Source organism: Ammospiza caudacuta, chromosome 1 (assembly GCF_027887145.1).
Source record: "Ammospiza caudacuta isolate bAmmCau1 chromosome 1, bAmmCau1.pri, whole genome shotgun sequence".
NCBI lineage: Eukaryota > Metazoa > Chordata > Aves > Passeriformes > Passerellidae > Ammospiza > Ammospiza caudacuta.
Window position 1 is genome coordinate 27858700 of NC_080593.1, and position 288358 is coordinate 28147057.

At 36.4% G+C, this 288358-nt stretch overlaps 1 protein-coding gene across 1 annotated transcript; it reads right to left on the reverse strand.

Moving 5' to 3' along the window:
- Window positions 1-48154: 48154 nt before the first annotated feature.
- On the reverse strand, window positions 48155-237382 carry THSD7A (thrombospondin type 1 domain containing 7A). Its single transcript, XM_058800424.1, has 28 exons — window positions 237182-237382; window positions 163990-164821; window positions 148290-148538; window positions 146575-146756; window positions 140844-140999; window positions 138253-138456; window positions 116943-117134; window positions 108965-109199; window positions 105868-105983; window positions 103565-103697; window positions 101525-101628; window positions 92090-92284; window positions 89478-89741; window positions 78187-78365; window positions 75203-75208; window positions 73548-73681; window positions 72767-72920; window positions 71760-71901; window positions 71179-71294; window positions 65789-65906; window positions 64945-65090; window positions 64195-64369; window positions 61950-62123; window positions 60870-60965; window positions 57831-57913; window positions 57290-57500; window positions 53827-53914; window positions 48155-52180 (listed from the first exon to the last, which is right to left on the reverse strand). Exons 1-28 carry the CDS (start codon window positions 237324-237326, stop codon window positions 52096-52098), a joined length of 4914 nt encoding a protein of 1637 aa, XP_058656407.1. The 5' UTR covers window positions 237327-237382; the 3' UTR covers window positions 48155-52095.
- Between the last annotated feature and the right edge of the window lie 50976 nt (window positions 237383-288358).

Below are 288358 nucleotides of genomic sequence, written 5' to 3' on the forward strand. Positions count from 1 at the left end.
GCAAATGAAGGATAGCAGTGTGTTCTGTTTTCAGACTGGAGGCAGTCTTTAAGTCAGCATATCTGGAGTTCATACAAGATGTGATTGGTTAAATGACTACTACAACAAGTAAAAGAAGGCTTTGATTAAGAAGATAATTTTTTACAAAGACAAGAGGGTGCAGGTTTCTATTGAAGCCTCTAAAGAAATGTTGCATTGCATGCCAAAAAATCTGGTAAATCAATAGATAAAATGAAAGGACTTTGTGAACTTTCTTTCATAATCTCTCCATCATCTAAAGAATCTCTTTTCAGTGCAGAAATGCTGAATCCAAGTAGTTGCAACTGCTGAAGAGTTCTCTTGACACGGCAAGGAACTGCACCTTATCACACAGTCACACCCCTATTTATGTAACCCAGAGGTGCTCATTTTGTTACATTTACTAGATGATACAAAGTGTTACTGAATCAGATCTCAAACTCATTCCCAAAATGTTCTCTTCATTATCAGGCATATTTTATGCATAAAGATACATATTTGGGCTTTTTTTTCCTGTATTTTCTCAAAGTTTGGAAAGACCAATTGGTCTGCCCCTAATGACTGGTAATAGCACAAATTCGACGAATCTTATATCTGGAATAACACCACATTGAATAACAGTATATCATGTTTGAAAGATTATAAAAATTGTACTGGTAGGTAAAAAAAGATATTTTCTGTTCACTTTTCAGTCTTAGCAATAAACTATTCCTTATTGAAAAATAAATATAATTTTATTACCTAATTCCTCTTATTGGTAGAACATTGCCATCACCTTTTTCATGTTTCACTGATCTTTAAATGACACACACAATATTAATGAGTTTAAGGGTTATTTTCAAAGAGACTTTTTGTATGTACTGCCTATCTTTTGTTTAACAAGGAAGCATTTTCTACTTTGAAGGCTGGACTTATTCTACCTCTTTTTCAGCTCTTTTGCTATTAAAGAGATCATAAAATTGTCAATGTGCAATTTCAAGGAACAGCTGTAGAAATCTTTTTCAAGCAGGTCTCATCCTTTAGCTCTGACCATTTTGATACAAAATGCTGAATTGTGAAGTTCTTTGATGTGTGTTGAGCATGTGTATCTTTCAGCATAGTCACATCAAATCCTTCCTCTTCTTCTGACATTGCACTGACCCATGGGGATTTTTTTCATCCAGCCTTTGTAATTTTGAATTAGTTTGTCTGGTCCTGTTTAAGGTTGCTTACATCTTGGTTGTAGCAGTGATTCAGACTGGCTTTGTAGAACTGATGCTTATGTATCAAATAGATAAATGCTTTAATAAATGCCTAGAATGGGCTATGCTTTCATCCTCAGTTATTTCCAGGACTCCCCAGAGTTTCTGGTTTTGCTCTTAATTTACTTTATTCTTTTGAGTCTTATTGGACAGCATCTAATTAATCATGCAAAACACTGTACCATGTGCTGATGGTTATATATAGATATGGATTGGTTCCTTTTCTTCCCTCAGGGAATAAGTTGCAAGACATTGATCCATTGATATTTTGAGGCATGCTGTTAACACAATTTGTTTCATTTGGCATCTTTTTTTTTTTTATCCAGCTTCTGGACACGATTATAAGTGTCCATTCAACAAATTGCTCCATTATTCTACAGACCATCACCCCAAACAGGTGTTTAAGCATGTGGGTCATCTTTCTTACCATGTATTTAACATATTGGGTTTTCTTTGACAGCTGAACCCTCAAAAGAGGCTCCTGGCACCTTAGGAGATGTCTAACACCCAGAGGAAATATATTTAGGTGATGCTTGAAGTGCTTGACTATTTTCAGGCTCCAAAGCCTGAAAGATGGATTTAAATGCTAGGGTTAAATAGGCAGGTAGTTAACTTAATTGCATTTTAAAAAATTACATTAGTTTTTACAGGGCATTGATTTTGCACATCATCCAAATTGTCTGAGGACTCCCAACTTAAATGATCATTTGCACGGCCTTGCTAGGCTGAAGTCTTTTGGGATAACACACCTAGAAGCAGGAGAGCAGCATTTGCAAAGAGCAGTGGCACGAAGGGGTGAGGGATTACTGTGAGCAGCCCTGCCAAGATCATTTCAGGAGCATGAAAACTGCTGATAAAGGCTGTGGAGCAAACCTGAAGTCCCCAGTTCACGGAAGCCTGCTCAACCAGATAGGCTTGTCTGGCTGCCAGCGTGTGAATCAGATGTCACCGGGGCTTGTGCTGGAGCAGCCAATCTGTTTCAGCAGAACCAGAGCCTGAAAAGAGGGAATGAATCAATGGGAAGAGACTCCTTACACAATGTCCTTTTCATGTTACCCAGAAAGCCAGTTTTATGCCAAATTACTCTGGGATCAGGCTTGTGCCATTTACCTTATTGGAAAGCAATAGCTCCCCTTTATCAGTCAGTACAGTACTCATTTTCATTCCCATCTTTGCATTAAAGACAGGGATAAGGTTTCTTTGAGAATAGCATTGAATTAGGTTTCATTCTGTGAATCCATGCAACTGTTGATAAATAATTCAATTTGCCAACATTTAAATCACTTGTTTTCACGATAAGGAGAATTTAAATTTTCTTTTTGTATTAGTTGAAATTGTATTGCAGGTTGCAGGTTTTGTTCTACTCCTGGGACTCTCTCTGCCCCACTTAGAGAAAATGCCAAATTAGAGAACAAAGCAATTTTTTTTATTATTTCAAGCTTCATTCCTCCCCCAGAAACACAGACATGCATGCGCACATAATCATTTTGAGTGCTGGTCTTGGTCATTGCAAATGGCTTGAATTATTTAAAACATAGAAGGCAGGGACCTAGCAACTTTTTTATATTTAGCAGTGGAGCTTAACTGTGATGTTATTATGGCTCTAGAAGGCCATCTTTTCTGTTAAGGTTTGGTTTAGATGGTTTTCAGGTCTCTTAACTATATTTGTTAATTTTCTATTTACCTGACCTTTAAATAACTACTATTTTCTCTCAAGAATCTGAAAAAAAACCCTTTACACTGGATGCAGACACAAAAGAAGAACTTTGAGTGATCTGTCCAGCCTGTGAAAAGCCATTTCCAGGTTTAAGATTCTGAGGGTTTAGATTATTGCTGAGTGATATATTTGCACTTGATATTAAACAAGTAATGCATGTATGGAAGCAGCCAGAATGGCAAACAGTGGTTCCTTAATAGGGACACATGACACAATTATAAATTTTTGTCTTGCAGGGCTGGTATCTTTCCCCAGTTCCCATCTTTGTAAATAAATTTGTTGTTTTTCGTACCCTACTTACTAATCAGGAAACTAGGAGACTTGCTGTCAGGGCAGAAATGAATGATGTGTAGAAGAAAGGAAAGCTTAATTTAGATTTAGGATTAATTCTTTTGGATCTTTTGCAAAATATTTTTTTTCCACACAGAGTATGATTATGTTTGTAGTCCCTTCAGGTCGTGCAACTCTTTTAATAATTGTACCTCTTTCTATGAAGCCCTTCTCAAATGATCACCAGTGTCCCTGGTGCTATATTATTCCATGCATATTTTGTGTCTGTTGCTGATTTAAGCCATAAATATTTCAAAAGCTCAAAGTTAAAAAAATAAAAATCAATGATAACATATATGCAGCATCCATAATATATAAAGACAGTGGTCTGAAATGGCCATTTGAAAGTCCTGGAAAATTAATCATCATAATATTTATTGCAGAACTGTCTCCTTTATCAACATAATTATTATTGTTATTGATATTACTAAAGGCATCCTATTATTATAGCCTTGTGCTTATTAGAGGGGAGCCTGTTTCACAGGAGCAAAGTTTCTACAGCTATTTTGGCCAGGTATTTGAAATAGTGAGATGTATTTGGGCTTAGCTGCTCAGAGATGTTCCTGCTGCCCTACACATGTAGGGTAGCACTTCAGCACCAAATAGCTGAGCACAGTGACCCCCCTGCTCTCTAGCCCATAGGCAGAAGTGTGTGAAGCAATGGGAAGCATATACTCCTCGTGGCCTCCAGCCCTGATGTCTCTGAAACACGTGGGCAATGTCCAGGAGATGCTGTCAAAACAGAGCTGGAGCTGTAATTGCACACTCTCTCTGGTTGCAGGCCTTTGGTGTCATGCTTGTGACTCCAAATGCTACCATGAATAATTGAATCCCACCTGGGGTTGCAACTCCCCTCTGTGTCTGATTTTAAACAATTATGAGTTTGGAGCCTCTGGGTGAAGACATATTATAGACATTTAAATCCCATATTCATTTATCGCCTCAGCTTCCTCTTTGTCAATTTGTTTTTCAATCCTGTAAAAATAACTGCTGAGGACTATACAGGAGTTCAGAATTAAATGGCTATTAGCTGTGTGCCTCCAAATAGGCTTCACAGTTCTACGGGATTGCACTGTGCTGATACTCTGCAGAGCAGAAATGCCCAGTGCCCAGGCTGAAAGGGCAGCCTTGCCCCAGCCAGCACAGCAGGCTCTGTGAGCTCTGTGCTACCACCCCCATGCTCCACACAGCACTGGAATATCTAACTCTACTTAGCTGGATAACCACAGTAATAATGATAACAATAGTAATGTGAATTTTACTGTTCTGTTGGGGAGAAACCAGACTGGCTGCCAACCCTGCAAGTTTCATCTGGATTTCCTCCAGCATGCTCCTCAATGCCAGTGACAGAGACTGTGCAGCTGTGATTGTGGCTCATCCTGTTGCCTGCAGGTTTTGTCAGAGAGGTGTTTGCATGCAGCTAATGGGGCTGTCAGGAGAACTCTGGCCCTGAGGGTCAGAGACAGCTGAAGTCTCAGGAGTACCAGTAAAGTTTCTGAGTTTGCTGCTTACGGAAAATTAACAATGTATTTAGACTTGCTGGCTAGAAATATTTATAATTGTAATAAAATAATTATTTGGGATATAGACCCTTGTGAAGTTTTTGTAGGTAAGTTTTGGGAGTTTATATAAAAAGGATTATCCAGTAATAGAATTCCAGCCCACAGAAAGGTAAGTCCTGACATGCTTGTGACTTTTTGTGTATGTCAATACACTCTACAGTTTGCAGAGGTGACCAAACAACATTTTCTTTTCATAAAACAGTAAGATTGGGTAATCTGTTGTACTTTCTCAATTAGTTGTAATGAAAGACATTGGACTACATTATTGGAAAACTAATATAATTATCGAAAGTTGTATAGGAAAATTCATAATGATTTGGAGTTGCTGGGAACATTTAATGAGATTTCTTTTTTTGCTTTCATTCATTCAAGTATGTCCTTAAGCAATTAGATTGGTAAAGGTTGATATGTTTTGGCATGAAAGAGTTTCTTAAATGCAGAATTCTTGTACAGTGGTGTCTGTTCATGTCCCAAATCTTGTCTGAGCCTGATTAGAATGGAGAACATTTCTTTGGGGGTTTTTAAAATTTTTTTTTCCATGATGAAGTTTCTGGCATAAATTATGAGAAAACTAGATTTTTCCTAATATCAGATTTCTGCTTAACCTGGAAATTGATTACAGAAAAAAAAAAAAAAAAAAAAAAAAAAAAAGCTGTATTGGAAGGTTTGAATACTCAGAATATTCTTGAGTTTTAAAAAAAGAGCAAAATAAAAAAAAAAAGACAAAACAATTGTTGTGGGCACTTTTATTTCTAAATTCTAAGTACAGCTTGTAGCTTGTGGCTATTCAATGCTGTAAGGCAGACTTCATGACTACATTTAAAGATAATGGTAACCCAACAAAAATTCATTTATCCCTCTGTATTAGAAAAATGACTCCTGAAGAACAAAAGTTGTCTGCAGTTTTAAGTAATCTGTATCTTTGAGTGTAACTTTGAAGTAATTGTTTTTATGTTGTATAATATGACCTAAATATTGTGGTTTTGTCAGCATGTCTAATAGGCTGCTCAATACCCTTGTTTTGCACAGGTCATTGAGCCCATTCATGTTCAATGATATACACTATGAATGCTCATGGGTAGTTTGATACATCTTTAATAGATGGTGAAGGAAATGGCTTAAGTTTCTTTTTTGACCTTCTGGAAGCGCATTTCTAGATGAAGTGAATTGCACTTTTAGCTTCATCAATGAAATGAGAAATTCTGGGGCAGAAAATGTTTAATTACTGCAGATAAACTTCTGAGAGCTGGCCAGTCATTTCCTGTGATTGCCATTATAATGCAAATTAAAGGAACATTTGTTTTAGATAAATTATTGTGCAAAGTGAAAGGTCATCACAAGCATTTTCATTTCACTTCTGAGTTCTTGGATTAGTTTATGCTACTTGAACAACTTTGTCTCTGCCCTCAGTGCAAAATGCTCTGAATAAGTAGCTCTGCTCAGGGGTTTTAGCTTGAGACTACATGAAAGAACTCTGAATAGTTCATCATAAGTAATACATACTAAAAGTTGATGTCAGAGGACATTAAAAAAATTAAAAGTGGGCAACTTACTTCTTAGAAAGTGATTACTTGATATAAAAAATCACTATGATGATTATGCCAAAAATTCTCTAGTGTCAATAAAATTAATATTATATTGAACATACAAATATGAAAAGAACCCTGAAAGCCTTGTCCTAGATGACCACTAACTTTATTAATGTAGAATTAATATGGTTTGAGGTAATTCTAGGCCATTTACTAAGCTGCGCAAAGCTAAATTCATGAGACACAAGACAGGCACTCCAGGCATGGTCCTGTAACAAAGAGGTGGTAGAGGATAGTGCTGATTATCTGGAGTATGGAAATGCTTGTACTCTCTGACATGCCACTGAACTGATGGGTGTGAGGAATAATGGCAGTGCTGTGGTGGAGTGTGACTGTGAATTGAACAAACTGGGGTGGTAACCATTCATCTCTTATGGTGGTCCTGGGAGAGGAGTCTGACCCTGGCCAATGAAGAGATGTGGGTGCTCCTCCAATGTGCCTCTTCTCTGGCAGATCACCAGGCTGTGTCTTCTTGCTCTGAAAATTGCTGCCAGAGGAGTGGGACAAGCGCTCAATGACACATCGATAAGACAATTTATTGTTTTGTATCAGAGTATACACAGATAAAGGAGTTTTAAAACTTAGTGGAGGTACAATGTCACATATTCTGAAGGTCTGCATGGAGGGCTGATGTGGAGAAGTCTGGTAAAATAATATGAAGGGAAGAAGGATAAAGCAAGTCTGTATTTAAGTGTCTTTTAACGTGGTGTGTCTAAGATCTGTAGCAGAGAAATGTCTTTCCCACTTGATGCCCTGTCTGTCCACAGCTGATGGATGGCAGATGACAGTGTTGCTTACAGCTTGCACACAGTGTGAGGACATAAAGACCACAGTGGCCTCTCTCAAGCACTGTTAAGGTCCAAGAAGGACTTTGCCATGAGATAAGCATGGAATAGAGCCACAGGCTGGCACTAACTCCAGACCCGGTGGAGGCACTCTTGGAGTGGCACACTCACTCATGCTTCTGGGGCTAGGTTCCTTACTTTGGTGGAAAAAAACCAAAAAGAGCTAGTGACGTTGTTGTGTTTCTCTTCCAGCTTCAGCTCTTAAGAGTCTTCGGAAAATGGAAGTGGGGCTATTGTTAGTTACAGGACTGACTTATATCTGAGTGGCATTCAGTAAGGCATAACATTGCCATGTTTTTGGAAGTGTTCTACGATTGGAAAATGGCTAATGTTTTACCACTGGGAAATGGCTAATGGGCATTGCTTTGACATTGCTGTCAAATCATCAGTAATCAGTTTCCTTTTAATTAAAGAAGGAAGGTTATGAATGGGGAATGCACTAAGAGAAAGAGAACCCAAAAAGCTGTGCTAAAATGCAAATCAGCACTTAAGAGACAGAATGAAAACATTTAGAACATGGTTTGTCTAATTAGAATTTCACTGAAGTTTAGAGATCAAATACAGTGCAAAGTTTCTCCTCACTTTGTCATATTTCTGTTTGGAGATGTACTCTGCAGTTTCCAGCATATTACACAGCTTATTTCCAACCTAATTGGGAGGGAGTGGCCCTTCTTTATATTTGTCTTATATTTTGATTTTTTACTCCAGGCATACTTTATTAATTATGCCCCAGCAGGCATTAGAAATCTTACTGTACACATGCCAGTGTCCTGTAAATTGATCCAATGGGCATTTATGTTGATCTTTTGCCAACTCATTGGTCCAGTTTCAATTTCCAGAATGTTTTTTAATCTAGTCTCAGTTCTACCCCTGGATTTATTGTGCCTTGTTTAAGATTGATCCAAATGTCTGCTTATTGTTGTTCTGTTGTGTTTGATAGAGAAGTTTAGCTGTTTGAAGGTAAATGGATGACAAATTAGTAACACTTCAAGAACAACTTTTAGAATTAGGAAAGCTCTTTGTGGTCACTGTAAGACCAGGATTTTGCCTTAGATGAGACAATGCAGTAATGCCAAAGCCTTTGCTAAGAAGGAGTAAAAGAAGGGACTAATTGCTTTGATACACAGTTTTGGAGAGTGAATGGATGCCAAAGTGTGCTACAAGAGAAGTGCAAGACCAGCTGTGAGAGACAGAGAGCTGCAGGGTGCTGTGCCACCAGGCAGCAGATACATGTGCAAGAGAGGAGAGCTCAGAGATGGAGCTCACCAACCCCACCAGAAAAACTATAAATGAAACATAAAAGGAGTGCAGTGAGTTTTAGGAGAGAAGGCTTCCTACCCCTGGTTTTATAGTCAATTGAAGGTCACAGGGATCCTTGCTGGCCCTGTGAGCACAGCTGTGGCTGTATCTTACCTGTGCTACCCTCGCCCAGGCTCTAGCATCCATGGCTGCTGGCAGTGAGCACACAAGGTGGAACATCTTTCTGGGCTCATGGCTCACAGGCCTGCTCTCACCTGGTCTTTGCGGTGGGGACACCACGAGACTGACATCAATCCCTTTGTCTTGGCTTTACCAGACTGGGTATTCACTTGAATCAAGACCATTTCTTGGCCCTGGGGATTATTCATTTATGTAATTCCATGATCATTAAATAGATATCAAATAGTTTCTCTCCCTTATTCTCTTGATTTTTTTTCTTATTTTCTTTTTTGCAGCAGTTTTGGTTGGCTACATGCTGAGTCTCTCACTCATTACAGAATTTAGTCTGTCTGGCAGATAGACTTGGCTTATGAATCCATTTTCATAATGTTCCAACATCCACATCATGGCTTTTTCCCTGACAAGTGGGATATTTAAAAAAATAATAACAAAAAATAAGCACATTATAACCCAGCAGGAATGATTTTTGCAAAGCTACATCTTAATGCAAGAACTACATATTAGGAGGCTTTTTAGGTCAGCATAATCGAGCTCTAGAGTAGGTCTGGGTTCTGTTTTCCTGCATGTTTGTTTTTTTACTGCCTGCTATGGTTTGATGAACTGTGCCATGTGTGCTGTTTCAGAGACATCACAAAGAATCAGCAGTCACAGAAGGGGCACAACATTGTCAAACTGGAGCAACAGGAATTTGTGATTGTGTCTTTTGTTTCAGTGCAGGAAAAGTGTCATATTTCAAAGAAATCCCTGTAGAAAATCAGTTTTGTGTATATAAATTTAAAAAAGATTGCTGCTGATATGTGGGGGAGATAAGAGCAATCATATTAGAAAGACCTGCAGTGCCCAGGCTGAAGAGATGTTGCAGGTTTACAAGATGCCCAGGAGAGAAAGACCCTGCTATCCCCAGAGGCAGGCTTCTAACATCTGTGGCCCTAATTCTTCTGTTAGGGAATTAAACTTTTTCAGTCTTTAAAGAGATTTGAAAGGGATTTTACTGATTTATAGGCTCATCCTCCTACTCAGCAAGTCACCAGTGACTTCCCCTCAAGCCCACAAAATGTGATCCCACCAGCCAGAGCCATGCCAGGGGCTCTCCCTGCCACCGCCCGCATGCTGCCGAGCTGTGTTTGTACCAGCCAGAGGACACAGCCCTCACTTTCCAGCAAAATAACTAAAAGAGGATGAAAGAAACAGAAAACCTTTCTCCCCTTTAGCCTTGCTGGGAAGATAAGCAGCACAGGAGCGTGTTTGCCAGGGAGATCATCATGCTGTCAGAAGGCATTAAAAGAGTCTAAGCAGCCTCAAAGCCTGATGTGCAAGGCAAGATGTGCGCACAAAGTCACTGCTTGTGTCCTGGTGGGCTCACACTGAAAGACACATTTCAAATGGAGCTGCTTGCACAGGTTCTTCTTGGTCTGTTAAAATCTCCTCCTCTTCAACTTGGCCTGTACCAAACATACACTGCTGAGCCTGAATATATATTTTTAATTTAGTCACTGTTTTATTGAAATCAAATACTGCAATATGTCATGTACCATCAGAGAGTGTCTGGGGTTTTTTGAAGGCATTTTTTCTCTGTTTGTGGACTGCCTCACAAAAGTGGCTTTAACTAATGAGGTATAACCTCTACATTCACAGCATGTTCTGGGGCCACTTTGATGAAAATAGTAAGCAATACATTTTAAGAGACAGATTGTTTTAAATATTTTATGAAATGAGTATTTTCATGTTTGTTTTAATTGCGGTCAAGGGGTCTTACATGCGAGACACTCTAAAAAGTTCACTTAGTGGAATGGATGTTTCTCTAGCTTGTTATTAGGATAAATCCTGTTCTTCAGAATATGGAAAAATTCTATAATTGACATAATTCTATTGTTGACAGAATAAAAAATGTAATATGTTTCTGCAAAATGTTGGAAATATAAAGACCTGAAGATTGCCTTTACTATACTTACAGTAATTATTTGCTTAATTTTTCTTAAATCAATAATTTAAAATTTTTAGAAGTGTTTTAATTTCCTCCTTGCTCATTCTCTAAAATATCTGAAATGTAATTAAAAATGGTCAAGACAGTTTTTTCTTAGCTGATTCCAACAAACAGGCCTGTTCAGCCTGAGATTTGAAAGGCTTTCCACCCATCTGTTTTCTTTTTTGGTCTTTGGCATTTTACCCACTGAGATTAAGTGATAGAAGAGGTAACATCTGTACTCTTTCCAAACCTGGATTTCACTCTGTGGGAAATAAACATAGGGAATTTGGTGGAATTAAACTTTTATAAAAGGTCTGAAGCAGAGGAAACTCTGTAAGTGTGTGTACACAGTAAGTACAGCGAAGTCATCGCTTGTCCTCTGGGTTTCATGCTGGCATGGAGTGAAAGGCTCAACAGAAAAAAGAGAGTGGGTGTCCTTGTTTATTCAGGATTATGCATTTTCCTAACAAAGAGCTGTTTCAGATGACCTATAATGATGGTTTTCTGCTTTGTGGGCTAAAAACAACTAAAGGAAATTAGAGACAATAAGGGAAATTCCATTTTATAATAAATAACTGGAAGGAGTGTCACCACTTTTCCTTTTGTAGCAACAAAGATGGCACTCTTAAACAGCAAAATCTTAAGGCAGAGATTTATACACACAGGGCTTCATTTATGGCACTCCAGCTTCTGCTAAAATTAGTGACTCAGAAATAAGGCATGTAGCCTGCCTTTGAAACAAATCCCTATTGCATGAATATTTCATGAAACTTTGTAGACAGATGGAAGCAGAAAACAAAACCTTGCCTTAGCTAAACAAAATATATCTCAGAATGAGAGCCACTGTGCTGTTTGTTAGAAATATGACAAAGTTCTGGTCCATGTTGCAGGAGCAAAGGACAGAAAACCCAATCATGGAGCTTACTGCTCCAGTGACCAATAGGAAATTGCCAATTTGGTATCAGCAATTATTGCTTGGAACAACCTGAAAACATGAGTTCAATGGTTCCTGCTGTGGGCTTATGTTTGATTCTGTCCCCCAGTAGTGTGAAGCTTTACTTGTGTTTTCAGGTGGTGGTTAAAAAAGTCACTCACTCTCCAGGACAGTTAATGGCAAAAGTGAATAATCTAAATAACCTCAATAAAACTCTGATTGTGAAAAATTTACATCATTCTCTGATAATCCAATGGGGAAAAAAAAATTAAATAACCCAGACCTGCCTGTTGTAGTTTCTTATTTTGAGGGCTTTCCCTACAGAGTTTTGGTAAAACCAGAATATTTCTGTTGAAACTTTTGTCTAGGTTATTTGACCATTTCTTATCAGATGAAGAAATTCCAATTCAAAAAATTCTGAGAAAATTATGTTTATCTCCAAGAAATATCACTACTACAACATAGAGGCAAAAAAAAGAAATATGTGGTGGCACAAATCCTACTTAAATAACTCATGCGCTGCTCTGATGAGATATGTGTTTTGCCCTGTAGAGGGATATTCCTGGAAATAGTTGTATAAAAAAAGGTCAAATATTATAGGGGAAGCCGATGCAAAGGAGAAGTTGTTTAATAGGTTGAATTGTTGGAATTATTTAAATTGTTGAAATAGTTCTCTCAGCATCTTGGAAGATTTAGAAATATTCTCCTTGAGATTAATTAGTCACATCAAATTCTGCTTTGTGCTCGCCCTCATCCAACTGGAAAACATCTGGCTTTGAGCTATCGGAGATCATAACTGTGTTAATAGAAGATTCTGAGAGCAGTGAGAATTATTTAACATTTGTCTTTTTGAAGTACTTAAATTGTCTTTTCTTAATGATGTTTCAGCTTCAAAAATTTGAAAAAAAGAGAAAGTTCAAATATAAAAGAGGAAAGAAAGTTCAGCACACTCATAGAAGGATATTCTTTGAAGTCTTCAGCTACCAAGGACCATTTTTGCCATTAAGCCATGAGCAAAAAGAAACTTTTCACAGCTAAAACTAAAAGGCTTCTAAATGTTGTAAACTGTTGAGCAATAATGAAGATTTTGCATCATGTAGATCCAAGCTAGGACATAGTGAAATTGATCTCTGGAAATCTGTACACACTTCAAGGTTTCAGAAATAATTTTCTAATAACACTTTGCCTGTGGTCTTTATAGACATTTTTTATCCATGCTTCAGCACAGTTCCTCTGTTATGATGCATCTTAGGACTAATGCAAACTTACCTTTTGGTGCAAATGTTCTTTATGCAATTTATGGAATGAAGAGCAGAGAAGTTTTATATCCTTTTATTGCTTAATGCTTCATAATATGGAACAAAGATTTTACATTACATTTCAGTGATGCTGATATAAGGAAGAGGAAAGGAAGGCAAATAAATACATCTTTAATACTATGTTAATTTGCAAAAGGACAAAGGATATCAGTGTTTGTTTCACTGACTTTCACAAACTATCAAATCTTTGTGAAAATATTTAAACTTTTCTGTCAGGCATACTGTCATCACCTTTTCTCCTATGTTGGTACTGCATATTCTGTGTTGTAATAATTCTTTAGGTAAAAAATCACTCTTTTATCATAATTTCAAAGTATTTTATAATCTAGCATAATTTCAAATGTTTTTGCAGTCATTTTCTAAACTTTAATCCTTGAACCATTCTGCAATTATAGAATAAGACATGAGATATTTGTGGGTTAACATTAATCAAAGATTGTTTGAGTAATATGTTTCAACATACTCCCCTGCTTATTGCAACAGCAATTAACAACAACAATGTTAACAAAATGAAATTATCAATATTTCAGTTTTGTAAATTTTAAAAATTAATAACTATTAGAAGAGAAGTTACATTTGCAAACCTGCCTGAACTGGCTTTGTCTGTTTCAATGACAAAATATGATGGCAACTTTGTGGTATGATGAAAATACGTATTTACATGTTGGTAAATTCACTCTTATAATACTTTTTAATTAATTCCACACAGTTGTTGCTAATATTGGTTATCACTCAGTAGTGTACACAATTTCAAGAAAATATACTTGTGGCTTATTTTTCAGGCCTTCTGCTAAGACTGGGTTTTTCCAGACAGAAATTATAACACTTTCTTGTATGGAAATGATTCACCAGTAGACCTGATTTTGGATCATGCCTCAAGTCATTACATCTAGCCACGAGAAAAAGGAGAAGGGTATCAGGTTTTGGCATTCAAATGTTCAAAAATTCAAATGGCTGCTTACATTTTAGAATGTGGAAATCTGGGTGGTGCAGGGTGAAATATCTTCTCAGGATGAGCAACTGGTGGTCAAGACATGGTCAGAATTTGAAAAGTTAGAATTTTAAATGGGAATAAAATTTGAAGCTGCTTATAAACAAATCCGCTCCCAAACCAAACAGAAGCTCTTTATGTTAGAACCTCCAATTTTGAAGCAGAAAATGTGATCTGAAGTGGAAGACAACCACAGATTGGAAAAGTGGGGAAAGATAAGCAGGAATGCTCAAAATAGAAGAAAGGTTAAAAAGGGGAAAAAAATTACCTTTCCTATTATTGAATGCATTGATTTTTGGATTCAAACTCACCCATGTTCAAACTGCTAATCATGTGTGCAGTGTTTTTATATTCTGCTTCCTCATTTACTCTTTCTAAAATAGCTGGTCCTTTGGAGTAGCTGATGGGATTTAGGTGCACACAAGGATGAATGTTGCCCTGCATTGAAACTGTTTGTTTGCTTCTTGTGGTGTGTGGTCTAGGGCTAATGGAGTATTTAAAAATTGAGTGCCTTCACTAAATTAATAGAACTGGCATTTGTTCAGTCCCACAGGGTTTGGTACCTAATCCCAATTCAGTAGTGCCTTCTCAGGGTCAGTGGTGGGATTGAGACTGGAACTGAGGAAAGGATTCATTAATGTTTGGTACAAGGGAGGATGAAGCCAAAATGGTGACTGCAAGCAGTGTCTGATGGGAGGGCTGCTGTAGCTGAAGGTGCTTTTGGAAGCTGCTCTCTGCTGACTTGGCTCTCAGTACACTGAGAGGAATTTAATCTTGGTCTGGGCCAATTGGTGTGCCCTAGGAGCAGCTTCAGAAAAAACCTGAACCAAATGTGAAGCACACATGGAGTCTATAGAGGACAGCACAGAGAAGGCACAGGCAAGAGTTTAATGAGGATGTTAAAAGATGGTGGTGTGGTGTGCTTTATCTTTTCTATTTCTAACTATTTGTATGTCAGTAATGAATTAGCACATTTACACTGATATTTTTTTGTTATTCCTCCTGAACAGCTGGTTACAATATCTCTGGTTATTGTTAGCACTCTGTTGTAGGCATATTAGCAAGATGGGGACTCAAACCCCTCATCCTTCTTCCCTTGAAGCATGTGGATTCCAAAAAATCCTCTAAAATTAAGGTTTATTGTATCCATTTGAAGCTTCCACTCAGGGGAATTTTCTATCAGACATCTTAAAGAAGTTCTATTTGTTCTGCCTACTTTAGCTTTTTTCCTACTTTGTGGATAAAATGAAAGATGTTTCCTTTAAAAGCAATTTTCTCAAATCCTCTGCAAAAGTGGAAATCAGTGGGTTTAATAATTCCCTTGGCAACCAGCTCCTCAGGCAACAATGCAGCAATTATAAATAATATTAATAAGTTCATCTGATTGCTTCTGATAACAAGCCATTTCAGAATCCCTCTTTTCTTTTTATAGCATAGGGCTCTGGCTGTTGAGAAAGAGGCAGAAATATTCATGTGAATATATGTGTGAGAGAGAAGCAGAACTGCTTTGCATAGTGAGGTACAGCACATAACTGGAAAAAGATCAACAGGAATTCATTTTTAGAGATTTACTCATAGGGGCATTATGAACATCCTCTCCCAAACAGAACCAAGGCAAAAACCCAAAACTAATGAAAATTGTTTGTTATTCAGTAAACAACCCACATGAAAAATTTAATTGACTTACAAGGGTATAAAATGGAAGTGTGTCATAATCAGGGGTTTTAAGAACTAATTTGAACACTTCCATTTCTATGGCAGCAAGTCTGGAGTATTTTACAAGGCTTTGATCATTCATTAAGGGGCAGTCAAAGATTTCTGGCTGCTATGCCCAAAAATTAAATAAAAATATAAAGAAGAAGGATCCAGGCAAAGAAATCTTGAAATTCATGTTTTTGAACCCAAAAATATATCATGTTTTTTGTTAGGAAAAAAAGAAAAGGTGAAGATGGGCATGACAGAACCTGTACAGAATATTTCTCTGTGAAACATCTATGGATTCAAGAGCTATAATCTGAAGTAAACTAACCTGCTTTCATTCTTGCAATGTGACTCTGTTTTTCTTGAATTACAGAACTTAAAATACACAGAAATCTCATTTGGAATAATGCTTCAATAATTACAGCTCACAAAATAAATATATTTATGTAGAATAAATAAAATTTGTACTTCACAAACAGTGCTACCACTAGTAGGGGTTGATGTATATCATGTTAAAACAACCATTGATAATGAAATTTTTGCCCACATGTCCTCCTGAAGCTGTGTATACATGAGCATTTCCTTATGAAAATAAATAAAATATATAGAAATCTTACTGTGTAGATTGTTAGGGACAATGTTCTGTAAGAAAAATAAATGTTATTTTATTTTGTGGGATGCAAAGGTCATAGGAAGAGATTTCATCACTTTCCTAGAATTCTCAAAACCATAGCTGTGTGACTGAATCTGATATATCAGTAATGGTTGTTCATCTAAATAACTTTCACTATTTTATCCTATGTTTTTTCTCATCTTTGACCCCAATAAACAATGATTTCATATATTTTCTAGTTAATTGCCCAAGGTTACTTAGTACTTTCTAGCCAAGAATGGGATGCAACTGGATAATTATTTCCAATTAGCAGTTAATTTATTATATATAAAGCTAGTAAAAATTAGCTTTATTTTTCACTTTGTGTTTTACATAATTTATTTTGTAATTTGTCATATCAGGAAATACCAAATCAGTACCTGACAAAAGACCAAGAAAACTTGAAACAGTGTAAGTCAATTTTCATAAAGAACTATTGAATAACTTCCCAAAAGGCATATAGAATTGTGTCATATACAAGTGATTCAAAAGTGCAATAATTTATCTAAATTCTGCCGGATGCCCTGGATTTATTTCTGTTAACTTTAAACAAAGATGATATTTTGCAATGTCTTAAATGTTCCAAACCTCTCTTGAGCAGATATTAATTAAAAGGAAAATAAATCTTGCACTGTTTTTTTCTTAGGCATTGCTGTGTTATTCAGACATCGGAGAGCAAACATTAAACTTCCCTGGGGATGGGACTTCCAGACCTCTCTGAAGACAATATTTTCATTGCACTGCACATACAAGAGCAGCTTTTAGATTCTGTTTCACAGTGGTATTCTCGCAGTACTATTCCACAACCACTGCTGAAGTGCAGAGTATCAGCTCTGTATGCCAGCCTAGTCTGAAACACGGATCTCAGTGATGATTGCCTTCATTTTAAGCACAGATGCAGAGAGATAAATTTAATTTGCTAAAAATGCCTTAAGTGGGATTATCCAAAGAGGTTAGGGAGTGTTAAAAATGTAAAAATTTACATTTTGTAATGTAAAAAACTAAAGCAGATAAATGGTTGTTCAGGCTGAAACACTACAGGAAAGCTCAGATTCAAAATCGACCAGGATGAATGAGAGTTATTTTATTGATGATTTTTACTGCATCTGATTTGAAAAACCCAAGGAATTAAGACCCAAGATATTTCTTCAACCCTGCTGCTGAATTTTCTTTTCTGTTACTGTTATACATGGAGAAAATCAGTGATGATGTCAATTTCTTTGGTGCTTGGAATTCAAGTACTGGATTGAATATTTATTTACTTAAAAGCCATCATACATTTTCATTGTTCAAGGTGGTGGGGAGGGAAGAGAAGTGATTTTGTTGGTCTTGATGCCAGTGATAGGCACTGTAATTTCTCTAGGGAAATGACTAACTACATTCCACAAAAGCTTTGATGGTTGTTTTATTACCAGGAAGAGTTGAGACTTATAAAAGTGCATGAGATAAACTGAGAAGTAATGTCTTCTAGTTTGTTAATGTCTATTCAATGAATGTTAGAATTGTTCTTTCATAAAAATAAATGGAATTACAGAGAAGATAACTGATGGAATTACCAACTTCTTTTTCAAGCTAAAAACATCTCCAGAATAATTACATCTAATTTTAAAAATAAATAGATTATTTTTCCATGCAAAGTTATTTAATACTACTTTAAAGAGCCAGACATAATTTTGTAACATTTTCAGCCTGGCAGGCCCATAATCTGCTTGAGAAAGCACATACATATTCCACTCATAGCTAGGGACACTAGTTACCTAGGCTGCTGTTGGAGTCCAAATTTAAAAGACAGGGAAGATGCATTTGGTGACTATAGCTCTGCCACAATTCATTCAGAGCTCCACTGCAGATGGACACAGGTAACATGGGCTCATTGTGTCTGAGCAGCAAAGGAAAAATCCCAAAAGAGCTTCACTCACACACCCTTAGGCTTGCTTTACTCAAAGAGATGGATTTGGGTTTTGACACAAGTTTCCCCATCTTCTCAAAAGATAAGGAAACCCCAGATCTGTGCTGAGTGCCTCCTTGCAAGACTCCTGGTTAAAGTGGTTATAAATTCCTATTTGCACATAATAGCCCATCTATAAAGCTACTAACAATAGCTGAGGTGTGCCAGTAAACACCTGCATTAAATCTGACTGCCTCAGTCATGCTAAGCCTGAAACAGGGCTCTCAATAGATGCTGGGCACACTGGAGCACCTTTACAAATTGCGTCATGCTGTCAGTCCCAGAAGAATGACAAATTTCTGTAGAAAAAATAAGATTCAGTTTGGTGATCTAAAGCTTTTGTGTTGGCTTTGTTTTTCTTTTCAATGATCAGTACATTTGAATGCCACTGTTTTCCAGACAATTCCCTGATTGAATTGGGGACCATGTTAGTTCTCCCCATGACCCGTCAGAGATAAAGAATTTGTTTACTGTGAATTGCTCACCACTTTCTCCTATGCACCATCTGCCACTCTTACCCACAAAGAGCTGCATTCCTAATAATGGCTCTTATGACTTAAGGAAAGTAATACAAGATATTTCATGTACAAGCTTGGGATGGAATTGCAATTTTAATCTCCTATCCTTACATATAAATCCTTAGTGTCAGTAAATAAACTTATTTTAGTTTTCTCACTTTTATGTAACAGTTGAAGTTTTACTTCAGAAAGTAATGAAGAGGATACTAATTTTTCCATAAACTTGTCCCAGCTGAGCTTATCTGTTTTTACTTCATAAGAAAATTAATCCTTTTTAACCAGTAATAGCCTTTTCTCATCACATATCACAGGACAATGAGGTCCTGTTTATAGAACAAGGAGAAAAGGACCTTGCTAGCATATTGTCCCTCAAATATCGGTGTGCAGCCCTCAGGCTTATCTCTGGTGAGCCTTGTTTTATCCCTTTGTTCTTTCACATCTAGTTTAAAGCTCTTTGAGTGAGCCCTGCTAACTCCTAAGCAAAAACCTTTTCTCCCTTTGAAACAAGTTTTCATATAATTTTATTTGAATTCCAGACTTTCACCATCTTTCCTAGCACTTCTTTAGAAGCGTCTGTCTAGAGGTGTCTTTCTGTCTTTCTTTTAATCTTTGGGATGCTCTTGTTCATCAAGTATCTTTTCTTGATTTATGCCATGAGTTTTTGCATTCAGCATTGTCCAGGACTGTGTATAGTGTATAACTCCTTTACTGGAAGCAATTTAATTCACTGGGTATGTGTCATGAAGGGAATATTCTTTTTCTTTCCTAGGTAATGGAACATTATTCAGCAAATCTTTCTGTATCCTAGCATTTTCATAGAATTACTGCTTTCATCCTTTATATGTATTTTTCCTCTGAAGAACCACAAATGCAGGTCTTCATACATATTAAATTAATACTTTCTTCTTTACAGAATTCAGTTTCATTAGTTCAACTAATCAGTAGGAGTTAAATAAAATACCATTATTAATACAGGTTCTTATTACATGTACATGGTGCTTAATTAATTTCTTTGCTTTCAGAACAACAGGTGTAAAGACCAAAAACTTTGTCAGCCTTCATATAAAATGCAACTTGATGTCTATCCCACCACCTGTTTTCAAGAACCCAGGAGCATAAATGAATGTAAACAAAATATGCTTCCCAGTTTTATTGTTATTTTTAAGGTCTTTTCCTATGTATTTTTCAAAGCACCTGTGGCAATGGTCTCTGGGCTCATTGCAGGCTTGCAGCTTCCATTCCTGTTTCCATCTCCTAATGACTGAGGACCGGTCCAATGATTCAGAAACCTATCTAGATCTTAAATATTTTTCTTAGAAAGTAGCCACAGTTGTGCCTTTAAAAAGTGATTGCGTTGTTTATAAGAGTCCTCCAGAAGTTGTCAGACAATTGCTTTACAGGTAATTTCAGCTTCTAAAGCCAAATCTCTTGTTCTTCAAGAGCATTGTTCCCTGTAAATGCAAGTAATGTTGGGAACACTGGTGAAAATTGTGAGGCACAGTCCTTTATTGCCCTTTTCAGCCTCTTGTACTTGAGTTATGAGAGCTGTTCATTAATTAAAATTCACATATTTCCATAAAAAAAGAATAATATCAAATTCTGAGATTATATGCATAACCAAAGATAATTTGGTCAAATTATTAAAATGTGGCTACTACTGGCTACAAAAGTCAGTAATGCTTCTTAAGAGGAATTTAAATATTGATGCAGAAGTCTGACAGTTTTGCCTTTGTATTAACTTTTACACTGCATTATTAAGAAACCCATTTTCCAAATCAGAATTATCATCTTTTTATGCTATTACTGTTGAAAAATCGTGATAGTTTTATTTAATTTTTTAATGCTATGAATATTAATCTATATTATTTCCTGATTCTACTCCTAGGTTTGTTATTTGTAGATAGTATGCCTGACAAGTTAATGCCTACCCTTTTATTTTTGTCTTTTGTAGAGTAGTTGTATTGGTAAGTGACAAACTGGAGAATATATTTTTAAGGCATTTGTCTTTGGAAGACTGTGTAGTTTGAATATACATGGAAGACTAAAAGCAGCCTTTTTAATAACAGTCAGCAAAATTTCACGTGTAACTACCTGCTCATATTTGTTGAACTTTGTAATTCAACGCCAAAAAACCCCAAACAAAGCAATTCAATAACAGAATTATTCATAAATACATAATCCAAATACATAACTTTTCCATTTTTATTTTCTGACCATTAGCTTGTTGTTGTGGCTGTAAAATGATCTAACATATTTACTCAAATCTCTCCTTTTCACCTGCAATGTCAAATATTAGTGACACACGTTTGCCTGAACTACAAGTCTGCCTAAAAACACAGCGAGAAGAAACAAAAATCATTTTCAGATTTGAATTTTGCCGTGTTTTCCTTTTGTTTACTATCTCTCCCCTTTTCTGTTAACAAGGAACTGCCACCTTCTCTTCCCTACACCACTCATTATCATCTTGTCTGCCCCTGCTGCTGCGGTGCCTCAGGATTTCCTGAGAGCGATGGGATTTGTCTCAGCTCTCTGATCATGGCAGAGGGAGGGGTTGGTTTGTGCTTGCTGGAGTGCACTTGTTCCTAATCATCCTGCCAGGTCCCCGAAGCCTTTCTTTGCAATTAGAAAGCAAAGGCTGCAGAGAGCACATTCCTCCCTTCTGGCTTCATCTGCATGAAACACTGAAAGTTTGTAGGTTTCAGACTTATGTCCACTGCCTCCAACACCAGGCAGGCTTAATTGTAAATCAAAAATTAGTTTTTTCAGGTCTAAGTTTGAGAAGTGCAAGTTAGGAATGAGAAGATTATGAAAAGGGAAACAGAAACCACAATTCCAGTTGTTTAACTTCTCATGAAGGCCTCCAGGGCTTGTCCCTGTGCACACTCTCCCTGCTCCCTACCAGCCTGGATTCCTTTTCCTTTTCCCAATGAACAGGCAGCAAGGATGAATTGCATTTCACATCCACACAGTCTTTCCGAGAAAATGAATGTGCTTGGTGGCTCAGCCAGACCCACTGGGTGTTTCTGGGAGCCTTCCCAGCTCTGTCTTGCAGCAGTCCTGCTGGCAGCTAGCTGGCTTTGCCTATTCACTCTTACTGTAGTGCTGCTGGCTTGGTTTTGTTTTCGTTTTTTTTTTTTTAATAGGTTTCTACAGAAATGGCATGTGGTGCCTCATTAATAGAGATGGCAATTTTAGCAACAAACAGTTTTTCCATGGCAACATAAAAGGAGCTAATGCCCTTGGTATTCCTGGTGTCCAGTGTGGTTGTGCCCATTTTTTAATTTTCTCTTACAAGAAATCAAGGTTTTTAGTTGCATTTTGGTGAGCTTTTTCACATCTCTAGTAATTTCGGTTTCTCCTTCCAACCTTGATTGTAACATTGGTATTGCTTTTTACTTTCTTCCTGCCACCCCATGTATATTGGGTAGATTTATACAGTGTTGCCAATACACAGTGATGTTTTCTCAAGAGAATATCTGGAAGATCACTGCTATTCATTGACTTCCATTTTAAAAACAAATTCAGAGCCAGTTCTGTATAGTCATTGCCATTCTGATTACAGCAGTGTTCTGATTTGCTTATCTTCCAAATGGTTCTTGTAAAATAAGAAGCTGTTTTTCATTAAATAGTTCTAGTCATCAATTATGAAAATTAAAATGATTAGCCTTAAAATATGTGGGGATAGGGAGAAACATTACCTATTTTTCTTTATTTTATCAGATTCACAAAGGGAAAACTAATTTTTCTCTGAAAGAAATGATAGTATACAAGTGCTTCCAGAGGAAGGCTCATTTTTATTATGCTATTCACATGATTTATTATTCACAAAGAACATTTGAACAGAAACTGATCTATGTATGAGCAGTCAAATCCCGACTTTAGAAAGATCCTTTGGATGTAGTTTCACTGCCCTGTGTAAATCAGTAGGGAACATTGCAAACATGTTGAATTTCCTGTTTGAAAGTAAATCTGACAAGATGTACTTACCAAAACATGTATCTTAAAAGCAAATTAAGCATTTCTTTAATATTTTATGGTCTTTGTCTTGTGAGGTATGAAGAAATTAATGATGCTCATTCTGTCCTGTATTTTCAGTACTTGTATCTTCTTAATTTAATTTTTAGCTTTGAAAAAGAAGTAAGAAAAATATTTAGGTCCAATCTAATTTCATTTTAATTTGGCTCAATATAATGTTAGCCAAAGGATGATAATTAGACTTGCTAAAAAAGAATGCAAAATGAAGAGGGGAAAATGGCCTTATTAAAAAAAATCTCAGACAGTAGGAAAAATTGACTCTTTTCTTAGTCTTTATGAACAATCTTCTTCTTCTCTCTCCAAAGGCAAGACATTTATTCTTCCTTACACCAATCTTCTACCCATAGGAAGAAATAATATGCTGGAGTATTTTGGGGCTTGTGAAATAAACACCTACAAATTCTTGGACTGTGTTGTAATTGAACAGTGTTCTCTTTTGCTGTTGATGGATGATAATTATGCCATGCAAGGGAGGCTGTTGGCCTATTTACTAAGTTTTCATTTGTTCTGTTGTGAGAATTTTTCTTACAATATACTTATTAAAAAGAAAAAAAAAAAAAAGAAAAAAAAAGAATAAAAAGGAAGTTCTGGTATCCAGACTTATTTTCTTCCAACATTGCAGAAACCACTCTTTTATATACCATTGGCACTTCTGGATGTACATATTGTGCCAGTGGCAGGCAGATCAGCATCAGGGAGGTGCAGCCTCACAGCCATCATGGGTTGGGAATCAGCTGGGAATGCAGCCTTTTGTAGGCAAATCTTGCTTCAAGCCTGTCCTTTTAGAAACTCATAATAAAATTTTCTTCCTTTTTCTATACCTGCTTCTCACAGCAGGAGGCTTGAAATTGCCAGAGTTAAGCAGTTTAATAATTACTTTGGAAAAGTGAAAATGCACATGGCCAGGCAATTTCATTTCTATTTCGAAAATAAGTTTTTCCTCTTGTTTCTGAAAAAGGAGGTGGAAATTATGATTGCTTATGAAATTAGTTTGTATAACTGGTTAGGTATTTGATTATTTGAGCATCTGTCTTTAACAGCTGAGGTAGTTCTGTTGCCTGAAGCAGAAATCAGTGAGGTGAGAGCAGACAGTGGGAAAAAGACAGAAATTGCTCTCAGGCTACTTGCCATACTAACAAGAGGTCTAGTTACAGAGGACAGGAGTTGTACTGAAATGGCAGATGTAATGGGAAAATCAGAGAGATCCACTTTAAAAATGCACATTTCCGCAAGTGGAAATAATTCCATCTATAAATCATTTGGCATGAAATTCTTTTCCTTCCCTTAAAAATAACACTATGATGGTAAAGAAAGTCCCTTAGAAATGAACTAGTTGAAACTTCAAAGACAGTTCTGTGTTTTCCTGTCTTGCAGTAGTCCCTTGATGCCTTGCAGTCCCTGTGGCCTAACAGACATATTAGATTGAATAAAAGATATAAAATTTTGACCAGAGGAAAAAAGTGATTCTCTAATAATTTAAAATATTTTGTATTCCGTCACTTCATGTAATTTTTCTTTTTATGCACTACCATGATTTTTGCATGATGCTGCCCCTCTGAATTCTTCCAGATCAGGTCATACATCTGTTCTTGTTCTCATGCCCCACACCTGAAAAACCAAATAGGGCAGGGAAACTGCAGATCAGCCAGGCAGCATCTCCTTACAAACGCGGCTCAGAGCTTTGCTGCTAATCCAGTTTCTGAGAGTTACCATTGTTTGCTGTTGGCTAGGATTAGCAGCTAGATACATGGATCAGGAATGTGACATGGGAGGCAAGGAAACACAAAAATTTACAGTGTATTAGATCAAATGGGAGAATACTTTGCTCTGTCAAAGGGATGAAGTAAGAATGAGGCATAATTCTGTTGTTATTCCTCATAAAGAAGAAGAAAAGTTAAAGTCATGATGGTCATGAGCCCGTGAACCACCTTGGGGAAGGCTGAGTGGGAATGGATCCCAAAGGACCTGTTGGCCTCTTACAGGATTACTGCCTTGTTCAGTCGGAAAGGGCAAGTTAAAAGAGTTTGTTGCACAGCTATTGAAAAGGTTTTTCTTTCAGGAGAAGTGAAGGACAGCACCCCCACGCCTGAAAGGACACACCACACCGTCTGCCAGCCCAGCACCTGCCTTCTGGCACAATCCCCAGGACCTCAACCTTGAGAGGCCAAAATATCTGACAGAGAGATAAGGTCCCCACCTAGCAGGACTTCAAGCGTATTTGAATGATAACTAAAGTTCCCTTTTATGGTTCATATAAGCCAGCTATGCTGTATCAAGGAAAAGGACCAAGTTTCTCAAAATAATATAAATTATGGATGAAAATATGCCTTGTCATTTGTGTCCAAACCTGGGAATGTGCCATGCTTTTTTATATAATGTGGCACATTTTTTACATCTCCCCTGAATAAAGTAGTCAAAATGTGTAAAATATAGGAGGAGATTAGTGTCCTCAAGCCCTTATCTTTCTAAAGTGTCACAAGAATAAATGACTCAGATGAGACTCCCTTGAAAAAGGTCTGATGGAGTAATTTTGTGTTATATAAAGTATTAATATTTCCAGGTTTTGAATCCTGTGCTAAGTTGAAACTATGTAACATGTAGTCATAAAAACTTTCTATTATTTGTGAATCATAGAACCATCTCAGAATATCCTGAGTTGGAAGGGAAGCACAAACATCAAAGTCCATCTCCTGGCCCTGTATTGGACACCCTGAGAATCACACCATGAGCCTGAGAGTGCTGTGCAAACACTTCTTGAACTCTGTCAGGCTTGGTGCTGTGACCCCTTCCCTGGGGAGCCCCTGCCAGTGACCACCCTCTGGGTGAAGAACCTTCTCCTGACATCCAACCTAAACCTCCCCTGAGGCCACTCCCTTGGGTCCTGTCACTGTCACCACAGAGCAGAGATCAGTGCCTGCCCCTCACAGGAAGATGTAACTGCAGAGGTCTCCCCTCAGTCTCCTCCAGGCTAAACAGATCATGACCTAGCCACTCCTCATGTAAGTCTCTTTAAAATAATTAATAAAATTATCTTTGGTGTTTAATTTTTATTTTTTTTTCCTTATATATCATAACTTTTTTTTTATTTTGCTAACACAGTGTGCTGGCAATCTGTGAGTGGAGAATTTTTTTAAAGGAAAAATAAGCTTGATCACGGTTATGGCTGAAATATGGCTACTAATGTTTCTTCAGCCTGTTATGTGCAAGAAAGGTAAGAGTAAGAGAAAGGTATGTGTTGGGAAGAAACAAACCTTTTTATTGTCCAGGAAAGCAGAATTGGAATTGATTGGAAAATAGATATTAGGCAGGTGGGAAGTGTATCATTACCTAAAATGCAATTTCATAAGTGTCAGACACACAGTGCTGTCCAACAATACTCTGTCTGGTTCATAGATTGTCCTGAAATGAGTCTCAACCTGCCAGCCTCATATATTTCCCAAGTAACAAAGTTCTCTTGCACTCACATCTTTTGCAAACGCCTGCAGTCTGTTATAAACAACAGCATAGTGAGACAAACTACTAATGACTGCAAAACCATTATAACCCTTCACATAAAGTTCCTTAGAATTTGTGATGGAGCTTTTCTCAGCAAAAATAAGGATCATGAGGAGCAGAGACCATCACCAACCACAGGATTTCTAAGAGCAGTATATTACATTTGCAGATAAACCATTCTAGCACAAAGGGACATCTAAATGATGCTAATAAAAACGGTGCTTCTTTATCAGATATTAATAAAACTACATTTATAAAGATTAATGGAAAAGAAAAAAAATCTCTGGGATCCTCTTGTTTTGCGCATGAAGAACAGCTGAATTTTGTGTCTTTGAATTGATTTAAGGAAGAGGAAGACAGATTGCATGAATCATTGCTAAATCCTTGTCATTGTTGCTTTAAATAACCTGCAATTATAAGGAAAAAAACCTTCAGTTTCTGGAGTTGTATCTAAAGGCCTTATTTGTAAATGTTGGGTTGTTTTTTCCCCTTCTCTTTATCTTTGGTAGACTGACAGAGCCTAATTACCCACAGAGCTGAGGACTAACATGAGTCCTCTGGGTCACATTAGTGATCCTGAAATGATGGAGAGTGACCATTTATTGAAGTCTGAAGTCCAAAATATTTAGGATATTCCAAGAAAACAAAATCATACATAGGACTATTTATTTGTTCATTTATGAGGCTGCTCTGGCACAGTTAAATATTATCTTTAGACTGGAAGATGCAAATTGCAGTTGTTTGCATGGTTGGTTTCTTTAAAAAGATTGTATGTGACAGGATTTCTGCTCAAGTATCAATCTTGCCACAAATTTCTTTGATGGGGTTGTCTCTGAGGCTCTGAGACTCAGCCTCAGAAAGACAAAAAGCCAGTCAAACAGCTAGAGCCATCCAGATGGCTCCTTCTTTATTGATGACCCACCTCTTGTAGCACAATTTCTTTGCTGCTTTTAGGGAGAAAAAGATCAGAAATCCTTGGGGTTTTTTTCCTGCATGATTGTCTCTTAGTAATTCTTTTCATGATTCTATAAGTTAATATCAAAGAGAGAATCTGAAAGACATATATAACAAGAGGGCTTGTCTCCCCAGATGTAGGGCCAGGAGGGAGGGGAGAGCAAGCATCTTGCCCAAATAATGATAAATACTGTGATTTCCAGATGCACTGAAGTGAAGGAAGTGCCTGTGTGATATCTGTTGATGTTTTGCAACTGATTTAATGTTAATTGGCATCAGTGATAGCTGTTTTCTACATCACTTTCTAAATTATACAAACATCCTTCTCCCCCAAGCACTGCTTGAATTTAAGTGTGTGCCTGGTGTTTTTTCTGTCCCTTTGGCCTTCTGGCATTTTCTAAATCTCTGTAGAATGAAGCCTGCCTTTCACAGGGTATGATACTGGTGGAAACCACATTCAGCACAACAGTTCACTGGCAGCAGATGCTAATGGGAGCAGTCAGATATTTTGGCTTCTTTATTATTTATTTATTATTATTTATTATAAATATAAAGAATTTTAGCCTACTGCTGCTCATGGTCCCTTTAACAGGACCAGCTAAAGTGCCTGTGCTCCACACAATCTCCTCCTTAAATGAGGAGTTTTAATTAAGTTTTTAAATCTAAACAGTCTTGTCCTTCAAAATATTTATCTTCAATGCTACTGCAAATATTTCTGCTTTAACGTGGAAAATTCTGGTCCCTCTTTTTGCAGAGTGACAGATGAATTTCTGCAGTTCTGCTTGGGCATTGGAGGCATTATGATTGTTTCTGTAGAGACCAGTAGTGTTCTCACCTGAATTACAGGGTTTATGAAAATGTGGAAAGCAAGCAGCTAAAGACATCTATAAAAGTTTGGAAATTTTTTCTGGAATTTTCAGGGTAAAAATACTCTGATGTCCAAGAGGTTAAAAATTCTTCTTTCTGTAGGAAAAAAGCCTGTAGAAATACTCCTACTTCTGTCTGCTACTAGTGTAAAACTCCCAGCATAGTAAAATAGAAAAAAAAAACAAATTTTTCCATGAATTGAAGATGAAAAAAACATTTTTCTACTCATGCTTAGTTGTCCAATGCTCTTGAAACAATAGTGAGTTTTACTACCTCAAAATATTTTCAGATACTTATCCCTAATAATGGATTTAGGTGTTCCATGATGTATCTGTGATCCATTAAAAAAATATATCCCTTTACTATAAATGAATATGTTCTTTAGAAGCTTCATGGTGAGCCATATTTTATGATTTTTAATATATAATTTCTCAGTAGTTATCATGTTTCATGTGGCCACCTTCCACTTTGTCAGCTTGGAGTGAGATGGCATTTCCCTGACATTCAGGGACTGCTGTCATACCAACAGCCTGGGTGTGTTTGCATTCATTACCTTTTTGCAGTGGAATAATAATAATGGGAGAGGGGAAAGGATGGGAAAAGAGCAGCTCTATGTCATTTCTTTCTCAAATTCAAGTATATGCTGCTCTCTTGTGGAAATTCTGTGGTAGTTAAAAGCATTAGGTAAAGGTGTCCTTGTTTTCTGACTTTTATTTTGGTCTATTGAATATTACTAAGAGAGATTCAGTGCATATGATGTAACAGGTTTTTTTAAATACAAATACCAGTTTTGCCTATTAATGTGCTGTTGTTCTTTTTCCATTTTGATGCTGAGCATCCATTGTTGACATAGACTTGTGTGCTGCATTTGGAATTTGATTTGTGCTGGTTTGTAAATAAACATACATTTTTTAATACTGAAAACTGCCTCTTCTACTCTTTAGGTAGTGCTGAAGTGCACCTGTAGTTTTCTCTGGTTCACTTTTTCAATTAACCTCAGTGAGAAAACAAGTGCTTTAAAAAGGGGAATGAAAACTTGGGTATCTGTCTGCATGATGTTTGTTTTTGTGGGGGGTGTTGTCCAAATCATGGATTCTCTTGTCTTTTCTTGTGTATTATGGAACTGAGTGATGAGTGGAATTTTTAGAATAATGTTTCAAGGTACATCCCTGTCCAGCCAAAGAATGGAGGCAGAATAGTCCCAGAGCCATCCTCACTGAGGCCCTGGGGTAAAAGAGCTCCACAAGCAGGAGAGCTTTGGGTGTCTGGTTTCCTGAGGGTGTCTGCAGAAGGAGATTCTTTGCTTTCCAAGGAATGTTTGTGAATATATGTATGTGAATATATATGTACTTGAGTTTATCTGGCTGCTGCTCTGTCATAAAGAGAACGTTTCTATCTTGACATCTGTTTTCATTACAAGAAAGAAGTATTTAAGGTAGCTCTTCTGTCAGATGTGGTAAAAAATTTTATTTATTATTGCAGGATATAGAGGTGGAGCAATTTTATTACCTTTTTAACCTAAACATATGTTAATAATCATAATAACAATAAGCTGTGTTTTTTGCCTGAACATGCCCTGCATTCTTACATATTCTACAGCATATTTGATCCAGTAAGCAATAGACAGGCTAAGCATTCCTCCTGAGAATTTCTACTGCAATCTTGATATTTTATTTGTTTCTGGAAAGTCTGGTTGAGTTCACTGATATAACACACACACAGCAAAATGCTTGACTACAAAGAAGCACTTCCTTCCCTCACATAAATACTTGCTGCCACCTCTGAGGAAATAAATCTCCTTAGTAAGATTAATAATCCTTTTTAAGCAACAATTTTTGAAGATAAGTTATGTTAGAGCACCACCATCATTAAAATCACACAGGCAATTTCAAGAAGATTGAATTTACTCTTTCTGAGTAAGTCTTGTCCAGTAAGCTGAGGAGGGATTCAGACCTTTGGTGTGCCCTAACCCTTGGAGGAGCCCAGCCTGTTTTCAAACAGGCCCTCGAGGTTCCTTCAGCGCAAACTGAGCTTCCATGAGGCCGTGGCTGCTGCCCTGCACCTGCAGCCTCTGGCTCCCTGCACAGCCCCTCTCTGTGCACCCCAGCCTGGATTCTCTTGCTGGTGGACAGGGGATTATCTGCTGAAAAGAGGGAGTACAAAGAATCAAGTCATAATCAGCGTGCTTTTGTGAGTCCTGTGGAACAGAGTGAGAGCTACGAAGGAAAAGAAGAATTGAGTGTCCAGTATTTCAGGATAGGTTGGTAGAGGGTGTTTTTATGATATTCTATTATGTCTCCAAGAGGGCCAATGCCATCCTGGCCAGTATCAGAAATGGTATGGCCAGCAGGAACAGAGAGGTCATTCTTCCCCTGTACTCGGCACTGGTGAGGCCTCACTTGGAGTACTGTATCCAGTTCTGGGCCCCTCACTTTAAGAGGGACGTTGAGTTACTTGAGCGTGTCCAGAGGAGAGCAACGAAACTAATAAGGGGCTTGGAACACAAGCCATATGAAGAGCGACTGAGGGAGCTGGGGTTGTTCAGCCTGGAGAAAAGGAGACTCAGGAGTGACCTCATCACTCTCTACAACTTCCTGAAGGGTGGCTGCGGTGAGCTGGGGGTCGGCCTCTTTCTCCGGGCGACAACAGATAGAACAAGAGGACACAGTCTCAAGTTGCGTCAAGCTAGATGTAAGTTAGAAGTAAGAAGGAAATACTTCACAGAAAGAGTGGTCAGAAACTGGAATCATTTACCCAGTGAGGTGGTAGAGGCATCATCCCTTGAAGAATTTAAAAAAAGACTGGATATGGCACTTGCTGCCATGATCTAGTTGAACAGTTAGAACATCGGCTGGACTAGATGATCTTATAGGTCTCTTCCAGTCTTGAAAATTCTGTGATTCTGTGATTCCTCTTTAGAGAGGGGCTAAGCCAGTGCCAAAGGCATAGTTTTCCAATGTGCTATTTGTTCACAGGATGGATAGGGGCTGACAAGCTGACCATCAGAACAGCTTCTTTGTCCTTGGAGCTCCAGGTGGTTTAACAGTGCACAGAAGCTACGAGTTTTTACCAAAATGACTGTTCATTCCTTTTTAGATGACTTTTCAGCCCTGTCCAGCTTATTTTCAAGGACTTTTAAAAGAAAAAAATATTAAGCAGTGTATTTAGGAGGGTGGAGGGGAGGTGAGGGTAAGGTACTGGGTGCACACATGATGTGGAAAAGGCTCTCTTGCCTTTTCTAGAAACACATTCATCCAGAGAAGGCTCAGACATAGAAGTATCAGTATTCATGACACATAAATATGTATCACAGCTTAATCATGCCTATAATCAGCTTTACTAGCAGCAAGATTAACATGAGTCTGTTACATCCCCTGCATTTTCTGAATGCATATTTAAGGGTGTAAAGAGTAAGATTGAATTTATTCTCAAGAGAGTTACAGGATTTTTTAAATTATCATATTTGTTTATTGGTTTTAATTAAATATTTGAAAACTGAGTCCTTCATGACAGGTAAAGATAATTTGATAATTACCTAATGTAGGCATCAAAAAGCACTGCCAATCATGATAATAATCTGGTTTAGTCCATGCAGATTGTAATAGAATAGAAGAATATGCTTATTTATTACTAATAAAGAAGCAGGGATCATTCTTGTAGAGATAAATTCAGTGCTGAGAGGAGCAGACTAATAACCTCCTTCAAGCTGTTCCTAATGCAGCCCTGTGTGCAGCTGGCTTCTCTGCCAGGGTCTGCAGCTGAGTCATGGTCAGTGTTTTGTCCACCAGGACTCATCTCCAGACCTGCAAACCATCTTAGCACCTCTCTATGCTCTCAGCAATAGTTTTAAGGAAATATTTCTTTTTTATTTTGCATCTTTTTTCTAATTATCTTTAAATTCCTTTCACCTTTGAAATCATCAAGCAAAGTATATAAATAGTTTAGCAGGTGGTGGGTGTTAATTTTGTCCAGAAAGGGATAGGAATAAGGAAAAGTTACTGCATGTATTCTCTGTTGCCTACTTGAGGGTGTAAAAAATCCTGACTTCTGTATGCAGTCATTGCACCATTAGCTTTTTAGGCAAGAAATAGAGAAGAGGATTGCCTCATGTTGTATGAATTGGGCTAGAGACCTCTAATCTGTCAGTACTGGGGTGACTCTGCTAAGATCTGAGGAACATTGAGATAAAGAGGAGAATGGCATTGGCACCCTGAATTTCTGGTAAAACTCCGTTGAAAATTCATCCAAAGGGGGCAAAGTATCAAGATCAGTGCATAATGGAGCAATTGTATTTCACTTTTATCATTCCTAACACCCAAAAGACAGATGTGATATTTAATGGAAACCTAGACAGTTGTTTTGAAAGGCCTCACTGTTATACATTTGTAGCAAATGGTTTTGTCTGAGCTTCTTGCCTGTACCACTTGTCCACTTTGCTGAGCTTCTGCAGGGAATGAGACAAAATCTCTCTGCAGATTTTAATTTCTCCAAGAATCCTTCATAGGATTGGTCTTTTTACCTGGGATTCACTTTTGCCTTTATGACTCCATTTCCTGAAAATGTTTAAAAAACTTAAATTTCGGGTTCTTATTCCTTTCTTCCATTTTTCCACAGAAGCTGGTGACTGGTGCATGTGATTGTACCTGCTCTTCATCAGCAGCATGAACTGTGCTTTGAATCATCTCATCAGAAAACACCATTGTATTGTTTCCTTCTGTCTTGCCACTTTACTTTCACCTTCTTTTTAAAGCTTATTCATAGCACTGAAACTTTCTTTAAAATTGTTGTGTGTTCATTAGACTTTTACCATGTGTCACATTCAGCTGCAGATGCTGGTGATGAGATAAACACAGGGCTGCATGAATAAGAGCTTGAAGGAGGTCATTAATTCCCTCTGTTCAGCCCTGAATTTATATCTATATCAGATATCAGATGTGTGAAAAACATCAATCACTTGTTTTTAAAATTTTAAAAGTTTAATAGTAATAAAATGGTTATAAAAATAGTAATACAATTAGAGTAGTAATAATTTGGACAATTAGAATTAGGACGATATGAGACAATAGAAACAAAGAGTTACGGACAGTCCAGGTAGGTTTTTCTGGGCAGCATGAGCTCGGAAAAGGACCCCTGTTAACAAAGGATTAATTCTTAAAACCAATAACCTGTTGCATATTCATACACCTTGATACATGATGCATAAATTCCATTCAAACACAGGATTCTGTCTGGTCAGTGTCAACTTCTTCCTCATATTCCTAACGGCATCATCCTGGCTGTGTGAGGCAGGAAGTTCGTTTCACCTGATAATAGATCAATAAATTCCCTTTCTCTGAAATATTTGGGTGTTCTGTGACTGCTACTTCGGTGTGAGTCCTTTCTTTAGAAAAAAAAGTATCCTACATAGCATAGTTTCTATTTTAACATTTTTTTACAACCTAAAACTATGTTTACCACACTACTTAAGAGAATTAATACAGCATTACTTTCTAACACAACACATATAATATTCATTGTAATATTTGCGAAGAGCCAATCATAAAATATGCATTTTTCACAAGATGGGACATCTATATCCTGCAGTTTTCCGTGTCCATGTTCCTAGGAGTGCTAAATCGTCAAAAAAGCAGCACAAAGGGATGGGACAGTGTCAGCGGTGACAGCTAAAGCCAGAGAAAAACTTGGCAGAGCAGGGATGAGTCAGATGTACTGTAGTGGATAGAGCAATGCTGTATGCAAAGAGATGAAAATGAGAGCAGGGATAAAAAAAGGAAATTTTGGTCTCGGATGGGACCTTCCCAGCGCAGTAATCCGGGCATCTAAATCTCCACATTGCCCTGATTTTATTTCTGCGTCTGCTGCACAGGCAGCGTCTTGGGAAGATTTTCGGGACGCGCATCCCCAGGATGCGGCAGCGGCACCCGCGATCCCGGCGGGAGTGTCCGCCCGCAGCGCCGCCTGGCGGCCGCTCCCGGTACTGCAGGGACAGCGGCGCCGCGGGCGGGACCGCGCGGGGGAAAATCACAGAGCCCCAAACTCACAGGGTGCGCCGAGTGTTTGATTGCCCGAAAGGCACTGCTCTCACCCGGAAAGGGCTGGCTGGTATCGCCTACCTCCTCCCGACACAATGACTTCATTTCATTTCATTTCATTTCATTTCATTTCATTTCATTTCATTTCATTAATTTATTTTATTTTGTTACATTTTATTTCATTTCATTTCATTACATTTTATTTTATTTTTATCTTATTTTATTTTATTTTATTTTATTATTTTATTTTATTTTATTTTATTTTATTTTATTTTATTTTATTTTATTTTATTTTATTTTATTTTATTTTATTTCATTTTATTTCATTTCATTTCATTTCATTTCATTTTATTATTTTATTTTATTTTATTACATTTTCTTTTATTTTATTACAGTTTATTTTATTTTATTTTATTTCATTACATTTTATTTTTTATTTTTATTTTATTTTATTTTATTTTAGTACATTTTATTACATTTTATTATTTTATTTTATTTTATTACATTTTATTATTTTATTTTATTTTATTACATTTTCTTTTCTTTTCTTTTATTTTCATCTCTGAATCTTGCCTACCAAGTGCAGGATTGCCATGCTACAGCAGCACAGAGAGTTCCTGTGTCATTAAGTGAAAGTTCCCCAGGGCTCCAGCAAAGGCGTTGTCCTGCTCTTGCCAGACCCACAGCTTCCCATTGATGCTGAAGTGCACAAATGCTGACGGGTTGTAAGAAGTCAGGTATTGTGTCTAGGTGAGAAGAGTAGGTTAGAGTAGGTGGGTCCTTTGCCAGAAAAAAAAAAAAAAAGTCATTTTTTCATACCTAAAATATCCATCACCTAAAGATTGTGATGGATACAGAGATAAGATTTTTCAGAGCCAGCCATGGTGTTTCACAATAAAAGACTCAATATTTTTCAGGTAATGAGGCCCTCCAATAACGAAATATGAAATATTGCCCATGGGTTCATTTCCAGTCTCATTTTCTATCATTTTTCAGTCTCAAAACGTATAAGCTCACACTGGCTACAATCTCATGAGATTTGTCCCTTCATTTTATTGCCTATTGTCAAATACTTTTCTCTCCTCCTATACAAGCCCAGTGCACATTTCAGCATCAGTGCTGCCAGTCAAAATCAGCTGGGCAAAGTTTGTCTTAGAAGCTGTTTGCTGTAGTTTGTGAGGGACATTGGTGACTCTGTCACTTGACAGCAGCTTTGCAGTCAGCCAAAAGTGGAGAAGCAATTTAATTCCACTGTTCTCTCCAAAGAAAATCTTTGAAGGGGCAACAATAAAGTAAGAATAACATCAACACAGAAAGAAGCAGCGGGCAAGAGAGACACTTCAGTTTTGTGGTTCTCATCCAAAAAGTTTGCCTTGTTCATTATTCATGTGCTCAGTGCAGGAGTTCTCATACCCATCTGTTCCTGAGCAGTGAATTGGAAGTAGATATTGAATTGGAGGAGCAATGGCATGAAGAGAGAGTAACAAAACTTCTAGTAATAGTGTTAATAATTGTAGACTACAGGAGTAAAAATAGGGCAGAACCTGGTTTTATAAACAAGGTATTATCAAAGTTGTTCTTCTGTATAGGGGTTTCTGTTGCAGGCCCATCATTAACTTTCCTAGATCCAACCTCTGGTAAAGGGCAGGTTTAACTGGCTTAGAAAATTCACCTTCTCAGGACACCACAGGGACCACTTGTGAGAAGAAGACCTTCTTCTTTTTAACTTGGTAATGTGTTTGAATGTGTCCATCTTAGTTCTTGGGAGGTTTCACTCTGAGTTAAACTTTTCTTAGCATTGATACTAAAAAGAGATATTACCTTTCTTGTAGTGAATGTGTTTTCATTTCTGAGGGAGATGTTATTTGATTTTTAAGACAAGATGAAAATAATTATAAACAAAAGCAGATCTCATAATGGATAACATTAAGCTTAAAATTAATAATTATCTTTCACTTCAACAAATACTTATCCAGAGGATGTCATTACTTTTTTCAGCCCCTCAAAATGCAAGGCAGAGCCCTGGACACCTGGGTGCCTCCTGGGAGCTCCTAGGTGTTGTATTCTCTCTGTTTTTTTGCAAGAGTGAAAATGTGGTTGTGACAGTCAGGACCTCAAAGGGGAAGCCTTTGAAAATGTATTGTCAACCACATATCCAAGTTAAGGCCTTACATACTCAAAAATTATCTTATATCTTGGGCTTAAATGTCTTGGCTCACTGGTACCTTGCTCAGATAGCTGGTACCCTGTGTGCAGTAGCTCCTACATCCATTGGTCACTCATGGTATTATTTATTTATTACAATTTATTAATGGCATTACTAGTATAGTTTCCAGAGCTAGGCCCCCAGCAATGGATGTGGGACATACACAAATTAAAATCACCTTATACTTGTAGGAAGGTTCTGATGCAACGCTTTATTTTTCCTCCCTGGTCTTGTACCAAGACAATGGAACACACTGGTAGCTCCAGGTACACACATGTCTTAACACACACACACACACACATATATATATATATATACACTCATTTTATATATATGCAAGAAGATCTGTTTTATACTATCAGTAAACTTTTCAGGAGTCTAAAGTTTGTGATAATTAGCACTTGAAAAATGTTGTGAGGTTGTTCCTCATTCATGTTTTGACATGCAAAGACTAATGTTTGTTGCCAAAGATTCATTGCTTTCATTTGCACCTCTGTTTGATTAATCTTTTTTTCTTGGTCCATCACTTTTTTTTGTTAGTTATGGTTCTTTGCTGATAATCTAGCATGTTTGAAGTCCCTCTTTGATTCAAAGAAATGAAAGTTGGATGGTATTGTTTGAAAAGGTGTTATTCCTGCTAAATAATGAAGTCATTCTGGCTCAGTTTTTTCACTGATAGGTGTCCATTTGGCTAATTGGTCTGATGACATGTGAAAGTGTTTAGAGGACATCACAAAAGTGACAGGAAAACATGCCCCCAATTTATTTTGGTGTTCTTTTAAACTTTTCTGAAGTTAATACTTTCTTCTTTTTAAAGCTGTAAACATCAGAAGGAGGCTTTGTTAAATTGCTTTTACCTCAGACTACAGGGGGCTTTTAATGGAAGAGGGGAAAATGTTTGAAACTGTTGAGTCTTTGTTCTGTTTCTAAGGCAAGAACACTGGGACCCTACACAATGGGATTTTAATAACTGGTGTTATTACCTCCACAGCAGTAAAAGAGATGGGGGCACCTGGTTTTACTGGACTGGTTAAAGTAAACTAAGCAATTCCATACAATATGTACTTGAAAAAGCACACAGAAGCATAAACGTTGTTTTCAAAAAGTCAAACAGTTCTACAGAACATATATATGAAATTCTAAGAAAATATTAGCAGAATCTCCCTGTTTTGCAACATCTCAGGTACCACAGTGACACCTGGAAGCATAAATGCACTTCCCTGAGTAGTTAAGCCATTAACAGCACCCTCAGGAGCCCTTGTGGAAACATCTGCACTAACGATGGCCCATGGACTGGTGCCTTCTCCAGAAGTGAGAATAACCAACACGGCACATCTGCCCTTAACAGGGCTGCACTTCTCCTTTGCCTCTCCTTTAGCCAGCACCAAAACACCCCTCAGTGCCAGAGAGGCCTCGTGATGGCTCCATCCATGCACTGCCTGGGAAATTCCCAGCTCTTGCAGGGTGAGCCATCCTTGGCATTCTATCAGTTTCTCTGGGTCTGGATTGAAGGCACTTGAGACAGTAATTCATGTTTGGACTCAGGTGTTTATTATTTCTTACCTGTAAAACAGTCTCACCACTGTGAGTGCGACAGCTTTTCATTAGCAAAGCACAAAATGACTAACAGTCTCTTGTTACAAGGTCTTTTAAGACTAAACTATGCAATTAAGAACTGACATCTAGATTATTTTCCCTTTTAACTCAATAAAGAGCCCATGATGCAGATTTTTCTGCCCAATTACAAAGTGCCACCCAAACCCATAAAGAAAGAAGAAGTAGAAGCATGAAGAAGCCCAGGATGACACCCTGTGCCCTCCATCTTGCTTCCATCCACAACATACTAAAAATCCCAAAACCTGAATTTCTCACCAAGTGACACACCTACACTACTCTATATAACCTATTTCACAATTTTGTGGATTCTAGTCTATCTTGAAGTCTAGGAAACTTTCTCCATGAATGAGGGTCAAAGTCAGTGCTCCCCTGGTAGTCAGGGCACCCCAGAGCAGAGAGAGAAATATTGCCTGTGCCCTGAGTTTCCACAGCATTCAGGCCATGGCTACTTCACTTACAAGGTGGTGTGCAAATGTATGCTGTACATAGCAAGGGTCTCTTCTGTAAAAGTGAGCAGGAAAATAGATATTTACAGTATTATGTTACTGTATGTATGTTCCAAGGAGGCATGTTTCATTTATTTTTAAAATTTCCAATCTTTTAAGAATTACAATTGATGATATGAAATCAGACATATCAGATCCTCTATGCCCTTGATGTTTTTCTATTACTTCCCTTGTAGTTTAAATAAATGCTTCATTTATTGCCTTCAAATCAAACTGCTGTCAAGACACCATAGCATTCTCGGTGGACTCTGTGTTGTAATGAATCTGAAATTCTGTAGTATTGACTCTGGGAGGAGATGCTTGTGGGTTTTCACACCAGTTTGCCCATATTCTATTTTTTTTTTCTGTGTTTTATTGTTTCTTGGACAGTTGTTAGCACTGGACAAGAGAAACATGCAAATGTGGGAGCTCTCTCTGTCTGTCTGTCCTTGCTGCACAATCTCATAATGCTGTGGCAGCTCTCTGCTCTTCACAGCCCAGTACTCACTGGAGCTGCTGTCTCTAGTGCAAGCTGTAAGATCAAAGCAGATACTGTGAAAAAGATTATTTTGTATTGCTTCATTTCACATATTGTCTACTAATTGATCTCCTGAGTCATTTAAAGTCCTCACAACCTGTCATTGCTTTTGTAATTTCTCTTGTTTTGCCTTGTACCCAAACCCTAATTTTTTTCAGCTTTTATTTATGAAACAGAAGAAATTGCAATAATTAAGGAGTTTAATGCTAAAAAGTTTTGTAAAGTTTATATGTTTACCTAAATGTCTCATCTAGGTTGGTGAGTCAGGCTGACCAGTGAGGTATTTTTATACCCACTTCAGAGAAGCTGACTTTTTTTTATGCTTGGAGTAATTTGCTGTTCCATGCTTTTAGAAGAGCTGTGTTGTTGCTCTGCCCCTCTGCTATGTGAATAAGCTTTGCTGCTTTTCCCTATTTTTTTTTTACCCTTTCCTAAGAGCGTGATTACTTATAAATTGTACCAGTGTTGTGGCTGTGGTTTGTTTTCCATAGCTCACCCAGCCATGCTTCACATCACTGTGCACATGCACAGAACTTGGTGCTCAAGCCTTGAGCCTTGGCCCTGCTCTCATTAAACCATTGGGGAGCTTTTGAGAATCAAAACTGATTGGACCTGTTTTATGGCTACAAACATAATTTTACCTCAAGGTACTTTGCCTGGGAGCCCAGTGCATGAGAACCCCAAGTGTTAAAGAGGGTTTGGGAAGTCATGCAGGTTCTGGTGGTGAAGCCAAACCTGGTGGTTGAGCTATTTCATCTTGCAGCAATATAGTGATTTTCTATGGAGCAGAAACAGAAGCCTGACTCTGTTTGCTATTGAAAGGTTATGAAATAGGTATTTGTTTTGCTAAAAGCATCCAGGTGCAACTACATCACCAAAGTCTACAGAAAATTTACATCATGCCTATAGATGAAGACAGGGGCCTACAAATGAAAAGGTAAGGCTTTTTACCAAAGGACTATCAGGTTTGTTTTTTTAATTAGAAAGTCAATGTATGGTACCCAATTTTAGCTGAAGCTTTAAAACAATATTAAATCGCATAAAGATCAGTGAAAGTATCAGCGAGCAAAGCAGCTTGTCGTAAAGGTGAGGTTTGCAATGTGTCACCCTGGACCACCTGGCCTATGAGCAGCACAGCACTCCCTAATGGAAGGGAGCTGGGTGCCCCTCCCTGGCCAGCAGGATTGTTTGTCTCTGCAAATGGTCTGCTGCTGTAGGCAACTTGGTTTGAATACTTTGCAAGATGGGACTTCTACTGCTTTCTTCTCTCTACTGCCTGGAGAGGGGTTTAATTGTAGGAATAATGAATACTGGAGCTGAAATTCGCTCTGATTTTCTTCAAGGTCATAGATCATATATCAAAGTATGTTTTTGTCTACATGCACTTGAGTTCCATGTTTTTCTTGCCTTATACTGAAGGAACACTGAATATCTGAACTTGCTGGAATTTTTGACTCTTAATATTTCCCCTCATTTACATTATGACATTTACATTCTTTCAAATCCTCCTTTCATAAGAATCTTGTTCCCCTCTCTTCAGGCCAAGGCTCTTTTCTCCATGCTGCAGCAGGAATGTTTCAGGCGCTTCCCTGTGTGCTGTGATCCTTGCTGCTCCAGGAACAGTCACACAGTGATGGAATGCAGACAGCCCAGCTCCCCTGCTTCTTGTCTCGTGTGATTTCTGGCAATGGTACCTGCTGTAGGCTGTGCCCCAGATCTGCTCCTAACCCACCACCCTGGAACCAGAAGGGCAGCAGATGCTGAGAGATGGAACAAGTTCGAAACAAATTGGGCCCCATCATAAAAGTTGAAACCACCTAAGTCTGCCAGATATAGTGGCTGGTGGACAATTGCTGGCCTAGGGAGTCCTGACACAAATAATATTTGGTTTCAGAGTGTAAATGCAAAAAAAAGCCTGCCAGGATGCCGTGAAAAGTTTGCATTTTTATTATTCTTTAAAGATTAATTTCAGATTTTTAACTCATTAATATATTTTGCTAGTAAATTGTTTTATAAGATATTTTACAACTGCTAAGCAATTCTTTGCTTATTCTGTCCCTGTCTTCGTAAGTCATTTGCTGAGCTGTAGTTAAGGCACTATTTGACTATCTCAAATGTAAGATATTTTGAAATAATTCTGCTCTGCTCTTGAGGAAGCCTCACAGCACATGCTTTGTCATGTTCTTGATCACGTCAGATTTTGCTGCGGCTTATTGCTTTATGACATATTTCCCCTTGATTTTCTTTCTTCCCCTACTTCTATCTTGCAGTGCTTTGCAGTTAATTCCAGCTACTCTTTAGTTCACTTCAGGCACTTTTTTGTTCCAGTTGCTCATAATTTTAATACTTTCCATAACTAGCCCACAGGCTTCTTTACCATGTCTGCTCAGTCAGTATTTTTAGCATCACCTAGTTGTCTGTCCACATGGAACAGTTTTCTTGCTCACTGGTATATTAGGTGGACAAAATCAGTGTAACTGGTCACCCTTGTGACAGAACTTCTGCCATTATGGTTCAGATAAAAGTCCTATTCATGCTCAAAAATACTAATATATTTTTATAATAATTATAATAGTTGATTATTTTCTTTAATCACATTGCTTTGCAGATAATGCAGTTTTAGTAATTTTTTTTCTGTTCTAAATTAAACTATCCTACAAAACCAGCTTGAATTTCTTAATTAAAAATAGCAAGAAATGCCTCCAAGGTAATGACAACCTTTTCTTTCATTTCTACACATTTTTCTAATGATTTGAAGCCAGAGTGTATCTAGCTTTCAAGGTTCTTTTGTTTCCTTTTCAGAACATGATGTACCAAGAAAAGATTAATGTATGTCTATTCATATAACTCAAAAAGTAATCTATCCTTTTTTCTCATCAATCTATCTGCCTCAGAATTCCCTCTGCTGCTGTAGAGTTGTTACACTCAAAATCTTGCTCCTTATATAGGTAAAGCTAAAAAATTATTACCATAACTGAAAATGAAGCACTCTAACCACTGCTAGTCCAGATCCAACTGTTTAAAAAAGGAGGTTAATGCAGTTAAAATGTTTTTATATTCACCTCCTAGTGCCTATCTCCCAGTGCCAGGGATGTCCCCACTGCTCCCCTGGGTGCTGAGATTGGTGGGGTTTCATACTGGTGGCAGTGGTGGGGTGTTAGTGAATTGCCAGCCTCTGGAGCTTTTCAGTGTGAGGAATATGATTTTTGTGTTAATCTTCACTCTAGAATCAATTTGGGGCCATTTTCATGTGCCTGCCAAAACCCTTTTACACTATTGCTCTGTCTGCATTGGTCTGTTGCTCCATATTACACACAATTTACTACACGGAGTGTCTTTTGTGTATGTTAGACACTATTTCATTTTTATCTCTAAAACCAGTTCTGCCCAGATCCAGGTCTGCAATCATCATGTTAGAGACTTAAACACTATTTTGCACAGAACCACTGATTTTACTGCTATCTTTATAAAACTGTGGTCCTACTGTACAAATTAAATGCAGACATGTGGAACCCTTCCTGCTATTCCCACTTGTTCTCCTCTGTTGATGCTCTTAGCAATGAGTTCGCCTGGGTTAAAAGACTTCCAGAATAAATAATAAATAATAAAAAAATCCCATGGATGTAGAATAAAAACACATGGATATGGATACATGTGCCTGGTAGTCAAATATGTACAATGTTGATGAATAGAACAATGCAAAAGATTCTCTTCACTCCTGCACCCAAATAAACCCACCCCCCCCAAAAAAAGCCACCTGCAAAACAACAAGAAAACCCCAAAATTAAAGCAACCAACCAAACCTCCCCCCATAAACCAAAAAAAAAAACAAAAAACCAAACCAACCAACCAAACAAAAAAGAAAATGAAGAAATGAAAAAGGCTATGAGAATTTGAAGACATTGATTGTACCAGCTCTCCACAGAGAAACTGAGACCACAATGAACTTCCTTGTCCTTAAGGATTGTATAGTAAATGGTAGATCTGGAGACTTTTTTGAAAAGCAATTTGAATACAGTGATTTAGAGCATTCTTATAAATAATATTTTTTCCGTCTTTAAAAGCAATTTGGTGTACTTTTATTTAATTTTCCTGTGATGCTACTACAAAAAAAACAAAACAAAACAAAACCCTAAAAAACTCCAAAAACCAAAAGAAAAAAAAAACAACAAATAAACAAACAAAAAAAACCCCACCCAAACAAACTAGCAAACCAACAATCCTCCCAATCCTGTTGCAGGATACATGATTTCTTGTTCTGCCCATAATTCAGTACAGTTAAGCAGACACTGCCCAGGATGCTTTGCATGCTAATTGAGAACTGCTTAAATAGGACACAAAAAACTCTAAACAATGTAAATCAAGTAATAATAAATGGTATTATCACTTTTATTATTTTCTTATGATCTCTATAGTGTTATTATTGGTATATGAATCCTTAAATAATAGCAGACAGCTTCATAGCTCATAAGAATTTGTTAAACATAAAGACAATTTTTAATATGTCATGGCACAGCATTTTGTTGAGACCCATGAGTTATTCTGGAGCAACATACTGCACTGCCATTCCATTGATCTAAGGTGGCAGATGAAAGCCTTGTCACTGCAGTACCACCTCATTTCAAAGTGAATGCACTTAGACAGATGGAGTATGGCAATTTTCAATGTAAATAATGTTTTGCCTTTCTGAAGGAGCCATTTGCAGTCTTGAGGCCATTAGACCTCTGCTCTGGCTCTTCAGCACTGCAGCTCTGCAATTGTATTGGAGAGTCAGTGTGAGATTGACAATTAACTTCTCACTTGTGCTGCAGACCTTCCTTTTATATTTCTGTACAACTGAACAAATGACTGCTACTTATGTTTTGCTCATCAACTTGTAAGTGAAGGCCATTTAAGACAGAAATGTAGGATTTAGCTCCAGCTGCTGCTCTAATGTTGCAGAAAGCTTTTGCTGCAGTTCATTAAATTCAACTCCAAGCAGTCACAAAACTGCCAGCTAATTATTTTTTTCTTTCCTTGGCTGAGTGAATCCTGGTGTCACCAATTTCCTCTCACAAAATGGAGCTACAGAATTCTTCATTGTGAAGATTGAAGAAACAAAGCAGTAAGGAAGACACCAATATTATTTTGTTAAAAACAGGTAAGACTGAATCAGTGGAACTTCCTTTCCTACCAGTTTTTCAGATTGTCTAGGGAGTCAGACTCTGTATGGGAAATTGGTTCTTTGTTTGTAGGTCACAGGGCCTTTATTAATAACTGTTAGTTTATGTTTTGGGGAGTAATAACCAAATTGGAGGTTACATGGGTTCAGCCCTCTGGCTGAAAAGGAGCACACCTGGGGCTGAGAAGTAATTTTCCTCAGTATTGAGTACATGAAGTGTTTTAATATCTATTATCTCAGTAAAAATCAAATTAAATTATGACAATTTCATTTTGTGGAAAATCAAAACTGAAAATGAGATCCAAAATTGAAAGATACATGTATGGTGATGTCACTCCTGGCCTTGCATACAGAATATCTACCTGAACACAGCTCTGTTAACACATGGATGATGCTAGACACCTCTTAGAAACTATTTTAAATATACCTCAAGATCATCTGTATAACCATGCCTTTGGATTGTTGGTATAGCTTATAGATAAAGTAACAAAAATCAGAACATCTATGTGTGTTTAAAATTACATTCCAAAACAGGAAATGTGAATAACCTCCTGCCATGGAGTTGGTCATGGAATGGGGATGTTGTTTGATTCCTGTGGTGATTCACTCTTTAGGGATGGTACAGCCTAAGAATATTTCCAAACTAGTTCACCCTGGAATTCTTGGAAAAATAATAGGTAATGGGAATTTGGGCTTATGTTAATGATTGTTTATTGTCATATCACAGTCAGGATTTCAAAGAGAGAATTCTCCCTCCTATTAATACACACAGAAGAGAGAGCCCTTACTATGATTTTACAATTAAAATGTACACAAAATGAGTACAAAAGGGGAACAGTAGAGAAAAATGTAAAGTAGAGAAAAATGTAAAGTAACAACAATAGAATGAAATGATTAAAATATATAGAGTTAGGTATCTTCAAGGTTTCTAAGTTGCTTCTTTAGTTGCAGGGAGAGAGGAAAATATTACTTCAGCTTCAAAATTCCCATTTTAAATATGCATATTTTTACTTTTGACAGCATGTTTTCATGTACTTGTAAGCTGTCAGCTGGCACCTCCTGTTGTCTCACTGCAACCTTAAGAGTGAGAAGACACATCAAAAGAGAATTGAGGCTATGATAGCACTCAGTGCAAATCAGAAAAGTTCCACATAAGGCTGAAATCTGGCAGTTGTGTCAAGCATCAAGACACAATGGGGGCACAGGAATAAAGCTGTTCAGGGAATTGAGTTAGAGTAGAAAGCAAGACACAAAATGTAACCCTTTGTCTTACATGACAATTTCATGGTTTTGCATGGCACAGGTTGTGTAAATTAGTTGGGGTTCAGCTTGGGAGAGGTTTTTGTGGGACTTCATTGGGCAGTGCATGAAAAATAATTTGTCAGTACTGTACCACCAAAAACTGAATGTCCAGTCACAGAACTGTTAACTAAATTCTGGTCCCAGGCTCAAATCATATTGCTATTTCCATATAGGTAGCTTAAGCAGCAGCACTGGAAGGAGTTAAGAAGCTGAGAATTAAGTCACATTTTGACATGTATAGGTAAGAAAGAGGGTTTGCTCTCTAATTGTAATTATTCAGAGAAGGAAAAAATTATATTTGTTTTGAAATGCAACACTGAAATTGTGATGAAACTTTTTTTTTTGTAAGCTAAACAAAACTGATTGAGAAACAATTTTTTGTCATTTTAAAGAATTATATGATACTCTGAAGTGTAGTTTTGAAAATAAAAGAAAACCTCATTAATTTTATAATTGCAATTTCAGAATGTAATTATGATCAATTTAAGGGCTAGGTTCTGAATAAAGTCCACAAAATATTAAAACAGACATGGGACCCTCTGACCCTTCATCTATAAATTGACAAGTACTAAATCCTATTTTCAAAAGATTTTTAGATACATCAAAGATTTTTAGATACATCAACACATAATATAAATAAATAGGTTTAGTACTTGAATTGTTTGAAATGAGGTTTCTTTAAAAATGGAAAACAAGAGCTATGATCATGGATTATGATCCTGTGGCTAAGTTTTACCTTCACCATAATGATGGTAGGTCAAAGGACTTTTCCCTTGCCTAAAGGGGGCTCAGAGACCTTGGCACAGAGCCCAAGACACCTGTGACTTTGATTTTGACCCATGGAAAAGATTACCACCTCTATATGAAGAATTACAAGCCAAGAGAGTTTAAGTAGAATAATAGTTAGTTTGTCATGGGGTGAAAAATAGATTTTAGGGGTTTTTAGAATGGGGGCTCAGTGTCACAAGATGGAGGAATTTGGGCATACCCTGTCCTTCTTCTTTCTTCTTCCTAACCTCCATGTTCTTGGTGATGCTGGCACTTTTGGCTTGGTTTAAGGTAGAAACTCAATGTCTAACATAGGTGGTAGGTATTGGGAAACTATTGTAAAAAATGTACACATAATTTTTAGTATAAAAAGATAACACCACCCTGAGGGCAACAGTGTGCCTCTGTCTGACCTGCTGAACAGACCTGGGCAGGCCAGAGAAAGAATTTTATAGATAAGAAACAATAAACAACCTTGAGAATGAGAACAGATGAATCCTGGCTCCTTCTTTCACTGCTGGGCTGGGAAAAGAGACTTTCTAACCCGTCTCAGGGTCACTCTGACCAGCAGAAATCCTGAAACCTTCTCACTTTTCTGTTTAAGTAGGACTAAGGATGTAGAGATGTTTCACCAGGATGTCCCCACAGGAAACGCCCACCACAGACAGGGGCACTGCCCAAATTCAGGTAAGCAAAATGACACACCCTCAGCCTCTGCTGACAAATAAATGAATGGGCAAGCAGAGACTAAGATATCCACACATACACACCCCACCAATCCCTACCCTGTCCCAAAAAATGTGTTTGTCTATCTGCCTGGTCATTACCTGCTTTTGGATTTTCCTGTATCAAAAAACCCAAACCAAACCAAACCAAACCAAAAAACCTAATCAGAAAATTTAGAGATAACATTTTCTATAGCTAAACTGATAGTGGTGCCAAGCAGCTCAAGCTGCTCAAGTTCCCTTCTGTTTCAGCAGGATAATTTTCTAGATTTTCTAGTTTCTCCAATATTGTAGATTTTCACATTACTAGAAGGCTAAAACATTTACTAAGATTATCGAAGTCTCTTGATTTACCTCTCACTTCATGTCCTTTCATCACACTTTTACTAGAAAGTTCTACTCTCCTCTAATGTTTTGGGATTCTTTTTAAAATAAAGACGACCCTTTCCCATTAATTCAAGTCTTGCAAACATTGCCAAAATCTACCCCATTTTCTTTACTGAATGTGAAGACTCTATCATCTTCATTATTATACCAAAATTAATTCTCTAAATTTAAATGAGAATTTAAATTTTCTTCTCAGATGTTTTTAACTGGTTACAGAATTTTTGCCTATATTGAATTAAACATATTTAAATGATCTTGAAAATCCTCTATTCCTCTATTAGGTTTTAGGTGGGAATTCAAGACCAATGCTTCAGTGGTTTTTCTGTGGATTCCAGCAGGAGAAAACGTAGATAGGAATTACTTGTGAAAATTCTGAAATGCCTCAAAAAGAGTTGTGTGCTCTCAAAATTGTGTTTAAATCTACTAGGGGTTAGCTTGGAAAGGTTACTGGGGAGGTAATAGTTACTGAAACAGGAAAAAACCCCATGATATGGTGTGAAAATTACACAGCAGAACTAGACATGAAAAGAATTGAGTTTTGGAGAGCACACAGATTGAAGACGAGCAATTATGAAAAAGTGCAAAGTGACTTCTTTTGTTCTTTTTCTTCTTGTGTAGGGACAGCAACAGATCCAGCTTGACTTGAAGTGAATAGATTTCTTTTCGTAAGATCTTGATTGACCCCTTATTTTCTACAGAACAGTTGTTTTTTTCTGATATAAAAGTGGCAAGGAAGAAAAGGTTATTTTTTAAAATCTCATTTATTGGGTATTTATCAGTCAACAAAATATGTTTTGTAAATTTCCAGGTCAACTAGGACTGTAACAACAGACTTGATTGTTACCATAGCATCAGAAAGTTTTTTTCTTTTTAAATAGAAAGACTAATATTTAACAAGAATGTGTTTGCTAATGCCTTTCAGAAAAAAGAAGAGACTATTTAAAAGGTGGTCATATTTTAGGGATCTGGCTTTTATTGTTACTCTATCCCAGCATAGGATACTACATTTATTAAAAAAAGACATTAACTGATTTTGTGTTTATATTTATTGTCAGCAATACGTCAGTTATGTAAAAATAACCCAGATGAAAATGTAAGACTTGTTACATTTTCCCATCATCTGTATTAACTGAATAAAGCTTAGTGACAATATACACAAATTTGCAGTAGTAGTAGTACGTAAACATTTTGTGCATTAAAAAAGAAATGTACATAATTTAAAAAATAAAAATGCATTACACAATTTACAAATTAACATTAACCAAAAGAAAAGTAAACATTCCTCAGACAGCTGCCTCCTCATTCTACAAAATAAATATTCAAGTAAATTAAGTTAGGCAAAATAAACTCTTAATTCTTAACGATTTACATAAAGGTAAAAAGACAGATTTCCATTTAATTCAAGGTATATTTTACAGTGATTTACACATAGACTTTTTAAATTGCTCTCTTCAAATTGTAAGATTGGAAAAAAAACTTCATTACATTTTGGCAGGAGGAAGGGGGTTTCAAAATTGATGCTTTATACCAAACATAAACAGACTTGTGCAGTTGCATCAAAGCTTCAAAAAGGAACTGCTCCAGGACTCAAAGCAGACACAGTAAGCTAGAAACTACAGTTTTAAAAAGAAAAATATAAACCACCACATCAACAGGAAAATACCTACTTTGCTATTTTCTGAATGGTTTATTTGATCACTGGAAACATTACTTTCACAAACTAATAATCTACAGTAGTGGCTGCTTTAGGCACTGGATTTGTAGAAGCACTCTGATTTTTAAAGCAAATTGCTTTTCATTCTATATTGGTAATTCACATATTATTTACTTCAATTTCAATGCTAGAGGGCTTAATCACCTTTGCAACATTTAGATTTACATAAAATTTCAGCCTTCCTTATAGCCTAGCATTTTTTTCTTGATAATGAGGGAAGCCACTCTGGCTTCAAATTTCCATGCACTTTGTTCATAGAAAAAATAATAATAAAAACACGCTCTAGATTTTAAATGCAGCCCTAGTATGATGCAGATGGGCACCAGATATTCACTGATCAGATATAAAATGTAACACATACTAACATATTTGCATGGATTGCAAAGGCCAAACAGACTTGAAAAACCCTCCTATCTCTCTGTTTATTCATTTAATGTGGTAAGGAAAAGGAGATGTCATACCTTTAAGTTATTAAGTACTTAGATTTAGGACATAAAAGTCTTCAAGGCAAGAACTAGGCAACAGCTCCTGCTAAGACCAGCCAGTGTCATAAATAAAGATGACTCATTGCCAATGAAAGAAACCCTGTTCCCTCAATGCCCTCTTGGTTCAAAACTATTCGACAACACAGAATCAGACTATTAAAAAACCAGAAATCATTATAAAATCTGTTTCCACGTGTATTTATTGTTCTTTAATACTTTATCATTTTTTCATGGCCTTTTTTTGGTGTCTGCCAAAAGAGGAACCAAGCAGGTTTTTATTGTTTTCTACTCAAGAATGCTGAAAATTAAAATTATCAAGATTTGTATTTTCGCAATGGACCTTTACAAAGTGATGCAAGACTGAATGCTCCAGTCCTGAAACACATATAGGAATGAACCACTGCTGTGGCAGGCAGCCATGAAACTTCATCAGCTGCAGCTCGAACAAGGTATAAAATGAGAAATTAAACCTGCACCAAATATTGTTACCATTGTTCCTCTGCTCATCATTCCCATTTGGGGAAAACCTACGCAGTGGGATGAAGGTAATGTTCTTGATGCAGTAACATCACACTGGTAATATGGCAGTTAAGCTAAAGTAGGACCATAATCTCTCTTGAATATCCACAAAATGCTCATTGGTTTCAAGAATTATTCTACATAGAACAAAGGTTTGTATTTTTAAGAACAGATGTGATGTCCATGAGATTCTTGTCATTGATTTCAGTGGATCTGGGCCAAAGTTTGCAAAGTTAGTTTCACCCAGTGTGCAAAAACTGGTGCTTCTTGAGCAAATAGAGTGATGAGTAGGCAGAAGTGGTTTAGGTTATAAAAAAGACCTGAGAACCTAATATTGAACTTTATGTAACAATTCTTTTTGAGAGGTTGCCTGATAAAGTTTTGTATTGCTTAGTAGTGGCACAGTCACTCGTACGTTCCGGCTGCACACAGAAGCCATTTGAGGAGAATAACCCTTCTCAGGTCATGGAGCACATCCGTAACAGCCATGTCACATGAGTGGCAAGTCAATGAGCTTCATCTTGGAAGCCCAACACTGAAAAGCCATAAGCATGGAAGAGGTTAACAGTGAGTTTTCATACTGCCAGAGTTTTTGAAAAAGTCATGAGTATTAAAATGGCAGAACTATTGATCTTATTGTTTACTTGCCAGTACACTCAGGAGTTTAACTGAATAATTAAAATAGTCTATTGAATTATCCTAATTGGAAAAGACAAAACATCTCTGAGTATTGCACTGCCACTAACAGTGAAAGAGCTCTCATTAACAGAAGGAAAGAAAAGTAAAACCATTTTATTTCAGCTGAACAATCAGAACACCTTTTTAGACAAGAAGTATGTCACTCAGGATTACAGGGCAACCACTTTTCTTTTTCTTTTCTTTTTTTTTCTAACAAAGTTAACAAATATAAAAAATCTAGTCATAAACAGCCTTCAAAGTACAATTAGAAACCAGCAGGACAATCTATACCAGTATAGGTAGGCGGGGCAAGAAACTAGACACTTGTATTACTGCCATGGTGTAGAGTACAAGTGGCTGCTGTGGTGAGGAACGGTGTGTGTACGGCAAACGTCGCAGCTGATTCCATCCCGTCGCAGTCCAAACTAAACACTACTCTCTTCAGCATTCAAGACCTGTCTGCTTGACACTCCTTGCACAAGATACATCATTATCCTTTCTGAAAAGAGGCAGTTTCTATGGCAATACTAGTTAAGTGCATATCATGCTGCACTAATATAGTGCAAAAATTTGCCTTACATGTAGCAAAAAAGATGCAGGCAACACTTTGAGTTAGAGAAAGTAGAAACGTATTGTAACATTTACAGCAGGTATTTTTTCCAGACATCAACCACTAGAAAATAGTGAATCTGAGAATGCCTCCTCTCCGGATGTACACATGAGGCCTTTATAATTTGGAGTGGTAACAGGACAGAATTTTGCAAGTGAGTCATTGCCCTCTGAAATGCAGGTTAACACAAGTTATCATCAACTGGCAAACTGTTGAACTTGCTCAGTGGGTTAATCCCAGTTAAAAGTTAATATTGTACTAAGCACTAAAATGCTCTTCATCACATACATAATCTGATAGAGTAATACATATGGTTCAACCGAGTATATATGTTATGTGTGAATATAGAGTCATAGACAGCTTGGTACAAACTCCTCATGCGTACTGATTATACTTGGTTAATGATGCAGGGGCTTCCAAGTGTTAATACTATGTCAGATACAGTATTCTGGAGGCAGAAGTGGTGCTCTGTTCTAAGACTGAGGAAACACCACAAATCTCCAACTGCAGTGTCTATTAATGTGATTCTGCCTGATTTCTCGGTGCTGATGGTCTAAAGTAAAGCAATAATACCTTGAATATCAGTAGGCATTATGAAATCCATCCTTCTTTATCTATGGTGCAGTTACAAAAAAGAAAAATTCAAAACACTTAATCCACTCCATAGAAAATCCCTGTGGCTTTGGACACCTTCTGATTTCATTCCTATAGTTTAGACTCCATTTGTCACCAAGAGAAGTCACAGTTTACATGTCTGCATCTCCATCATAAGCCAAGGTTAAAGGTTTCAGTCGGTTGTTCTGCCTTCTCTGGGGCTTCTTTGGCTTTTTGCTGAAACAATAAGATAATTTGTAAATAGAAAAAGCAACTAATAAGTCATAAATGAAAGATGACCATGCTGATAATGCATTCAGTTGTTTGTTTATAAAAGCTATAACCATAAAACCTTCACTGGGATCACTAATTATCCCTTTATCAACCCAAAGCAATATCTAATTCAAAGCTCAGTTGTTCAGAAACAAGCTGTTATGATGCTGATGACTTGAAATCCTTGGCAGGTACTCCTGCAACATCACCCAGTTTTCAGAAGAATTCAGAGCCTGCCATGCAATATTTGGTCATGTATCAAAGCTGCAATCAGGTTCTTTTAAATTATGTGACTCAAATATTAAACTGCTCTTGACACATCAAGAGTTTCCACAGGAAAGATCCATCTTTTGATTGGTTTTATCTCATCATACTTGCTGGAATGCCTACAATTAATTCTAGATGTTATAATCAAACCAGTCATTAATAGCAGGTGTATGGTTGTTTGCCATAACATTCCTTGTCTAGCCTTGAATTAGATTTTAATCCAGCAGTATTTCCAATCCATTACATAAAGTTGTAAAAAATTACCAGGCCAAAGGAAAATGAATGTTTATCTATGCTTTAGCACTCATCTTCTTTTAGAGTGTAATGTAAGCATTTCTTTAAATCAGGCCTGTGCATCCTCAGTCTTGTCCAAAATCTTATTTCAGCCATGTCACTTAGGCTGCTCAAATCTGAGTCTTTTATATGAAACTTTTTGTTACAATGACTTGCAGTAGCCACAGGTTCCAGTCCAAATAATCTGTAGTTGTTGAATGCTAATGGATTTCCTTTTCCTCAAGCCCCACTCCCCAAAAAACCAACCAACTAACCAAAACAGAAAGACTACAAAGAAAGCCCAAACAAACAAACCATAACAGCAAAACCAAAACAAACAACAAAACAAACAAACGCACAAAAAACAAGCAATGAATCAAACAAAAAACAAGAAAAAAAAACCAAATGAATTTTTATATTACCTAGACAGAAGTGAGGTTTTGGGCAAAGTTAAAAAATGGCAAACGCACCCAGAAGCCCCCCAAAACCTACTAATGCAGTACAGCCAAGAGCCTGATGTATACAACCACACTACCCTCACCTTTCACCTGTACTTTCATCTGGATCAGAAATTCCTAACAGGACCTAGAAGACTTCAGGGAGCACATTCTCAAAGGTGACTTGTTAAAAACAGAATTCTTTCATGTATTAAAAAGATGAGAAAGCTTTCAGATTTTTTCTGGTTCTGTATGTCTATATCTTGTCAGATATAAAATATTATTTTTCTGGTTACTCAATGTCTTTGCTGCTATTTCTCTCAGCATTTTTTGATACAGACACAATAAAATTATTCTGGACATTGTATATATCAACCAAGATAAACTGAGCAAAAGTGAGCTGCACACTAAGCTACCCCATGTTTGTAAGTTCTTATACGTTCAGAAGAATATGTGGTGATCCATCATCTAGAGTGCAACCAGAAACTGCTAACCTGAGTCTGGACAAAAGGACAAGGCAAATTAAACACTGCAGTTCACAGAAGTGTCTGCAGTTTCTAGAGCAGCAGATGTAAACATTTTCATTACAGTCTATGAGGGGACTGTTTTCTTATAAATAATTAAAGAACTCACCAGGCTAGATAGATCATAGAAACAATAAAGATGAGTAAAACAAATGCACCAGCAGCTACACCATAAACCCAGGTCTTCAGCCTCCCATCTAAAAGGAATGAATGTTAGTCAGTAGTGTTTGAGTTAGTCTAGTTGAATTATTAGTTCTGATATAGCATAGAAATACTTTAATAATCCAAAATAAATGTCTTGAGTAGCAATTACAGTTTAATCAGAGTAAATATTGTTAAATAACTGAGCAATGACTTCTCTGTGCTCTGCTTTTCAGTTGGGGTCAGGATAATTCAAATGGAACTGAGATCTGGGGTAGAGGCAGCAGGTGAGAGACCCAGAAACTCAGCTTTGGGTCTCCCTAGTAGTGAGCAATCCCAGGACAGTGCATCAGCCTAGGACTCATTTAGTATCACTTTCTATTCTAGCTCTGGTAAAGCAATCTGTCTATTATATTAATTCTTGTTCCTATTTACTTGTATGTTTTTAAATGCCCTTAGCATGCTGTACATCATCCATCCCTTAGCTGCACATACACAACCTTTACTACTGCATAAAGAAGCAAAATTTTAAATTTTCTTTCCCTACTAAATGCAAGTTTTGCTGTTATAAATAGCTTCTCCTCACAAAGTAAAAATACACAAAAAAAATCCTAGCCCATGCTCCTAAATAAAACAACTGTTTGTTGATAAGGACTGTATTTATGGGCAGCCGGTGCAGTTTGTATTTTGGACATGTCCCTGGAGATTTGGGCATACATACCACTCTCCTTCTTGCCTCAGGAAAAGAAAGAGGAAAATGATGTGGCTTTGTCTATGGGGTTTTGCTTTGCCCCCCATATCACAACTAAAGGAGTGCATGCTTTTTGAGTCACCAGTTTTATCCAACTCATTTTTCAAATTTCTAAATGGCTTTTTGCAAGCATTGTTTTCCAGGAGATTAGCTAGCCTTGTTGCATCTCCTTGACAATAAAAAAATAACCTTTATAAAACTGAATTATTTCATATTCAAGTTGTACAAGTTTTATTTCATGAAGTTGTGTGTATTTTCAATGTAAGGAACTACAGCTAAAATTTTTCTGACCGAACACTTAGTGCTTCTTGTTAGCTCTTCAGAACCAAAAGACACCATCAATGCAGTTTTTATTTCCACAATGATATTAACAGAAGTTAGACTAAGATTGCTTGGTTACACAGTAGTGCTCTCCATTGCTATGCAGTTAAGCTCAGGCCTTCTGGGCTGCAGCAATGCAAAGTCTTGCTGTCATGTGGACAAGTTGTTCAAGACTAATCAATATCAGAACATTTTCCCTTCATTACCTTAATCAACCTAATGAAACATCATAACTGATAATAACTGACATAACTTAAATAACGGATCCATTAAAGATTAATGGAACAGTAGATTTGACCTGACAAATCCTATGATACAATAATATCAATGAGAAGAATTCAGAATTTAGAACTGCTAAATAGGTTAGTTTCCTCTCTCCTTGCTTTGTTCCCATTAGTAAATGTAAGAGGCTTAGGTTTTTTTTCAGGTTGGCTTCTTTTAAAATAGTTACATCTCCTTGGAAAAAAGGCTGGCAATGTCTTGTGTACAGATTTATTTGGTTTTGTCAAAGCAAGGAACTCTGCTAATGAGGTCATTCCTATTATGCAACTACTGACCTCTGACTCGGGCTTTCTGAATTCTCTCTGGACAGATTATTTCTAAGTATGCAAGGGAATTGGAATCTCAGATTCATCTTTTTGTGGTAATACCTCAGCCCAGACATTTGAAGAGAACAGTTTTAATACCTTATTTTCTGGAACTGCAATGTAATTTGTGGAAGAAAATGAAAGACCTATTTTAGATCTAGACTTAGAAACTGTGAGGAAAAATGATAATCATGCCAGAGTAAACCCAAACCTTTCCAATATATATCCAATCCTGAAATAAAACAATCAGCCTTAATCTCATCAGAACTGGAAAATATTCACTTTCTCTCACATTTGCTCATAACTTCACTGCATAAAGTGTTCATTCTGTTAAACATGTTTAAGGTTATCTGAACTGAGCTATGTCTCCTTCTCAACTCAAATGACATAAAATTGGTGAGATTTCATGAAGTTTCTCAAACATACCTTGCTCCAAAACCCCCCCTGAGCTCACATGAGCATTCATATTCCTAAACTGTTGAAGGTGACTGTCTGATATTTGCTTATTGCTATCACTCTGCATGCTACAACATGCCCTCTGGCATTTTCAGGAGGGGTTAGCTAAAATGAATAAATGATAACATATTTGGTAAGATGTTGTTTTTTAAACGAGGACCAGAAAAGTTTGATTTTCTATTTTTTATTTTTTATTAAAGTACTTGGAGTAAAGACTATTTTTATTGCAGGTATCAAATATAATATCAAAGTACAAATAATAGTAAATACTATTATTAGTAGTAGTATTCGTAGTAGGACTAATGGGATCTAATATAAGTATTTCTAATTTCTAGCCCAAACATTATTTAATCTGCATATTAGAAATATTTTTATAAATCTTAACTTGAAATACCTTATGGATTATGCATGTAAAGATATTACTTTCAATTCTGCAATTAAAAACATCAAAAAACCCTTTAGAAATAAATGACCACACTAATACCCAAGTATATTAGTATATTTAGCCCTATGTGACTTAAGAGACACTTAAGATGATAACCAATTGCTCTCTTCCATGTTAATAATATTTTGGACAAGCAACATATCTCTAATGTGAAAATATTTTGTTAATTAATTTTTTATTGCAAATATTTAGTAAGACTAAAAATATTTACTGACATCTGATTACATGATGGACTTCATGAAGTATTTTTTATTAAATAACTTATATTTTACACTCTTGCATGTAAGTTTTTGCACAGCTCTAAAGAACATGGTCCATCATAAAAGAAAATACTGCTCATAGATACTTAGACCAGGCCTACGTTAAATATCAGTAATATGGTTAGCATTTGACTAACATGAATTAGTATAGATAGGGATATGTCAGAAAAGCATTAGCATACCTATACCAATTATTTTCATACAATTTGTGCTATGTCAGTAAATTTTAAGAAGCCTTTACTATTTGCATTCTTCAGTGCTATCCTTTCATTCCTCTGTCAAGAGAATTACTGTTTAAGATATCACAATTTAATATACTGGCTTGCACCTTTGCAGCAAACTCACAGTCACATTTCAAATAGCTTCCGTGAATTTTAACAGGAAGAGTGACTAAAAGGAAATCTGCAATATATGATTTCACTAAATATATTGATGGAGTAGTGACAGGGCTTGGTGTTTACTATGTTTCTTCCTATTTTTTCAGTGAGAGTATGTCTGCCTTCTCAAATGAACAGTCAAGGGTTCTTGTGGTCTTCCTAGGTACACAAAAATATGAAAGCCAGACCCTGCAGCAGTACTTAGCACTAAAACTGCTCATTGCATGACTTCACCTGGCCCAAAAGGCTGCAGAAACCAGGTCCTTCCTCGTCCTGTCTGGTTACTGGAAGGCTGGGTAGGGTTCACAGCTCGACTGGTTTTCACATCTCCCTTTTTGTCCTCCATGGTGGGGATGACCACCACTGGGATGAGAGTGCACTGCTGGAGTGTGCCATCAGAGGACATCACTTCAGTGTATCCGTCTTCACAACTGCATGTCCTGGTCTGCAGGGAACAAGTGTTTTACAAGGTGTAGTGGAAAAACAAGGTTTTCTGTGAGCCATAAAGCATAGCAACATGGATGACTGGAAGATAAGACTGTTTTGATGAGTGCTAGCCAGAAGAGTACTGCTTTGTATATTTTTATGCAAGTTCATACCATATCAACTCTTTAACATTAAATTGAAAAGTAGAAAATGGTGCAAGGTGGGTTTTAACAAATTTGTGACTTGTAAAATCACTGAAAATACTTTTTGTTGGCATAATCTTTGTAATCAAGAGACGTGTGGGAAGGCCTCCTGGGGGTGCTCCATGCTCCAATGCAGTAGCACATACCTCACTGCAGTAAGCGTGGGGCTGGCTGCACGGTGGGTTACATGACCTGTCAGCATCTGGTTGGCGCATCACTAAACAGCCCCCTGTAGGACAGAAAATCATATTTTCACATGGCAATACCTCACCACTGCTGAAATGACTTGCTGCACTGTATCATGGATGACAATCTTGTCGCTAATTTGAGTGTAAGAGTCCTTCTTTTCGAGGGTGAAGCATAATTGGAATCAAATGTTTTCTTATATGTAGAGTAAGGATACAGCACATGTATTTAATTCCACGTGCATTTTAGAGAACTAATATTTGGCAACAGAGCCTTTTGCTTTCCCCTTTTTTTAGATTGCCCAAAAAACCAATTTAAATGCTTTGTTGTACTCAAGGGAACAGATTTGGTTCTCTAGAGCCCTCCTTATGACTTACATATTGAAACTGTGGCCACAATAGAAATAAAAACACCTTTTTTATTTATATCTTTTCCTGTTGAACTGCAAACAAGTTGCTCATCCTGTTTATGAAAGGATACCTGTTTTCCGCTGCTACTGGGTCACTTTTACACATGCCTTTATGAATCAAGGCTTCATGTTAGTCTGAGATTTTACGAAGGAAAGCAGATTTATCAGTAAAGCGTGTACTGAATATTACAATACTGATGATATTGTGGGTTTCAGTCTTTTTTCTTTTTATACAGGCCTAGTTTTCATTTCTACAGCTTTATATACAGTGCAGTTATTGTTATGGACCAGTACACACCATCAGGATTTCACTATCACTTCAGCCAGAATGACTTTAAAATACATTTAGAATCAGTTTGAATTTACCTGTTTCCTTTTAGCTTATAGAAGAGAGATATACATCACATTGTTTAAAATTTAGACTGCTACAGGACAACTTATCATGCATCTCCCATATTAATACTATTTTTATACTGGTGTGATGTGATGATGAAATCCTGCTAGCTGAGGTTGGTCACAACCATAGCAGATGCAGTTAGTTGTGGTTACGCAGATCCAAGTGTTAACGGGATGGCTGATGAAGAACAAAGAAAACCCTGCTGGTTGCCATAAGTTTTCCCCACCCCCAGAAAAGAAAATCATACATCCTAGCATACAAATCACATGCCTGTGGGAATCTATGTAATAAAATATCAGTCATCCAAGGAAGCAGAAGGAAAGAGTTGCCTCATCGCCCATGGGAAATAACACCTTCAAGTAAAAAAGAACTATTCAGCACAGTGATATTATGCAAGTGAGTAAATAGAAAAAGACCTTAAAATACCAACAGAACTCACAATAATTATTTAATAATGTCTGAAATAAAATACACTATGTTGAATCCAAATGTGCAAGAATAAGGCTGACAAGACAGTAATGGATGATATGGGTTCTATTCTTCTGAATCAAAATAGGTGATCTCATTTTAAATCAATGGTGTATGTGCGTCTATCACATGAATGAGCTCATAAATACTGTAGTTTATACAAAACCCTTTCAGAAAATGTACAAATGCAAATTAAAATCTGGTTCACTACTGTGTATTTAATGTAGAGAAGTTCCCTCTATGTTGTATATTAGTACAATAGAAGTACTGTGTTTGAAAACTATCATAAAATCCATTAGAACCATATTTTTGCATTTAACAGAAACATATGAAAAACATAGTTTTGTGTTGCATGGGTAGGGTTGCAATGGAGCCCAGTGATGCATTGAATATTCCATTAGTCTTCCATTCAAATCAGAAATTTATCACAGCTTAAAGCCACATACAAACAAACTTTGAAAAAAAAAGTGATACAATATAGGTCTGAGGTTTGTCTGCCTTGGAGATCCCATTATGAAAAATCTACCAATAATACAGAGTCATATTTTGTCTTTCCTAAAATTTATCACAAGGCTGTATTCAATCACATCAGAATAAATTAGTATTTTCATGTGACTGTGATTTATGAATATACTCTAATTTTAACATCTCAGAGCTGTAATCTCCAAGATGCTATTTACTCCAAATCCTATAGGACATTTCATAGATAATATCCTATATTAATCTCAATAAGAATTCTCTCTTATAGTTTTCCTTACCATAGAAGGATCTTAGCTAAGCAGGAAGCAATCAAGGTGCATGGATAATGATCTGTTGCAATTCTTGTGAACAAGATGTGTTTTAATAGTCCTACACAAGGTTGCAAGAGACTTTGAGTTATTATTTCAACACCTTGTAAAAATAACACAAATATTTTATTTCTACTGTCACAACAGAGAGTAGTGGTGGACTCCACCATGAATAAGTATTGTGGTGGCAATAAATTACAGTTCCTCTGCTGTGAGTGACCTGACAACAGCTGGCATTGAGGATATTTTTACAGTCTCTGGGATTCTTTTACTATGACTTGGTCTGACACAAAAATTATTTACATAAATGCATAACTCTTTGCTTAAATGAATCCCTATTGCCAATATATAAATCCATATAAATAGATTCATATGAAAGTTTTCTTCTGAGATCTCAGTCGTTCCTAATTCATGTTTTTTGTGCTTTGGCTTGCACAAAATGTCACAACATCCCATAGCAGTCCATTACGTATCCTGATATAGATTTATGGCATCGAAGTAAAGAAATAAACTCATATTAGTACATTTTATTAAAATTTTATATTTTGTAACATATATGGATGATACTATCAAATTGTGCAACTTTCTCTGCCTTTTTATAGGCACTGGAATGACCTGTAATACATAAAAATCATATTTGTTGTAGGGCCTGAAACCCTACATTTGAAAGTGTAAAGATGCCTATGGTAAAAAAAACCCCAACTGTATACAACATAAAATATTTCAGGTCCACTACATAAAATAATATTTATATTTACCATAAGCATTACATGCTGCATGATTCTAGAAAACAAACAACATCTTTAATATGCAAAAAGATTATTTTGATTCATACCCAGGAAGGGTGGGGGGGTGGGTGTTTTGGTTTGTTGGGAAAACACATTTTCCACCTGTTTTTGAGATTTTTTTTTTTTTGTGTATATAAATTAGGAGTTACCTGTGACGTTTAAACCATCTGACCTTTGGCACCACACAGTCCGAGAAGATCCCTTCCATGGGCTAGCCATCCACTTGTACTCGTAGCACTGCCCATCTGCACACAGAGAACATTCACATTTCAAGATATTTAATGACAATGTTTGAGACTACCATGGGCAGCAGCCACGCTCATCAGCTGACCATACTAATTTTGTGGTCACACTCACTATGATTAATGGCTTTTACAGCTGTTAAGTATGCCCCTTTCTCCTTCATCCAGCACTGAACCACACATGTGGAGCTCCCAGGGTCTCCTGCACTTACTGGACACATGGAGAGTAGACCAGATGTGCCTGAAACACTAACTAGGATTATGAGCAAGCCTAATGCAGTAAATGGGTACAAGAAATGCTTCCAATAAGCTCATAATGGTTGTGGCCCATCTGTTGTGCAAAACTCATTTAGGGGTCCGGTTCCTTTCCTGGTGACACAAAGCTTCAGCCGGTGCTCCAGGGCTGGGTGAAGTGGCTGGGGCTGCATCTGGCTCCATGTCTCAGCTCTTCTGTGCACATCTCATATGGTCTGGGATATCTGGAATCATGGAGTCCTTCTGCACCTTAGCTCTCTATCATAAATATAAAATTCCTTTTTGTCTGATCCAGCCTCTGAATGGCCAAGTTGATATAGGAAACTACTTTTCTTAGACAATGTGTCAACTAGCAGTAGTAAGCATGGCTGAGATATTTTAATGATATTGTCATGCAATCAACAATTCAAAGAAATCTAAATCTGGTTATGAATCAAAACTCAGAGATTTCTTTTTGTTAATGTTACTAAGTGTATAGGGAAACTCTTTGTCCTATACAAAAAGAAATATCATTAAAAAAGAATAATTCTAGAGGAGTAGCATATGATAGTTACCACTTCAAAGTTTTTCTCTTTATGTTTGATCTATGGAAAACAACAATTTAGGTGCATTTCTGTTTATCAAATTTCCATTTGCCTAAAATTGCTACTACGAACAGAGAGAAAACAAAATTATGGTTGTTCTGTATTTTTTTCTTACAGGAACCAGCCTTAAGTATATTTTGGTGCTTACCATTGCATGGTCTTGTTTCCAAAGCCTGTTCTGGACAGAGATGTTGATTCTCCAAGTCCTGAATGATCACTGCTCTAGATCGGACTTGTACTCCTCCAAAACCAAGATCCTCACCATTAAAACAGGTTAGCTGGCAAAGGCTCCATTCTGACCACTCTCTCAAGTAACAGTCCCCTGTCAAAGAGCAGTTTTATAATATGAATGATCATTGTATGCGAAGAGTTTTTTTCACTGAATATGTCTTAAAAAAAGTCCCAAGTACAGTTTTTTAATTTTCCTTCCTTTTAGTTCCTTTCCTTCCTCTTTTTAAACTTGACTCATAGCGTAGAAATCATAACATTTTGATACTCTCTGAATGTCTGTGTCATAGAAAATATTACAAAGATTGTACAAGGGCCCATTTGTTCTAAAGCAGTTCTAGTTTCTTGTAGCATTCCCATGAGATCACCCTCATTATGAATCTCTTTGCAATGCTCTACCCAATGTCTAGATTTATGTACACTTTAAGATATTGTGCATTTTATGTCTTATGCTAAATTTACATATTTTTTCAATTCTTCTTTGATCTTAGAAAACATTGTCTAGTATTAAGAAGACTAATTATTGTTTATCTTTCTCTAAATAGACATAGAAGCAACTGATGGAAGATCCTTTGCAAGAAAGGGAAATGGGAACATGATTAAAATGTCTGTTCTTGCTATTTCATGTTAGGATAATAGACCTGTAGAATTCTATAGTGTAAAACTGAAAAATCAAATTATACTAATGACACTAATTAGCACAATCAGCTACAGAACATTTAAGGAAGATCTGAGGCACAACACAAAGAAACCATTTTGTTAAAACAGTAGAAAATGGGACTAGACTGTGCACAAACTCACAAATAAACCTCTTAGTTCTCATTATTTCAGAGAGAAAGCCATTAAAAATTCATGCTACCTTGCATTATACTGATGACAGATATAATCAGTACTGTGTTGACCGGATGCCTGATTAATGAAGGAATTTTATTTGCCAACCTTAGGAAAGCATGCAAAGAAATGAATAATTGACGAACTGATGTATACATAATAGGAAAACAAGTAGTGATTTTTGGAAACATTAGCTGGAGCGTATCATTAGCACATCCCCACAGGGCAGTTATTCTTGCTGGCTAAATGTGAGATTGTTGAAGAACAGGTCCCTGCTCAGCAAAATTTTTAAAGCAATCAATAAGTCACTATATGTTTTTTATAAAATTCACTAATATGAAAACATAACTGCAGTTTCTGTATTCTTCCAGTTTCCATTTAAGAAGCAAAAATAGATGAAAATTATGCAAATGGAATGCAATGTACAAAGCAGTGATGGAAATCTCGCAATTTCTTATTAATTTCTATTTATTGTGACAACTTTACCTTCAGTCCAATCTGAAAAAACTCTGGGAAAGAGGAGAGTTTCAAGAGAATGAAAATAGAGTGCTGTATGAAATGATAGCTACATTAGAACTGAAGGAGTTTATCACCTCTTCTGAAGACTCATCATTAATAGCTATTGAAAAACAGCAATATACTTCAAATTCTACAAGTAAGTGTTTGGAATGAACTGGAGTATTTTTACTGGAAATTAAATGGCTCTTATATGATCTTAATCCTTCTCATTATGAGCAACATGGACCTGATCATTCAAAACAGCTCCTTTAGATTCAGTTCACAAAGGCAATGATAGAGCATGTCACATCGAGAGAGCTAAACAACTAGAGGCACTCATGTTTTCTCAGAGATCAAAACTTTAGTTTCATTTTGAATAAAACCTCTAAAGAAAAAAAATAAGAGATCTTAGCTTATCTTCCTTAGACACCCATAAAAGGCATCAAGTTTTTAGCCACTGGTAAAAGTATTAATAAAGCTGTTACATAGTCTACACACTTAATACTAATATTTATCTGTAAACCAACACCCTTTCTTATAGAGTTAAATATAGGGTTTATTTCAATGGATTTTGTGAAAAATATATACAAAATAGATACAAACTATGACAGAGAGATCATGTCTTTTATAAATTTAAAATCTAGTATTTTTTCTAATTGATTGATTATCATGAAGTCACTCCTAAAAAGTAACTCTGTTGGTCATTTGATAGACAAATCCAATCAGTAAAGCAGATGAAAAAGATTTAATTGCCTGTGGCTAATGCTAGGCCCTAACAGCTATAATGACACCCAAGCAATCTTGAAATGCAACATCTGTTTGAACAGCTTTATTACCTGGACAAGGGAAAGTGCAGGTTTCCTCAAGTATTATCTTCTTGTCACCATCTATAATAGGCTCTATGTCTCCACAGAATTCCTCATCTACTATTTTGCCAGCATCTTCAATGGATCCATCATAAACCACACAGGAGATGTTCCTCACTCGTGTTCCCTCTCCACATTGAGCATCCTACAGAAGGAGAACATATATTGATTAATACTGAACAGAAGAAAGTGCCAAAAGACTAGATCAGAGTTACATGTCACTCTATCTCCTATTATTTCTACTTAACTACTTATTCATTCCAATAAGGAGAAAAAAGAAGATAACAAAGAGAAGACATGATTCACTACTTTTGAAACAAAAAACAAAACCCAAGCGAAAATTTCTGCTCACTGTTAATTGTTCCTTAAATTACAGAGCTAATTATGCCTTTGAATTACAACCAGAGCAGTACGTCAAGTGAAGATCTCTTTTAATATGTGAATATATTTCTGCTGATATTCTTTTACAATAATCGTATTTAAATTATTAGCAAAGAAGCTGCTCAGGTACCAATGTTTACATTTATACTCTGAATATCTGTAAGACAATGTTGCATCTATTGATAAATATGAAATTTAAGGAGAAAAACAAACTTTAGTTTTTGTGTAAGAGAGGTGGAAGCAAATTGTTTAAAGAGTTAATAAGGAGGTATCCAGGCATATCACAAATATGCCTCAATCCACACTTTCCATAACTTCTAAGTCCTATATGGCTTTTACCTCTACTTTGCAAGCAGACCATTGACCATATTGCCATCGATAACAAGGTTTTACTGGACAGGGTTTGAATTGCTCCATCTGAGAAGGACAAGGTCTCCCATCACCCTGAAATGGCTGATTTATGGTCCTTCTTCTGATCATTTTTCCTGTAACAAAAACCAGCAATATAACTAACAACGAAGTGGTTAGACTGATATATTCCTCAAGATGGTTCTATTTTGCTGAAAAGTATTGTGTTTGAATAAAGTACTTTTTTCCAGATTTGACAAATTTAATTATAAAGCTGATCTGTTGGCTCTTGTCTTTTATGTGGATTCATATTTTCCAAGTCAGACATTTTATATTCTGTCATTTGTTTGTAGTGTAAGTGTAGGAGGATGCCTGATTAGGATTGCTCCTGACAGCAAACAAAAGCCGTAATTTCCTAGTTCAGAAGCCTGAAGGAAAATATTCTCTATGAACGTGACAACATGTTTGTCCATTTCAGTGGAGACTCCTGCTCGTCATCTGGGGCTCGCTGCTAGAAGAGGCCAGCATGCTGCGCTCTTCCCTCAGTTAACACAGAAATATGTGATCCATAATTGTCTGATTCCAGCAAACAAGGACTTGCAACTTTCTGTCACTGTCTGTTTGGGAAATATTACATGCAGATTTTACAGAAAATGGAGGATTCTTCACTCAGGCCCAAAGAAAACTAAAATACAATAGGCTTATCCAACCATGATCTCCTCTCCAGCCGCGATATGCTACCCAGCTTCACTGAGATACAGTTTCTATTTCAAATACTGATATAAACTGAAAAGGAAGTCTCAGACTTTAAAATATGCCAAAGGTATGTACTGACCTGTAAGGCCACATGTTTGAGAGCACTCAGACCAAGCAGACCAGTCAGAGAGCTGACAGTTCACAGGACATTCCACCACACAGGACATATTCATTTGCCATGTCTTTTCCAAACCAAGCTGAAAGAAAATGTTAAATGGTTAGCACAAAACTCCAGGCCTTTATCATCAGTGCAAGGTAAAAAAGTGAAGTAACTAAGACATTTAAAATTCTCACTTCAAGACAGTCCTAATGCATATACTGATCTTCATATACATGCATAAATCCCATTTGCATCAATCAATTTCTAAACTAGAACGTATAAATGGAGGGCTTAATCTCTACACTATTACTTTTTACAACAGGTGAAGGCCAAAATAATTTCTGAAATATTTATAAAGAGGAATGCAAAAATACAGCTATTAATAAGTGAATTGAAATAATACTAGAAGCCAAGTTCAAAACTAGCAAAAGGAAGAGGATAAACATGTACTAGATATTCAAAAGATGTTGCAGGTGCTGAAAGATTACAGGAGCTCAAGAGAGACTGAACAAGTTAATGGAAGAGAAATCTGAAGGTTTAAACTCACAGAAACCCCATCAGGCAAATGCAGTTCAAGAGCTGGAAACAGGTGGAAGCTGTGAAAGGAGTAGGTGGAAACCCTTGTATGCCTGTGCTTCTTACTCATTCCTTACTAATTCTATTCTATTCTATTCTATTCTATTCTATTCTATTCTATTCTATTCTATTCTATTCTACTCTATTCTATCATGCTGTCCATACGAAGATATTGATATAACACTGACAATGATTTTTCCAAAAAATATACATATTTTCATTTTCTTCTGAAAAACTTTGCAAAAAAACCAGAATCCTCTAACATCCATAAAGCAGAAGCTCCAGTTGCTGGAGGAGTCCGAGAGAAGGGGACAGAGAAATTTATCTCAAGACTCAAGTTTTCCCAAAAATATATTCCATTCTCTGTTTTTCTCCAGGTGTGATTCAGCCTCATGTTCTGCTCTGGGGAAGGGAGAGTTTTATAATCATGCTCAGGACATGGCACAACAACTACATGCTCCTTTGGTCTGATCCTGGACAGCCATTTCTATATTCTTTTAAATTCACACTGCAGATTTTCCCCCATCCATGCAAGGAAAGACATATTCTCACTAACACAGATGAAATTATATGATGCAAGATGAAATGTGACTGATGGCAAAAATATTAGCATAATAGCACCTGCATCCTGCACAGCTGAGTTGAAAGGGTAGGTCAGTTACAGGGTGTATGATCTGAAGTATGAAAGAAAATCATTCCTGCCAACATGAACAGATCTACACAAAGGACTGTCCTCTTCACTGGACCTCACCAGCAGACCCTGATCATCATTGAGGCATTTCAGAATCCTAGGCAGTTGTGAATACCTTTAACTAGAAAAAACATCTCTACCTAGTTAAAAAAAAAAAAAGCAAACTAGCCATTTCAAAACCTATTAATTTTAATGACTGGAAAAGTTAATTATATAAAACCAGCATTTAAGACTTTAAAAAGGAGATAAACCCACTCTTTCCTACTAAACACAAGCATAGAGCAATAACTAGGCACAACATTAACATGCCCTCCATAAATAAACTACCACAAGTACTGAAAATATCTCTTCCTGATAGACTCACCAAGCTTTAAATTTGCATTTACAGTACCATTTATTGAGACAGATGAGGGTTTACACCTCTGTTTGCTTTTATACAGCAAAGAATGAGTTCTTGGCTCGTCTCGGTGGTTCACTATAGCCTTGATTATACAGCTATCACACACAGACAACACCTGAGACCTTTGGATAATCTGGAATTTGGATGATTAGAAAGCTAGAGAACCCTCTTTGAAGTCCATGTTTGGGTCAAACCTTCTGAGCAAAGGCTTTACAGCCTGCTGAACTGATTCCTGCCAATTATAGAAACATGACTGCTTTCTTTCAAGACTGGTCTTCTCAGCTGGACTTTAGCAGCTCAAGAGGGAAAAGCCCAAGAAAGATATTAACAGTGAAGAGGAGAAAGCTGAAGGCCAGATTACCCACAGTGACCTCCTATTTGCATGTCTTAGATACTGAAGTGCTGCTTAAATAGATCTGGGGAACAACTGACAGGTTGCAGTTCAATAGTATTCACATATTCCCTTCTCATCCCTCTCCTTCCTTGAACTGATGAGTCACAATTCAACTTGAAGAGCTTAGAAAAATATTTGAAAAAGTGTTCATTAGCTCCCTGACCCTAAAGGTTTTGTTCTGGATGAGCTGTGGTTTGTGACTCAACAACATCAAGTACTGAAAGCCACCCCTGTGCGCTCTGTGCTTCTGGTCACACATGCCAGGGGCAGCAGGCTGCCACACCAGCATGCTCCTTAAATCCTGTGATCCTCAAGTATCTGTACTCATTTATGGGAATGTTTGGCACCAAAGACTAAACCCTGCGGCTGGAGGTTAATCATGTAATCTGACAAGCAGACTATTCGCCAATAAACCAGCAAAGTCTGCTTTAATGCAGACACAACTGCTGGTTTCTAGGCTTTTCCCATCTTTAATTAAAGGTAAATGAATGCAATAAGTCTATAAAAATGAATATGAACATGATCAGCTTGCTTTAGGTGATTTGATTTTTAAATATTCAAAGAAAGTCAAGTTCTTGTCATAAGCAGAAACCAAGTAATCCACGTATTACTATGCTTTGAGAGTTTGAAGAGAACTACATTAACATAACCAGGACTTGGAAATAAGCTCTGGAAATTGTTTTATCTTGGCAGTAATCAGGATGACTGGCTACCTTCTTTAGCTGATCAACTCAAATAAACACAAGATCACATGGACACATAAGGAAACCAGAACACAGGGGCTTAGATGGAATGTTAGCATTTAACTCTGCTGATGCTCATACCTGGAGATGCTTATAGACAAAATTCCACATCAAGGTTTTTTTATATATGGCTTTATTGCTTTCTTGAACTATATATTATATAGAAACTCACTGCAATAATGAGACTTAATTTCTTAGGGAGCAGTGTAGGTTTATCTATTATGAGCTCTTGTCTTTGCATATAATAATAATAAACATAATTCAGTATATGTACCTACACATAAATTGAGCAGATCTTTACTCATATACCTAGTACAAAGTTTTATGATAGCCCAGAGAAAATTCATTACCTTGGTCATTATAAAATTACTTCATATTTCTCCTATTCATCAGATTTTCCTACCACATGCACCTTATTTTGAACTTCACTTAATATTTCTGCACTGCACATATAATGTGAAAACACAGTGGAAACTCCCACCCTGAATGATCATTAGCAAGAAGTGTTTAATATGTATTCACATTTTGATAATTTCTAGAATACTCTCCTCTCATGACCTGCAAGGTCACAGAGTTGGCTTTCACATCTTTAGAGTGAAGGGTCTGTTAAGGTCTGAACAGCTTGGCTTTCCTGCTAATCAGGTTAACAGGTTTTACTCCTCGGTTATTGGATCAGCCTCTGACCTTGTTGGACCGCTGCTTACACATCCATAATTCAGCAAATAGTCTTAACTGTGTGACTAGGGAGTGGATCAGAGCTTTCTACAAGAGGTATCTCTATATGATCTGTTGATAAATCCAGGACATCACCGCAGTGATGTCTGTTGGCGAGTCATTTACAGCAAGTAGCTCTTGAGATATTATATTCTTGCTCTCATTATTATTCTGAATAACAAATTTTCATTTCTTAAATGCAGGAAAACTCCAGAGGTTTTCTGAAATGAGATTTCAGTGTAAAATGTAATCAGTTCTAAATGTTGTTTTAAATCTTTGGATTTTTTTAAAATAATTTCTTGGTTTTATGGTAGAAGAAATACATTTTCCCATAAAATCAAATAAATCATATTTCTTTCTGTTTAAATATTTATTTGCATGGATATTTTACATCATGTCTTGGTATTAATTAATCAATATTGCAACATCTTAGAAAAGACAGACATTTCTTTCTCTTTTCTAACACATTAAAATATTATAAAAACATTAATGCATTGCCTTATTAAATTCACAGCAACTTGCTGGTATGACTCAGGGTAGTCATACCCTGAGGTTTTTTCTTGAGACCTAATTTTTGTGGCTGTCCCATTCCTGGGAGTGTTCACAAGGCCAGGTTGGAGGAGGCTTTCAGCAACCTGCTAGAGTGAAAGGTGACCCTGCCCACAGAAGGGGCTTTGATCTTTAGGGTGATGATCTTCAAGAACCCTTCCAACCCTAACCATTTTATGATTCTTGGAAATTATTAGATTTTATTAGAAACCCAAGAACTGTGAGGGAAGGAGGAACATGGGACAGAAGTAACTCTCTGCCGTTGGTAAGAACTCATTGATTCAAGAATCCAGGATGTCAGAGGAGATTGGAGAAGTTTAAGTAGGTCAGATACACCATTACAAAATTATAGTCCAAAGTAAATGATGAGTTTCCCGACTCCCTCCACTTCTGATGAGACTCTTTGCTATGGGAACATCCTGAGAGCAGATAGTAGCCAGAAGGGTCCTGCAGAAAAGCTGTTGATGTTGGTGCCAAAGCTGCTGTGGGGGCCTTTCCCCATTTGTTCCCCACTGCCAGTTATTTTACTTCTGATGTCATGGTGGTTGGGGAATGGCAGTTGAAACAAGTGCAGTTACTTTCCATCAGAAATGCATGTAGAATGGCCCTTAAAGTAGTACTGTGGTTTTTTGGGTTTTTTTTGGTTTTCATGGTTTTTTTCATACTACAGACTCCATGCAATTGAAAGCACTAGGACCGACGCACAAAATGTCAGGAAACCAGTTCTGTCAAACTGGAGGTTTGTTTGAATATTTGCAAAATGGCTCTTTCAAAACTTTAGAGTTCCTGTCTGCTAGCTAGCTTTACTTATACACTCCTACTTAATATTACATTCGTGCTGCACGTTGTTTCACACTAGCTTGGGTATTTTTTGCATCACACAGCTGGATACAAGAAGTTAGCATTCAGCCCAGCTGCAGAATGACACGTGAGAAATATTTTCCAACACATTGAGTAAATGATTGATACTGGCAGGTGTCCAAGACTCCATGCAGAAGTTGTATCAAATTAGAATTATGATTAGTATTCTGATTGAAATTTATTACCTTTATTCTACTTTATTAATTATTGTTTCTAAGTCATTTCCTTCAGGACATAATAATTAGCATATGTTCACAGAGGCACTTAAAAGTAACCAAAGGATATAGTATAAAAATCAGTTGATGGCTCGGTTCATTTCAGAGGTACTTAACAATCCATGAATAGCGTTGCAAAACATCTGGTGAAGATGCCATACAGCTCAGTTGGCTCAGTATTAATTAGCACAATTAGAAGGGAGCTTTCTCACAGGTACCCACTCACCTCTTCACAGTATTTCAGGTCAACCGATTTGCCATCACTGCGAACACAATCGAGCATCCGCGTTTTGATGCCGCTGCCGCAGACAGCCTTCTCGCTGAGCTGACACGTGCTCCAGTCTGCAAAGGAGGAACTCATTAGCATTGCAGACTTTCAGATAGAATTCATAATGATCCAGTCTCCCACCTAATTCTGATGGCCTAAAACAACCCTCACAAGCAACTTTTACACATGCAAAAGCTCACTGAGCCCGGCTGCTACACGTTTTTGGAAACAGTGACCTTACTGCAAATGTCAATGTCATGGTACTCTCCTGAAAAGTGCAAATTTGATTTTGTCTGTGTGGATTTTGAGTAAATTACAAAATTATATGAGAAATACTTTTCCTGGAGTTAGAACACGCAGATTTCACACACAAATTATCAATTTAATATTTTTTCTAGATCAAACAGCCTGAGTGAGCTTTCAGCACAAGTTCCACAGCTGTGTCTGGGTCAGAATGGAAAGCAGAAAAATCCATCCTGTAAGGTGAATGGAAATGATCTGTAAGATGTGGTCCCAGGCTGTCACCATAACACAAATACCTGTCACATTGTAGTCATAGTGGTAGCAGTTCTTGTTCAAAGTGCAGGCTTCTGTCTCGGTGGCGGCAGGACAAGGCTTTCCATCATCTGGTTGTCTAAGGCATTCAGCTGACCTTTCACGGACACTACTTCCATTGCATGGCTTGAAGGTAAGATTAGAAACAGCTTAAATATTTTGGCACACTGATACCTCTTTATGCAGCAATACAATAACCTTTTAAATAATCCCTTCAAAAAACACAAGTGTAAAATAACAGGCTCCTGCTAATGTATAAGAGAAACCCTCTTCTTTAACCTAACTTGGTAACACCATTCTATTTTCCTAACCAATGCATATATGAGTGAAATAGTTCCAAAGTACACTATTAGTACTTTGGAACTATTTCACTCATAAACAGGATATTGAGATGCTCACTTTCCAAATGTTATAATGTAGTGCACCAAAGCTTCTCAGAGGTCCTGAAACACTTTTCGGTGGTTTGGTTTTTTTGGGGGTTTTTTGGTGGGGTTTTTTTGTTTTTGTTTTTTTTGGTTTTTTTTTTTTTTTTTTCTTTTTTGTTTTGACATTTCTTTTTGAAATTCCTGTCAGGAAGGAAGGGGAGAGAAGACCCAAAATTATTTTTCTATACTCAGTCTTGATCTGCAGACTTTGTCACACATATCAGGATAGTGACATTTTTAGTTCAGTGACTGTGCTGCTGTGCAGAGGCTCAGAGCTAGGCTCAAAGACAAACTCACAAGCCACTGCCACAGCTATTCCACTACACAGAAGGCACCCCACACTGGGAAGAGTGACCACTGGGCACATTTTAGTCTGAGTTCTGGAAGAATTTAGCTTAATGGAAAGTATTGTCACACTTCATTTGCAGTCAACACAAAACAACCCTAAAGATGACACTATATATAGATATATACAGGTGTTATCAGTTTTGCAAAACACATACATACATACACCTTTTAAGTATCCTCCCAAAACTATAACTGTGGCACTTCATTATACTTCTTACCAAAGAGCACTGAGACCACGATCCCCATTCAGACATAACACAGTCCTCAGGACAGGGCAGCGTGCATTTTCTAGCACCAAGTGGCATATCTTCAGGATCACACAGATAGTCTTCTACTGTGTCAGATGGACCATCCACAGTATTTAGCATGCACCTGGAAAAAAGAACTGCACATCAACTTCACTTGCCATGGATTTCATATGGTATGTGCTCTACAGTATTCTGAGGCATTTTAACATTCTGCCAGCACATAAATTAAGTAAGTATTGATCTAGGAATGCCCAAGAAAAGCTGAAGAGTCAAAAACAATCCTTGTTTTCACAGATGACAGCAACGTAAAGGCATGAACATAATTTAGACAGTCCCTATCAGTGATTTCCTGGGAGCCCCTGGGCAGGTGATTTGCTTGACATTAGCTAACCTCTAAACCAGAATAATGCAAATCACCTATTGTTTAGACATATTTTGTGCATACTTCACTGGCAACCTTAAATCCAGAACTATTACAACTTCAAAAATTTTATATTCTTAGTATTAATCCTTAATTTACACAGATGCCTTTTAATTACCTAATTTAATAGTTTAAATTAGGAATCAAGGTCTATATCCATAACAAGTAGACAGAGTCATATTGCACTCCCTGAATCTATTCTGATTTTTATCAGCCAGGCTCCAGGTCTGGACTCAACACTAGGCATTACATAGAATTACATCAAATTAAATACACCCAAAACTGAAAGTGAAGGTTCTTTAAAGTGAAGGAGGAGCAATATTGTTTTACCTGACTTTCCTTGTTTGAACACCTTCTCCACAATTCTCTTTTAAGTCCACGTTGGTCACCTTGCAGACACTCCAGGGCTCAGTTACCCACACGTACTGGCTGCAGTCACTGTGGCAGGGGACTACCTCATACACCTGGAATCCACACTCAGTGTCAGTTTTGGTGCACACAAGTAACATAAACATGCAGAAGTGATCATAGAGAAAAAAGCATTAATGCTCTTGGGAAGAATAAAAAAAAAGGACTTGATGATTTAGACACTGTGATAATAATACAGATTAAATACTTGCTAGAAAACTACTGAAATAACAAAAAGAAGCTATTGAATGCTGGATTCTCTGGTTTTCTCTGCCACTAAGCCCATGCTGTGCCATTTCCACCAAAAAACATAACAGAACTAACATAAAGTTAGTTTATGAGTACAGCTTTTTAAAAAATGCTCTTAAAACTCTGCTAGCACTTTAGCTCTGTCCTTCACCTCTCTTCTCTATGATTCATCCCACTATTATATTATTATCCCAGTTATTAGTTGTGAGGGTTTTGTATCACTAAGGAGAGGTGACCTCAAGAGAAATTATACAATATATATTGATTCACTTTATTTATTCCTCATGTATGCTTAAAATCACTCTAATGTATTTGTGTACCAGAATTAATGTTATGTTTAGATTTAAATGCAAATTTTTAAATGGCATCTCATACAGCAATTTCTACAGTGTTCCATGTACTGACTCAAATACACATTACAAAAAATGGGACAGACAGCACATGTTGATCTTAAATCTCTATTTTATAAACACTTACCTGTGCCTGAAGAAAGTATTTTCATGAACCCAAAAGAAAGGAAAAAAGCAAAGAGAAAAAGTTAGCATTGTATGAGTGAAGCATAAGTATTTAAACAGAATTAGTTTAGACACAATTTTATTGTATACAATATACAAATTTATTATAGACAATATTCCGTTAGTTCTGCAAAGAAAAAGGGCATTATTTTTTTTTTCCTTTTGGATCTCCATTGCTATCATAAGGCAATTTGCAAAAATTTTGCCCTTGGAAGAAAATAAATTTTACAAATCACAACTGGTGGGAAGAAACTGTACATTACCTAGTCTCTTGGTTAGACAGTTGAACTGTTTTCCCTTTTTGCCTACAATGAGCATCAAACTTTCACACAGTAGGGAATCCCATCTCTCTTAGATAAGAGAAAATCCTCAGTGTTTTTGGAGGACACTGGACTTCTCTATCAATTGAAATTCTTCTGACAGCATTAGATGCAATAGATTCAAACAAATAAATGGAACTGTCAATTCTCATCCTTCCAAAGTTCCTACATCCTTCATGGAATATCATAATTATGCATAAATTACTTAAAGCCCATTGCCTTGAAATTATAACAGTTAATTTGACATATCCTTCTAGGTATCAAGTCAGCAAAATCAAAACTGCTAAAAAATCTAAGACTTGTCCTAAACAAGTTCTTGATTTCTTTTCAGTAACACTTCTTGTGTAGAAAAAGATTGCTGATGTTTGATGGTTAACCTGCAACAACATAGCACAGAAAATAGAATGCCTTGGACACTAAATGTGTAGTCTGGTATCATATCACTGTGCAGCTGATCAGCCCAGGCACAAGACCACCAGCATAGTCAACATACTTGGGCCTTCTCTGAACTACATTAACAATAAAAGGCATAAATGTGTGCGGTGAAAATGCATGTTAGAGAAGGTACTGGATTCTGTTGTTAATTTGTTCTTTAGAATTCTTCTCCAGAATTTCCAAAATGAGAACAGGGAAGCCTTAATTCAGGGAAATGTCTGTATGTCTTACCCTGGTTACCATAAGAAGAAATACATAAACCCCACACACTCAACAGCTTTTGCAGTAACATAAAATTTGGATGTCTTGACAGAAAGCCAGAGGAGAACTTTATATAGCATTGCACATGTGATTGGTGTTCTCCTGACCTTACTGGCATTTTTGTAGCTATGACTGCAGATCACAGCAGTTTGGTGGTATAAGAATTGCATACCCATCCTGCTCCTGATAAGAGGGAAAATAATGCTTGTAATCAATAAAAAGATGGATGTCCTTAATTTCTCTAACAGTCTCAGATTACTTCCTTTATGTGAAACCATCTTATGGCCATTGACATGATTTTATATCAAACCTGACTCCATTATTACTGTAATTAATATGTCTTTTAGCCCACTGAAGTGAGTACTGAGCAAGCTTTATTCAGCTGGAGTGTGGTTTGGAAACCACCCTGGCATGACATTGAGTGACACATCCAGCTTTCACTGTGCTCATCCTTCCTCAAATCACAGGCACACATGTCAGCCCTGATAGACACTGAACGACTTCTTAACAAGGTCTTAAGGATTTTATTTCAGTGTTTCCCTGGCCTTACTATTAGAAAGTTTTCCCAAGGCTTAACCCAAATCTTCTTGCAGCAGTGTAAGCCCACTGCTTTTATCCTATCCATGATGGCCATGGAAAATGGATTATTTCCTCCTTCTTTGCAACAGCCCTTTATGTCTGTACTAGCAGTCTGCCAACATCCGCCCTCCCATCTCCTGTTTTCTGGGCTAGACAACATGTTGTAGGCCTTCCCCAGGTTCATAATTCCTAGATGGCATCTTACAGCATAGTTCTTCTGTAAATCATAGTACTCCCACTTGTGGGCACCAAAGATCCAATTTTATCACTATGGGTCATATGTATGCAAATAAGAGTGTTACATTATTAAGTAATAAAAATGTAACCTAAATACATTAAAATGAATGATTATTAAATCATGACTCTGAAAGTCAGTTCTTTTCCAGCTGAATGGTGGATCATATTTAGTTTAAATAACTAATTCAAAATTAGAATATCTGAGCATTTCTCTGCAAGTTTCTGAATTGAAGTGGAATGTATTTAAAAATGAAAAATACAGGTTCTATATTTTTCAACATCCTTGCATTATCTGTGGAATGTCCTTCTCATGAAAGTACTATATTTCAATTTTATTTTTACAATAATTACATTTGGAATCAAGTATTATTTGTCAAAGACCGTGTAACCACAAATCAAATGAGCCAAAGCACCGGCAGAGGGCAATAGTGCTGCATAGAAGTGGTGAACAGACCTCCAGTAAAATCACCTTTGATGCAGAAAAATACAAGCCTATTATGTACTACATGAATATTAAAGAAGGGAAAAGACTTTTGTATAGACTATAATTTGCTCCTATTGAAACACGTTCCCCCTAATTTAAAGCATATTTACATGCTGACCCAAATCCAGCAACCCTCATTCTAGTTCGTATTTTGTTAAAGTAGATCACAAACTTGGTTTATTAGCTGTGGTTAAACACTTATGATTTTCTAAATTAGAACTAATTACATCCCCTAAAGTAGAAAATTAGATCAACAAGCCATTTCATTTTGTTTTAGCAAAATGTCAATAGGATAGTATTAAGTACATGCATTTTTATTCAAATGTAAATTGAGAGCACATTTTTTTTTTTAATCTGTGAACATTTACAGAAAAGACCATGTGGTTGTTTAACATGCCTCTGCAGACTAAATTAAATTCAACAGTAATATGAATATAAATCAACTTTGAAGAGCATAAGTTAATTGACAAGGAATGTTTTTCCTTTCTAAAGCTCTCCAAGGAAAGAAACTTCAGGGTTTAACTTGGGCTAGTGCTAAACTTGGTCCCAAAGACTAAATGCTTATTATCAGTCCAAGCCTTCCAACACTGCCAGGGTGCTCTTGGATCACATTTTACAGTTTAGTTTCACTTGAAGAGGATGCAGACTGTATGGTCAGACTGCTCCATTACCAAGTGCAGTTTGTGGGACAGCTGGGAGACTTGACTTCAGAATTGCATTTGTGACCGAACTGCACTGCCAGAGCAAGTGTACCCAAGAATGTCAAGCTCCAGCTTGAGGAGAATGCACTAAAGGACACTGGGATGACTGTTGGAGTTTTGTTTTCTGATCTAAGATGGTCAGGGAATGACACTAAAAATCTTGCCAGTTTGAACAACAGTAATGAGACATTTTACCCCCTGCGATATATTAGAAGATTAGAAGTTTAGAAGGGATACTCTAGTTCCAAGCCCCCTAGCATGAGTAGGGACCTTCCACTGGACCAGTTTGCTCAGAGACCCATCCAATCAGGCCTGGAACATTTCCAGGGATAAAGCATTCACCCTTCTCTGCATAACCCATTCCAGGGCCTCATCACCCTCTGAGTGAAGAATTTCTTCCTAATGTGTAATATAAATCTACTCTCAGTTTGAAGCCATTCCCCCTTGTCCTGTCACTACATGGCTCTGTACAAAGTATCTCTCCATCTTTCTTGGAGAATCCCTTCAGGTAAGAGATCTTTGGAAACACAGTATTCAAAATCTGCATGTAAGCATGTTTTATTGTCTGCAGTCTGCAGTTCACAAAATATGCAAAATTCTTGCAGATGAGGAACTAAGACAGATCCTTTACTGCCTGAGGAACACTAAACCAACACATACTCCTTCTACCTCCATCTGCTCCTTATGTTAGAATGTTTTTCTACAACAAAAATACAGATAAAAGGGTTATTTGAAGTTTGGAAAATTCTATATCAATAACGTAAATATAAATCAAATTACCTGGTTGACGTGATCTAGCTTTGGACAGGGTCTTCCACCATTGTAGGGTTTTTCACGCAGCCATTTAGACCGAACCTTTACCCCACTCCCACAGGATTTACTACAGCGAGACCAGTTGGACCACTCACTGAGCTTGCAGTCTGAGGGACAGGGAATAATACAGGCTTCCTCAATATACCCTGGATGGATGGAAAAGAAAGTGAAATCTCTTCAGCATGTCAGTTTGCGACTTCTCCCTGAAGCCCTCATCTGCTTCATTTAGATTCTCCAAAGTTTGACTTGACAGGACTGTGTGAATAGAGAGATCTCTTCATCATTAGGGATAAATTAAATTCTGCAGAAAATTGACACATATAGTTGGAGACTGTTAGAGTAGCAGCTGAGCATCCTCACTGCTCATCATCCCATCTGATTAGGATTCACACTCTCCAGATTTCAGCATTCAAACTTTCTGACAGCTTCAGTGTAATTGACACTAACCATCTCTTGGCGGCATCATTCTTACTCTGTAAAATAATACGTGTAATTTTTTAAAAGGAAAAAAGGTGTAATTAGAGGATACTCCACAACTGTATCAAGTAATTCAATTGCAGTTATACATCAAAAATCCAGCTGAGAAGAAATGCATCTTGCCAGCCTGGAGTAAGGGAACTTAACACCTTGTGACCTTTCTAAGGCTAGAAAGAGAGAGTAGCCTGCCACATTAATGATCTGCCGATTAACAACCATCTGCCCCCAGCAGCACACTGAATAATTGCACTGAATGGAAAAGCAGATGTTTGTTTTGGTTAAGTCATTGGTCCAGAGAGCTTGGAAGGGGGCATGACATGGTCTGCAGGGAGTAACATGAGGCCTCAATTCACTGAATAAGTGAAAATGTCTTTCTTTCAAAAGCAGCATATGCCATAGCTCTACAATATGTATAATTTATTCCAATATTTAAAGGAGAAGCTATAATCCATCAAATAAAAAGCTGGCCTTAACTGCATGTTTACTACAACTATGTCCTGAACTCTCTTCTCCTCTTTCCTGTGTCAGATTTGCAAAGTATTTACCATTAGCAAATATTCACTTTACAAATTTAAAACCCTGGTGGATTTAAACTTGTATTAAAATATTTCATTAAAATATTTTAAAAACACAGTTGCGAAATTTTCCATACTTGGTTAAGATCATCCTCAAAAGATTGCCATGGTTCACTAGGCTTCAAATGTTTCAATTGTTTGTCAGATATACAGAATTTCTTAAATTTGAAGGGGATCAATCTTGTCATCAGAGCTGAATTGTTTTTAACGTATGCTTCTAAACAAAGTTGTTCTGTCTCTTCTAAAAGGAACTAACAAAAACCACTAAGTGGTTTGTAAAGAATCAAACCACTTAGTTTTCAATTCTATATACCTATTTCTAGTTAATTTGTTGGTTTAGATATAGTTAATTGTTTTAGATGAAAAAATTTTTAAATATACAGTAGCATTTATATTATTTTATGGTCAAGTTCAGGTGATGTTTTTATTTTGTATGGTTTTACTCTGTTTAGAAGTGTTAAATATTTAAATAAATATAAGGAGCACACCTGGACTTGAGCACTGTGAAACTACTGCTCACCAAACATGTCTTCATTAAAATGACTAGAATATTATTACCTTGAATTACAATCATATTTATTAAATAGCTGTTGCTATTTGAGCAACGAGTTCAGTGAAATTGTATGAAGTGATACCGTGTTAGACAAAATAAATTTTTGAGTATCACATCCCTGCATATAAGAGATGGTGACATAGATTGCCCTGCAGCAGTAGATGCAAAATTGATTATGCTTCACCTTACCTGACATGTCTGAGTCCTAGAAATCTGATGCACCCTATCTCAGAGCTCCACCCTGCACTGAAGTTTGATTGCATAAATACCAAAGTCTGCAGCGGCATCAGAAATGAGTTTTCAACAAGTCCTCTCAGGTGCTATACAAAACCATGTACTCACACAATCAGGAAGCTACTGAATGAAAATGTAAAATAACCAAAGCAAGTTAAAAGAAACAACTCCCTTCAAATAAAAAAATGTTTAGTGATATTTCTTGTCTGATAGAACTAAGTGAAAATTTCATTGCTTTATGAAATTTCTTGTGATTCTGAAATGCTGCTTTTACTTTCAACATAACTTCTAAATACTGTTTTTCTGGAGAAATCTTTCTACTATATCTCAGTTATGCCATTTACCATTTGTGAAATTTTTATCTCTGGTAATTAAGGACTGAAAAACCCAAAGTCAAGTTGCTTTAAATATCCTTAAGCAGGTAACTTGAATTAGTACAAGCTGCTTCAGGAAGACTTTATTTTAAGGTCCAGAGACCTCTGAGATTGTCTTAGTAACTCTCAAAGGGATCTTCCCAGTCTTTGCCAAGATCTTCTCTGGGATACCATAGTATTTTGGGATTTTGGTAACACTTTACAGCCTACCAAAAGGAGCCTGTGTGGAACATACTAAACTTAAATAATTGACAAACTATAAATTATTTTGTTTCATTTCTCTTCAATTCATCCACACAAGGGCAAAAAGTTTAACACATTTAGAATCTTGCAGAGAGAAGTTGTATCAAACACATTATACTGTATGCAATTTCCAGGTAACATTTTAATTACCCTGAGCTATATTCCAAGTGAATCCATAAATTTTCAAATGAAACCATATCACTAGAGTAACATTTATACTATCCATGAAATATCAACATTGAAGTCAGCCACTAGAACTGAACTGCCTTACCATAGAAGGCAAAAAGGGAAAACAGCATCCTACTACAGATACAGAGTCTTATTAAGAGTTATGGCATGGAAAACTGCAATCTGCATTTTACAGAGGATGCAGTGGTCCATATGACACTATCCACACACTCTATAATGAAACACTACTGAATTGCAATCTTATACTGGCTCCTTAATCCTGCAAGCTTCATGGAATGGCTTCTGTTCACCATACAGCTCTTTCCTGCGCCATCTCCATGATGTCTGGCCTATGATGTTCTCCCCTCCTTCTTTTCTATTTTCTCAGAAAAGCATCAAGACACAAACTCCATGTCTGAAAGCTAAACAGCTGAACAAGAAGAATGGAAAAGACATCTTAAGAAGAGAACAAGAATGGAGTCAATCAATGAAAGCACCAAAAAGGAGCTCTAACAAGGTAGGATCACTTGGAGATTCTGGAAGTGTGGAGCATTTTTGGAGAGCAGAGAGAAAAACACTTGTTATTTTGTAAGATGCAAGACAAGCATTAAAAACCCCTAACCACTGTTAAACTAACACAGTTAAGGGGGTCCACAAAGGAATTTCACAGCTTCTCCAAACAGACAGAAAAGAAAATAAATAATTTTTGCCTATATCCAAGAACACAAAGACTAAATTATATAATAGAAAAATATTCTTCACACAGAGGGTGTTTGGGCAATGGAACAGGCTCCCTAGGGAAGTGGTCACAGCACCAAGCCTGACAGAGTTCAAGAAGCCTTTGGACAATGCTCTCAGGTACATGGTGTGACTCTTGGGGTGTCCTGTGCAGGGCCAGGAGTTGGACTGTGTGATCCTTGTGGATTCCTGCCAACTCAGGATACAATTCCATGAAGTTACTTTTCATGGCAAAGAGAATTCAAAACAACAGAGGAAATGCAAAACAAAAGAGGGACTAAGGAGGAATAGAGGAAAGGGTAAGAAAAGACAGCGAGAGGGAAGAGGAAATAAACGGCTGAGAACATAAAGTCAAGAGAATTGTAAGGAGATACTACATGGAAACAAAGAAAGAGGAGAAAAGAAGTAAACATCCTGCCAAAAGTAATATCTTGGTGAAGCACAAACAGAACAAAATGCTCTCAAGAGCTTATGGTGGTATTCTCTGGCCAGAGGGTGAAATGCAATGAAGAATGTTCTCACAAATCAAAATAGAGGACAAAGGGAAGAAATACAAACACTGTGCTCACTGGTTTGTATTCCATAATTAATTAGTATGCAGAATGAAAATGACCTTGTTATATCTGACATCAAAAAGTTTTTTGGCATATTCATCCCTTGGCATATATTTCCTCTCAGGGGCCTCAGTATTTTGCTCAACAGACTGTTTGACATTTAGCTATTCTACTGGACTCCCTTAGAACTGAGGAAGAAGCACACTTCAAATTGCTTACAGAAAGCACTTTAGTCAAGAAAGAAGGGTGAATTAAAAAATAAATTACTTGTTTAAAATTACTTGTTCCACTCCACTTACTACCTATCAAATGGTACTTTTCAGGAAAAGCTTCTCTGGACTTGTTGTCACCTCAGATGACTTTTTTTGTGTATGAAGTCCAAATATCTTTTAGGGTGAATAAGGATGATCTCTGTGAGTTCATAGCAATCCTCTCTCAAATCCAAGAAAGCAGATGTTAAAGAACTTTGAAAAGTTTGCACTTGGTTGCTGTCGTTGTTGCTGTTTTTGTTAAATTTCAGATGGTTTTACTTGTAAAATGTTCACACTGCAAAAATCTTAGCAAATGAAGACCGAATACTGTTATATAGAAAAATATTGAAATGAAGTCAGGAGAAATACTACATTCAAATGAGACTGGTGATGCAGATACATAGTTTCTGACATGAAAAGGATGTGAAGGAGCCGTTTTTAAACTTTCAGTATTGTTTTCAGTTTGATCAAATCACCTTTGAAAAGGTGCTGCTTGTGTTAGACCAACCCTGTGTGTGTTAGCATAGAACCTTATTACAGAAACAAGCCTCCAGTGTGTGGGTAAGCATCTCTATGGTGGAATGTTACCAAATTATATCACACAGACTGGTTGGTTAATATAATTGCACCAAAAGTCATACCAGAGCTTTGAGGTTCAAAGAAGCAAGAAATTACCAGGGTAATGGCAGGGAGAACGAAAGAATGAGAGCAGTGAAATGTCTATGAAGAAGAGGTGAGAAGATGAAGGAGGGACAGTGAAATAGAAACCCAACACTTTAAGGGCTGAAGATATGTTCTCTGGACATCAGCAGTTCACTTTTTGCCTGCTGTTTCTCATCCTGACTGAAGTGTTCCACAGCATCATTTCCTTCTCCTCACAACATCTGAGGGATGTTGGAGAGATGGGACTGTGGTACAGGGTACAGCTCTGCATGGTCCAGAGAGGTGTTGGAAAGAGTTGCCTATATCCAAGGCCTGTTTCTGCTCCCAGGGCAGTAGTTTCTCAGTTATTTCAGCTCCTGTAAGGCTGTGAAATGGGCAGTTGTCTGCTATGAGTGAGAACATGGCTATTCTGTCATTAAAGATTACTGAACCACAATTTAACAAATAGCTTTGAACCACTAGGAGTATGAACTGAACTCATTAGTAAAAGGGAAAAGTTTACTGTCCCATTGCTAATTGGCTATAAAATCTGGACTCCTAGAGCAAAGTAATTAACAGATGTGATGGATAATTTATAAGGGAGGACTTTATTGGACTTCACACTTTCTCTAATAACAAAGGAGGATAAGTAGGTGGATATAAGACCTTTCCCCACAAACTGCATGTGCAATGTGTAGGAGCAGACTGACTACTCCAGTTGAAGGATGCAAACATAAACATCTCACAAAATGTTTACATGAACTCTTTTGTCCCTAGGACTGAAAGAATTATGCTCCTGCTTTAATGAGTAAATGTCATGCATGCTATGTTTCAAAGAAAAAAAATGGTTTTATGTTGTTCTCATAGATTTTTTTTCCAGGAAATACAAAGTTCATATGTCACATCTTCCAGGATAAAGAAATATGCAACTATTTGTATTTCATTTGATTTAGAAGATATGTGTTTCTAGAGAGTGTTCATATTTCTGTTGATCCATGGAAAGATGTATTGAACACAATAAGACGTTTTCTTTTTCTTTTTCAGGATTACCCTTCAAAGGCTCAAAATCTGAGAGCAATTGTTCATGCTTAACTATCTCCTGCATCTGTAATTCTTCCTCTGGTGAACTAACTGTAGCTCTTTGGATTGATGGATGACTGCTTTAAGACTGATGTCCTGTTGACGAGGCAGATGTGGAAGCACCAGAATTCAGAGGCCTGAGGTAGGAATTCTGGTGCAGGGCAATAGACAACATATTGCAAGAAAACACATGACGTAAATATATATAGATTTTAAAAAATAAGAGAAAATATATAGGCTATGAAACAGTAATGTATCTTAATAAAAGTTTGAGAATCTAGGGTTACTACCATGCTAGATTAGAATTTCCAAGGGGAAATATATTTACTTTTGAATAAACATTCAACAGAAAGTCCCAATTAAATTTTAACACTGATTTTTTTTTTCTGTATAAATTTGCATTGCTTCAGGTTAGACTATTGAGAGTGAAAAAGCCACATCTAAAAATCCTAATAAAAGTGGATAAAGCAAGCTGTAATAGACATTTTGGACTATATAGACTCTGTTATACCATACAAGATTTTATTTTATTGCACACATAAGCAATTAAATACAAAATTCCTCCATTCACATTGATACTCCTAGCAGCTGTTGCAACAGTATTCACTGATATGCAGATATTCCTCTCTAATCCTCCACATAAGCCTTGTAGCCACAGAGGGCTTTGTAGAGTCAGCACAAATCAATGCATCTCATTTAATTAATGCTGAAGGGGGAAATAATCTCACACTAATAAGGCAGCAGACAAACTATCCTGACTGCTTGACTGTGCCTAAGGTCTTAACAGTAAACGGACATGAATTAAGCAGAGTAATACGACCTATATAAAAATGCTGCATCTGTCTGCCATGCTACTCTGTTTGCCTTCAGCAGGCACACACAAACACAACCACCACCCAGCTTATGTGGGTCATGGTTCATAATTGATATATGGTGGAGAAAAACTGAATACTGAAAAGCAAATAGTTTAGTTCATAAGCATGGCAGTGGCTTGCTTTTGGGTTTTTTGTCATGAAAATTTAAAGGTACAATTTAAAGGAACAATGAAGAGAATCTCTCTCAATTTTTTTCACAAATACATGGAAACAGATTGTTGGCAGACATATGTCATTATCCACAGAGTTCTAGTACACAACTCATGGCAGAGATAAAGCTATGAAAAACAACGGAGGCTTTTCTAATGGAGAAAAAAACCTCTCACATTTGATTAACAAAATAAGTTATTATATTTCTCCAATAAAATTATCTATGTAGAATTGAAAAGCAGGAAGCAGAGAAAGGGCAATTTGTGTGTCTTCCACTAGGGGAAACAGGTAAAGAGCAGCTCAGTTACCCCTTTTATCTGATGCTCCCACACCTGCTGATACCTGGAAGCTCTTAGCTCTTGCCCACACTCTGCAGAACTGGAATGGATGAAAATACCAGTGGCAGAATATTTCAAATGGCTGCTGAATAGTGTAAACTTTCTTACCAATAAATTTAACTCAAATGTGAAACAAAATATTTTTAAAATGAAAGCAAAAATATTTGGCATATATAACACAAAGAAAAAAGAAAGTAAGGAAAAAACAAACCACCTTGCCTCTCTGCAGCTGAAACTTAGGTCTACTTTCAACTGTGTGGGATTTTTTTTGAAGCACCTGTTAAGCTACAGAAAGCTAAGGACCCTCTGCAGAAGGATTTCTGTCCTCTTCTTCCCAGAGTTCTAACCTAGCAGTACCAATAGAGATACTTAACTATAAGTTGCCTTTCTTTTTCTTTCACAGTCACTCCTGTCTTCTTGAGAAACTTGTTTGCACTTGGTACTTTATAACTGCACCCAAAATTTCAAAAATTATCATGAGAATACTCAGACAGGTATACTAATTTAGGATGGTCCTTGCATCACATCTGTCCTTTAGCTCCTTGGTGGCTGTGAAACACTGTTAGTTAACTCCTCTTAAATCTTTTGAACATGAGATGTGCCATGCAGGAAAGAGAGCCCTGAAGTATTTATTCTTCTGGCTCTGTTTACTTTTTCTTTTCTGAATAAATAACCAAACTGTGATGATAAGCAAGCAACATTTTGCAAAACAAAAAGCTTAAAAAGTTTTTGGCACAGCAGAGCAGGTCTGTTTTCTCATTTCTTCTGCTCAAAACAACATGGCTTGCAACACTGACCTGTTCATGGCTTTGTAAATTTACATGGTAATATTTACATAAAACTTTTGAAAGTCTCACTATTTGAGTTTCTTGTGTTATTTGAATATATCACAAAACATATCTCATGATGTATGAATAATATCAGTGTGGGTGCAGTTTGTCCCTCCTGACAGATTTAGAGGTTGTTGTCACAGCTGAAGAAGTTAAATTATCTCCATTTCCCATTTCAGGACTTCACAGTGTGAGAAGACAACAAAAGCTCAAGTTGGATACCAGACAGGAAATATCTTCCCTTAAATGTTGGACTTATTTTCCCTCCTAGTACAAGCTAATTTGCCAAATCATATGCTATAAAAATTTCAATTACATAATATATTATTTGGAAAAGAAAAAAGAGACCCACAGGAACTAAGAATAGAACAGGTAACATAGAAGAAAAATCTGATTACACTTTAGATCAGCCAAAAATATTAGTGAAAAATCCAGTGAAAAATCAGTTATAAAATTAGTGAAAAATCATTGCTGTAGGGAGATAAGATCCTCTGTTAAAATTTACAAAAAATAACCCAAGCAGGCTTGAATTATGTGTCCTGTCAAGTTCTGCTTGAAAAGCCAAATGCAGATTGATGGGAAGCTCCAAGGCACTTTTATTTTCCAGCAGGTGGGGTACTATCGTGATACTACAGATATCCCTTGTTAGTTTGGCATCATATAGCTTTTATGTTTGTTCTTAAAGAAAACAAAACAAACCAGAAAAACCTCCAAACAACAACAATTAAAAACCCCAACCAAAATAAAACAAAACCAAACCAAACCAAAACAAAGGGCATACTAAAACCTAGAGATGATGCCAAACTGAAAAACTGTCACACAACAAGAGCATGAGAATAACGAGAAAAGTGTTGTAAATAAGTACTGGGAAAATATAAAATAAGATTTAAGTGGCAAAGCAGAAGTTTGTACACGTTGCAAAAAAATAAAACAAATCATCAGAATGTAATCCATGAATACAAAGTAGTTATTCAGAAAAGGCAGTAAACATATACTGAAATTAGATTGAAAAACCTATATAATTTGCTCTAGCTCCCCTGTATTTTCAAAAATATGCTAAATCTGTAAAAAATGCTGAAGGAAAACAATAAATTAGGTAAGATTTATGTAAACCTATACTATGTCTATGTACAAAACCTATCAATAACAGAGGATCTACTGGAAAGGAAACCATACATTTAGTGATGTATTCATTAACATCAGTTTAAAACTTTATCATCAAAATTATGTTAGATTCTTCATTCCCTGTAAACATGAAACTCCTGCCAAACAATTTTAGGAAAGTAAAAAGTATACAGGATTAGTTCAATATGAATTCCAAGCTTTATATGCTCACACATGTCACCATGGACCAAGTTAACGTGTACCCTCCCTCTCAGATGGAACTGATTGGAAAACACAGACAGGAGGGGTGTGAGGTGGGGGGTGGTGTAGTGGAATATCAAGGAACCAGACATCTTAGTGAACTGATCTAGAAAGAAAGAATTCAAAAGAAAACAACACCTAAAAACAAAGGTTTCAGGCATCCCAACCTACAATAAATACAGGAATGACAAGCAAACACTTCCATTTTACAAAGTTAAAAGAGACTTCAAGTCTCCTGTGACAAAAAAAAAAAAAAAAAAGAAAAGATGGAACTTGAGAAAGAAAGAGCACAACAAAGCATTGCTATACTGTGTTTTTGGAAGGATGCCTGTGAGTGCTAATAGCACATAAACTGTTGCCCTGGCTGTAGCAGCAATGACAGTAACACATTGTTAGCAGCTTTTCCACTGGATTATTATTCATTGTGGTCACTGTGAATGTAGGCCACATTCCCTGATAAAATCTATTGGATCAGAAATTACTATCATGAAGAGAGAATTCTATCAGGGTAAACAATGATGGTTTAGAATATACTTTTTTAATACATTTTTCTTCCTCTTCTATTTCTTTGACTCTTGCAATGGAATTGCTCCTCAAAATGCACTGCCAGGGCTTCAAAGCAGATACATCCATATTTCTTCTACACAAAAAGTTGTTCCTAGCAGCAGCTTTTTACTTACCACATACAACAACATGCTCTTGGACAAACAGTTTCTTTCCTTTCTTTTGACACAAAAGTTGGCAGTGCCCATTCTTCAAGTCACTGAAAACTGATTGGCAGTGGGCCATCACTTCTCCTACTTTCCTACATACTGAAGTGCTTTTACAATTTTCCACTTTTCAAAGGTCACTCTGAACTTAATGCTGAAAAAGTGATTAATTTCTAACATAGTATATGCTAACACCTTGGCTTGATACATTGAATTTCTAGTTTATCATATCTCTAAACTAGAATTCATAGTGCAAATTAAAATTGCCTTATCTAATTCAATCTCTTTGATTAGTTATTTTAAATATATCCAAGTAAATAAATGAAATATCTGTTATCTTAATTTAACAGTAGAAAGTAGAAGCCATCTGTGAATTAAACTTAAATCGACCTTTTAACAGCACTAACACCCAGCTTTTCATACCAATTGCTCAGATACAAATTTTCACTGCAAGCAGGAAAAAAATGAAGGCAAAAACTCCACTGATGTCAATTAGGACATTTCTGGCTCACTGAAAACCAGAAACAGCCAGTTTTGATCCCAATGCTGCAGATGCATCCCCTTTAGGAAGGAACACTGTTCCTTCCTGGAGCAATGTAAATACAAAGAATAAAAAGTCTTTAACCATCCTAGTTTTACACATCACAGATTTACACAGAGAAAAAGTGCTGTGTGCTGTTGAACTCAGGTCCTGTTAGTTAAGGTATTGAAGAGCAAATGGTAGAGACAAGGTTATTTAAGGGTTTAAAGCTATCTAAAGAATCTGTGGAAATAATATCAGCCTTTCCAAAATAGTCCTGTGTTTGTTTACTTTTTTTTAATTTGCCCCTTGTAAATGGCTTTATTCTCAGATTTCTAGCTACAGTAATCAGGAAGAATAACAAGAATTTAATTTTTTCAATAAAAATACCTAGTTAGTAGTTTACCATTACTTAATTGTACTATTTTAAAAGTCAGCAAAAACGTGCTAGGTTTGAAGGTATCTTGGGATAAAAGGCAGCCTAACCAATAAATATTAATCTGCTAATTCTACTTGTACATATATTATGTTAAACTTAAAGGTCATAAGTAAACAGATGAAAGAAAATAAGTTTGTAATACCATGACTGTTGCATCGCGATGTTTCCACAAGTCGATTGTTTTGGTCATAGCACGCCATGGCCTGGTAACGATAGCCTTGTCCACATTCCTTAACATCTCCTTGGACCTTCATTCCCAGCAGCACTTCTGTCTTACCCTCTGGTAAAATACAGTCTGACCAATTTCCCACAGGCTGAGCGCTGTACTTGTCACACGGGCAAAACTGATTCTCAATCAGAGGATACAGCTGAGAATTTCTACATTTGTCCTTTTTCTTACTCTTTCCTAGAAAGAAGAAATAGTTATTAGCAAGTTTGTATCAGTTTACAGCTTATCTCCCAAAAATTTAATTTAGGCTTCTGTAACAAGTGCTTGCAACTACATACATACATACACCTAGTACCTGTTACATTTATCTTTATTAAATTAGGTTATTGAATTGAATTTCTAAAGTAGTGGATACCTAAAATTTGCATAAAGGCAATTTCTTTTTTAAAAAGAAGATGTAATTTATATTTAATTTGGATAAAAAATGTCTCAGGAGTAAAGTTCAAAAATGTTAGCAATTAAAAAAATACACTCTTTTCCTGCTATTTCATCAGCAGTGTGCAGTTTAATAACAAGATTTCTATTTGGATCAAGCTTTTTCAAGTTGAAGGGAGTAACATGCATCTTTCCTACACTAGTACCTTCTTTCAAAATACCAAAATTCTTTCATCACCTGTTATCATACATTTGTTCATAATTACCATTCTTCCCCTCTAATAGAATAAGCTCCTTCTCTGAATGTTTCCATTCAGTACTGTTCTTGCTTTCTTTCCTGAACCGTAGCATAGCCATCCACTCAATTTCCCCTTTCCAATAAATTTATTAAAATCTTCTCTTTGGTAAAGTTTGCTTAGTTTTCCTTTCCAAACCAGTTTATATAAATTAATGTAGTAGTCTTTTTAAAAGTAGTGGTTGTTACTAAGTAGTATCTAAGTAGCTGTTACTTAGATATTACTGTAAATGTAATGTTCTGTAGTATTTTCCCCGCTATTCAAAACAAGGCACTGGATATTGCAGCAACAACCTCAGTTCTTGTATTTGCTATTGTCTTCATTTAGAACAGTAGAATAGAAAATGGATACCTGGAGAAAAGTTTCTCATTCTTTTGACAACACAAAATGTATGCTTCTCCTCTGGAAGTATTTACCAGGAATAATTATGAATTTATTCCAAGTCTGGGTAACACATTGCCACAGAGAATACACCACAGCACACATCACAGAGTTGTCAAGTTTGAATGGGTAACTTAAATGAGGACAGGAAGTATCACAAAGTGTTAATATTGTGGTAGGAAGAATGTGTACTTTCTTGCTCTGTTTTTAAAATAAGGAAAAACACTGTTAGTCAGTTTTGTTCATTTTTTCCCTTGTGGAAGCAAACCTGACATAAAGCTTACTGGAATTATTAGACAGTCACAGTGAGGCTTCTTGAAGATCATGAATTATTCATTTTCCACTGGTCTTCTGATTTACAGGGGGATGGAGACAGGAATAGGGTTTGGATCCTATCACATTCTTTCTGAGCCTGCTAATGGGCACCCCCCTTAGCTAGCTTTCCTGCACCACAGACAATACAGACTAATTGGCAAAGAGTGCTGTGACAGGGGCCAAGCTTCACTCTTGAGGTTTCAATGATAATTTAGAAGCAGGGCATTTTTTTTCACTTCATGCAGAAGAAAAAATAATTTAAAAAAAACCAAAACCATCAAACAATAGACTAAAAAGAAGTTGAAGAAAAAAATGTTTGAAAGTGGAACAGTGTCCAGACTAGGACAAGTCTGTGGCAAGGGCATCACTGATAAATCTTTTTATTCTGCTAAATAAAACTTAAAGAGCCTTCTTGGGACACAAAAAAAGAGCATTATTACTTATCTCAAGAAATAAGGCAAAAAACGAGCCATTGCCTTATGTGGTCTGTGGTGCTGTATGCAGACGATGAAAAATGGCGAAAGAAAGAACTGGGAAACATTCAGCCAGAGAAAGGACTGGCTTAATCATAAGGACTGGCTTAATCTGACATTCAAGACTGCAGCTAAGTTCAAAAGAGGTAAGCCAAAGCTTAAGGCTGAAAATGGTGGTTTATAACAAAATGCTGAAACACACTCAGCTGCCATAGTGGCTCTAAATGCACCAAAGAACACCATGAGAGAAGGAAGCCTGCTTTAGCTGAGACCAGGTGTGGGAAGAGGAAGGCAAGAGTGTTAACATCTGATCCTGTTAAAGTGAGATGATTGCTGACTTTTCTGACAAAAAGAACCCACAAAGAAAATAAAAACAACACAAAAAACCTCAACATAACAAAAAAAACCCCTATTATGTGCACTATATTTAGGGGGGAAAAGTATTCTTCTATGCTCTCCCATCTTCTCATCTCTCTAGCCACTTACCCATATCAAGAGCCTCTGACACATGGCACGAGTTTCTACTCCTGGGTATTGTTCCACCAGTAGCATACAGAGCAAGAAATTGGATCTGCTTTCTGCCACTGTAACACTTGTCAAAAGGGAACCTCTGAAGTCCTCAGGTTTTAAACAAAACATTATCAATAATAAATAAAAGCAGCATTATTTTGCTTGATACTCTTACCAACAAGAGTGCGTTTCCTTGTCCTGACTCCTCCACAGTCCCCATTACAGGGAGAAAATTTTGACCAGGTCGTAAACTGACAGTCGTCTTGGCAGGGAATCTGGCACGTCTGTGTCAAGGGTGGTAATGGGCCAGAGTACTTAAGGCACTCACTGATGTCAGCTTGTCCTCCATCGTGTCTGCGACAAGTAATTGCTGGAAGCAAAAAGAGACGGAGTCTAATTCACCGTATTTTTTTTAAGGAGTGTCGCTATTCAATTACGTAAAGTCTACTATATTCTATCATTCTATCACACTGAAAGCCCAAAATACCTATACAGCAGCTTAATATTTGATGCCAGTTTTACCTTGAATTGAATACATTTCTAATTTCTCACTTAAGATTTTGTTAAAAATAATTTATCAGGACTTACCAGGCAAAAAAACTACAGACAACTGTAAATATTATAAATGCATTGCTGGCTTATGTAAAGCTCCTTGTCCACTAGGACCTGCAGGCAGAGCAGCTTTCCAGGAGGTCAGTCCTGGTGCATGGGGCCGGACCCTGCACTTGCCCTTGAATATCAGACAGTTCTTTGCCCATCTCCCTCAACTGTCCAGATCCTTCTGAAGGGCTACACAGCTCTCTGGGGTAATAACCACTCATCCCAGTTTTGTATCACCAGCAAACTTGCTGAGGAGGCACTCTACCGCTTCATGAAAGTCAACAATGCTCTATAATTGTTTCTCAAGTTTTTTTAAGCATGGCTGCTTATCTATTCTAAGCTCAATAAACCTAACTTCAGGTCCTTCCCCAAAACATCATAAGACTTATTATACAGTAACAAGATAGGAAACTTCTAGTTGTTTGTTCACACAATAGAATTATATTTATGCTTCTTGGCATCTGACAGCAAGCAGTAGACGCAGCACCTCGACTGTAAAATAATTTGGGTCACCTATTGTTGCAGTAGCATTGCATCCAAATATTCTGTATTCATATGAAGGAATATAGCTTTTTATATTACACTCCATAGTTTAAAGATAGCTCTTCAATTGTGCTGACAATAATTGCTTTATTAGCACGAATTTTAAAAAAAATCAAGTTCAACTCCTGGAGAAAAGGGGAGTATGAATGCAGTACTTCAAAATAAAAGAGAAAACTGCCTATAAGTGAGCAAGAAGAGGGGCAGGTACCCAGCTCTTCTCTCTGGTGACCACTGAAAGGATGTGAGGGAATGGTTGAGGCTGTGTCAGGGGGTGTTAATTTACACCTTAGAAAAGGATTCTTCACCCAGTTGGGAGCTGAAACATGCTTCTCAGGGAAGTGGTCACAAGCCTGACAGAGTTCAAAAAGCATTGGGACAACACTCTCAGGTATATGGTGTGACTCTTGGGGCTGTCCTGTGCAGGGCCAGATGTTGGACTGATCCTTCCAGGTCCCTTCCAACTCAGGATATTCTATGATTCTATAACTATTTCCTCCTGGAGGAAAAAAAAGGAAGCATAGCTAAGGGAATTTTTTTTTTTAATTTTTAAGGTAATTGTAATGGTCTAGTGAGCTATGATTTCTTAAAAAGGCTTTTTAGTCTGGCAGTTCTAAACTAAATTTCTGCCTCATGATGACTTAGGAAGCTGAACTTGCTGACCCATGTGTTCCATTTCAAGTCCATGTCCCTACTAAAACATACCCAAAGGTCCCAAGGGAATTGTTTTTGCCACACATCTACTGTAAAACACTGAGAGGGAGGGGGGTGTGTTTTTCCTGAGATACTGAGCAAACAACTTCCCTGATCCTTAACTGCCCTTTGGTGCAGGGCTGCCAGCACTGTTTGTAATAGGCTCAGTACTGCATTAAGTTGTGCTTACTGGGGGACTGGCCAGCTGCACACTGTCTAATACAATTATTTTGTCAAATCCTATTACTATTTGTGTAGTTTACATGAGGAAACATTATTTTCAGATATAATTAAAGTGCTTCAGTGAGAAAAATCAAATATCCAAAAATTGAAAATCTGTACTATCAGAATTCTAAGATCACACAAATGTTTTAGAAAACCACAAGTCAAACTTGTGTGATCTTCCAATAGAAGCCTAGGCTATAGCTTTGGATTTTTGTGAGATGCTCTTCTCTTCTAATAGCACACATCAATATCTCTAAGGTAAAACCACAGTTCAGACTAGTTTTACCATGTGGAAATTCACAGAGGTCAAACCTAAATCCTCCGTCTTGAGTTTGGCCTTGCTATATGCACACATGAGCAAAACTAATCGCATTATCTTCACTGCACTCTCAGGGAGATACAGGCCACCATTTTTAGCAGTGAAAACTATACCTAGCCAATGTCTAAAAGACAGTCAACTAACTAGCCTTTAATTAATTTCCTTTAATAACTTTAATTTAATTAATATCCTTTACTAACTTTCTTCAAAAGTTTAATTCTCATTTTACATATTCCCTCTCCATCTAGCTCTTGGATAGGATAAGAAATGTTGTCCACCAAAGAACATTCTTTCTTTCTAGCTAAATTGACTTTTTCTAAAACCAATATTCATTCCCTCCTCTTTCCTAGTTATAAACATTACTCCATGAGCAGATACCCATTATGTCATAAATTTTTTCAGACTCATATTAATGCATCTAATTTACATCCAGCAGACTCAGGTCAAAAGCTCCCCTGAGAATTAACACTTTGGTTTTTCCTAGATTAACTGTCAGTTGTACCATAGCAATCAAAGAAGGAAAACTTCATTCTCAAGATCTAAATATTTCACCTTAATAACAATACAAATTAGAGGACAGCGTGGCATACTAAATCAATTCCCAAATCTTAATTTTCACAGTGCCTGTCCATAACTATTCAGCTACTTCTAGTTGATAAGACTTGGGTGATTTGCTCTATATCCCATTTTCCTATTGTTATTTTCCAGATTTGGGTATCAAGGTTTATACTCTTTATGACAGCTGAAAAATGTGTATTTTTCCACTATTAGAAGCAGGGCTTTTGCCAACTGCATACATTCCATTAATACACTCTTTTGGCCAGCTAACAGTCTTGACATCTGAAATGCTCTCACTGTTAGAGAAGTTCCTTTTTCCACTCACAAGCTAACCTGGGCTAACTCATCCCTTCTCTCTTTGATCAAGCCTATGGGTGTTTAAGAAAAGATCACTGAGATCGATGATTTACTCACTATACAGAGAAGTGTCTTCAGCTACTATAAAGCTATACCATACCAGGCTAATTATTTTACTTATACAACCACCTTATATTTATTACAGACATTAGCAGTAAGCGGAAAGAGCATGGTTCCTCCATTACTGAATTAAACATAGTAATTATTAAGTGAAAACATAAAACAAGCTAACAGAAAAATCCAATTTAACATAGAAACCATTCACTTATAAAATTGTTCTAGTATTTAACAACTATTAGCTCCCAGAAGAAAGGTGTGAAATAAATAGCAGTCTAAATTTTATAGACAAGGGACTTTGATGTAATTAAAACTTTGTTGGATAGCATTGTTTCCACCAAGTACCCACAGGAGACTACAGGCTAATATATTTCTTGTTGGCATAATGAAACACTGAGTCTGTATTTTAGCAAGTCATGTCATGTGTGAGTTTATATAAAAACCTTTCCAGTGTTTCATCATTAGCATACTTCACTGACATTTCACTGAGGTGTGAGATTCAGTGCCTCCTATATCTAAAAATTTCTTTTTAAATTAAGGTTCTTTATTGTCCTTTCTTTTACAATACATTTGTGATATAATTTTTTTCAATTGCTAACTATTTTTAACAACAAAAATATTTTTTCGAATTCTAGAAAACAAGAACTATTTCAGCACACTAAGTTTTCTTATGCCTTCTATCCATATTGTCTAAGCTATGATTTCATCTATTTTTATTTCTTTCTTTGTGGTACACAGTGGACTAGACACAGTGTGACAAAATATTCCTACCACAAAGTATCTTAAGGAGTATATGCCCTTAATATTGTGAAAATACAAGACTGAGTGCTCTTTATGTTCCAAAGACAATAACAATGTATTTCTGCCAAATAAAGTTGTATGGAGATTGTGGCTCTTTTTTGCCAATAAAAAGTTATGTTCTCATGTAAACACTGCTTTTGAGCAGTTGTCCAAATTCTTACTTATGACTCCTGAAGTTGATCACTGTACGTTGCAGTGACTAAAACACAAACCAGGCAATAGAGCACTCTCATCTGTTAAGGCTACAGTAAAATAGTAGTTTATAGCTCCATGAAGAGCAGCACTCCATGATTTTGACTTCTTTCCTGTGCTTTCAGTAAGGGCATGTAACACCCACCATAACTGCCTCCATAAGCGATGCCTGCAGAGGGAGGCTGCTGTCCCTGTTAAGCTGTAGAGTGAGAAAAGAGATTTTGAACACTGGTTCTGCCTTCAAGCCTCCTCACAGCTCTAACAAGCCTGCAAGGCCTCTCTGTGTGCCCATGGCCATCCTGGGATGCTTCCTCCCATTCCTCTTTCAAATAACTACAAACACTCTGTGAATGAAGAACAGTGAGAGCTCAAGACCAGGTCTTCAATAAAGGCCAATTCCCAGTGACATAATGCAGCTACTCAGGTGTTTTCTCTGACAGCCAGGTCACTTAAACTTCTGTTTAAGTTTGCAAATAACTTTCCTCTTGCTATTGCAGAATATGTTGACACCACAATTTTTATCCCATTCCTCCTACAAGACTGAGGAAGATTCATGGTGGCAAGGACTTCAGGCTGTGCATCCTTCTGCCAATCTCTTTTCGGTCACTGGGATGGCCCTTACCATGTGCACCCATCCATACACATCATGATGTGATTCAGTTATTGCAGTTTGGGCACTCGAGCTTCTCATCTGCTACATGTCCTCTTCATTACCATTGGGATGCAGCCCAACAAGCCCTGTCTTACACTTGCAGGAGCTACTGGCAAAACAAATTTTATTAACTTTCTTAGGTTTTCCTATACAATGCAAAAGGGATTTTAGCTGTCTTTCTAAGTTCCTTCACAAGTCACTGAAGCTGAGATTGACTAACACAGATTTAAGAGATAAGCATAACATCATGCATGCTTGCCTAAGTTGTTCACAATTTCAAACTTAGTAGCTTGGTTTTATTAAGCAATTATTCTCTAATCTAGTTTTTGACTGGTGATTGTTGTCTTATTTTCATTTTCTTGTCAGGAGAAAGGTGCATTTTGTATTTGCCACCACTGTGCCTTTCTCTCCTGGTTTTCAGGTGACTCATCAATGCATCTAATCAAATAATCTTGTTAGCTGAGAAACAGCTTATGAAAATAAACAGAAATTTTGTTGCAGTCAAATATGGCTTTTCTCTGTGTTTCCTTTTCTTGTTGGGTAGGGTCAAAAGGAAATTTCAAAGTCCTTGCTGATGCACACATGTCATCTCCTCTTGAGGGTTTTGAACAAAAGACTGAAGCCTGAAGTTCCTCAGATCTGTAATACACTCCTGCTCTGCTTACCCACTGTTAGAAGACATTTTATCAGTGGTACAAATTCAGATTTTCATTCATCATAGGAATTCAATACAATTGTCATGACCACCAACCTTCTTCAAATAAAGTTTATGACTACTGCAATGAATTTGCTACTCAGTATTTAATGCCACTTAGGATTAGATATAAATGCTTGCCCATTATTTGCATGAATAGCTAACAAACACTTAAAAATACTTTTAGAGAAAATCTTCTTTAAAACAAAACCACCAAGCTCTTTTATTCTCTTTCCTCTGCATTGACCCAAGTTACAGTTTTACAACATTCATTTAACTTGACATGATTTGTAACAAAACCTCCATTATACAAGACAGATAGCAACAAAGCTGTCTTCAACAATGAATCACTATTCTAAACTTTATGATTCACCCAAGTATCTCTTTAGCCAAGAAGGATGAAATGTGATAAAAAAAATCTGAAGAATGGAAGAGTAAATAGTAAAACTGTGATACAAAGCAAGGCATGCATATGTTCTTGTTACTCAGAGACTCCTAACTGCAATTTCTAATGATTTCTAACTTCTAGTTTTTCCTTCAGATTTAATTATCTTTCTAACTAAAACATTAACAGTAGCAGACTATTTTGTTCAAAATAAACTGCTAATGAATGCATGGTCAGATGTGCCTTTTCCCTGGTGTACATTCCTATACTTTCTCATTTAACACATTTGCTGATAATCTATGTGTTACAGTGTCTGTGTGTGGGCAATCAGATCAGAAGCAGGACAAGCTGATAGGAATGGCGACATCCCCTTGCATTGAAAAAGAGGAACTCAGAACCCTTTCCACAAAGAAGAATGGAATTATTGCTCTACTGAGTATCAACCCAAAATGAAAGAGCAGTGCATGGGAAACCAAATGGCAGAGATTACTTCTAAAATATTATTATTTTGCTTTGTCATCAAAAGCAAATTGGCACAAACAGATGGATCAATGTGTGATTTCTGCATGCATGAGCACCAGAAACTTGAAACAGAACTCTTTCTCAACTGGAAAAAAAATGCTGATGTGTCAACAATTTTCACAGTATGGTCAATATTTGTACAGAATTCACCAACAAACAGTTAAATGTACTGATCAAAATATCTGTATTACAGTAGCAATCATAAATGCAGCACCAGAATGTTATCCCAAATGGATTTCATATTTCAGTGTTTAGCAATTTGTGATTTTGGAGCGGTTAAAAAGAATTGCACAGTAGTAGCTCAGTCTTTTCCGTATCTACATCACATATTAAAGAAATTATATATAGTACAGAATTTTTTAGCGACATATTATTATGCAAAGTTTTCCACAGCCTGTAGAAATTTTATTTAGGAGTAGCTAAGTGTGCAGAAGGAGCCAAGAATTAACAGGGAGAGGAGATAAAACTTCTTCTCAAGTCTTCCTTCAGGTGAAATCTCTCTAATACTGTCCAGTGCACAGCTCAGTCAGGCAGATGTTTGCTTTCAGGTCAGCCTCCCTTCAGTGAGCACCTCACATTAAATCAGCTCTTGTGCAGGGGGCCAAACAAAAAAAATGTGTGCCACTTGAAATTCACACATGGCTATTTTGATGGCAGAATTTGAAAGGCAAGAGGGGATAGGGAATTGATACCCTGTGTGGGAGATAAATTATATTATCAAATAAAACACACTATTCATGTTCAAAATGCAATTTTCTGAGGTGTGAATAAAAAGAATTAGCTGATAATCTCTAGTATTAGAGAAGTGTGTTTTCCAAAGTGAAATTTACTTCTGTGCAAAAATTCAACTTGTACTTCCAAGTCATATACATTGTAAAGGGAAAATATTTCACCTCTGTCAATCTGAGGAAAAGCTGTACTACTGTGTTTAGCTGCCACAGATTATCAATTTACATTACTCAGTATAAAATATATGGTAAACACATTGTGAGGTATTACAACAGTGAGACATGATACATAATAAACTTGAGTTGGAAACTTACATTATATGTTAATTTACATCACTTACATAAATGGGAAAAAATATTGGCCAAAATCCCCTCTGTCCTTAGTGCCTATAACCTTCAACACTGCAGCAGCCTAAACAACATTGAGATTCATATTTTGATATCTGGACTGAGGTGCAAATAAGCTTCCATTTTCCAACTTGAATAATTTGCTCTGTGAATTCTACAATGGAATTTATATATGAGATAGACCTGACAAAAAGCAGTAGTAAACAAAAATCTTCCTTTCTAACAATTGATCTCAGAAACATTCACAGAATTCTATCAAAAACACCAGCTTTCTTCAGGCTTAGCTGCTCCAGGGGTTCCTAATTAAGGATTACTCATCCTACCACTTGACCACATTACACTGGAAAGCTACTTGCATTTTATCTGCTTGTGGGAACAAGATTACTGCTTGAATACATCATCTTTCACAAGATCGAAGTCTGTGTAGTACCAAAGGGAAATTCTGTTGGTTGCTTTTAACAGATTTGAAAACTACATGGCCATTAATTTCAAAATCATGTATTACTCTATATATGTGTGCCCTGTACATGTTTGGAATTACATTTAAGAAAATATAAAGAAACTCTCATGACACGAAAGAATAATAAAATCCAATCTGCATGCACTATTATTAACTGACTGTCTTTATTAACTGACTTTGAGACAAAGTCAAGGGATTTAGGTACTACCATGTAAGCACAGAAGATAACACTTTTTACTATTTGAATTCCTACCATCAAAGACAGAAATCTTATTTTCTCAGTGTGCAATCTGAATGTATCCTCCAGAGCTGCTAGAAATAGATTCCATTGTGATAGACCTTTGAAATAATTACCGCAGCCAGAAGTCTTTTGTATTAGCAGGCAATGCCTTAAGGTTTCATTTTGTGGTAAGCTCTAAATTGATCTCCTGTGACACTGTCTGAGTAAGTGGTAGGAGCTACTAGCTTAAGATTTACTCCATAACTTTTTAAGTACACCATGACCTCCTTTAATGCTGCAAGGAAGTTAATGACCTGAACATTTCACTTCTGCAGTTAGCAATGTCCTTCCTCGGCAATGGCACAATCCGCTGAGCCAATAGTGCTTTAACAAATACAAGTTTGCACTCAGAAACAACAAAGGAGAAAAGCCTTCCTGGAATTCAAGGTTGACCAGTAGTTCAAAGCAATTCAATTACTATAACAGTAAATAGGAACTGCATTTATTTTCTCATTGAATGTATTTAACGCACCTAAAAAAACCTGTATCCTGGCTATATTTAACAGTCACACATACACAGTTCCGTTAAAGCCACAAAATTCTCTATGAAGACAGGTGACAGTAAAGCTGGATTTGGATGTAAAAATTATTTGCTATATAATGGAAATAGTGCAAAAATATCTGGATCATTGGGCTCAAAGGGTCAGTGGTTTAGAAGTCTAACCAGCAGCTGGTTAAGATTGTTTCACCTCAGTGGTTAACTCCAGGCACAGTTCTGTTTAGTCTCTTTAACAACCTGTACAGAAAGCATGCTCAGCAAGTTTGAGGACAATGACAGTTTTAGCAGTCAGTACCTACACCTTCACAACCTGGAGAAATGGGCTGGCACTGAATTCTAAAGTGTTAATGCAAAGTCTTCAATCTCATGCTCCCACTGCTCTCTGTAACTATTTTAATTTGAGAGTATAGAGAAGAAATAGCCAAAATGCTCCCGGAGATGTGCAGAGAAAGGATAAGGGGTCACAGACACAAATTGCATCAGGGAACAAGTGCCAGAAGAGTCTGTAGGATCTCCATGCTGGCAGAGACTCCAAACACACTGAGACATGGCCCTGAGCACTTTCAGTGTTTTCCTTTGCTGACACACATAAAGATAGATTAAATTAATGTTAGGTAACAAGGCCTAAAATGTAAGGCATTTCCCACACCAGTGCATATATAGATTTCTGAGAATAAATGACAGAAACAAAGGGTCTAACCTCTTGCTTGTAGTCCAGGTCCACAAGTCTCCTGTGCTCCCGGACTGTCTTGGCGCACGTACCATGGTACCAGCTGGCACCTGCGCCATTTGTGTGTCTTCCACCTGAAACGAGACGGGAAAAATTCCATCTAAACCTTGTAGCCATAAAACTTCAGGCAGCACAAGTGCTAGATAGTGTTGTAAACCACCATAAGCTGTTGTTTATTTTTACTAATTGGTAACGGGAAATTCAAAAAACAAAACAAAACAAAAAAAAACAAAACAAAAAACAACCAATAACAATATCATAAACTTATCCCTATTTTCTTCTTTTAGGATGAGACCATTAAGAACACATGGAAGAAAGGAGGAAGCAAAGGTAGAAAGAAAAAAGGAGAAATAAGAAACAGAAAGGAAAGGTAGCTGCAGGAAAGTATTGGGACAGTGGGCTTGAGTGACTGCAAGGGTGCCTCAGGAAATTCCTGGGATCTTGGGTTGCTGAGTGGCAACACCTTGCAAATGCGGAGCCAGCTAAGAAAACCAACACGATGGGTCCACCATATCAAAAATAAAACACAAACAAAAAGAATTTGCAAAAACCCATCAATAACAAATACAATACTGCACTGCTTAAATTATTCTATCATTAATATAAACTGCTATGAAACTTTTACAAAGTTCCCTGCTAGTGCTGTACAATACCCCAGCCCTTAAATATAAGAAATCCAGCCAAGTCTGTTTGTTGTCACAACTCTACAATAATCCACAGCTCCAGCCATCAGCCATTTGCATGTTTTAAAGTATCTTAATGGTTTTGCACCCAGAGTTTCATTGCAACCTGCCTCTATGGGACAGCAACTAAGGCACAAGCCAGCTGAGTATGTGAGTCCATCTGTCGCAGCATGTGTGACAGAAAGGTCAGAAAGATGCTAAAGGAAATATATGGAACATGTGTTTAGTATTAGTTCATGTCATGAAATATAAATGACCCCATCTACCACTCTCTAGCAACTCTTCTTTCTTATGCTCAGCACATTATCATGTAGCTCAGATACTGAGGATACTAAAGAGATGAGGAGCAGCCAGCATTTTAAAAGACAAAACTCCAGCTCTCATTCTGACTATAAAAAGTTCTTGATCTCTATTTCTCTGGTGTTTAGAGTACTGATTTTTGTAGCTCCCCAATGCCCTTTTCAATCTTTTCATATCTTTTAGTTGCACAGAGTGTGATCTCCTAATGAATTTGCAATGATAATTCTTATGAGATGATGAAAGCAACACATTACTTTAATCTCAATTTCCTTTCATTAAGCTAAGCTTAAATTCTATTTGTACCTCTGCAACAGATAGTAGCTTCATAGGAGTTATTATTCATTTAAAAATATATTTTTTATTATTTTGTCAAGTTAATCTAACTAATGGCATCAGAATTTTCTAAACTTTGTCTCCATCAACAACAAGTTCTTCTTGTGTGTCTAGACCTTCCCACACACTCAGATAGATATTACAGAACTACCCAAACCTGTTCTTAAGCAAAAATTGTTCCACCTTCTGGAATAGTCCTCAACATTCTGTGATGAAGATCAGGGCAATGCAGAGGACACAGGGCATATGGGGATATCTTCAGCTCTGGACTATCTCAGGGCTTAGAGGGATAGAAAAATCAAGGCTATGGTAGGTTGAACAGTGTGGCACCAGGAATCAGCTCTCCTAAACACATAAGCTTGAAGTTCAGCACTTTGGATATTTTAGAAAGATCTGCTTTACGTGTTTAGAATGTCAAAAAAGTTTCTATGAAAAATTTATTCTGGAAAGTAATTCTTAGTTCTTGCAATGTTCTTTCCAAGGAGCTGGAACAAAATGTACCACTGATTCCCTGTGGGCCCAACTGAGTCTATATATCTGTTGTGAAACCTTGATTCAGATGTGTATCCTACTTTTCTAAATAGTGCAGAGTAGAAAAACAACTACTGCTAAGTAACGGAATTCAGCAAGCTCTAGAGGTAGTACAAGTTTAAAAATCATATCTGAGTTGTTTCTGGTTGATTGTCTCACATACCTGTAACTATGACAGACAGGAGAAGCTTCACATTCCCTTTCCTCAAACAAAGAGTCTGGGCACTCCCGACCCCCATTGGCAGGGAGCTGGATGATGACTCGGTGACGGGACTGCTTCCTGACTGTGACACCCCCTGCAAAGAGTACAATAGTTGGTTTCTACTGCTGATACTTAAGGTTGAAAATAATTAGGGTGAAAACAAGGTTTTTGAACCAATTGCCATAATATTGACATGCTATTTTACCCATAAAGCAGAAAAATTAAGCCTAATAGAAAAAACACTTTAATTTCATCTCAAAGCCAGAAAGCAGAACTAAACAGAAAGCAATACCAGCAATACTGAACAAATTAACAGCACACGAGAACAAAAACTAAGCTTGATTAGTTTGCTGCTACACTTTACAGTTTGAAGGTGTAAGCTTGCTTTAAACATTTACATGTAAAACTAGAAACAGAAATTCCACTCTATAATTCCTTTAAAGTTTGCAGTTTTTAATTATTATGGTCATCCATTATTAATGCTAAACAGTAAATAGTTCCTGTAGGAATTTTGATTTTAGTCATCTTCAGGTATTGGTTCCTCAGGCAGAAAATTAAGAGAAAAGCTACAGATCTGTATTAGTTCCACAGCAATGCCTGTGTTAGGTAAAAATCTTGGAGGGTTTTTATTTTTTTCATAGAGAGCAGTAGAGCAGACATTTGTCTGACTGGGCTGATATCAGCTTTGGGTGGGTTATTACAGCAGCTGCAGCTTGTCTGATCACAGAAGCGTGCTGGACCACGGCCAAGCAATTGTAATTAGGAGTGAGCAGTAGGAGAATCCCGGCGGTGGCTCTCCACCACCTGGCCACTCTTCAGCCCAGAGGAAACCCTTCACTCCCAGTCAAACAGCTCAGGGAGATGCCAGGAGCTGGCACAAGGGGCAAGACAGACGTGCAGCCCAGCAAAGCCACTGACCTTCTTGCTGGCACAAATGCGTAAACCCCATGAAATAAAAATTTTTCTGGTAGTATGGACTCACTGAATAGACAAAACACTCATAGTTCACAAATATACTGTTTTATAGAAGCTTGTACAATAGTTTGTGGTGAATACTCAGGAAGATATGCTCATTGCATCAAGAACTTTCTTAAAACCCACAGAAATGGGAACAGAAAACGATGGCATTTTTGCCCAGTATGACCTCCTCCAACAAAAATATTTCAGAAAGAACAATTAATACTGCTGTAAAATAACACATATATAATAATGAATAACTATTTCATAGATTCAATTCCCCGCTCTTTTTCAAAGGTTATGAATTTAGTATTCTTAACTCCTTTTTTCATTTGTTAGAATGCATTGAACACTGATAGGAATTACTGCAGAAATGCCTTTATGCTTTTGTCCTTTACCAAGCATAAAGAATTGGCCGTGACAGCCCAAGTCTGGATGTTTGATGTAACAATATCTTTTACATTCTGAGAGTAGCTGTGAGTAATCACCATGTCCCACACAGGGATTAGCACCCTGTGGAAGAGGGAGTATTACAGAGTCTGTCTGTAATAGTACACATTAGCAAAGTGCCTCATGTTAAGCTTAAGAAGAGAAAAAAAAAACTAATACTAGCATCACGCTAACTTCCTGTGTGATTTCATCGTAATAAAAATTCAGGGGAGACCTGCACTGTTTTAAAAAGCTTTGCCAAGTATATTAAACTGGTGTTGGATTTTATGTTTAAATCAGAACACTCACATCAACGTAAAGTCTGTTGATTTTTATTAAGTCTCTTTCAATTTTCCTCAGAATAGAAGCAGCCAGACAAAATTATGTACAACTGCATATCTACTTAGCTACATATGTATCTCCTTGTATATAAACACTTGGGTTTTTCTGTATATAAAGACTTGGGTTTTTGATGAACAAACAGCAAAAACTCAGGTATTTCCAAACCCCAAATCTGTCCGTTTTATAATCTGACAATTAAAATGCTAACATTGTGTAAGTATTGATGTTCAGATGACAAGCTGATGATAACAGCTATGTGTCTACCCTGTAACTAGTTATCACTTTATCAGTGTAAGATGCAAATGGGAGTTTGTGACATTAGGCAAAATGTGGGAAAAAATCCAAACAGATGCATATAGGAATAACTGTTCTTTTCAGCAAAAATTCTATGTCCTCCCTGCAGCAGCTATACCAGATATTTCACGTACTCTGTCAGAAGAGATGTTTATAAGCATTCTGCAAAAAATGATTGCAAGTAATTGACTCCCCATCTTTTACATACTTAAAATTTATTAACATGCAATGGATAAAATTACCTTCTTGACAAGAAGAAGGACACGGTGTCCAGTCACTGAATGGAGTCACAATGCAGTCCTTCCTACAGGGAAGCAGACAAGGTCTCACAGTTTCAGGTCGGAGACTTTCAGGGCATCTAACAAAAAAATTACAAAGAAGCATTATCAGATAAACAATCACTCTGCAATGAAGTAGTGAATTGTGTGAGGTACTCAATGCTTGTAGGCACATGAGGACAGTGCTTGTTGTCCAGAATTCACCAGGATGGAGCACAGCTATAAAAACTAGTAGCAATTAAATACATGTGGTGAAAGCAAGCCAAATCTAGTGTATGCTGCACCTCAGGATTTAAATAATCATCATCCCTCACTCACCACACTAGATTTTGTATTTTCAGGGTAATTTTCAAGCTTTCACATCATTATGAAGAAAAACCATCCCATTATTTAGCTTAGTAAAATACATCTTCAGGTCTCGTCACTTTATCATAAAATAAACTCTGGAAGGAGGCATATTTAAAATAAATAACACTGCCAACCCAGGAACAAATAGGCATAAGCTGGCTGTGTTTATGAAAGAAACCAGAAAAGGATTTAAAACTGCCAGATCAATGAGACTGAGAAAGACTGCCAGAAAAGGCAGAAAACCTTGCTTGTTTTAGGGAGAGTCTTGATCAGCATATAAAAAGGATTATTGGACTACCACATATGGGACTCATTACCCAGGTCATTTTCCCCATTCTGTGGGGATTCTGTCTTTTTTCATCAAGGAAAAACAACTCTCTATGCCACAATACTTGCTTCAGAATGATACAATAACTCTCATAGAAGCAATAAAAATATTTGAAATAATTTCAAAATTTCTGTTGCTCCAAAAACATACAGACTGTAGACTGTCTGAAGAATATGTAAAGATGTAAGAGAAACATAACATCCATGTTTGTGAGCTTATGGATCCTTATAGAAAAACATTACTATGATTAGCTTTTCCTCTTTTCAGTCCAGGGGAACTGGGACCAAAGAGGTGAGAGAGGCAAGTCTAATGGTAAAATATCAGGAAAATCTAGTCTCCATGGTCAGGAGAGAGCTATGACTGAGCAATGTGAGGAGGACAAAAGCTGATTTGCAGTTTTACAGGAACATGCTCTAGAACAATAATACTTGCTTGTGCATGCTTTCCATCAGATGTCTCTGCATTTTCCTGTCAATTCACATGTTGTTCTCAGTATGTGATCAATTACCATGAACGAGCACGAATTTCTTGGTGCCCTCTTAAAATGGGATCTCCACCCCTTCTCTTTTTTCCCCTCCCACCAATGTGAAAAAACATGAAATAACACAGCTATAGCAACACAAATCTCCATTGCCCCTATGTAAGTTCTCTCTACAATTTTTAGTCAACTTGTGCCTCAGTTCCATGTGATTCATAAAATCAGATTCTATATGCAAGGGCGTGTTTAGATATGATCAGATACACTTTAACAAAACCTCTGCTTCCAATCGCATATATTGACAATATTGTCAGAAATTTCTTTAAGATTAAAATTAAAAAATGTTTCTGAAAAGCATTGAACATTTGCTTGCTAATGTTTTTTCTTGCATTGGCTTTTCCCTTTAAAAACAGGAGAAATTATAAGCACACAAAACAGTCTGAAATACACACATTCACCATTTTATGGAGAGCTTCATCTTTCAGGAGTGCTAAACACTACAATTGCTCTTCAGATACTTAGGCAAGGCAATTAGTTCAATTAGAACACCATTCCTATGCTTTATATTGTTTGTGTTTACTATATATGGCTTAAAGCAAAGTATTGATTTTTTTGCAGTCCTTACTCAAGGTCAAATTAAACAGAAAAGATACATGCTGGAGTCTGTAACTTGTGAGGCAGATAAGGCCAATAATATTGATTGTATCATACCACAGTAATCCTTTTTATTAAGGGGAGTTTAAAACAAGGTTCCTATTTACACTTTCATGTTAAATGTCTGGGTCTTTAAAAATGATTCAGTGATTTTGATGTGACAATTTGAAGGAACAACCAAGACCTTTTTTCACTTCACATGATTCATTTATGAAAGAATAAAACAGTCCTCCTCCCAGAATTTAACATCAAATCAAAGGTAGTGGCATCTAGTAGATTTAAAAAGGATGATACATCATTAGAGATTTGTGGGATTTTTTTCTGTAAATGTACCAAACAAAAGATAATTCTATCACGACTAAATAGAACAGCAACTTAATACAGATACACAACAATTTAGATTACTGAATGTGCAGACATTACTCCCCACATTTCCATTTAAAGTAAATTAGGCTTAAATCTACAGCCAAATAAAACAGCAAATGGCAGGCATCAAGCAAACATTTTGTGTGAAAATAGCTGCCTCATGAACTTTCTAAATGACCTCTGCTACCAGTTCTTAGAGTTTTGAATCTGTTCTGAGTGGGATATATTTACTGCAAATCCCTACAAAGATATTATCAAATGCATTTTACTAGCAGCTAATCTGTATTTAACCCTAGTAACACATTAAACTGTAAACCCAAATCACTGGGCCAAGGAAATAAAAAAAAACACATAAGTGGGGAAAAAACCCCACAAATTTTGTCAAACTAATGTTCAAACTAATGCTTCAAATTAATGCCATGCCATTTTTCACTGTGCTGCAGCTCCTTGGTCTGGTTCTGAGAAGGGCTTTAGTGTATTTAGATTCCTATCACTATTTTTGAGTAGAACTGCACTAATCAATACAGCATGTTGCTTGTTTGGAAGCAGCACAAGGATCTTCAAAATGGTGCCGCTCTGCATTTCACACACATACTCCAAGAATTTTATTGTGACTCAACCTGATGGTGGTAAGGAGCCAACTGGATTTATGTAGCTGTCAGCAGAACCACCATCATAAATACTATCCATTAAAATCCATACTGAGAAAGGTATTGTCTAGTCTTCCTGTTGTGCCAGTCTTGTATTTTTAGAAGGTGAAATGTCCCCTCATGAGAACACACAGAAGAGGGTATTTTTGCCTTTGCAAGCAGTTTTTGGTGATAAAAATATAAAGCAGTAAAATCAAAACATTATTACAGCATGAAGACACTTTTAAAGATCGTTACTTTTTCGGGCCTACTTGTCCCACGTTGACTCTGACACAGATGACCTTTCTTGTCTGCATCCCCACGGAACAGGTGGCCTCCCCGTTCCAGCTGGCAGAGGAGTTGAAAGCAGAGACAGACGTGTCCTCTATGCACTGTCCCCACGGGCCAGTCTGCCAGTGGTACACAGTGCAGGAGTGCTCGTTGCAGCTGCGCGTCTCCTGCAGGGCGCTGCTGTTCGGGCACTGCACTCCTCCTGGAACAGTAACAGAGGGCAAATGATCCTTCACTGGAACAAGATATAATTTTTATTTAAAAAAAACCACACACCGCAAACTCACTTTGAAGTTTTCTTAGTTATATATTATGTTTGATTACATGAAAGAAATGCTGTTCCTTTTTCCTCCTCTTCATATGCCCAATATCGACTTTCATAAATTTCAGTCAACAAGCCACACAGAACAGACTGTTCATGGACAGTATTTAAGTCTGTACCAAAAGGACAACAAAATAATCATAATTTCTATAACACTAATGTGCTTGGAGTGGTCTACAGCCTTATTTTTTCAGTGTTCTCTAGAAGTGAACACTGAAAGACTGCAAGAGATCACAAAAGGATGTATGAAGGCTGTAGACAGAAGAAATGGTCAATTATTCTAATTATACATGTGTAAAGACCTCTGTTTATGTCTAATTCACAGATGAATTGAAAAGATTTTTGGAGCTCTTCTCCTAGCTCCCAGTGGATGTTTATCCATATTATGTGAACCAATGAGGATGGCACAGCTGGCAATTCCAGGTCCAGATTAAGATAACAAAGCCTGTTTCAGGTTAAGATTAAAACGCAATCAAGTGTCAATGATTGTGAAGAAAATCTATCTTTGTTGTGCTTGGTTTCTTTGATAGTATGTTCAGTTCATTATATTCAAGCACTTCAAACTTACTTTGGCCTCCCAGTCCTCCAGCAGAAATGAAGAGGTCTTTCCTATGAATGCTGATCACAGGCTATTCCAGGTCCAGCCCTGTGAGCAGACATCACACCTGCTAAATATCTGGTGTCACTAGAATCTAGGTTTGAGATTCTGGCCTAAAGTAACAATGGGACCCCTATCTCCAACTGATGGAAAGGCAGCAAAAAACCTAAGCAACATTTTAGCCTCTCCTAAAAGACAAGAAAAGTAGGAGAGACAATTGAAAGAGGAGCTTTTTATTAGTTAATGCTGATGATCCATATGACTTTTCTCTAAAATGCATGCTCCCACCAAATGCATGTTGTAGAGTATATTATTTATACCCCAGCACTAAACTTCAGGTTTGCATGTCTGCTAGACAGATATGTGGGAGGGAGGGAGTTTTAAGCACCCGTTGTTGAAATTAAACAAAAAAAGTAAATATAATGAAAGAAACAATGAATGCTTCAAACTCTCCAACACAAGAAAATCAAGTTGCCAGTATAAAAATACTTTATACAACAAGTTTCTCTGTATGGTCTAGATCTGCAGCAAACATGAGAAAAGGTTCATTCTAATGAAAACACAAGATAAAGTCATAATTCTCAATTTATTTCTCTAGGAATATTTTTAATTTCTGTCTTTTTCCTAAAAATACTGATTCAACTAAGCGACAGGAAACGTCATATCAGTTGAAATTTCATGCCACAGACTAGCTAATCTTAAATTTTGCAAAGCAGGATTAGAAAAACCTACAAATACGTGAATTTAATTCAAGAATAACTCAAATTTTTTGGTAGAAAATAGATGCAACTCAAGTCTATCAGAATTGTTTAAAATATATTTTAAATATAGATTTAAAATATTGAAAAAATGTTAAAAATATTGAATGCCACAGGCACCAGTTCTTAAGACATTTGAGAATAAAGTGATAACTTAGGTTCAGTTTCGGCAGCTACGCAAGAATATATATTCAGGGGAAAAAAAGAGATTGACATTGACTTGTAAATGAAAAACATTGGGGCATGAATGTCTGCAGCTCAGTGGGAATCCAGTTCTGTTCAGATTAAACCAGGAGTTAAAAAACATGCAAAGACTGAACAAAATGTGGAAATAATACGACTAAAATAAAAATCAATGTGCCATTCCATCCAGGAAAACAGCATTCTCTTGTGCTTCCTCCAATTTAACTGGGTACAGAAAATCAGAAGGGGCTGGAAAACTGGCAGTTAGAGATGCCCTTTACAACATCTGTATAGGGGTAATAACTTTATGAGCATATCCCCAGTAGAGGACAGGTTTGACAGGAATGTAAAAGTTAATGAGTACCACAGAAAAAAAATAAAATAGACATTTGAATTAATCAGAATATAGGAAAAAGGGACATACAATAATAAACACATCCTTTAATAATAAATGATCAGATGACAGTAAATGACTTCTTGGCAGTACTAAAAATAATAATTTCAAGGATACAAAAACCAATTGGGGCTGAAGCATTTAGTTTTGGGTTTGGATTTTTGAGCAAAGTAGACTTGGAAGGGAAAGCCTAGCTTTGCAGAGGGGCTTGCATATTGCTCATAAAGTAGTTGACAGAATTGTCATACACTTAGATTGCTTTTCTGCCTGGTTTGGAGCTGCTAAAGGGGTAAGACACCTTGCTCTAGGATATTCAATGACTGGATTTTAAATTTTTTTTTTGGTGACATTGACTCGATAACTTTGAAATTTCAAAATGTTAAACATTTTTTTAAAGCATTTTGGATCATTCTAATTAATCATTTTGATATCCCTTGTTTTTGCAAAGGCATATAGTTTTATAAATGCATTTCTAAACAGCTGGAATAATCTCAAAGTTTGAGAAAACAGATGTGACTGAAGTGCCTGTTGTATTCTAGTGAGTGAAATGGGTGTAACTCATTTCTTTGCTGTAGGCAGGAGGTAGGCACTTCTTAAGGCAACTGCACTTCCTGAGGACAGACACAGTCAGATCCAAGACTGTTCCTGCTCTGCAAACACTGATGCTCCCTCCTTTGGTTTATATCAGTTTCACAAACCAAGCAGACCTGTCTGAAATACACAACAGGTCAGGATGCAGAGTGGGCTCATGGTAGATGCGAGGTCTGTCCTCAAGAATTTTCCAGGACAGAGTATGAACCCCTGACTCTCACCACACTCAGCAATCTGAGGTGATGGGCTCCTGAGCAAAAGAAGCACAGTAACATACACTGCCCTGGCTCACCTTTCTCACACAGGTGTCAGGTCACTTAGTAAGTCTTGCCTGAAAATTCAGGTTGCACAGTTACAAAACTAAGTGGGGTTTTTTTATTCCTGTTTAATGAAAAACCTCATGCTCTCCAAAACTTATTCTTTTGTGAATGAGAAATTTGCTGCTGAAATAAATACTCATTCTATGCTTTCAGATTTAATTACCAAGCATTGTTCTTTCAAGCCAGGAAAATACAAAAATTAAAAACAAACTCAATAAATGTAGGAAGAATAAATACATTAAAAACCCCTAAGCATAACTACTTGTGTGCAACTATGTAGTCACACTGTATTGGAATTTAACAGGAATAAAGCATATAAACAATAATCTGTTAAGTATTGATAGGAAACTCCTTTGATCCAGATATTTCTTACATATTCAATAAATCAATCTTGCAGATAGATGAGAAGAGTTGTTGGTCCCTGTCAAACAGAATATCTGATGAGATGGACAACTGATATTCTATACTATCTAAATGTGATGTTTAGTGCTCTGTGCTGTATGGTCATACCAAATAGTCCTTATGGCATTACACTTTGCTGATCTATGAGCATGTAACACCCATAGCAAAGCACTGGTGCACATATGCATCCCTGCCCTAAGAGAATAATATTAAAAAAACTTCCCTTCCCTCTCATTTTAATAAATTAAGCTTTTAAGTTTTCTTATTTTCCTCTTTGCATTATTTTCCTCTTTTGAATTTTTGGTTTTTTGGGTTTTTTGGTTTTGGTTTGGCGTGTTAAATCTTTACTTTTCCAAAATTGGTTTTACTGATAAAACTTAGGATGTACTCACAACATTACTGTTATGCTGTATTGCACCAATTTTCCAGTCTATGGCAGTGTATAATCAAAACAAAATCAATCTACATATTTATTACTTACTGAAAAACTAAGATTAATTCAGTTCTTTTGAGTCTCAGGTCCAATAGTAATGTGAAACAGTCGTAGTGCACACTACTCATTGTATAAGATATATTGTAAGCAGGGAGTAAAAAGAAGAACAGAAATATTAAACAGAATATAAACCAAAAGTAGACACACCCTACATTCGAGAGACAGGCTGAGTTGTATGCAATACCTTACTGGATTTATGCAGAACAACTGTATGATGTATCAGCTAACATCACTATGTCCTTTGCTCTCACTTTTTATTTTGAGACAGTGACTTTTCTGAGTTTCTTACTGTACCATGAAGATATATTTGACAGTGACAGAAATGAGCTAACACTATAGGCAGTCTCACAGGCAAATTTATAAATCACTTTGCCTTTCAAACCTTCAAGCTGAGGACAATGATCTCAGAAAAAATACCAAAAAATTTTTATTGTGACAGTCATTTTCACATGGAGTCATCTCACAAAGCACAGTAAGTCTTTATCTTGTGAAAAGACTCCTTTCTTTCCCCTGAATGCAAGTAAATAAGCCCATCCCAGATGTGCATGACCACACCGTGCCTGAGGCTCTGCAGTGTGTGGTTTGAGCACATGAAAAGGGTCTTGTATGGAATGAGGAAATGCTGATGAGAGGGTGTACAACTGAGGTCAGCTCCTGGCTCAAGCAGAAATCAGTGTAGTGCTGGAGGGGCAGTTGGTATCCCAGAGCTCATTAGAAAACTTTGTCGCTGTTGTAATTTACATATGGCTTATATTTGTTGTATTTTACATACAGCTTATAGTTTTTCTGTGAACCTATTCTTTACACTGAGGAATTATTATAATACTACTGAATTATTCCTATTCTAAATCAAATTAAAAATTTATTAGACTGTGGTTGTTTCCTGGTGGCCAGTCATGTTAACTTGATGGTTTCTTCAAACCAATTCAGCAGCAGAGATAGATTGGTACTAAGAGGAAAAAAATTTCTTAGGTGTGAAATGACATAGCTCTATTACAGACAGTCATATGCCAATGTTAACAAGAAAAAATGGTAGAATATAGTATTTTTCATTTCAAAGAAGAGAGAAACTGAAGAATCACAAACAATACTTGATAAAAAGCCATCTGAGAGCCAGATAAAAAACCTATTTCTCATGTATCTATAGAGCCTCAAAAATTTCAGGGGGTGCTCATGTTTAAGTACCCAAATGAATGAGAATTAAATGTACCAGATACTTTGATGGATTGCAGTATTCATTGTGTATGCAATGACTGCAATGCTTTGATCTGTCTAGGCTTGTGCACTGAATGACTAGCAGGAGGATGTGTGTGATCAAGGACTCACACCTGGACTCCTTATGTCATTTTAGAATACAAATTTAGCCTTATTCATGGATTTGCAACAGTCTTGCATATTTTTTCTTTAATTAATATCAAGTCCTGATATATAATAGGAATAGTATATATTTATTCACAATATATTTTTCCTGTTGTGTTTTGAGTAAAAAACTCAAGGTAACAGGATACAGAAATTACTATGGAATAGCTTACCTACCCTGGTCTGTCTCTCATACCAACAGCTCAAGAAAAGGTTCAGAAATCCAAAAGAAAACTTGTGTGACTGTTCAACTGAACAGAACTGATAGCTGTTTTCAGAACTCAGCTTTAATGTGTAGATGGAATTACTGGTCTTACATGAGACTTGGAACTTTTAGTTTTACATGATGCTTGCAGAGCTTCCATCTACAGTTCTGGGCATTTTTTCTAAGTTCTGAATGGAACCGAGAACTGCATGTTTTCCAAAAAATGCTCAACATGAAGCTTCCTTTTATATCAGTGAATACAGATATTCAAACACATTATTATATTCTGTGCTCCTAGAACAAGAAATGAGCTCCCAGCACCCAGTATTTTATGTTTTGGGAACTCAGCTGATCTCAGTCATGGGATTCTGGAGGTGAAAAGTCATTCAGTTATTTGTCATGTAACAAATGACTAAGAGGCATAACAGGAGTATGAGGAGAAAGATGAAAATAACTCTCATTCCACTGAAGCATAAAAAAAAAGTTAAACTGATAAATGTTTTAATATAATACAAGAAAAGGTGAAAAGTACTTTCCAGCTAAAATTGTAAAAATACCCTAAACTGTGGAAGCTTCTTTAATTTATTTATATACTTTCATTCTCTGCGTAAGGAGTACTTTTTAAGATTAAGCATAAGAAAGTGGTTTAATTTTTCCAGTAATTTAGGTTTTTGAGTTCTATGGCATGCTTGTCAGGATTTAAATTTCTGTCACCAGCAAAATTACAAAAGTACATCAAAAATCTATTGTCGTGACCTAGATGGACAAGCAAGAAGCAAATGAATATATGTTTATTTGAATTATATGGCTCTGTTTCCCACAAAATTAGTCTGTTCGACGCTTTATAAAAGAAAGGGAAACAACAAACCAAATTTTTTTATAATTTTAAAAGTGTTTCTACTTTGTTACATTGGATCCATCTAAATAATTTATTATTTGAATCACCTACTAAAATAGAGTATCGTTCTGATTGCCACTAACATTTCTAGCAAAAATTCCTTTCAGAGAAAAAGTTGAAAGTGCTCTGCTATGTTTTTTTTACAATCACCCAAATTCTGCCAAAAGCAGAGTACACTTTTAGCAATGTTAGCTGTGTCTGCAAACAGCAAAGTGTACAGCTGTTCCATTTCATTGCTTCCATATCTTGCAGCTTTCATTTCTCAGCTAAATTTGATCTTAGGATAAAGTAATAAAATGTTCAATAGTTTAAAAGAAGAACAAGCACATGCATGTAATCGTTTTATACTGAGGCATTTAACTTTTCTCTCAGTAATACATGTGAGTAAACATCTTCCAAGAACTCTTTGGTGGCTGTGTCTCCTGGCTCCTGGTGTTGCATGACGCATTGGCACACTTGACATGGCCATTTTTGAACCATGTTATATACAGAATACATTTCCTCTATAACCCAGCCACCCCTCCAAGTACTTAAAACCAAAACAAAAAGAGCTGTAGGAACCATGGAAAATCATAAAAGAATAGCCATGAATCTGTATTTAAAACCTGTTTTGTCCTCTCCTTCATATTCCAGCTATGTCTTCTCTTTCCAGACGCTGCAGATACTGCACAAGGATCACTTGAACAAATGGGAACCATTTAAGAGTGAAGACTTGCAGGGCAAAACCCAAAGTTTTGCTATGAATAACAATGTTAGTGGGGTAATACAAGTTACCAGAGAAAAGAAACCCCAAAACCCTTTTGCTAACATTTGAATCATTAAAACTCTCAACTTTTCAGCATTCAGGATACATATATCTTTCCAAATTAGACAACATTTGAATAATTAAAACTCTCATCTTTACAGCATTCAGGATACTTATATCTTTCCAAATTGGACATAAATTAGCGTTGTTAACCTGTATCGGATGAAAAGTTTGTCTTGTTTAATTTTAATGAAAACAAGAAAATCGTATCTCTGAAATAGAAACAGTAACATTAGGCACACTAAAAAAATATGGTAATATTGCCTGAAATGAGCAAAATAAACCCTCTTTAAAACAGTTTTAGGTACCAGAAGTAAATAGTAAATACAGATATATGCACACACATACACTTGTGTGTGTATACATCTGCATGTAACAATCAGGGAGTAAGCAGTTTTGTGCAAATGTAACCTAGTACGGTTATCCTAAATGTAGGATAACCATAAAACAGCTTTAGGTACCAGGAGTAAATGTAGGACAGCCATTTAAACAATTCTGTTTTATTTAAAAAACCCAAAATATGATCTAACAGTTTGTTTCTGTCGACCAAGAGATCACTTTGACGTTACGGAGGCAGTGGAGGTTTGGCAATCCCAGAGGCGAGGGCGAGCCCTTACCTTCCCCCGCGTAGGCCAGGATGGAGCGGGCGCGCAGCTGCTTCCCTTCCGTGGTTTTCCCGGAGCAGGTGTGCGAGCAGGAGGACCAGGCAGACCACGCGCTGAGCACGCAGTCCTTGGGGCACGGCGCTTCGCACACCACCGGGATCGGGTAGATGGCATCTCTGCACAGCTGCCTGTCAACCTCTTCTCCTGGGGGAAGAAAAATAAAAAAAAGGCCGTAGCAGTCTATCATTTGCTAAATTAACTTAAAATGAGCAATCCAGTCCAGATGGGCGCACAAATAAATTAGATTCTGTTCTTGTGTATAAACAAGGTAAATAGATTTTTTTATTACTTGTCTCCTCTGCCTCAATTCTAGAAGAGCATACTTAAACCTAAGTTGATTTGATATTCTCATGAAGTGAATGCCGGCCTGGGTGGTATTTAGGCTTTTATTTTGCAATACATGACCCCACACAAAATCCAAATATAGCAGAGCATATAACAACCCTATGGAAAACTGTACATAGAGATGCATGTATAAAAATGACCCAGTTTTCATCCAGATTTGTGGGAGAAGGGGAAAAGCATCCTAATTTAGCCAGTTTATAATCCACGATTCATCCTTTGAATTGCAGCTATCCATCAAAATATGCAGTAAATTACAGTCAGAGTGTTGTTTGGTTAGAAAGATCTTCATTTGTTAGCAAATCAGCAACACATCACTCTTTGTGTCATGGAGGTCTGACAAGATCTATGCATTTGTATTCTGTAGATACACATTTCATTATAATCATAAGATCCAGGCTGGTGTGAATTGCTTAATGAAATATTAGCTAGCATTTAAGTAGCAGGGTTGCTTTTGTTTTCAATCAGGTAATCACAGGACCACTGTGTCTGAGGTCTGTCCAAACAGCACCTTAATCACAACATGGATAGTTTTGTCAGGTGACATGATTTCTTGATCAAATAAGTTAATACTTATTAAGGAGGAAAGAATGAATGATCACATATTCTGGTATAAGTAAGTAATCATGATAGATCTTCATATTGGAGCAAATGATGGAAAAAACGAAGGAGAGAAAGATTCAGGTCCATGTTTTAGAATTCTAGCCTTGTTAGCACAACATAATGTCTGTTATGAGGAACTGAAAATGTTGAATCTAGGAACACACTGGACTTCTGAGGCATTGACAACCACATACAATTAAGGAATGAAAGAGTCAGCTCATTTGTAAACATAAAACTTTTTTTTAAATTATTTTCTAAAAAGGATAATACTTCAAAGCATCTCAATGCCTTTTGTGCTACATGATCTCTGCTGTACTAGGGTATAAAACCTTCTGTTATGATTCATCTATTGAAGCACTCTTGAATTTTACATAATCCTGCGCTGCCTACATTATGCACTTTCTAAGACCCATCATGTCAACCCCTTTGTTTTAATAGCCAGTGTCAACAAAAAAATGTCTTATCAATAGTTGCAAATGAATGTTAGTCTTCAATACAACAAAATATTTGTTAGATATATTGATCAAATACCCCGTAATTGAATCATAAAGCCATCAGTTACTGTTAGTAACTACCACAATGGATTCTGAAAGCTAATTCAGTAAGAACTGAGCACATTATAAATGAAGCTAGATATGTAAAAACTCTGCTTTATCGAGTCTCAAATTAGACTTTATTGCCCAATAGACATATAATAATGAATGTATTCAAATACTAATCAAAACAGAAACTACATAAACTACATTTTTGTCATTCAAAGTTTACGGTCTTTTAAATAAGAATCTCTTAAACTGAGTTCCTGAAACCAGGAGGTGTTGTTTTAGTACTAAATCAGACCATGAGATCCAGAAGTGTTAACCAAATTCTTTGTGAAAGAGTTACAGATGAAGGCCATCCATTCAATATTAGATCCTTTTGAACAGTGCCAAATATTTTAGTCATAAGAATATTTAAGCACAACAGAAGTACAAACATCAATCTTCCCTGGTTCTGAAAACCCAGGAAAATTCTGCAGCTCATGTTTTTAAAATAGCCTAAAGTAGTCATAGTCATCTGAATTATAAAGACCTTTGAGATCAAGTCAGTCTCAACGGCTATATTTTCCCATATTAAAATACAAATTTGAGCCCTGCCAAAGGCTTTGTGGTTCTCCCATGCCAAGTTCTGCTTCCCTCACTGGACTCAGTCTTTGCATCAACTGTTCCCTTTGTTATATTGCAGGTCATCACACCCTGACACCAGTGCAGGAGGCATTCCTTCCTGCTTCATCAGAAGGGCATTTGTTTGGGCTCAAGAACAAGAGATGGAGGAGAGGACTAAGCTTCTTTTTCAGACAGGAAGAAAATCTAGAAAAGAGGTGAAACCTACTCTCAAATTGTTCCATTGCTAGATAAGACTCAATAAGGTAAACTGCTAGGACACATGCACACTTTGCAATAAATGCTACTATTACAATAGTGTGTCACAGTATAAACAAACAAAACTATACTGAACTTATTTATCACTTATTGTCTTTTAATTTTTTTTTTCAATTTAAACTCAAGCTTAATTTGGTGCCACAATGAAAAATTTTTTGACCTAGTTTCAGTCTGTTTATACCTCAAATGAAACCAAGTCTTCACTCTCCCCCAAAATCAAAGGCCCTATTTTTTGTTTGCTTTTACAGAGAAAACATTCTAGAGATATCTATCTTACACACTGGCATTTCGTTTTTGTCATGTGTCCAATTCTTATCTGATGAATTCAATAGCATAGAAATGTAGTTGGAAGAAATATCTTATAATGGGTACTTCTTATCTTCAGGGAAATATTTTATTTATACTAAATTGTTTCTGACATTTCACTAATGATTTTATGAGCAACTTGACCTTTTTTGCCTTCCTCTTTAAAGGGTGTAGTGTAGTCAACCACCAGGAACCACTCAACCATAAGCTGGGAACAATGCCAGTGTAAAGACTACTTAGAAAAAGTCCCATTTGAAAATCTGAGTGTTGAAGCTGGTCCAGAGAAGAGCCATGAAGGTGAGCAGAGGACTGGAATATGTCTCCCATGAGGAATGAGAAAATTGAAGTTGCTCAGCCTGGAGAAGAGAATTCAATGAGACATTACAGCAGCCTTCTAGTGCCTGAAAAAGGCTGACAAGAAAGATGAAAAGGGGCTTTTTGAAAAAGCATGCCCTATGCAATGATAGGACAAGGGGGAAAGGATTTAAACTAAAAGAGAGAAGATTAAAGAAAATATTCCTTACTGCAAAGGAGGAGAGGCACTGGATAAGTTGTGTGTAGACATGATGGATGCTCCATCCCAGGTTAGAGGGAGCTGTGAACAACCTCTTTTAGTGGAAGGTGTCCCTGCCCATGTCAGAGAGGTTGGAACCAGATGACCTTTAAGGTCCCTTCTAACCCAAACCATTCAATGATTCTATGATTTCATTTTAACATTATGGATATAAATTTATGTTGCATAAGTACTGAAGACAGAACTCAAAAAAATTTACTGAAAGGCATGTGCCCTGGGTTACTTATACTCTAAACAACAGAATGACAAAAAACTAAAAAGCAGAGACATGAAAACAGAATATGACATTTCTGTCAAGAGAAATCTTCACCACTTATCAGTTGACTTTTTCATGAAAATCTAGCAATGGAAGCTAGCAATATTCCATATTTGCAGACAATGCCTATGTTGTTGAATTATATTTCTCTCTTAGGCAAGAGACACACCATTTGAACTAAAATCTCCAAATAGCATTTAAGGAAATGACAGCATATAAAAATGGCAGGAGGCAAAAGAGGGTTTTTTTTTCAGAAATTTAAAATATCAAAAGTTGTTTAAACCTTTCCTGGGATATTTTTTTTACAGATTTACATCAGTGAGGAGTGCTGACAGGACAGTCTTTTGAATACACATCTCTTTATCAAATAATTATGCTGGATCCATCTGAACAATCAGCAAAACAAGCCACTACATTAAGACCTCCTTTTGGCCAACTTCTTGGCTCAAAGACTTCCTGATATATATGCCCAAGTGAGAGCCACTATTGAACTAAAAAACTATTTAGCTGTTTTAAAACAAACAAACAAAAACAACCAAAAACACCAAGCCAAAAAAAAAAAAAAAAATCCCAGACTACGGAATAGGCAAATTTTTATAGATCAGAGAGGTAGACTGTGAATAGCATTCAGGAGAAATTGATTAATAATATCAGTATTCATATCACCATTCTTGTTTTATTACATTCACAAAGCAGGTATTGTATCTGTAAAATTTAGTCTGAAAGCTAAAAGTTGAGCTAGACCACGTTGTGTGGTTAATGCAGTTGAATCATGTCAGCCCTTTGTGTTTTTGTCTACTCATCTGTAAAATGTATCTAGTATTTAAGTTTCTTGTAAAATGCTTTAAGTTCCAATGGGAAGCATTCCTAGAGCTGGAATCACTAGAGAGACATGTTAAAGAAACCCTCTTGCTTATTGTGCATCTTTTAACATGGTGCATGCTTCAGTGCACAGTAAAAAATTGCTGTCAAATTCTGACCTGTAGGAAACGGGATGGCAAGCAGCAAGCACTTAACAGAGAGAAAAATGTTTTTAAGCCTTAAAATGAACAGTAAAATCACTGCAAGAATCAATGAGGCATAGAGAACAACTTTAAAAAAATCAGCATAAAATAAAGTTGCTGCTGGAGCCCTATGTAATAAGTCAATGAGCCTGGTCTCAGTTCTAAACAAGGAAAGCAGCTATTATTTCTGAAAGGGACCTGTAGCCTGATATAAACTAAGTAAATTTTGACAATAAAATAAAAATAAGTGGAATTAAATCAAGAGAATTTTTTGAACTTCAATGGCTAACATTACTTTTAACATGCCTGTGTAATCAGTAAATGACAGGAATATCATACATTGATAAAACAAAGTTTACAGTAGTATTTCAAAGTTCATAAAAGAAGTAATGGCAGCAACTGAGCCCAAATGCTAAAATTGAACTGCAGACTTCATACTACTTATTGCTTGTTTCAATACATTCAAATTTAGTATTATATCTTCAACTTGAAGTAAAAAAAGTCTATTTTATCGGTATCTTGTACATGATGTGTCATTCATTGGAAAACTGCTGGGCAGCTGAAATGTTTGGAAAAGCAATCCAGAGCTCAACTTTTAAGGTGATCGTGGGTGAAGGAGGTTTTTTCATTATTTAACTGCCTTCAGTAATGTCCCTAAGCATGGAGGCTGCAGGAGAAAAATGCAGTATTACTTCACACAATAGCAAAATCTGTGAGCTGTGTTGTTTTCCATTGACTGTTTCCTTTCTTTCCTGTGCAGAAAAATAATCAACAGGAAAGTATTGAACTGCCTCTAGTATGAGTTGTAAAGGCTGAAATGGCGGAGAATGTTCTTTGTCTTGAACTCCTGTGCAGTTTCCCAAATGCATTCCTTTCACATGAGGGCCTATACCTGTCCTTAGACTGACCCTCTTGTCAACCTCAAAATGTGTCAGACTGGCTGAGGAGCCAAAAATCCTGTGTGGACTCTGTCCACCACCAAGAACAAAGTATGCCTATCCATATTCAAAACTTACTAAAACCAGATCTGTGCTCTGTGCTCAGTCCTTCTTTCAACTGGCACTAACTTTAACCACAGTCACAGTTAGTAAACCATATCCTTCTCCACTAAAAATCATCAGTCCATAATCCACCTGCCTCAACATTACAGGAATGTTATGACTACACTGTAAGAGTAGAGAAGCAATGTTAATGAGTTTAACTGTAATGACTCTAAAGACAATTTTTAAAAAATTTGAGAAAATCATTAAGTAGGAAACTGTACAAACTTATCCAAATGTGAAATTCTACACTAGATTTTCTCTAGTAATAACCTGGTCAACACATCTGTTGATGAGTCTAATGCAAAATAGAAATTCTTCACATTACAGAAAAGCTATCTAAGTTATCAAATTCTTATACATTTTCACATGCCAGGACACCTTACATCTGCAAATGAGCAGACAGTAATCAATCATCAGGATAAACTGAAATTATTGTTTTAATTTCTAATACTTCTGCATTTCTTTCAAATCACTAATACCTTATCAAACTTCACCACAACAGGAAAAATCATGCCTGCCTAGTGTGAATGGTGACAGCAAATTGTGTTTTCCTTCCAAACCTAGAAGCTCCAGAAGTAGTGTGACGTTTTCTTTTTAAAATGTTTGGAAAAGGACCCAGGACTGGCTTTTTTTTTTCTTTTCTTTTCTTTTTTTTTCTGGTAATTCTATTTTGTTGTTTGTTTTTCCCTATACAGGAGGAGTTCTCTGAGGAACACTGTCTTAGAGCACGTGTCTCTAATTAAAATGTATACACAACTTCAAAACCATGACCCAGATTTTTCATCAGGGAGAATTTAGAAGTGAATTTCTGAAAACCTAATCAAATAGAAAGGAGAAATGATAATATTTACATGAAAGTGATCATTTACCATTTTGTTTAATTGAACAATCTTAAGAGTATTTGGAAGAAAAAAAAAACAGCACTGCAGCAGTATCTGACTGACAGAACAAGTTTTGCCCTTCAGTCAGCTCAATACTAGCAAATAGCACATATTTTGATAGACAATAGGAAACTTTAAATGTTTTACTAATCCCATTATCCTTCATATCATGTTGATGGTATTTATTCATAACTGCTCCAAAAAAACCTTTTAATGTTAGCAAAATGGCAGTGTCTTTCAAAACAGCAGCAAGGCTATTACCTTAGCAATTATTTTCCATTACAGTTCTTGAATCAGGTGTCAAAAAATATCGATAAACTTTCAACACTTGGAACAATTTTTAACCTCTCTAATTATCAAACTGTAACATAAACAACAGATTATGATCTCAATATATCCTACACTTTGTTGCCATTAAGTTTTTCAACAAACTAAATGCGAAAAGATTGTGTACCTTTCCCTTGTGCTATTATTATCAAGTGAAGCTTTTACATTCCTTTCTAATGCTTAGGTGCCTAGCTGGTAGCTCCAAGTGTTAAATCAGTTGTTAATTCCCTAATCACATGCCTTTCTCTCAATCGCTTTTGCTAAGTAGCATTTGCATTTAATTAAGTACATCTTAATTAGCTGATGGTTAATATTCTTGAAGTAATTTTCTTCTAAGAAGCCTAAGCAGAAACGGCACTGATTTCAATGAAGACAAATACACTGGTTACTCACATCTGTTCATTATGCAAAAATGACAGAAAGTTGGTCTAATTGTTTAATGATATGTAAACATTGTAGGATTGTAAACTGTTTGATTTGATGGTTTGTGTGTACAAATTTTCTGCGGTTTTGCTTTCAGTGTAGTATCATGCACTCTACTCCTCACTGAAAGAAAAATGGCAAACGTGATACTTCTGCCACTTACTCAAAAAACCCATTGTGAATCTCATAAACATGTATGCTTCTGTTTTTTTCTTTTTTTTTTTTTCAACAAGAAAATTGAGAGTACAAGCACAGATATCATCATCTTATTTACATTTTTACCCTTTCTGCACAGATAAACTAGAGACTTATAGAAAAGGCCACTGACTGCTGTTCTTTGCCTATGCAAATACTGGAAGATATATATACCTTTTAAAATGGAACACTAAATTTTAAAATATGATTTTGACTTTTTTAAAGCAAACATTTGCAATGACAAATGACTATCAATGACAAGAAGTAATAATATATGAAATGAAAATAGCTGGATCTTAGAAACCCACCATATCCAGTGTTTTTACAATCAAAGATAACAGCATGGTAACACACTCAAGGAAAAAATAATGATCTTTTAATAATTTTCTATTCCTTAATGAGATGAAACACCACATTTTACAAGCAATAACTTCTTGTTAATGGCTATATGCAAATTTCTTCTTTATTCACCTTATGGGAAAAATAATTCTGATGAGTGGGATGACACTGGCTTCAGGAACTCCCACATTCATGCAGAAATATAATTTCAAAAATAGTACCTGAACACTTCAGCTCCTTCTCTGGAACCAAACAGTAAATGAGCTCAGTCACAGCTTACAGGGTAGCATTGTGTTTGCTAACCTTTCCCACAACACAGCATATCACCAACTGTGTAGGCAAAAGGCAGAAGCAGGTAACACTCTGCAAGTGGTTTATAGGAGAGCTGAACAGAGTGAAAGCCATTCTGCTCCAGAGGTAAGACAGTGCTGGTTACAAGGTTTCTTCTCTGTCCTTAAAGTCATCCAAATTTTCAGTCACGCAAATTTCAAGAAAAGTGAGTAGTTGATAAAAAAATCCAGGTCAGTATTCGTTAATACATCAGGTAAATAATACAATAATCCACCATGAACCATATACAGAGCAGTTACAATAACAACCAGAAACAAAATAACACCCTATACCTTGAAATAATGGTAATAATAAAGGGAAAACTCTAACACAAAAATTAAGAACATATATTTAAGATGGATATTTCCTGCTATAATTGCTTCAGATGGAAAACATCTTTGCATATTCTTTGGCAGTAACTTAAAAATAATGGTTAAATATAATGAACTAACACCTTCAGATACAATATTAATGTTTCCAGTAATCCCATTTTCATGTCTGGTAATGACAGAACATATGTACCTTCATTTATATTAAAGTCATCTATCAGGATTACAGTTATGTAGACAGAGTCTAAATTTGCCAGACACAAATAAAACCAGGGAAAGAAATAGTACTTCTTTACCCAAATAATATATTTTTGTTTAAAATGCAGGGACATGTGGCCAGATCAAACAGCAGTATGAAAAAATAATATCCCATAACTATGCTAAAATAGAAATATACAGAAAATTGAAGAAGAAAACCCCAAGAAACCAAAATCAAAACCAATAGAACACTATGCACTTTTTTTCCATGAAAGGGAAAACTTATTTGGGCTTGACTTCTTTACTCAATGAGAGTGAGAAAACTGAAAAATAACTGTTCTCTTTTTGCCATCTTAAGATTTCTGGTAGCCACTTTGAAATGTCACCTCATATTCCTTTATGCCCTTTCTAAATTTTAACCATATTTTGCTAGATTTATTCAGGTTGAAAACATGAGTTTGCTCAGAAAGTATTGAAAAATATTTTTCCAATTCTCTCTATATTTCTAAGTGATGAGGGTGACAGAAGCCACAGTATCAGCTCCCTTAAGCATACAACAATCACTTGGCTACCGAGGATCTCAGCTAAAAAAAAAAAAAAAAAAAATTAAAAAAAAATAGATACACAGATGAGGCAAGTTCCTTCACTACACACACAAAGGCACACTGAGGGTGTCTTGTAGCACTAAACATGGTTTAAAAAGTAACACAGACCTTTCTATCTCTGACACAACCTGTAAGGTACTCAGCGCATATTTTGTATTATATGAATCAAAGACTGATGGAAAACTCTTCCTACAGATGATACTTCTTTGATTCTTCACTACTTCTGATAGCACTGAATATTTGAAAGCATGAAATAGGCTGTAAATGAACTACTAAAGTCAGTATCTGTGAAAAAGCCTGACCTAAACAGGGATAGTGAAGAATTAATCCAAATTAATTAAACTGAGACTTTGAAGAAGATTAGTTAAACTGTATTAACATTTTATATGGCTATCTTAGTCAGAAAGAGAAAATTCTTCACAAATAAAATTAGGAACACTTTAACTTCAAATAAGAGGATTTACAGACACATTTAATATAGTTTAAGTAATTATTTTTGCAGTTAATTTGGATCAACTTTGGAAAGTGCCTTCATGCATATAAGCAAAGTAAACAAAAACTGAAACATGATATGCCTTTAGCTGAAAATCTCCTGGTCTTTTAACTTGATGCTATAGTAGACTTGTACCACAGGGATAGAAGTTCAATAATTCTAATAAAGACTCCAGCAGAGTACCCAAACACTGCCTAACAACAGGAGTAAAATTTTCCTACTGCTTGACAGGTAGTTGAAACATTTTCATGGTTCATTTGCTAATGTAGTCTTACTGAGAATGATAAAGAACAGAGAATACAAGTGTATTGATCATAACCAAGCAGAGTTGCCTACTAGTGTCAAATAAGCCAATCAAATGTCATCTTGATATGAAAGAAAAAATAAGTTTGATGACAGGCTACGGTCCCATTGAGAATAAAATCAATATTAGTCATGGGACCAACTGGGATCAATATGTCAAACCAATAGGCCATTTTAGCAGGAAGGGGAAAGGAGGGGAAAAGTGCTGACAGAGCTAAAAGGAAAAAAGAGGACAGTGAGAACCTTGAGGATGAGATCACTTGAAAATTCACATTGCATTTCTAAAAACACTTGTCAAAAGCACCAAGCCACCTTGAAAAGATACAGCTAGTTCCAAGACTAGCTAGGTGGTTCCAAGATCAGTTTTTTCTCATAAACTTTTCTCAATCAAGCCACGATTCATAAAGTGAAAAATATATGTTCAAGTATGACTTCCAGAAAAAAGATTAAAAAAACTTCCTCCATTTGCATTTAAAATGTTAAAGAAGGTGTACTGTGTTTAAAAGTCAAGAAAAGTCTTTTCATGGGCTTCAGAAATAGTGATGGTGTTATCTGAATACTGGCAACAGTAGGATTTAAAATACATGGATTTGAAAATGCAACATGCATTTATTGAAATGTGTCCTTTTGATTATTTAAAAACCCCATGTTTTATTAAGCACTGAAAATTACTGTACTACTTTTTCACTGCTGAGTATTCTCAGCAAATTTTTAATTTCATCGTATATGGACACATAGACTGCTATAGCCTTTTAAAAGGTACTTCACAGGTAAAAGCCTTTTCACAGGTATTTTATTTTAAGTGCTATTTTACACATTTCCCCCTCCCATTCAGTAATGTCAAAGTAACCCGGAGAACAAGTTTGGGAAGGGCACTGGAATGTCAATGACTTCAAACCAGTTTGATTAGAAATGGTATTTCTGATGTGCTGATCTGAACTAGACTAACTTTTAGGGATATGAGTTAGGAATAGAAGCATAAAAACGAAATAATAGGCAAGAAAAGCAGTAGCACGAAAACAATGTGACAGTTCCATAATGTCAGTAAAATGACAGTGCTCACCACAATCATTCCAATGATTCCCCACACTGAGTTACCAGTCTGCATATTTTCAGCAGCTACCTTAAATGGCCTGGTTTTTCAAGACACAAACATTATCTTTGGTTAATAAAGTTATACATTTAAGCTAAAAAACTACAAAAAGTTGCATCGTAAATGGGTTTATAAATACTTCAGCAGTGCAGTATTTTCCTAGAATTTGGCCACCAACAGAGTAATGATATTCTTTTCTATAATGCAAAATCTTACCTCACGGATGAAGTGAATGATTAATGGCCTGCACCTGACAGAATATTAAGTGACTTTTTCAGTTGGTCAATTATCTAGTATTTCACTACCATACTGTGAATTTGCAGCAAGTTTACAACTGTGCCTTCATATACATTGTCACACCTCCTGCCACACAAAGACACATGTAGCTCAAAAGGGGGTTTAAGAGAATAAGAAAAATTATTTTATATGGCAAAAGATGATTGCAAACATTTTCCTTGCATTATTCATCCAGCTGCAGCTAGTAAAGAGTTGTCACCCTCTATATAATCTGACAGCTCAATTCAATCACAGTTAAAACATAGGACCCAAGAGGTGTAAGAGAGATCACTGCTACTGTCATGTTTACACATTTCTGAGAAATGGTTTTTAAATTAATTTCATGGATGCTTTTGTCTGTGTCCTACTACTGGCAGATAAAATGCAGTCTTTGGAGAACACCTTTTTATCCATCTTGCAATGAATATCTCATCATTATGAGTGGAAGGCACAGCATGCCTTTAGGGAGCTCAGACTGTGAAATAATCTTCTCTTTTGGAAACATTTTCATAGTCTTTCTCCCAAGAAGACTAAAACTAACCCATCCTTTTGACTTTTTTTGTTTTACCTAGCCTCTACATGTATGGATTCAGAGAAGGAGCTGCCAGGAAAACAACCAGAGGTAAATGCCACTACATCTTACAAACCTACTCTGTGGAAGGAAAATATAATAGCACTGTCACAAATAAACAAAAAAAACCACCTCCAGGAGTACATCTGCAAGTTTAGGGACATTAAAACTTCTTCACTCTGTTAATAAGTTATGCAAGATAATGTCCTAAGTCACAGAAGCCTGAGAAATTTCATTGTAGATTGACACCTACTCACAGAAATAAATTGTACCCTGAAAATAAGGTTCTCCTTCCCTGGTGGTTTTCTAGAAGCTTCCCACAATGTATAAGATGGTTCTAGCTTATGTAATTCTTCTTCTTCCCCTCTTTAAATAAAAAAACCTCAATTCTGAGGCATCCAGAACAAGAAATTTCATGTATTTTCTTTTTATTATCTTTTCTCTGGAAAACATGAATACAGCAATTTACTATTCATAAAATAGTATCAGTACCAATAAAGGATGTCTAAATAAAATTAGAAACAAACATCTGATAATTCCTAGGACAAGATTTACATACTTAATCCACAAGTTAATCCCCCAAAACTACATCAAGAAACCAAAGAGTAAATGCCAAAATGAAAGGTGCCTTTGTATAATGCAGTTTTTTTAACTGTATAATCACATGCTTATTATTTTTCCACTGGGTCCCTTCCTCCTTCAGTTCACAGATTGGAAACTCCTTAACGGGGAGCTATTTGGTATTTTTAGTTTTATTCTCTTTGTTCAAGTCATGATCCAATGTTTTATTTACCACACACTAATTAAAAGTGTTATTAAAAGAGAATTGGCATTTTCGCTAAGATCTTTCTGTCATGACTATCAGACGCCCACCAGCACAGCATTATTTTCAGAACACTGCAGATGTGGCAGGTCAGCATTATTTATATTTTGCTGATGCTGAACAAAAGCAGAGCAAAATTAAACCCTGAAGAATAGGACAACTAAGGTTAGTTGTTTCACAGATATTGCATTCATTTCTACAAAACACCCACTTAATCACCAAAGGAAATATATCTGTCTCACAAATAAGTGGCAAATTCTGTGGAGAAAATGCCAGGTTGGCACAGCTAAATTCTTCTTTCTGCTGTATTCACATAAGGACTGGACAAACTTAATTTCCTAATGTTTGAAGGCTTTCTTTTGAAAATTAAAATATGAAATTTTGATGTAATATTTCTTTTCAGTTTTCTAGTTTAAAATAGAAGTTAAATGATAAGTAGTATTTCTGCCATGGGTGTTGCACTGATGCTTGAAACTGCTGCTGTGTCTGTTCTCATGAGAAAAAAGTAGAAACAGACTAAAACTTATTGCATTCCAGCCCAAGAAGTCATGAATTTTCTTTTCTTCCCCATTCTCTGGCTTCTTATCCAGCCTTATTTTCTCCAGACACTATTCTTAGTCTGTCACCTCACTGTCCTTTTCACCCATACCCCCAAATTCTTTCCAGCTGCTTGTCAAATCCTCCCATGGGCTGACCCTTAGCAGATTAAATACCTCACCAAATTCATTCCTAATGCTTGTCATGTAGAGACATTTTATAACTTTGTGTTCTTTACTTGGTCTCAGGAAATTGCCCTGGAGGAAACCAGGGTCAAATCCTATCTTTCCCCAGCTTTCAACCCAATTTTTTGGCCAGAACATTGCAGTTCTTCCTCTTGTCTTGCCTTTTTTCACCAAGTCCGAGGTATAAATCTGTATTTCCTTCTGCTGGGGTTGAGGCTATGTAGTCACAAACTATCTGCACTCCAATATCTGAAAGAGATCACTGGGAACACTGAAGAGACTGGTATCAATTGTTGACCTTAATTTTGAGTAATCATTGTGTCTCCACATGTTTTACTTCGAAGTTTCTGAAGTATCTAGTGAAGCTGCTGCTTGTGCACAAGAGTTGCAAGAATTGAGAAATTACAAGTATCATCTTAAGGCTCTAAGTGACCACTGGAGCAGTTGTCTGGCGAAATCAAGTATCTTTTGGCAGATAAGGGTGATTTTTTCCTCAATCAGTACTCAACACAAATTATGATCTATGAGAAAGGTCAGACAATGAGCTGCTCTAGGCTGGAAGTACTGAGAGTAAAATTCCCATTTATTCTGTCTCAACATGAGTAGCTCATGATGAGGCCTTTATCCTCACCATTTATCAACACAGTGGTTTCACAGCTTTGAAATTTGGCAACATTTATCTAGAAAATGGACCATAATATGCAAGTTGTTGTAAAATATAAATAGGCCTGTGCCACATTTTCTCAGATGGAAAACTGTCTGCCATCAAACCTAGTGAGAATATACTGTCTTAGAGCATTTTATCATAAAGATAAAAAGACTAGTGCTGTGTCATATAATCTCCTGAGAAAGTGGTACTTAATGTATAGCTCTATAGAATTATTTTTATATATAACAGAATTAGATGCAAAATTGCCTCTTCTAAATAAGTATTGTAAAAATATTTCAAATATTTTCTGGGTATGTTCTAGGGAGTTAACAAGTTGACACACAAACCCAAAACCAAATGACTTCAATACAGTTCTAGAAATCCTGTTCCATAATCCATCCATAACTCCTTAACCTCCTTTTTCTTTCTTGCCTCCTAATAGCCTAATTTGAAGTAATAAATGGAAAAACTGTACCTCATTAAATTGATCTTCCTAAAGAAATTCCAATTGTTATGAAGTATATCTACTATTATCCCTCTCTGCATTCTTACCATGATGAACCTTGGAGTTTAATCAGAATTGGGTTCCTGCATTGCTGAATATTACACAAATCAAAATACATGCATCAAAATCCCTCCCCTCTAATTTAGTAACATGCAGTTCTTGCAGTATCCTACTGGTGGGCCATCAAAAACAAAATAAAGATACTAATAATAGCGATTATATAAAACACTGCACTCTCTTGGATCCATTTAAAAAACTTCCCACTCCAGCAGCCTCTACTCTTAGAAGTCCAAAATTTTTACAATAATGCAGCATTACATTTTAGAAGTAAACTGGTCAAAATACGTCCAACTTGTCTGACCAGACAGCCACATTATGATCTATTACACTAGACAAAGATTTTGGTAATTAGGTTGGCCTACCTGTTTTTACCTTAATTATATTATTTGTAGACATTAATGTCTCATTAGACATTGTCCATACCATGTGCAACTCCATCTTCAAACACCTATGATAAATTGGAAACAAGGGCCTGATGCACTAAGTGCCAATGTTTATTTGACTATGCAGATGGAACAATGGTTTTGTTTTATTTATCCCTTAAACTGAAATCATCGCATCAAACTACAGGCAAACTATTAAAGACAGGGATAAAAAAAGTTATGTATTTCATTCTTTCCATATAATTAAATTACTACCTGTTACACAAATACTAAAAGCATCCATTCTTTTATGAAACTCAGTAGTGACATGTCACTTTCCTAATATCAAGATGAGAGATAAAAAGGAATTGGTGTCCTGAGACTTCAGAGATCGTTTAAGCAGTATACTGTACTCTTGTTTTTCCTTACATTCCTTTATATTAAACAAAACAAATATTTTTAAAAATAAACACCTTAAAAATCTAATGGTGTGAAATATAATGGCCTGAGAGTGTCAGTTTTCAAGTCAGTTAAATTCAATTTATTTTATTGAAATTTTTATTTCACTAAGAAATTTGTAAATATACCAAGCATCCAAGAAACATATTCAGTAGTTCCTTATGTTAGCAGAAAAATTAAAGGAAAGGAAGGAAAAGCTTTGGTATAAGTTTCATAGCCTATGTACTTACAGTGAGGAACAGAGTATACATTTTAGATTTGATTTAAATGCCTCAGATGGACATCCAAAAAGCTGTCAGCAGCAAAGAACAGTTTAAAACAATGCTATTATGATATTAGCTAGGAAACAAAATTGGGAAATGATGACTAATTTCAACATAACCAAGTTCCTGTAAGCAAAAGGCACTATGAGCTCAAAGGAACTGTCATTAGCTACTGTATTTTTCTGCTAATTGACGGCTGAGCGTTGACCAGATTTTGATCTGGGTTTTCTTACAGGCATAACTGAATAATTCAATGTAATTTGAACTTGAATCTGGCTCTTCATTCTTTATAAAGAACTAAGTCATAAAGTGACACAAAGTGGTATTTTCTTTTCTAAATAATCATAATAAAATCCAACCAGTCTGATGGTTTTTTCATGAAATGCATAAAAGCTGCACAATAGAAATGCCAGAAAAATAGATTCTTTACACGTGGGGACACCTACAAAATACCTCTGCTCAGGTCCATTGAATCTCTTATTGTTTCCCATCATGAAAATAAATGATGACCAGAAGACTACTCAGCATTTGATTAAAACCATAAATATACAGAAAGACCCAATTCTGAAATCAGCCAAAATAATTTAAATAAAAATTGTTGCACCAGCGAAACTTCAGCTTTTCCTGAAATTTATTTGACATATTTCATTACCTGCTTATGGTAAGATGATATAAAGCCACAACCAAAAAATTAAGGAAGGAAATTGAGATATTCATCAGGAAACTATAGAAGAAAATTTAAATTAGATGAAAAAGTTTTGTAAGATTTACTTTAAAGTAAAATTTAACAAAAATAAGAGAAGAGGTATTTCAGCTTCTCCAACTGTTGAGAAAAACAGCAAGGCAAATGAAACATAGGATGTTTTATTGCTGAAGTATGGTGTCTTTTGTTAGTCTCACTAGCTGAGAATAAACACAGATAAAGGACAGAAATGTCCTCTGTTCCATTTTGGTCAGTATAGTGTTTTCAGCTCTTGATAAAGTAGCTAAACTATTTGGTTTGTTATGTCTCTAAATCAAACAGACCAATCTACCTTCTATGTCTTTTAATTGATACCAGCACTACTGCTTTGCCTCCAGTATTGGAGAACTGGTAAAATCCTCACATTTGCATCAGCAAACAGCGATGCCAGTGGTGTCAGTCTCAGAAAAACCGGACCTGTGTCACCCACATCCATACGTGTGCCAGGAAGGACCTTGTGGCACTCAGCTGCATCAGCATGCACCTCTGCCTGCACAACTCCAGCAGCAATTCTGCTACTTCATGGAGTTGTAGGAATTTGCATATACACAAAGAGCCTTGATGTTGCCATGGCTCCCTCGTCCAAGGCAAGTGACTCTCAGCTGTGAGGCAGAAGATGGCAACCACTCCTGTCTGTCCCCTGTACAGCTACTGTAACCAACAATTAGTGACTCCAACAAGATCTGGAAGAAATCTGCACTTCAAAAGTGAGATCTCTTTTGTCTGGAGTAACACATGCAGCAGTAGACAGCCCAATATGCTATAAAGGCTGTAAACCAAATTATTATCTTTATCTATTATCTAAATTCTAATATTTATCTATTATCTAAATTCTAATATTTATTATTATCTAAATTCTTAGAAAATGAGCAAGTCATTTGAGATGACTGTGTGAGGATCAGGACACTCCAGTCAATGCCAGTACCTGAGCTACAGCCTTCAGCCCAAAGGAAAAGTGAAAAAAACAAAGTGAACAAGCATTTTAAAGAATTTAATCAGTAATAAATATTGCAGAATTTTATGTCAGAAATTATATTTCCTTACATATGCGTATCACAAATATGTCTGTTAAAAAAGTGGAGAAGCAGCCAGCTTTCCCACTATGGACTTTAAATAATGCAGAGATATTTTTGAAACTGTATTCTTCACAGACTGTCATAGCTACAGAGAAATAGAACAAATTCATCTGTTCTAAAATTACTCTTCTGTGTGTGAACTGTGTTAATACACTTAATAATAGATAGTATGTACATAGGTGTGGTGTGCATGAATGTGTGTGTATGCCTTGCATATGTTACAGATGAAACAAAAATATTAATATCAATTTTTTTTAAAAGGCATTCTATCCTTAACAAAAGTTAATCTGAAGAATGGAACACAAGCAACTGATGTCTAATTATTAAAATTATGTCGTGTCTGGGAGCTTCCAGCTTTTTTTCGCCTAAAAAACTCCCTTGTAAATTTTCCTGGAAGATTTACTAAGAATATTTATTCAGAAAATGTTCTTTCCATTGTAAAAGACTGAAGTTCCATTTATATAATAAAATACATCAAAGTTAATTATAGCCTCTGCAATGACAACCTGGGGAATGTCATGTTTTTTCAGCATGAATGAAAATTCTGATTACTGCCATCCACTGTGGAAAGAGTGACAATCACAGGCCTCCAGCAAAGAGATAGGAGGATAACTTATTGTTTGCTGCTGTCTCAAAGGCTGTAATGACTCTTATCTAAATACCAAAATGAAGAGAAAAGCTAATTCCAATTATATGAAACAACTTCACAAACATTGCTGCTTGATTCTATCTGAGAAGCCAAACATCCAGGTCAAGACATATTATCCCAATGAATCATGCTTAAGGTATATATGATATGATATGATTGATATGATTGATATGATATGATGCAATAGTGCACAGAAAGAGAAGCTACAAATCAGTGTTGGGTTCATTTTACATTAAAGCTACAGAGCTTTATCCATCTAGGGTACAGTGCTTAGTCTGAAATATCAGCCTTTTTCATTTTATAAAGCAGAAGGCAAGGGCACAATATGATCTTTTTTTGGATACATTTAAGTTCCTTCATTTCAACCTTTCCTATCCAAGCACTTAAAGATTTAAGGTTGGCTTAATACCTGATAATAATAAGAAGATGATCACTTAAAGAGATGGAAGATAACATTGTCAAGCAAAGTTTAGTTTGAGGAACAGCAATCTTATGCAATAGTTAATGATTTCAGTACTGTTTTCTTTTGTGGTCCCTTTTATCTGTAAAACTGAAATTAAATTCCCTGTGTGCTACTAAGATCAAAAATACAGGAATACATTTATATTAATAATTTCTATAATACAATTATAATAGAAATAATTTCTATAATACAATTATTATAGAAATTATGTGTCCTGTTAATAAAGGTACAGTATTTAACTGACAGTCAGTGCAGTCTTCCCCAAGATGTGCTCAAAGAACAATGAATATCACAAATTCCTTACGATGAATAATTTAAACCATAATGTTTCAACAGTGAAGAGTAGCATTCTCTAAACTTTATTTTAGTGGAACTAGCCTGAAGCTGTGGGGCTTGAAGCAAGACTTGCCTGACTGCAAAGTGTTTCTCTCTTGTATTTCGCAGAGCAGAATCTAGATACCTACAACTTTGGTTGAAGGACACCATAGAGATTTTCTTGATTGCCAGGGTAGGAGGCCAAAACACTAGATGGGAATTATCTGGGAAGAGGTGGTGGTGTTTAGAAAGTATTTAAGAGTTGTCTACAGGATTTCCAGTGGGTTGGTGCTGTGGGAGGCAAAGTAATAAGATGCTTGAGCAGAGTCAGTTTTGGGGGAGACTGCTGAGGTTGGTGGGTCTTTGTTTGCTTCTACTGCATCATACTAATCCCTCTCAGGAGAGAGTGAAGCAGAAGACACTTGGTATTACTGGTGAAGCACACAGAAGATTGTTTACTAAGGAAGGAATTTCAAAGAAGGAATTTCAAAAGGCCTGGAGCAGTTCATTACATTACTCTCCATTGCTTTTGCATCTTCTCAAATGTAATTGAACACATATTTTTGTGACTGGACAGCTGGATCATCAGATCTTCACAAAACAAGACATCATTGCAATTTGTTTTCTCCTTTCTTTGAAGCTAAGCGCACAGCTCTTCAATCTTAAAGACTGACAGGCCAAATCCTGACTTCTCACTCTTTCTGAGGCAGATTACTGATATAGGCAATGTAGAAGGCCATATATTTACAGCAAAATATAATTCAGAAAGAGAGACAAAAAAATGATACTGGGAGTAATAAAGTTAAACACAAGTCTTCAAAGTCAAATTTGGCCAAAACCAAAGCCCATGAAGTGCCAAGAGCAAATCCTGTAAGCTTCAATAGAAAATATCATATATATAAAAATCTCAAAGTTTTTTTAATGGATCAATTGATTTCTCCAAATATGCAATAAGTTATAGTCATTATAAATTACTAAATTAAAATTAGGAAGAAATTATGTTAGATGTGTGAGAAAACACAATTCCTCAAAATAAAGTCAAGCCAAACTAACCATAATCTAGTAAAGAAAAACATAGTCTTTTTGTTTTACAGATTTTAAAGTATCTTCACAATTATTTAGGAAACACCTTGATTTTCAAGGAAAAGGCCATTTTTCATCTGAATATGTATACAAAAACCCCTGCAAATAGTTTCAGTATTGTTGCCAAGAAATTATCAAATTGCAAAGGGAAGTTTTTTGAGTTAAGGACATAGAATATGGTAGATTGAATATTGTAATTCTAGGCTAATCTCTTTCTGAACTGTGAAGATGGTTACTAGTTCTCTTAGGTGTATGCAGAAAAATAACATTATAACTAAGCATTTCAATGTAATCCCCAAAACTCAATTGCAATCTAAAGTCTTCAGCAGGAAAGCTCAAGATTTAAATATCTCTATAATCAGTTCTTATTACTTCTGACTGATGTAATTTCAAAATATTTTTTGCAGCTGTTAACACTCATCAGAGGTGTCCTCTTACTTAATTCTCTGTTGGAACTAAGAAGCTGCTTACCATACTACACTGCAGTCAATACAATTATTTTAATTTATCTGCTGCTCTAGACTATAATATTGTTAATGAATAAAGACTATTCTCTCAACAGTAATTCATGAACCTTCAGTAGATTAAAGTATTCTGTAAGCAGCTTTCAAAATTGGCTTTTATGAGTGTGTCATGCAAGATCTGTTTTGTCTCACAGAAGATAATTGAATAATGGTTGTATTTTTTTTTTGACCTTTTGAAGAAGTAAGACAGCTTGGACTGTCAACCCAACTCTGTAACGCTCATCAAACCATCCTTTTTAATAAACATATTATTATTTTTCTTCCAGCTACACTTACTGCAATGCATCTTACTTTGCTCACATTTTATTTGTTCCTAGGCTCAGAGGATCAGCTTTGTTAGTGGGATTACATCAGGGAATTCAGTCAAGCCACTGCAGGCATGAATCTGATCCATTGGCAAACAATAGCTGTTTTCTATTTAATTTTCTCTAAGTCATTTTGTGAAGCTTTGAAACCATACACAGTGAAGGAGCTGGGTGCAAGAGCAGCTAGAGGTCTTACTCTTCCTCGCCAGTATTAATGGACATTTATATCTATTCCAGACAGCTTGGTTTTAAGGATCAAGAAAGCTGAGAACAACAACTGATACCCTTTTGGACCCCATTTTAGCGTCTTCCCTCTAGCTGGCGTGGGCCGTAGGGAAAAGCATCCATCTTACCATCGCCGTTGACGCAAACGACAACAGGAACCTGTGTGCCAGGGCCACACGGCTTTTCATTGTCAGGAATGCATTCCTCCAGCCCCGTGATTCTCCAGTCATAGCAAGAGGGCTCTTCACATGGGATGGCTTCCAAAAGGTGAGGACAGTTTCCCGTTCCTCCTGTAGGCTCATTGGTGATGCGACGCTTCCTTAGTTTAAAGCCTGAAATGCCCATGAAAATAACAATTCAACTCTAAAAAGTGAAGTGAAGCACTTTTTATCTGTCTACACCTGAGTGAACAGTTCTGTTTGTCTTCTCTGTAAAACATACCACAGACACTCAGCAGAACAATGCACTTCAGATAACTGGGTAGAAGAACTCAATAAAGAAGGACTAGAGATAAAATTTCACAAGTTTCAATGTTTTGAGCCTCCTCAGGCTCAGGAAGCTTTGCCTTAAACCCCTGTTTATCACAGTCATGCAGACTCCAGCAAGGAGACAGGATCATTTCCTGAGCATCACTCTTGCAAGATCCATCTCATTTTATAAATCTTGACTACATTGTTGGGTCACCATTTTCTCAAATAAATTGTTTGTTTTCTTCTCAGGTATGTTCCAACAGAAATGGACTATCAAGTGAAATCAGCTTACAAACACTCGTTTCCTCTCCAATCCTCCAAAACAAAACAGAATAATAAAAAGACAACTTCTGAGAAAAATAAAAGCAGGAAAATAAACTCAAAATAAACCTGTGACTACATTTTCAGTAATATTTCGTTGCCAGCATCTAGAAATTTCCTTAAGATTACCTAAACTCATTTTGGAATGGACAAACTGATGGACATTTATGCACTGTGTCATCTACTGGGCCAATGCCAGCAACAAAAAGCAATCCACTCTCTCCTTTCAGGATGGCTTATTGAAAAAAAACAGACTAAATGCAGTCAGAAAAACCTAACCATACTAAACGGATTCAAGAAATAGTTTGTCTTTTCACATCTTTTCACAATCTCTTTTGTTTTATATCAGTAGTCAGGCAAGCTAGTAATATACAGATATTTTTTTATAAAATACTAAATATAATATAGTCTGTCATTTCTACCAAGACACAAACTGAACAGGAGAGTTTTTGCACACATGTGCAAGAACTGATTCTTTGAAGATATGCCTCTTAATTCAATTATAGTAAGTATTTACTTTAAAAATACTGTTCCATTTATCTTCAGTTGCTGTTTGTTCTCCTTTTTTCTAAATTGAAGTCTTCAGCCAAATTATGTGCAAAAGGTTTAGCAAGCCTGACACAAAAGGCTGATACAATTTCAAAAATAAAGAACTCCTATATCTACAGCAACAAAGGATACAAATGATCTGGAAATATGTAGACAGACATGTTGCTAAAAGTGGGAGTGCCTGCACAATTTTCACATCATTCTCTCAGAAGAACTGTCAATGCAATTATAAAATAAAATGTAAGAATTTCCAGATAAGAGAAAAACATTGGCAGTTGAGAAAAGATCCCTGCTCATGTGTGCAGGAATAAAGGCCTGCACAAAGTGCATCCTAATGTACTTCTATTAGACAGATGTCCAAATCAGTCTCACAAACATAAACTTTATCCCTGAAAACATAGCAAATCTTTCAGTGATGGAACAGCAAGAAAAATAACAGACTATTTGACAGCTGTACTCAAACGAGACTTAATCTGATATATTTGCAGAACTGAACTGCTTTTTCCTTCTTGAACTGATCGAGGTTGGGTCAGAGTTTCGATGAACAGCTTTGTAAAACTTTTATTACTGCTGCCCAGACAGAAGTGTAGGTAGCAGCATGCCAGAAATATCCAGCTAAGCAAACACAGTAATCACAGTTCCTCCTTCCAGTGAACATATGTGGCTGCCCTTTCTTACAACTGTTTTCAACCAAGAAACCAAGTCTGTATTCCCAATTTTATCACATAATCACTTTGCAGCAATGACTAGGCCAGTTTTTCTCATTTGCAGCCAGAAGCCCACAGACTTCTAACATGAGGTCCCTGTCACTGTATTCTTGCTTTTCTATTTTGATATCAGGTTACTACAATCTGTTCTACATGGCAATAAGTTGTTAAACATGCTGAATTTGAAACCAACACATATGTCATAAGTAAAACAGCATCACGTATCAACAGTGAATGGTGACATCTCTTTGCCAGATCATGATTTACGGTCTAATGGTGAATTCCTAAGCTATTACTGAACTGTAAATATCTGCCTTGTACACTACATACCTCAAAGAAGGTTTCTGTCCTCCTTTTGTGACAGCGCCAAAGTTGTGATTTGAACACACAAACTGTATCCCTTTCAATCTAAGAGGAAGGTTTGAAACTGGAATTGACCTGCAAAAACCCAAACTGATCTTGAGAGCCTAGTAAACAAACAGGCTGCATTTTTGCTACCTTTGGTGTAACAGTGATGTCAAATGTAGTCCTAATTCAATGACTTTATTTTGATACCCAGAGGCACTAGATATACACTTCTTGGCACAAAATTTCGTGTGCTTGCATAACCTAGTGACTTACTTAGGAATAGTAAATATCACCATTGAAAGGCTCTGCTGAATTGTTACATACCCTTCTTGGCCTGAGGGTCATCACAGCTTTCATAGGTGCATGGTCCCCAGGCTGACCATGCTGAGGTCTCACACTCTGTAGGACAGGGAACGTGGCACAGCTGGGAGGTGCTGGGAAGAGGTCCTGTACACAGTTTACGGTCTACTGGCCTTGAAGCTGTCAAAACAAAATATTTCTCATATGTCACTGGTCATGATCCTTAGCTCTAAGTGGACAGAACCATCCTTTAGTCAGAAAGATTGTATTTCATAATTTTAATTGGATGACGTGATGGAAAATTGCCTGCCTTGAAAAAAGTTGAATGGAAGTCAGTTTACTCTTTGCATGAACAAAGTCAAATCCCATTATGTGGAGACATGGAGACTGTAGATATTGCAGCACCCTCTCAGACCCAGTCCTTTCCTTTGAGGGGTAAATTATACCAGCATAGTAATTTTTCACTTTGGATTCTACATAAATTGGTGTCCTGGTGTCTCATTACTTCTTCTTTTAAGAAACTGAACACAAAGCTGCATAAACACCTTCGCACTTGGTATATGTAAGCTATATGATACTATAACTTCAAAGGCCTGGTAATTAATATTTAAAAGATTATTTTTAAGCTTTAACCTGAAACACAGCTAAAATTTTGGCAAAAACTTTTTTCTTTAATGACCATCAAGTGCACACTCAGCAGTAAGATTTGTGCAGCAGCAACTTTAGCTCAAGAAAGGCTTTGTTTCAGCTATATATATGCTTTGCATTTACTATATATGTGTCGATAAATATGTATAGATCATGTACATTTGTAGTTGTAAAAACTGCACAAGATAATTTAGTTTTTAAAGTGTTGTTAATCTATAGAGACACATGTGAAGGCAGACTCTTCTGTTCTTTAAAAATCAATAACCGAAATCACCCTTCCCGTTCCATACTTTATTCTTTTGAATAGTACAAGTAATGGGAAAATTCTACAAGGTGCCAGAGTAAGGCACAGAACTCAAACTGAAAATGTACTATTTAATTGAAAGCAAGATTTTCATTCTCTTTCATAATACAGGACTTGACAAAATATTACAGTAAACAGAGAATATCTGCTAGAAGTCTGCCATATTACTTTACTTTGGTTGATTGAGGAAACATAAAATTCCTTAACTTAAAGCACTCTCCTTCCATTCAGTTTTTTTTTTTTTTTTCCTGTGGGAAGTCACATCATTAATTTTGCCACCACTTTTGATGGAAAGACTCTCAAATTAAATAGATACAGTATATGACAAAATATCTGTCTGAAAGATGAGATCAATAACCACTTATGGAATGTGAAAGTAAACACCAGGTTGTTAAAGTGCAGTCAATCTTGTAGACATGTGTGTATGTCTTTCCATTCAGATTTTCTAAGCAGATGATCTTTACAGTTTTGGAAAACGCATCCAATTCTCACTTTTTTAAGGGGAAAATGAAATGAAAAATCCTTATTCTATTCTGGTTTTCAATGTTGCCTCCTTTGGCACAGTTTTCCACCGTGTTGCTCCACATAATGAAGCAACACCATGTAAAACTTTAAGATTACTGTCTCTAATTTACCAATCTCTTGAAATAAATTAATAAGAAGCATAATATTCCAACATTTGCATAATGGTATGTTGAAATTAATTTTTATGACATACTATTGATTTTTAGAGTAATTTTTACATGCACAATGAGCATGCATGACACTCAACATAATATGCCTATTTGGTGTAGAAAATGGATATAAGTAAACATAGTTTGCCCATTGAATTTGCATTGAATAGTTTCTAATTAAAAAAGAAAAAGAGTAAGTAACTGCTATTCATACATTTTAACCTTTATTTAACTAGGGAATCGCCCAAGTGAGACAGTTAAAATTAAGGGCCAATCACACCCCTGAGACAGTCTTGCTTCAGGTAATAGAGAAAGTGGTCTGAGGAATTCCATGCTTCATCTCTAGCCTTCACCATGATAAAAAACTTATCATCACAGTAGTTCAGGGAATTTTACTCAGAAAAATAACAAAGATCTTTCATTGGGAAGCTTTTAGTAGTAGCAGTTTTTTCATATCACAGGTAACAATCAATCTTTAAATATGCCAAAATGCTTTCCAAATGCTGTGTTTAGACACTAAGTGATGTATAAATGCAATCTCTTATATTTTGTTTTTACAACAAAACAATTCAACCATAGGACAGAAAAGTTTTATTTCAGGTTATTAAAAAATGTTTTCATCACTGAGCACTTAGAATGAATTTCATGCAGGATTACTCAAAATTCTTTTCCTGAGGTAACAGTAAAAGAAAACAGCTGTGTCTGGGCATCTTATGACCATCTTGTTCCCATGAATTTAAATTAATTTCTTTCAGCATCACAAAAGAATGACTGAGCATAGGTTTTGACGTGTATTGTTTAGCAAAGACACTCTGACATAGGATGATACTGGATGCATATATTTACAGTTTAAAACCTTGTCTTATCTCTGTGCTTTCATACTTTCTTGTGTCAGCATTAAAGATTGTTCTTTATTCCTTGGAAGTAATGCTGAATGCCAAATAGACTATGTGTAACACTACAAGATCAATGTGAAATTTGACCAAAATTTGGGCCAAAATTAGAAAGAAAAGTTAATGCATTTTTATAACCTCTCTTTCTCCTTCAGTCTAACTAATAAATTAGATTCGGTTTACAAGGAATTTCAGGTTTGAGGCTAGTAACCTAAAAAATAAAGTAAGATTTAATTATCCATTCCTGAAATAATCTATATTAGGAAATTTTAGCTGAATACGTTTTATATCATTGGAAAACACCTCCTTGAATTACTGCATTTTAAAAACAACTGAAAAGAAAAAGAACAGTTCTACTTTTATGCATTTGCTACACTTATCAAGACATAAAACTCTCCATCTTTCTCTAAAGACCCTCAAGAGACTACACCCCAGTAATGACCAGGCTGGCAAAGAGACTGAATTTGTATGTGACTGCATCAGTATAAGCAGACACAATTTCGTATTTCTCTTTCTGTTCATTTGCCACACTGGTTTCATGGCAAATAACACAAAGAAACTTCTGCAAGTACTCACTCAAAAATCCCAAGAAAAACCCAAGCCTAAAACACATTATGACCAACAAGTAAATAACATTTTCTTCTCATTTTCTATAAATCTGAATTCGCTCATCCAAAAACGTTAGATAATTCAGAACCTTATGCTCTGAGAAATGGCACAATTCCATGCATGTAAGCAGTTCCCCTGTGTTTAATAAGGCAACAAATGTGTATTTGCAGATGTAGAATAAATTTATGCCCATAAAGGAACTTTCCTCCTCTTTATTCTACATCAAGGGTTTTAAAGGTACTCGGAATAAGATGAAACAGTCCACCTCATATAGTAAGAGAAACTTCATGACTAAACCAGTTAAGTGGATGAACAGAGATGAAACAATTCATGACAGTGGCAAGAAAATGGCAGTATGACTGTGGCCTTCAGGAACTTGATTGTCACGGCTTAACTGCTACAACAAATGTTCCTTCTTCTTCCTACTGACCTGAGTACTGTGAGGAATTCTGCTTCAGCTCAGTATTAGAAGTTCAAATTCTTACCAGAGGCCTAACTTGATGTTTTAAATCTACAGAAGGGACTGGAAACAGCAGCTATGATGGAAGCTGAAATACAATTCCCGATGCTCAGAAGTGAGAGGAAAAGCAGTCACTATCTAAAATGGTTCAGGAGTGGAGCAGGCAACTGGTCCAGCATCCCAACTGGCTTATGAGCTTCCTTAGCTTGAATTTTGGCCTGTCACTTTCAAACCGATCTGAAATTTCCTGAGAATGCTCAAATCCCTTTAACTCTTTCAGAGCCACATAAACATGTTAAGCGTACACATATAGCAAACAAGGTCCCCCAAAAGGGCATCGCCTCCTTTGCATGTTCTAACCAGAAATCAGGTTGGAGGCTTTAATTTACCTACCTGTTATTTCAAAAGTGATTGATAGCAGAGGTGCAGCACTAGCCTTCGACTTGCTCTGTGACTGACTTTCTGAAATAACAGGGAAACGCCACCATGAGAATATGAGAAGGGAGGTCTTTAAATCAGCCTTACCAAGACAGCATTTGCTACAACCAGCAGTAAACTACACTGAGATGAAGGCGTTTCCCCACAGCATAATCTGGTGGGTGTGTGCCCTGGCTTTTTCCCATCCTCAAATTACTCATAATTTTCTATTCTATGACGGGAGAGAGAGGGAGGATGAGTAGAGCAGCACCTCTTCTGAAAATCTGTCCCCTATCGTGGAAACAGCCCAGAGCTCCTTTTTAAACTAAAATCCACTTCACTCCCAGTCTGAGCTCTTGAAAAACTGTTCTCATGTTTATGCATCCAAAGACTAGTTACATTTTAATCAGCTTTCAGGAGCCTGCAGAGATTACCTCCTGATGGGCTCCATGTATTCCTGTCACAGTCTGATAAGGGTAAATTTCACACACGCCTAATCTGGCGAGACTTCACAGCCTACCAAAATCCTAATCATCATTCTGAACAGTAAGCTGCCACTGGTCTTATTGTTACCTCTCCTTAGCTGGGAGGTTTTTATAGCTCACACTGCGGCAGAGGCATCTAAACTTTGTTCAGCAGAGGCGATTTACTAAAAGCCCTTGGGCAGAGCTGATTTGCATAAAACAAAGAGGCTTGAAAGCTTCTTCTTTTATAAATACAGATGTGGGGCTGCAGAGCTCACGAGTCACACCCTACTGATCTGAGCAGTCACGTTGAAATGGATGTTGGCATTAACATTCCCCACAAACTCTACCTCCACGGCAAGTTTGAGAGTACCTTTAAACCACAGCAGGAACCTTGCTACTCTGCTGTTTGGCCAGCCCTGGACAAAATGTGATATTACATAGGATTTGCATATTGATGTTGTTTTTCCTGAAGTATATGGCTGTGTGTTTGCAAGAAATAGGTAGAGGATAAAATTTAATTTAAAAGTTAAATGCATTTAGCTTAATTCACTGATTTCTGAATCTACAGTTCTGCATTACTATACAGAAGCAGATGTAATATAAAATATTCAAGTGTTGTTCTAAAATATGTATACTACCAAATGAATTAAAGATTTTTGTTCTAAGCTGTTCTCTCTTTCCTTAAGAAGCTGTGCAGGCTTTAACAGTAACAAGGAAAAATCTCTTTTCTCTTTCAGTTAGGTAAATAAATCCATGAAATTATATTGGCTTCAAGTACTGAAAGCTACTTAAAAACTTAACCAAATCAAGGAAAAAAGAAAATCAGTTCCTTGCAAATTAAATCTAATAATATTTTTGCATTTTTCTATATTGAGCTTACATGCCAGAATTTACATATTCCATCTGCACGTCAAACAGCACAGGTTCATCACCCAGATGAAGGACACACAAGAAATTTACAGTAGATGAAAATACCAAGTCTAGGACTTCTGACCCTCCTTTTCATGTTCTTTCTTATGGAAAGTTGTCCTGCACAGTATTTTTCAGTAGACACTAAGAAATAGTAATTTGTAGGAATTTATATTTGGAATGTATATTTGCAGCATAGAGAATGAAATCTTTGCTACAGCAATTAAGCGTTTTAACCTGAATTTAAAAAATAGCAGTAACTCACAAGGTAAGGAGGCACTCGTGGCAGAAGACAATGAAAGCTGTGAAAGAGCTCTGGAATGCTGACACGCTCTGATTTCACACTAATTTAATTGCAATTGAATCAAGTTTACCTTCTTTCTCCTTGAGGGTGTTTAGGTAGGAGAGGAGGTTCTCGTTGGCCTGCACACAGTACACCTCCCGGGTCTGAAGGCCGCCTCCGCACAGCGCCGTCTGGTTCCCCCGCCTCTTGTCCTGCTGGCTGAGGAGAGGATCCACGCGGCACTCCGTCCACTCGGTGCTGCGCCAGCCGTACCTGCGCCACACGTGGTTAACTGGGTCTCTAGGAATCGTCCAGCCATCTCACACAGCATTCAATTACGCAAGCTGAAACGCCTCAGTACCTCATTAACTTCATAAAAGGCCTGAGCGCCGCCATTTCTTGCACACAAAGGTGCATTAAATCTCACATTTCATGCGTATGGAAACTTTTTTTTGCATTATTTAATTTTTAAAATCATTACCCTTTAGGAGGATCTTTTCTGTTCAATTCCTGAAACATACCACATATAAATAGTTTATTTGAGGGGAGAAAAACTTGATATACAGAGATATATAGTCCATGTTCAGATAACTTTCAAGACTGTGACTCTCAGCATGTGTTTAGAGCTTGACAATTTATATAAACAAAATCCAAAATATGAAGGAGATGTGAATGCTGAGAAACATAAGAGCCAAAAATGAGGGAAAAACCTCACAACTCCCCCTCCCTCCACCCTAACAACCCAAAACCCTATTGTTATCTTTGAAACAAAAAGTTTCTTCTGGGTATCAAGTTGAAACTATGATTATAATTTTTATTATGACTTCAGGACAACTTTTCAGTAAGTTCTCTTTTTCACAGTTAAAAGGAAGATCATTCTGCAGTACAAGCATCCCTACTGGGTACTGATGAATTATGAGAATCTGGAATCTTCCTAATCAGTGAATACACAGCAAAGATCTTTGACTCACATTTAAACCCCAATTGGGATTATGAACTGCAAGAAATGCCACAGAATTCCCTACCTAACAAGTACTTTAAGGCTAAATACAGCAAAATGCTTCCTAATGCAGCTGGAAATAAAGAAAAATGATATTTCAACTCTTAAATGAAAAATATATATCATAGTCAAAGATGCTTAATATCAAGTGACATTTCTCCAGACCCTATTCTTAGTTTGATAAAGAAAAAACTCAGTTGGGACTTTAATATTAATTTTGATTAGATAAGGATTAGAGCAATCTCTTGAATCATAAAGTGCTCGCTGTCATTTCTCCTAAGGTTTATTTGCTGTCACTGTTAGCCTCTCCCACTTCCCATCTAGGGTCTTCCTTGTGCTGAATACAACTCTCACTAAAATAGTCTGTTAGCTAACCAGATGTTTATCACCCCTTTCCTGTGTTCAACACTTGGCCTGCAAACAGACAAGAAATTCAGAAAACAATGATTCTGGCATAAATGTTATGTAGAGAAAAGATCACTGACAAATCAATACAATTCCTTTATTTTTATCTTGCCTGAATCTGCATATGTGCAAACATTGTTTTTTAAAAACTGAAATGAATGAAAAGAAAATATATTTATTATTATTCCTGTATTTTGAGGAGGACCTGGTTACACTACAATGGGAACTATTTGCAGATTTTGGACTTTCAAGAACACTGAATAAACAGGGATAAAGAAAAAGGGTAAAGTCCTACCCATTATTTCTTTAATAATGGTTTGGTTGATATTCCATTACCAGCTTTGTAGGCTTAATTGAAATTGCTCATTTTAGTAGTGGAGAACTGAAATGAGCCAACTTACGTAATGCAGGGTGCTACGCCGTCTCCTTGAGAAACACACTGCTCTGCTTCTTCTAACTGTGGGCATTCACTCTCACTGCCAACGGGGAGCTGCTTAATGGTCCGTGATCTTGTGCGGTTCCCTTTAGGAGTTGTCATGTCAAAGCATGTTTTGGAGCAGGGGGTCCATTCTGACCACTCTGACACCTGGCACTCCTTCGTGATCACACAGGACTGAAATGTGATGGGCAGCTTTTCCTGATTGCAGAAGCTGCAATGAGAAAGCGTTCACAGTCATGAACTCCTACAGCAAAAGCACTGTCAATGGTTACATGAAAGTCAGTAAATATTTTTAAAGCTGTTAAGTTTTACTCCACGTTTGTTTGATCCCAAATAGTCAGCAAAAGGGCTTTTGATTAAAGCTACTTAAACCAGAAAAATAAGATATAATAAAAAATTACCAGTATTGCCATATCTGTGATCAAAATATTGCCATATCTGTGAATAAAACTGAAATCTAAGTCCTCCTACATGTATGGAAATATAACAGAGGAAATACATACATTTTTCACTTCTTATCTTTTATTTTTAGGCATACTCTTTTTTCCTTTTGGAACTAAGTACAAAGTAAGGGACAATTCAAAACCGAGATGACTAAAGGAGTTTTTGCTGAGAAAAAAATACTCAGTGTCACGTTGTCCTAATTTCCAGACTAAAAATGGTTTAAAAACACAATGGCAATATATTGAATGCTTGGCCACTAATAACTTACTTTGTTAATCATTAATCAACTATTGCCATAATTATGCCTCATTGTTCAAACAGGGAATGATCTCTAACCGAAAGTGAAGTGTTCCCTGCTACCCATAATGCTTTCCCGTTCCTTACGAAGGCCATAATTTAATTTCCATTTTCTATCTGATTGTCCCATTCACTTATTACATAGGCTGTCAGCAAGATTTTCTCCCTCTAAATCACTCTTAATTTTAAAACTTATATTCTAGGTAAAAACTAGCATTTCTATTTTAAAGTTTGATTCACAGTAGAAAAATGAGAAATAGAGAGGGTAAACTACCATTAAATAAAACATAACTTTATCTCCTTAATTACAATTACAACATAGATTTCTTTTTTTTATCATGTCTGGGTTGGAATAAAAATCTGGCTTCTGAAGCAGTTAGACAGGAAAAATATTCACTGGTACTGCAAGTAGCACTCTGTTCAATACCAGGCCTATAAACTATACTATAAAGGCTTGATTTTTCCCTTTAAAATAACACAAAATAATACAGAGAAATTAATATTTACAAGTATTTCACTGCCATACAAAATTGGGTCCTACCCATATATTCAACATGATTTTGAACCTCTATTTACAAAATTTTGTAATAGAACTAGGAATACTTGATGAAACTGAGAGATTTAAAAACACCATAAATGAAAGCATAATATGCATAAGAAACAGACCAATTCTACATCTTGCTAGCAGAAGATCCTGGTTATGGAGACAGTGTCAGCATGTCCAAACAGAGGTTGACCAATCTGTGAGCCATCATCCCTAATATATTTACTTTGGATATTGGAGAAATACAAAATGAATGGACTTCAAAAGACAGTCAGGTGTCATATTTTTGGTCTTTAAATTGCATCTCCCTCTACTACTGGAGACAATAAGCTGGAGACACTGCTGGGCTTGACAGACCATAGGGGATTACTCAGAAGGAGATTTCTAATGTTCTTATTATGTCAAAGGTAGTGGTGATGGGGAGCCCTAACACATGATAGTCATCTTTTATTCTGCTTTAGGACAAAAGCTATATCCTGTTTGTGGAGAAAGGCACTCAGAGTTTTTTAAAAAATTGTTTTTTAATAATGTTTTTTTTCACCTACATGTAGCCCCATCTGGCATAGGACTACAGTACTTTCAAAATCAATAAATCAGTTTCTGTACCTTTGACAAAACATATAGCGATCCCCCAAAGACACATCTTAATGACTGGAGAAAAGACACATTCCTTATAGTTTCTAACGTGGGCAGTATTTGCAAAATTTTTTGTAGAACAGATGAAGTATCCTCCCCTTCCAAGTTCCCATCCAATGTGACACCTCTGAGGGCAGAGTAAACCAATCTCTTCACACTCACTGTGACTGGGGCTGAGGTTGATTATAGATGCACATTGCCAGGGAATATGCACAAAATTGCCATCACAAAGTAGCTTTGGTGAGGAGGGAAGACGGTAACTAATGATGGGCAACAGTCCCTGGGCTTTGCATCTGTTTCAAAACTTATTGGGGAGAAGTGTTACATGAGAAAGGCTAATGTTTGTTACTAATTATTTCCATGTGGGGATGAAGAAGACCTAAATAGAATTGTACCATGCTACTAACTTCATTGTTTATTTATGATCCTTAACAAAAATAAAACAATAGAGTTAAAGTGTGCCTCACTTCGAATAATTACTTGTAAAATAAAATAAAATAATTTAAAATTAAATATAAAACAAGGATGTTCTTAAGCTCTTGCAACTGGAACATAAATATTACTAGGGAGACAATCAAGAGGTAAGGTGAGCTATATTTATTTCCTTATTTGTTTACTAAAACCATTAACCACTTGCACTACTACTAACAAGAAACTGATACTGTAAGTCAGCACTACACAACCTCTTTTCTGTTACACATACTGTCACATTATTTTGTGAGAGAGCAGAGATAACAACAATTAGAAAAAGGAGAGTTGGCCAAGCAAATTAGCTGCTGTTTATTCTTTTAACATTTGGTTTTCTTTGAGCAAGTTAGAGAAACTGTGAGAGCTAACTGGAAATGGCCACTATCAAGAGTTTTCCTTCATATTCCAGGCAGCAGAAGTATATGTGTTGTACTCTAACCAAGTAAGGAAGGGAAAAATCACATACTTAAAACTTTATTTTACCAGAAGAAGACTGATTCTAAATCAAAACATAGCAATGTGTTTGCTAAACAAAATGGTTTCTTTAGTGGCTGGTACCTAATGCTACAGATTTGATCTCCACAAATAACTGAAAGCAAAGCTTACTTGGAAGTGAAGCTCTCTGCATTTTTTGATGGATTTATGTGTCTTGTTTAGCCATGGAGACTTGGTGTGAATCTTTTCACAGAATAAAAGGCAAATGGGCAAGTAACACAACAGAAAATAAAAACAAACCATTAACATTCATTTCTTGATACCGCCCAACTCACTAGAAGTTTTGCACCAAACATCTTCATGCCCTTGATTAATGTGTAAGTAGACAACATATGCAAATTTAACCATTCAAGAAGCACAGGGAGGACACAAATAAGTCCTCACTATCAACCCACATAGCTATGTCCAGAAAATTGCTTGGAAAGCTCAAAGAAAAGCATGAATTACATAAAAATGCTGTTAAAAGTCAACAGAGCTGACTGGATACAAGAAGCAGCAGCATAGGGGTAACATACAAAGTCTGCAGCATCTTGCTCTCAATCCAGTGAATATATTCAAAGGACAATGCCACAAGATTTTTGGCAAGGAAGAAGGAATTGTATAAATTGAACTAAGGCTGTGGTTTGAGAAAGTACCATTTCACACAACAGTTAGATATCGTGGGGAAATGAAGCTTAAAGTACAAAAGCACTTTAATGACACGATGGAAAGAGAAAGCAGTCCCAAACAAAACAATACATCACAGGGGATGAATTGCTATTAAGTCAACAATAAACCTATTCCTGACCTCAAAGACATAGATTAGACAAAAGAAGTAAAGAAAAAGGTTCAAAGGACAACCTACAGAACACAATTACTGCTCAACCTCTTCTGCAGACATGTGGTCAAGAATTTGTGTATACTCACGTTCCACAGCCTTGCTTGTGCTTCTACAGCAATAAATAAAAACTAAATATCACTTAAGAATTAAAAATAGGAAGGTTACACCCAGGGATTTTGAAGTAATTTATGGGATAATTAAGGCTAAAGACATGGGGAGAACAAAGGTTGACACATAAGCCTGGAGCAAATTACACCATGGTACCTGTGTACAAATGAGCAAGTTGTGCAGTTGAAAGAACTCTTTTCAGTCAAAAATAAGCTTTAAACGATGTGAAAAAATTAGATTAAGTCAGGAGAAATAAAATACTTCTGAGGTATTCTAAAGATCTATTAGAAAATGAAAAATACTTTTATACCTTTAAAAAATCAGGAAAACTTGATTTTATATGCTAATGACCTGTATGAGTGTTTATAATCTCAATCTCAAAAGCTCTCTTTTAGGTTGTGTAGAAGTCATAGAAGAGACCACTGGAATTTCCTCCTCTACAAATTCAACTAGACAAGAAATGGGTTTTTCTCATAGATTTTTTGCAATAAATAAAGCTGGGCATACTGCATTCATGAAGCCAAATGCATGGTAATGCATAACAGCACAACTGATCTCTAAATTCATGCAAGATGAACAGAAAAAATAAATAGGCTTTAAACTAGGCAGTAGGACTCTGCTGCATGAGCATATTCCATTCATAACCTGCACAACTAAGAGATTTTCTGCTTTTGCTGGTGTTTGTCCATATTGGACTGGACTAGTAATTTGAAAGAAGAATTAATGAGAGAAGATGAAAAGCAGCATCAGAATGGCTGGGAGGTTCTAACTATTGACTAACTAATAATCCATGAAGTCGGAAAGCTGCCTTGGCAGTAGCAAATGGAGGGCAAAAATGGAAAGACAGCAGGTAGTCAGTCACACTATCCCAAGATACGCTCTGGTTTTCTATGGCTTACAGACTTTTGGAACACAAGCTGAATATTTGCACTGAAGAGTTTATAGTGCTCACCTCCATGAACTAAGACAAAAGTGTCCTAAACCTTGGCAAGATTTTGGTAGGTACATCATCTTAGAAACAATGCATTACAGAACTATTTTACCAACTCATAATTGTAGATAGTTATTTTTGCATTAAAAGTGCTCAGTTAATTTCATTTTCTGACTTCAGGCCTTGCATAACTGTGGTTTGCTTTCTCAGTGGTATTTTTGAGCTTCAACACCTCTATAAGATCTTTCCTTGACTGTCTCATTGTTAGGTCCAAGAGTCCCCTTACACTTGATCTTGTTTTATTTGAACACAGTTACATCCTTGAGGACTGTTCAGTGTTCATGCTGAAGACACTCCTAAAATATCTACACATTACTATATCTCAACAGTCTATAAGTTAATGGAAACAGGAGTCACAAACACAAGGTATTGAGGAGACACCATTTTGAAGTTCGATTTTGTGCTTTTCCTGATACACTGCTTTTTATGCTCAAATGTAATGGAAAAACACTGTGAAGTTTGTAATTTAAATCTAAAATTGAACAGTGAAGAACATGTCCTTTACAATAAATTCAATTAATTCGCTCAGTACTGATATGTAACAAGCACTGCTATTTATTGGTTTTGACTATAATGTGAAGATGTAAAGTAATGGAGCCCAACTGGCAAGGTTAATGCAAACTAAATAGTCTCTTCAATAACTTTTGTTTATTCTGCCTCAATTCCTTCACCATTATCAACATTCAACTTTGGTTTTCCCATTATCCATGTTCAGCTTTGATTTTCATTAATGAAATTTTCACAGTTACTATTCCTTACTTTCATTCACTATACTCATTCTCTCAGAATTCTGATATATTTGTTTTTCCTTTAGCTAATTTTCCATTTGATTACATACAGAGATTTCCATTATTCTGAAATGAATAACCTGGCTACGGTTCAGGAGACTGATGCCAACATAAGCTCTTGGCACTCAGGAGGAACAAAAGACAGGGCTTTGACTGAAAAGTACTTAAATAAAATTTTTCATTATTTTAAATCGAAAACTGTGATATTTTAATCCTAGTTGACTGTTTGATGTAGTAGTGGATCATGTATGTCCACAGGGTCTTGGCTCCTGTCACTCTAGACTTCTTTGTAGATGTACCTGCAGATCTGCCCAGTTGCTCCAGTCCTGGCACGACTGACCTACTCTTGCCACTGGTGTGGAAAGCAGACACAGAGAGTGTCAGAGAGCTCAGCACAGCCAGAATTATTAAGAGACACTCAACAGACATCTATATGGTCAGACACCACACACAAAACCTAGGGAAAAACTGCATTCTTCCTCCTCTTGACTCTCTCATACTAAATAGTGTCACAGTGATGAGATACCACATGCCCTTCAAGATCAGGAAGAGCTGTGGAGTCAGAATGTGTTCTATTTTCCCACCTACTGGGAAGGAACTTCATTATTCTTTTTCAAGTTCTGCTTGCATTCTCCAAAGCAAAACCCCGACAGAATCCAATTATGTTTTGAACAAACAAGACTGACTGAATGAATGAATTAAAAACTTTAGAGGACTGAAGAACATGCAATCAAAAATTAGGCTATCTGCCTAGAAGAAACACATACTAAATATCATAAGTGGAGGTTCAGCAGTTCAGCAGAAAAAGGTAGCTGCTTCTGAAGGTGTCAGATCAAAGGACAATCAACATTCTAAGGAAATCCAAAATGCTGTAACAGGCTTCATCTAAATACTAAGAAAGAAGAGCAAGAACTACCTAGAAGATTAAAATAAAAAAAAAGTCCACAGTGAGCTCCCTCAGAGTAGAATAATTTAACCATATCCTAGCTGCAAAGTCCTGTACACCAGCAGGCATCTCCCACAATCAGCTACAGCATCAAGAACCATAGGATTTTCTCTTGAATTCTTGCTGATCTCATGAAACATTACTTCATTGAATACAATTAGAAAAATGGTTTCCAACCTTTACCACCAGCCACAAGATGAGAACTGCTGACATACAAGCCCATTTCACCAAACTCATCTGCAGAAAGACTTGGAACAATAACCAATTACTTGCAGAACACCAAAAGTACATGTTCATTTAGCACTTGAAAACCAAAACTGCGCACATACACAAACACACAGAAGCAGGCTTGTAAAGGCTGACATTTTTGACTGAAGGGCAAAGTAAAACTAGAGAAATCTTTTGGAAAAGAGTCAGTAAGCAAATTTGTGTTTGAATATAGCAACTGTAAATCACATTATAACAAGCCACAAGGCTGAGCAGCATCCTTGCAAGACAACCTACAGGCATGCTTGAACATTGGTCCAACTCCCAAAGAATCCTTAAGACAAAGAAAAGAATTTAAAGTAGGAGCTGAGTACAAGCACATTTTGCCTTTCCCAGTGGAGAGAATATCAGCAGTTTGCTCAGAATTTTTTTTTAAATCTCAGTAAATTGCTACAAGACTAGAGAATATTAGGAACAGTTTGCAAAGACCACATTTGCTTCTCATAAATGTAACCTTACAGCGAAGGCAGGGGTAAAGTCTGTACCACACCACTCATTAGCATCACATCCTAGAAAAGCTCAGGCTTAAGGTGCTGGGAAATCTGACGACCCATGGGCAGACCCACAGCCTAGATGCTCACATCCTTAACAGAACTACCTCACAGAAATGATCTGGTTAGGTCAGGAGGTCAAATCAACCTTTGAATTATAAGGATCCATGTGTGCAATTTTCTACATTGCAATTTTAGCTTTGAATGATCACACTCGTGGGCAGGAAGCCTGAGGAAACACAGCAGTATTCATGCTGAATATTAATCCTTTGTGTTATCTGGAATTAAATCCAGATCTTAATATTGCATGGGGTGTGTCTTCTCCTTGCTCTTTATTTGACCACCTGGGAACTTTAAGACCTACTCTGAATGAGTAAGAGGGATTTTGGAGTTATGGGTAAAAGAATCAAGCACAATGTCCTGATGTGCTGCAACAAGCTATTTATTTTCCGTGCAGTGTTCTCCTCAGAGTTCATACAGCTTGTTGGAGGCTTTAACCTCTGAAGTAAAATAATCAAATTAACTCTGTGCTATTCTTGGACCACAAGTATAGCTGGATTTTGAGACTTTCGCCTAAAGTCTTTTGCCTAAAGAAAAAAAAGGATGTTTTCTCATAAATAAAATCAAATTTTAAAGAATTCTATTTGATGTGCAGGTACTAGATAGCAGTAATAATAACAGAGTGATTTAAATGCAGAGCTTAGATAACTTCCATGATCTACTCTGAAGATGTAAAATGTCTTTTGTGAAGTCTAGTCATGCTTGAGAGATTCAGTTTATGGTTGGTACCAACTCTTTCTTGAAAGAAATCACTGAAAATACAGTGCCTGTACATTTTCCTAGTAGAAAATGACATAGTCTTGATTTTATTTTCCATACAGCTGCATTGTTTAGTGTTGGTCATCTTGCACATTGTTCTGAGAAACTGTTAGTACCTTCCAGTATAATGGGCCATTATAATCACACAATGAGCCCACTTCTATTCATTTACAATTCCAATACTGTCCACTTAAGTGTTTTTCACAAGACTATTTTCCCATGATCCTTTCACAAGTCTAACTAATTCTGCCAAACAATTTTGAAATAAACAAAACCACTTAGGCTTTCTACACTACAGAAGATAGAGGTTACATACAGCTACTGTGTCCAGAAAAAACACTGGCAAAGCAACAAGGGGTGCTACTATACCCAAACAAGTGTCAACAACAGCTGCTGTGGGGCTGCTGCAGATACCATGAGTGTCTGAGGAGACAAGAAAGCAAAAGTTCTCAGTGAGAGTGCGATCTTTCACAGCCCAGTGATACAGCGACATGCATGCACATCTCATGCTACAGATAATTTTGAAATTGGCAGAGCAGGTTATTTGGCAAGCATCCACAGAGATGACTTATTAAAGCTTTAGGGAGGAATTTCCCTTTGTCAGTGGGAATTTTCGTTACATAGCATTAATCAGAATCTACTTTGACTCAAAACAACAGCTAGATTCACAGGGCTGTCAGCAAAGAAAAAATAAACTAAATGCCAAACTTTATGAATAACATATGCAGTATTAACGTTAAGATATAAAGAAATATATTACTGACATTTATATTACTACTATTAGTTGTATTTTAGGCATTAGTTTAGATTTGGTCCCTATATTGATGCTTAGATTTGGCAGTAACACTGGCTACATTGCATTGTCCAGCACTTGGAAAAATGTGATCAAAATCAGGAGATGAGTCACACATTTTATTTCCAGTGGGACTGCTGAAAGTTGGGCACTGAAATAGCCAATCCTGATGTTCTGGTAAGTTGTGGCTTCTGTGTGTGAGTCCTGTGCATTTCCACCTTGAGGGACAATATGTCCCAAGAGGATGCTCAATTCACAGGCTCCCTTACCATAACATTATTAAGCTGATTGAGAAAACAAGGGCATACTCTAAGTCCCAGACTATGCTTAGCAGTTTAATAAAAAAACAAACAAAACCAAACCACAAAATAAATCTAAAAAAGGAATACATTCTATTTTGTTCCCTATAGGACTCTTTACAGATTATGATATAATACCAGTATAGGAAACCAAAAATTTAGAAAAATACTCCTTGATTAACTTTTATTCTATCACACTGAGGTCAATTAATATTAACTGACAACGAGGCAGAAAAGCTGCATAAAAGTATAGTGTAGGAGAATCTTCATTAAAGATCTCAGTGCCTAATTCAATTTACCACTGTGCAACATAATCTCTAGATTGAAGTTGAAAATTCAACACTGCATTCATTCAAGGAAATTATTTATTCATTCATAGGATTTATTGCCACAAGAGATGATCAGAACATAGAGTACAGCCCTCATTACATTATAGCCTATTATATTTTGCTAAGGAGGACAATTACATGTATTTGAATAAAAACTATATACCAGAAAGGCACCCAATCTTGATGATTTGCACAGAAATATATGAATGTCATACATCTAGGTGACAGAACAACTGTTCACTGTATGAAAATAGGTTAAAATATGATGTGGAAAAAGGAATCATTCATTGCTGTTTCAATTATTCAGCACGGTGTGTACGTTTCCATCTTAAATCTAGATTTGGGCATGGTATGTCAAATGTGTAGCAATACTGACAAGACACTGTCAAAACAGCAGTCTCAGTAAGATGATGGAGCAGGTACTTACAATAGAAAGGAACACCCATTGAATAATATTATGCATATCCACAGAAATTACTGTCTCCACCAAAATCACATAAAAAACTACAGGATGATTCTACTTTCAAATTCATGGAAATTGTAAAGGCATAATGGAAAACTATAGGAGAGCAATGTTTGCATCCTGTTTCTCTAATAAGAGTTTACATTTTTATTATCCCAATGCACCTGAAAAATAACCCTGTAGTTTTTAGTTACCAAGAAGGTTTTCATCCAACATTAATTTCTTCTTCCCTGTTCTCCATTTATTAACAGAATGTGCTCTAAATAATTCCAAATTAATGAATCAAGATGACTGTGTATAGCTCATTATCCAAGTTTGTGATATTTACACGTGCTCTGTGAGTGAACCACTTATGGCTTTTAAATCCTCACAGTATGGTGAGCTTGGAGGCTTCCTCTACAAACAACAGTAACATAAAAAGCAGGGGCATACATACATGCTCTCATCTGGTCCTCAGTAACAAAAAAAGGTTGTTTATGCTCCTTCATCTCCACAACCCATCCTCCCCGCATTGCTATTCCCCTCACCTTTCTGCAGCCCATCTCCTTGAAGTTATGCACCTTAACCCCTGCCACCTTCACACACATCCCCCTTTCTACCTGTTGCCTCGTGGAGGGGCTCAGGGAAGTACAGAGAATCTCTTAAGAGGTTTTTTTTAAGCAAGGGATACACTACAGGGCCCAACAAACTGTGCTGCTGTATTGTGTGTCTGAATCTTTTCTCTGTTTGCTGACAGCATATTCCTCTGGGTGACATGTCTGCTTTCCAAATCAATGGCATAAATAAAGCAACAGGCTTGTGATGGTTTGGCTTGGTTTTCTATTTTCCTCCTTCACATAGTTTATAATTTATAGGAGTGAAAGTCCATAAAATGAACACAGACATTTATTTTATGATTTGGAATGGGAGAATTGGGTTAAGAGGTTTAAGGACCTGGAAAAGAAAACAAAGCTAAAATGCCATTCTAGAGGAGGAGATTCTCTCTCCTTGATTTTCCTGACAATATCTTCAGTATTATTCACTCATCAGTCTAAATACTTAATTGGCCATTTCCAAATTCCTTCATTTCTGTCTACTCAGCTTAGCACCTGTGGCCATTAGTGAATATTGTGACTCTGCTTTAAACAGATACACGTCTTTGTGAAGTAAGATGAAAAATTAAGTATTACATATGCCAAACATCAGCAAGACAATTCAATCATTTTGGTTCTACTGTCATCTCTCATGTCTCAACTATAGTATTGGAATAAATAGAAGCTCAAACTCTCCAAAACTTGAAATTTAGTAAAGCACTGCAATGAGATTATGACAACTTCCAAAACAGTTAAATTTGTTACAAGATGTGGATATAGTTTTCTAGATGCATTAATGAATGCACAGAATCAGTGAAGAAGATTAAAATAATTGAAAAAAAAATTACTTTCTCAGATGAACAGATATGAAACAAATCAAAGATGATCATATGATCAAATGCATTAAGGCTAAGACAATCTGCTAAATTATTGGTTGGCATGTCTTAAATTTTAGATTCTTTTCTGCCCCTTCATTTTGTTCCACTAGTGTAGTTGCATATGGTTATATTCTAAGAAATAAAAGCTTTGAATATTTATAAAATTCTACTGGTTTTTCTTGAATTCTTACTTCAGGTCATTTAGGTCACCAATAACATTCATCTTCACATACAGGTCTCCCCCACAGTGGTGCTGCCAAGAGAGTATTAACCATTTATTGGGACCGAACCAGAGCTGCTGGGGATGGTTTCCTATGTGATCTCCTCCATTCTTCCCCCATTCAGAAATTTTTTGGTCCCAGACTAAGCAAGATAACAAGTTATATCCAAATGACATAGAAAAATAAAGGAAACAGTGCAGAAATTTCTGGAAATTTTTTTTAAGAGGCAGCTATATCCTTGAAGAACTGCTTTAACTACAGCCCCCTTTCCAGCCATTTGAGTTAAGTGACTCTTAGCAGTGACAGGCTGTCCCCACACTTATGGAGCAGCTGCTTCAGGGGAACATGATGTGCTTTGTCACTGGATTTCAAAATCTTTGCTGAAGCACAGAAACATACAGTTCAAAAAGATACTATAGTTCTGTTCCATATTCTTACAGTTATAAACGACTATAATCAAGTCCTTCAAAATTTCCCAATCTAGTGGGGTCCCAAGAAAGCATTTCAGTAAAAAGGCTGTATGAATTAAAAGCAGTTTTAAAAAAAAGCTTTTCTTAGACTTGTACAATTTGTACAAATCAGTCAAACATTTTTTGCTAAACTATCCCACAAAAGTCTGCTCACAAAGAAAATTATGACTAAATGTTTGAGATACAACAGCAACAAAGTCCATATTACAACAGAAAATTATAGGCTTAACATGAGGCATAATCATCACAACTTGTAATAGGACAAAGAGGTTTGCAAGTCAAAATCAACTTCTTCATACATTTTATGCTTCTCTGCATTGCCAGTTTGATGTCTAACAGTTTTCTTTGGTAAACCCCAATTTCATCAGAGAAAACATTTCAGACAATCAAGTTTTGTCCTCTACACTAACAGCAGTGCTGCCCAGATTTTGTTAGCTGTCCAGAGAAAAGTCATTTTAATTACAGAATTTGTTTTTTCCTTCAACATTTCTATTTTTCAAATGTTTTCAGTCCACCAGAATTTCAGACTAAGAGGAACATGAAGCAAACACAGGCTGTATAACACATACATTATTGCAGAACGGCCAATACAAAATCCAATATTTCATCCTTCACGGGAGACTATCTGTTGTTCACTCAGCAATAAAGTATATAAATTAAACTTTGATTTTCTTGTTTCACTTCTCTTTACCATGCCTGGTGTGCTGATATGTCAAGAGAATTTTGCCTTTTTGAAGTTTTGCTGACAGTGTTACAGAACCATTTTCTCTGTAGCACCCTTGTGAAAGTTGTTCTTTTTTAAAGCACTTTTTATAATATATCAATTTTGCTATCTCTGCAAAAAAATATTACTCGCCTGAGGGTTTTTATTCTTCTTTCAGTCATGCTGCCAGGGGGCTGATTGTTTCTGATTGCTAAAGTCAAAACTCACTGAAAATGGACTACTTAAGCTGAAGAGCATTTCACATGAGAACGGCAGCTTTTCCAGTCACCTTACTTGTCTATATTATTTAGTAACACAGTTACTATGTGATGGGGATTATAAAATCATTTGAGCTGGCTGCATTGACACCCTGGGCAGAAAAATAATTCTATTGTTTCAGATTCTGGAATGGCAGTCATAGAATAAAGCATTTGATTGCTTAGTGAAGGGTGCAGCATAAATGATGCAAATGGATATGCAGCTGATATACATTGGTCTCTAAAAGCTATGTTATCAGCACCAGAATTTCTCACATGAGTCATTTCACCAAATTTTCTTGTTTATACTATGTAACTGGAAAAAAATTCTATATTAAAATTGATGTGAAGACTAATAAAAATCCTTTGTGTAATTAAAACATATTTTTTTCCATTAGATATAAAAATACCCACTGCATCATTTGTTTAATTTTCACTTCTTTGAAGAATTGATCCTACATTGTATTGTTTCACTGCCTTAGGCAAGAGGGTTTCATTCATTTCCCTGCACCAGCCTGAAATTGCACAAGACACAGGTATCTGAACTTAAGACAGTGCTGGTGATCTAAGTGAATTCAAGAGTGAGTGTAAAGACAATGAATGAAGTATGCTACTGACTTCCAGCTATACTTTTACTTTCTTTTACCATTTATCAGAGCTTTGGCATGACTGTGTCATTCCTCCCTTTTTTTTTACTCAACAATTTTCTTAACCTTTCAAAAACTTAGGGACTTTCAAAAAAAGTGCCTGGCTGCTATCTGATAGCAACTGATGTATAATAAATTATTCCTTGTATTTAAAGGATAATGATGTTCCTGGGCTAGGCACAGTGAGGGCTGCATGATGTGAGGCTGGAAAAGGAAGGAGTAAAGCCAATTTTTTCTGTACCAACAATGAGATTGTGCTGCAGCCAACACCTGGGACTGCCTGAGCTGCTGATTTTAAGATTTCTTGTGAAGACCTTCATCAAAGTGTGGATCAAAATCTTAAATAACTAAAGAAAACCAGACCTAGAAGAGACTGCAAAAAGACTATGCAGTCAGTCCCTCTTCCCTAATCAAGAGCTACTCCAGCTGTGTCATCACTGACACATGCATTTTTCTAACCTTTCCTTATAAACGTTTGAAGATGGAGGTGCCACACATGGCCCAAGCAATTTTCTCCAGGGTCTCACTATTCCCAGTATTGAGAAGCCCAGCCTCATTCAGCACTGCTGTGATTTGCCCATTATTGTTTTTTCAATATATCCATAATATAGAGAATAGATTGTTCCATTCTTCCTTTTGATGGCTTGTTACATACTCATAGGCATTTCATTCACATTTCCACCCATATGTCCCTCCTTCAACTAAACAACCCAAGCATTTCAGTTCTTTCCTGAAACCAGGGAACTCATCGTTTTCCTATTTCACTGCTCAATCATCCCCTGAAAGAAATTATACTCAAAAAAAGTTTTCTACACTTGAAAAAAAAGGTATTATTGGGTTTCTAATTGAAAAGGTGGAAGAATTACGTGTTCTGTGATAGAACATTTAAATGGCACAACAAAAACTCAAAAATAAAATACCTTGAAAGAAGTTCCTAAACACTAACATAGCAGCAATGACTGTCAGCCTCATTCAGCAAGATATCCTAGTCATTTCACAGTTGAAGTAAAATTGATTAATCAGGCATTGAATGAGAGGGCAGGAAATAGAATCACATCAAAGAAAGGAAGACTAGACTGAAAGAAGATTTTTTTTGAGTTGAATAAAAACATTCTGGGGGATAGGAAAGAAATACTTGAGCTAGCAAGATAATGCCAGAAAAAACAAATCAAAAGTAATACAATTTTAAAAATGCATCCAGAAGACTGTGGAAAGAATTATCAAAACATCAGTGATGACAGAACTCTTGAAAAGTAATGTAATAAATCCAGATATAAAAATAAATATCAGAAGAAAACCAGGGCAGACAGCATAAAGGCACAGATGAGGAAGAAATAGAGGAAGTACATGGAACAAACAAAGAGGTTTTACAGTCTCCCTTTCAGAAATTTTGCCACAGGAATCAAGAGGGACAAACAATATTTCATGCTCATCTATATTAAAAAATACACTGGAATGAGTAGCTGCTGCTTTCTCGTGCATCCTTCTCTCTTGTTTTATACTTTTACTGTAAGTCTGACTCAGTCCAGTTTCCTGTTAATCTTTGTGCCCATCCTCTACATCACCTATTAGAAAAATGCATGACTTGTTAGAGATCAGACACCTGCCTGAACCCACAGAAACAAAGCAGACATTTGACATGTATCTTCAACCATTTGGGGTAAATCTATATAAAAAAAAGAGAGGCTAGGGACTAGCTCAGTTTAACACTGCACATGTATGTGATGCTTAGTATGTACACCAGCACAGTTTGCATGTTTCACGTCACAGAAAATACTTGAGCTTGATGATGGATGTCGAAGTGGAAATAGCATGAACTTCATTTTGAGATTTGGGTTTATGTAAAAGAATCCACTTATGCATGTTTTACTTTGAACAGATAAAAATTAAAATATGCAAACATAAATAGTGATTACCTCAGAGCAGCAGTTTTCCCATTTTTGTGAGTACACGTGACCTGCCTTGTTTGGTACCCAATTTGTATGTCCCAGTATTTGTTCTCCTGTCTATTCTGTCTGTTACGATTCCTCTTCTTCTTAATTAACTCGCGAGCCTCAGGATCTCGAACCGCCTTTTCTCTGTCCTTTTCCTTGTCTTTGTTCTTCCCTCGTTTCCTCGCTTGCCTTATTTGTCTGGAATGGGGCACCGTGCACGCGCTCCATGGTCCCACGTTCAGGCTGTACAGGCTTTCTTCAGCAGCGCACGGGCTGGACCGGCACATCTGGAATTCCGTCAGGTTGGGGCAAGCTGACCCTCCGAACTGCGGCGGAGCCACCACGTGCCGGGTGCGGTGCTGGAGCCCATTGCCGCAGGTCTTGGAGCACTCGGACCAGGGCGAGAACTCAGCCACGATGCAGTCCTGCCGGCACGGGATGAGACACGCCTGCTCCTGCCGCGGCTTCGGCTCAAAGTACTCGCAGATGACATCCTCAGCTGGAACCCCGTTGGACTTCTGTATGCAGGTGATGTCCCTTGTCTGGATGCCTTCCTCCCCTCTGAGGCACTCCAGGGGCTTCTCGTGGCTGCGGGAGAGGACGGGCCGGCACTGGTTCCAGCCGCCGATCTGCCAGTCGTACAGCTCCTTGTGCCAGTCACAGACACGGAAACAGCTCTGCTGGTTGTCCGGCCGCTCGGGCTGCTTGCAGTTCGTGGGCAGCGTGGTCCAGCCCTCCACGTGGGCACACCACACCGCTCGCGTCTGGATGCCTCCTGGGCCGCACTCATCGCCCATGCATCTCCCCCATGGACCTGGAAAACAAGAGAAGATGCTAACATTGTTCACTCAAGTTATTTCTCTGCTATATGGCAAAAGCAAGCTCTCAGCATTTCCTATATGTCTAAGAATTTAATCCTTGGGGAAACTCAAACTTTGAGAATACAAGCATGGGATTACTCTACATCTACATACTCTACATCTTCATCCTCTTCATCTTGTTATGATTAGAGATACATTTCACTTTTTATCCCAGAAACACTGAATATTTAATATTGAATATCCTGAATATCCAACATACACATGAATTAATCACATTAGAGAACAATGAACTAAGCAATCACATTCACAACTTAGTTTTTGCTGCCAACGTAGGAGCCAAAGCTCTTCCCTTGAAGGCATGAATTCCATCTCTCTTGTCCACTTGAATAACTTTTCCTGGACTGTTTAATTTTTTTCTTCACATTTCTATTGCACTACACTTTTACTGTGATGCCACTTAATATTGTCTTCTCTTCCTTCCATATTTTATGCCAAAATGAGAACAACTACATAATACATTTTGAAAAACAGTGGTGATTTCAAGTAGGCCACTTCTAGTCTTTCCTCTATTACAACTGAAATAAAAAATAAAATCTAGTTAAAAAATGTTCGTTCCACACAATCTGTGATATTATAGAATAGAACAAACTCTTGAAGACAGAGACATACCAGCTGGTAACTCTCCAAATAACAGAAGCTATTGAATCACAGAATCATAAAATACAGGGTTGGAAGGAATCTCAAGGATCATCTGGTCCAAACTTTCTCTGCAAAAGCACAGTCTAGACAAGATGGCACAGCACCCTGTCCAACTGTAACTTAACAGTGTCCAATGCTGAGGAATCTATCACTTCCTTGGGGAGAATATTCCAACTTCCGATTGTTCTCATTGTAAGAGTTTCCTCTTGTGCCCAATTGGAATGTCCCCAGGAGTAATTTACACCTAACTTGTTCCTACCATTTTTTTCAATCTCCAAGGTCTAAGGGTAAATATTTGACATGCAACATGTTGTTATAATAAATGTCAACAAAAATAAATAAAAGGCTATGCCCTTGAAAGATAATGTAGTTTCTCCACTATAAAAAATTGAAATATTCACCCAGTTCAACATGAAATTCACAAGCCAGAGGTTAAAACACCCTGCATTTTTAAAGGTTTTTTAAGATCTCCCCTCATACACACTGTACATTGACTTATCACATAAGAGCAAAAGAATAAGCAATTCAGAAAAAAACCCTGCAACTATTTATCAAAGAAAACTTGTCTATCTGCAGACACTTGATCACACAGAAGAAATTTCCTCTGACTGAGGAAGTCTCTGTCCTATAAAGAAATTGGGGCCAAGCCACACAATCCTCATTCACCTGAATGACCCCAGTACAAGACTATTTCTGTGAGCAAAGCTGTTGAAGACACCAGGCTGAGCCTTTACTACTTTCAAAGCAGGTTAACAGCATAATTTTGGTACTGCACAGGAATAAGTGAAATGAACTATGGCAGATACAAATTATTTACAACATCTTCTTATTGAATGACTTGAAGGAATATGTGGCCACATCTTATTACTGATTCCCACAAGCTTTAAAACTCTCATTGCCTTCCACACAATTTTAATCTGTTTATGCAGCATTAACTTCAGTACCAGTTTGGGAATGGGCTGATGATAAGCTATACATTCAGCCTGTGCTCCTCATTGTCTCTTTTCCAGGAGAACACTGTGGCTGAAGTTCACTTGTAGTTCTAAAACCCTGAGAATGAGCACGAGCCAGCTGAAAATAGCCATGGCAGCTGGCAGATTCAGCCCATGGAAAATCCCTACATTTTTTTGCAAATTAAGTTTGAATTATACTTGCCAAGAACTATCTAGCTGTCCAGAAAAATTAATGTACATTAAATATAAACACATTTCAGTTTCCACTTCAGCAAGACAGCGCTACTTTAACTAGTCTTCCACAAATTACATAATTTTTGCTGTATTTAATTTGGGTGTATTTACACTGAGTTGAGAGATGCCATTTTGAACACCTGCCATTTTTTAAAAAATAAAGACTGCAGAAAATCTTCAATTAGAGCAGAGACACAAAAAACACTCGTGATTGAAATAAATTGTTCATCATGCAAACTATGAATTTCTGCCTTACCATGTCATTACACCTTGTGTATGGTTTGTGTGTTCAATGAAAAAATCCCTCTTTCTAAAGATCAGGTTGTTACTGTACCCCAGATGAAAAATTTGCCCACTTGGGACTCTATCACATCTCCGTTCATCAAGTCAAAAAATCACATTGTACCTAAAAGACACAGTTGTTTTTACAAAAAACATCAAAACATCTTCAATCCAATTCTAAGGCAGGTTTACACTATTGAAAATTGTAAGAATCTCAGTCTTGATGCAGTAAATACTGCCTTTGGAAACGTAAATATGAACAAAAACTCTGTTATGTGACTGCTAACTGGACAAAAAAAAAGTTATTTCATTAGATTATAAATATGTTGGTTTTGGAACTGAATACAAAACAATGATGAGATGCACAGATAGACTCATGTAGAACATTGCCTTATTTTGCTCATACTGTGAAGTAGTAGTAGTAGTATTAAATCATTATAGTGAGTAGTATTATAGTATAATCGTTATAGTAGTAGTATTAAATCATTTTAGGTGAGTACCAACAAATGACGTTGATGCAACCCTTTGAGCAGACTGCTGCTCAGTAATTCTATGTTCATGTGCATATCAACACAGAGCTCTTAGTGATGTATCTGACCCTCCCTCTTATCTACATTACACTGATTTTTAAGTTTAAAGACAAAATAACCCGCCTAGAGAAAAAGACTGCAAGTGAAAAAAAGCTTAAATTTTCACTGTACTCCACACTTCTTTACATGACTATGACAGGTTCTAAAAGGGAACCACAGCTTTGAGGCAAGGATTGTTTAGACTTTGTCCTCAGTGAGCTTCCTCAAAAAACTAAAGTGCTTCCACACTTGACCAAACCAAATTTCATTTGCACGGAAAGCTAAAATTAGGGGCAGGGATTAAAGAGAAAGCAGAACACAAAACAAAACAAAACACAAACACATCATTCTTCCCTGCCCTCTAAGTCTTCCCTGATTTTAAGTGGCAGGAAACTGTCCCATGCTGTCTGGCCTCCAGAAATGGCTCTGGCCCTGCAGTCCTGGCCATGTGCTCCCTCCATTCCCTCCTCTCACTCAAATGGTTTCTCTTGCCTATGCTCAGGATCCCAGGATATTCTTAGTTGGAAGGGACCCACAAGGATCATCAAGTCTAACTCTTTCCTGAATGGTCTATCTGGGGATCAAGCCCACAGCCTTGGTATTATCAGCACCATGCTCTAATCAACTGCTTGTTTGTGTTTCTTTTAACCTGGAAAACTTTAAACACAAACCTAAAACCCTTTTTCTATGTCTATGTGATAGAATTAAGGATGAATATTTGGTTTTTAATGCATGCTCTAATATGTACAGGAACAAAAAAAACAAAAAACAACTGATACCATTCTTCTCAATCAGTTACATTTCCCTTTGAGATTATGGAATATACAGAAAAATAAAAACATAAAGAAAAAAGACCTCAACCCTAACACTTCCAGACTCAGCAATCATTAAGAACAAGAGTATCAAGCTAATTTCCAATTAATTATTTTCAAAACACCTATGAATATCCAAGCAATTTCAATAGCTTAATTAATTAATCTTATTTAGGATGAAGGAGAATTGATATTTCATTTCTTTCTTTAGTTTTTAAAGAATAAAATATTATCATTTCATGTATTTCCAGCTGAATTAATAAAACTTGCTTTGACCAAAATTATACCGAGAAATACCATTTTCTTTTTCTTTTGAAAACTATTTCTACCATCCACATCAACCAATATTCCTATTATTTTTCAGTTGTGCACTTTGAAATCTTCAGTTAAGTTACCACCATTTCCCTGTACCCACAAGTCACTGTAGGCAACCCTTAGCACTTGCTGAGGAATGTTGTTGCTATGCATTTGTATGTGAACATCACAAAAAGAGAGGGAGAGGCTTCTCTTCAATTTTCCTTACAACTACCCATCTCCCTCCCAATTATCAAGAGCCTAAAGTAATTCACTTCTAACTTAAGTGGCCCCAAAAACATTGCAAGCTTCAAGGTGAGGCACGGTTGTCCTTTTAAATTAATCACAGGAAAACAGGAAAATAAATGTCTCTGAACTGAGTAAAGGGGCTTTGTGACTTTTCCAAAAAACCAAAGACATGAATCCCAAAGTATTGCTAATCCACTTTAAAGTTTTGAATGATTCTCAGAAGTATGAGAAAATCATGCAGAGGTTTCCTGCACTATGCTTTTTAGACTGTATCGTTATTCTGGGTAGTACATTTACCAGTGTGTTTGTAAATATGAAATTTTGGGATAAAATTCATTTCACAGAAACTAAAGTAGCATACATATGCAACTCAGACTGAAAGAACACAGTGCAGAGTCTCACCCACCATTACTTAAAGGCTGCAGGAGGTGGGGGGTGGCTGCCCTTTCACAAATTTTCTGCTGATGTTAAGCTCTAGTAACAACAAGAATGTCTTTAGGAAACCTGTCAAGCCTAATCAAGGCTTTATATAATATTTTAATTTGGCCTTTATGAATATTCTTTAGGTTCTCTCCTTCCCAGTGAAGCAGCCTTCACACAGACACTGCTGTCCCTGCTGTGTGCTGATCCAGACCTGCCTTGCCAATGGGATGCACGTGCACTCAAACCATTTCACACTGGGGAAAAAGGCTGCGGCTGTGAATGCAAAATAGCTTCTCTTTGGATTTCTTCTAAACATACTTAGATGAACGAGTCATACTTTGCCTGTAGTGAGCTGAACTTGTTTCATGAAAATACTATCATTTATGCACTCTTAATTTAATCAGTGTTTCACAAACGGCAGCTACAGAAATAAATAGCAAGCTTGCTTCTTTTTGTTCTGGGAGTTGTCACTGAATCTTACTGAGTTTAAAATGTCAATTGTAATTCTTTGTCTTCTAAAGAGATTACTGTAAAATACAATATGAAGATTCCCTCTAAGCTTCTGAAGGATTAAGATTTATTTTTTTAGAGAGCAGGAACATAAGTGAATTAACCATTCATGCAAGTTTTTTTCTGAAATTTCAGGGACTGATCACAGTGGAGTTGAAAACTGAAAACTAAACCCCCACTAAAGCACTGACAGTTTTGCAGCTGAGAACAAAGCAAGCTATCATTGTATTTATTATAGTATATTTAATATAGTAAATTTTAATACTGTTTCAGGTATTAAAATTATCTCTGTTTTAAAAAGAACTTACTTTGAACTCTGATCCAGGACAAATAAGGCTATGTGAAAATCCCTTGAGCTCTTCTCCTCATAGAAATACAAAGAAAGACAAAATAATCCCCCAACTATCCTCAAACATGAAACTCCAAACACATCTTAAAGCATTGAGCAAGACATTAGTTGCATTTTTAACAAATGAGGGTTGCACTGATCTGAACTGAACTTTGCTGTACTTTCTGTGAGAATTGGTTTTGACCCATTTAGTGTTACTGGTTTGGTGCCTGTAAGTAGCATTAACAGTTTAATGCCAGGGAGAGAGACTCAGACTGCATGAGACAATGAGCAGCTTAGTTTTCAGCATTTTGAGAGGATTGTATTTAATGGGACTATTGAGAGACTGATTAGCAAATATCTACTTTTTCAAAGTTCAGAAACAAGCTAACCTTACCTAATATTGGAGACCTCAAATTTCTTTGTATCATGAAAAGGTTCTGAAGAGGGCAAAAAAGGTTAACTGGGTGATACAGGGCTGAGTCAGAAGAACACAAGTATTACAAGACAGAGTTCAATCCTAAGCAGTAAATCTCGAGAGAGGTCAAAAAGACACAGATTAAGAAGTATTTGAAGGACTCAGAAAATGACACTGAATGCAAACTGCAGCTCCTGATAGTGGAGCTGGTCGAAGAGCTGGGTGAACAGCAGGTCACTAAGAATACAACAGCTTCAGATTGCCTAAATCACTCGCAGATCTGCTTGACTGAATTAAAATATAAGCACATCTGTAATTTGGTACAGTATACCTGTATTATTTATATTTGCTTTACACAAAGGAAAAGCAACCACTGCTGCAACAAAGTATTTCTATCACAGGCAGTAGCTAACTGTGGAAGTCTAGACAGGGAACAATCTCACTGATACAGACACACTGCCTGTCACACTGGCAAAAGGTAATACAGCAAAATGCTGTAATTCTAGATCAATTACTGGCAGCTTCTTTTTTTTCTTTTTCTTTTTTTTCTTTTTTAATACAGAGTCTGTCGTGCTGCCAACACCACATGCTGGCCGCATTTGGACAGACAGATTCTATAATTTATACTACTGGGAGTGCCAGCACAGTAGAAGAGCACTGATAGACAAAACCTTATTTTTGCGTCTTTCCCAGCCATGGCAGGGCTCCCTGGGTGCTGTATGACTTGCTGCCTGCTCTGTTTGCCAGCACATTTTCCCCTCCAGGAGTGCTATGGATCACCTTGACTGCCGTTCCTATTTAATGCTTTTGTCTTTCTTGGCTCCTCTTTCAGAGGTTGAAAAGAACATGCAAGGCAGTGTCGGCATCAAAGAAAAGGGATTTAGGATATAGAAGAGAGATAAAAACAGAAAGGATTCTTAACATAATAAAACATAACACCTGTGATTCAGAGGAATATAATGAAGTATCAAATATGCCTACAAATTATTTAACTCTTAGATAAATTTTTTTTATTTTCTAATAGCAGAAGGAAAAGGGTAAGCCGCAGTGCAATTAAAAGAATTTCAGAATCTGAAGAACAAGTTTTTGAAATTTCTCAAATTAACAATGAAATATTAAAAAATACCACTAAAAAGTAATGTAAATTAAACCAGTTTATAAATTGCACATTGTTTCCCCAGCTTTCCAGAGTACTTCAAACAGTGGAATAAAAGCAAATCCAAACGTATCAAAATCAGCCTCTTAGTTATCTTTCTAGGTGTGCACATAATTATTAAGGCACTTAATAAAATGTGGGCCCTTTTATTTTTATTTTTCTCTATTAATATCCATTGTGAAAATACATTCATGCATGTTCCTGATACTATTCATGGTATGGTAATTAACATTATCCATCTGTTTTCCAATTTCTCTAAAAATCATGAATGTAACACACATGACACAAACCTAGGAGTAACCATAACATTTTAAATTCTGACATCAACATCACAGTTATTCAGTGTTTCCCTAACAGCACTGTCATATTAGAACCTCACAATTACTAGAACCAAATATTTATTTTCCTCCAGCAAAGAGGAAATTAAATTTTGTACATCAGAAAATTGGTGAGTCTAAGGCAAGGTTGTATATTCCCTAACAAAAGTGTTGAATGCAACATGATTTCCCAGTGTTCATATGGTTTCTTGTGCTGTAATTCATGGCAGTTTTAATACCACATTTCACTTGGTAGAGAGGTTATTTGGCTGCTCTGTGGTTTTTTCTGTGCTTTAATATTGTGACAACTATAATAGAAATTGACTCCTTTTTCCATTTGTTATAAACACAGAGAGGCTAAAAAGTATCTATTTCTACAGTACCAAAAAAAAGGAAAGGAAAACAAACATAAAGATATTAAATGGTTTCAAAATTTTTCTCCTCTTTTTACTATAATGGTAGTTCTTCATCTGCCCTAGACAGCCAGGGCTGAGAACCTAATTCAATACTTACATTAAAAAACCCTCAACCACCTTCTTATATTTGTCACTGTTTAATATTTATTTTGTTGCTCTGGCAGTACATATTCAATTTTTAAAATAAACTGCATCACGATCCGCACTTTTCATAACACATTTCTGCCCCAAGTAATTTGACCGTACAGTGGCGGAACACGCTGGAAATTGCTATCTGCACCGAAGCTATCAAGAGCCTTCAGCTTGCAGGACTAGCGCAACATGTTTTTCTGAAGTGCATACTGGCACATGAACAAACATGAAAGGTTGACAGCTCACTGTGCAGAACATTTCTGGCTTTGTGCTGTTGTTATCACCTGGAAAGAAATCCTCTCCTTTAGGCTTATTAAAAACTCAAGCTAATTCCCAAAACATTATTCAGTTTTAAAACAGTTCTTTCTCCAAATTTCTTTAGCACAAATTGCTCTCACTGTTCATTTTCCCTTTACATAGTATAGCAGTAGCAGACAAAATGAATATTAAATGAACACACAAAAGGAATATTTAATTGAAGCAGCATGGTTTAAAGAAAAACAGAGCTTCTATGTTCTACAAAGCAATTACATTGCTTTGAGCTTCTAGTCATGTTGGAATAAATACTTCTGATATTGAATAGAGTTTCTTCTAGCCAACAGTCTGTTTACATATAAAGCTGGTTCATGAATGTTTCTTAGTTTCATTAGAGGTGGTGTTAAACCATCCTAACATATTCCTCCCATTGCTCTCCTTATGTTGCCTCTCTAGTCACGCTGGTGGCTGAAAAGCAGATAACGCTCTTCTGACAAAATGATGATTCTCATACATAGCAAACACTCTTGCAGGCTTTGTAAGATGGATGAAAGGTTTTATTAACCTTTGCTTGTATCTCTGCCACAAGTCTGTTTTGGTTTTCTTCTGATCATCCCCAGTTGAAAGCTGCTCTGCCTCTCCCCTGTGAGGCAGCTGCACCGAGTCAGGCCAAAGACCCCCCTACCCCAGCAACAAAGAACTGGAGCTTGGAGAAGGTACAGAAATATGGTGAGCAAATATGATGTCTTCCCTGGTACCTTCCCAGCTTCCCATCAATTCCAGCTCACACACCACAGCAGACATGTTGGTACAAACTTTCTCATATAAATAATATTTATACATGGACATCAGATAAAGCAAATCCATGTGTTCCACCACCTTCTAAGTAAGATCAGTTTTAGAACTCATATGAGAAACTCCTAAATTTACTGTTCTTTTTTCCAAGCTACCAGAATGTAATGATAAAAATGTATAGAAATACCAGAAATTTAATGATAGAAAGCAAATGGAATGAACCTATTTTTTTCATATACAGTAGGCAAAGAAAAATGAAACAAAAACCAATCCCATGAACAGCAGGGCCAATTGCAAGTAAATCCATGAAATCAGCAGTTACTCCCAATTATTATTCAGACTGTATTCGTGAGTAAATATTATCATTTTACAAAGAAAGACCTATAATATGTGTAACAAAAAACATCACCATGAATTATTCTTATCTATGTCCCTGTAGACTTTTACAGCTCCGTCTCTGTCAGAATCTTATTTTAAGAGATAGGTTACTGAGAAAATCAATTCAGAATCCAATGCCTAGTAAAGAGAAGGATTTCATTTGTATAGATTAAGATGAAGTTTTCTCCTTGGTTTTGAACAAAGATTCACTGTTTTCTTCATATAAGCATTTTATATTCATTTTATCCACAAATCTGGAAGCAAATTTTAACCAAAACACTGCTGAGACAACAACTCACATAACCTGAAAATCACACTGTCAATAACCATATGAGGAAATGCAGATTTTTGCACTAATTTAACTACTAGTGGCTTGCCCTCCACTTTTCATCAGAATGAATCTCAACTAAATCTATTGTAAGCACACCACTAGTCCTTGTCATGACACTTTGGGCATCAGCAGGTGTTGCAGCACCAATTTCTTGGTAATGTTAGGAGAGTTTATTTTTGTGCAACCTCATGTAATCTAATGATAATTAGTCATATTGAAGAGTTAACAGAGACTTTAAATCAGATTTAATTTCTATCATAAATAATTTTGCAATTCAGTTTGTTAAATGCAATTTTCTTTAGTGCACACAGACTGATGCCTCAAAAAAAAAAAAAAAAAAAAGAAAGAGTATTTCTGTTTCAATTTTCATCAAGACCAAGTGAATGCTTTTATTTTTCTGCCTCTGTTTCATTTTCTGCCCTTTGATTTTTTTCCCTTGTTCATCATAGCCTCCTGCTGTGGTGCTGATGGCCAGAAGTGCTAGTTGTGAGGCTGCTGCAACCACAGGGTATGCCTGTCAGCACAGGCCATCATGCTTGTGCCAGCCCAGTGGTTTGTAATTCCAGGCTCTACTCACATTAGCCAAGGGCAAACAAGTCAAAAACCTCCTCCACTGAGAAATGAAGAAATTCACTTATACAGCTTTTCAGAAACTGGCTACAGCTTTTCAGCTAGGCTACTAGAACCAGAAACCAGAAATTAAATGTAGCATCTTTGCACACTGGCTTGTTTAAAAGGCCAGACTTCCTGCAAGGTATGATGTCAGACAAGGTAGCCAGAAGCTGGTTATAAGAAAACACTACAGTTCAGCTGCTTGAAGTCATAAAGAGATTTTGGTTCTCAGTCCCAGTACTACTAGCCTGCAGGATGATCTATGTGTACCACTTCTATCACCTTGCACTTCAGCTTCTTCAGTGTAAACCAAGGACTAGAAAATGAATTTTTAAAGGCCATTATAGGTATTAACGAAAAACTGTGTGCAGTAAGTAAACAGTAGTAAGAATACATGTTCTGTCATTTTGTCTCTGGAAGCACACAGTTTACTCAGTATCTTTCCCTGGAGTTTTGCTCTAAATCCCAGTTGTGTTGAACAGCGTGTATTAATAAAAAAGCAAGAAGCCCAAATGATAAACTAATACTTGTTCTTACTCTTGACAGAAATCTTATTCATAGAGCACAGCATGTACACTTCTCATCTGTGTCTTCCCTCTGACTCCTTGGCCACAAGAGAGTTAATACAGATTTTCAAAGATCAAATAAGAAGGTTTTTCATACCTCCGGACTCTTTATAGCATTCTTTGCCACTAATGGAATGAAATAAAATAGCAGATCTGAACTTAATGAATATCACTTAAATAATGCAATGGACCTGTCATCCTTTTGGCTTTCTTCTAATTCATTGGAGCAAAGAAAACTTAATGAAATTGCATATACTGAAAATTATGCAAAGGGTCAAATGTATATAATTATCTTTATTTACCTTTAAATATTTCATTATATAAATTGCTTCATTCTTGGGCTGAAATAACAATTCAGTCATAACTCTTCTGAAGTGCACTAAGACTTTATGTCTTGCTGAGATACATTTTCCCAAGCATATGCTCTGTTCATTTATTATTCATTATCATCTGCATTTTGCCAAATTCCTTTGAAACCCCTTTTCCATTGAAAATGGCAACTTTTCCATAAAGCTGTGGTGCATTCATCATACAGACATGGTGCTCAAAACTCTGTGAATGCAAGGCAACTAAGTCTTGTGGATATGCCCAATATACAGGTGCCACTGTGTATCAGAGAAGAATAGATCTGTATTAGTTTTGAAGAAATCTCATCAGGACCATATGACACCTGTCACTGCAATGTATACAAAGTAAGCAATCTCTTCATCTGACTGCCCTGTAATCAATCATTTTTGTTCAGACATAACTGGGAGAAGTAATTAGCTCAAGAAAGTGACTATTACTTAGTCACTTATTTCCATCTGGCAAATGTGTTGTAAAATTGTATTAAATAAGCAGTTTTGTCTATTTTTGTGATATTGGAAATATATCTGAAAAAACCCTTTATGTATGTAATTTTCTCAATTTTTGTTTTAAAAATAAGTAATATGAAATATTAGTCTAGGCAGTTATTTCAGTACCGTAGACTATATCGTAACATTGACTTTTAAACAGAAATCCCCATTAATCCCAGCAGGGACTGCTACTTAAAAATACATGAACTTGAGCTGATGTTATCACACTGATCTATCACAAGAACCCAAGATGTCCTATTTAAAATGCAATGAATCACTGTTACAGAAAAATTAAATTTACACATGTATTTTAAGGACTGCACCAGAAGAATATCTCAGAAATCTAGAAGATATCTTAAAATTCCTCTCACCCATCAAAGAAACAGAAACACAGCACCTAACCTTTGCTTTAGTCTTTTCTCCTACCATAAAACCCACTTTCCACTGCCAGTATTACCTTTGAATTTTAGAGTTACTTCACAAAGGTCATTTTATAAGTAACAGCAGAATCTTTTAGCAAATGCTCAAAGATTTTTTGCTATTTCTCTTGGCAGAATATGTTTTTCTTTAGCATAATTTTAAACCTTCTGTAAACTTGGAAGGATTTATTTGATTACTATATTGGGAAACCTCCCAGTTAAGAGAAGGTGAGAGGCAAAGAATCTATTAGGAGACCTCACACATGCAAAGCTACACAGTATCAGGGCAAACTGCATGTTTGTCTCCAGAAAGACAAAAACAAAAAATTAATTTCTGTCTTTTCTAATAATCTGCTACTTTGAAAACTGTGCTAAAGCAGTGAATTTAGCAGTGAGGAATGTCATTGATTACTCCTCTGGTAGCACTTTTTGTCAGTACTATTCTCCTGTTAGATCCTCATTCAGCATTCAAGAAACCTTAGATTTTCATCAGACATTGTTAAAGTAAAATTTCACACAATATGTACCATGAGGTAGTAATCAGATATTTACCAAGGAAATTCCTTCAGGTTTAATTTTTGAAAGAATTCTAGTGAAGATTAAAAAAAAAAAACAAAACTCTACAGGAAAGAGAAATACTTCCAGAGAATTTAGCATAAAGTAAAGTATAATAGGCAGTTATAACTGCTATTAAAATAAGTAGAGAGAGGTAGAAACAAAATAATCCTTCTGTTTCTGCTCTTCCAGAAAGCCAGCCACAATTCTAGAAGGTCATCCAGTAAAGATAAACCACACAGTATTTCTTCTACCAAGTACACCTCTAAGTGAAAGGCATGCAAATGCAAGTAATATTCATATTACTACAAGATTTTTAAAGGCACCCATTATACTTGACAAAGAATGTTTTAAATCTGATCTTGACTGTTGCCAAATTCTCACAGTCAGCAGAAACTTAGGGACCATTTCATCAACTGCTGAGATAAAACTTGGCAGTTCTTAATGTTCCACAAAATAGGAAGGCCTGAAGGAAGGGTGCAAAGAGGATGGAGCCAGGCACCTTTCAGTGGTACCCAGTGACAGGACCAGAGGTAACAGGCACCACCTGAAACAAAGGAGGTTCCCCCTTGGACATTAGAAGACAAGTTTTGGCTGGAGTAGAGTTCATTTCCTTCCAAGTTCATAGTAGTTCACACGGGGTTATGTTTTGGATTTGTGCTGAAAATAGTGCTGATAATCTAGAGATGTTTTCATTATTACTGAACAGTGTTTACACAGAGTCAAAGCCTTTTCTACTCATTATACCACCCTGCCAGCAAAGAAACTGGAAGTGCACAAGTTGTTGGGTGGGAAGACAAGAAACTCTTTTATTGTGAGGGGGACTGAGCACTTGAACAGGTTGTCCAGAGATGACTGGGAGTCTCCATCCTTAGAGATACTGAAAAGCTGCCCTGAACAACTGACTTTAGGTAGCCCCGCTTGAGCAGGATATTTGGACAATGTGAGAATGGGACCTCTGCTGCTCCCTTCCAACCTCACCTGTTCTGTGATTCTGAGAAACACACATATTGAAACACCCAATTTGAAACTTGAAAGTCACAAAAGCACTATTTGGTCATGTATTTTCCAGAATCTCTTGAATTTTCTAACTTCACTATGTCAAAGGTTAAAGCATCATATGAAGTCTTAAAGACATTAATGCATTTGTGAAAGCAGACAGCAAGAAAGTGCTCTCTGTTAAGGTTTGGAATCCATGAGTCATTGGCCTTTTTATAAAGTCTGTACCTTTCTAGGAATGGCTATTTAATTCCATGCCACAGAGTCTTTATCAGAAAGCTGATAGGAAGAACAATTTGTTATGAAAACCATTCACAGAATTTAATAATAGACAATTACCATAAACTTAAATGTGCAACATGTACTCACATTTCATTAAATATTAACTACATCAGAAACTAATTCCTAAATTTTTTTTTGTAATTATTACATGCAGTTGAGTAGAGAAAGAAATGTGACAGATACAAAATGGCAGAAAAGAAATTAAAATTATACATTGAAAAATACTAATAATTCACTTTTTATGGATTACCATAAATGCTAAATCTCATAGTTTAAGGTTCATTGAGCAATGTATACTTCTATTCTTTCTAAAAAGCTGTCAAGTACTACAAAGTATTAGACAAATACTCATTTTCTAAACAGTGAAGGATCAGTCCTTTTGCAAATTTCATTTAAGAAAGAAAATTATTGAGATAATTTTCCAGAGAATTCAGTCCATCAAAACTGCTGAAATTATGCTATGCTACCAGGTCAATCAAATTTCTAGGTAGGTAAATTATTTACTTCACATTCTTCAATTTTGCTAATGACTGATTAAACCTGAATGCCTTGTGTAACTCAAAACAGAACTTCAAGAATGAGAAAAAGCCCAAGAGTGTCCTTTTATGGTATAATAATATTCTATTAAAGGCCATTCCAGAAAGCAACACTAGCTTAGTGGGAAGCTATTGTGGCACATCCCAAGGAGTCTCACTAAGCTAAATAACAAATCCTATCCTTTTAAAAGACTGAGATAACATTATACCACTTTAGCACAGCTCCTTTGGCTACATCACTTAGGAAATTAGAAATGTCATTCTCTATTTTAATTCACCTTCAAGAAAGAAGGTTAACTCATTGGCAAGGAAATTTTAACAGGCCAGATCTTTCAAAATCAACAATGAACTGCACTGGAGATATCTTTCCAAAGGGATAACTTCAATTAAAACAGCCCTCACCAGAGATAATGAGTAGAGAAGGAAGGTTAGGGTTGGACAAAGAAACACTGGCCCCTTTGCCAAGTACGTGATGCAAAGATACTTATCAGCCTGAATTATGCAGAAATATCTTCAAAAGGCCCTGAAAAACAGAAAGGTCATGTTGTCTCAAGGAGACTCTGCAAAGGGCTAAGAGTGAATGAGAACCTTTCCTGATAATTTTTAAAAACTTATCAACATCAAAATGTTCACTGGGCTCAGAAACAAAGAAAAAACCTGTTATGGGAATTTCAATGTCACAAAGGACGTCGACAGTGATCGTATGGCCACTGTTTATTTTTCTGGAGAATGTACAATAGGTAATTATCCATCCAGGCTACATTAGCAGTCATAAAATCTCCCTCACCTTCTTCAGATGCACTATGGAAAAAGCAATGTGTTCAAGCAGCGACACATCTGAATTTCACCTAAGTCTCCATCATAATGTAAAATTTGACTCAATTCCAATTTTACTGGAGAATTGGAGCAGCTCTTGCTTCCTTTAAAAATATAAAATCTATGATTGGATAACAACAACTGCCTCATGGGGAAGTATAATAAAACAATTATAAATCAAATGCAGGAGCCTAAATTTGTCTATCTTGACCTCATTATTGAATTTTTGATTCCAGTGCCTTTTCATCCCTCTTCTTACTTTATAATAATACTACGTAGGATGCTTCTTTCCTTGAAGTGAAAAATAGCCACAGTCATCTAGACAATGGTGACACTTTAAGAAGGGCACATTTATTTGTTCAATACCAGGTTATTGCAAGCAAAGGAAAGCTCAACCCTGTATGAGCTGAACCACTGAAAGAAACTGAAAAAAGTCAGCTGAGTAGCAAAGAGAATAAAATATACTCCCAACCATGGGAATCATTATTATATGCAAATCACAGCACTCTGTTTAATTAGTAAGCTCTGCATCTTTCCTTTCAGTTTAGATCTTTAAAGGCAATGGAGATATTCCAGAAAAGGAGGTTATAGCAATAAGAAACCTAACTTCATGCCAGTCAAACAGAATTTCAGTTTAGTATAGGACCATGTATATCTATCTTATCAGGCAGGGCATTGTAAAATAGAAAAGGAACTCAAATCAGAAAGGAGACTTCTTTCTTTCAACCATTCAAACAAACCATCAGGAAGACAGAACTCTCTCCCTAGAAACTTTGAGAATGAAACTAGATGCTGCCCTGGAAGATGCATTCCATTACTTACGATAATTTTGTTTTTCTAAGATTCAAACACACCTGACCTTACTGTGTCAGACACTGTGTGATTCCAGAGACCTGGAGTGTCCAGGTGCTACTCCACAGAGCTCACAGGCTGGACTGGGCTCAGGGGATACACTGGCTACTTTGAGATATGTACAATGCACATGCAGAATAAACAACTTGATGACAGTGTGTTAGTTGGAGTAATGTTTTTCTTTGATTACTTGCTCTACTGGGCTTTCCTGGGAAAGTTTATGTCAAACAAAAAAAGGGAAAACTGTAGAGAAGAGCCAATAAGAAGTGTGAGTGGAACTTAGGTACTGCAACAACAAGAAAGGCAAGAAGAAATGTCTCAACAGTCAACCAGAAAAGGAAAAGAAATAAAAACAGTGGCTTTCACAAACAAAACCCACCTAATTTCTGAAGTTATTTCTGAAGCTGCTACTGCAGGTAGCAGGTCTTCAACTGTCTCAAAATCTACTTGCTTCAGTTAGTCAGCAATTTTTAATCATTTTCAAAACAGATAGTAATTGTGCAATCCACATAAATTAGTGCAGTATTTTGTTGCAGAACACCTAAAGACATTCACACAAGGATTTGCTTGCTTAGCCCTGACCCCCTGCTTGCAGACAGCCCAGCCTGAGCAGGGCTGGCAGTGCAGGCACACTGCCCACACCCTGCCCAGCAGGACAGGTGGAATGCTGCTCACACCCCTGATGTGAGATTGACTTCCTCCAGTCACACCGGCATTGCTGCAGCCAAGGAGCATCCTAGCCTGACCCACAGGCAAAAGGCATTTGCAGAAGTGGCTGTTGCTGCCAGATGGCCCATAGTCCAAGCACCCCTGGCAGTTTGCCACAGCCCTGGCATCTCTTATGACCCCATGTTAGCTATTGGTGATTAGGTGAGCGGCCATATGGGTGCCATGCTGCTCATCTTTCCTACTGCCTCCTTAAAGCCGTGGTTTATAAGGTCTTGTCAGATCCCATCACTATTTGAACCACAGCACCTCACCATGCATTCAAATTAAGACACCTGTTGCATGTCCAGAATTAAATTTAAGTTAGATGCTAACGCAGAGTAAAAATATCATTACTAGATCAGGAAGCATTTTTCCAGAATAAATTAGTTTGAAGCAATCTATTAATATTATTCAAATAATGTGTTATGATTCTATGTTAACAGAGTAAAATATGACATCAAAAGCTGTTTGAAACATGCTAGTGGGTGAACTTGCTTTCTTGCCTTTTAAGGGAAAGTAAAATAAAACACATGCTGTCTACAAACCAGTATTAATTTAAAGCTGCAGAGAGCACCAGTTTATGAAGTAACTGAGTATACTGATTCATAAATTTGAATTAAATTTATTTAGATCAGTAGCTCTTATTGAACCTATATTTTGATTTTTAAATAAGGAGATACACATTACAGTGAGAGATTTGAGAAAACCCAGCTCTTTTAGTGCTTTGCTTTTTCAATAATTCAAACACTAATAGCTAAAATCCAACAATAGAAGTTCAGACAGTGATTCTATTACTCCCTTGGTGGCCTTTAAGACCTTGGTTTCAGTCACTAATCACAACACTAAAAGACCTTTCTCTATTATTAGGAATTAGGAATATCAGGTTTCATACTTTCTCTGAAAGAAATGGAACACTTATCCAAGGAAATTTAGTATTATTTGCATGTTTCACTTCAAATGCTCTTTATAGCCAACAGGATTTTCACTTTCAACATCTACACAGGTCAACTGTATTATGCAACCCGCAGACCAGAAATAAGAAAAAGTCTCAAAGCCAATGCAAGAGATTTCCTATAAAATTACCCTAGGTTTTCTTTAGATAATAAAAATTATCTGGAATGGTTTGTAATAAAATTATTCTTCTAATTATTCTTCAGCTTCTTTTTGTTTCTCTGAAACTTTCCAAATGTAAAGGTTTGAAAACAGAAGAATAATTAAAGATGTTTCTCTAACAGGGGATGTCCATATTTCCGTTGTGCTGCAAAAACCATCAGGCTGATGTCTTGATTTTGGTTTGCAAGAAACATTTGCAAAGCATAAAACACCTGCAAAGCATAGAAAGATGGACCCATTGTCATCACATAAAACCTTAGAAGTTTCAAGAACAAAATAAGGACGTTTCCCTCCCCACCCCATTATTCAGATACATACTCTTTTATCAGATGGCACAAAGCATCCCCAATAAATGTACTGCATGATTTAAAAGAAATCTATTAAGAATAACTCAGTCCTAACTGAGGCCTTACATCAACATTTAAATATAAATGGCATATATATCCCCTCTTTTGGACATAAAGGGTTGATTTCTACCACACATATAACAGTAGCAAGGGAGGAAGGCTGTTTCTGTTACTTTGTGGTACCCATCTGTTCAATACATGCAGTCTATTTCTATTCAACAATGCTTACTTATTCCTGGTATTACTCTAGCCTTTAATGAGGTTTTAATACATATGGACCTCCTAGGGTTTTACTGAAAACATGGTGAACACTACAGGGAATTATTTTAAAAATGGGAATGAAAGTGTTTTGGGGCTGTAGTGTTTGGAAACACTGAGATTGCAGCTTGGCACTTTTGATGGGGAGCAAAGAAAATTACTTGCCCAGAAACAACGATGTTGTCCTGAAGAACACAAAATTATTTTTCCTTTCTCACATCAACATCAACTGGAAGCAATGGAAAAAGGTACAACTGCACATGAAAAAAAAAAAATCTATATTCTGCAACAATACTGTGAACTAAGAATTAATTACTTCTAACAGCACAGCACAGAATTGGATCCCTAAAAATTTGCTTCAACACACAGAATTTCACATTCTGGGCTTTCATATTCCAGCTCAGTGCATTTTTGGTTCATGGGAAATACACAATGCATTTCTCTGACACTGCATTATGTGTCAGAACTACTTTCAGAGTCAAGATAATACAATAAAAGTTTCCATGATACATACATACTGAGAACAAACATTTCAAAAGACATTTCATATTTTTAATGGTATTTTCAGTTGGTTAAAAAGATTATTTTCTCAATCAAAGGGAATTCCATTAATATATTTCAGATGGAGCACAAGACCACAGCTACAATCCATTGGTTGCAACCATCAAAGCCTCACAGGAGCACACACACATATATACGTATATATATGTGTGTGTATATAGATATAGATATATATATATATACACACACACACATATATATGTATGTATGTATATACATATATATATATATATATATATACACATACACACACATATATACACATATATAACTAACAATTTTACCGTCTAGTTTGCTTTGGTCTGTATATTTCAAGAGGTCCAAGATGCTGAATGATTAATACCCACACAGGGAATGTTTTCTTGATCTGAAATCACATGCTTGAGGAGTTTTAGAAATCAACTACAAGATACTTTTTTTTCCCCAGTAGTTCATGAAAGAGATGGACAAAATAGATAGGTCAGTCACATTCTCAGAAGTTAATCCAAAGCCAATAAGTACACCTCCATCTTGAATATACAACTGCATTCACAGTGTGACAAAATGGAATCTCTTGATTGATTTTCAAGATGAAAAATGACCCAATAAGCCTTTGCCTCCGCTACACACATTCCTGTACCATCTAATGCTGTCAAAAGACCAGTGGCTTCAATGTTCACATAATGTTCCTACTGAGGCATCTTATGACAGGCTAACATTCCTAAAATGCATGGCAAGAAAGGAACTGGAGGCTTTGCAGAGAGGGGTGATGTCATTCAATGAGTTTAGCTTTAGAGACATTAAGCTAGAGGCAGCAAACACAAGTCAGTGTGAGCCACTCTCAGGTGACTGAAAACCTCTACAAGCTCTGGGCCCTTGATTTACAACAGGTGATTGAGGGCACTGAGCCACATCTCAAAGATGCACACCCTCCCTCAAATCCCTACCCAGAAAGCATTTTTCTAAACATACATCTCAGAGAAGACTTAGGCCATACTGTTCTCATGCATATGGAACCATGACAACTTTATTTTCCTCCATTCTTTAACACCCCCAACAAACCCCTTTTCAGTAGCCAACGTTTCATTGCAGATCTTGGATTGAATGACAAAGCTTCCTTTAAATGCCAGTAAAGAGCAAAGGGATCAACTGAACTGACTGTATACATCTCAGGCTTTCTCTTCACTCTTCTGATCCCTTAGGGTTCACTGTTACATCACCATTTAAAAGTTTGGCTCAAAAGAGGCAGGTCTCCAACACCCATTGATTGACTAAGGGAGCTCGCACTTGGGAAGCTCATCACCCAAACTCACCATATCACATTAGCAATGACACCAGCTTTTGAACCATGCAGAGAAGGTGTCCCAGATGAAGTCCATATTCGCAATCCAGACAAGCTGAGCCCCAAAAGACACTAGTAGGTGGCTGGACAGTGACAAACAATGGCTAAGCAGCAACTCCTGGTGGAGGCTTCCCTGTATTTTCTGCTGATGTCCTCCTTCAGAAACACAAGAAGGAACTGCATGCTCCTCTACACTCGTTATTTTAGAAATGCTCTGATGATCATGCCATGGTCAGAATTGTGACCTAGGGAAATCCTCCAACACCAGTCCAGAAAGCACAGTAGGAGCACTGCTAGTAAATCAATCTGCTTCACAACTGTAAATTTTATCATTGTCCTGGAAGATGTGGCCTAAATAAATACACTAAAGCTGTGGAAAAACAAAATAAAACAACTCAAAACCAAAACCATACCAAACTAAAGAGAAAACAAGAGAAAAAGAATCCAACTCTGAGGACAAGAGATGATCTGCATGTTCAAACTGTCCCTGTAGGGTGTTGTGATGTTCCTGAGGCCTGCTCCCTGTGAAAGGCTAGATTACTAGCTGGGTTATCAGCATATAGGCTTTAATATTTGGTCAGCCCTGAAGTGGTGAGGCAGTTAGAATAGATTATCTTTGTAAATCCTTTATAACAGAATGCTTCTATTCTATTCTATATGACCATATTTTACCTGTGACTGATCTCCTTAATGAATAAATAACTATTTCTTTGAAATCTACTAAGCTCTTGACCTCAACAATTTTATAATTCTCTAATTCTATCATTCTCAGAAGAGCTAATAATCCCTAAAGGAAGGAACTTTAAAAACATTTATTTATTTTACAGGTTTTATAATTACACAATATTCCTGTGAAAAACTGCATAGATCTGAGGCATTGGAGACCCACACTGGGATTAGCATTTACACTTCTGCATACAAATAAGGTGGTGGGGACCCATGATGCTAAGATTTGGACAAGCCTTATTTTCATGAACTGACTATTTACAACATTTTCTAGTAAATGAAGGAGGGTTTTCAAACATAAGTAGAACAAAATTGCAATTAAAATCATACAAAACAGGATGTTTCTCACAAAACATGTAAAAACAACTTGGAGAATTCTTATTGTAGGTGGTTGTGTGCAAAGATCAGCAGGATGTGGCTAGAGAGGAAAAAATCCACAGTAGTTATTAGACAGAAAGAGATTACCATTGGTTTAGAAAGACACAATTTGCTGGAGGCAAGGATAGTATTTAGAGGTGGTATCTGTACATAACTGTCCTCATTTCATACTCTTCCCCAGGCATCCAGAAACAGGCAAGGTCACAGAAAGGATATTCTGTTAAATTCACCTTTGTTTTGATTTGATATGAATGCTCTCTTTTTTAATTAGCATGCATAAACATCCATGCTGATATAATTCTTCATTCTATCCCCAAATTATCATGTATGCTTCATTAAATCCAGTAAAGTTCATGCTGTCCTGTGTGTTCCGAATGTTACCATACTTAACACAAGGAACTCCAGAAAAAAACAAATTCTTACTGAACTGTGTGGAAGAGCATGAAAAGATACATCTTATGAAGAGAGTATTGCTTTAGAGGAAAATCAGGTGCATACAGAAGCTCCAAAGAAAGCCTAAAAGAAAAACTTCCTAAAAGTTGTTATTTGTTCAAAGGGAAAACAGCCAGAGCTACTCTAGGCTTTCCTCTTCTTTAGCTCTGGATATTTCAGTAAATCATGTGCAAGATAAATACTTGTAAGGACAGTTTTCTTCATTATTATCTAGAATTAGATTAAATGTCTTTCTATGAGGTAGAAACAGACGACATTTCCAGGGCTGCTGCCTTTTTTTTTTTTTAATACATTCACACCTGTGCATATGCACCTATCAAGTAACTATGGGAAAACATAAAGATGCTATCAAGTTTTGATAAAATATAGTTTACTCTTAGTGTTGCATATACAAAACACCAAGTGCCCTGTTAATTAAGGGAGGAGGGAGGCAAAAGAATGAAAATTATGTAGGAAGACGGCAAAAATTCCCTCAGATCTAAACAGTGGAATAATTTACTCTTATTTATCACTCTAATCAATAAATATGAAAATAAATCTCACATAGCTCTATCCACAATCAGAATTTTAAGGCTTTATAACATGGCAAAATTTTTACTTAATTGTTCCCCACTCAGAAAATATAAAGCAGCTCTCAAGAAGCAAATCTTTAAGGAGCCTGAATATTTTTCCATTTGAAGGGAATAAACCTCTCATCCCATGACAGCAAGACCCCATTACAGAATGTGCTAATTGGCTGCACCCTTAGGGAGCTCAGCACACTTCACCTTTTATTTCAAGGCTGATACTGCACCTTAGTGTGAGGTTATCACATTAGTCAGTTCCTGTTGTGAAACACCATGTGTGAAACCAGAATGGAAGTGCAAAATGACCGAGATTCACTCTGACTTCAGTCAGCACAAGGTTCCTGTCATATGCCACTGAGTGCATGTGATGTGTCTTTGTCCACCTTACTCACACAAGTATCATCAAAACTTTTCAGTTTGGATACTGCTGTCACTTTATTAATGCCTGTTGTTACTTCTTTCATATTAAAACTTGACTGCCTTTTAGCAAAAGGTAGTCTTATTTATTACAAAATAAGTTATCATCTGTTTTTATTGGAATTTTCTTTATTGGCTTTAGGAAGGCAAGAAACCCTGCAACATCATAATTTGCACACAGCCTTATCCCTGTACATTTAAGTACAGTGAATAACATGGAGATAAACAGGAATTTGAAAGGTATTCCTGTACTAACAGAGGCTGCATAAGCTGCCATTTTTAAAGATGCAGAAAATGATGATTGAAGAAAATCAGGAAGGCATCAACTTTGTTGTCCATCTACAAACTACTGCAGAATGACCAGAGTCATCATTAAACCTTGAGATTCTTCACTGTAATAGCTTAATGAGAAAGAACTAAATTATACACACACATCCAAAAATCCCTTAAAGAATGAAAAAACACTGTCCCTATTTCCTCAACATATGAAATTCCAGCCAACTCCATGTGTGAAGCCTGAGCATAAGCTGAATAACATCAGCTCACATGCACTGAAACACCCAGCTGGTACAATGAGATGTCTGATTCTTGTTTCATAATATTATACCAGGAATCACAAACGCATGAATTAATTATATACAACCTTTCTGAAAAACATCTTTTTCAGAAAGAGAAAAAAAAAGATCACTTTTATAAAATACTGAAGCATTCCTTATTTCTTCATCTACATAGTTTGACATATGCACACACATTCCCATTTCACCAAACAGGCAAAAATAGTCGGGACAAAATATTGTTTTTTAATACCTAGGCAATCTGCCTAATAGTATGAAAGCTATACCATAGAAAGAAACCAAACCTAACCAAACCCGTAAAATGTGAATCTGCATCTCACATTCTCTCTTAGTCAGTTCTGCTATCATATTAATAACCCCAAATACTTCCGTTGCTTCTTTTCAATTCAGGACACTGAAAAAAAACCCAAACTACATAAGCAATGTTAGAAGCCAAACTAAATCCACACACATTGTTCCCTCTTCCACAGGCTTCTGAAATTCCAAAATGTTGAAATTAGTCACAGATAAAAACTTGTGCTCTGAATTATATTAAGTAAAATCATATTTAAAATAATGAAAAAAAAACATTGACAGAATCTTTTATGACATCTTAGTTTTCAAGCACAGTGGGTATCAATCAATTCTTTATAAATCATAAAAGATTGATCAGTACCCATTGTGATTAAAAATGTGGCTACCTCTCATGAACCCCTTATCCAATACTTGCACAATGTCACTCCATGGGTGGCATTTATGAAAAACCCCAGATATCAGAATATTGACATGAAATTGATCCAGCCACAGAAATATTTTAGATTTTTATTTTTCAAACTACTTTTTCATTCCATGAGGAGGGATTTTTAATTTTTCAGATACCTTATTGTATTAAGACACAGAGAGGAATGTAAATAAATATGTATCTATCAGTCACAGTCTTGGGAACAAGAGAAGAATGAGGCAGCTGAACACATTCTCAGGTCAGTGGATATGTCAGGCACTACCATCCCTTAGATCTTGGCTCAGTTCATAACAACTCCACTTCTACTTCCTAAGCCATAATGACATTTCAGATAATATTCTCCAAATTTGCCTTCTGAATTCAGACTTCATTACTTTTTATGAGAAAGTAGGAATCTATTTAGTTTTTGAAAAACAAACAAACAAACAAAAAAAAAAGCCTGCATTTAAAATCCCACTTCAAAGTGCCTATGTGCTTACATTTCTGCAAAATATCTTTATGGCTTAACACCATGTATAGCTTTTATTGTGCTACTTCATTTCTCAACTTTTTTTTTATTTTTCACAGAAACTTTTTTAACAATCAGAATTTTATCACTTTCATGAGTTTAGGGTATTTTATCTACTCTGATTTTGTATTATAAGCATTTCACCTAATGCTTCCTTTTTTTTTCATTATCCTTCTACAAATTCAAAATAGTTATTTTCAGGATTAGAGTTATTTTGGAGATTATTCTAAGTGATTACATCAATGCACATTCCCTTTCTCAGAATAATGATTATTTGCTAGACATGACTGCAAGCCTGTAAGAACACTTGATGTCCCATGATCTCATAAAATTCATACTGCTTTTTGCATATAGCTTCTATTTAAAAGCATTAATAAATATATTGGTAAGTACCAGATCAGCCATTCTCTTTTTGTATTTAAGAAGGCTATTTCTTTCACTGAATGTTTCCCTTTTTCTGAGTGAACTTGAAAAATATAAAAGTTGAAAAAGTGAGAAGAAAATAGTTACTAAACCAGCCACTAACAGGAATAAATAAATAGACTGAATAAATTAGAAGATTGTTGTACCTGAAGAAGAGTTCATTCTTTGGAGTAAACAGAAGTTTTGTCAATATATCTGTAGTTTTTCATTTATTAAGTTGCAATGCCAAAGAATCGTATGTGGAGAGAAAAGGGGGAAATTAATAACAGTTGTGATGTATTTGGTTTGTGAAAGAAAAAGAAACTCAAGCCCCAATGAGATTTCTACTATAGAAAAAATATTAGCCAGACTGAGTAGAAACTCTTCATGAACATGTTTTGACAGTAAAATAGGGACTAATGAGATTGTAATTAGCAACAGTCAAAGACTGTTGGAGAAACAGAATAGATTTCTGAAGTTATTAGTGTACTACTTAATTAGTGGCTTCTATGAGCCATAAAGAATGTTGATTCCTAATCTACACAAGAAGAATTTAAAGGATAAATCTAAGTGAGTCTGCTGATTTGTTTACAGCATTACTTAAGCCTATGTACAAAAGAATTTTGTACAACTGTAGTGAGGAAATCATAAAAAAACCCAGGTGTGTTTAACTGACATTTCATGCCTATTATACAGCCCTGAAGACAAAATATAAATCCAATATTTTAAAAACTTATCAGCTGAAGCAAAATGTATAATGAGATATATAAAGGAATACCATGATAGAAAACAGTCAAGATAACATTCCTCATGATGAAACTACCATGGACCAAAAATAATCCTTTTCTATGGAATATATCTATTTCTTGACATTAATGAATGATTTGGGAACTTTGTGTAATGCTTATACTGCTGCAGTTTTTAGAGAAGAAAGAAAGGAAGGAAGAAAAAGAAAGAAAGGGAGGAGGGAAGGAGGGAAGGAAGTGGCGGAAGGAAGGATGGGAGAGAAAGAGAGAGAAAGGGAGAGGAGAGGAGAGGAGAGGAGAGGAGAGGAGAGGAGAGGAGAGGAGAGGAGAGGAGAGGAGAGAGAGAAGAGAAGAGAAGAGAAGAGAAGAGAAGAGAAGAGAAGAGAAGAGAAGAGAAGAGAAGAGAAGAGAAGAGAAGAGAAGAGAAGAGAAGAGAAGAGAAGAGAAGAGAAGAGAAGAGAAGAGAAGAGAAGAGAAGAGAAGAGAAGAGAAGAGAAGAGAAGAGAAGAGAAGAGAAGAGAAGAGAAGAGAAGAGAAGAGAAGAGAAGAGAAGAGAAGAGAAGAGAAGAGAAGAGAAGAGAAGAGAAGAGAAGAGAAGAGAGAAAGAAAAGAGAAAAGAAAAGAAAAGAAAAGAAAAGAAAAGAAAAGAAAAGAAAAGAAAAGAAAAGAAAAGAAAAGAAAAGAAAAGAAAAGAAAAGAAAAGAAAAGAAAAGAAAAGAAAAGAAAAGAAAAGAAAAGAAAAGAAAAGAAAAGAAAAGAAAAGAAAAGAAAAGAAAAGAAAAGAAAAAAGAAAACCTTTACAGGCTGATTTGAGGGCAAGGAGGGTGAGCTACACCCCTCACATTGCAATATGAGCAGGAGGATAGGATTGTGGTTAAACTGCAGCACCAACCAGCTAAGATTTTAGAAAAAAAAAATCTTACAAAAATAGTAAAGAAGTACTGAAATACTTTATCTCATGATATCACAGGATTCCTAATTCTGGAATTCCTAAAAAATAAGTGAAGATAAACTCCTTTAAGGATGCCCACGGTCAAATTAGAGGACCAACTCACTCTCAACATGATGATTCTATATTTATGCAGTGTAAAATTTCTGTGTACATTGTAATTCCTGTCACCAAGTGACAAGAATTTAAGTAAAACTCCTCAAGGGAGCAAAACTGGGAAGGCAGGTAGCTAAGGCAATACTGATACCAACATGTTGAGTAAGGAAGGGATCATGCAGTTGAAATAGCAGTGGATAACTAAGTTTACCAGGGAACAAAGCTTAAATCATTCTGAGGAATCAATGAGGGAATGCAAAAGGCACTGGGGAAGTGCCAGAGTGAGAAGGGCCAGCAGCAAGAGGTGCCATTCAGCACAGCTGTGATGGATGGTGCTGAAACTGTTGAGCAGATGAAAACAGAGAGGAACAGAGAAGAGGGAACGTGTCAGAGAACTGCCTTGTGACAAATGCACTGCACTGAATCAGCCTCTCAATACTCTCTAATTCTTGATGTCATCCTCCTTTCAGAAAAGGGCTCTCTCATTTGATAAGCTGGGCAGTGATATTCTGATGTGCAGAGACTTTCTAGGCCTTGGCACAAGGGGAAGGAGACAGGCACCCAACAGAGCAGAGAGTAAGCGCAGATGTATTTGTCAAGGGATTTCTTTGTAGCACCATGACTTAGCTTATATGGAAGATGCAAGCAGAAGCAAATGGAGTTACTTGGAAAAGGTGCTGCTGATCAGCATTCTGGGATTCTGGTTGTCTCAGTGGGTAGGGTAGCACTGAGCAAAGCAGTGACAAAAGATGTAGTGGGGGACACAATTTGTGTTTCAAAGCAGTTACAGAAGCTGTGAGTCTCTCTAGAGAGGCTCTATAGAACCCCTCAAAATTCACAAAATATAAAACTTGAGGCATTTAAACAACATCCAAATGACAATTTGTTGCATCTAGTTAAGGTAGGTGCAGATTTTTTTGATGTCCAAAATAATTATTTTTTCAAATGGTAACAAGGGGGTAAAAGAGCTGAAAACAAGCTTATTTGTGTCATCATTTTAACTCTCTTTTGCACGAAAATATTTCTGAAATTTATGATGTTTTCTGAAAAAAATTAGGCCTTTTAGCCAAACTGCTGCTATTGGCATGAAAACTGGAAACCTGTTTCCAAGTCTTCCTCTCCATTTCTATTTGTTACCATACATATATACATGTATCTATTTTTCCATCTTTGAGCTGTTAATGCACTATTAACAGCTTCTTTTCACACAAATTTTTCTGATATTTTTCTTTCTAAATGTGTTCAAGGACAACATGAAACACATTTTCTTTAAAGTTTCGCTTCTTGATTGAGCAAAGCAGCCTCATTTAAGCCCTTCCTGCAAAGGGGGCTGAACATCTCCTTGATGCTCACAAGTACATGTTTGATAACACCAGTCTTAGATATTGAATGGTTTACTTTATGAAGTAATATATATTCTCTTGGTTTACTTTATGAAGGAAGAGCCTGATTAATACAACTCTATTGCCACACAAAATAGAAAAATTTTAACCTCCATTTTAATTTCACATTTTCAGTGGCTACATGGAACCTTCAAGCCAGATTGTTATTTCAACCATGATCCTGAATTTGGCAGCAATGAGAAAAAATTCCAGCTGCAAAATATGTTCAGAAACTATTCAATGTACAGGAACTGGTTTTGTATATGAATTTTTTACTACACTTTATTTTTTTCCTTCTCTGAATAGTCAAAACCTCAAGCATTATTCTTTTGCAGCTGTAACAGTTAATTCTATTAATTATTTTTTCGTATCATAGTTTTTCCCCAAACATCAGAATATTGATGGTGAAATCAATCTAAATATCAGATGTGATATCTGATTGGATGTTAAAATGTTATAGCTGTGCTATATAAGTTTCTAAGAGCTTCACAAGCTACACATTTTCTATTGGAAAAAAATGTAAATCACTAGACAGGCCATCATTTTTAAAATATTACAGTGACCTACACATTTAGTTCAGAACCAGACACAATGCCCATCATATCACAATATCATCATACACAGAAGTCTAAATAAAGGAAAAGTGATGTGCAAAAATGCTTCTTTATACATAACATTCTTTTCTGGCATTTCTGTACTCATAAAATATTGTTGCTTACATTTACAGATTGCTTTTTGGGATCCCAATTTAAATCTTTGAGAAAAATATTCTGATTTATGTGACAATCAAAATGCAGATCTTCAATGGTTTATAAGCACTCCCAAAAAGGTGGAAAACTATGCTTGTATCATAGTTAGAAGTGCTGAATTTGGGAGCAAAGAAGGGTAAACAAGGGAGTGAGTCATATATCAGATAGCAGTGTTTGTGCAGCTTTCACATAAACAGTAGTGCTGTGATCACTCTCGAGCTCTGCATGTGTCAACCTTATGTTCAGAAAGCAAATATGCATTTTCTCTAACCAAAGAAAAATGTAAACGCAACATCAGCACTCATGTTTTTATTATATTAAACAATTCTTCAGAGCTCTAGTTCTGAATCTGCATGAGAGGCTGTATTGAATATAGTAATCTAGAGAGACTTCTATTAGGAAAAAATAAACTCCAGAAGATGATTGTTACATTCTGATTTGACAATCTGACTCTGTCCCAAAGGCTATGCTCACTGCACTTGCAACACAAGTCCAATCAAATCTGTACCAAGCTAAAAAGTAATCACCTTCTGTGAAGACCATTAGCAGATTAAGCCTCAGATAAAAAAGAAAAAAAAGAGTTACATGCATTTATCAAAGAGCAGAAAACCAATAGCTTGTACATAAGCCATCTTTTCAATTGTATTTAGGTAAGTGATTAGTCTTTCTCTTATCACTATCATTTGACTATTTGACTTCATTGTGGCCATACTGTGACCCAAATACAGTAGATATATCAACAACCAGATCAAGTCTGATTCCAGCTGCAGGCTTTTTATGTCTACTGATATATTAGGCATGGTAGTTCTCTTGCTTTTACTTACAAATGACTTATTGAAATTAAGTGCATCTACAGGAAAATAAAAGAAATTCCAGAAATCATTTTGTTCTACCAGCTTTAACAATCAAAAGGAAAATGGATTGTGTGAGTGAACACACATAGTAAGGATTCAAATACACACTGTTAGCATGCTTTCAAAGGCTGCAGCATTATGAAATTATGTATTTCAGGAGTGGGCTAGGAACAAAAAACTGTTACATTACTACTAAATTGAGACCAAATTTGGATATTCTGGAATGAGCAAAACTTTTAGGGCAAATGAAGGGGATGAATACTGTGAGGTTTCCATGAAGATTTCCCTGTCATTTTGTTCAAGAGAAGCAATGAGGATTTTCCAAATGAAGTAGGCAGTGATTCAGTGTCTAAACCACTTGATCCTGTGAACCCTTTGAAACATGAGGCCATCTGCTACAGAAACTTTTTTCCACCACTTGTAATATGCACCCATTGCTAGCCATGTCCTTTGATTTACATCATGCTATCAGAGTTTTCCCTGCCATTACTATAAAAATTGGAAGGATACACTTCTTGATTAATCAACTTGAAACCATGAAGTAAGAGAATATCGTTCTCTCTCTGGCTGCATTTTTACAGTTACCTTATATTCCTTTGAGGCCTTCTTTCACCCTCTAGTGTATATGGTAAACTTTCATTATTTTATTCTTTACAAGTCCCTCATTTTTCTCCAGTGAAACTTTTGATCAGAGAAACCTTTTCTCCTAAATGCCTTTTTTTTTTTAGCACATGGCAAAAGGCTTTTTTTTTTCTTGTACAGTCAGTATTCTTGTGCCATAGACAACAAAAACCTATTTCTGCTTTCTCCCAGGGCAAACATTCTTGCTGTGCTGACTTCCACCTCCCCCAGTCTTGTAAAATAAGTAACCTTTAATATTTTCACTGGTAAGAGCCTTAGGATCTTGCTCATGCCATGGCCATTGACTTCAGCTGTTACAGCACAATAAGAGTCAGTAGACAAAATGGTATTAATGTCTATATTTTTTCTAGACTCTCACCCAGTCAAACTTAGCCTAATTTATATGGATGATGCGTATGGAATTCATTTTATGGGTTTGTACAATTTTTCAGAGTGCTGAGGTTATGGACCCTTAAATGCTTTCCACCCATTCCTATCATCAGCTTTCATAAAGGATCTGGCTGTGTCCCAGTCTCTAAATATACATCACAGACTTACAGGGATGGTGAAGTCTATCACATAAACTATGTATTTGTTTTGTACTGCCATTACATCTGGGACACCTCAGTTAGGCTGTGTTTGGATAGCTTTAGCATGTGGAAAAAATGGGCATTACACCATCACAGGAAAAGAGCTGTACAGACCAGGAACTGTCTGTACAGCCAGTGTCAAGCCCTTCATGCTGCCAAGTAGTTCAGACACAGCTACATTTCTGCCAGGAGTATTCTTGTCTTATGATTCAGATCTCCAGTTTAGGTAACAGCTGAAGCACACACATAGGCCCACACGCAGCTATAATTAATACTTAATACAGGAGATAGAGAAATTCAAAGAAACATGTCAACACTTAACACTTGTCTTTGTCTGTGATCCATTATTTCTCCGAAGCACTCTCCACAATGAGCTCAGGATCCCCAGTCATTCTCCTTAGATAGTTACTGGAGGCACCCATGTCAAAAGGTGAAGCACCCTTCCCTAGGTGTATTAAAGTATCTGTCTGATCCCTCTCAGAGCCCACTGCACTCCTGCACTGACCTGAGTGCTTGCTCCTCTCACAATTCCATCGTAAATATCAGACCTTTGATACTTTCATCCTATTTTCCAGACTATACAATTGCAGTTCACTGTGGAAAAGTCACGATAAACAGGCTTTGGAATGCAGTTGTCAGGTATCACAAATGACACCTGAATGGATTAACTACTAGTATCTGACAGATACATGACAACATTTTTATTAATTTATGCCAAGCTTTCTACACATTAAAAATTTTAATACAACAGAAAGATGTAACACATATTACAAATCATTTACTTCAAATCTTTAACAGAAAGAACAATCAATAAATCCAATGCAAGGAAAAGGTCCAAGCCCTCAGAAAATCAGCTTGGCTATTGGTTATAATTAAGATCAGAAATTAAATTTAGAAAATGAAACAAAATCCACCACAAAATAAACAAAACCCCAGACCCTTGTTTGAGTGTTCAAGAAGGTCCAAAAAGCTCAAATTGCACAGTGGGCTGACACAGCAGAGAACTAGCTATTGCATCATCCAAGTGACATACATATGCCTCTATAATTATTTTTAATTATTATTTTTCTACTACAGCTACAGTTATGAAATAGATCATTCATGACTTAACCATGATGCCACTTGGATTCATTCCAAGTTAAAGTTGCATGACAGAGGTTAAATTTATAAAAGATGAAGGTTAAAATATTAGAAGCAACAGAAAGTGATATTAATGGAAAAACATATAATATATACACTTTTTGGACAACAAATATTACATAACTCTTTCCATCCTATACCCTACCTGCCAGTAAATCTTCCAAACCTCTGATAAATAGTTGCTCTCAAACATGGAGTTCTTTCTCCTCTCACACTCCTACAAATATTAGATGACCCAAGGTCAATTAGGTGTGTTAGTCAGTACTGGCCAAAGTACAATTTATAGTACAATATATCATAATTTTTCAGTGTCAAAAAAGTCAGTACTGTTATTTGATTAGCCGAATCCATTCCAATCTGAAAATGCCTCTGGCTTCAATATTCTGACAAGATTGCCATCTCACTGAACTCTAAACAATACAAGCAACGACCCCTGAAAGAAAAGGCAGTTTAAGTTGTGTGTGTGATTTAAGGGAGAACAAAACCAGGCATATAGCATATATATATATATATATATATACACAATTAAAATTACCGGACTATCTTTGCATGCATGCAAACAAATACCACAGATTTCAGACTGCAGGTATCAAAAATATGTCTCTTAGCAGGAATACATTTGTGATACATTATGCTGAAACACATCATTTATTTCACAGCAAGGAATCTATTTCAGTGAATTCCATGTATGCAGCTATTAAAATTAGAGATAGAATGGTTTAGAACCATTCCCAGGGCACACCAGAAAGAAGGTAACAGGCTGTAAGGTTGTTACAGCAGAAGACACAAAAGTAGATATCTTCAGAAATATACCACCACCACACCCTTGCCTTCCAAGCCCATCACTTATCTTTTGTGGCCTTCCCTTCTCTGGGATTGTGAAGGAAGGCCCACTTACCTGAAGTGATCTAAAGAATAGCCACATAAATCAGCTCTTCCACCAGGAGGATCAAATTAATTTTGTTTAGTATGCTGATAAATAGCAATGTTAATCAGCCTGAAATCAAATAGCAGCAGATTTGGGATGTGTTCATCCATCGTTTGTCTGAAACTTAGATGCCTGATTCCAAGCACCTCTCATAAAAAGTATAATCTAGAACTGTAGTTCAGTTTTCAACTATTTTGGTCTTTAGCCAAAATAATGAAAGAGAAAGGCTGAATTTCTTTTCTTAGAGAAAACATAATGGTGAGGCACTGTCTCAAATACATGGTATTTCACAATTGCAAGTTATACACTAGAAGAACTGGTAAACATTTGTCAGCCTACAGCAATTCCCAAGAATCTGATCCATGCATATTTGAATAACTTCTGGAATCCTGCCAGACTGACAGCTACAGTTAAAGGAGGCCAAAATGATATGTTAAATAGCACCATGATTACTTTTTATCTTCTTTATTTGGGATAGATGCAGAATCAGTCCAGCTGCAAGCCAAGCATTACTTTTAAGTCACTGACCAGAAAAAGAACATGCTAGAGTTTGCTCTTTCTTCTCAACTTGAAAGACATTAGGCTTCTATCAAAAACATTATCAATAGCAACTAGGAAAATAATCAATTTTTTTTTCAGTTAGCTGAAAATAGAAACAGTCACATAGTGATAATTGTTTCCAAAGCATTAGTGGAATATTATTGGATTTTATAACAGTGGCCTAACATTTCAAGTGAACAGCAGCGCCTTTGTGAAAAGACCCAACACAATTTTAAAAAGTGAATGTTTGACAGCATGCATGTGGTAGCTGCACTGAATGGATGGAATGGGAAAGATGACTCTGGAATTGAGACAGGACACTATGGACCATCCTCTTCATTAAAAATAGCACTAACTGTAGCATATGCAGTGAGGTTTATGCCTATTGTCCTCTAAGTGAAAACCTCAAGTTTGAAATCAGTGTCAAAGGGTATAGAGCAGTCTAGTCTTTTCATTTTTTACAAGACATATTTATATTGCCTTGCGTTTTTTAATCAAAGCTACAGCAGACTCTTTCACTCTTCCCCTAGATATAAAAACAGCCATGCTTTGTCTTTTATTCACACTGTGTTGCAAAATACAGCTTTGTTTTGGTGTTGGGAGATTGGAAGGTGAAATGGAGGTCACCCAGTTCCCTGAGGTCAGCCAGCACTAATAACAGCAGCCTCTGGAGAACGCCAGCAGTGTCCCGTTCCTCTCAAGGTCAAGCAACTGCTGTAATCATTCAATGAGAGACTAATAAGACAATTCACAAATCTTTTTTCTTGGAGGAGTAAAGGACACACATCCATACTCTTCCAATGGTTTTAAAATATTGGAAACAAACTCTTGTTCACAGAAAGATTTAAAAATATGGAAAAGATGAGCAGTAACTTCAGTAACAATCACTTGGAAGCAGTATTTTTTTGTTTTCAATAGAGATGAACTAATAATTAATAAGTACAGATAACATATAATGAAACCTGTGCACTTGGGCCTTAATTCAATGTCAGGGAGTAAAAAAGAAAATCAATGAAATATGTTAATTCATTTATTAAAACTATGCATATGGTCCTGCCCTATCCAGAATCGTGGTTATACATGCAGACCCTGGCCCTGCACATCGCACAGCCTCTCCATCCTCATCACTCTTGCAGATCCACTTAAGCCAGCTTCTTCCTTCTCAGGGCTTTTCCCAGCCTTGCTTTCACAATCTCAATGCAACATCCAGATCTAAACTGCAGACTCTCTTAATCCTCCCAACACATTTTACTGTCTCAGAACACACGATGCCACAATCCCCTATGTGCCTCCCTATGCACAAGGTATTCAGATAAAGACTTGCTTTTCCAAACAGTCATGGACAGGCAACCAAACAAACAAAACTGGGGTGTGTCCATGAAGGAAATAGGCAAATGGTAGCTTAAACTTTGGATATCAGTACATCCTGCACCTACTTGTATGACATTGAGGGTAATGTAATCCACTTCAGCCAAGGTGGGACCAATCAAATCCAGTTCTCTGCACAAATGTATGCTTATCCAAAAGTTTACAAAACGCTGAAAAATGCCCAAGTTATTATCAGTATCACTTAATCTAGAAGTTTGGGCAAATAAATTTAGAAAAGCCTAAAGAAAACAAAGCTATCTTCCTGCCTATTTGATAAAGTTAACAATTTATTTTGTTAGTGATATTTTACTTTTGTTTTACAGTACCTCTAGTATGACCACTGCTAAACGTGATGTTGGACAATTATTAAAAACCACACACTTAGAAATAAGAATATTGACAAATTACTTTGCTATATTTTCATTCAATATACATACATATCAAAATGGAATGTACCAAGCGATTACACAAAAAATATCCTACAATTCCAGAATCTGAGAATAGTACTCGGAAGCAATGCTACAGGAATCCTGAGCAGGCATAGACTTGTTTTTTGAATGAGCTGCAATACAACCCCCAAGTTTCATTACATCCTTTTATGACAGAGGTGTCACAAATCACCACGAATTATAAGCAGCTGTATGTCAAAACAAAATGCTGGTATTACAGCAAGATGACTTTCAAATTTGGAGCAAAATTGTTACATTTTCTTTCTCTCTTGAAAAGTATTTTGTTTCTTATTTCACTGACTTACTTGAAGCTTACGGAGAGACTTTTGAGCATCTCAGACAGAAGGCAATGACTTTACATTTCTGCTCTGAAGAAATGTATGGCAGGATGGAATGAATTATTCCAGTCAATATATGATTACTTGCTCGGTGATAGTGCAACCTTGCAAAGAAGAAATTGTCTTCACCTTTCATCTTTTATTTTCCACAGTAGATAGCAATTCACATTTTTACACTTTCATTCTTTTTACTGCAATGCACTTGTTTAAAGAGCAGTAAAGAAAGCTCATGTCAAAATGCTAAAATATATCCAAGATCTGCAGATAAAACGTTTTTATTCTTCTGTTTTAGATACCTCTTTCAAAATTTTTTGTAATGATGGATATAACAACAGTAGTTTGGGTGCTTTTCAAACAAAATGGCCAGCACAACAGAGAAAACTATGGGTCAAGTTGGTGTGTCTTACAGGCAATTCTGAAGTGACCAAAGAGGGTTAAATGTGGGTAGAATTGACTATATATATATATATATATACACATATACATGTATGAGGTATGTAAGAATTGTCTCCACAGCATCATTGATTTTTCAAAAGGAAAATTACTATTAATGCTATACTACTTTATGTCCACATAACCAGAAAGCACAAATCCTCTCTGAGACAATACATGCCACAAGGAGACAACATATTATCCACAGCTGGAGTTCCTATAAAATGCTCAATTAACATGTTAAAAACATGGCTTTTCAATGGTCTGCATCCACATTAGGATATCTAATTTTGACCCCCCATGACCATTCTCACCAGGGCAAGGTAATGGGCCGGATACTCTGCTACTTAACCTCAGCCTGTTCCAAAAGGCTTTCCTGAAGTTATGGTGATACCCACCATCAGCACATGACCTGAATATTTGCTGAGTTTAAATCTTAAATTCCTATTTGCCTATTTTTGGTTGGATAAGGAGAACAACAACAACAACAAAAATTAGTGGTATGGTATGTTGGTATTTTGGGGGTTGAAACTGGGGGTAGGAAGGTGTTGTATATGAGGAACAGTTATTTTATTGCTTGAAAATAATTGAAAGTTTTGCAGTTTTTTAACTTTTGGAATGGAAAGTAGGGGAGAAAAATGATAGCTGTACATACATACACATATCTATATATAACAGTAACTATACCAAAACAGCCTTAATCTATAGAAATATCCGTCTTCTAAAGTATTAACTAAAATGCTCAAAAGATATGCTTTCCTCTTACATAAGAAAGTTGGAAAAAACTCTCATCAACATATTCTATTATTAAAATTGGGCAATATATCTACAGAAAACAATACAATAAAATTAAAATATTTGAAGACTATTAGATCATAAGACTACATAAGAACTTGCTTTTCATCTCACCATCACTGTAGTTTACCGCATTTTAAAATTCTAGGACATCAAGCAAAATGAAAAAACACTGATGCAAAACAAATGAATAATTGTCACTACTAGAAATAGTCACCATGGGAAAAAGAGCACTCAACATAAATTCATTTTATCATTTTCAATAATGCAAAGTCGATGGTTAACTACAAAGCTTGAGCTATGGCTCCTGCAAATGTCTGATTAAAAATCATTCATTGTCAGTTTCACTGATAATTTGCTACTAAATTACATCCTTTCACACATTTTTGAAATTCTTTCATAGTTAGGTGAACTGGACAAAATCTAAATTTACATTTCAAGCACAGATATTCCAGATAATAATTTCTATCAGATGGCAGAAAGCTGGAGTTATTCTATTTTACTGCTGCCTTTTGATCAAGATTAACCATCCAGTTTTGAAAACTTGTTTCTGTTTCTCTGTACTTGGAACTAAAATAATATTTACACTGACAGTGAACATTTCACAGTTGCTTCTCAGTCTAAACCATTTCTGCTTATCAAAACCATGTATAATTGTGACTCAGACATCAAGCTGAAACCGTAAACACACTGATCCAAAACTAAAGGTTCATTACTCACATAATAGAAGACAAGCTGAAGCATTTCATAATGACACAGAATTTCCCTTTTGACACTTTTGATCTTCAATCTATTTTCGCCTGAGGTCAGCTGGCAAACAGATACCATAGATTGATATCTGTGTATGTGTGTTAATGATTCCCCTTTCCATCCTTTGGCTCCAAATTGTCCTAAATTGGCATTGACTATGATGATATTAAAAAAATAGACTCCATAGAATTGTCCCAGTACTGGTTATAAATAAAACTGAAGGTTCAAAAGAAAAGAGTTCTTAATACTCCAAGGGAATACTGAATTTGATCCTAACACTATTTAAATATGCATAGTTTAACTGAGTTCATCACCTTTAACTCACTGCATTCCCCTTTTGTAAGCATAGAGAAACATACTGTTTTAGCAAATCCAGATTTTTCTATAAATACTGGATTCTATTTCCTTTCAAAACTAAACACAATTCGCTCTGAAAGACACCAGCCTAGGAAATTTGAGCCTGAAAAGGCTGACCCCTCTCTCTCTTAGGATCAGGCAGTATCACACAGTCAGAATGTTTATTCATGCAGCACATGAGATAATTAAATGACTCCTTAACTTCTGAAAGTGTCTTTTCCTCTTGCAATGTTAACTCAAAAATCACCAGTACAGACATGACAGTTCTCTAGCAATTAGAGACAAAGTGTCTGAAGGGAGTGCATACACAGAGTTGGCCAGAATAACGTTTACCCTTTCCAGCAGTCATGATGAGTTTACTTTACAGAACTACTGAATAATACCAACACAAGCATGTGGTCCATGCCCAGATACCATAAATCTACAAGAACCAAATTACAATCCCTGTGTGAAGCCTTCCCTAAAGCAAAGAACTGCTGGGCTTCACCACAAGTAGTACAGGTGCCTGGCTGCTGGTGGGCAGAGAGCTGTGCCTCTTTTCAATATTGCTTTTGCAGCGTTGCAAATAAAATAATGGACTACGTGACTGCCTGGGGAATGAGCTGCCAAACATGTGCTCCTCTTACACTAGTGGGCATGTTACAGCAGCCTGGTCTGTGCTTGGAGATTTTTGAGACACAGGAAGGCAGATTTGATAGGAAAATATCCATTTGAATATAAAATTTCTTAAACAGCCAACTCCTACATTTTTTTACAGAAGCCAATTCTTCTGTATTATAAGTGAAATAGCAAACAAATTGAACAGAATACTTAAATAGTTGTGACTTAAATCTTGGGTTCACCTTCCGACATAATAAGCTATCTTTTCTCATTTTATATTGGAGAACACAATCTTCAGTCTCCCTATACATATCGTAACATATTTAGGCATTTTAATTTCCAGATTCAATCAGCTCAGGCATATTTACATATTTATTAGGAGAAATGTTAATACAAATAATTCTATTTGGATTCTATTGCAAGCTTTTTGGGTAGGAGCAATATAAGTCAAGTGCAGCCATTGCTAAATCACTAATAACCTCCTGAAAGCTTGATTTTTACTATTCCAGTTTCATATGCTGAAATAATTACAATGATAAAATGAAATGGAACTTTATAAATGGGCTTATTATTCTGATCTACAAATGAATAGAAAACCTTTGAATTCATTGTTATATAGATTGTAACAATAAAGGATTTTTACTATCATTACTCAAAATCTGAGGAACTTCATTATTTTCTTGAATATAGACCCTGCTCATCCATTTTCATGGACTTGTCAAGAAAACAGAATTATGCAACTGTCACTCAAATTAAATGAACTTAATATATTACTGTCTATAATAAAAGTGAATGTTTACCTAGGAAGCTTTTCCTTTTGTAGAGAGACAATATGAGACCTGCAAGACATTCAAAATACTATTGGAATGATAAGAGAAGGAATAAAGTATAAAAATATTAATATACCTTTCAAAGGAGGTATACAAGAGAAATATTGACCTAATAATCAAGTGAAATGTTACCCTAATATTCAAGTTCAGTTAAGTGACATAACTGTGACATAACTGAGTGCTGGACATAGATGCTATATATTGTAGAACTGGCTGAACATAATGAAAAACGTTCACAAATTTCCAAAACAAGATCTGCTCTATACGAAGTACAGCCCAACATGTGTAGGCTGTGCATGTGACATCTTTAAAATGCACTCACTTAAATACATTGTCAGCAGCAAAAGCAAGCTCAAAGATCTGGGTGGGTTGGATGTGGGCTGGTTAGCGAAGGATGATCTGGCAACGACTGACACAGTTCAACAAAACTTCATTGTCTTGTTCTTCACATAACAGCAAGCTTTGGGAAGTGTGACAGCCCAAACTGAATATAAACTACTTAAAGAAACTGGACATATGAAAACCCATAGAATTAGAGATTATTTAGGTGGGGGTGCTGAACACAGATTGCTGTGCCTTCAAGGCCATGTTTATGATTAAAAAAAACAGAGGGGGATAATGGGAGAAGTGGCAACAGCTGGGCAGATCCAGGGACCCAGAGGCCTGGCCAGCCACAGCACAGTCACAGCCAAGGTCACAAAGCACATTTCTGAGAAATTACTCACAAGAACAGTAAGGACAATAAGGCAGTATCATGAAAGTTCAAAATAGATTTACCAAGGGAGGATCATTCCTGTGCATGAGGAGAAAACACAGCAATATAAGTTGATTTCAAGAAGATTTTTTATGTTGACTCCTGCAGGATCCTCATTAACAAGATGAGAACTGGACAGACTTCTGGATGGTTTGAAAACTGTCTGGACTGCTGGGCTCAAAGTCTAGCAAACACTAGCTCAAGCTGTAGCTGGTATTCACTGTGAAGTGACCCCAGGGACTGATGCTGGGGCTCATATTGTTCATACTGCACTGTATTTTAAGTTAAGACTGCTATTAAGTAAAGAAGACTGCTTGACACACTGAATTGCAGTTACAATTTACAGGCATCTTTAGAAATCTGAGGACCACTCAGTGTGTCAGCCAGCCCCTCTAATTTACCTAAGTGCACTTAGATGAGTAACAACATTCTGTACCTGCAAGTTTCATGTTCTTTCTAAAATGAATTTAATACAAACTAAATACTGTTTGTGTTTCTGCATGGAGAATAGCTATGCTAGTGTTTACATCATTATCTAACGCTACAGAAATGACAAGATTAGATTCCCTACTACAAACCAGCAACTTACAACCACCTAGTAATTTCTAGTAAAATTTTCAGCCTACAAAATTTGTTTCCCGGAGCTGCTGTTGATTTATATATGATTTGAAGTCAGCTACAAGGACATGTTTCTAGTGTGTGAATTGTTTTATTAGATAAACTGGTTCTTTCCCATTCCAAAAAGGCAGCTAAAATCAGATTTTTAAGAGAAATAACCTTCCCTTGTAGTTGTTAACCACATTTGAGTTCCACATTGGAAAGAAAGAAAATTATCATAAGCCTATAAAGTGTGGTGGCATCCTTTTTCAATCACATATAACAGTCACACACTGAAACCAACTCAGACCAAGTGGGAAAGGAAGTAACATGTTCCCCAGTAAATACAAGTAGATGTTTATGTATTCTACATAGTCGGCACCCAAACATTTACAAAAAGTGACAAGAAACCTCAGAAACTGAAGTCTACTGTGATCACAGAATTCCTCATTCCAGTCCCGTATATGCTACTTTTACACTGGGTGGAATTGAGGTTTCCAAGCAAGCAGTATCAATGTAACACAGAAATCCATGTCTTCAAGGACTTCTGGTTTCATTCCATGGACCAAAATCCATTTAGGAGTAGGAGAAAATCCTACTGTGCTCCCAAACAGCACAGTTCAGTTCAGTTTCACCCAAAGGAATCTGATATGCACCCAGTGATTTCCAGTAGGAAGGGAAGCACAGCAAATGGAGACCAATGCATAGCTCCACACAAAAACCACATTCTGTCCCAACTTAAAACACTAATGCAAATCTACCTCGGGCATCCTGTAGTACCAGGCCTGGTTTAACAGAGATTCATCTTAAGAAACAAAGGTCTCCCAAGCTACTGTGCTTAAATTAAAATGTTAGGAAAGGTTTACAGAAGACAAAGGTAAAATCAAAATTGCTTATAAATTTTTCAGAAAAGATACATTTATCCTATCTAGGTATTTTATCCCCATTTCAGAGTCTTTGCTGGGACCTCTCATTGCAGATGTGGGCGTTTTTCAGAAAAATAAAAAAATCAGTGGCAACAAAAACTAGAGCTTTTAAGAAAAAAAAAAAATCTAAAACTAAACCAACATTTTCTTTTACTTTGTCTAAGATATAGAAGGGCCAGATCCTTAACAAAAATTTAAATCTCAATTAATTCTCATCACAGAATTATTGCCTCACATTCCCTTTTCCTCCTCTGTCCATCCAGAAGAGTAGACAAGATGCCTGTAACCAAAACCCACACCACTCCCAAAGCCAAAACAAAAGCTTTAACACCTGAAGGTTCCCCTAAATCCAGGCAAATTTCTTAGCTAGCAGGAAACACAAACTTCAGATTTTAAAAAATCTACACTTTTACAGTGTCATTTGCATTCAGAATGATTGCAAAGACTGCTGAAAGTTGTTATTAATAAGGATCCCTGCTGTTGGTTTATGCTGTTTTACTTAGTGATTTATCATCTTCATATCTAAGAAGGAGGAGGCCAGGCCACAGAAAGGAAATTATTCATTCCAGGTGGCATTTCTCCTTCCATTGTCAGAATGGCTGCAGAAAAAAAATAGCAATTTCTTCTTTCTTAAAGACTGCATATCAAGGCAGCACTATCCTGTTCATTTAGGTTCACAATAAAACGTGCTGCCCAAAACAGACTCTTCTGAGAATACAACTTTCTAATCTGACTGATTATTCCTCCTCAAATCTCCAACATATACAAATAAATAATACTTCATCTCTTTTATTTCACAATTTCTACAGAATTATGTGATTTCATAATTCATACTATTGCTAGAGATTATCACATGGTTCTGTGACTTCTATCACTAGGGTAGCTGTATTTATTTACTAGTTCTGGTTTGATAATTGCTTTGAAAGTTGACCAACATTGTTATGGTGCTGATGGATATAACAGTCAGTAATCAATCATAATGCTAAGTGTATAAAGCAATTGAAAGATTAAATGTTAAATACAATGCTGAAATGACAAGTAATACATTGTTGCCTGTTTTTCTAATGAAGTGGAAGTAATCAATCCTTCAAAGCATAGCACATGAGTCATCCTATTCCTCTTCAAAACATTTTTCATAAATCTCACAAATTTTTCACTCAATACCAGTCAAATTTGCAAAACTCTCCCTGACACATCTTTTTTGTTCTCTGCAAATGGTGGCCAACAAAAAGGAAGCTCCTCATACTCAACCAGCTGTAATTTGCTCCATTTTTTCCAGCCACAGACTTTATTTTCCTGCTAGGATTATGGGGCTTTCCCACAGAAGGTGGACTACAAAGTGAAAGAAAAAATATGAAAATGTCATATCCTCTAGAAGCAAGCAAGGAGAATGGTTTCTATTTCCTGTTTATGTCACTCCACTCCCCTTGCCAGCAATATCATCCAGAGTATGGTCTTCCTCCCAACTCTAGTTTTATTTTCTACTCTCTTGTGCTTTGTGGGAGTCAGTTGTCTGCAGTAACAGATCATCATTTTGAGCTGTTACACAGTATACTGACAAAAAGGCTTCGCTCATTTTTATGTTTACATTCAGAATATCAAACCAAAATAATTACTTTTTTCTGAAATGTATCAGAATTATGTCCTGGATTTCTGTACAGAGTTATTTCATCAGCTACCAGTAGAAACATAAATCAAATTGTATCATGCAAGTAAAGCTTATTTAGGACTTTTTTCTGCCAGAGTTATTGCACAGAATCAAGAGAACAACATAACAAGCACAATACCAAAAAAAAACCTACTGTAAGGACAGAAAAAAAATAATATCTTTGGTTTGAAAAAAGACATAATTATGGCAAAACACACTTCACAGAGCAAAAAGTTTGCTTCATGAAGAAAATTTTAAAAGTTGTCCATGGGAAATAGCACAAATAATTAATTTCATTTCAGTGCCAAAAACTTAGCTTAGAAATTAGGAAATTAAAACATTATAAAATTAATGAGTCATGTAAAAGAAAGGCAGTTGACATAGTATCAGATTGTCCATAAATACCATGAAACCTCTACTAACATAGGCTTAAAACCAAGTAATCTTTACAAGGCTGAACTAAATGTTCCTTATGATTCAATTTTCTACAGTGCTTTGACTTTGCTCCCTAGAACTGCATGTTCAGATACTAAAACAGAATACATTACAAATGTCAGAATTGCCATCACACCATAGTTTTAATGAGATAGAAATTAAAATACTGGGCTTTGTGAAGCAAAAAAGTCACACCAGCTGAGCTTTCACTGTAGTCTGATAAAGACAGCCCCTGTTAAGAAGTATTGTAGAGAAGGGTTTGACAATAATAGGGGTTCCTATCTGTTCAGCACAATACAGGAATGATGGCTGATACAAGCAGCCAAACTTCAGACAACCAGGATAAAAGAGGTGTTGTCACAGTACAGAAGGATATTGAAGGAACAACAAAGTGGAAGACAGAATTGACACTTGCATACATCTCATTAGAACGAAAAATTTGATTGAATACTTCACTAAATGTAACAGATCTTTCAAACCACAAAGCTAGCATTTTAATTAGTCCTATCTCAAAAAAACAAATGAGAAAGATTTATAACCACACAGAAGAATTATAACCCTGACAGCTGATGGCTTACAAGGAAAAACAAATTAACTGGTCAGGAAACCAAAATGTATCAAGCATTGCCATGTGTGGTCATGTATGTACATATGTGCTATACATAAGATGTCTAACATATTAGGCATTTTTCACATTAAAAATTGTATATAGTATTATAATAGTATGTTGTCTATAGAATATCTCCCTTCTAATGGTAATCTGTAAAAATAGCATTGTGTTATATGTATGTTAATATGCATAGTATTAGTATGTTAATCAGTATGTTAATATTGATGGTATATAACTAATTCTGAATAAGTTATTTCTATGTATACATATATATATAAACACACACATTTTTTTGTAATGTCCATCAGAAAGTTCTCAGATTCAGATGAAAACATTTCACTAGATACATGAAACTCCCTAGATCAGCCACAGCTTGTAATGAGAGTGAAGCCTTTGTTTTCAACTCACAAGACTACAGTACGTAAAGCAGGTAAGGCAGGTACACAAGCATAGATTTGCCATATTTCCAATACACTCTACACATCCGAGGTCACATCCTACTTCAAATATTTATACTCCTTTTTTGTATTTATTATGTCTGCATTTAATAGTGAAGTTGCTTTTTACTTTACTAACACATTGCTAAGACTCTGATCTAAAAGTAGTCCTGTTGTGCTGCCTATAAATGGGGAATGTGCTTACCTTCTTCTAGTTTGCAGTTGGGGAGATTTGTCATAGTGCAAAAACAGCACTAGGAATTCTTGAAGATGATGAGAAACCAGTAAATTTGGAATAAAGCTGGTTACAGCAAATTAGAAATAAAATACAACAACAAAACCTTAACCTCTGCACTGGAGTACAAATGAAACTTGCAGTCATACTTTTTTTATACATAAATGCACACACATCAATATGTAAAGTTATATAGCTCTTACCTACAAAGGATACATAAACTATGTTTGTCTTCTTTAAAATCAGTTTAAAATCAGCAGTTAATTGACTATGGACTTAAGGAGGACTTTGTGGTTGACAATAGCAAAGTTTTTCTAATCATACTTTCTCAGCTATAGTAAACAGATTTTTGAGCATTCTTAAACTACTTTGAAAAAGGATCTTTCTAAATTAAAAAATAAGAGCTTCTGTAGATATATTTATTTTTGTTATTCTCTGAATTTCAACATCAAAATAGAACAACAGATACTCCTTGAAAACAGGGGAAGGGTTACACTTCAATTAAGTGTCTTCAATTTTTTCCAAGACAATCCTTTGGAGCTGCACAAAATCCCATTCAACAAGCATTCAGTTTTTCATTGAAAAGTATCAGAAACCAAAGCAAAACTTAACAAACAGAAAATATTCTTTTTTGAATTTTCCTACAGACATATTTTTTGCAAGAAACACCAATATACAGTGTGTAGCAAAAAAAAAGATATGCAGGTATTAAGGAAGTTTCACACTGAGGAGATGCTCCAGAGCCTTAATCATCTTAATCATCAGAGCTGGACACAGAACTCTAGAATAGAGACCTCACTGGTGCTGAGTGAAGGGGAAGGATCCCCCTCTTCAACATGCTGGCACTCTTCCTCATGCACCTCAGGGCACTACTGACCTCCTTTGTCACAGGGCACACTGCTGGCTTGTGTTCAGTTTGGCACCACGAGCAACCCCACCAGGAACCTCAGCTCCTTTTCTGCTGAGCTGCTTTGCAGCTGGGTAGCCTCAGCAAATATTGGTGCCTGGGGTTGCTCCTCCCCAGATGCAGAATTTGCACTTGCCCTTGCTGAACTTCAGGAGGTTCCTGGCAGCACATTTCTCCAGACTGTCAAGGTCCTCTGGATGACAGCGTGACCCTCTGGCATCCCAGGCACTCTGCCACGTTAGGTGTAACCTACAAAGCTGATGAGAGTTCACCCTGACCCTTCAAGCAGATCATTAATGAGTAAGACAGGATCCAGTGTTATCCCTGTGATACAGTGCTAGTTACTGGCCTCCAACTACAGGCCAAATTGTAATCAGGATAGTCATTTCAGAGTCTTCTTTTATATTATATTTGTAGCTTTACCACAGAATGCTACAGATGACATGACATGCTAACAATGCTACTCCTATGACAACATGACAACATGACAACATGTCTTCATGACAACATGAAGAAAATTAATTTATCCATATTACAGTAGAATAAAGCACAATTTATGGGTATAATTTCTGTTCAAGAGTCACCTAATTCAAGTCAGTATCTCCATCAAGAGAGCTTAAAATAATTTGCCTCATCACGGTATCCACATCAAAAATCCAAAATTGGCACTGAGAATTTATCCCTTTTTCTGTACCTATCAAAGCAAAGCAACTCTAGCAGCCTGAGGGGTCAATAGACTGAACAGTAAATTTTTCATTAGATTTTTTTAACCCTCCTCATTCTCTCTTTGCTATTCTTTTTGTATCTCCAATTTCCTGTTTTCCCTTGCATCTAGCATTTATCTTTCAGCAGTCAAATGCTTTCTTTTGTCCCACTACTGATTGTCTCTCATTGTGCTCCCATATTTCCCATCTCCTAGATCTGCATATATTAAAAATCTTCCTTGCTTCATGTTACATTCAAGTATCTGGATATCTGATTAAGAGACTCCTGTGAATAAAAGTCTGAAATTAAATGGATAACAAATTTTGAAGCCAAAAGCATTGCATTAAATGACATATTCAGTATTAAGCAGCATTTTATATGTTACTCAGGATGCAAAGTAAAATGTCTTCTTATCTTTCTCTCTTCTACACGTTTCATTACCATGGCCAGTTTTTGACAGCATTTTTCTCACATTCTGTACATTGCTGTGTATTTGCAGAAACGTAGGATGCCAAAACCTGCTGTTTATAGTCAATGAATAGTATCTTAAAATCAGAAAGGAAGACAAAACTTGCTCAAACATCCCAAATGTTGAACAAAGCAGATCACTTGCCGTTGCTGTCATCGGTCCCCTTAACTACCTGTGGTCCCCTAAGCAGAGTATAGATTTTGGGAAGATGGGCAGAGGAAGATGTCATGCCACTGCTGCCACAAGTCTCCTAGCAGTTACTTGCCATATCTCAACAAAACCTATGGTTTCTGTAAGCTGGTATTGGAGTTGAGGACAACAACTCAAGCACGGAGGAAGCTTTTCTTCCAGAGCAGCAGCAATTTACCAGTCATGTCAAAGCACACAATATGGCCTGACAGGGCTCTCCCACTCTGTTCACACATTGCTGAGTGCCCACTATAACTATTTAAAAGCTTGGCTTGCACCAGATTCTTAACAGAGCCTGAAAATCTAGCAGGCAATTATATAATGGCTCAGGGAGGGAGGAAGAGGGATGCTCTGCCCAATGCTGCCAGCACAGGCCCCACAGCCACTGACATAATTTCTTTTAAGTAATTTCTTAGCCCAAATGACACTGATGAACTGGAGTTGATGGTGCCACGCTCACTCAAGAGCTGGCACTACTCATCAGTGTGGGCACATGGCAAGCAGAACAAGACTCTTCTCTGAATTGCTGTTTTGCATCACAGATTGAGGGTCAGGAATTAAAACACTGGGTTAATTTTGGATCAGGTCATACACTGAGAAGAAATATAAAAAATACTAGATATAAACTATGAAATTAGGGTAGATCTTTTATTCCAGCTGTATGATAGAATTTAAAGACTGACAGAGAAGTTTAATTGGTTTTGAGTGAAAAATGCAGAACTGATATACAACTGAAAGAGAATGTTGAAATGTGGCCAGTACATGAAAAAGTTATTTACCTGATTACCCTCAGTGGGGATAGTAGTTTCTGGGTTTCCTTCCTGGATATTTCCCATTTACACATTTTTTAGGAAATATTTTGTCTCTGAAGGTCTTCCAGATTTCAATTTTGCATTTGATTATTTAATGCAATTGGGTCTAAAATTACAGAAATGGATAACAGAAGAAACACATGTGACAAGAAGCACTGGTTTGAGTAAGGAAAGAAAAACGTAAAGTAAGAGAACCATAGGGGCAAGGCAAACTCATTTGGTTATTCCATTCAAGAGCTTTTCTTTCTAACATTTTCTCTTGAAAATAGAAATTAGCCCAAATAATGGTTTGAGATTCAGCACAAAAGCACATGGCCCACAATGGAGTTGTGTTTTGGTTTTTTTGGTTTTTTTTGTTTGTCTAAAGATTCACTTACTATATATTTTAAATTCTTTGGCCACTTTAACTCCAACACGACCAAAAAAAAATTAAAGGTTACTAAATATTGTTACTTGAGGAGCAGTATAAGGGATAAACAAGTTTAAAACAACATCAGAGCAACATTTGCAACCAATATTCAAAGTAAGTTTTAGTAAGAAATAAGAAGTTCTATGTATTATTACTATACCAATGCACTCCTTAATTTTACAGCATATGCTATTTCCTCCAGTACCACTCATTATTGGAGTAATCCATTACCAAATTCCTGGTAAGAAAAAGAGCAGTTCCAAATATTTGTGTTTTTACAAGGACTGGATGCAGACTGGTATGTTAGGAGTCCTATAGTTCTATTCTGTATCACTAATACCCAGACATTTCTTATTTACTACATTATTTCAGTCATACAAGAAGCAATTAGATGAATGTGAGGAAGACAACTAAGAAGATACACTTAATAAAAATAATTCTAGAAGCCCTTTGACACACGGCACAAAACTTTGCCTTTTAAAAGACCTTGGCTTCATTGCTAGCACTAACAGGTGAAAAAAACCAAAATATAACAAAGGAATGATACCCATTTCCCACTCAACCCCAACCTGCTCCCTAACAAAGCTTTAAAGAGTGGAAAGAAAGAAGCACCAGCAGCACAGGACCTTGAAGGGGAAAGCTGCAGAGTGCACCTTCAGCACTGTGATAAGGGTGACAAAGAAAAGCAAGGTCAAGAAGCAGGAGAGCACCAGCCTGTGTCACACAGCAGATCATGCCAGCCCAAAGACAACAGGAGCATATAAGCACAAGGCATTAGGACTAGAAGGTGAAGTCTCCTAAATAGTGCATTAATATACTCCAGACCAGTCAAGGAAAACATCTGTACAGCTATTAAGGTAATACAATCTCAAACAAAACCATTCTAATTTAGATGCTGCTAATGTTACACTAAATGTTGCTAATACTGCTGCAAGACTGTGGCAAATTTGCGATAAATGGGGAAGAAAAAAATCCCTTGAGAGTTAGAATTATACATTGGGACTAGAAAACCACCAGAAAATAAAAAATTTAAGAGATTTAGATAACTGGGTAAAATAATAATGTGTGAATATCTAAAGATATTTGCTTCTTTCTCCTTTTTCTTAAAAGCCATAAACACGCTTTGAGAAGAAAACATGAGAATATAGCACTGTCATTGGAACATTTGGGTTCAGATTGCAAAAGCAATTCAAAGAGCACCAAAACAATCATTATTTTTCCATTATTTTTACTGTGACTTTTTAAGACTTATAAAAAAATATCACTTATGAATGCAAACTGAAAACACAAAGTACAGCAAAGACTGCTGGCAGATGAAGAGAAAAGGACAAAGAAAAGTCTTTTCTGAAGAACATTTATATATAACAAAGCAAAAATGTGTATGAAATTGAACAGCTAACAGCATACTTTTCTGTTTAAACACTGTCTTATGTGTGTTCATAACCTATAAAGTTTAACTTATTATAAACCAACCTCGAATGTTTGGATGTGGATGCCTGGTTAATTACAGCAGGGTTTATGATTTTTCAACAGATGTTCTACCTTATCTTTTACAAAATCCTAATATGCCAAACAGTTCCAAATTGCCACATTGCTCTGCTATTAATAGATCAAAAACAAACTTCTATTAACACTGCCCTGGAAAACAGTACCAATTAATCTATCTTATCCACCTACTTTTTAAGAAAATGATGAAAAAAACCCTAAAATCAGAATTGTATGTCATTATTTTAAATATTGGAAAAAATATTGATAATTTTTTCTAATGAATAGGAAGAGTCAAATTTTTAAAAATAGTGTATTTTTTACAGGGAAGTATTTCCTTGAATTATCTATTTGCACCTACCATATGTTTTTGCTTTCCACAAAACAATCATCAACAATATTTTCTGGCATGCAACTTGCCTCACATTTTCCCTCCTGGAAAAAACAAAACCATACCTTTATGTTTAAGATTATTACAGAAGATGCCCAAATGTACTCCTGTGAGTGCCCATGTAATTCTCTGAAAGAAAACAACCTTGATGGAAACAATGTATTATGTATGACAGTGGTTCTGCTTTGGAGCTGAGCTGGATACTCTTCCCACAGTTCTGGGGGAATTACCGGCAGAATTTCTTTGCAGATGGAGCAATACTACAGTTGTCCTTTATATAATGGGAAAGCTTTAGATACCAACTGTCCCCATTCTCATTTTCCTTCTGTCCTATTACTCTTAGGCAAACTGCATAAACAGATATTTTAAAGACACGTCAGTAGGATTGTTTCTCAGCCTTGTCAACTTTCTTCACCAAACACACTTCAGCATTAAAGATGCCCTGTACGAGTTAAGAACACAGAGGTAGCATGTGTGAAAAAATAGTTTATTTCCATTTGAATTAAATATGAAGAAAAACTTATGAGCAAATTCTGACAGATTAGCTAATTGAAGACCAACTTCTAATATTTTGACTGTTAACTCCTACTTTCTGTGGTGGGATCCTTATTAGAGCTCAATTTTCATAGGATAAACATCCCAATTCACACACCTCCTATGGTGGTGATTCATCATGCAAGCTGCTGCCTCATGCTTGAACACTGACAGTGGCTGGTATTCCAGAGTGTCAGCAAAAACATTAAAAAAAAAAAAATGCCACAGCTAACGCTCAGCACTTAATGCTCTCAGTGATGAGGAGCAGCTCCCCATCCCGAGCTTGGCAGCACCACTGGCTCTGACCCTGCCCCTCCAGGCCCAGGCCATCACAGCTTTTATGATGGGATTGGTCTCTGACCCAGATACTGCACTGATTACTGAAGCTCTCACTTGGCAGGAGTAACTCTGACCTACTGTGCTAATAATTTTGCTGATGGGAACTAATTAAATCCCAGACAGTCTACACACTCTCTTTAACCTAGCTGTTAATAAGCTTGTAATGAAACTTCAATCAAGTCACACTGTGCCCTGGGTAAACAAGCTTGTTCACACACATGCACGTGTGTCTGCAGTCCTAGGGAATGAGTGAAAGTAAAACAAAAACCTGGTGAAACAGACTGAAGTGGCCTGTGTTTACATACATCTCATCAGTGACCAATATAAGGATGAGAAATGGAAGTGGCTCCATTTCTAACTCTAGGGCACTTCATACAGGTCAAATTAGGACAATCCTAACTCAGGAGACCTGAATCTCACAGCTGTGTAAGTAGAGCCCTTCTCTGCATTAATGCACCAGTGCTATGGAAGCATACACTGAAATTTACCTAATTAAATACAAAAAAATAAGTTTATTATACAATCTCAATGATTTGAAGTAATTTGATATCCATAGCTACTCCCCAAACTGACTAACTTCTAAAGATACTAGCAAATTGGGTGCCTAGAGTGAAGAGTTGCATATACATTCATGTTAGAATAGACTTGGTCACTTAGATGATTCTGAAACAAAGTTTGCATCTACTTAAATGGTGCCACTCTGCTAACCCCCAGGATTCCCAACAGCCATGGTTAAGACTTATAACAGAACAAATCTAACAAAAAAATTATCTCCAAATGTTTCAGGTTGAAATACAAAAATAAAATTAAAAACAGAGGAAGTGAGGGAGCATTATCATACATGGCAAAAAGTCCGAACATACTACACAATATTCTAACTTGGAAGAAAATTCCTGTGTACTCTGTATGCATGCATCACAGGTAATGGATTAATGTGATCAGGATAACAGAGAAAGCAGGAGGTAACAACATCACTTCTCTTGCTAAATCACTCCAAAATTCAGAATAATCAAACAGAAAATAATCTTTGTGGATTATAACAATATATGTTGAAGAAAAATATGCAGATTGATGGTTCTTCATTTCTCTTCAACAATTCTGAGCTTTGGCATAAAAGTGGTAACTAATGCCATTTGAATGAGGCAAGTTTTGAAGCAGCAGAAACTCTGCAGAAAATAGCCTGTTAAATTAACCAAAATATCACATTTTAACAGATTAATATCTACCAGATTTCACTAAAGGTTTGTGTCTAGTTCTATGAAATATTAACTACATGTATACAAAATTTATGACATAACTAAAAAGTTAGATTTCTTCTGTGAAAATTGAAGACAAGTCTAAGTCTATAACTTGTATTTTGTTCTGTCTAATACCTATAAACTGACAGCCTGGGTGACACTCTAAAATCTTCTGTGCTACTGGTTTGCCTCCACCAGACTCACCTACGCTGGATGTGGACACTTGGCTACATCATGTACTTTTACCTCTGAAAAAGAGCACTAAAATTAAACAATCTTAAATCAGGCTCTTTGACCTTTTCTGATTGCCAGTGTCCACTCAACCTTTCCAGGATGAATGGTAGATATCTTTGTCCCAGACAGTTTATGCAGCAATCACAGTACTTCCCCTAAGTTAGATAAATTAGGCGGTCACTTAACAGGGAGAGAGGCCAACATCAATTGCAGCAAAGGTCACTCAGTTCAGTTATCATGTACTGTATTAAATTGTCATCAGATCTGAACAGCAATTTCATCAATAACCCATCCAGCCAGAATGACTGTGAATGTTTGAAAGCATACAACCTCTCTGTGGGGGACAGAGAGCAGTCAGAACACTCACATGTGTAAGGCAGGCATACAAAAGGCCACAAAATAAACACCTGAAGGGAACAAAGGCTCTCATCCACCAGTTTGGGGCAAAAGAAGCTGGGACACACACTGATAAACTAATGATATACAGTATAGCCTTTCCCATAGGACTGTGAATACCACCCTATCTGCTACTACTTGAGGGTACAAACTCCTTCCTTGAATCTTTGCCTCTCAAGCTTTTTTGGGTGTTCTAAGAGCCACTCTGGAAGCATCCTGCTCTTTCCAGCATTCCAAAGTACCTGCTTAGTTCTGCTGGGACCTTTTCACCAGCAAAATGCAATAGAAGAAATAATTACTGTAAACTTTAAATAAATAAATATGAATTCTATCCAAACTCTGACACAGAAAACTGTTTTGTTATTTTGATCCAGTTACTAACAAGTTTCTAAATGTCAATAAAAGCCTCTTAGCTTTTACTCTAAGCAAGTCTTTACATTGTTGAGGAAAGCATTAAGTCATCATTTTAATGAAATTAAAATACTTTAGTAACTCTAAAATCCTAATAAATGTGAAGCATTTCAACATGAAAATTTTATGCAATGCAACATTTATGCATTCTATGTGTTCATATTGCAAGGAAATTGAATACATGTAGCCCAATTCCATAGAGAGGTTTGTTTTTTATTCATTTTTTTTTAAAGAGATACAATTGATTACTTCTATTTGTGAAACTTTGTAAAAAAAACCCCCAACAGTTTATGCGTTACCAAAATACCCGAAAATGCCATGCTTTTATTTTGCATATAAAGTCCCAGATTGCTAACTGAAAATACTCCTACTTTTAAACAATATTCATACTTGGATGTCTCATATTTTCAAATAAATCTCAATCTAATTTTCAGACAATCCATCCTGAAAACAAATATGAATGCCTGAGCACTTGCAGATGAAATCTATACAGTCTACTCAGGAATCTGCAAAGTAACAGCTGGTGCTACAGCTGTTACATTCAATCAGGGAAGACAAGCAATGCCATATGGCACGTTCTTCTAAAGCAGTTCTCAACACTGAATATCCAGGATACTATACTTAGGGGGAAGAAAGAGGGAGTTGAGATGCAACCATTACTAATAATTAGTCCAATCCATCACAAATAATTACCAAAATGATTTGCCATTAATAATTCCTTACTGAGGGAACATTGCCCAAAACAACAAAAAAGAAAGTCTCATGTAAGCCTTGTATTTTTCATTTAGAGAATCACTTAATTACTTTTCACTATATAAAACAGTGTTATTTCTAAACACCAGGAATAAATCTAGAAAGTATCATTTCATGTTGCACTTTTAAGCAGGGATAGCATCAAGAGCTTTGAAGAAAGATAGATTAGTTCAGGAATCAAAATTTATGATGATAAAATTAAGGCTCATACTTGAAGGCATCAAGGTACCAAAAAGGAAACACACCTAAACATACAGGTTTAATCAGGAAAATGTTTCTTTTCTTCCTGTTACCTAGAAACTTTGTTTTTAACAAAGAACAAAATATCAACTTTTTAGAAACTGTCAGGAAGAAAATTTTCTCTACACTTTGAGAGAAGAAGCTAGTTCTGGTTGACAGAGATATGTATTTATAGAGATCATGATTTTATCTCTATATTCTGAAATGCAGTTATAACAACCTGTCACCAAATCCACTGAACTAATGGCAGAATACTCTGACACAAAGAGAACACATTATATGAAAACAACATGCTGAGAAAGTAGTATTAATAGTGCTGTGAGCTTTACTTATAACCAACCATTGTATTGACAGCTTTAACATATGTGCTTTTCAAAAAAAACAAAAAAAAGCACCAAAAAACCCTACAAATCTTAAATATACTTTTTTGACAATGTACACTCTTCAAAAATATACTTTTATACAGTTTGCTGCAAATGTTCAGAAAAAGTTTAATACAAGCAATAAAAATATTACATAATATGCAATTAAGTTGAAAACCCACATGAGGGAATTTCCTTATTTAATACATTTATTGCAAAATACAGATATCTGTTTCCTTATTTGTCTCAGGTACTCATCTTTTCTTAAACAAGGTTGGTTGACCTCCCTTTGACAACTGTAAAGGGCTTTTTGTGGAATAAAACTGTCATTTTCACAAATGAGGATTTTAAAGACATCAGAAGTCAAGTACAACAATCCCAAATGTCAGCAGCACTAGCTGCATTTCACAGCAACATTTACTGTTCCAAAGAGCACTCTTTATGACAACTCCACTGAACAGGGTGAATCCATCTGCCCCACTATTAGTCCATAGCTAAGAATGGAGCAGATAAACGCCAAACTTTCAGTCTGAGTTCACTGATTAAAGATCAAGTCTGAGACCATCTGCTGAGTTACAATAATCTGTCAGGATGTTAGAAATCCTGACACTGAGAAACAGACAGCAAAGATCTTTCTGAGGAAAACTACATTAAGTAATTCTGTGGCATCACTACAATGATAGAGTCATTTCCAAGACTTAGAATCACCACAAAGTATTTAGGAATATTCTAAAAACACAGAAGCACAGGATTGTATTTGTGAAATATAATATGTTCTTACAAGCAAATGAGTAATAATAAAAGAGTCTAATAAAAGAAACTCTTAATTACACCAGGCAGAGCATAAATATTGCATTTCAAAATGCTTTATCCAATTTCCTGTTTGTAAACAAACTGCCACTGTGAGCAGTGTTAGCCATTGTGAATAGCTGGATGGCACTGAAACTGCAGGCAATCTTAGAGCTGCAAGAATGCTTATACATTTTTTACATCCCTGCAGCAGAAGAATTGTTTACCTTTCCAAATTGTACTGAGAAACTACATAAGGATACTAAATTGGAAAAGCAAAATCATCTTAATACTTCACAAAAACAAAGGCTAACCAAAGTTATCAAAAAATAATGACTTAATTACTAATTCATCAAAAGGCATTGCACAAGCCTGACCTTTAAAATCAAAATGGGTGTTGCTTCTGTGCTGCTGGGATCAATTTTTGTATCTTTACCAGCATAGCAGATTGATGCATTATTATCAAGGCAGATAAAAGCAGCAGCTTGGAATCATTCTGAACTGCCTGACTCATAAATGGCTACCATGAACTAAATTTCAATTTGAAAGCTTCTCCATTATGAAGATTTTTAAACAACTTGTTCTCATTTTGAAACTCTTCTTGAAACCACTTATTTTTAAACACACATAGCATTCTCTGCTTTGGAAACAGAATAGCTGTGAAAAGCTTATTTAGACACAAAATCATTGCCAACAGCCAAGCCATGGGTACTCATTTACCAGATTTCAAAATTATGGGTATTATACTTGAAAAACTTAATTCGCAGAGACTTTGTTATTGCAAGGAGTAAATTCCTTTTCACCTACACTGCATTGATTTCTTTTCCTACTAATCCAAAGCACCTCAGAGGTGGTAAGCACCACATGAGCAAGTAGTAATTTCCATTACTTTAATTCCATAGAATATTTTCAAGAACTAAGATCTTGAACCATTAACTACAAATATACAGTAGCTATAAGAATTATCAAAAATCTACATTAAACTTCCTCCTCACCTAAAAAATACATCCTTCATTACAACTGAAAAAATAAAGATGCAAGAATATCTTATGTTAATCTAAAACTCATATATTTGTTTTCTTACCAGATCTGCTTGATAAAGTTACATTGGCATTATGCTCAGAATAGATTCTAGCAGGCACCCATATTCCTGAAAAATAAGGGAGTTACCTTTTCTAAAAATTATTCTAAACCAAGAAGAAAATCTGTCACTTAATTTCATCTTCTGCTTCCAGCTCCTTCTGACTCAAGGATTAGGTGTTCTTCCTTACCTAAGGCATACAGGCTAAGCTACCTAATAGCCAAGAATCTTCTGAAAAGGGAATAAGATCAAGACACACCTCATAGCTTTTTTTATTAAGTAGGTTTTAACATGGTTGTTTAAACACAAGAAAATTGGCACTGAGCATTTTGTCTGAATGTATATTGTGTCAGCAACAGCAACTAAGACATATATATATTCATTCCTTTAAGTGAAATTGAAAAAAAAATATAAGTGCATGAGCTTCTGAAAAGTCAGGTGTAATTCCAACAAGACAGAAGAAAGCTTAAGCATGTCTCTGATGGGAAAAGCCCCATCATTGTGATCTATATTAAAATTTAATGGATATGACAAAGGAAGTCTCAGTGTGTTGAGCTGCATGAAGAAAGTGATACTACAAAATACATATTAAAGAAGATTAATATTTATTAAAAAATATAAATTAAAATGCAAAAAGAAAACATCTTGGAATGTCTCATAGAGACCATTTCCTCCTTTACTATCCCATGAAAATGATGAGCACTTGCACTGTTACCTTGAGAGATGACATTAAATTCACAGGAGATAAATGTGTATTAGGTTGGACCAAGAAATTTTATCTTCCCAATGGAAAAATCAAACACATGCACACTGTTACTACAACAGTTAATTAGCTGAACTAAACTTCCTCCTAGAAAGATTCAAATTTACCTCTCTCTTGACTGTGATGAAAAGAAAAAACTTCACACAGTTGTTGAATGAAATGGAATTAGATAAAAAGCAAAAATTCCTGTTTACAGATAGTACAGATATTTGTCATATTTTGTTTATTAAGCTTACACTAAAAGTTTCTCACTTTCTTCGGAAGTGAGGAAAAAGCTGTGATCTCTCAATGTCATAGACTGGGTGATATCATGAGTATCCCATGTGACAAGGTGGCTCATACCCTGGGAAGTAGAGCACAGCAAACCGCTGACAGCTTTATCAATTTCCTTATCTGGCCTTCCAGGTTATCTTTGAGGCCCCAGGCTCTAGAGAACAGCAGCCTTCTGAAGCACCAAATGTCTCCACGGAGAGTAGCTGAATATTAACATCCAGTTTGCATTGCCATCATGATGTGCCTGATATTCAGGGCTTGCAACTTACACAGATCTAGAACATCATTAACAAAAGCACCCAATTGGTTCAAGCTTTGTCTTCCAATTTCCATTCATCTTTGATGAAAATTTTTAGATGTTGACAGCATGAGATAAATAAGACCATCTTCATGGTTCATCTTTCTCTTTGGAAGTACCTTAACACAATGTGACAAAAAGGATGAACAACAATTTCTTGATGCAGGTAGAGGCCTGTGGCAGTAAAAACACGTTTCTTCTCCAAAATACTGAGCAGTTAGTGAACAGGCAGCTGGAACAAACCCAGGCCACAGCAATCTCTCACAGAGTATCCATCAGCCCACTGAAACAAAAAAAGGGGAGGATATGGAAGTGCTAATACAAGCCACGTGAGAAACTGGAATGAGGACCTAAAAACTATCATATGTACCAAAAATAAATGGAAAAACAATATTTCTAGATGATAGATCTGAAAAATTAGTAAAACCTCTATATTATACAAAAACCTACTGTGTTTTAAAGAATTTATCAAAATATTTCATTTCTCATCTATCTGTACTTGACATAGAGTTCAATATATTTAAGAAAACAATGCATATCATATCAAACTGATGGCAACTGAGATATGAGAGGAAAATATCCACATTGTAGTTTTTTTACTTTTCTGTTTGTGTGCATTGTTTTATTCTGCTTGGTTGTTACGTTGCTTATTTTTATGAATAGGTTCTGCATGAAAAAGCTTCCATGTGCTTCATAACTTTATTAAATTAGTGATTAGGAGTAAACCCAGTGAGTGGAAAGTGTATGTATTTGGGCAATGATCACATTTCAGAAGGAAGTAATTCTCAGCCTGGGGTTGGAGTTCCATTAAACCAATTAGAGTAACCATTATGTAAATGGCAGGTCCTGTGCTGCTTGGCACAGCACTAGTCAGTGGATTTATCAGGAAAGATTACACTTCATGAAGCACAGCTCAGCTAAGTCATAGCTGAGGGGCATGACAACTGACAAACTACACTTGAGTAATCTAGCCACAAAGGTAAAAAGGATTTAAAAAAAAAAAGCAAACTAGTTATAGTGCAACATACAAACAATAGTGTAGCCTTCCTATTACAGTCATAGAAACTCTACTGCTTAAAATATTTAGAATAAATGTAAAGCAGAAATTAGGAAAGACATGGCAGTTTGGGAAGAAAGAAGAGAAAAGGGGTTAATTATTCAGCCTCATTAAATTTTTCATCACAAGCAGCAAACTATCATAGCTTGAGCATTTTCTTTTTCATTAGAGTGCTTTTTAATATTGACATCCAACCAATTATGTTCAAACTAATTCCCAGAATGCTGTGAGACTGTAGCTACTTTCAGAAGTTTTTCCACATTAATGAACTGTATTATTTTTTCATTAGAAGCTCCAGCATGCTCAGAGACATACAAAGTGGCGAACAGAAAACCACCCTGAAGAGAACATATTCTCCAAAAAGTCTTTGGCTTTCTTAATGAATTTCTCTCTTCAGGGAGTCTTCTTCATCTTTACTTTAAAAATTCAAAACCAAAAGCAGCACTTCTACTTCAAGTGGACTCCTCCTTTATAACCAAGCGCAGCAAAATATGTGAAATCTGTGCCTAAGCTCCAGACAAAGGTGAAGTTACAGAACACAAAAGACTTATATATTTTTTTATTTGACATGATATCTTTCATGGTCTACATTCCAATTTATATATTTAAGGTTGTTTCATTGTTTTTTCAGATATGCCTGACTAGATTAAACTACTTTAATAACATTCTGAAGATTTAATAAGCCTTAGCTAATGATAGCTTGTTTCTTTTTTACATACTCTCAATGAAAAAAAAAAAAACAGTTAACAAAAAGGCATTGTATTATCTGATTCATTACACAGCAAGCAGGGCATCTTTTTTATGGCTTCTTAACATATTTTGTCTTTTCTTTCCAAAATAACTCTCTCTGGTAATATTTGCATAAAATGTGATGAATGTCTGTCCTAAAGGGGAGTGAAATTGCAACACAGAATTGCATTAGCAACTAATATAGGCATGACAAGACTGAAAACTAATTCTTTATTCTTCCTTTTAACATTTTCTTTTTAATTAAATTGCACCTTTTCTTCATCTCACCTTTTCCTTAAACCTATATTTTGTTAATAAAACAAAATATTTTCTCTTTAATTAAATTGCACATTTTCTTCATCTTACTTTCTCCTTAAACCTATATTTTATTAACACCTGCCTCTAGTTGTGCTACTTATCACTCTCATGGAGTTATATACAGAATGTATTCCATACACAGAATAAATAAATAAAACTAAATAATGATAATAACAACAACAACAAGTTTCTGGATAGCAGTGTGTTACACTGTCTGAGAAACAACATACTTAGGACATGGGCTGATATATAGAAAAGTGCCTTTAATGAACTAAACCTGCAAATTCACGAGGCACATTCACAACCTTTGTGAAAGATACATAAATTACTTTACAAGCAAATTATCTACCATCTTTCTTAAAATGGCTTACACCAAATAATAGCATCTATATGTGGACAGCAACAATATGTCATTTCCTCTGACACAGGTTCACTGGTTTGCCTCTCTCTAGTCTCCAAATAATACTCTTACCAGTATGAGAAAACCCATTTCTTAAATAAGAGTGATGAGGACATTATATAAGCAACAGATTGTTCAAGAGACTTTTTTCTGCATGCATGGCAGGAATTTTTAGTTCACTGAATTGTCACTCCATTTCTATCCATCAATTTCCTTTTATATGTGAGGCTTCAGCAAAATATACCTATTTTAAATACCTGCTTCTGCAACCAAAAAGTAAAATCGTTATTGCCCAATTTGGCTTCTGTGGACCCTGACCCTTAAACTCTATTACTTTCCTGTTAAGAGAGAAACCAAGCTGTATAGTTCAAAAGAAACTATGAAGCATGCAATCTAGAAAATTCAGAGACTTAAGAGAAGACATTCACTACATCACATCCTCAGAGCAATAAAATGAACTTCTTGCAGAGTTAAGATAAAAAAAGCAAAAAAAGTGATACTAGCTCAAAAACCAAGTTGTACTATAGTTTTACAACAAACTCACAATTTTAAATTTACTCTTATCACATGTAATTGGCAGTATACCTGGCAGAATAGCTCAAATCTGTACTGTGACAGAAGAACCAAGACTCAGTTATAATCAGTACATGTGCTCATCACCTGGAGTTCTTCCATAAAGCTTTTAAAGTATATTTAACATAGAGGGGAAGAAAATATAAATCACCTATACAAATCTGTCATGAAATTTACTTTGTAAGTTTCAGAGAGCACACACAGTAACATTTTCCTGCAGCTCCCTACAAAGACATGAAGTACAGCACTGAAAATAACCTGAATTTCCCAGGTTTCTGGTTCAGGTACCCAAACTACTCCCAAGGTGTTGACATTCATTTATCAGGCTGAAATATGGGGAGTCATGAGTCATTCATCCATGTCAAGTTAAAGACTACAAATCTTCCTTGCATGCTCTGTCACTTGATCACTCTTCCTCCTCTTCCTTTCATTATCTCCTGCGTGGCACCAAGAACACCTTACAGGAACAAGTCAGTCTTTCCAACGCTGCCATCTAAAAAGCAATGCTGACTGTGAACTTCATTTAGGATTACAAAAACAAACAAATAAACAAGAAAAAAAAAGTTGTTTCAATGACAGCCTTCAAAGTATATCTCCTAAAAGTAGCAAGCTCAGCAGTCACGAAGGTGGAATTTCTAAAAAGGAATTAGTGGTATAGAATAAGTAGACTTCTAATTAGATATGATCACTAATTCAAGCTGTGCCACTGTTCAGGAAGAAGATGACTTGGGTAAATTAGTTCTAACGAACCCATACAGAATTGTTCAACAGTGCCTTTAGACCATCACCTACATATCACATATGCAAGAATGCACATAGAGCTATATATGGCATGAAAATAGCTTCCAGGCTGATGCATTAGAAAAATCATGTTAGTTTAAAAAGTCTGTATCTGTTCATACAAGAATTTGCTCCTTCACTCAAGCCCTCTGAGTTTTTCAATCTCACTCAATTTCTCTCAATTTTAAATATTTGATTTCAACATTAAAAAATACCCAAACATGCTGGTTGCTTACCCCATGCCTTTCATATTTGAATTCTCCATTCATGTTAATCTCTTTCTTCCTTTCTCTCAAGTGTCCTGGTCTTCTCCATTACATCAATTTTTGCTTGCATATGTCATGTACTACGAGGGTGCTAAAGCACTGGTACCCCTTGGGTACTGTCTAATAACTCTATCAAAAACCTCAAGACTCAAAGTTTGTCCTGTTCTGATTTTGCATATACCTATAGAAAACTATATTAATGTAAATGGCACTTTACAGACAAGCAGATTCCCAGTGTCACCTCTGCAAACCATGTGCAGAGCTGAGGCTGGATTCAAGATCCAGCCTCTTTACTAGCTTATAACATAACTTTTGCAAATAAGGTTTATGTTCCCTGTTGCAAGATGTAACAGCCTTATGACTACTTTAATGGTTTTTTTGTCTTCTTGCTTCACCTTTTTCCTCTAATCCAGGAATATTGTAAATCAAAGGCAACTCCGACAAAGACGAGAGAGAATGACGCATCTGACTCCATCATTAGAAGGCTAAAGAATTATTTTATTATACTATACTATGTACATTGTATTTAAACTGAATCTGCCATGCACTCACTCTTGCTCACAACTGCTCCAGAAATGCACTCACCTCTGATTCTCTCATGACTGTCCTGTGACAGTCTGACACACACACACTTCTTGGCCCTGATAGGCCAAGGGAACAAAACATCCTCACTTTGGGTAAACAATCTCCATACTGCATTCTACTTTGGCACAACACAGGCACAGCAAGCAAGATAAAAATTGTATTTTCCTTCTTCTCTGCTTGTCTCATAGCTTCTCTCTCTGTTCAGAGGGCATGTGAATACCACACAGGAATTATTTTGACTGAAAGCCACAGGAGAATGAAATCAAGCAAAAAATTCCTCACAATGTGTATTTGATTAAACTGCCAGTAGAACACTGCAAAACAAGCAAAATTTTACACAACACAAGTGATGTTTTAGGATAATCAAGCACATTCATATAAAATTCAAAACAAGAGGTTTGCTACACTGCAAGAAGGCATGACTGCCATATCTGTGAATGCAGTAATACTAAGTAACTTTTGCAAACATGTCTCTTCTCCCAACAATGCATTTTGGAACTATCACACATAGAATCAGCTTTCCAAGTTTTTTATTATACTGTTTTCTTATGAAAACAATTCTCTCCTCCAGTATCCTCTAGTACAGCATCTTGATATCAGCTATTTGAACTACTTGATGTTATTTGGATGCTCATTGACAATGTTAATAAATTATCTTCAGATCTTTGTAAACAGCATCTTTAACAAGTCATAATTATGTTGTTTTGTATAAAGCTGTGGAACATAGGAACACCAGCAAATGAAGATAATTCAGTTGGGCTAGGCATCGTACAAACACGAGTCATTATAAAACAATCTCTCTCTGTTCTATTCTCTATTTCTCTAATGGCTTGGTGGTAAAATAGCTATTTCCCAGCACACATAAGGAGAGTTATACCATTGTTCACCAATAAAACATTTCATTTTGCATAATACAGGAGGTAGAAAGTAATAATGTCTCATTAAGAAATTTCTTATTGGATTAGTGGATGTCATCAATCTCAAAAATGTTTGTCTCACTACATCAGAAACCCTTTCCAACTAGTACCCTCAAACTCACTTTATATAATACACACTGCAAGGAATGGTCACACAATCTCTTTCTCCCTCAAAATACCTATGGAAATCTCTTACTGGTATTTGGACATTGGGAAGCTTACTTTCTAGCAACATCATTCACAAGGAATCACACAAGAAACCTCCATTTGAGCCACTCAATAAGGCCTGCATCTCATGGCACTCCTCCCCTGAATCCATGCAAACACACCAGATTTTCCTTCTCTATTCCACAGACATGAAATTGCCAAAATAATCTTGGCAATGCTCACAAAGTACAGAAAGCAATTTAAAAACCTCCAGCTATTGTGGTCTACTGATGACTTTGAGCAATGTCAGCAGCACCAAAACTCAGAGTGCTAATTAATGCTGAGAACGTGCTGATAGCTACAATAAATGGCTGTTGGCTTGTGTTTGAAATTCCAGACACTGATAAGTTTAACACTGTACAGCACTCATATGAAAATGGTAAGCAATGGGATTTCCTAGGGGAGAATAATTTAGCAGTAACAAAAGTGCTTGCATAAGTTTTAATATCTATATAGTACAGTTATTTAAATTGTGATTAACTAGGAAAACTATTACCTAATAATATGGATTTTTAGGATTTCTCTATATTGTTTTCTCTTCTAATTGTTCCATTACTTTAGTGACTCCATATATTTTTTCTGCCTCACCAGACAGAAACAGACATAAGAAGAAAGAAGAAGCCATAACTAGAATCCAAGCCAGTGCTACTGCTGCCTCCCACTGTGGGCTCTGTCAGCCCATCATCTTCTCTGTGGTGCTACACAAATCCACCAGATCTTAAACTTCTGTTACTGAGAATTTTAACATATCTCTACCCACCTATGGAACCCAGCATTTTTTTCAGCTTCACTGGTCTATGAAAGCGAAACAGAGATTTTGACTGGACATGCATCCAGAAAAAAGGTCATTCTGCCCTGTTACAAAAAGAGGACTTGTTTTTGAAGAGACCACAGAAGACTAGAATAAAAAAAAACATGTGAATCCAGGACATTTCAATAAACAGGATAAATATATGTATTTTCCTTTACCCCAGAAATTACTTACAATACTAAGTGTAATGCACAATTTAATTTATACCATAGAAAATTTTAACTCAAAATATTGATTCTTACTTGTCATTGATAATACTGTACTTTCTATTTTGGGAATTGGGCATTCTGTTAAATCTGGAGTTATTGTATCAAAAGATACACATTTGTGTAATCTGAACTCAGAGGACACACAGGATAAAAAATAACATCAAGTGAAATAGGGAACTGTAAAGTTAAACCCTGGTCTATAAGGTATTAAAAACCTGAATTAATTCAACACTGGATCCCAGCCTGCAGAACAAAACCCATAGCTTTTGAGGCATTCTCCTATTCCAGCACCCCTATGAGCTGAGGGATTGAGCTGATCCAGTTAGCATAAGCACTTCAGGGCACTTGCTAAAAACAATCCAGACATCCTCTGCTACCAGTACAACATTACCAACTACCATTTTTTACTTTTCTGACAGCTTCAAAATGCCATCCTCCAAGTCAAATCAACCATTACCATAGCATATAGTACTTGTTTATCTTAACTAGAGGTTTATAATATCAGCCACACTTTTCTATTTTCCTACTCCAAGTATGGCAAAGTAGATGCATAAGAGAAAAAGAATTTCACAGCACAGCATTTTTATCCAAACATTTAAATATTTACTTTGATTTTGTTAAATAAGGACAGAATACTAAACAACATTTATAAATAGTTTCCTTAAAGAACCCATTTTCTGCATCTCTGCCAAATATTCTGTTGCCAGGCTGCACTACAAGTCTTTTGCATTAATCAAAGACTTAATACATGCTTTGCAAAATTTCTTTTGACTAAAATATCCGAAAGGATATTTTATAAATGAGGGCAAAAAGCAACAGTGATGAAGGTGCCTAATGAAAATGAATACGTCCTAATTCAAGACCCAGATAGACAAGCCCTATTTGACTCCATAAAATCAGATTTAACTAGGAGATGACAGCAAAGAGTGTGGTTGCTTAGATGCACATAACAGAGAGTAATAAAAGTGATAAATTCTAATTAATATGAATTTATGCAGTGTATGTGTAACCAACACTTAATCAGATTCTATCCTGGAGGATCATTTATATTTAGCAGTAATGTTTCTTTAGCATATTTTGCTTGAATAATTTTTATTCTTTGAAAAGGTGATAAAATACATTTTTTCTTAATATTCCTTTTATCTTATTCTTTAACTGAAGACCAGATAATCAAAAAGATGAATCCCCCAAAACACCTTCTACAATCAAGGACAGTTTAAAAATCTTGACAGACCTCTCTCCTCAAGGATATGCAGGCACCAGCTGAAGTTCACCATGCCATAACTAGGGCTTAATTTTCCCTTGAAGAAGATCCTCACTGCCCTCTTTCATCATCATATCTGAATTCCCTTCCTGACAGTTAGTCCTCAAGATAAAACATCTTTTTCTCATTTAGCATTTTCCCTAGCATCTAATCCTGCTCTTCAGATCATTTCTTCATAATCTCTTTAAAATCAGGAGTTTCCCAGTTACTGACACAGGCTTATCTGTCTTCAGTCTCAAGGTGCAATTAGTGCAAGGAGTCCTTACTCAGGTTTTAAAAACAAACAAAAAATTTAAAAAGATAAAGCACAAAAAAACCCAATCAAACAAAAAAAAGAAGAATACTGGAACAAATGGGGGAGTTTCACCTATGTAATGGAACAGCTCAAGATGACACAGTCCTTGAAAGGCTTGTTTTAATCAGAGGTTTGGTTAGGTAATTTTTCTCTTTCCCTCTTCCCTTCTGATAATTCCTGTCAGTGTGTATTTAGGTACAATTTGAAATGCCTGCTGGATTGCCAGTCCTAGGAAGGACTTCTGTCCTCCTCAGGCAATAATATGAGATAGGAACACTCAGTGCAGTGAAAATAGGACAGTCCTAGGGTCACACAGAGGGAAAATAAAATAGACTTTTTATTCTGTGATTTTATGAGTTTTAGACACCAAAGATGTTAGAAAAGGAATTTCAGAACTGTTGAAAATTCCACTTTTGAAACCAAACCCTTAGAACATAAAACCTGACAGGCATGCAATGGTACAGATGTTGCATTTGCTGCTCTCTATGGGTAAGTAGAAAACCAAGATGTTGAAAATCAGAGGAGTATTGAGACCCAAGTTCATATCAAGCAGTGAAGTGTGATTTGGTGACAAGATCCCAAAGAAACACCTTGAAACAGAAAACATTTGTTTATACGGAACTAGGAGGCCTTTGTGCAGCCCTCTTGCCAAGGCAATGGAACAAGAATAAATCACATACAGATACTGTTTGAAAAAGATCAAAAAGTGATTAAAAAGAGCTCTTGCCTGCAGAGTTTACAACACCCCTCTGGCCCCAGTAGAAACCACCTGGCCCCTGGTTTCACTCCAGGCCTCCACTACCCCAAAAGTACCAATGATATTCTGTATGTTGCCTACACACATATTATTGCCTTTCCTCCAATTCTTGCCTGCATCAAAGGTTGAACAAGTTATCATCTAAGGACCAATTCTCATCTAGGAGACACAACATAAGCAGGAAAATATAGATACTTTATTGTTCTCTTGAGGAAACTGCCTTTTTCCTATTTCCACTTTAATTTTAAAACAGCACTGTTACCCACAGAAAGCCTATGTCAAGTTCTACCCTTGTTAAAAAGAAGGGAAAATGTCAAACTGTGACTGTTGTACCAATAACCAGTCTCAGTATCAACAATTGCAGATCTCTCAAATAATTCTGCAGAGCTACACCTATCTGTACTATCTGAGATCTGATCAAGTCTTTAAAACAAATAAAAATGGAAAAGGCACTGCCTCCTGGATTTTTGTCTCATGACTTCTTTTGTTACAGAGACATTAATCCAGTGCTGCATCTTCCACTTCAAAGGTGTCATGTACACTATTTCAAGCTGTTGGAAGATGCAATTTTAATGTGATCAAACCTTGCAGACTTTGTGCATTCTTCAGTAATTAATCTGCATATAATATATATATATATCTCATAGTAACTGTAGGCAAGCATTACACCCAACACCGACAGCACATCACACATCAACATGTGAATTAATTTAACAAAAACATATGAAAGAGAGGGTAGAAAGAAGTAAAAGAGACTTCTGATGGGGCAAGAAGCACCTATGCTTAGTCATTTGTGTAAAGGAATGGTAAATACATGTCCTGCATGATGACATGAGAGACTAAGAAAAATATGCACCTTCATGTAAAGGGAAAAAAGTGAAAACTTCATGGGTATCTTCATTTAAGAATCAGCAGTCATCACACTGTTCAATGCAGAACTTACAGATACAACAACATCTTAGCCCACGGTGGGCAGTATCACAAGATCACAAGGCGTCTTTGAATATGAAAACCACAGAATGGTGAGGCTGGAAGGGACCACAGTGGGTCATCTGGTCCAACCTCCCCACCTAAACAGGGTCATCCCAGAGCACACAGGACAGGATTGCATCCAGACAGTTCTTGAACATCTCCAGTGAGGGAGACTCCACAGCCCCCCTGGACAGTCTGTTCCAGTGTATGGTCACCTGCACAGTAAAGAAATTTCTCCTTGTATTCAGATGGAACTCCCTGTGCAACAGTTTCTGCCCATTGCTTCTCGTTTTATTGCTTGGCAACAATGAGAAGAGCCTTCTTCCAGTCTTGACAACTCCCCTTCCGAATAAATTCAATAATATTCAGCAAAATTCTAAAGCAAATCATAAAAGTTAAGGCAGAATAAAAATGGCATTTGAGAAACTCACAGAAGTTAAGTGCAGCTGTGTAGAACCTGACGCAAACAACAGGTCATTGCAAGTGAAATCAGTTAAATCAGAGAAAGGAAATTACTCATGAACAAAACATGCCATTAACATCTTTTCAGCATAAATAGTTCAACACTTGGCAGTCTGTGTCTGCCCCACACCAATATAATGACCAGTCCCCAGTTTCCCAACTTCTCTTCCATGAGTGGCTAAAAGCTGCTGCTGTCTAGCTCAGATCATCAACCAGATCCACACCATGACTCAACACTGGGAATCTTGCTGTTTCATCACTTTGCTTTAGTTTATGCTAAAAAGCCAAGATGGCTTTCCCAGTGACCACACAAAATGAACCAACCGTGTATTTGTAATTGAATAAAATGGTCTGCATAGAATGGAATGAGAAAGTTTGGTGAGAAACCTAGTTCACTCACTTGAAGGTATAATCAACTATTGCTCATTAAAACGTGATTCAGAACTCTGAAGATCCATTAAACACACCAGAACATCAAATACCCATTCTCTAAACAGATCAAAAAAAGTAACAAAAGCCAAAATTTCAAAGTTGTTTCAGCTGGAGCAGTAAAAATGACTCAGTGATGGCACCTATATCACAGGATGGGTGGAAATTAGAAGGGACCTCTGGAGATAACTTTTAGCTCAACTTCCCTGCTCAAAGCAGATTATTCACAACACTGTATATGTTGAATCAAAGATAACTAAACCCCCAAATGGTTAAACTGAGAATTGCAATAACCTCAGATTTTTATGGCAGTAGACTGGAGGATGGTAGTAAACAGGAAATCAGGTCCTCTGAGAGCTTTTCAAGGATTGAAAGCAAACACTTGAAATTTGCATTAGAACACTCCTCCCCTCTTTCCAACAAAACAACAACTACAAAAAAAAAACCCTTCAAACCCCATAAATATAAGAAAACATAAAAAGAAAACTATTATTATATAAAACAAAGCATGCCTCCACTCAAACCTCATAGTCATTGCACATTATTGTCAAGGGCATCCTTAAGAAAACATAATGCAGTAAAGCAGTATAGAAGACACAAAGTAGACATTATTTCAAAAACCTTTAGAAATAAAAACAAGACAGACGCAAGTCATGAACAGCACTTAGAAAAGCTGATGACAGACTAAATTCAATACAAAAATAGCATGCTTCTCAAAAAATGGACATAAGAGGTCCCAGAAGGCCTATAATCCAGCTAATTGCCTTGACAAAGTCTCAGCCACATTCTCCTGACCTCTCTCATTCACAGAAGGAGAAGGAAAATATCATCTCAAGTGCATGAGCTCACTACTGTTCAGTTTTGTTTATCTCTCTGATACTTTAGCTCAACTCTGTACCTCTTGTACTACATGTCACTTCAGACCACTGACCAGCAGTTCTTCCAGTTCACTTTCTCGATCCTCCCACGACTGGAGGGAGGGAAAACAAAAGAATTCAATACACAGCTGAAAAAAAGAGCGCAAAAATTTAATTTGGAGCCAAACACAGATGCAGTGTCTTATTCACTGCATCTTGCCTTTCATCATCTGAAAAGAGCCACTCTTGTTTTTCATTACTTGTTTTTCATCTTGTTTCCATTTCATCACTGATGTTATGGCTGCAGTATTTCTTACTGTAGGCAAAACAGGCGAGAGATGTCACAGAAGAAAAGATGAAGGCAAGAGCTAGCTCTTCATCAGGCAAAGTAATTGGATCATACCTGTCCTACACAAAAGTTTCTTAAGAGCAGTCTTTGCCAGGAAGGGAAAAGGGGGTGAAGACAAAAGCCAAGATGGTTTCCTTGGTGCTGGTTTAGCTGACATTACTTCAAAGCACGTGTACCATGTGCAAAGTAAGTGGAGTTAAGTCCATAGCAAACTGATTGCACGTGTCCTTAAGTAGTAGTTCACCAGAATTATTATTATCTTCAAACTATGTTACTGTTTTAACATTTTTAAATACAATCCATTACACTGTTAAATGGAGACATAATAAAATGCTGGAGAGTTTATTCTGCGGATGCCTAGCAACTTACGGTAAATGTGAAATGCTTTATGAAAATGTTATATTATTACTGTGCCTTTCCATAAACCTGTGCATATATATCACCTCTTTTTAAGTGTGTGTTGAACATTTACAGATCTGTAATGGAAGTGTAAATTGGTTTTAATTTGTCAACAGTTTAAAGGGAAAAAAGGTCACTGTCATTGTGTAACCCATCTTGCAGTTAGAAGTGAAAGTTGCAAAGGATTTTCCCTTCTTCAGATTTCTCTTTCTAGTGTTATTGGAAAGCTTGTCTTCTTGTTTAAATGAATTTCCTTTTAATCTCCTCTCTGAGCAGCTGGATAGATGGAGCCTTTTAAAAAATTCAGGATATCACTGTAATTGTAAATTGATCTGCTTCTGTGGCAGAAAGCAGTGTCCCTCCATCTAGGAAAGAGACTGTCTTCTCCAAGTTATTTTTCAGACAAATGATTAATTTGCAATCTCTCCTATTATTCTATTATCCTTTAATGAAAAAAACACTTTTTAAACAAATCTACTACTTTTTGGGTTGTTTTGTTCCTGGCAACATACAGGAAAGTAAGGTAACTGCCAAAGCCAATGTGAAATATTTCCCAGTCAGAAATTTTTAAATTTCCTAAATGAGAGTTTGATTCTACTTACATATGAACTGCAACTCTATCAAGACAACTAAAATGCACATATTCATCACTGCTTAAGTCCTGAATTAACGTAATATATTAATAGACACAAGAAAATTCCCCACTGATTTTTAATGCAGAGTTAAGGTTGAAACACTGTTATGACTATGCAATCTTTAAAACAGACACGTAACTCATTAGGATCAAAGTAGAGGAAATTATCCATCTACTGTGGTGCTGAATCCACATAGCCTATTTGCCTTTGGCTCTTTGGTTATGAGATCTGGCATCACTTGGATTATTTCACCTAATCCATCATTAGCTTTCACGTGTCCTATATACCATGGAATAAACCTAAATTTAACAAACCCAACTCCCCATCAATTACCACACTGAATATATTACATGTCAGCACAGGACACAAAGATTAGATGTGCTGAATCACATCTTTCTTTGTGAAAATTCAGTATGTTTAGAGCACTTTTAACGATGCTGACTCCAATTGTAATAATTGTTCCTTGTCATTGATGACAGGCACTAATGCTCTGACCTTTATGTACAACACAGAGCTGCTAAACAGATTTAAAAATATATAAGAGATCCCAGTAACAGTGGCACAGACTAAAATGTGGAGTTTTTTTAATTGCAATATGTGCCTGGATGGTGGAATCCTGTAAGATGACCTATTTTCCCCCTATAATCCTACCAGCAAACATTAGTTATTTTAGATTAACTTTCTCCCTCCACATACACAAAGCACACAAAAAGGTCATTACTTACAACAAAAACTCAACACACTGCTGCTGCGTTATCACCCTGACTTACCGGTCTTCCACAAATACACGGACGAAGTTTGAAATTCACTTTGCGCACGGGTGTCCCAGCTCGCCAGCAGCAGCAGCAGCAGCAGCAGCATCCCGAGAGCGGCCCCCGGCCCGCGGGGCGCAGCGCTGCCCTCGCTCAGCCCCATGCCGCCCGCAGCCGCTCCGGAGCCGCCGCCAAACCTTCCGCACACGATCCTCCCTCCTCAGAATTCCCTCGCGGGGAGAAAGGGACCGCAAGGCTCTCTCCCGCCGCTGTGCATGGCAGTGGGGAAGGAGAAGCTGTTTAACACCGGGGAACAATAGAGTCCGCGCTGGCTCCGGCTGCCGCTGCTGCAGCTCCCCGTGCCGGTATGGGCGCTGCTCCACGCTCTTCCATTCAGCGCTTATAGCAGTTTTCCATCAGCTAAAAGCGAGACAGCTGTCCGCAGGGGGCTCCAGCTGACTGAGCAGGTTATCTTGCTCTGGGAGGCAGCAGCAGTCATTTACACCAGCTGGAGAGAGTGAGAGACAGAGAAACAAGGATGAGGAGAAACACAAATAGCCCAGCGCCGTAATCTCAGTGCAGAGAGTGACTGCAAAAGGCTGGCTTCCCAGACACGTCTCTCCCAGGAATATCCCAAATGATACACACTAAGAAGAAAAGAAGAAATCATCATCAGACATGCTTCAGAAATACAAGTCATTCCACCAGAACAGATATAAACAGAACAATATATAACAATTAAGAGAGCGTCAGACATTTGTCCTGGTAATACCGTGTACGCTGCATTAACCATTTTGTAAACAACAAAAAAATAAGTGATTACACATGCATTGAACAGACAATTAAGACCATATGAAGGCAAATTGAAGAAAATGTAGAAAAAAAATTTAAAAACACTACCTTGTCTTGCATATATTTATCAAATCTATTTCAGGTAATGGCATACAGCTATCTGCTCTGAGCAAAGATTAATATGTGTGTATGATAATGTGTATGTATGTGTGAGCCCATCACTTGTGTGGTAGATGAAGTGTGCACATAATATATAACACAAGAAAACATCCTTTCCTATCCAGCAAGTATATACACATATATACATGCATAAACGTCAACTGTGTAATTTAAAATAATTTGAAGATCAAGTTATCAATCATTTTACATATGAAAGTATGCAGGCTACATTAGGCTGTCAAGATGGTACAAAAACGTGGAAAGAGACAATGCTTTTTAAATAGGGATCTTTATCTCTCCCACCCACTAAGCAGTGAACAGACACTGTAACAAGCCTAAAGATTGGGCTTCTGACACCTATAAACTGGGAAGCAAATGAGGAATTTTAAAGAGAACCAATATTATATTCAGAAAGTTACATTAAAAATGCAAACAAAAAATACACATAAGAGCACAGGACCCAGAGTTGAAAAATGATGGAGCTATTGTTGTTTAAAGAAGAAACCTTCAGTCAAGCTCTCTTGGGACGCCTGTCATTTTGCACAGCCTTCCCAGACTCAGCCTTTTCACATGCATTAGATTAAAATCAGTTGTGATCAAATAATTCCCAAGTCCTTGCCTGTTTAAATATTCTGACATCAGAGCAAATTAGCAATGTTGAAGGTTGCAAATTCGTCTTTGTTTACTTTCCACTCTGTTACGCCTCTAAGAGGGAATTAAAGGCTCAGGGAGCTATAGCACCATGAGGCTGTGATTAAGAGAGATAAGCAAGTGTGGATTACTGTTCCTCAGCTGTTGAAAAACAGGCAACAATCAGGAGATTATAGGTTGATAAGGGATACATAGAAAGCCATGATCTTAACAAATTTATAGCATCCTGATCCAGAACTTGTACCCTCAGCTAAAAGCACTTCAGGAGATACATTTTATTCACTTCTACATCATGCTGTATTAGCTTTAGAAAGCATGGTTTCCTCTTCAGCTTTTGCCTTGGACTAGAGACAAAATTAATATAAACCAAAATTTTTTCTGAGTTCATTGATTTACATCAATTTTAAAGCTACATCTGTGTTTAAGTTAATCACACACCCACATTATTTAACAGGCTGTGCAGAGGGACTTGGGAATATTCAACATAATAAAAACAATGCCAGCTTCACAATTTATGAAAAGTAGGATTCAGAATCTAAGGGTTTGAAGAAGTTTTAAAAACCTCAGGAAATCTACAACAATAGCTGTATTTACTTGCGTGCTTAAAACATAGGTAGCTTATATATTCCTTTGCAAAATTAAGAGTAAACATTGGCTTTTTAGCCAGAGCTATGCATGAGAGGAAGACTCAAGTTTATAGAGAGACTGGGGGAAAAGGCACCCTTTTCAGAGTTATTAAATACAATGGATTCTATCTGGAATTTTTAATGAATGTGTAAAGAAAGCCTCTGAGAATATTTTGTACGTGACTCAGATCATCTGGAAACATCATCAGGGAACAGATCATCCATGTAGTTGGCACAATGAATCAAAGTGGGTTTTGACAGCAGAACAAAGCAGCATCATGAGAGAGGGTAAGGACATGTACACAAACACTCAAATATTTTCTTATATTTGTGCAACTATAGAATTCCATATTTCAAAACAATTAAATATAGAATATCAAAGTAAAATATTTTCACACTACTTTTTATGGTTTTACCATTTTATCAGTCACAAAATCAATGAACCACAAAAGAATAATTCCACTTTTTTTTTTTTTTTTTTTTGTCAGAAGATATAATGAATTAAAACTGTTCAGAAATAGGTCGCAGAGACAAAATGGAACGAATATTTATTATGCAAAAGTATTTGTGTGTCTGGGAAAAAAAGAGGATTTCTGAAGAGCTGGTTTTGGGACTCAGTCGTTTATGCCTTACATGCAGTCATTTTCTACTCAGGATGGGGAAAGGCCAGTGATTCCCCAGGCCAAAGAGCAGGCTGGTGTCTGAAGACACAAACACCACCAACAACCTCCCCAACCTATCTGCAGGAATTAGACTGCTCAAACAAGAGGGAATATATCCTGATTTTAAGTTTCAGTGGCTGTCAGCATGCCTTTCTGGGAATGCTGTTGTTAGCCATTTCCAGTGTACCTGATTCCCTATTATCCTCTCCCATTAGCTACAGTGAACATGGACCCTCCCTCCAGTAAACAATGCACTATTTCCAGCCTACTGGTAATCTTCTAATATATACTTAACAATCATAATTTATCAGTTGTTTATGGCTTAGACATTCCCGAATAAATGGTTAAGTATTTCTGAGAAGAAGCTTCTAGATAAAGCATAGAAATGAACTACAATTGACATTAGTATGCATATCACAAACTTAATAGTGCAATTGTTGCTCCTTAGAGCACCAACATGTGAGCCTGAAGAGATACAATTATATATTTAGACTTAGAGGTGGCACTTGGGGTTATGGTTTAGTGGTGGACTAGGCAGAGATAGGTCAGTGGCTGAACTCCATGATCTTAAACATCTTTTCCAAACTAAATAATCCTATTATTTTATTTGAGGCAAAACAGCTACAAGAAGTCTGTAAATTACTCAAACAAATAATTGAAAACTGAGCACCTTTTCATTTCTCTTCAAAAAGTATGACTAACCTCAAAGACCTTTATGAAAATGACAAAGTGTTATTCATTAAATATTCTGATAACTTTGCTCACATTTCCTAGCATTAAAGAGTTAGAGGATGACAAAATAAGCATGAAATACCTTTTATTTTTTGGAGAGGGAAATTATAAGATACATAATTCAATATAGAATCTGGCTGGCAGTATTCCTCTGCTACCAGGCAGTCCCATGCTCACACCCTTCTCTTTATGAAAAGCCATGAATCAAAGCTTCAGGATCATATTACCTTATATCCTGATGATGTTGTATTTCTACACATAGTAAGGTCAAAAAGCATGCAAAGATTACTAAATATATACACACATTTGTTGCTAGAGTAAGCAATACACAACAAAGAGCAATGCTCAGCATCACTTTCTTCTGCCTTCAATTTCAGACTGGTCAAAACAGAAATCTTTAGAGAAGTTTCTGGCAATTTTATAGATCTATATAAGATGTTTTACAAACTCTACAACTGCACTCCACTAAACCATCTCTGCTGCATGAGTACTAGACTAGTACAAAAAAATCCTCCAGAATGAATACTAGAATAGCCTAAATTCTAGAGAGTGAAAAAATGTTTTATTTCTTGTGCAGAAAAGTGAAAGTCCTCTTCATCTGAACTGTGCTAGTTTTGATTGATCTCCAAGACCTTTCCCCCTCTCTTAGGTATCAAAATAACAAATATTGCCAAAAACAACTAGGTCACCTATCTCGTATTCATTTAGCTCTATGGTTATAAGGAGTTTATTGTAGCCAATGCCCACTGGATAATAGAGTAGCAAATATTTCTGATTAGTATTCTAAATTTGTAACATGCTAATCTGGTTCTGTTGCCAGAACCATCTGAGGTAGGATGTCCTTGGATATATCCATTTCGTGGGATGCAGTGACATGGTTGCCCCACTAACTTTTAGAGAAGTTAGGAAGGTACAGTGTATTCCCTTATATGTGTATTTCCTTGTAATATCCATGATCTAATTAATTCACATAATAGTTAAAAGAAGCTTTTGTTCTCTTCATTCCCTGACAAACTCACAGGCCAAAAATTCTAGTTCTGCACTGTGTGAGAGCCTGACATTCCTGAAGATATTTTACTACAGCTGCAAGCATATTGTAATCATTCTCTTCAGATGGGACCTACAAGAACTTTGTTAGATATTGACTACTTCAGGATGGAATAAGCTGCACAGGGCTCTTTTAATCTTTGCTGCACAGCATTAAGAACTCTTTGCCAGATTCAGAAGGAATCTCTTATTTTTCTTTATATCAATGCTAAGGATCCTAGTCAGGGAAGCCACAAAAATATGCTAAAAATGAAAAAAAAAAATTATGCTAATTTTTCAAAATATGCCTGCCCCAGTCTTGAAGTCCAAAATCGCACATGCTGCGCAAAACTTGCAGCCAAAGTTATTGTTTAGGAATCCTAAACATATGGCCTCTAGGTGTCACACTCGACCACGTCATGCTATTGGAAATTTCTATTTTGCTTTCAAAGCAGGTAAGAGGTCTTGATTTTACCCTTTCAGGGGTTTTATGCACATCCCCTTTGTAAACTTGCAATTTTTAAACAAACAAGCAAAAGCCACCCATTCTCTTTCATACAAGTAGTACAATTATTTATGGTTTGCCCCAGAACAACTGTTTTTGCAAATATTAGAGGTATCACAATGCCTGTCTGTTAAATTTGTTTCATTCTCTTAGATCATGGATTTGGAGAACAAACTATAAACTTTAAGAGTTATATGTGTGAGCTGCAGAGAAGTAAGAAAGCATTACATGTACAAAGTGACTGGAGTATATTAATAATGCACACAAACTCTTCAGTGTTTCCTGATTACTACAAAAGAATTGCCACAAGACAGTTATTTTTGAAAAATTATTGAAGATTCTACTTACATGAATGATTAGAAACATCTCATCATCTAGTTCTGGTTTTATAAATTCTTTACTTTTTTTAAGTTAAGATAGCAATTCTTGGACTGATATATGTTTTTTTAAGGATTTATTGTTTCATTATACTGGAGGGTGAAGGGTGGTGTTTGTTTGGTTTTTAATCTATTTCATACCTAGACATTTTTCTAGCCATTCTTTCACTGGTATAGGGTGGGTTTTTCAATCAAAAAAAAAAATAAATGTAGGCAACAAAATCAACATCCTTGGCATGAAATAGTCACAGAAAACAAGTATTCTTTGTAAGGAGAGCACACTGAGGTACAGCCTGGAATTATGTCTCGAACTGCTTGTTGGGAGATCAAGCTAGAAGAATTCAAGTAAGAAATCAATGAATTTATCAAGGAGGCCACTCAGCTTTGGATCAAGATACATGATGAAAAACTGTATTTACCATCTTTGTTTTCAAGAGAAATGTTCGCTTTGACTTGGTAATGTAACCAAAGGTTACTCGGCTAAACAGATCAATATCATGGTGAAATGCAATGGTCCAAGAACTGAAGAAAGTCAGATTAAACTGCCTAATTTTACTTTCTGGCTTTAAACTGTGAATAAATATTGTCCTTTCTGCTCAGATTACATTGACTTCAATGCCAACCACATAAAGAAGATCCTATCCAAAGATGAGAACTGACTGGGAAGATCAAATCTGGCTCCATTACTTTTTCTGCCTTAATAAAAAAGGGCAAAAAACCCACATGAGGAAGTGGTGAAATTTTCACTTAAAATCTTTTGGTAACCCCTGTTTTGGGGAAAAAACTTAACTTCATTTGTGCTGGGAATGATCAGTGTGCTCTTCCCATCACAACCTCCAAAGGGAAGCCTGCACAACCTAGAACCTCCTCCATAACTGTGATCCCAGTCTGCAGTTGCTTCAGAGTGCTGAGGGGAAACAAAATAAGATTGGGTACAAAAGTGGAAGATAATGGTGGCCTCTAAGTCACTAGGATAGAAAGCTTGGACAATAGTGATAGGAAGAGCCAAGAAAACAGGCTGAAATCAGGATAAGAAACCTAACTGGAGGGGAAAAAAAGACTGCAAGGAAGTAGGGACAACCAGAATTTGTGAGGGTGTGCTATAGACTGTTTATTCTTTTAATGCATTAGTCCTGTGTCTATATAGTTTGTATAGGTATGTGAAGACTGCACACAGAATGGAGCGTTTTTAATCTAACTTTAGTTACTTCAGTTTCAGAGGGCCCAATAGGGACTTCACTAATGGACAAAACAAACCAACTCAGTTGACCATAATTGCCATTTGCTTTTTAATCCAAGCCCATTATACTAGATTTTCCAAGAGGCAACCAAAATACAATATTTTAATGGATCTTTCCAAGTCAAATCTGTTCCTCCAGTGTGTGCATGTACTTATGAAATTTGTGTTCAATGGAAACAGCTAGCCCCCATGTCTAGCATGAACTTAGACTGAAAATAAATGTTTGTCTAGACAACAGGCTCACTGGAGAAAAACAGTGGTTAAAACTCATAGTTTTAAATGCAAATAAGTAAAATTATTCACAGGACCTCAAGAGCAGGCAGGGAGATTTCAAAAACACAAGAGAGAGGTAAGTACTGAAATCCCTGGCAAAAGGGGAACAGAAAGAGAATGAAATAAACAAAGAAAATCAGTGCCCATTATTGTGTTTGAAAATCCTCTCAAGGGAGAGCTTAGTAATATGCACATACCAAATCACCTTAAACAAAAGCCACCTTCAGTCAATTTTAAAGCTTTTCCTTATTAAAATCCTATTGATTGATCATTCTTCATCTAAATGTCTGACAAGCCAATTTCCATTTTCAAGGAGGGAAATGTTGGTCTTCTTTTCAGGCCATAAATCACTCAAACATTCTGTTATCAATTCTCAAATTAGTTAGGTAATACAAATTAATAAGAAAATTAAACAAGGCTGATTTCTTGAGTGAGTTGTTTCATTGGTGCAGCTTTTTTTAACTTAACCAATACATTCAGTGGTTTCCAGAAATGCACAGACTCAGTAGTAGTGACAAACACAATATAGGTGGAAATAGCTTTTAAAAACTTGTTAACTTCTTAAGAGTCTTAATTTAGCTTGCCAAAAGTACAGCTCTGTGTTTTGTGCTGGCTTCAACAGAACAGTAATCAAGAGGAACGTAACTTTAGTAAACTGATTAATGTATCTCACACCATTTGGACACAGAGTAAGTTGGTGTGAGATTTAAACCATTCTAAATTAATAAATAAGGTTCAATTGGGATTTGCTAACTTAATAAGCCCTAAGATAGAACCCTATTTTATCATTAATAATATTACTTTGCAGAATCGTAGGTTATAATTAAAGTTACAGCCCTAAATATGGTATCTCAAAATAAATCCTGTAATACTATACTAATACTAATACTCTGTAATACTATCTAAAACTTCACAAGTCTGTTCCACCTATCATACTTGCATTATATGGTAGTTGCTTTAACTGGGAGATGGAAGGCAAATCTGTTCCTACTGATCCATCTTACTATTGAAAACTATAGGTCACTCATTAAAGTCAACTCTGGAGCAAACTACAATGCAAAAAGTAAGTCTAAATAAGGAAGGTCACAAAGTTAGCAAATTCTAAGGGCATATTAATCAAAGCAAGTTATCATTTCAGAACACAGAGACTTCAAAATTCTGAGTTATGATAACAAAAACTCCCATTCCCCTAAGTGCTGCCTTTTCTTTCCCCTCTGCTGCTGGGCACCATCCTCAACTCCATTTCATTACACCAATATTTCTATGGCAAAATAAAGCAAGTAGCCAAACCTGTGCACCAAGGTACCTGATATCACAACCACATATAACTTAATTTTCTGCATATACATCGCAATGCATTTAATACATTCTGTGTGCTGCTGAAAAATGTATCCTAAATTATCAGCATTAGCATTACAACTAAAGCCTCATTAAAAGGGATCAAACCAAGCTTAAGGTGATGTGACACTTTCAGGATGGGAAAATTCTTCATAAAATTGGCAACATTCCTTTTCACTGTGATGACAAAAGACAATATAACGTGGTTTCTCCAATCATTATTACATTTGGGTATCTGAAAATAGGATTAAAAGTTTTCCAATTAACTGTTGGTGTGAGCTCTGGTACTTCCACAGGTTTTTCCCATGAGATTCAAAGCCAACCTTGGTCTAAATAACCAACAGTGGCATACACTCCCTGCAGAATATAAGACAGCTTCATTTGATATACTACTCATTGAAGGAAGAAATGGTGTGGAGGAGATTCTCAGTGACTGAACTATTATTGAAATATTATAGAAACTTGCAAAGCAGTTGTCTCTAGATCAGCATGCAGTTCAGTTGTTAACATCCAGTTAGATGAATACAGCACGATTTCCCTGGGACAAGGAAATTTAATTTACACAGATAAACTGAGGTGGAGAGCATTAAAAATTCGAAGCATGACTTTGAAACCACCATGGCAATGCTTGAATGATGCTGAGTTCAGGTAAATAGATAGACATGATTTACCAGGGCAAAAAAAAAAAAATACATCATGTATATAGCAGAAGTCAAACTTCACATAAAAACCTACTTCCTAGATGTATCAATAGGAAAAAAATAAGTTATTATGCTTTGACATTAATAATTTAAATACACATATTAAAATTCATATGTTAACTAGATACTAACACAATTTATGTCAGCTTAAATTCTCTTAGCCTCCATATATAAATACAGATACAACACACAACTTCAGTTGTCTGGCTGATATATCAGTGCCTAAGTATAAGGTTACTTTTCTAAGACATCCTACACAGTGAAAAGAAAATAGCAAATTTTGCAATATGTTGCTAAAGTACTCTCACCACCGGGTCCACCTCCACCCACTTCCTGCAGACACTTCTACATATGCTCAAATATTAATTTCTCCATCAGACAGATTGGTTCTGAGGTATTTTCAATCCTTAAATATGTACAAAACATATTACTATAATATTACTATTTAGTATTTTTCTTTATCAACTTCAAAAACAAATAATTCAGACTTTTGCATGAATTTGAAGATAACAAAAAATATATTCTGCTTCCTCCAAGGGCTGTTAGAAAACAATTATAAGGAACCATCTTTGGAAACCTTGGAGGATAACTGAATGTTAAATCCCCAGATCATTGTAGTCCTTCCTTCTTTCTACAGATATACAAGAATAACCATAAGATATGTAGAAGTTTGCCCAAATCTGATTATTGTACATGGTCTTATCTAAAGGAAGTTAAATATCTTATGGTCTCTGATTGCATCTTGAATACTGAAACTCACTGAATAGCAGGACACATTGTACAGGAGGGTGCAATTCAATAAATTCATCTCCTGTAAAGCTACAGGGTTGCCATAGCAAAGTAATATACTGACAGGATTCAGGAAAGAACCATTATGTCAAACACTTTAAACATGCATATGCCTACACCAAATCCCCTCTCTGTCAATAATTGGTTGACTGGCAGTCAAAAAAATGCTTGATTTCCAACCTTGTGAATCAAATTTTTTTCCTTTAATATAAAACTTAACTATATTGAGTTATTTGATTGCAGTGGTCTCTGAGAAAGATTATTCTTGATTTGCAGATAGGCAGTATGACAGGGCTTCCTCTAAACTCCCAATGCTTAATTTTTATATCTGAAAGGACTGGTGAAGTACAATAAGGGTTCCTTGCTTCTGTTAAGAGTTCAGGCTTCTGACTTCATATTCTAAGTCTTCTAAGTGCATACATAATTTTGACACAGGGAAGAACCACACACCTTGAATCTTTGGTGGAAAGGAGGAAAAAAATCTTCCAATCTCTCTTGCATGTATGCACAATGAAAATTGCTATTATCTTTGATTAGGACAAAATATCTTCTTTCCACCAAACTTTTAAAATTATCAAGAACATCTATTACTGGGAGGTTTTCACAGGGCTGTCTTTGTAAGGAATTCTACAGAAAGAAAAATAATTGAAATGTTAATAGAGAATGGCATTTTCACCACATTCACAGTTGGTACATAATTCAGAAATCCACTCTCATTTTTTTTTCCCATTTGAAAAAAAAATTGCAATAATTCCCTTTCTCTTCTGTGTTTCATATTCTATTTCAGGTTCCCATGCTTATGCTAATCTGTAATTTCAAGTAGTGATCTTCACACAATATCATAATGAAACAATCAAAAATGAGTTTCTTTGGCTTTGTATAATGGAATACAGAAGACTCTATTCATTTGATTTCAGAATGGATCATTAGCCACTGTATTCTTAAACCATTTAAGAGAAATAATTTGAAATCAAACAATAAATAAACCTAATGCATACCTCTAAGCAGAAAGTAATTAAAACAGATAGCAAACATTTGCTTTATTGTTTCTTTTCCCCCCTAAATTATGATTTTTGCAACAGTTCTTAAAAGGCTTTCACTTAAACTGCATTGCAAAAAATGAGATCATATTCATTGTACGCTCTTCATTAACTCAACTGATGGTGTTTTAATTCCTACAACATACAGAGTCTGATGTTCTTTTTGTAATTTGACATAGCTAGAGTGTGCTGAGAATAATTAGCTTCACTATCACAGAACAAATGGTTTCTTTGCAAAGCACACACACCATTTTTTAACAAAGATTATTGGAAAACTTTGAAGGTATTTTTTTTCTTACACAGAAACAACTCTTTCATTATTAATTAACTTTTCTGTATCCTGATTTTCCCTAATGAACTAAAAATCCATGTTCTATCTGCTGGTAAACACTAAGAACTAAAAGATAAGAAATGACACTTAGCACAAGTGTTATGTCTGCTCTACTGAAACACATTGGATTATAAACAGTAAATGCAATTTAAAAGACTAAGGATTAATCAGAGAGACAACAGCAAGGAAATCCATTACAACTTACCAATTCATTACAATTTCATTACAGATTATTAAACTATGATGGCATATTGCCTGTGATTCCCCATAAAAAGCCAAACACCTATAGTTTGGTGAACATACTATGTTAACATATGTGGATATATAAAGGAAGTTAAACATTTACAATATTCAAAAGCATTGTTCTACTCAGTCTATTCTCAGAACTACAATATGGTATCCATGTGGCATCTGGAAATGTGCTTTATGTTAAAATGTTATGAACATCAGTACAGGCCATGGATCAGCAAGCATCAGGATAACACCTGACAGTCAGTAAAGGTGCACCTGATGCCACTGTGGGCCGATTTCACTGGTGGTTTGTGGCTGCCTGGCTAACACACACAAACACACACACACACACAGATTGTGGGGAAGTACAGGTTAGACATAGGCTCAGTAGCTTGCAGATGCAGAGTGCCCATATTTGGAGAAGTACAGGAGGCTGTCACTAACCCAGTGCCCAAAGCCTGACTCTGGGACCAGCCAGAGAGAACGCTGTCTTCTCTGCTCTCTCCAGGTCAACTGTGCCAAATCACTGCAGTGCTAAGTGGGGATGTGTCAGGTAACTTTCAAGACATGCCTGTTTGTGTTTGCACAAGTGAGATTTCCTGCACAGAGCTCATCCTTCCTTTTTAGTCCACTAACAAATTGAGCACAACAGCACTCTATTGTCTAGAGTTCAACAACTCCTCTCCCCACTACAGCACAGTCAGAATCTTCTCCCCAAATGCTGGTATTTTTTGTTCCCCATGCCAGAATTAACATTTAGACATTATGGTATTCTCTAAAAGCCTAAAGCAAGAGAATTAATCCTACAATCCAAGAACAACCACTGGAATATCTCTTATTCCTTATTCCCTACACCAATGATATCCAAGGTGTTTTTGCAGTAGTATCATTAATCTCTTACTGTGATAGCATAACTGTGTAGGCTCCATGAGTTAGACATAATCATTGGCATTTAGGCCAATTACACCTCCTTGAATATCATTCAGATGGGAAAAGGCAGTTACTGTGATCTTCAAAAAAAACCATGCAATGCTATGTTGCATCCAGAAACAGTAACTAGGGTGGGTTTTTTCTCTTACTAATGAGTATCATCGTCATGTGATACAACAATAATCCTAGCCTATTCTCATGAAGTTTCAAATTACCTGGGTAAGAACAAGAGAAAAAAACTCCAACAATACATAAAGAGAACTATTTATAGAACTAAATAGAACTCCTATGTAAAGAAACAGAAACACTAACCTGAACTAGGGACAGTAGATAAACTGAGAGAGTTGAAAATGTTGAGATTTAATCATCTGTATATAAAACTAGCAAACCAAATATCATTTTTCTATAACACCCTGACATTCTACACAGACCAGGTAAGAAGTTTAGAAACAAAACCAGAACATAAACAAAACAACAGCAACAACAAAATCAGAAACAAAACTTCAAAAGCCAACCCAAACCTAAACCAAATGCCTCTAAACCCCAAACCCACCCAGAATATAACCCTGAGGCAAGCACAATGGTGGCAGGTGAGCACAGTCACCCCCTGAGCCAGTCCCTCAGCACGAGGCACTGTCCCACAACGCCGAGATGAACACTAACCCTCAGCACCTTGGACAGAGGCTCTGGAGAAGCTCTGTTATGTCTAACCCTTTTCTGCTTCTATTTGTTCATTTAATGGAGCCCAAGGACCATCTTGACATCTTACTCCTTATTCTTACATCAGCATTTGGCAGTTAATACACATGCACAGCTAGTAAAACAGATGGACTGGGATAAGCTTTAGGTCATCCATTCCTTGGTAAAAACACCAGCAAAGCCTAAAATTAGGCTACAATTTTTTTACACTCATCAGAGAGACACTGTGAAATTATAACCCTTAAAACTTCCTAACTATTTTACAGGAAATAAAATATTGTCTTTGAGATGTAGTCCTGTTGCCCACAGAAGTCAAATTATTTCTTTTGCTATTTCTCCTTGATTCGTCAGAAGAAGTCATACTACCAAATGAACACAAAATAAATTCGACAGCCAGATGAAATTAATTAGAATAATAGAAAAATATAATGTTCAGAGTTTGGAGGGGCACACAAGGAGCACACAGTCCAACTCCTAGTCCAAAAATTGCACCATGTGCAGAAGAGCATTGCCTGGAAGCTTCATGAATTCTGCCTGGTTTGGTGCTGTGTTCACTTTCATGGGGAGCCTGATCCAGTGCCCATCCTCTTGAAAAAGAGCATTTTTCTAATATCCAGCTTAAAAAAACCCTTACACAGTGTCCTGCTGTCCCCTTGGGTCCTGCCACTGCTAACCATAGAGAAGAGATCAGTGCCTACCCCTCCACTTTCCCTCATGAGGATGCTGCAGATCATGATGAGGTACTCATACTTGATAAAAATCTATTAACACAGTTGTTTTAGTAGAGGTGAGATAATAGAGTGTATAATATATAATAATATAATATATACACTTCAATCCTGATTAATGTAATAAAATATTATCAAAGTGGTGAGAGTTTATGGAAAGGGAGAACAGAAACCCAAGTAAATACAATATCAGTGATTGAAGAACAAGATTGTTTGCAGGGCCTTCCCTTGGATGGCAAAATTTGTCACATTTATAATAAAACATTACACTACTTCTAAGATGAAAGGAAAGGGGGAAAGGGAAAGTTATTATTTTAACAATATGAAACAACTGTGATTTTATTGACTCTGTTTAAATTGTTATTCTTAAAGCCAATGTAAGCACAGCTAAATTTAAACCTCTAATTATCATGTAGATTATACTTAGATGAGACATAGGAGAAATTTTGCTGATGTTCACTACAAGAAATCAATATAAAGCTAAAAAAAATATTTCAAAGATGCTCTTAAAAATAGACTTAAAAACTACTATTTGGATCCACCTGCAGGCCATTTCAGAAAGACTGTAGCTGAGGGGATGAGACAGCAGGGAAACCCATTCAAGCTGATCCAATTTAGATATGCAAATTTTATCTTGTGTGTTTGAAAAGAACATTATGGCACAGGATAATTTGCACCTTGAGTTGCAAAGAATAATATTTCTAATCTAATGAAAACATGCCTCCATTGTTCACTTCCCCACTCTCCAGGTTCAGGCCAATCTACTGCTCTCCTACCCATTTCAAACTGCCCATGAAATTATTTCATTTGCCATATTTGAAACAATTAATTAGCACTAAAACAAAATTACAACAAAACAGCACCAAACCCACAAAACAGAAAAGGGGAAAAAAAGGAAAATAGATATTCAATTTTGTAGTTACCTGGAAAAAAGCAATGTTAAAAGTGTCTGACTGATGAATGATACAACCTACAATAATCATGGGCCTAATGTAATTTCCACTCTAGGGATAAAATGCTAAATGAAACAACTGCAGTTGAAGATCACATGTTTGATATGGTGCACTGATACCTTTTGTTTTGTCTTTATTTTTCCAAATATTGATAGTAGCTTAGTGGTAAACTTTCATAAAAGCTGCACATGTTTTGGGATGTTTCAGTGGGAACACCATTTCTAAATCACAACATTAATAGACACATCAATCCTACTGGAGCACAAGAAAATATGTGAACTACAGTACCAGAACTGTAACTTGTACCTAAGTAATACTTATCATTCTAATACAATTCTATAATTTTAAACCCAAAAAGAAATATATTTAAATCACTCAATTCATTAAAATTTAACTGTAAATTAAAATGTTGAAATAATTGAAAAAAAACCCCTCGATTTTTGTGAAATTCACATTTCAGATGTTCCTTTAATTTCAAAGGGGAACAATGCAGTTACACTATGTTAAGAAGCACATTTTGAGGTAAATTGAACATCTTTGTGGAACCTCTCCCATCCCAAACAGGTATAAGACTTATCTGACATTGATCCACTCTGCTCACAGTGGTAATAAAACAACTAACACTAAGTATTACTGAAGGTAACAGTTACAAGTCCTTTAGCTATTAACCCAACTATACCTGACAGTCCATTAACAAAGGTTAAAAAAGAAAAACAAAGACTTTAGAAAGAAGTTACTTCCAGCTTCACTACATACAGCTGGTCAGACTGACAGTTTATTAAAAACATAGCTGGCCAAACTAAAGAGATTGGTAGCAACAGAAATATGGAAGCTTAAATTCCAGGAGTATATCTGCCTCCATCACACTGCCTCTTAGTTATCTAGTAAAGATTAAAGTAATTTTGTAATATATAAACTTCATAGTTATATTGTAATGACACCATAACTAGAGGTCATGTAAATAAAAATGCCATTAGAAGACAGACCAGCAAATAAATGGTTAGTCTGCTGAAAGTGAGCTTAATCGAGGACTCCTCCTCTGCTCTCCATCCAAAACAATTACTGGAATGGCCCCAGTCCTGACATTAGTGGGAGCTGGCACAGACTGTGAATCAGGAAATCAGCACAGGAAAAGTGCAAGACCTACTCTTGTGCCGTCCAAAACAGAAGAGCCACAAAAATAACTCCATAACAGTAAGCTTGAAGCACCCCATTAAACAGTGCACAAGAATGAGAGTTGTGAGGGTGCTGCTCTGCCATGGCTTGGGGGACAAGGAATGACCTGAAGGGGCTCAGCAGCAGCAGCAGGCAAGAGTGTGGGCTGTGCTAAAAGAGCCCTTTGTGGGAGGGGGCCTGGAAATGGAAATGCATCAGGAAAACTTCCACTCTCCATCAGATGACAGCTAAACCTGCAGCGCGCTAGAGAGGCTGGACCTTGGCTTTAGAGGAGGTACTGCTCTACCACAAAGTTTTATAGTAATAGTAACCTCTTTATTTTGTGCCTGATTCCAAATTGCTACCTTAACCATGGGGAAAGTCTGATAAACATGTAAGGGAAACTGAGAAAATTAAAATACTTCAAATTTGATGAAGCCATTCAGAAATTTTCTAACTGTGAAAGGGCACAGAGGAGCTAAGTTGTAGGAGCACTCCATTTGTATGGGTTGAAGAATTCACCTGACATCCCTTTGAGTCAAAAGCACTTAGCCACACAGTTGCAATACGAACTACCTTCATCATTCCAGCATCCCTCAACTGTTGTCTTCCTCACCTTTGCCATTAGATTTTTTTTCAGCTGGGACTTCTGTGGTTGTGATGCAGGATTTTGAACCCAGAAAATGCTTTAGCTAAATTAATAATTTCAAAAACAAAAAAGAAATGTATTTTTTGTGCATGTTAAACTTTATAAAAGATAAAGTTTCCAGATATTTCAGTCAGCACTAGGATTCAGAAACTGCCAAAATAACAAAACATATTTATACAACCTATGAGCTGTATTAGCAAAACATGAAGCTTGCTACATATCACAATTTGCACTTCTTCTATTTAGACACCTCCTATATATAATTTTGTTTATACAATAGGTTAATTCTGTATAGTTTTTATGTTTTTCAAAATCCTATTACAATTAACACTTTCCTTTCCTACTTTAAAAATAGCCCTCCCTTTCCTGTTAAATGTGCTTTCCAAGTAGATTGGAACATTAATTTCCTTTCTATATATCTGTCATAGGGCAAAGGAAGAGTAAGACTCAAGATTTGAAAACAAATCCTTTGACAGGAAACAAACTCCTCAACTGAATTAATAGGTTACTTAAATTTTATTATACCAACTTGTGTAAGTAGCAAAACATCAAACCACAGTTAAGAGGGAGGAAAATTCTTCTGGGGAAAAAAAAAGTGAGGAAAAAAAATCATCTTCAAAACAGATTTCACAGATCCACCTATTACATATTAGTGTCTGGTAAAAATAAAAGAAGGAAGGTGGATGTAGAGACAGATTTTCATGAATTCCAACTGTATTCTGTGTTTCAACATACATCATAAATAAAAAAGGAAATTCAACACATTCAAAGTGTTTCTAAACAAAACTTTCATTCACTTCAATCCTCTCTCCTGTAATTTAAAAATGATCCTTCTAAGAATAAATCCTGAAATCTTTACTTGAACTCCAGGGAGAGACTTATTCCAAGCTAAAAGACAATAATTTGAATTAGATAAGTTAAAACTCTTGTTGTAGCTATCACTTTGGTGCTTTATGTGGTCCTTAATTCAGAATAGCTGTTCACCAATTCACAATAGCTGCTCACCATTGCCTTTCAAATCTACCAGATTATCCAGCCATAAGAACACTTGCAGCCCAGCAAATATTTGCAGAATAGCCTCTGTTTTGGTGATTAACAATCCATAAAGAGATTTTAAGCAAAGCTGTCAGTTTAATCTGGAAGGGCTTTGCATCCCCTATGCCAGACTGAGTGGGACAGTTTTAGTAGCAAGGCAATGATGCAGCTCCAGCATCTGAACCAAGGCAGTGCATTTGTAAGAACCCAAGGGAGTTACAGCCCCATTTACTCCATCTGTGATACACCATGGGGGAAGAGAAGCAAGCTTTACTATGTACTTATCTACAAAATATGTTGTCAAGCAGTTATTTTCAGAACATAGAAGTAAGTATAATGTTTGGAATGAGTATAAAACATCTGGAATATGATTATTTTCAGCACAAACAAGCAATATTTTCATATTCTGACACGAAGTGTTTTTATTATAGTCATTCTGTGTAATTTCTGAGAGCAATAGTTTTCATTAGAGCTGACCGTGCATTTCTTCATAGTGAAGCCACAAAGGTTTGCCCCATTACAAATAAGCAGGCCATTGTGGCCAAACCAAGGTAAGACCTCCAAGATCATTCAGGCAAATATCTGGGTGATTCTTGCCCTGCTCTAGCTTCTACCTTCTGTTTTCCATTCACTATTGCACTAACACAGGAACACAATAATAACAATAAGAGAAGTTGCTTCTGGCTTTATAAAGCAGGACTTCACTACACTTCATATGTACCTTACAGTACTCCCCAGCTAAGGACATCTTTCCATCTTTGTGCCATTGGTGAAGGGTCATACTACCCTGGCAGCAATCTGACCCCAATGGACAACACTCAATTCTTAGGGTGATAAACAACAGAACTTGATAGACGCAATATATTTTTTAAAGTAAAGCAGAGACTATTTTCATTTAATGTAACACAAATACAGAAATGCACAAAACACCATTCTTATCTTTTACAATAAGCTTGAAACTGAAGCTGCTCTCCCAACATCAGCAAAGGTGATCAACCCTAAGTATTTTCCAGTTAAATTTGTCATCAATCTGTTGGCAGCAGAAAGACAGAATTCTAATTTAATGAAGTCACAGTATATGTCAGAATTTGACCTATTTTCTCCAGATTGAGGTGAACATGCTATGTTTAAGTAGACTGCTTAGATATTGGCTCTAATACCCAGAAAGCTCAAGTAAATATGCACAAATAAATCCACAACAGAAAAGCTGTGTTATAGTAAAGTGAACTTATCTATCATTATATCTCAATGTTTTCAGTTTGATAAGACCCTAGAATTTACTTTTACCAAAAAATAATAGATCATCTGAAAAGAAAGAGACAATGAGGAAATTAACCAAAACAATGGTTGAAATAACCTTATTTTTGTGGAACACCTTGGTCATATTATTGTTTATTTTTAGATATTTTGAATAAAGAGGCTGACCACTTCCTACTTGCCATCACAGCATTTTACAATTTACTGAGTTTTGCAGTGTACTCTGAAGAATAAAATAATGTAAATAATGTTCAATTACTGGTAAGATTAGTCTGCACACACTTCAGATATTTTTTTTCTGAAATCTAATACCCAGAAGATTTACTTTTTGGACCTGTAGTTCATTTATCTTCAGCAGGTATAACCTATGCAAAATCAACAGTGTTGATTCCAAACTGTGTTGTGGAAGTTCAGGTTTCTAACATCATCTGTTGCAAAAAAAAAAAAACCAAAAAAAAAAAAAACCAAAAACCAAAAAAGGTTGTCCAAAGCTTGTCTTTTTAATGCATTTATTTATTTAACTTTAGAACAGAGCACTGGCCTGGTTATTAAAATGCTGTCTTAAGCTAAAAAATAGATCAATGTTAAGGTAAGAAAAGCCTGAAGACAGAGAGATCTAAGCAGTGCTGGTAGTTGCTCAGGAATGGGATTTCACAGAAAGGACAAATGTCTTCCACCAGTCAGTGTTGCTGCCTAGAACCCATGGTTTTGCACTACAATAAAGTTTATGTTGACTGAGGATATCTGTATAAAGATACATTGTTTGTAAATCCATGGTTTCTAATTATTCTAACAAAGCATCTCAAGAATTCTGACCACAGTGAAATTGTATTAGTAATGTTTCATTCTTCAGTCATTTGAAACTATAGGTTACTGCTTAAGAAATACATATATGAGTCGCTTCTACTGTTTTCAAAACAATAATATAAGTTTGAATAAATCCAAATGCACTGTTGCAAAATCTCCAAGTCAAGGTCACTAAAGGTATTTTAAGCAAATTTTGTTATGCAAAATGTGAGATTTCTAAGCTATAGATGACTGCAAAATTTACTATATTAAGTGCCTGAAACTCTCATTAACTCATAATTATAAATTGTAATATTATGACTTGAGTTATATCTTCTCTATAAAATTTCTAAACACTTTCATTAATATTTGAGAGAACATATAAATTAAAATGGATTCATATAACTCCATCATTCTACCAAGAGTTTGTTGTTTGTTTTTTTTTAGTTTACAGTGTAAGAAAAATATCAGACAGTTCAAGTATCAAGTATGGCATTATGTTAGTACAATGTGCTCCTGGAGAGTGCTCATACTTATCTCTCATTGTTATTTCAACATCTATCATTTCATTATCAATACTGCCAGGGAGGCATGAAAGTTAATGGAACACATGTCCTAATCCTGAAAAGACAGACTGACACTTCAAGTTACAGATAAAAGCAAAAGAGGAACATATTATCAGACTATTTATTGTAAGAGATACTGGGGAAAAAAAATAACACTAAAAAAATCAAAATCCATACAGATTTCTTGCTAGTGATGGAATGTCTATTTGTAGTCCTCACTTCTATGATTCTACTGAAAAAAAAATAAAAAAATATGAGCACCAAGTCAAGGAATCATTGTAACACAGAAGAGAGATAAAAAATTACAGAGATGGATTTATTATCCAGAAGCCCTGCATAAACCAACAGTCCTACAGAATTAGACAGTACTTTAATTAATTTATAGTCCAAGCAAACTATATACTGAAAGTGATAAAAAATTTAATTTCATTACTAGTACTCATGGACATGCTTCTCCTTAAGATTCAGTTATCAAACTGTGTGCAGGATCCTGTTTCATGCAGAAAAAAAAGAAAAAGAATGAAGCTAACATGAACTGCAAAGAGAAGCCACTAAATATTACCAAAGGAAGCAAAAATAAGGTAACTCAATGTTTAACTTAAATTAAATGTTTCTATTCACGTAGTAGACCTTACAACAGAAAATATTTAGCTGTACAAGAGAGGTTTGAGATTAATTACAGACTGAATATGTATAACAAATACTTCTAAAGCTACTTTGTAATTCACCTTGTATTGCAAGAAGATTTATTTATTATTTTATTTTCCTGGTTATTTCCCTGCATTTTTAAATAAATGCATGTTTCCTATATGTAGGCTCCTCAGAGAAGCTATTTGGCAGACATGGAAACCAAGACTAACCACTGAAAAGCCAATAAAAAGAAATATTTTCTGAATGGGATACTTCTATAAAGTGTACTCAGAAGTAGCATCCTCAATCACTGTATGAAAGCAGATAAAAGCTGGAAATTACTATTTCCTTAACCTTCAGTGTGGACCTGCCTTGTTTCTAAAACCAGCAAAACAAAACAAAAAAAAATAAGCTTGCAAGAATAATTTTAAGCATATTACAGATATAACATGGAGACACTAATTTGGATTATACCATAAATATATATAAATATATACAAATATATAAATAAAATATCAACAAAACTCTCTTCCTTTGTTTACACTTCCTTCCATCTTTCTGTTAAAAGTTTTTAGTTTAATCCTTGCAAAAATATATGCTCCACCTCTATTAGGCTTTCATTCTACTTTTCTCAATTAATTACCAATTCCAGTTATTTACCAAAAACTAACTTACCTTGTGCATATTTAACAACTTTACACATGTGTCTATAAATACAGTGCTTGAAAGCACAATTTTCTGACGGACATTTGCGAGGAAGGGTGGTGGTATGGTGGGTCCTGTTGTCACCTGGCCACTGAGGGAGATGCTGGGGAGGAAGGCAGCATCTTGTGTCTTCTTCTGATGGTTTTTAGGGCATCAGAAACTTGTGGTGGCTTTTAGGGCATCAGCATCTGAGGGTGATGGGGCATGTGACACCAGCAGGCAGCACGCCTTGGGCAGCACCTGAGCTCAGCACTGCACCAGGAGCAGATCTCTGAACAAACCAGAACATCCCCAGCAGGGCAAGAACACACCTGTAGGCTGAGCATCACCCTCCTCAGCCAGTCCTCAAAGCTGCCAGGTGCACTCATGTCCTGGGAAACACAAAGCTCTTGGCAGCTCTGGTTGTTTGCTGAACTCCTCAACTCTTCCAAACTTCCTTACACAGACAGGATGAAAATTTGTGCCAAAGTACACAACAGGACACCTCCCTTTCGATGACTAAACATCTATTAATTTCTAAAGGGAGGTTAAATATTTGAGAGCTATTGAGGGAGATAATGGTGCTACATTTCAGTGTGCAAATCTATTCCCAGATCCCCTTCTGGGCATACACATGTGTTACCAGTATGTACAGCAAGCAAAACTTCAGGACTCAGCATTCCTGTATGTCGTGGTTTGACCGGAAATGGGACATCTGGGATATGTTGTTTGTGCTGTGGTCACCAATGGGTGTTCGGATTTTAAGATGAGCACCTGGTTTGACCAGTGGGGCATTGGATCCGCCTCTTGAGACCACAAACCCAAGGAGTTAAAAGCAGGGATCTTTTCCTTCAGAACTCTCTTTGGATTTCCGGCGGGAAGGAGTTGGGTCTCTCCCCCGGCCCAGTTGATGGCTGGGCAGGGGGAGGGGAAACGCCATGCGGCCCGGCCCGGGAGAGGTAGGCCTGGCCCCCCCCAAGGGTGGAAGGAAGAAGTAAAGAAATGCTGGGAAGCAATGTGCAGCCTGTTCCCCCCCTTGGAGACAGACAGAGAGAGAGAGTGCAGCCTGTGTTTGTGGCTGTTACCTTGAAATTTAGTAAACATGTGCTGGCAGCAGGCAGCCCGGCTGAGGAGATGGGGGGGTGCAGCCAGGAGTCCAGCCGCTCGGAGGAGTTTTTAACCCTTCTGGGACAATGAAAATTTCACAGAACATTAACCCTTCCTAGACGAGTGATGAAGGTCTGGACCAGAGAGAGAGAGAGTGAGAGATGTTGGAAGAATGGAGAAGATGGAGTGGCATTTTATGCTGGACTCTTTTGTGTAGCCATGGACAGAGCCATGTTTCCGTGTGATACAGAGACTGAGTCCAGGGGGAGAAATGTCCCAGAGCCAAAGAAGATTCAGTGTGGGTCCCCCTCGGCCCCAGGGGGTATATAAAATATGGGGGGGACAGATGTCCCAAAGGTGAGATACTGTGCTTTTCTGGAACTGGACAAAGCATCCTTAAAAAGACAACCCTGGGAGCAGCCCTGATTCTTGTTCGGTGGTGAGAGCACCGGAACAAGGACGGAAAAGGCCACCACGACACACGGAAGGACTCCCTCTCCTCTTGAGGAACTGAAAGTTGAGCATGCTAAAGGGTGGTGCTGGACCCAGAATTGGTGATTTTGGAAGAGGTATTGTATTGGGAATTTAGGGGGGAGGAGGAGGAGAGTGTTTTTGTGAGGTTTTAATTTTCCTTGTATTTTCTTTTTTTCTTTTGTGTGTAGTTTAGTAATTGTTTTTGTAGTTTAGTTAATAAACTTTTCTTTTTTTCAAGTGAGAGCCTGCTTTGTTTGTTCCTGGTCAAAATCTCACAGCAGACACCAGAGAAAGTGTATTTTCATGGGGGCATTTGGCCTTGTGCCAGTGTCAAACCTTAACACTGTAGAATCTAGAATAAGTTCTTGGCCTTGCAAATTCCAACAGGAAGTGTATAAAAGCAGGAATAGAATAACTGAAAAATTGCATCAAACCACAGCATTTCAGCACTCTTAATTACCAAAGAGGAGACTTTTTCCACTCCCAATTACTGTTCTGAATACAAACATGAGGTGATTCATTAACACAAAACATTATCAAAGCTCTTAAGCTTTCAAATCAGTATTTCCATAGAATTTCCACAGGTCAGGAGGATACATACCACAACACAGCACTTAAGAAGTTTCCTTTACTCTCTGACATACCGTAAACATATCTAAATTGTTTAATTAATTATAGCCTCTCACACATCCAATTAGCTCAAGGTGTTAAAATGAATAGTTCAAAACAGCAGAAGAAACTCCAGTGGTCAATATATGCCTGATCACTTTGGGGTCACATGCTTTTATTCTATTCAACAAAAGAATAGAAATCAACAAAAATTATTATTCTTGAGTTCTAAAGTTCTCTGTTTCACCTACTACCATAAATATTTTAAAGCTACCACAACTTGTCCATTGATTTTATACCTTGTACTTTTCATGAATAAATATCCTGTCAACAGCTTCAGTCCTGCATTTTGAACTTTATTGACAGTTACATTCTCCACAAAATTGGAAAGAACACAGATGCTTCAATACTTCAATATTATCATAAAGAAGAAAACATTCCTTTCCTTGTTTCGAGACTGACCAGAAAGGCCATTGTAAGACTTTCCTGCATGCATTTTAATAATTTCTCTTAAATATGAAATGTGTTGACAAAAACTTTAGGTGATATAGGAGCCTACTTGCCAGCTGATGCAAAACCACAGGGTTCTGGCAGCATCCCATTGCTTATTTTCACTAAGTCACCAAAGATCTATTATTTTAATATATTGCATATTCATGGTATCAACACTTCAACTCATACAAAAGATTTCAATATTCTCATTAAAAAGTACAAACTCATTAAAATTTAATATCCAAGTTACATTAAAAGTAAAAAAACAATAAAAGGCTTATAGAAGTTCAATATTGAATCAAACAACTTTAACAAAGATTAAAAGAACAATGTCCAGTTTAACCTGGGTATGTTGGCAGTCACTTTAAAATACTTGTACTTCCTGTAAAATTATTTCTTTGAAGTATATAAATAAACCTCAACATCTGTGTGGAAAGGTACATGAACAAACACAAAAAGAAAGCTTAGGCAAAATACTTCTGAAGGGAAGAAAGTAGAGGATGACAGGTCAGAACCACTCATCCAAACTTACCTCCTCTCCCTCTAAAATACCAGTTAAAAGCTTACTGCAATTTATTAGGAGTGGGGCTGCTTCTCAAGCCTTCATTAATTGTATCCAGGACAGACAATGGCTAAAGAAATCTGTCCAGCTTTTGTTTGAAAGAACTCTTTTCTTCACATATCTGTTCAGTCACATCTGCACAGAATGTTCTGAAACAAAAGTTACATAATCCAGCCTGACCTGCAATCTGAGAGATCAAAGATAAAGAGCATTTTTCAGCATAAATCAGCCAACCATACAATGCATTTGATTTCTTTTTCTCTATTAATCAAGTGCATGAACTTTCATACAGCTAGACTGAGAAGAATGGGTATAATTTTCTCACAACTATTTCAGAAGTACATGCATTTTTGATGGAAATGTGCAATATTGCACAGCCTGTGGTGTTCTGAATACATATCTTGAATAGGATTCATCAGCGTCCATTGATGTTAACTACATTTCAGCTATATTTCATTACAGTCAATAAAGACCTAGTCAATAAGATACTATTTATCTTGCCTGGAAATATATCTCTAAAAGCAGTCAGAAGAATCTTACCTTAAAATATCAAAATACACTTTGAACATAGAAGAAGTGCCATATTACAAACTCAGCTACAGACACCTAAATTAGATTACGCCCATGTTATCTGGCTTCCAGATTTGGAGTATGTTCCTTCCTTCCGTAACAATAAAAAAATTCCTATTTATATGGTAATTACAGTTCTTCAGCACCTCCATTCACAAAACACTCTATTCCCTGTTCTCATGCTTTTCATAAGCTTCCCTTCCAGCCAATCACTGTTCTGGACTGAGAAACATTTACAGAATTTGCTGTCTTACACTTCCAGTATGACAGACAACTGTAGACATCTGGCTAGGCAGAGAAGAGAACAGCCTTTGTAGCCTGCCAACAATAATCAAATGCAGAAAAACACAGCTGCCACAGCCAAGCAAAAACGCTCTGAAGTCAGGCTGGAATGTTGGTTTGAGAGCTTAGGGTTGGGCTCTATGGGATAAATTGTGTATATTATCACCCAGCAAGGCAATGATTTTTATTATATTAATTGAACTTATTGTCATCATACCTGAAGTTCCCCTGTTTGATCATAACCAAAGTGCATAACCCAAGATATTTGTCAGGGATGGAACTTTCCTTACCACCAAAAGCTGGCCTCTAACTTTTACACAACACTTCCCTTCCAAAATAAACTCCATCAGCTATTTAAAAAGGAAACAAACTGAAATAATTATTATTTAAATAATTAAAAAATCAAACTCTTCACCAAAAGAAGATATTTATGAAATTAAAATTATGGAGCTACAGAATCTCAGCTCACCTTTGGAATTATCAAATCACAACCTAGCTTATCTGTGTCCACTACTACACAGAGGGACTTGTACTCCTCACACCACATCTCTGACTACCTGCAAAATATGCTGCCTCAAAGTTTCACATGTTCCTAGGATTTACTGGACCAGATTTTGCTTGGTTATTACCAATCTTTAAACTCCCCCCAGGTATTTCCATATCACTACATGCAGTCCATTCCAGTTTTCAAAAACACATCTATTTTAACAGAATATTTTTTGCCCCCAATATTTATTCCCCGTCTGAAGGATTTATGCCTCTTATGCCAAGTAATACTAAAGATTGCTATCAATGAAATAAACAGAGGGTTTTGTACTTTCCTCAAACAATATTTATGTGATATTTTTCTACATCTTCTCCTGCTCTTCTACAAGCTTTTAAACTATCCACATCAATCACTGAGAATACTTCCAGTATTGATTTCACAGATTAAAACATGTCTTTTAGTCTTTCTACTAAATGCTGACTTTTAGCCTTCCCTACACTATTTCACAGCCAGAGACTGAACTAATATTTGTCAAATCGGTTGCTCCTGAGGAGTTACTTTTTCTTCTCTGACTCCCTAAGCCCTCTCTAGAGTCACTGTTTTCCTCAGTCAAGAATCCAGGAGCTCTCTGAAAATAAGGCCTGCACTTCTTGTTTCTAGAGGCATCATTTTCACTTTGTTAGACCAAATCATATTTTACCTGCATAAATCCATATTACCAGCCAGTCCAGATTATTCTGCAACTCTAAAAAACAAGTTATCAACTGCAAATTTCATGGGCACTGATTTTGAAAATTAAAGTCAGTCTATTATGTAAAATATAAAATATCACTGTTTCCTAAAACACGTCTGTACAACACAAACAACACAATTCAACAATAAACCCGGTTTGGGTTTTCTTGCAGTGTGACCAATAACAGATTTTTCAATCCAGTTGATACATACTCCTTCATAGTTTTTTTTTATTTCCCACTTCTAGACAGATAGTACATTTCTATTTAGAGTTCTGCTAGGCACTTTCCATGTCTTATGAGTAGCCTGGCTACTCATCTTCATCAGATAAAATTAAAATACCTTAGAGGGCATATACAACACATATAAAATAGGGTATAAAATACATAAAATTGAGGTTTAACTAGACCAAGTGTAAGGTTCAGCATCTGGGTGGGGGCAACCCCCAGTATCAACAGAGGCTGGGAGATGAGCAGGTTTGAAGGAGCCCTGATGAGAAGGACTTGGGGTTGCTGCTGGATGAGAGGCTGAACATGATCCAGCCATGGGCACTCAAACAGCTCAGAAAGCCAAACATATCCAGGCTGCACCCAGAGCAGCGTGGGCAGCAGGGCAGGGGAGGGGATCCTGCCCCTCTGCTCTGCTCTGCTGAGAGAGACCCCACCCAGCCACAGGGCTGCATCAGCGCTGGGCTCCCAGCACAGGAAGGACGGGACCTGTTGGAGAGTCCAGAGGAGGCCACCAAGATCAGAGGGATGGAGCACCTCTACTATGAGGTAAGACTGAGAGAATTGGGATTGTTGAGCCTGGAAAAGACCAAGCTTTAGGGTGATCTAATGACAGACTTCCAGTACCTGAGGAGAGCCTACAGGGAAGTTGGAGAGAGACTATTTATGTGAGTAAAATGTGACAGGAAAAGGGGGAATTGTTTCAAACAGAGTAGGTTTAGATTTTAGGAAAAAATTATTCACTCTGGGGCAGTAAGACACTGGAACACATTTTCCAGTGAACTTGTGGACATCCATCCCTGAGAGTGTTCAAGGCCAGGTTGGATGGGGCTCTGAGCAACTTGGTCTTGTGGAAGGTGTTCCTGCTCATGGCATGGGGCTGGAACTAGATGATCTTCAAGGTCCTGTCCTGGCTTGGGATACCTCAGGACAGGTCCCTTCCAACCCAAACTATTCTATGATTCTATGAAAATACAGAATTCAAGACAAGGTACAAAGAAGTGTCAGTCAATATATTTCAAGGGAAAATATGTCCCATCAAGCACTTTTTTAAAATCACTATTATTTTTACAAGCATTAAACTCTTTCTACACAACTCTTGGCTTGTGTGCTTAGCCACGATGGTGAGGAAACACATTAAAAATATTGGAGATATTTCAGCTCTGGGAAAGGAGAGTGGGGAAAGGCACCATATTCTGAGTTAATTTGAAGGCTGATAGAATTGTGATAGAGTTGAAATTGTTAGCAGTCAATCCTGTGGAGAAGCATGCAGATTCCAGAGATGAAGTACCAACACAAAAATAATTTTAAAACCTTAATACACAATATGATAAACTCAAACTGATAATAATCTTGTGTAATTTTTTGCCCTGTAGGATTCACAAGGGTCTTAGGAAAAAGTGTTCCCACCACAGAAGCAGGTGCTGCTAAGAGCCCTCAGTGCTCAATACACAGTGGTGGCAACAACAGCACCCACAGACCAGAGGGGAACCCTGTGCCTGGCTGCAGACAGGGACAACTCCAGGTACACAGCAACCCCATCTCCACACTGCCAAAGAGGAACTCAGCTAAAGGTAAAGGCCTAAAGGTAAAATATTAAAAATAAAAAACAACAAGAAAAAAAAATCTACTGATGGAACATTTAAACTGCAATGTCTAACTCTATGCGTGATGAAAAATGGTCACAATTAAATACATATTAAATATCTATACATTAAACAAAAGTATCTATACCAATCAGATTTTTGACATTCATGCAAAATCAGATAATCTTAATATAATCACAGTGTAACATAATTTAAGAGTGTCCAGCTGAAATAATACCAGACAAGGTGTATATGCTGTTCATCATTGTGGATTAATGACAACATGTGTCTTTGTGAGTCACTACTGTGAGACTCTTATCTTACAGACTCTAAAAGATCCTTATCTTGCAGTCTTAGAGGAGAAATAGACTTCAGAAATAATATTTTTATAACAGATTTTCTAAACAGCTTTATTTCAATGCTAGCAGAAGCCCTCAGCCGAACTCCAAAAGAGAAATGATGAAAAAAATAAGTAAACAAGCAAATCTAGCAAAATTATCCAGTGGAAACAGTGAATCACAGGTTTTAATATCAGTGTAACATCTTAACTAGTAGTTCCATTGGAATGGAGGAATCAGATCAACAAATAAGCTTAGGTAAGCAGGAAATACTTCCAAAATGAAAAATCTGCAGAAAGACTTATTTTTAAAGGATATGAAGATTTACCTTCTGCATTTATAAAGGAGAACAGACAAATGCAATGGTAAATTTCCCATGATAGGTAAGAAAAGCCCATGAAACACAAGAGTAAGAAATGCATCAGCACTAAAATCCACCAACTGACTGCATCCTCCCACCAACCACATCCTCCAAAAGAAAGAGAAAACCACAATCCTATTTTTCCTACAGTAACAAAATAAAATTATTAGAGACTCCATAAAAATAAAATTATGTCCTTTGGAATGTTTCTGTAATGTATATAACAAGCTTTGCAGTTAAATTGTTAGTCCTAAATATATAGCTAATGAGAGCTATGCCTCTGCTTGATATTAACAATTTCAATCGAAAAACTATATTTTAGTTGATCATTACTAATTTAATCTAGCTATTCTGCAACCAAAAATATTTCTTAGGGTGATTCTTGTGGTCATGATTTGGTTTTCCCTGGGTTCTCTTTATGGAGTGGGGAATAAGAAGCTAATTCAAACAAACAAACAAACAAAACCAGAACACCCACAATTTAACAGATAAACATCTGGTAATGAATTCCCTTAAAATTACTACTGTAATACTTTTACAAGATAGAAGAGTTTGAAGTTTAGGAAGCAGAGAGTGTCTGCCACCAGAGATATACCTTTTGATCTACTCAAAACAAGAAAAGAACTCTTAGAAATCTAATAAAATTTTAAGAATCACAAGTCATGGAATTCCTAGCAGAGGCAGTAATCACAGAACATCAGTCAAATGTTTCATTACACCAACTTCACTCCACATTCTGCATGAGACTCATTACACAGGTGCAATCCTGGCACCATGAGAAGCACTGCAGCAGCCAAGCATGGACCTTTCTGGCACTTAATTTTGTCACTGCAAGGCAAACCTGGAGCAGATTCCCTTTGTTCCTACACTGTCTCCATAAAAAGGCTGGTAGGTAGTAGAAATAAATTTTCAGACTAGAATATTAGGTAAGGAATTAAAAAAGACAAACTTGGATAAAAGAGTGGAATGGGGACAGGAATGAGAGGAAAAACTGTGGGTGATACCAATATTGTTAGCTCAGGATTGAAACATTTCAAACTGGATCCTACCTAAAGCAAAAAGACCAAGTTTCATATGCCATGGGAGCACCCATTCCAAGGCTTCCAGTACTATAATCTAACACTTCATAAGAGAATCAGGGAATTATTTAGGCTGAAGAAATCTTCATGACCATGGAGTCCAACTGTTAACATGGCATTGCAAAGTCCACCACTAAGCCATGTCCCTAAATGCCACAACTGCACATCTCTTGAACACCTTCAGGGTTGGCAACTCATCCACTTCCCTGGTCAGCCTGTTCCAATGCTTGACAACACTTTCCATGAAAAATGTTTTTCCTAATATCCAATCTAAACTTTCCTTGGTTCTATTTGAGGCCATACTATATATTTTGCCCAAACTTTTATTCAGTTCATCTGAAATATGTTGTAGTTTCATACACATTCGATTTAATAGGAGAGCCAGTTTATGCTTTGTTCTTTAAAATGTAGAAAATCTCCTTTCAAATGTACACTGAATTCTATATAGTTATAACTTTATCACTGTGGTTACACTGAATTACACTTGATTTTTACTATTTTTATACTTTGTTACAAAAGGAAACAATTCTAGTGAGTAAGCCAAACTCTATGTCTTTGGAAAGATTTGTAGAGGCCAATGTACTGGAAGCTGTCTCAAAATATTGCACAGGAGTTTTAAAAAGACAAAGTCCAGTCTCAAAACCTGGTAGTTTTGAAAACAAAAGCCTTCAATTATCTAATCACAGATTTCTGAACATGTTAAACAGCTTTTATTTCCCCTGCTAAAGTGCACAATGCTCTGTGTCCTTGTAGTCTGTCCTCAGATGCATTCAGTTACACAAAGATGTGCAGAGCAATGATGGACATAATCTGAAGACAAAGCATTTTTCCTGAAAACTGTTTTTCCATAATGGTCTTCCTAATAATGCAGCTGCTAGTCAGGACTTCAATACACTGTTTTTTAGCTATATTGGGAAGGTGGGTTAATAATGGGGAAAAAAATGTCAAATTACCCTACTCAAGTAAAATGAACAAAAAGAATTTAGATTCTGTTGAATTAGGAAGAGCTTTTTACTTTTTTTTACATCCAATGTCAGAAAAAAAGAACTATTCCACAAGTTATATACAATGCCTTTACAACCCCAGGAGACAATTCCACTGTTTAAAATATCATATGGTAAGGCTTGAATACATTTTACACTTAGTGAGTATCCATTACATAACTTTCCTCCACTGCCTTTAATTACCCCATTAAGCAAGTTGGTATTTGCATTTGCACTTCCAGCAGCTGCACTAGAGCTGCAGGGCACAAGAATATAAAACCAAGAAGAAAAATTAATAAAACATTATCTTTTCCATTTAGTAAGTTCACTTTCTTTTTAAATGGAAACATTTGTATTAGTAGACTACTCCAGCACTGTAAGATAATAAATCACATAAACCTTGTATTATTCAAGCCAACTGAACTGCCAGATAGAAGTATCATCACTCACTAACAGCACAACTTGCCCTAAAGCTTTTCTCATTTTATGGTATTTCTGAGGAGTCACTTTGTATCTGAAATTGTTATTCAAAACATAAAAAGTGGTGCAAATATAATGCAAGAGAAATCTTTCTTGTTCTAAACCTTTCACAGAGAAAATAAATTAGAAGTTTATTTTAATGTATTGCACATCTTTACTAATCTGGACTCATTTCTGAGTAAACAAAGAGGAAGGTTTCAATTAATTAATTAAAAATCTGCAAGTCATCACACATTCTTAGAAACGGTTTCCAAGTTTCAAGACCATTTATTTTTCAGCTAGCCTATGTAGTTTACAACACATTTATTAAATATTACAACAGTAATTATTACATAATTTTGCAATAATTAATATGTAACTATTAAAAACTACGTTACTTATTACATCCACGTTTTCTCTAAACATTACGTATATAATAAACATTAAGAAACAGAGCAATGAGAAGTATCAATTTATTCATTAAGAGCCATTGATCCTGAAAAGTCAATTCCACACTGATGGCTGCTACTTTACTACTTCCAGGCATATGGAAGCCCTTTTCCTCAGAAAATAGGGAATCATGCTTCTGCCATGTATTAGAATACTGACAACCTGTGCATGCGGATGAAGGAAACAAAGCAGCAGTTTTGATTTTGCCTACGTCCTTAATTTTGAAGTCTTAATTTTATATCTGCCATAAAATATCCTATTTGTATAAAAGTATTATTCATGAGAATCTCACTACAATTTCTTGTATCTGGCAGGAATGACCCTATATCAGGCTTTCTGCTGTCTCCAGACTTTTCTCTTTCTGAAAATTACTCCACCTGAGGTAATTTTCAGCAATCTCTATTTTACATTTTAGAGCAACACTAAAATACCTATTATTAATAAGCAGAAAAAACACTATTTTAGAAACATGAGAAGCATGTTACTGCATGGACTAACTGTCAATATCAATTCTTGTGCCAAAATTCAAATATTAACACAATGTGAGCATGCTTAATATCCTAGAAGTTTTCCCCTTACACAAAGCAGGTGTAGAGAGAAAAAGTTCTTAAGGGGTGTAAGAGAACCATATGATTATGTACATTACAGCAGCTCTATAACTTTAATAATGTCATTTTCTCTGTGAGCTTTTTATGTCAACACAGGATAGGCCTAAGATACACTGGTTTAAGTGCTATAAACACTGGCCTAAATTAAATCCTACTAGTATACCATTTTTCATGAGCTGTTTTATTGCATTGTTCATGGAGAATTGTAAGGGCAAAGGAAATGTGATTCAGCTCAAGCAGCATATTTATGGAAACCCACATAAAAGTAAGAGCAAAGAATCAGAGGAGATGCATATCAGACATTTCAGACCAATAAGGAAGAAACTAAATTATCATGCAACTTTCACGAGCCTTAATCTGACTCTCCATTTCAGTTAAAGAACTGACTTAGCAATATCAAGACTTTGGGCACAGCTGCCAATTCCTCCCAGCTGGCTGAGAAATATTTCTTCCTTTCTTTTTGAAAAATTTGACATCTAATTCCCATGGAGCATCTCATGCCAGTGGTTAATTAGGGAACATTTTACAAGAAGAACTAAAAATTGTCAGCAACACAGCAGGCAAATATTGACATTTTTTAGAAGCACAGCCATTCCACAGCTTAATTTCTCTTCCCAGAGCTCTTGCAGGCAGGCAGCTGCTGCCCAGACAAGCTGAGAACCTGTACACTTACTGCAAATCCCAGATCTCAGACACTTATTCAAACTGGCAAGAAACATTCCTCCTACATCAATTTCAAACATTTGACAGCCTGGCCATTCATTAAATGCATCTTGTAGCAATGTCCATGGATAACTATATAATTCTTCCTGCCAGCTACTGGGAAGTAATGTAATAGGAAGCTGGGAGGACTCCCAAGTCTCAGAGTCCCTGACAGGCAGGGGGAAAGCAGGAATAAAAGCAGGGAGAATGTGGTGAAGGCACGGGGCTGATGTGAGAAGGCCAGTAACAGATTACACTGATTAATGGCTGGGTTGGAGATATCCTCCTTCCCTGAGCAGCTGGAGAGCAGGGTTAGCTGCTGGTCAGGAGGTAATCAGATATTTGCAGTGAGACCTGATGCAGCCTATGGCCAAAAGTCGTGTCACTCAGATCTGTGCAAATGCAACAACAACTGCCACAGGCTCCCAGAGAATAAATAAGAGAAACCGGGAAAAATACAAAAATAAAGGAAAACAAAACAAAACAAAAATGGCAAAACCAAAATAAATCAACAGAACAACAAAAGCCCTAGATGTCCTTTCTTCTCCTTTGCCATACATCCTACTACATTTAAGGAAAATTCCACTTTCACTCTAAGCTTGAGAGCCTTGTGCCAGGTGTGGCAGATGTGATTCAGTAATGTCATCTTCCTGAGATGGAGATGGGGCCACAACCACTGCAGTGGGTATAGACATACACACCCAATTATAGGAGCAATTAGAGAGGATAAAAGACAGATTAGGTCCTCCCTCCAGAATACATACCCTGCCAGAGGAGCTGAGGCCAGGGAAAAAGTGGTAGGGGTTAATTACCAGCTGGAACCCAAATGCTTTCTTTTTCATGGTTCAAAATGTAAATCTATATAAGTGCCATCATTTTAGCCAAGCACTGACACATTTTAACAGAAACATCCAGCTATTTCAGTTATTTTCCCACTTTTCTTGGGTGATCTGAATAAAACATTTCTTTTCCTTTCATTTACACACCACCCACAAGATTAAAACAATTTAAAAAAAACTCTCAGTATTAAGACCAAACATTTAGCATAGCCATATTCAAACAGTTTCATAAATTTGCCACTGATCACACTCTGTTGAAGACATTGTGCTCTGCAGCACAAAGAAAAAATTTGAAAACTTCCAAAACATAGGAAAACCATTGTTTTACTATCACTGTAACACATGCAATTCATTTTCAGACAAAAGGTCACCTTCAGCAAACACTGCTGCATCTTTTAAGGGCTAAGACTGGAGTGTTAAGTGACATTGTTATGGCCTTAGTTCCAGCAGCCCAAAATGCCCAGTGCCCACCCCTGCATGGCTGCTGGGGGCTGTGAGGGACACCCAGGGCAGCTGGGTGCCCCCTGGACCTCTCTTGGGGTGCTCCCTTTGTTGTGAGAGATCAGCTGAGGTCAGATGTATCAACGAATGAGCCTGAAGTGTCTCTCATTAAGCAAAAAACTGTTCCCGTTCTGAGATCTTCTTAAACACATATGTGCCTTACACAAATTATCAGATGATGTTTTTCAGCTCCATATGTCCATCAAGATGACATTTTTGCAAAGCTTTAACTATATCAGATCAGCCAGGTGGACTCAGAAAACAATCATTGCTTTTGTTAATTTAAGACATGCACATTGTTTGATTTTCTAACTTTACTGTCAATTCAAACTTACATCCAATATTTATTTAACATGTAGAAAATTTAATTAAAGCAAAATGAAATATTGGAGAACTTAGGAAGCAGTATCTTTTAACTATCACAACAACAGTTTTACATAAAACCAAAACAAAATGTTCTTGTGTTGATTCAGCTGGTAAAGTTTAGACTTTGTACTTCCTATGCTGCTACATTGCCAGGGACTGCATAAAAGAGCAACACTGCTTAATCAACAGAGTTCTTTTAACACATTTATCACCATGCCTCCTCTGTTAGGAAGTTGAGCTGGTTGCATGAACTAATCAAAATGCCTTTGAACATCCATTAATACTGTTCGGTTAAATATCTATTGGGTTTAGAACCAATGTGAAGCTCATTTAATACTCTCCATGTTCTACTGGCATAAATCTTTTAAATAACTTCTCTTTTTTTTACCACTAAAAGGGCAAAGTAAATGGTTCCTCTTATTACAAAAGATTTCAGAGACCAGAGAGAGAAACAGCTAACACTTATTGCTGAAACTATTAATGATTTTCATTAATGACCAAGGAAATACTATTTGAACCAGAATAAATAATTAGAAGTTCAGTGCTTCAAAATATAAACACTTAATAGAAAACATGTTTTTCTGTTATAAAAATGCAAACTTTTAAGTTCAAATTAAAAATATACACATGCCATCATAATATTAATTTGAAAGCAAAATTTTTAAAGAAGTGAAATGGAAAACAAGGAGATAAAACTTTCCATCCTTTCCCAGTCCATGGCTGAATATGGAATTCCCAAAACAGATGGTAAAGAATATGCAATACAGTGAAGGTCCTCTGGGTTTGATATTCACCTCTTTTCAGCACCACCAAATTATTGTAACTTCAATTAATATCTGCCAGAATCAGTAAAATGACATCCTGCTACTGTTAATACTATTTTGTTTGACCTTGATATCATGAACATAAATGCAATTATGATAATGTGCCAATTATTTTCTATATTATTTCTATATTGTATATAGAAATCAAAAATACTAGTACTCCCTGCCTTTCTTATGATAATACCTGAACATTCTGGCTTTATTTCATCTTCAATTTCTACCATCCAACCACTAACATTTGTTTCATTTTTATTTAACAAGAAAAAAAGCCCAAAACAAAACCTATCAGTGAATTTTTAGAATATTCATAACAGTATGTTAGATGTATGATTTATGGAGGATAATAGACAAGTATTTTAATGTTTGCACTATTTTACTGGTTTTGCTGGCATAAATTTTGAATGACAGCACATCTGTCTGTTAGGACAACTAACTGTCAATAATGCATCAGCTACACCATACGCTCTGCATATTTTATGTGGTTAATATAAAAAGATTGTTGATGATTTTTGAGAGGATTTAAGCTTTTTTTAATACTTTTAGACAATCCAGCCATATCTGCCTACCATAGGATTTTTGGCCCACAATTTTTCCATGTTTCATAGAATTTTGTCCAAAATCTGTTGAACAAAACCAAATAATTTGGAAAAAAAACAGTGGCTTGCAGATTATGAAAGTAATGTGTACACTTTACTGTGAGGTCAGATCTGTCACAGTGGAAAAGCAAATAAATTAGAAGCCTCTATGTAAAAGTGATTAAATAGGTTTGGACAAACTGAAATATAGTTAGCACAAAACTGTTATCCTAGTCAGCCTATTAACTGTTAAAATAGTGGCTCCACAAAAAACTCCTGGCTTTATTCTAAAAGTCATGAATTGACTAAAAATCAGGCTATTTCAGAGAAAAGAGTCTTTCCTATCCTGGTCAGAAATGAATCTTTGCAACTTTGATCATTGTAGGATTTATGGTCAAACTATACTGACAAGTAAGTTGCAGATGAAAAGAACAACATTATTTCGTTACCTACAATTACATTTTAAGTCACAGATATGCTCCCCACAGATAAGTTCACTTGTGATGAATTGTACAATCAATTTTTGACTTGTAAGTGTACAATAGCAAGTTAACTATTATTTCCTAGAGACTTTCCTAACTTTCTTTACTCAGACTTATTTATAACTGGAACAAAAATATAAATCTTAAACTCTCTATATTTCATTTAGATAAACTGCAGCTCTCTGATATTCACATAAGAATCATGTCCATTTTAGCAGTCTACTTGTGGAACTGCTTCTTGCAGATTGCAGCTCTATCTGTAAATTACATCTTAGGTAAAGATAATTGTTATTGATTCGAGATATTTCAAATTTTCTGTAAGAAGAATCAAAGGGGTTCTAGGAAAGAAACAAGCTCCACATGGAAAGTAGTGAGTAGCACAGATTAAACTCACCTTTCTGCCACACCAAACATTAATTCTCCACTGCCAGCCCACTGGAAGAGACTTCACAACCATCATGATTCCAGAGCATGTCAAATCAATACCATAAGGATGGGAAACGTCCGTGTAATGAACTCAGAAGCAACCTATAAATAAGCAGACAAAAGAAGGCAAAAATTGAACAAATTACCCATATGAGTTCCCCAGAGGATTCACTAAAGGAGAGGTGGTGATGATCTAAACCACGTAAAAGTGATGGTTAATTCAGTGTCAGTATCTCTGTATAGCCAAGCACATTAGAAGATATTTGAAGCATATAATAGCATTAATAGTTCTCTACATTTCAAAGTTTACTGTGTCCCACATGCCCCTGGATACTTTTGAATTTCCCTAAGTAACGCAACATTTACCTCTCAGTTGTATAATCATGTCTAGGACATTCCACACATTTTTTGTTTCTGTGAAAAATTGCTGCCAGGCATCTGTTTGGGACCTTTTCTACTCCCATTTTTTTCTCTATTTATGCTATCTGAGCACATTACTTATATCCATCTCAAAGTTCTAATTTAAAAGGACATTCCTCTGAATCATGGCCTAGTCTTGCCCATTCCTTTCCAAGTCTATTGAAAAACACTTTTCAGTCTGAAATTATTTTTAAAAACTGAAAAATATATACCATCTTTTGCCTGTCAGGGCTTACTGCCCCAAACTATGTGGATTAAATTTTTACAGAAGCTTACTAAAATCAAAAAAGTCCAACCTTCTGATAAATTAATTGGCCCGGCAACCAAGCAATACAAATGTAATCCAGTAAACTAAGTGCAGAACATTGGCACCAACAGGCAGGATGATTCTGCATTTATACAATCACAGCTCCAAATTTCCTTAACTATGAGAAATATGCCAGCCAAACAGAAAAAAATAGCAACTGTTAGCCCTTCTCTTCTGCTCCACTTGCTCTATGTCCCAATTCTTTTTTTTTTTTTTTTGGAGTTCAGTGAAATCCTCAGCCCTACAACTAACATCCTATTCTATCTTAAGGACACAGAAAAATAGAAGAAGTTGAATATAAGAAGATGGATTACAATCAGGAATTTTCCCCTAGCTGCACATATTTGCCTACATTGAGAAAATTCTAGGATTATACCTGATCTCACTTGAGAGCTTCTAACCCTATTTTAGCTGGTCCTGTTAAAAGTCAATAAAGATAAATAAGGCTCAGGTAATGTATGTGTAGTTAAAACTTGAGGCAAAGAAGTTTTAACATAAGACAGATCTTTTTCTATAAAGTGCTTCTCTTCACATTTAAGCTGTAATATTACGGTTGCATATTGATTGCTGTAAAAGAATGGCAACAAAAGGAGACAATTGCATCCTTTGCATCATCATAATTGTGAATAAGAACATTTTATTGAAATCTCACATTCCAAAAACTGTTTCCCTTTTCCCTCATGAGGAAATTTTAAAATAAGGAGCTGTCTGGTACTATCCAAAAGCAGTGCTGGTCTGTATATCAGTATGCCACCTCCTAGTTGAGGACTTGAAGCAAGAAGCCCATTGGAAAACAGAATGAATTATCCTTTGTGGTTTATTTTACATCAGTAGCAGGATGAGTTAGATACCTTCATTTAGCAGCAAATCTATGTAAGTAATCAACATGAAAATTCATCTTACTTTGCTTTTAGTTCTCTTTGAATTAACACAATGTACTGGTTTGGGCTGGGATAGAGCTAATTTTCTTCACAGCAGTTCATATGGGACTGTGGTTTGGATTTTTACTGAAACAGTGTTGATTACACATGGCAGGTTCAGTTATTGCTGAGCAGTGCTTACAGAGAGTCAAGGCCTTTTCTCCTGCTCACACAGCAGGGAGAAGCACAAGAAACTGGGAGGGGACACAGCTGGGACAGATGACCCCAACTGAACAAAAGGATATCCCATACCATGTGGGACCATACTCAGCCCCATACATAAACCTGGAGGAAGAAGGATGAAGGCAGGAAGGGACTTTTGGAGTGATGGCATTTTTCTTCCCTAGGAAAGGTCAAACATGATGGAGCCATGCTCTCCTGGACATGTCTCAACACCTGCCTGCCCAGGGGAAGGGGTGAATGCATTCCTTGTTTTGCTTTGCTTCTGCACAACACTTTTGCTTTACCTATTCAACTGTCTTTATTTCAATCCATGAATTGTCTCATTTTCACCCCTCTGATTCTCTCTCCCATCCCACTGGAGAAGGAGTGAGCAGCCCACCAGGTTTAAACTGTAACACACATTTACTCCGTTTCAGGGAATTTTAGACCAAGCTAGAGCAAAAGGAAGTCTTACTGAGATGAGTTAGTTTGGGAGATATCTCATCCATATATTAGTGTCTATTTTCCATGCATAGAAATGGCAACCATATAAAGTAAACACTCCAAGAGTTTCACATAAGCAGCGCGAAAGAGCCAGTTACACACAAGCAGTAATTTGAATAATGCACACAGCAAATGTGCATTTTTTGGTCAAATTTTCGTCAAAAAAAACAAAATTCCTTTTTGGATGAACCTTTGAACTACTCAAAATGAAGCCAAATTCAGCCAAATTTGATAAACCAAGTTTATCAAAAGGTTAATATTTCACATCCAGCTTTTGGCTTAAAGCAAATTTTTATAGCCTGAGGAACGGAATTATAATAAAATGCTGACAAGCCCATACCACAGAAACAAGTTTCTGCTAGAGGGTGGTTTCTCTATTCTTGACATTTCAAAATAAATGAATCTACATTTGAGAAATAAGATACAGCTCATATTCAGTAACTGTAATTCTTTATGGTTTTTTTCTATTTGATACATGGGAAATAATTATTAACAAGAAAAAATTCAGATTCTTTTCCCTTCCTAAGTTCAAAGTTGAAATTCTTCAGAGTTCATCTGTAAGGCCAATTAGGTCTATTAAATCTCAGACAACAACAGTATTTAAAAATGTGACATATCATTTGCAAAAGCAGAAGGACACAAGTTCCTGTGGCTCAATTCCAGCCCTTGTGACTTGAATACAGCCCCAATGATTTAATGCAACAAACAGTTGATGTAGATTTCTCCCACCTTCTGCCACATAATTGAGTTTTAACTTTAAAAAAAAAAACAAAACTAGTTCTGAGCCTTCCATTAATAAAGAGTGGTGTCACTAACAGCATTCAGAAGAAATGCATAACCACTGAAGGGCTGTCATTTATAATAATCTGCAACAGATTGCACAATGAAACACCATGACACTAATACAGCATCCAAAACTTATAAATATCATATGAATCCTGTTGACTTGCAAACAGATATATGACTATTAAAACTAGAATGCCAGAATATCCCAGTTTACTATTCTAACACACTGAAGTTTATCAGTTAATATGAATGTTCTAGACTTTAAAAAGAGACAATTTTTTTATTACTGTGATAGTTGCAATTACTAAAATATATAAACTCAGAAAACAGGGACTTTCCACAAACTTTAAAGTAGCCTTGATGTGATGACCTCCTGTTCACAACAGGATATATTCCTTTCCAAAAGGTACAGCTTTTAATAAGTAATAGTTTTGTTTTAGTTGTGCTTGCTAACTTTGTGATATATGAAAATACCTGTAAACTACAAAGTAATACCTTACAGTATTTTGCTGACAGCTGATGGACTGCAAAACTAATTTCAACACTATTTTTACTCATTCTGGTTTGCTTTTTCTTTTATTCAATCATCATTTGATAAACCTCATTTTCAATCAGAACATAGTCTTTCAATATTTGTTCGACTAATGATAATTTTCAAAATAAATGCTGGGTAGTCCTTTTCCATACAGTTTTTTTCCCATCAATTTACAGTTTTTACATTTAAATTTACAGTTTTGAAAATATTTATTTTCAAAAATACTTTGTTCCATTACAACTGTTACTTCAGCAATAATGTCAATGGCACACTGTTGCATTCTGTAACTGTTATGTAGATCCATTAAATAGTCCTGAACTATATTGTGTTTTCATCTTCCATAGAGTTGAACTGCATGAATACATACAGCTCATGCAACTCAGTTTAACTAACCCCTCTTGACAGAAATCCTAATTTTCTGAGGTAAAATACACCCAGAGCATGCTGACACACACAGAGAGAGAATTTTCAACAGCTCCCTTTCTCCTTTTCCTCTTTTGGGTGTAACAGAGTTGGTGATCTTTTTCATTACACTCGGGAATACTCCGTGAGAAGTTTCCAAGCCTTTGGGAACCTCCTCTCTAAGTTATCTGCTATACACCCAACCAGCTCATCAGAAGAATCATTTATGTAATTAAACCCAAGCTGAAGTATGAAGACAGCTCTTCATCTCAATTTTGCATATGTTAATCTGTCTTGAAATTGTGTCTCAGACATGTAAGGAGTCCAAATTCACTTTGGCTCTTTTCCTTTTGTGTCTTTTCTAACATTTACTATGTGTATATACTATTTGTATCTAATATTCCCATCTGCAAATGTACTTTATATCATAACACACACACATATATCAGAACAGAATAATAATAAGCTCAGAAATAGCAATTTTACAGCAAGGCTAACATTAAATAAATATATTTAAATCACAGAATCCCCACCACAGCTCTAAACACTGGCAATGGAAGGTTTTCTTTAGATTTATTAACACTGTGTGTGACTCCTTAGGCCCAAGCAGCCCTCATAGGGACATTACTGTTTGCCATACCTAAGCATCTTTAAATGACATAAAAATGAAAAATAATATAAATTTTAAAAATCCATTACAAAATCCTCTATTTTTTAGAGAAAAAAGTTCATCTGAACAGGGAGCGATAACAGCATGGCAGATGGATGAAGGTGTTAGATGAATGAGTAAAAAGGTAATATATAGTCAATGATATGTTACAAGTATTTCTAGGTCCTTATGCAACTACTGGAAGTAAACTCAAGGGAAGAAATGAAGTTTTATCCATGTTCTGTGTTCTTCATAAGAGGAGGGGACAGGGTGTTTTATTTCTAGCCTTCATGAGTGGTATTATTTCATTCCTACCACTATGCAGAGAATTTAATTGCTATCATTGACAGCACACTGTGCCCTTTAAGGAAAACAAGCAAAATATTCCCCCATATGAAAAGGAGATCTGCCATCTTTTTTAGTATTTCAGGGCATTTATAGCAGGCAGAGATGCAAACAGTGAGTCACATCAGTATGAAAATTTACAAACACCACCATCCCAGTTACTTTAAGGGACAACACACATAAAGGAAGAGGGCACTCATCCAACTCCTGCTTCAGTGTTTACACAGAGCATTTTATTGCAACTCTCCTTTCCTCTTCCTTTCCTGTACTTAACCAGAATAATGCTATGAAATACTTAATTCTTGTACCTTTTCATTTCCTCACAACATTACAATTCCAGATCACTATCTCATCTACTTTATATCTGATTTTGATGCCACTGAATGCCTGGCTTCAGGAAACAGCAAAACAATTCCCATGGGATTTTATGGTTCCTTCACATTATGCTTCAGGGATTGACACAAACAGAAAAATCTTGGATATTGCCCTCTGAAAAGTACATTCACAGCAGGGCAACTTGAATGTAATTTGGAATTCACTAAGGACTTTGATAATAATTTATATTTGCCAAATATATGTTAATTAATTCTAATGACATTAAAATAATCTCCCATTTTAGTGCTATCATAGTGCAAACAGAAATTACTAAAAGGCAATTAATTCTTATATAGACTTTATTTCATAACACCTAAAACAGACTCTTACTTGATCAAATTTAACAATACTGTTTCTTGAAAAGACCACAAGAAATTCTTCAATAGACCATGAAAATCTATCACTTGAACTCATTAAAAAAAAATACATTCATTTTAAAACATAAGAAGTCATGTTCTCAATAGTTTCTAAATTAATTTGCTTTAGGATATGGTTATTAGTAGATAGAGTACCAATATTCCATTTATATTTGGATCCTATTCCCATCTAGATTCAAGGGATTCAACAGATCACTAACTAACATCACATAAAATTACTTTCATGTTACTTGCTTTAACTCACAAGACAATGAAGGGTTAAATGCTGACATGGGGCTGTACTTAGCATCAATGATGCAGGAGTACACATACACACAGATATGGCTTAATGAAGCTATAACAGCCCTGTTATCAGAGTGCAATCTCTGTTATTATGCAGCCATTGGTAGATTACTGCAAATTTATAACCTCAAAGGGTGTGTAAAAGTTAGCAACAATATATTACAGTTGCGTCCATGTCACAAAAGTCCCAAACTTTGTTGTTCACAATTTGTGATAGCACCTTAAACACAAAACAGTGTCTACAAATTGAGCAACACCCTTACAAGTGCTTACGGTAACAAGCCCTTCGTATCATTCAAAAGAAAAATTCACAACATTTTATTGTCATTTTTTTAACTTACTTGACTGACATCTGTGTGTAGATGGCTTAATGGTTTACTTGAGTACTGAACTGAAAGTATAAAACCTGTGTAAGCCTAGAAAACATATGCTCATCAAGTGCTAAAATAAATATTCCCATTCACGCTGTTCTGTAAACTGTTGTTTTTTACAGGGCACACAGGGATTCAACTGCAGAATTCATTAAGGTGAGTGGAAGGAATACAGCTAAAATTTACTGCCACAGGAAGATTTATCTTTAGAATACATCTAATAAAATTTAAGTATGAGCTGCAGTATGTGAATACTTTAAAGAGTCACAGGAGAAAAAAGTGGTTGTGAGGCTGCAGCATAAAGCTGAAGGAAAGGCAGCTTTATATTGTCTTGGTCCAGCAATTGTGGTAAAATACTACACACCTCTTGTAAGTATCTAATTACTGATGTCCTGACTTTTATTTCATTTATTTTGACAACCTAAACTGTCTCTAAAGTGCCTATCTGCATTTGCATTTTAATGAATAATAATTGATATTTATTCAGCACATTATATTTGCATCTCAGTGGTTCATTTACAGATTAATATTCTTATTACCTAAAACAAACTATGCATAGATATTCAGGTTTGGGAATTAGTAGCAAGCAAGCAAGACACTGTGGGCAGCATTATAATTTGGTCAACCTGTTGCCCTCAGCTTTGGCTTTTGCATGGTATTAGGTGTCAGTGGCGGCTGGGAATCCTGGACTCCAGCAAGTTGTACTGCAGTTCCAGGGAGATAAAGAATAAGACTTCTCACTGATTTCCCTAAAGGTTTTCAATTTATGCCTTTTTTGATAAAGAAAGTACTGTAAATCACACAGAAGAAGTGAGTAGTACTCACGGCTTTCTACAATCACACTGATAGTAAAGAAAAAATTGGAATATATTGGTATATTGTGATCAAAAAGAAAACCAAAATATCAAAAAAACCCACAGATACCCAGGCTTGTATAAGACTTGTATAAACCAGACTGATACATATTCTGCCTTAACCATGCAAATCCAAAAAAGAGCAATGTCCAGAATTGATTCCAGAAAGTGCATTCCACCTGCATTAATTTGTTTCCTGATTTTGACAGTCATAATTCAGTAGTCACTACAATGATTTCCTTACTTTGAAAAAAAATAAAAACACTAAACTTTACTGCTGTAGTAAATTTGATTACATATTTTACAGCTTTGGCTATTCACAACATAAAGAAACAAACCCACAAGCACAAAAGTGACATTTGGATTTTATATCCATGACTGGTTCTCTGGCAGATCAGGTTTAAATGTCAAGCTTCTGTGAAAAGATTTACTCCCCAGCATTAATCTTTCTCACCCATACATTCTTATCAGGACATTTATATTCCAGCATCTTGGAAAGTACTTGGTATTCTTTGCTCTATAATCTCCCTACTTCCTGGGATAAGGCTGGATCTAATATAAACCAAGCACTCATGCAATGGGCTCCCCTAAATTTTAAAACTGTCAAGTGAAGGCTGCAGTCTCTGAACACTCCTGTCTTCAGATTAACCTTTTATCATACAAAAAAGAATCTATTTAAAAGCAGATATAAGGTAGATATCTAAGATAGCCTCCTAGGCAATGCAGCTTATGAACAAGGCCAGTCACCCTGGAAGCAGACTTCTAGAATAAAAATGAAGATACCTTGAAGCGCCTCTTTGTCTCCTCCAGCTCTAAGTGGTGCTTATGCTAACTCATTGATGCACACCAGCTCTGCAGGCAACAAAACCAGATCCCTCCTTATGAAAGATACTAAGACACGTTATCAATTCTGAAAGAATTAGCAATATTTACATACAGACTTTGCAAAGGCATTCTGATTTAAGAAGGCTGCAGGTATGGGACTGCACTTTAAACCTAAATCCAATAACAGAATCTAACCAAGAATCTAACCAATTAAAATATTTTTAAGAAACTTGTAGACGATGAGGAAGAATATTACCATATGATGTCCAGTGGCATAACCTCTGGAATTACAAATAATCCAAAAAGAAAGCTACCATCAAACCATGCTATCCTTGGTTAGACAAAATGAACATTCCCAAACAGCCTCTTCTAGCTGTTTTCTTTTTATATGGAAACAGAGAAAGCATGGCTCTCAGAAAATTTCAGCTCACACTGACCAAACTCAAAAGCTAATGTCTACTGCAGCTGATAAGGAGATGAATTACTGTTCAGTTAATGCTAAAAGAACTAGTAGTTCTAGTACTTTTATCACATTGCTATATATAGAGGTTTGTAAACTAGCATTCTTGTACCAAACCATCTCTTCTAGTGATGGTCCCCACACACCCTTCCATCAGACCAAGCAAGACCCAAGGGAGGACCCCCAGTGCTCACCAATAAAGAGGTTGGTGTGGAGATGCCTGCCTGAAATCCACTCTGCTGCAGCAAAGGCAAACAGGACTTACTGTGCTGAGTCTAACTGGGTAAGCACAAACCTACAGGATTTTGGCAAGAAGCAAAATACAAGGAAGAAAGCCTACATCAGTCCTTTTTTCACTTGCTTGAGGTTTCTTTTCTAATGTCTTCAAGTTGATGTGTTTTGCTGAAACCTTAACTCTTAACTGTTACAGTTCTTACTCCTTTCTAAACTATAAAGAAGTTGAAAACTGCAGAATTACAGAATTCTCTCTTTTTGGTAATGTGTAAACATTACTGTCTTAGCAATCTGGTTTACTTAAAAATATTTATTTTGGTTTTTTGGGGTTTTTTTGGTTTTTTTATGTAAGAAGGTAAGGGAAAGAACAATTTCCATTCCAGTGCAGCCTTCTTTTCAAAATCCCAGGCTATTAACATCATTAATGTCTTTCCCACCTAATTATTTTTAAATAAGGGTGGAAATGAGCAAAGGCTGGCCCACCATGTTTCAAGTATTTCAAATCACATGGTTGAAAATGAAAGAGAGGAAAGAAATCAGATCAGACTTCAGAGCAGATTTACAGAAAGCATATAATCATTGCATAGCATGGGATGGCCTCTGGGCTGCAATCAGTCAGGAACCCTCAGTAAAATTATTACAGCGATACAATGGAGAGTTTCTGGCTCAAAAAGAAAGAGTATTAACACTGAGTGAAGTCCTTGTCCCATTTGATCTTAATAAAGGATTAAGGCAGAGAGATACATGGCTCCCTACAGGCAGATCCCTACAGCTTCACACAGTGGTTCTGGGAAACCAATGTCATTGCTGTTTCAGGACAAGCCTGCAGCAACTTTTTTTATATGCTAACTCTGCTAAAATAAGAAAGAAAGAATTTACAATGAAGATCATGATGTCTGGAGACTTGAAGACAAATGGGACTTGAGATTAGTAAAGATAAGTCAAATATATCCTTGTAAGCTGAGAAAAGTGTTCTTTATCTAGTTAAACTTGATAACCATGAATACAAATGAATCTGAACATTCAGATACAAAGGAAAATTAAGCCTAAAACCAGTGATGAATAAAAAAAGTTTAAATCCCATTTTTAAGCTGTCTGAGGTTATCTGATTTCAGATATGCAAGATCATTATATGGTTATTCTTTTCTACAGAAGTGGTACACAATACTTACCTCCAGAGGAAGCATTTTAAAACATTCAAATTGAAATAACAAAGTAAATTTTCCAGGAAAGGGAATAACAAAAGCCTAAAAATATGTGATAAAAAGTATAAATAGAGATGAAGATAGAAAGAAAAATGGGAAAACTTCAGTGTGGAGGGAAATATCAAGGTCATTAAGTCTATTTAAACATCCTTTCCATGTAAATTACACATTAAGAAGTAAAAAAAAAATCTGTAAATCACCAAGGGCTATGACTAGACATGGTAAAGATACACAAGTTATAGCAAGTCATTTAAGCCACACAGGAATGACCAAGAGCTGTAAATGCCCAGAAATCTGTCAGGAGCTGGACGAACTCTTTGGTCTGCAGAAGCAGAGCAGGGATGTAGCACTGAAGAGATAAAAAAAGAATCAACCAATTCTAAGAGAGAGAAATTTATGATCTGTAAGTATTCTCATGGGCAATTCCAATTAAATGCATTTGTGTCTAAAATATCAAGAACTGAAATCCACCCTAGAACAGTGCTAGACAGAGAAGTTCTTTTCATATATATCAAATTCCCAAGTTTTCTTGAAGGAAAAAAAAATGCAGACACATTACTTTGAAATTACAGACACTGCAGAATGTTTCATGCTTTTAACTGATGGATGCAAATCTTAAAAATAGAAAAAATTCCCTCTTCCTTTTCCCCAACTCACCTCCTTCCCATGCACAAAATAAATAGAAACCCCCAAAGTCTTAACTACGCATAAATAATTTCTAAAAAATAATCCAAATTTTTAAACAAGTGGTCAAAGCCATAGTGTTGCTTTACTACAAACTGATTGCATTTCCCCATATTCTTTCATCTTTTTTTCTACATGCTGTCATTTATTTTTTTTATTTGAAAGTCTGCATATTGTTATGCCTTGTTTATTGGCTATTTATTTAATGATTATTGCTGAAAAAAAAATTCTATTGGCATTGAAAAATTTTAAATTTATCTCCACTTAAGCATTCTTTGTGCTTTATCGTGCTGGAAACATGTTATCTTTTTTAAAAGCACAATTGCACTTCATCCTAAAAAACACTGGAGAGAGTAGCAGAGATGACTATAATAATGCATTTTAAACAGTTTAAAGACTCTCATTCAGCCAGACTCCAGGGAAACAGATACAAAATAAATTATCTATTTCTTGAATTAAAAAAATAAAATTAAATTTAAAAACCGCAAAGAAAAAAAACCCAACAACCTACAATCCCATTTATAGACAAGCATTTGAATCTAAGGATTTTTAATTCTATGAAATGATCACATTATTCTCCACATTTTTGGTGTATACTTTTGTATCTAAGTGAATGTAAATCCAGATGATAGCTGAGCTTGCAGAAGTTCTACTTTTAAAAATCATGAAACTTCATATAGTGTTATATTCCACTATCCAAAAGTAACTAAAATATGAAACCCTTTTCGAATGTGTGGCTCAGCAAAAGACCACAAGAATTTGATGCACATCTGGAAGCTGAGTAATATGTGGGACGTGCAAAATAAAACAATGACCAAAAATTGTGGGTCAAGGGTCATTTGGTTCTGTTCTTCTATTTAAAGAAAAAAATTGTTGAAGTTAGTAGAAATTGTGACAGCACCATATAATCTGTGCAAATGCTCTGGCCAAATAATAACACAGCAGTGCATGTTTTCACTGACAAAAGCAAAATGACGTAGAAAGACATTGCAAGGACATTTCTTTTTTTAAGGCCTAAATTTCTCATTTCTGGAGCTGAATGAAGCTAGAAAAAGTGTAGATGATGACAAAATCCTGCTTTATGTCCCTGTAATAGACTACTACTGAGAAAAAGAAAAACCAGAACAACCCTTCAGTAGAGGTAGATTGTGTGTTATCCAGGGTTCATACGAAAAGCCCTTCTGAAGCATGATTGGGATTCACAACATACACCCACCACAGAGTGCAACACGTCCCACACCCAACACATTCCTCTCATTGCAGCATTCCTAGAGACAAACAGACATCTCTGCTTCACTGGAGAGAAATCTAACACACACTTCGGCATGTTCTGGACAGGCAGAAAATACTGAGCACATGAACTTTTTTGCAAAAGTAGAAGAACCTGGAATTCTAAACTACTTTTCCATCTAAGGTGCCAAATGTCAGGAATTTCAGACAAAAATTTCATTACAGATGCAGAGGAACTAATGCTGGTAAATACAGATGTGTACATACAGAGATAAAATGGAAAGTATCACTCATATATAATTTTTACCTTTGCTTTGCTTATTTAAATAGAGTTCAGCCTCTATCTGGAAAAAAGAACCCCACAACTCTACACAAGACTGGCCAAAGTGTCTCCCAAAAGGTGTCTCAATCTCATGGCCCTGTTTTTATCCTCTTTGAACATTTTTTCCCTTAATTTTATTTGTAACCAAGTGTTTTGTTTGCCCACTTACTAGGGAAAGTTACACAATTCCAAGGGGCCACCTTCTCCCAGTGCTGTCAGGCAGACAGCATTCAGCTACACTTCAAGAAGAATGCACACTTCCAGACCCTCTGGAGTATGGCAGATACATCAGTAGGATGGCATAATTTACACTTTCAGGACAGACCCAATTCACAGCTCATGTTTGAATAGAATACACTACTTTAGCTGGAAGGGACCTGCAATGATAATCTGGTCCTGACCACTTCAGGGCTGATCAAGTAAAATATGGTTTTAAGGGCATTGTTGAAATGCCTCATAAATACTGTTGTGTGTCATGTAATCACCAATCTCTCCACAAAGGCTGTTCCAGTGTTTGACCATTGTCTCAGCAAAGAATTGCTTGATTAAATGCAAAAACTAAAAAAAAAAAAGATTAATTAATTATGTACAACACCTCTGGATATAATGAAAACATTCAGCTATTTCAAATAATAAAGCCTGAAGTAAGTTCTATGCATGACCAGTTCATCATGTGCCTTAGTTTTAATAATTGATACCGTTTCATGTCATTTGCATAAGCATTTCCTTCTGTATCATGTAGAACATGTTAAATATTTTAACTCATCTTCCATCCCAAGACTATCACAATTCTGGAAGGGAAACACAATTTAGGGCCTCCTACAGACAACAAATTATTTTACTCTCCACTCTTTCCTTTAGAGGAAGGAAGTCCATAAAGCTTTTTACAAATTACTGCAAAGATGATGGACAGTAAAACAAAGGGCAACTTGGAACATGTGCTGAAGCACCTACCTAACATCTCCTAAAGTGGAGCCATCTTCTGTGAAAGAAATTCCTGTCACAAAACATTAATGCCTCCCTGGAAGCTTTTAATCCATTAAAATCTTGGCATTAACATTCAGAATCAACTGCACAAATAAAACAGGTTGTGTTCTACAAGTTCCAGTAAGAGTTGTATTCCCCTGGAGCAGCAGAGATCAAAATCCAGAGTCATTCACCTGAGACCTTGCTCAGGGAGATCTGGCCAGTTTTGTAAGGCAATACTGAATATTCACCAGAGGAAAGAGCAGGAATGACTATCCCAACTACAATTAGCTAACCTCTGTAACTTAAGTATT

Coding starts and splice junctions, on each gene's coding strand:
- THSD7A (XM_058800424.1), bottom strand. CDS start 237,326: ATGGGGCTGAGCGAGGGCAGCGCTGCGCCCCGCGGGCCGGGGGCCGCT. Junction 148,539..163,989: donor GGGAAAACTGCTGCTCTGAG/GTAATCACTATT, acceptor TTCTCATTGCAG/CTTCTGCAATCAGGAAAAGC. Junction 64,370..64,944: donor GGTCTGCTTGCAAAGTAGAG/GTAAAAGCCATA, acceptor CTCCTTCTGTAG/GATGCTCAATGTGGAGAGGG.